Source organism: Coffea arabica, chromosome 8c (genome assembly GCF_036785885.1).
Source record: "Coffea arabica cultivar ET-39 chromosome 8c, Coffea Arabica ET-39 HiFi, whole genome shotgun sequence".
NCBI classification, from domain to species: domain Eukaryota; kingdom Viridiplantae; phylum Streptophyta; class Magnoliopsida; order Gentianales; family Rubiaceae; genus Coffea; species Coffea arabica.
In genome coordinates this window covers 5,081,432-5,362,760 of record NC_092325.1, presented here as the reverse complement: position 1 = coordinate 5,362,760, position 281,329 = coordinate 5,081,432, and the positions used below count along the sequence as shown (strand labels likewise).

Genomic DNA, 281,329 nt, shown 5'->3' with positions numbered 1-281,329 from the left:
TGTTATTCTTCTTTTGCTACTAATTATTGACTTTCAAGATAAGAAATAGGAACATAATTCAGTAGGATCACAGGTGTCTGCGATGTAGATTTTCTTATTTAAATATGAAGAAAAAGAAAAAGAAAAAAAATGAGATACTTAGGCTCCGGATCTTCTGGTATACATGTACATGCTATACCCTTGTTACACCGTTTGATTGGTATAAATCTTGCAGTATTTAGTGTATTTTTCGCTGGATTAGTGTAACCAATTTTTGGTGTTACTTATAATTATTTAGGTGTAAAGAGTATACAAGTTATATCAAAATATGGGGGGAATGATGAGTTGAGTGGTTCGAGAGAAGAAATGTAAGCGGGAGATTTTGAATTTAAATTTTTTTATTTATATTATAAAAAAAAAGGTTTAAAAATTATATAAAAAATATTGATTTACGCCAATCTAGTCGAAAGATAGATTAAATGGTGCAAGACTTGCGCCAACTTGAGAAGCGTAACAGGAAAGTGACCCTACCTGATAAGTCAACAATTGGACTGTTAGATTACAGAAAAACGTGTTGCTCTCATTACACGTGGTTCATTGCAGTCCTCTCATCCCCTTTCGTGAGAGCATGCTTAGGGCTGGTCCGCTTGGCCGTCTTTGTCTCATATCCCAGTAGCAGGGACGATCGGGAGGCTGCATTTAGTCAACAACTGGACTGTCAAGTTGAAGTCCCCTCAAAGTCTGGACTGTCAGGTAAGGCTGTTTGAATTTCTTTGCCATCAACTTAAACCAACCCAAGTTTGGCAATGGAGTAAGCATCATCTGAGCATCCCATCGTCACTATAATCCTCAATATACAAGTCTTGTCCTGGAACACCTAAATGAGAATCTTTATATAATTGGAAAGTTCTGATCAATAAATTAACCAGCCAAGTTAGTCAAGCTGCCCAAATCTCTCAGCCACTCCCTGGATTGTTGTATATATTAAAAAAAGGGGATAATTTCAAAAACCTCCTCTGGGGTTTCTGACAATTTCACTAAGCTCCTCTAAAATTTGAAAAATTACACATACCTCCCTTCATTTGATAGTTTTAGTAACAAAACCTTAAAATAATATTGACCTGATCAAACTTTTAAATGAATATCCAAAAATGCCTTTGTGTAATGAGCTTTAATTTACTTTTCTATAGAATTATAAGATTATTTAATGTAATTATAACGAAAAGGTGCCGAATTTTTCATGTCCATACCTATTATTTGATAAACAGCTATAATAATAATTTTATCACTATGATAGGATACTTTTGATGGTATTTTGTTATGGATTTAGATTTATAAGATAGAAAATAAAATGTCGAAATAATTGATTCAGAATTTATGAATTTTTTGAGTAGTGAGATTATCATAATTTAGTAGTGATTTTGGGCAATTTTTTTGATTTATTATTAATTGTAATACTAAAAAATAGAAAAAAAATTAGCAGAAAACATCGTAGTACGTATAAAGTTAACTCATCAAAAAAATCATTAATTTGACATTTGGTTGCAATAGAAATTAGCGATAATAGTGGTAATTTTATTGGCAAAAAAAATAATTTTAAAGTCATTCTAAGTATAAACATACCAAACAAGGAAATTTCATTCAAATATTTAAGAGTAGTATTGTCATTTTAAATGATAAGGGAAGTATGTGTAATTTTTTAAATTTCAAAGGAGCTCAGTGAAATTATCAGAAACCTCAAGGGAGGTTTATGTAATTATCCCTAAAAAAACTGCTGAGTAGCAGGTGTATGAGTAACTATATGTTAGTTTTTGTCCTGGATCAATTAAAAAAGTCAAGTAGGGCTAATTCTCTCTCACTCTCTCTCTCCATAAATATCTGAGCAAGTAATCTTGGTTCAATCACTTGAAAGGCGAAAAGAAAAGAGTATAAATGGCTAAGAGCAAAGTTCTTGTTGTGGGGGGCACTGGTTATATGGGTAAGAGGATAGTGAAAGCTTGCTTAGCTCAAGGGCATACAACGTATGTTCTCCAAAGGCCAGAGATCGGCCTAGACATTGATAAATTGCAGATGTTGTTATCGTTTAAGGAGCAAGGAGCTCACCTTGTTGAGGGTTCATTTTCTGATCATCAAAGCCTTGTGGATGCCGTAAAACTAGTTGATGTTGTCATCTGCACCATGTCTGGTGTGCATTTCAGAAGTCATAACATTCTAATGCAGCTCAGGCTTGTTGAGGCCATCAAAGAAGCTGGTACCGTCAAGGTAAGCTCAATGGCATATAGAAAAACAAAATACCAATTTTGCAAGTAAAGTATCTAAAAAAAATGCGTATGAAATATGTTGCAATAAATATATTAGATTTCTTTGGTTTACTTCTACACGCAAATTTTTGGAGTAAATTCGCAAATTGTTATGAAAAAAAAAATTGTTCTGCAAGAGGGGTTGTTTTTTGGGTTGATTCTAGGAGTAGAATCTTCGCATTTGATAAATACGAGGTTCATTTTTCTGAAAAAAAATGATAAAGATTTTTGGTTTAAAAAAAAAAATGAAGAAGTGCACAAAGCTCGCATTTGTTGGCTGACTTTCTTCCCAACTAAGCTGCCCATCTTCGAAACAGAGGAGCAGGTTCTAACTCCCCAAAAACTAAGGCAATTTCGATTTGGGAACACCAAAATTACTCCTGTTTTTTGAGGCCAATACCAAGATTCAAACGGCTACAAACATAGCATCCATCATCAGGTTTCAAACATCCGAGAAAGTTCCAGATTTGTTTCCAAAAGCTGCAAAAACTCACTCCGTCTCCAGAAAAGTACGTTGTCGCCGGAAAGCTTCAAAATGTGGCCGGAAAAGTTGCTGGAGGGTGAGTTTAGGGACTATCTTGGTATGTCCTTTTGTTTAGGGTGAGTTTAAATTTTAATAAACCAATAAAAAAAAAAAAGGTGAACCATCAATCTGCATTATCTGTATCAATCGTGAGGTGCCAGACCTCGTACTTGTCAAATGCAAGGTCTGGTTTTCTTTTTTTTTTTTTTTTTTGGATTTTGTGGGCTGGAAATTTAAAGTGACCTTGCATTCAGCAAATGCGAGCTCAAGAGTTCGCATTTGTTGAATCCGAAAACCTTGGACAGAATTCTACACTCAAAATGCCCCTTTGCAGAAATTTTTTAAAATTCATCATCATTTTGGAAATTTCTCCAAATTTTTGTATGTATACCATTAAATTGCTGCATTTAGAGTTTTACTCTTATGGTAATGAGTTTTTTAGAAGATTATATAATGAGTTAATAATGTCTTTTCATTTTTGTAGCGTTTCTTGCCATCAGAGTTCGGCATGGATCCTGCTAGAATGGGAGATGCCCTTGAACCAGGAAGGGTATCATTTGATGAGAAGATGATTGTGAGAAAAGCAATTGAAGGAGCTAAAATCCCTCACACTTATATCTGTGGTTGCTGCTTTGCTGGTTACTTCGTTGGTAACTTGTCTCAGTTGGGTACTCTAGTTCCACCAAAAGAAAAAGTGAATATATACGGCAATGGCAACATGAAAGGTGCTACCACATTTCGCTTACTGAACTTTCTGTTAACAACAACTTATTGACTTCTTTAAAAGTACACTCTAGTATGGATCCTTATAAATTGATTGTTGAACTATGTTTTACAGTGGCTTATATGGACGAAGATGATATAGCTACTTATACGATCAAGACCATAGATGACCCGCGAGCACTGGACAAGACAGTTTATCTTCGACCACCAGAAAATATCCTCACTCAAAGGCAATTGATTGAGAAGTGGGAAAATCTTACAGGAAGAAAACTAGAAAAATGCAGCATTCCTGCAAAAGACTTCCTAGATTCTATGAAAGGTATAAATCAATTTCTTTCGGAATTTTGCTCATCTGCACCCCACCTCCCTCTCGTCCTCCTCCTCCTCCTCCTCCCCTTTTTTGGTAAATTGTAGAAGCTTTGGACCCACCTGGGATTTTTCCATCTATGTTTTATTATGTTCCTGGTCTTTTTGATTAACATTCAAGTCTGGGATCGGGGTAATACTGATGCAGACATGGACCATGCTTCCCAAGTTGGAGTTGGCCATTTCTATCACGTATTCTATGAGGGCTGTTTGACAAACTTTGAAGCAGGAAAAGATGGTGAAGAAGCTTCAGAGCTATATCCAGAAGTTGAATACACCCGCATGGAATCATACTTGAAACGTTATGTTTAGATACATTGTTGAATTTTCTTGGGAGATGAAGTACATTACAGTAAATTTTGTGCTTCAATAAAGGATATGATGTGTTTCAGTTAAAACTTACTGTTTTTCCTACACTTGATTTTCATTTCTTATAACTTTCAAGAGAAGAGTAAAAATTTCCACTTCATTGCCTAAATACTAATCCAAAAGTAATGTTTATCTATTGCTTCTTTCATTCCTCCAGTAGAATCAAACAATAACCAGACTCAATAATCCGCTTATTTTTTATTTGAGTATTATTGCGTAAATACATATTTTCTGATTGGAAAACCCTTGCTTAAAAAATTATTATAGATGTTTATTTCTTTCTCCTTGGCTATGCAAATGTACTCTGTTCACGATGCAAGAGTTTTGATGCATCTAAAAGCAGGAAAAATCTAAGGCCTTGTTTGGACAGCAATTTTTCAAACATTTTTCGTGAACATATTTTTTAATCATCTTTTTATCTCATATATATCAAATCGCTACAGTAATTTTTCTACAAAAAATTTAGAAAAATGCAATCCAAACAAAACTCAAGTGGTTATGTTTTCTTTCAAGTTACAGTATAAGAGGATATTGTGGACTAACAAAAATTCAACAATTAAGGATAGGCCAATGGTAATTGAAGTCTTGTTGGTTTTATACTCAAGAATGAGAGGTGTTGATTCAATCTTTCTCTTGCCAAAAATACCACCTTCGATTACATTAAAGAGGAATGCACTTCCAATTGAAGAAGTGATCCAGCGAACCATGCAAAAGATCTACACTTGTTTGCGTTAGAAAAAATAACTATAACTACAGTAAATCAAAATTAAAGTTAAGTTAGCGGTCTAAATCGGTTGAACATTTTGTTTCAAATTTAGTGTTATACATAGTCTACAAACTTGTAATAAAGAATTCTGAAAATGTAATGTAAAGTGAAAATCTCTAACAACATAAAGCGCCCAAGGGTTTGCAATAGTGATTTCTGCTGGTTATTTTGTAATTTCGGTGTTCATTTTGTCCTCCTTTATCCGCCGGTGCAATTCTCCTTTGACGCCATCAAATGTTACGTAGTTAGAGATTAGAAGTTAGTGATAGACACGTAGTTAGAGATTTATGTGGTTAAAGATATGCTTCGTTGGGTTCTTTTGCACATTATTGTCATAGTGGACCTGCAATCATAAAAAATTTCTATATATTTTCCACGGCTGCTCTTTGTACAGTTAAAGACTATGTGTGCTGCCTACATTGACTTTCTTTAGCTGTATAGGTAAAATCCCGTTTACCTATATCTGTGGTAGCTATTTCGCTGGTTACTTTGTAGGCAACTTATCTCATATGGGTACACCAGTTCCTCCAAGAGAAAAAGTCAACGTGTATGTGAATGGCAACATCAAAGGTGCCTACCACATTTTACACTGTTGTGAAATTTCTGTTTCTCTATGATTAATCATGGAATTCTTTGAAATTATAATCCACATGAAATCCTTATAAATTTGGTTGTTGAATTATGTGAAATACCGGCGTTGCAGTGGCTTATATGGCTGAAGATGACATAGCTACTTACACGATAAAGGCGGTAGATGATCCAAGAACACTACTGATCTTTATCTCCGAGCACCCGATAATATTCTCATTCAATAGCAATTGATTGGAAAGTGGGAAAAGCTTATAGGAAGAGAACTAGAAAAATGTAGCATTTCTCCACAAGACTTGCGAGCTTCTGTGAAAGGTGAAAATGAGCTCCTCGTCTAAGTTTTTCTTTTGACTTCTTTGTTGGTTACATTTCAAGGTTTCTTTGATTAATTTTCAAGTCTTGGATTTGTGTTATACAGGCATGGATTATGCTGCCCAAGTTGTAGTTTGCCACGTCTATCACCCGTTCACTGAGGGCTGTTTGACCAAGTTTGAAGCTGGAAAAGATGGTCAAGAAGCTTCAGAGCTTTATCCAGAAGTTGCATGCACCAGAATCGATTCATACTTGAAACGTTATGTTTAGATATGTTATTCCAAAATTTGTCTCTTGGGGTATGAAGTAGAATTCAATAAAATTTTGTGCTTCAAATAGAGGAATCTGTTATAATCTTTGATGTATTTAGAAACCTGCAGAACGTCATTACTTTATGGGTCAGTCTAATAGGTGCCTACTAGGCACTTACTAGGACATAATTTAGGTGTTAAATTTTTGGAAAGATAAGATTAATTGGAAAAAGTATATAAATATAGGAAAATATAATAATTATTAGCATATGTATATACATGATAGATTAGATAGAATTTAGGTGCGTGAACAAGTTTGCATTAAGCATCCGTTAGACTGATGTAATTTGTTAACACGTCCTCTGGTGTGTTAACTAATGTAATTTGTTACATTACATCAGCTAACAAGCACATGAGACTATGTATATAAGACTCTAAGTTTGTATAGACTCCTCAAAGCCAAAACTAGCTAGAGCCTAGAAGTGGAGAACCAATGGCTAAGAGTAGGATTCTTGTGGTGGGGGGCAAAGGGTAGGCAGGCAAGAGGATAATCAAGGCCAGCTTAGCTCAGGGACATGCAACCTATGTCCTCCAACGACCAGAGGTTGCCTGGGACATTGACAAAATTCAGATGTTATTGTCATTTAAGGAGCAAGGAGCCCACCTCGTGGAGGCTTCTTTTTGTGACCATCAAAGCCTTGTGGATGCTGTAAAGCTTGAGAAATCGTCAGCGCCATGTCTGGGTCGTTCACAGAACTCATCATATTTTAATGCAGCTTAAGCTTGTCGAGGCCATCAAAGAAGATGGCCGCATTAAGGTAACATCAAAAGTCGACCATGTCATTGGTTAGGATTATGTGTATAAAGTCTACGAACTCATTGTTTCATTGTCGACCAAAAAAAAAAAGCACTCATTATTTGACTTTTTTTCCCTTCTTTTTCATTTGGCTTGTTAATCGGTTGGACACTTGCAAACTTTTATGCTATTGTTTAGATGAATATCGAGAATAAACCAAGTAAAGCATCTGAGAGTTTACAAATATCAGCATTATCATACAATCGATTTATGTAATTAGCAATCAATAATAATAAGTTATCTATTCTCTGTCAATAAGGTATTGGTTTAATGATTAAGGTTGAAAGCCCTTAAATTAAATGTCTTGGATTTAAATCTTCCTTCCTTCTACTTGCTTCCTAAATCTCACTCTTCCCCTACTAAAAATTGACAAAAAAAAAGTTGTCTACTGTTTAATTACTTATTACTTTCACAATAATACCCACTCATATTCTTTTTAGAAAAATGACTATGAATTCCAAATACACATTAATTTCTTAGAGCTTGCTCTCAGTATATTGAAAGCAAAAAACAGTTTTTATTATGCTACACGCTCTTTTGAGGTGTTTCTATTCGCTTTTGAATTTGTTTTCTAGTTCAATTTTTGTTTAAATTGAAAACTTAAATTGAGAAATAGTTCTTCCCGTATTCTTAAAAACAAAATTTTGGAAGCATTTAAAACCACAAGAAAAGGCCCTTAACTTAGTTTCTTAATTGGGCAATTAGGTGATGCATATGCACATATTCACTATTCAAAATACAAGCATATGTTTTATGTGCATGACCTGACCTATCAAAGTCATTTAAATTTTGCAAGAGTTTCTCGCCATCCGAGTACGGAGTGGATCCTAAGCATATGGGGGACGCCCTTGAACCTGGAAAGGTAATATTTGATGAGAAGGTGATGGTTAGGAGGGCAATTGAAGAAGCTAAAATCCCTCATACTTATGTATGTGGTTGGCTTTGCTGGTAACTTATCTCGGTTTAGTCCCTACTTCCTCCCAAGAAAAAGTGCAAATATTTGGGGATGGCAACCTAAAAGGTGAGTTTTTTCTTTTTCTTTTTTATTTTAATGTTTGTCAATAACTAGATGTGACCATGTTCTTTGACCATTTTTACCAAGGCTAAAGTTTCAAACTGCATATGTTTTTTGTGGGTTGTAAGTATATATCTTGATTCACACTTTTAGACTAACTAGCAATAGTTCACGTTAGGCCTATCAATCGGGCCTAATGAGTCGGGCCAGTATAAGTTCAAATTCAACTCATTTAATTTGTAACATTTTCGGGTTTCGGGCTACGAACTTCGGGTTAGTAAATGTGAAACTCATACTCAACTCACATAACATTCGGGTTGTGTATCTTATCCGGGCTTAATCCAAACTCACTTATTGTTCCTTAATTTTCTTAATATAATTACTATAGGGAAAATCGTTCGGGTTGTGTATCTTAAACTCACATACTTAATTCCTTAATGTTCCTAAACTCATACTCAACTCACATAACATTCGGGTTGTGTATCTTATCCGGGCTTAATCCAAACTCACTTATTGTTCCTTAATTTTCTTAATATAATTACTATAGGGAAAATTGTTCAAAACATCCCTCACATTTTATAAGATGACTTTTTTCGTTCCTCACTTCTAAAAGTATAATTTTACATCCCTTACAAATTCATATTAACCAAATTTGGTCCTTACCTAGGTTTCCGACTAGATTTTTGTCATAATCCGCCACGTGACTTGCATGTAATCATTTTTTAAGGGCAAAATTGTTAAATCAAATTTTTACATAATCTGATTCATAGTCCCCTCACATTTCACAAAATGAATTTTTGCATCCCTAACATTTTATAAAATGAATTGTTTCGTTCCTCACATTTCAAAAAATGAATTTTTTTCATCTCTCACATTTTTCAAAATGAATTTTTTCATTCTTTATTGATCATGTGTATGAATAGATTTTTTTCTATAAACCCACGTATATGTGTATTTGATTTTACCTGAACAGTGCGAATAACATGTAATTTATCTCTATTGGATTTCATCTAAACATGTTAATCGTAGTTATACACATGCTATTCAATATATATATATATATATATATATATATAGGGGTTTTAAGCTAATAATTTTGTTTGAAGCCCATGTATATATTTATATGATTTCACCATTTGAACCTATTCAATATTTGTGACCTTCTCTTTTGGTAATAATTTATTTATTGAGTTGTATGATAAGGTCATCTAATTAATGGGTCCTAACTTGAATTCTATAATTGTGCTAACAAATTTCAATTTAAATCTGAATTTCTACTCGACACTTTTAAAACCAACAGTTGAATTACTTGCCTTTGTGATTGTTTTAAAATTTGAAAGTGCCAATTACTTATTTCTTTTTGTCATACTTTTCTTTTGTTTTTTTTGTCCAAATTTAATTCAATATAAACACTCAATAATATTTAGGATTAAATGTCTTCTTTATTTTCAAATTTTGAGTAAAAGAAAATGAATATAAGTGAAAGACTAACAATTTTTTAAACTCATGTATATATCTATTTGATTTCACTTGAACAGTACAAATAGTATGTAATATATCTTTATTTGATTTTACATGATATCCGTACTATTTAGGTGAAATCAAATAAATATATACATGGATTTAAAAAAAAATTATTTACACACATGATCAATAAAAGATGAAAAAATTCATTTTAAAAAATGTGAAGAATGAAAAAAATTCATTTTGTGAAATGTAAAGGACGAAAAAATTTATTTTATGAAATGTGAGGGATTATGAATCGAATTATATCAAATTTGATTGGACAATTTTGCCCTTAAAATATAATCACATGCAAGGCACGTGGTGAATTCCGACCAAAAACTAATCGGAAACCTAAGTAGGGACCAAATTTAATTAATGCGAATTTGTAAGGGACGTAAAATTACATTTTTAAAAGTGAGAGACGAAAAAAATCATCTTGTAAAATATGATGGATGTTTTGAATGATTTTCCCATTACTATAACTATTAACTTGTAAAACTAATTTAACATTTACAAGACTATAATATTAAAACTAAACATGAATAAATAATAGTTCTTAAAAAATATATAAACCAAAAATTTTTCAACAATATTTATATTTAATTCATTCAAAATGCATGAAAAATAGTAATAAAACATGCGATCATAAGCCAATACATCTTAAAAGTTGAAACTTTTTTTTTATATGATTTGTGTTTCTAGACCAAAAAGAAATCAACCAATATTATGCCAATACAAAAATTTACTCAACCAATAAGAAAAGTTAGAGATTTAGTTATGCATTACTAATATTGGCTCTCAAGAAAGCTCATGGAAGAGTCTTCAAATGTATTTTTGTATTTGTAATATATATATATATATTTAGTATTTAGTAATAATATATTTGGATATATAATTATACATAATATCAAAATATAAATATTATATATATAGGTAATTAAAGAGTCGGGCCTATATCGGGTTTGAGTCTAATGAGGTCTAAGCTCGGCTCATATTTAATTCGGCCCTAATTTTTAGGTTCAATCTCAGACCAGTTCACTAAAAGATCGGGCTCATTGAACTTTTTGTCGGGCCGAACGAGTTGAGCTCGGGCTGGCCCAACCTCATTGACAATCCTAGTTCACGTAATTTGCACATGATTATATTAATCTAAATATAATATCTCTTAGATATAATTTTTCTTTGTGAAATTTGATTGTTTACTGATAATAGAATATTTTATATTTTCAATTTTTTTAATCAATTGTTGTTATAAATACTGTCTAAATACGAACCCTTTGATCTATTAATTTTTTAATTTATTTTGAGCTTTCTTTCTTTTGAATTTATTTTGAGCTTTTTTGGTAGATTATGGATTCAGCTTTGATAAACAATTCTTAATACGGTTATGTTTCACCAAAGTTATTGTATACTCACAATATTTTACCATTAAATCATAATATTGTTTTTTAATATTGTACAAAAGATGTTATTAAACAGGAAATACATGTACACATATCAAGTGTGAGCCTAGTAAATAGAATTCATAATTATTAGCAAATAAAGACTTAAACAATAAAATCAATTTCTGGAGAAGTATTAGAGTAAATAAATTGGCTTGTTAGATTTTGTTATTCTAATTATTTTCACCACAGTCAGACCTTCCTTTACCTCTTGGAAAGCTCGTTTACCAACTACAATCTAGATGTGCCTTTTTTTAACTTAAAAATAAAATGCATGGTTAAGTTTTTGATGAAATCAAAAAATTTTAACAAATGAAAAAAATTTGTATCAACATTTTGAATGTTATTTTTTCCCTACTAAGACAAACACAATGCAATTGCACAATTAGAATGAATTAATTATTTAAGAAAAAATTTATAAACCTTGCTATTATCCAACTTCGCATGACCATTTAATTATTCTAACTTATATTTTTGCAATTATAATTTTCAATTTTGTGTGAATTTGAATTGAGTAATGTGAGGTGCATTTTTGAATTTGGATTATTTACATTTTTTCCAACTGTTGTTGAGGTTAGGAAAAAATATAAATGATTCATATTGCTTAATTATCTTAGATTGGCTATTTGGTTGTCAATTGACATTCAATTGATAGAAATAGTTGGTTTCTTTTATTTTTGCTTTTTTGCTAGTATTTCTTCATGCTGATAGAAGCACATAATTATACATCTGTCTCGTGATATTCATATCAAGACTCTCCAAATGAATGTAGACTCTTTTCTTCTTATATAATTCTCTTTTATTCTAGGAGCATCTATTTTTTTTTAATAATATTTTTTACAATCTTAAAATTATGGATTATTCAATTGTTCACACTATTTCGAGTAAGAAATTGCTTCAGGTAAAAAGCTTTGATGCGTATAAGAATTGGAGATGGAGTGTAATGATCATTAAATAGTTTTAATAGAGAGTTTTTCATTTTAATTGCCATTATTATTGAGATTTAATCATTTGGAATATTTCATATTTTTAATTAATACCACAATTAAAATGCAATATCTCTAATTAAAAAATAGGAGATAATATGGACACAACATAAACTAAGATCAAAAGGTGATTACAATTTACAATGCCAAAACTCATCATACTTTTAATAGAATAATAGATTTGTTTGAAGTTCATGATTGCAATTCCTTTCATGAATGAAGATGATACAGCAACTTATACTATTAAGAAAGTGGATGATCCCCGAACATTGAACAAGACAGCGTATCTTCAAGCACCAGAAAATATGCTTTCTCATGTCAAGTTGATTGAAAAGTGGGAAAAAACTTTTAGGTAGGAAGCTGGAGAAATTCAGCATCGCAGCAGAAGACTTCCTAGCTCACCTGAAAGGTAAGTTAATGGAGTCACAATATGTGAGAGACCATGCACAATATGGAGTCACAATATATGTTGTTTTAGTTCTGGAAAGATTTTAGATCATATTACATGGTGAAAATGGCAGGGAGAGGATGACCCTGCACATTTTACCTTTAGCAAAACATGTGCGACTTTTCTAAGATTTTATCAAAAATCGCATTAGGACTGTTAATAGTGTCAGATTAGTTTGAACTCAGACCATTCTATCCTAAGAAAAGGGCCAAACCTCAGTAATTCCAGATCAAGATGAATTTCGGCCTAACTACATATCCCAATCTAAAAATGAGTCTAGCCTAAATTTCATATATATGTATGTATGTATATGTATATATGTGTTGGTTTTCATAAAGAAAAGAAAAGCAAAGAAAAGGACAAAAAGAAGTGAGTTGGGGCTGCAAAACCCAAAGTAACAGGTGTGAGCCCTGTTTCGTAAAAGCCAGATTGGTGCAATTTTATCCTTTTTTTTGGGTCAAAATGGTACAATTTTATTCATTTGGGCTGATATAACACCATTTTACAAGTAAAGATTGACCATGCTTGAACCTACATTTCAAACACATTATTATGTTTACCTGGCAAATAAATATATAAATTCCCAAAAAAGAAAAAGTTGGATGTTTATGCATGGTATACATTTATAGCTCTCGTAGGATCTTAGCTACAAGTCTACTTGGGATGGACCTTAGAAGTCTGTCTTTTAGTGTAATTAAGTGGAATAGAACTTGTGAGGCCTCGGATCCCTAGCCTACCCTTCTTTACCAAATAACAAGATGGAAATTGCACCTATGCATCCTGATTTCAAATTCTTATGACAGACTAGTAACATTTCAATATCTTTGGTCTGCAGGTGTGGACCATGCTCTCCAAAGTTGGATTAACACATTGCGGCCGGGTTTTGCACGAGGGATCTTTGACAAACTTTGAAATACAGGAAAATGGTGAAGAGATTTGGAAGCTGTAGCCACAAGTGCAATACACCCGCATGGAAGCTAACCTCAAACGTTATATCTAGACAAATTTCTCATCAAAGAAATTTCTGTCAGGAAAACCATTTGCTTTGCAAATTTGTGTGCAAAATGATCTTTCATGTTAGTACTCATCCATCGGTTTTTAATGTTGACAGGTTGTAATTTTTTAGGTATTGATTTTGTAATTTGATCCGTGGTTTTGTGGATAACTTTATAATATTATTGAGTTGCAATATAATCCCATGATTGTGGTTAGTTGTAATCTTATAAAAAAAAAATAATTGTATGTTCTTTGGAACTAATCTACGTGAAAAAACAAGTAAAATTCTTCAGTTGGTTTGTGCAGAAACTGTTTTTTTTTTTTTTCAGAATATTAGTTTACAAACTCCATGACCTGTATTACTAAAGCAATGCAGTAAAACTACACTTGCTTTAAAAAAGTATAATCTCAAGTTTAATAAATTTTTAAGTGTCTCCAAAGAAAGTTAAGGAATAAATTGATATTAAGGTAAGTTTAAGGGAGTTAAATATTGTGAACAAAAAAAAAAAGTAATGTTTCCTGTCAAAAGTCAAAATTGTTAATTAATCAGTCAAAATTATTGAGGTAAATAAAAGACTCTCTAAACGTTTGAATTGATTTTCCTGTACTACTAGACATACTAGTGATTGTTTTCTCCTTCTAGACATATGATTCACAAAGCATCATGCAAAACAATTAATGCACTAGAGAAGCCAAGCATTCTCTGTACAGAGGCAGCTAATAGATTTTGAATGATACTTGGACATCTTGAAGCAAGCTCATAGGCATTTTGAAACCGAAAGAAGGATTAACCAGAAAGTCCGGATGAAGTAATCAGAGCTGAAGATTCTTGAAAGCATGTACTGAATTTCCAGCCTTCCACCAAATTTTTCTTCACGAAGATTCACCTGAATTCAAACGATTATGTCTCTTCACTTCAACAAGTTTACTACTACTGATGCCTTGAGTGAAAAACAATGAGGCATTGAAGAATAAGTTAATCCAACTGTAGAGTGTTATATGCACAGAGTATGAAAACGAACTGAAAGGCTGTGCCCATTTTTACTTCTATTAAGTGGTTTGGCTCCAGAAGAGCTCAACTGGTGCCAATAAAGTCATAGCTACTTCTGGTATTCAAGTCAAAATTTATGGAAGCTCCTTCTAGCCTAAGTTTGACATCATGTGTTTCTTCATGATTCAACCCCAAGTAATTCTGCTCAGACATTTTTCTGTTCATGTCGCTTAGCATGCGTTTATCCATAATCTCGGCATTTCTTTCTTCTGCATTTACATTCTCAATGAAGCTTGACAGGGCCAGATTGAATTCAGAGAGTTGAGCTTTTGTTGCTTCTAGATTGCAGGGATTATTAACGTCGAGCGAAAGGCTCTTTTGAGCTTTGTCTAGAATTGCTTGTAGGTACTTCCCTTGGGCCTCTATTCTCATCTGTAATTTCTTTTGCACCTGTGGGACAAAGAATCAGTCAAACCAGCAAAATTTTTTAACAACAATGAAAAAAGTCAGTAAAGGTCAAGTAATTTAATACAAACCTCAAGCTGCTCCTGTAATCTTTTCTGCACTTCAATCTGACATTTTAGTGCCTCTGAGATTTGGATTTCCCTGTTTGGTGCATCATCATTGGTCAGTTTGTATAACAGCTGGATGATGATGCTAGGCTCATGTCATAACATTTAAATGTTGATGGACTGATTGATGCATAAACTACTCAAAACTTACAAAGGCTTGGTATCTGTTCTAAATAAGCAAACACTTTGTTGAAATTAAAAATCCAAGACAAAGTTGACAACATTATTGTTGTAGCACCTACCTTTTTTCTGTGTTCACTCTTGAGGAAATGGAGCCTGAAGCATGCGAGTTGTATTGTCCAAAAGTATCGCCTAAAAGACAGGAAACAGATTGAAATTCAGAAGCTAAGAATAAAACCCAAATAAAAATGGGTATATAAAAGTTTCAGGTATAAATTTGCCTACCTATTTACAGCTAAAACAATTTCATAAGATGAATTTGTAACTTGACAGACATAATACGGGTCAGCCTCTTCAATATCTTGTATACATCATAGAGATAACCCACCCGTGATATCTTGATATATTCACAGAATGCTAGCTTTTCTTATTATTATCTGCTACTTTTGATTTCTTAATGGATCACTGAACCGGCAGGAACTTACCACTGTTCTCTTTGCTTTGTTCAGCTGGAATCTGCTTCTTGGCCTGCTGTCCAAGTCTGTACTTCTACAAGTAAAAAGATCAAGAAGCATCACCTTTGGCTCCAGTATCAGACAGATCATACATGAGTGCAGAAATGAAGCAATACCTGTAAATGACTCTTTAGATGGTACAATGTCAATCCCTTTAAGCCCATTACCCTTAAAACTGACTTGGGAGTTGCTTCTGCAAATTGAGATCCACTTTGAGTTTACTTGAAGGCGTGCCAAGATTTTAAGTGTCTTACTGAACGTATTATGTTATTCATCATGTATGCACTCCTTATAACTCCCAACTTCCCCATCCAAAAGATCCAAGAAAACAGAGAAGCAGAATAGAAGAATTACTAGCAGAACCAAGAATTAGAGCTCCTACTTTCAATTCTAATATGACAAGATGACAGCACATTTAGGGGCAGAACAACATAACATGAACTTTGCTTCAGCTATCAACAGACAAATCAATCGTATAAAGGAGTTTTTTTTTTTAAAAAAAATGAAAGCCCAAACCTAGGATTGATTCTGGTCAAGGGTGTGTTAAGGGCTAGGCGCACAATTTTTGGAAATGTTGGGGAAAAAATTGAGTAAATTTCTGATCTCCAGCATATTAGCTAGGGCATTTTAGGTCAATGGTCAGACACGCAGAGAAGGAAATGCCAAGTCCATTGAAAAACAATAGAACCAGGGGAGCCAAGATTTCCTAAACTCAAGGGTCATTTTCCGAGATTTCCTAAACTCGAGGTTATATTTTATTCACTGTATCAGGAAATTGATGAACTTTCTCCCACCAGATGAGGAGAAGATGCTGCATGGTTGATTAGACTGTTATTCCAATATGCAGTGATGCACTTATTAAGCTGGGAAAACACCAATCTGCACAGAAACTGGCTAGACACCATTCTTCCAAGTTGACCGGGAAAACATTAATCCACAAACAATCCGGGGAGGGATCTGATCAATATGTTTTAAAAGTAGATATCATTCTTCCATCAGGGCTAAATAAATTCACAAGCTGGGAAAGGATCTGAGTGTTATACATGGATGTTTCTAATACTCAGTTTATTAACTTGAAATTTCTAGGTTTCATATGCAAAATTTATACCAAACGCTGACTGTGAAAAACTGTAAGGCCCCCAAAATAAACCAGAAACTGACTAGCAAAATTGCAAAATATAGCTGCCATCTTTAATTTTCTCAAGTACTGAGCTTAAATAACTAATGCTATCCCTGTGTAAAAAATTTCCCTCAAGAGAACCAACATCACTACTTAATCTATAGGAAATGATTTGACTATAAAAATTCAAACAGCACAAAACAATAAAAAGTTGGCATAATTGTTTTCAAAACGTATAAATGAATGACCTTAAAACAGTAATTTTTAAATAAAAGGTACAGCTGCCCCATGTTACTCAGCTCAGCCAATCAATTATGACAAAGAAAAGGGGCTCAAAGCAATAGAAATGGAAACAGTAATGATGACAAAAACTCACTATCAGGGCCACCAAGCTTTGTAACAGCATCAACAAAACGTTCATGAAGATCAGCAGTCCATCTCAGCCTTGGCTTTGGATCTCTAGTCATCACCACCCCACCAAGGCCGCCACCACCACCACCTCCATTCCTTTCAAAAGGATAGCAACTCCCTCCAACTCCACCACCACCTACTCCACCATACATTCTCTCCATCACCGCCACTTTTTCACTTGCAACCACCTTGCACCACTCCCACCACCTCCACCATCCAAAACTTGAAAAGACCTTGATTATATTCTTTCTCTACAAGCAACCCTTTTTATCTAGATCATTTTTTCCAAAGTCTCGTTCACTTTATTCTTTGTCAAAGCAAAAGAGAACAAAGTAACTGGAGAACGAATGGATGAATGGATGAACTTCAGAACCTAAAAAGCAAAATGCAAGGAAAAGAAAATGGACTTGTGTATAGAAGAAGTCACTGTAGCTTTATCTCTATAAAGCTATGAACTTGAAAATTTGATGGGCTCTATGGAGAATTTAGGAAAAGAAAGTTCCTAAGAGGAAAGATTCAAGTGATCAGAGGATAAGAGAGAATGCTTGCAGCTTTCCTAAGACTCAAACAATAACAGTTGTACTTTTGGCAATGATTTCAACTCTGCTTTCTGTTCATTAAAAGATAATATAAATTTAGTATCACTCGAACATATTTATGTGTCTACTAATGAATGTTGTATGTTTTAAATTATTACTTTGTCCCCTTTGAATTATACATTTTGTAATATTACCCCGCTTCAACTAAAAATTACATGAACTCCCTCTAGACTTATTTTTCATTTTCTTTTTTTTTTTTGCCTAGTGCAAGTTGAAATAATAAATTGTGAGCACAAGTTGGAATACTAGATCATAAATGGTATTAAAAGAAATTCAAATTATATTTTGAGAAAAAATTGATTCACCTCTTAATTAAACTCAAACTATTCGAATTTCAAACAATACTATTTTTTCAAAAGATATATCAAATTGATGTGTATTTAATTTATATAATGAAATTCAAAAAGTAAGATGGTCCTTAATGTTACTTTTCCATCCATTTTGCCCATGCCTAATTCCATGTATTGTTCCTAAAATTCTATATGGCTCATATCAGATTTAAATGAATACAGCTAAAGAGGGTTGCTTGAAATATTTAATTGCTTGGGGGGGGAAAATGAGATGATAAACTGATTTGAGGGTGTAAATTGTATTTTACCTTGATGTTTTAGGTGGATTTATAAAGTTAGGAGCAAAAGTGAGGAAAAATCGGCGACGAATCTGAAGAAGCATGATGCCCGAAAAGACAGGTCCTATAATTGTGTGAAGTAAGGAGTACATATGCTTGATGTAACAGCCGTTAGATTAACTTTGAAGGGTGCAAAAAGTCAAACAATCTTGAATCTTGGGGGTTTAGAATTTATGGTGTTTTGATTCGACTGTGCACCAAAATGTAGGAGACAAAAATGTGGTTACACGTAGATGCCACGTGGAATATTCGCCGGCAAATAAGCTGAAACGAATATTCGTGCATTCACGTGCCACGTCGTCCGAATGGACCCCAGCCTTTGGCATTTTACAGTCATTAGACATTTGTTGTGACATATCACATATGTAATATTTATTTTTAACTAGGGGTATAGATCTTACCAAATTAAAAAAAAAAAAAAACTAGGGGTATAGATGAGTCTAAAAATATTGAATATTACGTATTTTAAACTTATTTGATTGTTTTATCGAACTTAAAATTTTGTTCAGTTTTATTTGTTTGTCTATCGTGCTAAAATCAAAGGAGTTTTTATCAAACCAAATTCGAGTGTAACTCGAGTAGTTTGAGTTTTTACCTCTAAAATTGGTGTTTGGATTATAATTTTTTATCAAATAATTTTTACATTTTTTGTGAATGCATTTTCTAATTATTATTTATCTCTCATACATCAAATCGTTACGATATATTTTTCTATAAAAATTTTGAAAATTAGCATTCCAAATGGGTTAATTTTATACTAATCAAGCAAAGATTGAAGTGAGCTCTAACATTGATCAAATGCAAAATGCTGTTTAAATTTAGTTTGATTAGTCGACAAACTAAGCAAGAACAAGTGCTCACTGAGCTAAATTCAATTCAAGTATCAAATAGTTTGATTCGTCTTTCACTCTTATTTCAATTAACCTAAAATTTTTTTGGATACAAATTTTTTTAAATACTAGTTGACTTCTATCATGAACTCATTTTTTAACTAAAATTTTATATTTTCAATTATTTTTTTATGTCACGTTCATTATATCACAAAAAGTATATATTATTCCAATTAATCTCCTATCTAAACACACCTTATATTTTTCAACTTCATGGAGTTTGAAATAATTCAATCCTATCTACCAATTTTTATCTCATTTTCTTGATGATATAAGCTCTTTCAAGAAAAATTTACAAATGTATATATCTTCTAAATTCATAACACAAAACTCTCCATTTTTTTTACTCATCCAAAAGTGTATTAGGTAAATTGACTGCCACACAAAATGTTTACGCTAACATAAGGATATGTAGCTCTATAATCGAACATACCACCTGTTTAGTTGCTATCAAGGAATAGCAATGACAATAATTATGAAAGACCACCTCAATGATAATGGATTTGTGAAGATTCTTTTGATGAAATTTTATGTTTGGCAGTCACCATAATGGCAGTGACTTTTTTTAATAGGAAAAAAAGAAAATTATTTTTCTTTTCTTCCTTTCTCTTTATCTCCAGCCCATTTCACCGCTGGTTTCCAGCTCAGCTCCGACCACCGCCCTCTGTTTCGGTTTGCTTCCATCCCCTTGATTTTTTCCATGTTGCGGACCTATTTCCCCATCTCTTTTTATTTACTTTCCATTTCTTTCTTCCTATGTCTTTCTTTCTTTTTTTTTTGTGGCCCTTTTCATCCCTTTGCTATTGTTACCCCCATACCGCCACCTCTCATGCGTTCACCACGATCCCATCTTATAGACCAATCCTACAAATTTTAACTTCAAAATTGTCACTTAAAGTAAAAAAAAAAAAAATTAATCACACCAAAACTTTGAGAGAACAAGGGGAGAAATTACATGGGCTGGAAAGGGAGAAAAAAAGGGAGGAGAAACATTAGGAGGAGACAAAAGGGGCAGGTGAGAGAGGTAGAGTAAATATGGGAGAACTTGGAGATAAGAAGCACTGATGTTCTTTCTATCCTTTCACTTATCTTTTAGCTGGTTTTTGACTTATTTTTTTTTATCTTGATGGGTAATCAGAGTAAAAGTGCCCAATTTAGCGGGTAATGGATTTTGGGTAATACTTTCTTTAAATATAAACACCATGGCCTACTTAGTTTAATTCTAAGGCACCAATGGATTGAATGAAAGGGAAAGAAAGGAAAGGAGAGAGAGTAGAAAAAATATAAATCCATCCATCTTGTTTAGATTATGGAAGGAAAGGAAACAGACTATCATGTGTTAGTTATATCTAACAATATAAAAGAGAGAGTTGCTGCTTTTTTGTCAAGCGATTATCGTGCAATTGTAATTAGATATCCGGGCTATTTTCCTCAATTACCTGTTTTGTTTATTTGCAGCTGGTATAGTTTTAGTGCATTTATCGGACATGTTGATCGAATTGGTAATTAGTGGTGTAAAGAGTGAAACCTATGGAAGTTGATTTTTGTGGTTAATTATTTGCTTTTGAAGTGTTCAGTAAATGCAAAATTACCTAGGAAAGAATAAATTATTGTTGGCTTTAATGACTTTAAAAAAGGCCTTTATTACTATGACATGAAATAAAATTATTAAATGTTCTGTAAATGCATAATTATTGAGGAAACAATTAATAAATTATTGTTGGTTTGACATGAAATAAAATTGTTAAGTGTTCTATAAATGCACAATTATTGAGGAAATAATTAATAACCCATTGTTGGCTTTAGTAACTTTAAAAAATGGGTTTTATTACTGTGACATGTGGTGATTAATTTTTAGTAATGTCAAATTCTATGATTTAAGTGCTTAATTGACTTGCGGGATCCCTTCTTTTTTGTGTCAACACCGATTAATACTCTTTTGGGAATGATTCAATTTACAACTTTTTAATTATCCAGATCCAAATGCAAAATAACCTCATACAATTTTCTAATTTACCCTTATGCATTTTATATAAGTACCATCATGCATTCTATATAGTATTGTCCTTATGCATTCTATATATTTCATAATTGTTAACCATTAACAAAAATAATAATTCCCTAATGATCCGCATGAATTAGATAATAACAGAGATGTATACTAATAAACCCACACAACAAAAAATAGTTAACATAGGAAATATTAGCCTCCCTGTGCACGGCACAGGCCGTCTCACTAGTTTTATCTATAATTTAAACGTCTAATTTATAAATACATAATAGGGTTTTTTGAAAATTTTAAATTTTCATTAATTTGGTGTCATTTTCCCTCAGTTTTTGCCCATTTAAACGAAAAGCAGGCTAACAAAAAAATAAGTAAACCTTATTCCTAAATTTTCATTAATTTGGTGTCATTTTCCCTCAGTTTTTGCCCATTTAAACGAAAAGCAGGCTAACAAAAAAATAAGTAAACCTTATTCCTTTCTTTCCCTCCTCACAATCCAATCCAAACCTCAAAAATCTTATCCCGTTGTTTCCTTTCCTTTCCTCCCCTCCCATTCCCTCAAAACAAATTGTGTCTAAGGTCTTTTTTCTTTTTCCTTTCTTCTTTCCCTCATTTGCAGCTTGCAGTGTCCCTTGTATCAACCAAGTCAGATTTGCAGCTTACACTACATATATAGACCATAAAAATAAGTATTCCAAATCCTGAAACAGACTACATGTATAGGCCATATAAATAAGTATTCCAAGGAACAAATCATTACTTTGGGAAAATCTCAATGTCACTTTCCAATTTTACTTTTATCAAAATCCATTTTTCAGTCAAGCAACTCCAATTCTCACCCCTTTAATATCTGCCATCTCACATATTTATTTTTGAACTGCAAAACAACAAGAGACGAGAGTTACTTAACATAGTAATAACAATTTTTATCGTCTCACATATTCAATTCTAAGTGCAGAAGGAAATTAATTATCTTCACCCCACTTAGCAAAAGAATCTCAACAAAATTAAATAAGGTGAAGAGAATAACTTGATAACTGGCTCAAAACGTTTTCTTTTTTTTAAGAACCATTAGGTGAACTATACGTCTTGGCTACTAAGCCTATTATAAACTTTTCAGTTTTCACATCAGGTTAAGTAAGCACATCTTATCCTTGTTATATTATGCCACAAGCTTCATACAATGAATAATGCCTGGAGCAATTCAAAATTGCACTAGATTTCCAACCGAACATGCAAGGATGGAATCTTGGAATCAACTTCGTTTTTATCTCTTTCGATGAAATAGAAGCTAGCTTGATAAAGAAAGAAACAAATGGTCCATTCCAAATTTTTATAGTCCATTGACTCCAATTCTTTAACAGATAGAAACCAAAAGAAGCAAAAAATATACAAAGCAAGAAACAAAGAAACGAAGAATATGATATGTGACACGTTTCGAAGTGTCCTTAAACGATGGATGGTAAGGATGTGACTGCAGAATATTCTTTCCCGCGGACGCACACTCTCCTTCAAGGAAAATGTAGAAAAAGTTTTTGTTCTTCTGGCTTTCTCACCCTCTTTTCTTTTATTTATATTCTTCGATTCGAAGCTTTTCTTTTCTTTTCTTTTTCTTTTTTTTTTTTTTCAAAGTCTGTCTTAGATTTCATCACTTTTGTTGCAACAGCAGAATATGCGTTTGGGAGTTACCTGTCAGCAGGAGAAATTTTTATTTTGTCCCCATCAAATGATCCCCATATTCTTCTTGTTTTCGTGTCGATGTAAGCAAGTCCAAATTAATATATATATATATATATATATATATATATATATATATATATATATATATATATTTATTTATTTATTTATTCTAGTGTGGAAGGTATTTTTATTGGAAAAAGCAACCCCAAAGATTTGGGACCAAAAACGGTTAGTGGTGACCATTGAATAAGTTTCTTCGACTAGCATTGGGTTAAAAGCACGGAATGTATTTGCACCATCACCATTTTCAAATAAAGTATTTTCTACAATAGCACCATGAATAGAGCATAGCAAAGCAGTGCCCAATACACCGGCAACTCCCATCATATGAAATGGGTTCAATGTCCAATTATGAAACCCTTGAAAAAAGAGGATGAATCAAAATATAGCTGCAATACCAAAAAAGAACCAACCAAACTGACAGTTTCTCGATTGCGAAATGTATCAAAGCCTTGGGTAGTAAAAAAAAAGTGGGATACTGTATTTCCAAGATTGGATCTCATATTCGAATGAACCTCGTAATCGTAAGAAAGTGGATTTTTTAATTATGGGCCTAGCAAAAGAAAAATTGAGATAGGATCCTATAGGATCTCCCCCCCCCCCTCAAAATCGGACGTGAAAATTTCCCTTCATCCAGCTCAAGTAGGTACAAATAAAAGGGTTCGTTCTAGAAAACCCCCCAATAAAAAGATCTACTCCTCACTCAAGTTCCTTATATGGATACAAAGATGGTAAGAAAAAAAACATGGATATGTTATATGTTCAAAACATTGTCATGGTGCAGAAATATTTGTCATTCGATTGACAAAACATAGTGGAAAAAAAATGTAAGAATGAGTTGTACGTTAGAACCATGGCATGTAATATTCTTTTGAGTTGAAAACTGTTCTGATTAAGAATGAATTAGGTGAAGCAAACAGAACGGAAATGATTGGAAGGGGATGACATTAGAAGCTGTATAAACAGACAAAGGAGGAGCACAGTAATGCTCATTTTATGTCCTTACAACCATTGAATCCATCTAAAAGATAAGCATTAAGTGAAACAGAGAGCAGAAGAAAAATTGGTACAAAATATTCAAAAGGAAGCAAAAGTTGCAGAGTCAATAAGTGGTGGCAAACAAGTAAGCCCAATGTTGGTAGTTGAGAAGGTAGTTAGCATGTACCAAATCAGAATCTTTGGTAGGTAATCCTATACTTATCATCTAATCAGAATTCAAACTCATTCCCCCTTTAAACCTCGTACCTGCTAATTGAAGAGTTACACTATCAGCTACGACAATGTGCCTTCAATATATCGCTTACTTTACAAAGATACAAGGTCTTCACTGCAAATTAATAAAGAAGTGAAAAAAAAAGTAGGCAAAACAGAGAAAAATGCCTATAGTTAGATAAAACCCTTTTTCCTAGGGACAATAATCACACACTACATGTCAATAGAAGGTGAATTGCCTACCCAGTATATGCTTATGCATCCTATAAAATGACCTTACTATAGGCTGTAGCAAAGCTTATTCTGCTCAAGTCTTGTACGCGAACACGCAAGGTCCTGTGTGCAACGTCCCCCTGTCCAACCTTGGCTCATTTGTTTCTTCTTCCATGAATTGTCCAGAGATCCAATGCGTTGCTAGTCTATTCAGATTCTGACACTAAACAGCCCTTGAATCCTTTCCTTAGGGCAGTTTCATCCAAGTTTCTTCCGATAAATACAAGCTTGTTAACCCTTTTCTCACCTGATCCCCATGTCTTTCCGGGGCAGCCATCCAATGTAGAATGTACTCCCTGGGATAATTTGGTAAGACAAAGAAACGAATCAATAAAGCTTCATGTCAAAGGAATAAAACATTCTAATATCATTAAAATTTTAACCTGGAAAACATAACGCTCTTCCAAACCGGTCACAGAAAGAACTCCTTTCATCCTGTACAAGTCATCTCCTTTTTCTTCAAGTAATCTTTCAAGCCAGTCATCAACCTAGACAAAGAACAGACACATTAAGAAAAGTTCCAAGATTTAGCATTTAGGTGCAATAAAGATACACTCAGCTGCCTCAAAATGAATCATGTTTGAAATACTACACTGGACGGATATGGCATTCAATTCTGCACAAAAGTGGAACCGCATGATCCATGCCAAAGGAATAAGAAGAGACATTGCTAAAAAACAGGACGTACAAACCATACACTCCTGTGCAGGTTCAATTTTTTAAACACGAAATAAAATAACATGTTTAACATGATTACAAATGCTGATTAAAAAAAAAAATTTACCTCATCTAGGTCTAAGGTTCCCTCAGAAACGATACTAACACTGGAGACGGCAGAATCATGTACATGGTCATGATGATGTCCATGTCCCTTGTGATGCTCTGTTGGAACTGGAAATAAAAAATTAATCAGACGAACTAATCGTTTCTAGATATCAGATCAACTACCCAAAACATTTAACATTTCAATTTTCACTTCTATAAGCCACCATTGAAAGCAGCCACTGCTGAAATGTCAAGATGCGCATATTTCAATCCCAACTGAAATAACCCTCATGATCTACGCTATCTGACCCAGTGACATAAAGCAGAAGCAAATTCAAGTTTTACCAAAATGTGTTTGGCACCAAAATGTGTTTGGCACTAAAGGAATATAAATTACTGAAAGATCTCATCAGTAAAGGCCTTTTGTCGCATACAATCATTAACACATTGTTCTTTGTAGAATTCAATTTTAGGCAAATATATGAATTAAAAAAATAATTCGAAGCACTTAAAGAGACTGATAAAACTTCCATGCATACACATTACAGAGACATGTGTAGAGGGTGAAGGGAACAGGAGGCAGAGAGGAGTTTATAACAGAAAAGAATATACAGCTATTGTCACTAAGATTCACTGTGAATCCAACCTCATATAATCTAGTAACACAAAAGGAAATAAGAAACAAAACGGGAAAAAAAATAAAAATCTTTAAAGAAAGGCCACAAATCACTTATGGTAAGTGCAGATCAAGGCAAGTTTAAGGAATAAATTCCATCTAAAACAAAAAAATTGATAGCCTTGTCCATAAAGTATTGCAAAAGTGGATCATGCATCATAAATGCAAAACAACCAACTTTCCTTCATCTTACTGTCTTTTTAAATTTTGCATTGGTATCAGAGTCACCTAATGATCAAGATAACTTAACTAAGACATAAGTTCAATATCACCAATAAAAACTCGTTAAAATACAATGTTCAGTTCCATGTTCATGGGCACAATGAGAACCACCTGATTCAACTTCTGAGTCAATCCTGCAAAAGCAAAATATGTCCTCACATCAGAAAGCACAATGCACTTGTGCAAATGTATTTACTTCTTTTGCAATTACTCATAACAATATCTTGCAAGGTAAAATCACCTGTCAAGATCATAACCTCCTACTCCTAAAACAAAGTCCATATCCACCACTCCAAATTTAGCTTTCTTTATTTGAGCCATCCCGTTGATGTGCTGGACAAAGGAGTAAGCTGATAAAAGACAAGCTACTAAAAGAGTGGACAAGATCCGGTCAAAGCTATCAACCAATCAGAACAAAATGCTACTGTCTTGACTCTGGATACCAAAAACTTCATTGTAACTAATCAACAGGAGGATAAGAGTTGCTTTTACACTTAAACTAATTGACAAAATATTTGTCAGTAATAAATAAGTATAAAGCTTCTAAGGACACCATATTTACAAAACAAAAAGAAACATAGATTTTCTTCAAATAGAAAGAAAGAAAGAAAAAAAAAGTCTTGGGGGAAAGAAGAACATGATATCAATAAGGCTATTCTGATTTATCTTTAGCATCCAAGAAATCCTGTCCCATTACAACTAATATCAATTCTATACATGAAAATCAGAAACTGATCCACCCCAAAAAAAAAGTCAGAGAAAAGAATAATGCACATGGAATAGCTTATGCAAATCAACAATTGAGAGAAATTTTCTAGGAAATTTTCACCTGGAGAATAAAGATTGTATACAAGACTCTACCTTAATTCTTTTCATCAAGACCTCCAGGTCAGCCCCAGTTACCAAATCTATCTGTCAAAATTATTAGAAGAAGAAATTAACCAGTACATAATTGCACTTACTAAGACTCTGGAAGAACTTATTACAAGTAGGGAAAGATTCTAATCTTTGTTCTTTCTTTTTATTAATAAAAGAAAACGCTGCATATGATAAAGCGTCAATTACAGGAATGGAAGGTAAAAAAAAAGTTTTACCTTATTCAAGATAATACGATCCGCATAAGCAACTTGTTCCACAGCTTCATTAACCACGAATCTTGGTTTTACCTCATCCAGATGTTGAATGACATACTTGGAGTCAACTAAAGTAACTACTCCATCAAGTTTCACATAACGTGAAACCAACTCATCAGTACAAAATGTTTCAATGACAGGACCAGGTTTTGCAAGACCTGTAAAAAAAATTAAGACTAAGAAATTAAAACGATCAAAGGCGAGTTTCAGAGGCTGGCAAGCAACTCTAACATTAATAGGGATAAAAATGCTTAAAATATTCACTCAAATAGGATTCTTAACCCCCCTTTACACAAATTATCAATAAAAATAACAGAGACTAACACGTAATAGACATTCTGTGAAATGGTAACTGAAACCCAAGTTCAAATTACCACAAGAAACTACCAGTGAAAGACACAATGTTATAGGTAGAACAATCACATATCTTTTCTGCATCAAAAAAAAATGAGAAAAAGTAAAAAGAAAAACATTAAGCTGTTTATCTCCATCTTTTTATTCCAAACAATGCAGAGCAGCCCGAGAAACACTTTTTGCGGCATATGAGGAATTGCAATTATTCAACATCATATGTGGCATGTATTTAGCATCATGTTTGGAATGTATATCTCATCACAAATAGTTCCTCCATACATGTGTTATCTTATTACGAGCATTAAGGCAATCAATTTTCTTTGCAACATTTAAGACATTGACTTACCTGTTGTTTCTATAACAATATGATCAAATTTGTCTCGCTTCGTCTTAACCAACTCCAGAAGCATTTTAACAAGATCTCCTCTAACAGTACAACATAGACAACCATTATTAACCATGATAATGTCCTCATTTGAGGAGGAATGGCTAGCAACTAACGAACCATCAATGTCCACCTCACCAAACTGCAACAGCAACATTAAACATATAAGGGAAAAAATTAAGACTGGTAAAAGTTGTGTTTGCAAACTCTTCAAAGTAACATTAAAATATGATCAGACTACTTGTAACCTTTCACAAAAGAATATTCATATGCTGTCAAATACTCGTATTCATGACTAAATGATAATAACCTAGGCCATACTTAGATAACGAAGATTAACAACAGAGCCCTCTACTAGTAAACATGCAGTACTCAAACGAGATGCTAAGCTCTAAACTGGTCATAGTATTGGATACAGGTATTTAGAAAATATGAGTCATATTTTTAAGTTAATGCAGAACACACTAGAAATGAGCTCACGTTGCAGACATGAAAAGTAGAGAAAACATACAAATGTCTCTAAATAGTAGCTGACAAGCTATCTGTCGCAGCCTTGGCATATCCAAATCCCAATGTTAGATTTATCCCTCAAAAAACATAAATGAAAGTTGCAGAATTGCATCTCATGTTGAAGTAAGCTGCCTTTAGAATTGCCCCAAAAGATATGCAGCCCCACTTGAAATAAACAGAAACAATGACCCCACTGCCAGACAGATATATTTTGCCTCTCAATCCTAAGCTACATATATATTTTTACTAGGCACTTGCTCAAGGGTTGAGCTTCAGTTTATTCAGTTATTCAAGAGAGAATTAGGGGTAAATAGTTCAAGTACTCGTTTTCCGTATGCATTCTTGGTAACACTTCCTCTGAATCATTGCAACGTCTAGAAGAATGAGAACAGGAAAAAGAAAAAACAAGAAAAAAAGAAAAGGAAGGATATCATACCTCATTTTCTATCACAGCAATTCTCTTACCATGATTCGATGTCAATATATGATTTAACAGAGTAGTCTGCCACAACAACATAACCGGGAAAAATCCAAAAAAAAAAAAAAGAAAAGTTCAGCAGGATGCAGTGAAAAAGCTAAAGAATAAGATCATACTGAATACAGAATGCAAGTCAGAAACACATTGCATTTAAGTTTCTTAGGACATAGAAGTTGAAACTCGCACCAAATTTGGATAAAATCATTTCACCCTATGTCAGAATATTGAACAGGTCAATAAAACCATAGAACTAGACAAATACCAAGAACCACAAACTTTTCAAATGCTATGAAAGAAAAACTCAGGAAAACAAAGCAAAACGCAACTTATTATATAAACATCTTCCACCACTTTTGATAACATGAATTCCATGGTTACATTTGAATACTGACACAAAGATAACACTTTTACACGTTTAAACTCATGAAAAACAGTCGATTAGTCGATTCTCTCATTTTCCAGCCAACTACTGATGCCTAGAATATATAATAAACCAAGACACAGGAGCAAATACATTTATCTGTCCTAACTTCTCCACTCCCAGAATAATGCGTTACTACGTCTCTTAGGAAAATCAAAGACCAATTTTGTCCAAACTCATTCCTTTGCCTAGTGAAAACCCATAATTTCATGCTCATTTTCTCATTCCATCAACATCCAAGAAAATCCAGTAACGGCAAAGGAAAACTTAAGCCCAAAACTCCAAAGCATTCCTCAATATTGAAAACCAAAACAACCATTTATACATATCAAAGAATTAATCATTAATAGTGCAAAAAGTTTCACACTTTTTTTATTTAAAAAGGAAATTTTCAGTAATGACGGTCGGAAACAGAGGGGGCAGGGTACATTGAGAATCCTGCAAGCCAAGCAAAAAAAACCCTTTTTCGATACATAAAAGTTTCCTTGCACACCATTCCATATTTCGTGGCTTCGGAAAATCTTTTCTTCTTCCTTACCTTGCCGGAGCCAAGAAAGCCAGTGATGACGGTGGCCGGAACCCGGTTATCGAGGTTTAATGCAGTGGAAACGGAAGAATCAGTGTCCTGAATTACATAATCAGATGCAGACGAAAAGCTTCTAAAACCGGAATTGGAATAAGAATGGAATTCCCTGGAAAATAAGGACTGGAGACTTCTAAGCAGGGAATAATGTGGAGGACTAGTGCTATGGTGAACAGAGCAGTGAGAGAAATGACATGAGGAAAGAATTTGAGTGAGGGTTTTGGGTGTCGTTTTGGAGAGCAGGTATCTGAGAGTAGCCATTGACTGATTACAGTTGAAAGAAAGCACAGGGCAAGGCTTAAGCCCTAGGAGATGGAGTTGAGGTTTATGGAGGATTTTTTGGTTCTGAGTTTAGGATTTTTATTTATAGGGTTGCCAAAATCACTTAGGGTTAAATGCAAAAAATCCCCCCACAAACTATATATCGAGTTGCAGTTTACCCCCTATACTATAATAATAGGCATTTTACCTCCTTAAATGATATGTTTGGACAAATCTACCCCTTTTATTTTAAGCATTGTTATTTTTCTTTTTTCCCTATCATTTTCTTTTTAAATTCTTCCTTTTTTTTCTTTAAACATTGTTTAAATAAGTAGACTAAATTAGTCAAAATTTATTTATTTCTTAATTTCGTATATCAATATTTTATGAAAAAAAATCTATGGAATACAAGATTTTTTTTCCAAATGTTGAAGTCAATGTCATTTAAGAAATTGAACTTTTCAAATATATAATAACCAAATAGAGAAATTGATTAATCAATTATTAGTAGTATCAATAACAAAAAAAAAATGAACTACTATTGTTGTTTATTCTTATTTTTTATTTCATTACAAATAGCAATTGCTAACTTTTCTTTTTTATGTGATATATAATATGTTACTTTTATTATAAGTAGTTGAGTAACTGTGAACTCTTAATTAGTTTATAGGTACTTAAATTGTTGAATTACTAGATTAATACACTTTACAATATAAGCTACATATATTTTGTAATAACAAAGAGTTTATGACGAATTATTAAGAATGAATTTAACAAATAAACAAATTTAAAATGTAGTTTAAAAAATTTTAAAATTTTTGATGCAAGTCTTTTCACATCGGAGAGAGATGTTGGCTAGTTCCAAGAGAGAATGAGAACAAAAAGAAAGTAAAAGGAAAAAAATTAAAAAAGCTAATAGAGAAAAAAAAAAAAAAAGAAGAAAGGATTTAAGATAGTAGGGGTAGTATTGTCCAAACATATCATTCAAGGGGGCAAAATACCTATTATTATAGTTTAGGGGGTAAACTGCAACTGGGTATATAATTTGTGGGGATTTTTTGCATTTAACCCAAATCACTTATTTAGTACTTCAACTTGTAAATAGATTTAGTACATTAATTTTTATTGTAGATTATTTTGTCTTAATACTAATATTTTTAGTAAATTTTGGGCATTTTAATTTAGATAAATGGAACCTTTTTTGAATTTTGGGCACTAATAGAGGGGAGAAATTTGGTAATTAAGCATATCCCTTATCCTAAATTTAACATTCTTATTATTATTTATTGAATAACTGGATCATTTTTATAGCATAATTAATAGTACCACACCCAATTATTGATCAAAGGTATTAAGATTATGTCTAAATTGTTTCATATTTCAATAATGAAACAAAAATCTACATATAGAAACGTAAAATGAGCAATGCATAGCATATTTGAATTAATATAGGTGCACAATTTATACTAGCTGTAAAAGCAAGTTTAGATGCCTAGATTAATTGTCTAATATGTCGAAAGTTGAAGTTGGTTTTTCTCTTTTTTTTCCCCCCCTTAAATTGTGTAGTATGTTAGTAATGAAAGCAAAGCAACGCATATAGATCAAAATATTATATGGAAGGCATATTACTTTTTTGTTCATGAATAAAATACAGGTAATATGCCTATACTAAAATTAATTCTGTTGCCAATAGTTAAAATGACACCTTGTAAATTTATCTACTAAAAAGGTTTTCTATCCTTGACACAACATGAAATGATTGCATGTCTATAATTTTTTCTTGTGAACACTTGGTTGATTATGTCCACATAATCTTATGATTGATGAAAAATCATACTTAAATGCTTGAATCTATTGCCCAATATATCAATAGTGGATGAAATATTGTGCATCACTATTACAATTCACAATCAATCTTTTATCTTGCCAACAACTTTTTTGTCTTATATATATCATATCACAAAAATTGTTACAATAATTATTCCAAATAATATTTTAAACAATCTCCTATCCAAGCACATATGCATAGAAAATGGAATAAAAATATAGGGTAAAAAACAAAAAAACCCCTTGTGATAAACCTAATACACAGAAAAGTCCCCCATAGTTTCAAAATATACAACACGACCCTCATGCTTTAAACTAAATTATAAATGTGACGGAATCCGTTAAACTTAATGGAAATGACTTATTGGAACCTTAAAAAAAATTTTATACCTAAGACAGCTCAAGAAAATCATTTGTTTTATTTTCTAAATAGAGAAAATTGAGGGTTAAGGGGTAGAATAGGTATATTTGCTCAAGAAAATCATTTGTTTTATTTTCTAAATAGAGAAAATTGAGGGTTAAGGGGTAGAATAGGTATATTTGATAAAAATTAGGTATAAAATTTTTTTTAAGGTTCCAATAAGTCATTTCCGTTAAGTTTAACGGATTCCGTCACCTTTACAATTTAGTTCAAAGCATGAGGTATCAAGTTATATATTTTGAAACCATATGAGACTTTTCTGTGTATTAAGCTTACCACAGGAGACTTTTTTATTTTTTACCCAAAAATATATAATGTATTCATTTTCAGTTAGTCGTATGCAAAAATATCATTTGTAGATGAAAAATCATATATGCATAAAAACATGAATAAAAGTATGTTATGTACTATTTCCGTTAGCGTTATACAAATCTATAATGCATACATATGGACATTTCTACTATAAATATATGCTTCATGTAGATGTATATACATATTGGTCCAATAAATTAGTGATTAAATAGTTTAGTCCAACGAATTAGTTAATCAATAGGGATGATGGTTATTTAAAGTTGAGATTTGAGACATGAGAATGGTTTTCAAAGTTACCTCAACTGCTGCCATAGAAGATTTGATTTGGTTCGATCTTGGTTAAAGGACTAAACAAGTTAAAACTTTGGTAGTATAACACTAAATTCCAAAATAAAAGTTTAGGGACTAAATCTCTTGTAATAATAAAGTTAAATCACTAAATAAGTGATTTTTCAATATTGGATTAAAAGATTTCCCATATGTTGAGAGTGGGTTAGATAAACAATTTGCTAGATTTTGGTGTTCCTTGTGAAGCTAAGTGCAAAGTTTGCCTCTGAAGAAATATTAGAAATTCAACAACAAATGTAAATATAGCATAATTATTCGGCAACATAATTCAAGATTTCATTGAAGAATGAAACCTAAATATATATAAATGTTGCCTAAATTAAGTTAAAAATGGCAACATCCTTATACAATGTCGAGTCCAATTATCTAGTAGGAGAATTGTTCAAAATGCCCCTCACATTTCATTAAATGAATTTTTTCATCTTTCACTTTTAAAATGATAACTTTAAGTCCCTTACAAATCAAGTTACCAAATTTGGTCCCTACTTAGATTTTTAACCATTTTTTATCCTAAATCCATCACATAACTCATACATGATCATTTTCTAAGAGCAAAAAAGTTAGATCTTATTTGTAGTTGTACAAAGGACTTGATCCATATTCATTTTTACACCAAAAAAAATAGGATCCAGCCCAAATTATATTCATTTATTTCCCAAAAAAAGTGAAATCGAATTTAATCTATATTCATTTTTGTCACTAAATTAAAAATGGATTTGACTTTTTTGTAAATAAAAAATATACACGAAAGTCATGTGGTGATTTGAAATAAAAAAAATGGTCGAAAACTTATATTAGAGCTAAATTTTACTAACTTGTACATATAAGAGACGTAAACTTAATATTTTTAAGGGAAGAAAGATGGGTTGGATAGTTTGAGAAAGAGAGTGTAAGTGAGAGGTATAGAGGTCGAACACTTTTAGTTACACTATAAAAAATTAACATTTTAAAAGTAAATGATCAAAAAAATTATTTGACAAAATGTGAGGTAAAAGTAAAGGATCAAAAAATTCATTTGACAACATGTGATGAATGTTTATAACGGTTTTCCCTTATCTAGTTACAAACAAAGCATCATTCATGTATCTTCAATTACCGAACAAATAATGTATAAATAAAAATTGAATGTTTAGGGTGGAAAACTAATCATGCAAAAGGAATTGTAATCAGAATTGTCTTAAAAATCTTTCATGTATTCTCAATTACACGACAAATAATGATTAGTTAGTTAGGTTAACTAACTAATCATGCTAAATGGATTGTTCTCGAAATTGCCTTAAAAATGCTGCAATATACGATATATGAGACATAGAAGTAATATACATATCAAAATTGTCAATTTTTCAAAAATAACAATTTCATCATTCAAAGGTTGGACGAAGAAGAAATTGGAAGGTAGGTTGAAGAGTGTTTCATCCTAAGTGCATATCCTGATGTTTTTCCAACAGGAATAGCTACAGCATTTCCAACTTGACAATACCTGAAATAACACAAAAGTTGCATTAAATCCTAGTGAGATTTATAGTACAATGAGGTTGAAACAAATATAACAACTATTCATTACTTGAAACATGCTGATTTGTTGGCAATTCGAACGAGTCACTAAAATTCTATAATCAGCCAAATAATCTTTCACTTTAGGAATAACAAAAGAAAAAATAAAAATTGTTGACAACAACAAATTCTCCATTTCTCCATTTATTTTGTCTTTGTTACAGCCCTACAACCAAAATTAGTCACCGTATTTCTTTTTCATGGATGCATGAGAAATAAAAAATTTTTTATTGGGTGGGGGGATTTTTTAATTTGAACTTGTATATATAGGTTTGGCAAAATTGTTTATTTAGTCCTGCAACTTATAGACTAAAACAGATTTAGTATCTTCAATTTTGTTTTAACAAAATTTGTCTTAATATTGATATTTTTAGTGAATTTCAAACATTTTAATCTAGACAAATAGAACATTTTTTAAGTTTTGGGCACTAATAGCGGAGGGGGTTTATTGAAAACTAAATACATCTCTTATCTTAAATTTAACATACGTATTAATTATTGAATAATTGATTCATTTTTAAAGCATAATTAATAGTGTCATAGCCAATTATTGATCCAAGATATTAAAAGTATGTATAAATTATTTGATGTTTCAATGATGAAAAAAATTTATATGTAGAAACATAAAAAGAACAATGCATAGCTTATTTAAATTGATATAGGTGCATAATCTAAATTAGTGTTAAAACATGTTTGGATGCCTTATTCTATTGTGTAATATGTTGAATGTTTATGTTGCTTTTTTTCCTTAAATTTGTTCAATATGCCAATAGTGAAAAAAAAGGCAACATATGAAGATCAAAATACTATATGGAAGGCATATCATTTCTTTTTCTATGAATAAAATATAAGTAATATCGCGATATTGAAATTGATTATGTTGCCAATGGTTAAAATGGCACTTTGTAAATTTATCTACTAAAAAGGTCTTCTATCTACAACATGAATTGATGGCATGTCTATAATTTTTTCTTGTCTTGTAAACACTTGGTTGATTATGTCTACGTATTTTTATGACTGATGAACAAACATATTTTAAATTATTGAATCAATTGTTCAATATTTCAATACTGAATGAAAAATCATGTATCAGAATTACAAATTTCAATAAACTTTTTATCTTTCTAACAAATTTTTTTATCTCATATACATTATATCATATAAATTGTTATGGTAATTATTTCAAATAATATTTCAAACAATCTCTTATCCGGACACCTGCGTATAAAAAAAGGAATAAAAATTTGTAATGTGTCCATTTTCGGTTAGTCTTATGCAAACATATTAGTTGTAGATGAAAAATCATATATGTACAAAAACAAGAATAAGAATATATTATGTATTATTTTTTGTTAGTCTTGTACAAATCTATAATGCATAACAATGTACATCTTTACTACTGATATATGCCTTGCGTACACGTGAACATGTATTGGTCCAACAACATTGGAGAATAAGTAGTTTAAACCAACAAATTGGTGAGTCAATAGTGGTTATGGTTATTTAAAGTTGAGATTTGAGAAGTGGGGAGGGTTTTCAAAGTTACCTCTTTATTGGATAAATGGACTAAATAGGCTAATATTGTAGCAATGTAACAATAAAATTCTAACATAAAAGTTTAGGGACTGAATCTCTTATAGTAATAAAGTTGAACAACTAAACAAGTGATTTTCTATTATTGGATTAAAAGATTTTTCATATGTTGAGTTTGGGTTAGGCATGCAATTTGCTACTTTTTAGTGTTCTCTGTGAAACTAAGCGCAACGTTTGCCCCTCAAATAATATTAAAAATTCAACAACAAATCCAAATGTAGCTTCATTACTAGGGCACACAATTCAAAATTTCATTGAAGAATAAGACTTAAATAGGCATAAATATTGCCTAACTTGTGTTAAAAAAAGACAGTATTCTTAAACAATGTTGAGTCCAATTATCTAGTTACAAAGAAACATCTTTTATGTATCCACAATTATAGAACAAATAATGTCTAAATAACAAATTGAATGTTTAGGGTACAAACCTAATAATGCTAAATGAATTAGAATTGGAATTGCCTTAAAAATGCTGTAATCGACCACACATGAGATAAACAATTAATATAAAAATCAAAATTATTAATTTCTTAAAACAATAATTTCATCATTCAATGGTTTAAGGAAGGATAATTGGGAAGTAGTGTCAAGAGTGATTCATCACCACAAAAATTTTGAAAGGCCATCCCAAATGCATATCTTAGTGCTTTTCCAACATAAATAGCTACAGCATTTTCAACTTGATAATATTTGAAATAGAACAAAAGATGACCAGTCAACTAGCTGCAAGATTGTAGGGGAGTTGGTAGCAGGACTACAGGGAAGAGCAAAAATTAGTGAGAGATGACCAGTGGTGCGTGCTTTTGTAAGAAAAGAAGAAAAGCAAAACAAAAGAAAAGTAAAGTGTTTAAAAAGAAGATGATTTGTGTACAGTATATTAGATTCCCAATGGAAAAGAGTAGAAAAGGAAAGTTGTTGGATTGGTTATGTTGCTATAGGTGCTAGGACTGGTATTGGTCTAGTGGCGGCTGGCAACAAGACCGCAGGAGAGAGTGGAAATTAGTAGGAGATGACCGGTGATGCATATTTTTGTGGTGTATAAATGTGTGTCATATTTCTCGATATACATGTAAGTAATTATTTGCATCCGACTTGGGTTATAAAACTCCAGCACTTGTGCATATCTTAGTGCTTTTCCAACATAAATAGTTACAATATTTTCAACTTGACAATATCTAAAATAGTACAAAGATGCATTTAATCCTGGTGGACTTTGCAATATAACAAGTTTGAAACAAATATAACAATTATCTATTATTTGAAACAAACTAATTTGTTTACAATTCAAACTATATGATGAGTCACTAAAATTATATAATCAATCAAATAATCTCCTACTTTAGAAATAACAAAAGAACAAATGGATAGTTGTTGATAGCAACAAACTTTCCATTTTTTTTAATCGTAATTAAGTAAATATAGGTTTGAAGTCAAAGAATTCTGGCCTAACTTTTTTCAATAAAGAAATAAAAAATCATAGTTATAGATCAAAGGACATTGGAACTAAGTATATCACTTGTCATAAATTCAATATTCTTATTAATTATTGAATAATGTGTTCATTTTTAAAGCATAATTAATAGGGTCACACCCAATTATTGATGTATGGCATTAAGATTATGTATAAATTGCTTGACATTTCGATGATGAAAAAAATTCATATGTAGAAACACAAAAAAAAGTAACGCATAGTAAATATGAATTAGTATGGGTGCACAATCTATACTAGTGGTAAAAATATGTTTGGATGCTTGAATCAGTTGTGCAATATGTCTATATTTAAGTTGCCTTTTTTTAAGGTTGTGTTATGTCAATAGTGAAAGCAAATCAACATATGAAGATCAAAATACTATGTGAATGGCATATTATTTCTTTGTTCATGAATAGAATACAAGTAATATGTCTATACTAAAACTGATTCTATTGCCAATAGTTAAAATAGTAATTTATAATTTTGTTTATTAAGAAAGTATTCTATCCTTGTAAACACTAGGTTGATTATGTTTATATACTCTTATGACTAATGAATAAACATTCTTTAAATAGTTAAATCAATTAGTGTATATTGTATAATATATCAATAATGGATGAAATAGCATGTATCACAATTATAATTTTCAATCAACTTTTTATCTTTTTAATAATTTTTTTATCTCATATACATCACAATACAAAAATTGTTAAAGGAATTATTTCAAATAATCTCCTATCCAAACATGTATGTAAAAAAAAGAATAAAAATATGTTATGTATTCATTTTCAGTTTGCCTTATGCAAATATATAGTTGTGGATGAAAAATCATAATTGAAATATGTTATGCACTATTTTTGTTATTCTTATATAAATCTATAATGTATACCAATGTATAGCTCTACTATTAATACATGCCTTATGTACAAGTGTACATGTACTGATGAATTAATAGTTATGATGGTTATTTAAAGTTGAGACTTGAGATGTGTGGAGGATTTTCAAAATACCTCTTACTGGTGTCATAGAAGATTTGATTTGGCTAGACCTTTGACTAGAAGAACAAAATAAACTAAAACTATAACAAGATAACACTAAATTCTAAAATAAAAGTTTAGGTCTTGTAATAAAAAAGTTGAATGGCTAAATAAGCAATTTTGTATTATTAGATCAAAAATTTTCCCATGTGTTGAGGTTGGATTAGGGAAACAATTTACTAGCTTTTTGAATTCCTTGTGAAATTAATTGCAAAGCTTACCTTTCAGGCAATATTAGAAATTCAATAGCACATGTAAATGTAGTTTCAGTATTCGGTAACATTGATTCAAATTTTTTATTGGAAAATAAGACCTAAATAGGTATAAATATTGTCTAACTTGTGTTGAAAAAAACAACATTCTTAAACAATGTTAAATCCAATACATGAAATATCTTTCATTTATTCTCAATTATGGAATATAATGTCAAATAATAATTGAATGTCTAGGGTGAAAACTAATCATGCTAAATGAATTGGAATCGGAATTACCTTAAAAATACTAAAATATACCAAATATAAGATAGAAGTAATATAAATATCAAGTTTGCCAATTTTTCAAGACAACAATTTCATCATTCAATTTTTTCAAAACAACAATTTCATCATTCAATGATCGGAGGAAGGAGAAATTGGAAGATGAGGTCAAAAGCGGTTCATTGCCATAGAGATTTTGAAAGGTCATTTCAAATGCATATTCTAGTGTTTTTTCACCATAAATAGCTACAACATTCCCAACTTGATTGCACTTAAAATAATACAAAGGGTGCATTAATTTTAATGAGGTTTGCAGTTTAATGAACTTGAAGCAATTGTAACAACTATTCATTACTTGAGACAGGTTAATTTGTTTATAATTCTAAACATATAACGAATTACTAAATTTTTATAATCAACCAAATAATCTCCCATTTTAGGAATAACAAAAGAAAAAATGGACAGTTGCTGATAACAACAACTCTCCATCTTTCTAATTATAATTGAGTAACAGAGGGGTTTGAACTCAAAAAGTTCTAACAGAACTTCTTTCATATTTATTTTGTCTTGCTTATTGCCTTACAACTAAAATTAGTAATTGTTTCTTTTTATGAATGCATGAGATATAAAAGTTCTTTCTGCTAAGAAAGAGGGTTTGAAATTTAGGGGAATTTTTGAGTTTGAATTTATATATATATATATATTTGATAAAATTGCTTATTTAATTCTTTAACTTATAGACTAAAATAAAAATATATTTATTATCTTAATTTTTGTTTTAGTAAATTTTGTCATAATACTGATATTTCTAGTGGATTCCAGACATTTTAATCTAGACAAATAAGACCTTTTTTTTTTTAGTTTTAGTCATTAATTGCTGAAGGGATATTGAAAACTAAGTACATCCCTTATTTTAAGTTTAACATTCTTATTAACTATTGAATAATTGGTTCATTTTTAAAGAATAATTAATAGGGCCATACCAATTATTGATCCAAGGTATTAAGATTATGTATAAATTGTCTGATATATCAATGATAAAAATCCATATATAAAAATATAAAAAGAATAATGCATAGCATATTTGAATTAATATGTATTCACAAGCTATACTGGCGATAAAACTGTATTTTGATGCCTGGATCAATTATGCAATATATCGAATACTGAAGTCACTTTTTGTTTCCTTAAATTATTTAACATGCCAATAGTGAAAGCAAAACAATATATGAAGATTAGAGTACTATGTGGAAGGCATATCATTTCTTTGTCCATGAATAAAATATAGGTAATTTGCCTATACTGAAATTGATTCTGTTGCCAATAATTTGAATGGTACTTTGCAAATTTATGTCTTCTATACTTGACACAATATGAAATGATAAAACGTCTATAATTTTCTGCAGAAGTCTAACTATGCTACGTTTTCCCAGATTGCCGTTGTTATCTGCACTTGCACCTGATGCCGATGCTAAAGTGATCGGCTGTCATTCATGTATAGTCTCCGTCAGGAGAGGGCCTGCTATCCCCCCATTTTGCAATCTGCATATGGGGGGACGGAGAATCTGCATTTGAAGAAGAGCAGGTTAGTACGTTAATGTTATTTAAATTAAATTATATGGTACAATATAAAGATGGTACTTGCACAACTAAAGATAGCTAGACTTATCTGGTGCTCTTGGTTTTGAAAAAAAAAAAAAGGTCTATAATTTTTTCTTTTGCTATAAGTACTTGATTGATTATATCTGCATACTCTTATGACCGATGAACAAACACACTTTAAACGCTTGAATGAATTGCCCAATATATTAATAGTGGATGAAAAACCATGCATTAGAATTACAATTATCAATCTACTTTTATCTTTCTAATAACTTTTTTTTATCTCATATACATCATACCACAAAAATTACTAAAATAATTATTCCAAATAATATTTTAAATAATCTCCTTTCCAAATACGTTTGCATAAAAAAGGGAATAGAAATATGTTATGTATTAATTTTCGATTTGCCTTATGCAAATATATTAATTGTGGATGAAAAATCATATATGCAAAAAAAATAGGAATAAAAATATGCTATGTACTATTTTCGTTAATTTTATACAAATCTATAATGCATATCAATATATATCTCTATTATTTATATATGTCTCATGTGCATGTGTATACATATTGATCCAACAAATTGGTTAATAAATTGTTTGTTCCAATAAATTGATAAATCAATAGAGATAATAGTTATTTAAAGTTGAGATTTAAGAGGTGCGGAGGATTTTCAAAGTTACTTCTTTACTGGTGTCATAGAAGATTTAATTTGACTAAATAGGATAAACCTATAAGTAGTATAACACTAAATTACTAAATAAAAATTTAGATACTAAATCTCTTGTAGTAAGTAACATAGTTGAATAACAAAATAAGTGATTTTTCAATATTGGACCTAAAGATTTCCCATATATCAAGGTTGGATCAGGCAGATAATTTGGTAGTTTGTGGTGTTTCCTATGAAACTCAGTGCAAAGTTTGCCTAATATTAGAAAATTTAACAATAGATGTAAATGTAGTCTCATCACTTGGCAACACAATTCAAGATTACATAATATTGAGTTCAATTATCTAGTTACAAAGAAGCATCTTTCATGTATCCTCAATTACAAAACAATAATGTCCAAATAATGCTTGAATATCTAAGGTAAAAAAACTAATCATACTAAAGGAATTGGAATCGGAATTGCCTTAAAAATACTGTTATATATCCTTATACTATATAAGAATGAGTTTTAGTCAAAGAGGGCTTTGAATTTCAACTGTATGAGTAGGGGCATTTTGGAAATATGAAATAATATGTAGCTTTTTTAAAGCTTTTGGTACAACTCATAGCAGCATGTGTTTGGGTATGTTTACAGAGATATCCTCATATTTGTACATTTAAAGTTTATATGGTAGGTACAACATAAAATACAACTTATGGTGAATTCTTTTGTCATACATTTCAAAAAATGGGGTTGTGTCTTTTTATGGGTATTTTGGAAATGTATGATTATTTTGGTTGTCTTTTTAGTTGTGGGTATAAGTGATAATAGCTTTTGTGTGATTGTAATTACTTAAACGTTCTTAGTCTCTAATTAAATTGGGGAGAATGTGGTTTAATAGGTAATTAGTGAGAGAAATTAATGAGGGTGGGGTATTTTAGGAATGTGAGTTTGTTATACGGTCTTTTTAGTGAGTTGCAAATTAAAGGTTACAGAACATTGATTTGATGTAACTGATTAGACTTCTAGACTTCTCGGCTAGCTAAATTTCATTCACTGCAAAGGTTTACTACAAATGATTTATTAGACACAATTATTAGGGATAATTGCACGAAGTTGGTTAGATAGGTGTTATTATTCAAATTCTGCTGGTTCAACTTCATGTATTTTGGTTTAAGGTCTAAGTTAAAAGATTGTCTTATTAGCTATCTTTACCACTTCCAACCATTCTAGAACCAGGATGGTTAAGACAAAATTAATGCTAATTATTAAAAAATTTATAGCATCAAGTGTTGGCCATCAGTTCATCCCCTTTTCTTAGTTTTTGGGTTTACTCAACAAAGGTATCTGGAACCATCTTTCATCCATTTGAAGACAAATCATAACAATCAATTGACTTAGCTTTTTGATTTTTTTTTTTTGCTTTACTTGTATTTGTGATAGGAACAGGATTCATTGGAAGTGTGTTACATCTCCTAATCAAAATCTCCAAACCAAGGTATGTTGAAGCTGTATTTTTTACATTGAAATTTGTCATAATTTGCAAATAACCTGTGATACATGTATAACTGCTTTTTGTGCACATGTTAATATATTTAATTAGGTAATACTAATGCATTAACAATGTCAGCCTCATGTGTGTGAGGAAAGTTTTGCAGGGAACATTTGGAATAAGGTAACCAAAAGTTTATCCTTTCTGTTGAATCTTTTAAATTCTTTTGATATACATGTCATTAGTTCTGGAATTGATTTTGGTGTTAGTATGTATTTAGTGATATTGATTTGGTTTGGTGATAAAGTTCATTCATTTTTGTATTTGGTTATATATATGATTGTCCAATTTTTAGGAATATTTGATTACTTTTGTACTGCTGATTTGCTATGGTGATAAAGTTGATTCATTTATGCGATCATATGATAATTGATTTTGGTAGTTTGATCTCCTGCTATAAAACTTATAGTTTGTCTTAATCTTATGTTTGATAATATGTTTATTTTCTCTTATATTCTGCTAAACTTATAGTAATCGAGTTGTCTATAGTGGTTGAATAGAATTCGTTAAAGCTTTCATTCCTAACTTCCTTAACAAAACATTAGAATTCAACCTAAATTTAGATACATACTTTATCAGTATTGCACCACAAATTATGCCACATAAATAGTTCCAAAATTTGATTGAAGTTGGAGTTGTTTTATCACCAATTGACTGAAATTATAGCAAATTTAGTACTACCAAAAAATTATATGGACAAACATATTCTTATCATTTGAAGATCCTTGTAAATACTTTATTACAATTTTAACAAAAACAAAGCTCCCAAAGTAGTTTAAAAAGGATCTTAATTTATACAAGTTAATAACTTCAATTTCTAAGAATTTGTAAAATCTTTGCCTACTTAATTTATTAGCTATTGCACCAAATGAAATGATTGTTAGATGTTATCATATAGTAGCATTTGACAAAATTGACCAAAACTCATTCTTATATAATATAAGGACATCTTGGTATTTTTGGAATGAGGGATTATTTTGCAATCGTTAGTGCATTGGGTACAACTTATATGAGCATATGTGTTGGTGTAATTATTGAAATGGTGTCATAGTGCAATTAAAATAAAGAGATGTTGCAGCTATTCATTCAACTGTCTGAAACAACTCATAATAATACCAATGCATGAGTTCTCATGTCTGAATCCCCTAACTTTGAAATAGCTTCCACACTAGCAATATATCACTATTTACATCTCAATTAAACAGCCAAAAACATAGGTATGTTGATGATTTAATGTCTAAGTATCGGTTATGGTTGTTTCGATGCCTCCTCTTTCACATTCTTCCGTTTTTCCCTTTTCGGCTTTCAGGATTAGGTTTAACGCCCTCTAAACTACTCCATTATCCATGCATTTCCTTCAACTTATATTAAGTAGGATTCGGCTAATATGCATTATTATCTACAATGATTTTGTTAATATTACTTAATATGCGTTGTTATTATACTCTTATCTTCAATCACTTGCTCACCTAGCAAAAATATTGATGATATGTACCGATAGGTACTTGATAAAAAATAACTTGGTCAATATGGAAATAATATTCACTTCAACCACTAAAAAATTCTCTTTAGTTACAGGCATCAAACACCCGCGCGATGCGCGGGTACTTCCCCCTAGTCATATATGAGAAAAAGAAGTAATATACATATCAAAAGTGTCAATTTCTCAAAATAACAATTTCGTCCTTCAAAGGTTAGAGGAAGGAGAAATTGGGAGGTAGGGTCAAGAGTGGTTCGTCATCATAGAGATTTTGAAAGGCCATCCCAGGGGCATATCATAGTGCTTTTTTAACAGAAATAGTCACATCATTTTCAACTTGACAGTATCTAAAATAGCACAAAATATGCACTAAATTCTAGTGGACTTTGCAATATGATGAACCTGAAGCAAATATAGCAATCATCCATTACTTGAGACAGGCTAATTTGTTCACAACTCGAACTATGGAATGAGTCACTAGAATTCTAAGATCAACTAAATAATCCCTCACTTTAGAAACAACAAAAGAAAAAATAAATAGTTGTTGATAATAACAAACTCTCCATTTTTCTAATCGTAATTGAGCAACGATAAGTTTGAAATCAAAGAGTTTTGACAATAATTCTTTCCAATAAAGAAATAAAAATTTGTAAATATCATTTATTTTGTTTATTGTGTCTTGGTTGCTATCCTACAATTAAAAGTTGTCACTGTATTTTTTTTCATAAATGCATGAGATATAGTAGTTCTTTCTCTTGGAGAAAAGGGTGTTTGGAATTTGAGGAGATTTTTGAGTTTAAATTTATATATATATATATATATATATATATATATATATATATATATATATATATATATATATATATATATATATATATGATTGGTAAAATTACTTATTTAGTCCTTCAACTTGTAGACAAAAATAGATTTCGTACCATAATTTTTTTTTAGCCTATTTTGTCTAAATACTAATATTTTTAGTGGATTTCAGACATTTTAATCTACAAAATAATTTTTTTTAATTTTAGGCACTAATAGTCATCAAGGAGTGGAGGATTTCGGTAATTAAGCACATCCCTTATCTCAAATTCAACATTCTTATTAATTATTGAATAATTAGTTCATTTTTAAAGCATAACTAATAGAACCATGTGCAATTATTGATCTAAGGTATTATGATTATGTATAAATTATTTGATATTTCAATGATGAAAAAAATCCATATGTAGAAACATAAAAAGAATAATGCATATTTGAATTAATATGGGTGCACATAATCCATAGTAGTGGTAAATTCAAATTTGGATCCCTAAATCAATTATGTAATATGTCATTTCCTTGTTCATGAATAAAATATAGGTAATATATCTATACTAAAATTGATTATGTTGTCAATAGCTAAAATAGTACTTTGCAAATTTATTTGCTGAGAAAATCTTCTATCTTTGACACTACGTGAAATGATGACATGCCTATAGTTTTTTCTTATCTTTTTTATTTCATACATGTTATATAACAAAAATTATTATAGTAATTATTTCAAATATTCTCCTATCCAAACACCTATGCACGAAAAAGGGAATAAAATTATGTTATATATTCACTTTCGGTTATCATTATGCAAATATATCAATTGTGGATAAAAAATCATGGCCTTGTTTGGATTGTTGTTTTTTAAAAAAATTTATATTACAATTTTCAATCACCTTTTTATCTTATATACATCCAATCTCTACAATACATTTTTTTAAAGAACTCTAGAAAATAGTAGTCTAAATGGGCTTAATTGTCAATATGCCCCATACCTAATAGTTGTTTGGTATTGACATTGTTAGCAAGTTAATAGCTCACAACAATGCAATCAATTGAAAAGATCAGATTGCATATTATCAATAATCAATACTAACAAAATCTACGAGTTATATACTTACATTGACAGTTATGCTCATCATTGAAGCACTGTTTATCACAAATTTCAGGTGATTAGACTTACTTGATGCACATAATTTAGGGTTAGTACGCATAATTTAAACTTGATTACGATACAGAGTGAACATAATCTAGGGGCACCGTATCTTATAAATTTAATGTGAAAGATAACGATGAATGTCTTCATTTCTCACTCTGGCAAAATAGAAAGAAATATATGAAACCAATCTTTATTCTTGCCAAGAAAATATGACCTTCCATTACAATAAATAATGCAAACATGAAACTATGATATTGCATTTTCTATTACTATTGGTAGCTCTTAATCCCCTCGTAAGTTGAAATGAAGTAGGATCAAGTTTGTGAATTATAGGGAGGATTCACTATCCAATTAAGGAATCTAATGAGTCAAAGCTTAGTAGAATTTGACCTTTAAGCATGCAATTTTCTTCCTTTGTGTGTTTGGATAGTAGATTATTTGGGATAATTTTTTTAAAAAATATGTTGCAACACTTTAATGTGATTTATATGAGATTAAAAGGTAATTGAAAAATGTGTTAATAATGCAAGCAAATAACATTTGACAAATAAATCACTATCCAAACAAATATGCACAAAAACAAGAATGAAAATATGTTATTCACTATTTTCGTTAGCCATAAAAAATATGTTATGCACTATTTTCGTTAGCCATATACAAATCTAGAACATATACCTATACACACATCTACTATTGATATATGCCTCATATGCACATGCATGTGTATTGGTCCAACATATTAGTGAATAAATAACCTGGTCTAATTAATTGGTGAATTAATAGTGATAATGTTTATTTAAAATTGAAACTTGAGACTTTGGCTAGAAGGTTTAGATAGGCTAAAACTAAAGCAATATAACACTAAATTGTAAAATAAAAGTTTAGGGACTAATCATTTGGTTTATGGAATGACATAGGATTGAATTATCCTTGTCATCCCATATTTGGTTGTATTTTATATATGAGATTATACATCCCAACTAGCCAAATCAATTTCCTATCAGAGACAAATTAGAGCAAATGCTATGCAAATTCCTTTGGACAGGCTCTGATGTTGGCCCTGCTCGAGCAAAGTTAGTTGGAAAAAAGTCACAATTCCGAAACAGGAAGGAGGACTTGGGATACAAAAACTCGCTGAATGCAATACAACCAACCTCAAGAAGTATCTATGGCGTATTGCATCCTCTAAAAAGACACTATGGGTCCTCTGGTTTAAGGAAAGATACCTCAAAAAATACTCTATCTGGACTATGAAAACTCCTCACTCATGCTCGTGGGCTACCTGTAGCATACTTAAGATCAGGGGTGAAGCTTCAAAGTTGATTACTCATCTTATCGGCAATGGTAGTTCTACTCATCTCTGGCTTGAACCATGGCATCCTCGAGGTGTCATTTGGAATTCCTTCACTTGGGCTACTCCGTTGATTACTTTGGATTGCAAGTTCGACAAAGTTTCAAACATTATCCACGGAGAGCAATGGAGACCACCGGATATAACTCTTCCATGTTTAAGCATCTTTTGGCAGGAATTACACTCTATTACAAGATTGAAGAACCAGCAAGATAGAATCATTTGGAGACCCTCACCGTCTGGGAACCTCACTACCAAATCTGCTTGGAATGCTATCCGGACACGACAGGAAAGAGTTCATTGGTATAATCTGATCTGGTTTAAAGGTTTAGTACCAAGATATTCTGTCATTGCTTGGCTAGCATTAAGAGAAGCACTCCAAACAAAAGACAAGTTGTGTGAATATGGTGTTACAAATGATGGGACCTGTTGCTTATATGAGTTGCATATTGAAACTGTTTACCACCTATTCTTTCACTGCTCTTATAGTAAGGTTGTGTGGAAGATTCTCCTTAATCTTCTTGGGCTGACTTTCAATCAGACTCAAAATTGGTCACAAACTCTCAATTGGCTTTGTTCACATATCAGAGGGGCAGAGCTAAAGGGTCTCTTATGTAAGCTATCTTTTTGTGCTGCTGTCTATTTTATATGGCAAGAAAGGAACAACCACTTGTTTTGCCAGGAAAGCAGATCACCAACAGCATTAGCCCAGACTGTTATAGATCAAGTACAAAAGAAGATTGGGAGAAACTGTGAAATTAAGGACAACGTGAGCAACAGATCCTTAGCCACAAAATGGAGACTTCAAGCTGCTTTCTTTCATCCAACTAGGGTTTGTTTGGATTGTGTTTTATTTGGAATATTTTTACTGTAACACTTTTTGTGATGTGATGTGTGTGAGATAAAAAGGTAATTGGAAAGATAAAAAGGTGTATTGAAAATTGTAATGATGATGTAAGCAGATAAAATTGGGGAAATAAAACACAATCCAAACAAACCTATTCTGGTGCAAATGGGAAGCTCCCAAACCTGGAATTAAATGCTTGAATTGTGATGGATCAGTCCGGGGAGACATAGGGGGTTCATCCTTAGAGATGAGAATGGTGACATCTTAGCAGCTGGGGCTATTGGAGTAGGCGCAGACTTAATATTAATCCATGAGTTGGAAGCCATCAAGGAAGCATTGGTGTTTGCTAAACTCAAAGGATGGAAACGTATAAAGGTTCGCACTGATTCAAAGCTCGCTGCAGATATCTTAAATAGCAAAATTGACTGTCCTTGGAGGGATCTAGTTGCATATTCTGATATAAAAAGGATTTAATCTCTTGCTTCAAGGAGTTGACTATATATTTTGTATATCGCCAATGTAATCAAACTGCTGACTTTATGGCTAGTTATCTCAATAGGGTGGATAAAGTTATTTTTGAGTCAAATTTCCCCCCTGATCTTCTTAGAATTGTAGATGAAGATAAGAGGGGAAAATTAACGGTTAGAATGTAAATTCTTATTTTATTATATAAAGCTCGCCAATTCTCCAAAAAAAAAATTCCTATTTATGGGGTAAAATAATTCAATTGGGGAAGTGGTATTAGTTATTTTGAAATGACTAAGAGATAGGATGATAAAATTTTAGACTGATTTATTTTGACAAATAATACAAATTTATATTCTAATAATTATATAACCCTACTCTCACATGATAATAAAACATGATGGACTAATTTGCCACTATTGATTAATTTTGAAGTTTTTTTGACTAATTTACCCCTATTATCAACATAACAAAAGTTGAACTTATTACTCTTGTGAATGCTACAAATTCATACTCATTATTATATAACCATGCTCTCACATAACAATATGATAAGAAATGGACTAAGTTGCCCCTGCTAATTATACTAAAATTTTTTTGACTAATTTGCCCCTATTCGTTATTTTAATTTTTTTGACTAATCTGACTCTACTAACATTGTAATAAAAGGACCAAACTGCCCTTGGACTGAATTGTTCTTACTAACCATATTTTCTCAATCAAATTCTGCATAAATACATAACTCTATCAATTGAACTTTGTGAATGAGGATTTCAATAAGTTCAAACTTATTCAAAAAAAAAAAATCTTCTAAATTGGCTTGAGTTCAATTCATTTAAAACTCTTAAATGGGTTAGGTTTTATTTCATTTAATCCTAATTTAGCCAAAACTCGACCTATTATTTAATTGGATTTCAAATTTAGGTTCAAAAACTCAGTCAAAACTTATTTTTACGGGCTTGAATGGGTTGAGTTTGAGTGAATGTAAAATTTTATATACCAATAGTCTTGATTTACTTTATAATTCTAATGTTTCAAGCTACTCTATTCTAATAAAAGTTATAAGTTATTAAATTATTTTATTAAAGCGATGCTACAAATTAAGGGACACTTTGGTCATTGAAATAGTAATAATACCTCATTCTATCTCTAACCAAACATTGGATAGGACTAATTTTCAACATATCCTATCTAATTCAGATCCAACCAAATTCTAGATAATGTGAAACTAGATAACATGAATTATTAATTTAAGGATAACTCAACTTGAGATTAATAGTCCAAGGATGAGTCATCCCATATCATCCGGTTTATGAAGCAAACGAATAATAATCCAAAGATGAGTCATTCCATTTCATCCATTTTGTGAACGAGCCTAAATCTCTTGTAGTAATAAAGTTGAACGACTAAATAAGTGGTTTACCATTATTTGATCCAAAGATTTCCCATAACTTGAGATCGGGTTAGGCAAATATTTGCTAGTTTGTTGTGTTTCCTATAAAATTAAATGCAAAGTATGCCCCATAATTAGGGGTGTAAACGAGTCAAGTTTAATCAAATATTTTGCGAACTTACTTGATCAAAACTCGAGTTCGAACTCGCATTAACTGAATCGAGCTCGACAAGTTCGAGCAGCTCAAACTACTCGACGAGTCGAGCTCGAGCTTAATATAGGAAGCTCGAAAGCTCGTCTAGTTTAATCGGATATCAATCGAGCTTCATATATGTTTTTTTTTTATTTTTCATCTATTAGTATGAAATGTCTATTTTGTCCCTTGTTTAAAATTATATAAAATATAAATTTATATTTCTTAAGCTCGATTAGACTCAATTGGACTCGATAAGCATGAGCTCGAGTTCGACCTTAAGTAATGCAAAATAAAATCGAGCTCAAGTTTGATCTTAACTTTCAAGAGCTCGATGAGCTCGAGGTCAAGTTTGAATCCAAGTATTTTAACTCGAGTCGAGCTCAAGTAATACTAGAAATTCAACAACAAATGTAAATATAGCCTCATTACTCAGCAACACAATTCAAGATTTCATTAAAGAATGAGACCAAAATAGGTATAAATATTGCCTAATTTGTGCTAAAAAAAGCAACATCCTTACACAATATTGAGTCTAATTATTTAGTTACAAAGAAGCATCTTCATGTATCTTCAATTACAGAACAAATAATGTTTAAACAACAATTGAATGTCTAGGGTGAAAAACTAATCATGCTAAAGGAATTGGAATTGCCTTAAAAATGTTGTAATATGCCACATATGAGACATAGAAGTAATATACATATCAAGAGTGTCAATTTCTCAAAACAACAATTTCATCCTTTAAAGCTTGCAGGAAGGAGAAATTGGAAGGTAGGGTTAAGAGTGGTTCATCACCACAGAGATTTTGAAATGCCATCCCAAGTGTATATCCTAATGCTTTTCCAACAGGTATAGCTACAGCATTTCCAATTTGACAATATCTGAAATAGCACAAAAGATGCATTAATAGCTAGAGCATTTTCAACTTGACAGAATCTGAAATAGCACAAAAGATGCATTAAATCCTAGTGGGCTTCGCGGTATAATGAACCACAAACAAATATAACAACTATCCATTAGTTGAGACAGGTCAATTTGTTTACCACTCGAACCATGCGATGAGTCACTAGAATATTATAATCAACCAAATAATCCCCCACTTTAGGAACAACAAAAGAAAAATGAACAATTGCTGACAACAAGCAGCTCTCCATTTTTCTAATCCTAATTGAGCAACAACAGACTTGAAGTCAAAGAGTCTGACAGAACTTCTTTCCAATAAAGAAAATAAAAAATTCACAAATATCATCCATTCCCATTTATTTTGTCTTGCTTGCTGCCCTGCCAGCAAAAGTTGTCACTATATTTCTTTTCATAGACGCATGGGATGTAGAAGTTCTTTTTGTTGGCTTCATGACAAATGGACTCAAAGTTTTAGTTTGGACTGCACATACTATCTGATATGTTTTTCCTCCTATTCTTCCAACGTGTATTATCTACATCACTGTATTTTCTGCTTAAACAGTTCAACTTGTAGTTAACAAAGACCTGTTCTCATAAACTAGCAAATCAGCTGTTGAATAGAAAGAAATTCTAAACATCGTCATAAACTATAGGAACTAAGATACAGAGAGGCCCACTATTACAGGATGCCACTGTGTTATTCACAGGGACATTTCATTGCATGCATAAACCATAGAGGAAGGATTTGGCATTCGAGATAAATCTGTCAATAGAAAATTCTTGTTGAGCTATGAATACCTTTCTTTAATAGTCCCACAGAACCTGTAAAAGTCTGGGAACCCTTGTAGCCTTGCACACTCGCGTACAGTGAGTACTCGGTCTTGCTCAGGATGTAGAATAGCCTGCATTGTTGTAACAGACTTTAGACATTTGCAGATAGATGGTGTGCTCTTAGACCTTTCTCAGGCTTTCTTTCATTTTTCAAAAGAAAGATGATCAGCAAACAACGCTTTTAACATTACCTGGGACCGGTGGTGGGGGAAAGTTAATACAGTAGGCACAGTTTCATCCCACCATAATCTTGCAAAAGGCCTAACCACAATCAAAGATTCAGAAATACATCAGAAAGCAAGAAAAACTCAAGTATTAGAAGTTGGATGTTGATGTAGAGCATTGCAAACCTTTTAGACTTCCCTTTCTCAAAGGTAAAGACACAATCTGGAACCTGCAAGTCGATAAAAACAGTTGATGGTCACTGATTTTCAGAGCTATCAGGATTTGCTTTATAAAATTACAAAGAAAAGAGTTTATAGCTTTTCTCCAGACTGTTTTTGTGGTATTTCACTCGGGAAGATCTGAAAACCCAGTCCAGCATCTAGAAGGAGTGTGGACATATGGAACATCAAAGTCAAAATTTTCAATTTCAAGTTCTATAAAATGAGATCTGTCTTTTTGATAGATTGAGAACATATTTCACAATAAATCTGGAAGAAAGTGCAGTTTGTTAGCAATACGGTCATAAGAAATGATGAAGATGTTTAGAAGACAGCATGATATGGGTCTAATTTACTTCTTATTAGTTCAGGTAATACAAGGTGGCAGAGCTGTTATTGCGCGAAGGAGTAAGCGATCAGAAACAACTGACCAGAATGTTTTAGAGATTCTTGGGTTAATTATGCATTTATGCGACTAAGGTTGTGCAATATACATTTATATGGATAAACAGATGACTTTCCTTCAGTATAGACAACTTGAAGAGTTTCATGAACATTTTTTTTACACATCTTAAGCACCACCTTGAAGCCATCAGTAAGAAGTCACTAGTGGGAGTTCAGCAAATAGAGTTCATTTTCTGATTCAAGCAAAAGAAGATGTGTATCTTCAAGAGCCAAGAAATGAAAACAGTGCATAAATATGCTTCAGCATATACTGGACAAATGATGAGTAACTATGCACAATCGAAGAGAGAGAGAGAGAGAGAGAGAGAGAGTTAGACAGTTTATCATCCCAAAGATAACCAAATGCAACTGACACCATTGATTGACAGCTTTTGATATAGAAAATCAACTTTAATGTAAACAGCAAAATGTTTTACAAGTTAAAATAAAGGGATTTACAATTGGCCCCCCAGAAGGTAGAACAAAAGTATCTTTGGTTGTATCTCGATGAACAACATTGTCATCTCCCACAATCACCCCAGGGAGGTCTCTAAAATTAGCACCCTGCAAGAATAAGGAATTAGACACCACAAGAGGCTTAAAGTGAAGTGAAGAAAGAAACATTTCAATTTACCTTTCTGTGAGGGACTTGACAGACTCGTAGGTAGTTATCCTCGTTCAAACGATAGGGCCTGTGATCATATAGCATCTGCTCTTTTGCTTCTGTAACTTGAATAGGCGTGGAATCCATCATCTCTGCTCACAGATGTGATTAATAGAATTAAGATAGTCAATTTTTGGCCTCGCGCATCTGCCCACACATATCAAGTGCATAAACCAGAACAGAAGGATTCATCATGCCTTCTGTCAAACTTACAATTGGAAAATTTTGTGTTGCAAATAAATATGTGAACAAGTTGTGCACCAATAGGAATTTAATGCACACGATTTTACATGCATCAGGTAAATGAACAATAATACATGAAAGAAAGGAGATTTAAAGACAAGAAAATCTATAAATGCACTTAGTAACTAGCTGTAGGCATTTGTTTACAGCAAAGGTATATCGTCCATGCATGTGATCTTAAGTTAACCAGCTTGGTCCAAGGACATTTTAGTGTAGTTAATGCTAACACCTAAACTTATGATACTAGATAAATTTAGCCAACTTCCACTTTTCAAATATCTGCAAGCAACACAATCATCTAAGATATTTAGCATAGTGACACATATATCATATATCAACTGCTAAACCATTAATAAAGCAACAAGAGGATGGAATTAAGTGCAAAATTGTCAAGGTAAACAGAGTAACGTGCTCTATCAGGCTGCTGACCGCCTTATACACAAAATTGCACATCTACATGGAAATCCTCAAGCCTCAAACTAGTACAACAAATGTGTTATCAAAACTAGAAGAATGCAAAAGGTTTTTGTACAAACAGTGTGTATGTACTTAGAAATCTAGAGATACAAAGAAAGAAGAGTCGGAAATTATAAGTGCCAAAAAGATTTTTGATATGCTCACATTAGCATTCTTGAACGAATAACAAGAGCTCACGTCTCTTTATCAATGTAATTCCAAATCTGAAACAAGATCAATGCAAATATTTCTAAGTCACAGAGAAACCACTGGACATGTTCTCAACCAAGATGAGAGGGATAGTATTGGAATACATTTTATTTTTATATACATCTGATCATCAAGAAAGACAAAAAGAGCTGCTCTGGTTTCTAATTTCTTTCTTTCTTTTTTATATACATTTGCTCTGGTTTCTAATTTTTTTTTATATAATCTGATCATCAAGAAAGACAAAAAGACCTGATCTGGTTTCTAATTTCTTTCTTTCTTTTCTATTTTTTTTTAAATTGTCATGTCATCTTAGGGACATCCAAGTACATGTCATGTGACAATATTCACTAGCCACCTTCACCAAGAAAATTGCCTGGTTATCTCTCAAGTAGAATTCCAATGTACTTCTAAACTCTCGAAACAGTTAAAACTATTCTTCATCAGTATCAAAATTGGCAATTTGCACTTAGAATCTGTTACAGCATTATTAACCTAGGCAAATAAGAAATGAATTCTGTTCTGCAATACAGATATCCGGACAATACTCTACACCATTTCAACAATTTGCTATATGATTGCCTTATTGGCTAAAACAATTAAGTTAGTTGAGCATTTCTTCCTCAATCTTTTATTAGTTTATGTGGTTGATTTAAGTCATCCAGTGATTCATTTTCTTTTGGGGGTTGGAAGCAACAGTTCTGCAAGAGAAATAAGTTGCGTACAAACTTTCCTTTGATAAGATGTCAATGGTACCAAATGTGGTCCCCATTTATAGTAGACTACAATTGCAAAATCATCTGTAAGCTTTTTGGTCAAACTAGGAATGGAAGGACGAAGAAGGGAGTAAGGGGCTTTGAAACAATTTAATCTCATACATGCTTCTCCTCACATTTCAAATAAGTCAACTATCACTGCTCCTAAATCCTAATCTGCTGGCCTCACATTTAGCTATAAAGTAATTACCTTTTCTGTGGCTTGTGCCCTCTGCAAAGTGTTAAGCACAATGGCATTTTAAGTATTAAAAGAAGAAGATACTCAAAGTTGAAGTGCATTGACAACATTAGCATTAAACTGAAAGCTGGAGCTCTGACAGCTTATTCTAACAATAATTAATCACATGAGACCAAGTAAGCATATTGAGGGCTCCAACTACTTCTATAAGAAGGTGGCACGACGTAATATGGCACGATCATATCATGGTTGTAGTCACTCAGAAAGCATACAGGATATCTTTACCATGGCTTTTGGTATTTCATATCCAACTGTTAGCAACTGATAGAACCTAAGTTTCATGTAACACAATAGACAAAGTCAGGAAATGAAACAGATTCAGCAAACCAGAATGGACAAACTCAAAAGCACTGAGAAAATTACATAGTTCCACACTAAATACATGCAATGATTGAAAGTGCATAAAGAGAACAGCCAGTAATAATTTAAATAGCACATACTTTGGCCTAAGATGCAAAAGCATTACCTTCTTTACTCAATCTTATGTATCTTTGGAAATCAGTCCCTGGAGGCTTGTCATATGCCATCTTCTCACGAGATTCATGGTTTGTGACCTACAAATAAGATTGAATGAGAATAAATTTTGGAAATTAAAAAAATGAAATATGCCGCGTCCAAAGTCCATAAGCATACAGCTGGAAGGTCAGAGATTGCGTCCTGAAGAAAAACAGCTTCCTCAAGTTTGCGAGGTTGGCCTTCGTCATAAGCAACAGTGTTCCTCTGCGATGATGGGGGCAAATTAGAATGCAATATTAGGTGTAGGAAGTGGAAATAGAGATAACATCTGCATGGATAAATGCACAGCAGTAGAAACGCTAGATATATGAATACCTCAAATTCTGGTGGAGGCCAATATCTTACAACTACATCATGTGTAGGAAGTGGAAATGGAGGTAATCTCTGCACAGGCAAAAGACAACTAATGAGACTGCCCTTCTCTTATCTGGAGTGCAATTAAGCTTTTCATTTTTTTAAAATTTTTTTGACATTTCAATTCTAATTAACACCATAATTTAACTGAAAGAAGTCATGGAGGATAAAAAAAAGAATAGGAAGGGCTATTTTATCACTAGTAGCATATCTGCAAGAATCAAGTTTGGCTTCACGTATTGTAATATAAATGGGGTAATATATCCACCTCACTTGGAAGTGCACCCCATATAAAAACGCGTAAGCGGAATTGTGGAAGGCCGTAACAACCAGCAGCAATAGTTCCTAGCCTTGCTTGGTATTTCATATGCACTAAACGACTTAATGCATATCTTCCTAGAGAAGCTCCATCAAGCCTCAAAATGTCAACCACATTTTCCATAAGGACAAACTTGGGCTTCAAGAATTCCACTATGTCCATAAAAACCACAATCTGCTGATTCCTTTCATCGGTCAAAGGATCCTCGACATTGCGATAGCGATTATAGCCACTAATGCCTTGGCAAGGAGGTCCCCCACAAATGACATCAACATGACCCTAAAACATATAAAGGTAACGGTATATTGATATCACTAGTATGAATGGACCAACACAAATCAGACAATTGGCTTAAGTAACTTACTGGAAGAGGTAAGATTTTAGATCTTAATCCATTTCTGACAAAATCCTGTATCCGTTCTTGACAATTGCTGAAAAATTCGCATCAGTAAGCATTATCTCATATCTAGGGTAGTAACTGCTCTCATCACCCATATTGGCATAGACCAATAATGAAGTTTCAAAAGACGGAAAGAATTAAGAGAATACCAGAAATGGAAATCAGTGAGTCACAGGAGTAACAAGTTTAAACATATTTATAGTAAAAAATGTCAAAGTAATTATTTATTTTAATTGAAGTAAAACAAGGCCACTATATATAGGCAGGATACCTTAACCCTTCAAATGGCTCCCATGTATCTTCATCAGGACCATATCCTTTCCAGCGAACCTGTTAAATCAGCCATGTGCAGAAAATGTCATAACCAAGAAAACTTACTCCTCAAAATCAAATTAATTTCAGGAGAGTATAATAAGAATTGTAGAATACTAAACAAGTCAGCTTAACACTTAATGATAGATAGAACGGAAGGCTTCATATAATTCTTGATGAAGTATAGATGAACTGGCTGCTTCTCCTCAAGAATCACTGAGTCTGCTCCTTTAACACTATGCCGAACAGATCAATAGGTGCTTTATACAGTAGCATGCAACAGACAAAATTTTGCAGACTTGTATATTTACAATTAGTTGATCAATTTGTTAATTTGACCACATCATGGTTTAATCCTCATTGAGATTAACAAAAACAAATTTTTTTAAAACAATTTTCAGCTCTTCGACCTTGAAAGAAATTTGTAATAGCTGCATTTAGCATGTGAACATGAGATAACCAAATATATCATCTTAGATGTTGAATCTTATGTGCAGGTGTTTTAAGCTTGTAGAATCAGCACAATGCTAACGGTTTAGAATCATATGCCCTTATTTTACACTCTACAACAGTCTGACTTACAGGATCAGAAGCTTTCCATTGGCATTCACTCATATGAACATCGAAAATAACATATGAAGTTACTGACCAGGAAACAAAAGAGTTATAAAGGCATTTCTATCAGTAATTCCTTGACCAACAGTCATGCTGGATCACTCACAGACCGGCAAAAGTACTCAAGTCAGTGGCCACGCATTGTAGAACTCCATATCCAAGATAAATGTTACTTATAGTACCACAAAATCCTAAACATCGGATAAGTACCTTAAAGTGGAGCCCGTGCTTTCCTGTTTCGTTGGGATCACCATAACAAATGTCAACTAGACATGAAACTTCATATTCTCCATAAGGGTCCTCATTAGCCAACTTTGAGGTTTCATTGCTTTCCCCTTCTATCTGGTTATCTGGGCCAGCTTCAGGGGGGTTCTTTAAGTCATTGAAAATGTAAGATTCACATAATTGTTTCCATCTTTTCAGCAGCTCAAGAAAATCTTCGGCAGACTCATTTCTAACCTATACATGAAAAGATAGTTCTAGTTCATTCTCCTATGAAGGCTGCAGACTCAAACTAAGAGTATATTATCCAACAGCGGACAGAAATTACTAACTTGAGTTTCTGGATGATTTAGCTTCAAGCTGTCGCATGCAGATTTTTCAAGATCAACTGCCCATCTCTAAAACAAAGGAAGAACATACTAAAGAATTCGATTGTGGACCCATAAATGACATCAATATAGTACTTTAGACTTGGCAGTATATAGGGCCAAATATTACCGTCACAACATCTATACTAGAGACCTTGGCACCAATCCCCAATCCAGTGGACATCCCGCCACAACCAGAGTATAAGTCCAATAGGGCCAACTCTGATTTGAGAGGCCCAGAACCAGAGAAAACCTCCAAATGTGTTGCAGTAATTGGAGCATGGAAACCTTCAACAGGTTGAAGTGAATGTGAATCATCAATCTTGTAGGAGTTATCTGTGACAGTTAAAGAGAATAGAAGCATAAGAACCGTGTTACATTCTTAGCAGTCATAGGCTTCAGTCATCAATGGTATCTGTACTTCCTGTGCAGATTTGATAGAAGAGCAAATATTGCAGAAAGAAATAAAAGGAAAAGGATCATTTAATGAGCGTATTATGTATATAGCAAGTTACGTGTTTGTATGCATATTTGTGCGTCATCTCTTATTGCCAGTAGTGGGGGCAGGATGAGCAAGTGACACCATCAATTATCGAAAAAAGCTTTCTACACAATAAATACCAATGGGTTTGGCACAGATTTTTGTTCTTTTATTTTCAAAATCAAGCAAGGATGGAGTCACCATACAAATGTAACATCTTATCAGTACTACTTACCTGTCTGCAGGTTGTGGAATGTTGAATATTCCACACTGTACTCCATATCATAATAAAAGTCAGCCGGTGGAATAGTGTCTGGTTCAAGGCCTACCTGATATATGAACAAAATTACAACAAAAAGAAGGAAACTGTGCACAACAGGAACAAGATGAACAACTTAGAAGGGGAAGAGAAAACACAACAATAAAACTGATAATGCATGAATTAAGAAAATGTGTATGAGGTAATATAACTCAAGAAAACTTGCAAATGGAAACTTTCAAAATTGGAGCATACTGCGAGTGGTATTTCTGCTACGTGAACCTTGGAGAGAATGCAATCAAGCAAATTATCATTCATCATAGTCGAGTAGAATATCCGCTTCTCGTCATGAAAAGTAGCAGCTTCTTTGATAACCTGAAGCAATCCAAAACATCCATAAGCTGAAAAGAGTGAACGGTGAGTTTTGGTAAAAGCAGGAGATAGGTGAAGCACACTCACTGTATCTTCAACTCTGAAATACCATTGAACCCTGAAGTAATCCTCTCCTTGTGTAGTTCTAAAAAATTCCAGAATCCTACCAATATGCTTCTTCCTTCCTTCACCCTGAAGGAATTGCTCAATGCATAAATTATACCTTGTTTTCAAGACATAGCCAAATGAATGATTCATGAATATCACATTTGTAGCACAGGAATTTCAATATGATGCATCAGGTGAAGCCACATATATCCCCACAAGCAGAGGCATAATTTTAGAACTTTACCCATATTCACCTCTGTATATGGATCCCCTGTCAACCAGCATGATAATATTAAGAAGAAGTTCAACACATCAGGTTTTGCACAAAGCATAACAGGGATTATAGAGTCCATCACATGCATGGGGCATTCCCTAGAATCCAAGGCTTCCAACACATCCACAAGCTGAATCCACATGGGCAGTCAGATGCATAATATCATCATGCACAGCTAATCTGAAGGTTTGGGTGCTTACACTATATAATATACAATTCCAGCTCTTCATTTATGCAAAAAACCTTTTTCTGACATCTATAACAGCTAATTTTTTAACTCCTTACATCCAAGTTTGGGATCCCATTCCATTTTTGGAGCTTCTACATGAAGCCATTCCAGGCATATGATGTTAATTTATCACTTGACAAGGGTTTTTTTTTCTTTGGTCTTGTCATGCAATTTTAATAAGAAACCAAAGTAAACCTAAACAGTGGGACGATGAACTAACCAGAAAGTGAAAAGTCCAAACAAGATATACATGAAAGAGGAAGAGAGTTGAAAGAACAGTATTTCAAAGCTTGTCCAAAAGAAATAACCTGCTGGCAGGAACAACTAACATGAATGGATTAGAATATTATAGTCATGCATCAAGTAAATTATTGTTAACTTACATGAACGGATTAGAATGTTATAGTCATCAAATATTGTGCAGATAATCAGCAACAATTGATAAATTAAGGTTTACTAATAAAAAAAGTAATTATAGCTCCCATATTAATGCATTTTTTCTTAGTGCTTTATTTGCACAAAATAGTGTCTTCATTGTCTGTAAGAGGCATTATATACTTCGTTCGCAAGTCACTTTTCAGATCTTACCACTTAATGCAAAACAGGCAAGTCCATATGAAGAGGAACTCCCACAAAGCATCTAAAAGGCAGACTTCTTCAACTTTTGCCTCTTAAGATACTAATCTTGGGACTCTAGTTTCTGGTTCTTAAGAGCCATAAAAGCTAGAATTAGTCTGTCCAGAGTACTGAAATCGGAGAACAGGAAACAGAGTAACACCAAGTTGTGCCTTTTAGATTAGATAATGATCCAGCACCTGTTCTATGGTGCGAATTGACAAGCATTTCAGAAGCCTACATAGAGAACGGCTTATGAAAGAAATTTTGGTTCAAAGGAAAGGGTCAATGGTGTCTAATTCAACCATATATTCTCTACTTCCATTTATTAAGCTAAATCCTGGTGTTGGGAATTTTCTCAAGCCTCATACCTTTGAGGGTACCTTTGTAATTCCATTAAATGATGCAAAAAGGTCCCAATAGAGGCACACAGCCATTTAGACAAAGAAGAATTAATTTCTGAAACCGGGTTTCCACATTGCAGTCATTTTCTAGTGGGTCAAAATTGAGTTCCAAGTTTTCTTAGCCCTCAAGTTCCTAAAGTATTAGTGCTGCATGTCCTTACTCCTTAAGAGTCTTCCTTCTAAGCTTTGTTTCCTATATACTTTGGCAGAATATTCTTGTTACTGGGATTCATATAAGTTTCCATGCTTTAATTTCATGAATATATTTCTTCAAAATCTACTTTTTTTATTCCTTATTTTCTTCCTCTGCACTCCTTCTCTCTGACTGCCTAATTTGATTGTCTTACTTTGCAATAGAAACTACAGCAGAAATTACTCAAATTTCCTCCACCTATAGCCTCTTATTCCAGGTTAAACCAGACAATGAAATTTATGTTGAACCAGCCATGGTTAAAGGAGAAAGAGGGGCGCATTGAAGAACTCTTACCAGCTGCGCCAAACCAATGCACAAGAAACTGAGATTCGAGGGGCATGCTTCTCTACTACATGAAAGGTGTACTTTACACTTCACTCTCTCATGATTTTTGTTCATTTACACTTCACTCTCTCATGATTTTTGTGAATGTTCTGAATTACAAAAAAAATGGTCCATCAAAGAGGAAAAAACCATGATTTTAAGCTCGGAAAGCTTATAATTTGTCTTTTTTCTTTTGACTGTTTTGAAGCAGTCATCTTTCATTTCAAGGCTTTTCCTTCATTGTTTACGAAAAAGATGACTGCTAGTGAATGTTTCTTAAATTGATTGACTGACATGCACTGGTGGATTTGGTTGTCACCACGTCCTGAATGTATCACATTAAAATAAGAGACTACATGCTCTGTTATTAAGATAATTGACAAGTAATCTGAAAGACACAGCATGGAATCATGACAGAAAAATAAATAATGCAAAGTAATCAAGCCTAACTGAAGTTACTGTTTCAAACCATACGATCTGTTTTACCCAAAAACAGCAATATCATTGCACAAATATTGATACATTAGCAGAGATAGGTACTTGCCAGAGATTTTGAGAGTCAAAATTTAAAAAAAAAAACTATCATAACTACCTTTATGTATGCGCAATCTCCAATACTTAACACACAACCATCAACATTAGCCTGTGCATAATGAAAGTCTACATTCAATATTGTTTCGTCTTCTTCACCAGCACTGCAATATGCACATAAAGAAGTTCATAGCGGAAACAATATGCTGGATATGTAACAGAAAGGGAAAACAGGGAATATTTTGTTACGATGAAGGAAACAGATTCAGAGTTACCACTTACTTTAGGATCCAGCCCTCATTCTTAGATCTATGGCTCTGCAAACTCCAACCACAATCAAGAAGTTAGTTCATGTAATAACTGTTGCCTATGATGCATATGAGACCACATGACTAAATCATAACTATTGAAGAGTTTTAGAACAATGATAATATGCTCAAAACAAATACTGAATGAAAACTAACATCTATATCATTGCCTCTGGAATCAAATCCTACTCCAAAGTTTTTATTAATTGCAATTCCTTGTGCATTCTATGGCAAGCAATGCCTGCATTCGGTAACAGAATTCAGTACCCGAAGAACTTTTCTTTCATTTTCAGAGGAAAAGGAAACAACTCTTTATTTTCATACTTCACCTGAAGTCACACCTGCAACAAAGCTCCCCTTCCAAGGCCACATTATGGGTTGTTTTGCACAACTTCTAAGAATATCTTACTTTTCAGTATACTAATATCAACAAAGTTATGGTAATTATACTTATTGCCTCAAGATTCTAAAGTTTGACACTTAACCCAGAAATTACACATGGATGAAAGAATAGGGAATCAGAAACCATAAAGAAATCTTGACACAAGCATGCAAGCAAGTAGTGCAAAGACATGCTTGATTTCACCAGCTTTTATCCCTCTGTACCCGAACCAGACACCCTCTCATCAACATCACCAGTGCATGAGAGGATGTTGGTATTTTGCCAACCTTATAAATGAAATAGACAATTACTTGTCAGAGAACCCCTTTCCCATTGGGAGACCTTGACCTTACACTCAGTTATGTTTGAGATTAAGATGCTTTGATCTTCAAAATGTCAACGTATAAAAGAACTACGACAGCAAACAAGCACATATTTGGTCACTGATGTGTTGTACAGTCTTGACAAATTGCTTAAAGCTAAACACCCTGATATGTTTTAATTGCAAAACTGTGCCCATATAACATGTTCACAGTCTTGACTGTTGAAGAGTATATCTTTTATAGATGTTAATGGAGCAATTTGTACAATTTTTTTTCTTTTTGCTGTAAGTGAGCATTCTGTGCAGTTTGATACATAGCTGTACACAATCAAAAAAGATGCAAAATCACGAGTCAACTACCTTATTTGATTTATCTGCCGAGGGCCAAAATCAAAAGAGAGACTGATCAAAGGGTGTAATAGAGGCATTAACCAAAGGACATAAACCACCCAAAAAGAGGAATTCAATACTATAGACAACTGCGTGATAAAAATGCAATAAAAAACTTGAATCAAAATAAAATTTACGAGTAAAATAAATCAGACCTTCAAATCATAACGCCAACGCCATCGCTCTCGAGCTTCTTCTTCCGGAATTGGCTCCCCCACAAAGAAAGCAACACTCTTCCGCTCTCTCTCTCTTTTCTGAGGAATCTTATTTTCCACTGGTGGCTCTTTATTTCTTGTAATGCCCCTTTTCTTTAAAGAGGACTTTTCTTGAACTTTTTCATTTCCAACTATCTGATACGCAATTTTTCTAGACCTCAAGAACTTTTCACTCAAGACAGCTACCTCACAATTTTCTACAGCACTTACGTCCACCAATTCAGTCTCAATTTTCTCAGAATCATCACTCACATCTACATCGTCATCTATAGAATTGTTATTCTCTAAAGCTTCAGGCAATTCAAATTCTATCCCATTATTCCTCAACCGCTTTTTGCCCATGTCACCGAAATCACTTCCCCCAGAAGAGCTTTCTGCAAAATCACTATTTGGCGAAATTTGCGTTAATTTGAACTCTATTTTCCTAGACCTTAGCCGCTTTTGACTCACATTATTTTTATCACTGCCCCCAAAACTACCAGCTTTTAGCTCACTTTTAGGCGAAGCTTCAGGCAATTTGAACCTAATTTTTCTAGACCTTAACAACTTTTCACTCACATTACTCGATTCATTTCCCTCTGCAGAGTCCATTCTCTCAGAACCACTTTTCTGTGCTTTTTCTTTCTCCTTTCCAACATGCATTGTTATGATCCTATTCCTCAACCGCTTCTCATGCGAAACAAGCTTTTCAACTGACGAACCTGGCTCAGGCAATGCCAGCAATTCGCCACACATGTCCGGATTCAACCTTGGGGATTTCCTCAAGGACTTCCCACTCAACTTGCATTTCCTCAAATCACTTTTCCCTGATGAACCTGGCTTAGGAAGAGCAAGAAATCCCCTGTTCAAATTCCCATTTCCATCCTCATCCAAACTCTTATTCGACCTCGGAGACTTCCTCAAACGCTCAAAATCGACCTTAACCTTTTTTGACCCCGACCCATTTGCCGATCCATGCAATGCACTTCGATTTTCCTCAAAACGCAGCCTTTTCTTGGACCCGCCAAAAAACCCACCTCCCATTTCTGTCAAATTTGCACTCTTTCCCTCTGAAAGGAATCTTGGAGACCTCCTTCTCTGAATTTCAGGAGTTGTTGAAGCAGATGAAGGCAATGCAAGAAGTTTACTTTCAGAACTACTTCTGTACTTATTAGTAGTGTACCTTGGCGATCTTCTTAAGCACTTTACTTCCAAATTAGGGTCGTAGATTTGTAAAGGGATGGCCTCTGCTTCTTCATTCTCCAAATGCATGGAAAGAACTATTGACTTTTCTGAATTCACCGATGCTGCTCTGCTCTTTTTCTTCTTATTCAAAATTGGCTTGGCTTCAGGAGTTGATGAAGCTCGAGAAGAAGAGAGAAGCCTTGGGGATTTTCTTCTGATTATGGAAGTTAATTGATTACAATCCTTTGGCTGTTTTCCAGTCGCCATTATTGATTCTTGGATTCTTTGGTTTTGCCAGTAGTTTTTCTTTTTTTTTTTTTCCCTAACGATAGGTTTTGCTAGTAGTTGAAAGGGAAAAGGCTGGCTATAAATGACTAGTTTTTTGGATAGTTGGTGGAATGGCAAACAGGTAATAATGTGAAGTTTTCAGGGTTAGAATGCAGATAATACACAACCAAAGCGATTTGAACAGGAGATGAGTTTAAGGAAAGCAATCAAATATCTTACCTTTCCTATTAAAGCATTAATTAAGCCAAATTTGCTTGCAAATTAAAAACAATACTAGAAAATAAGGCTATATCCCAAGTCAATACACTTTTTCTTCTATATAGACTAAGTATTTAATTTTGGTATTCATTTTCTATATAAACTAAGCATTTAATTTAGTTTCTTCATTTGCTTTCTTGATAATATGCCGTTCAGATTTTGGCTTGGTAACCCCACCACAAGCCATTTGATAAAGACTGGTTTTACAGCAGATTCTACAAATATTCTCTTTGGTGAGGGGTGAACTTGGAAACAAGAAAAAAGAAGCTGATTTGGATTGCAATTTAAAAATGCATCAAAAGATTTTATTTTATTTTTTTACGAAAATTTGCAATCCAGAAATGAATATTCTGTGAATCTAAGGAAAATCAAATATAAATTTAAAAGGAAGTGGAATTACTAGTGGAGTGTGCCGTTTGAGGTGGTGGGGTTCAGTCAGTTTCAGACTTTTAGTCCAATGGGATGGATAATGGGAGTGGGTTTGTCTGGATTTGATTTTCAACTTTCAAGAACTGCAGGACTTATGCATGCCAAAGTTGTTTAGATTTTGGGGAAAACCAGAATTGCTTTTTCACTGCGTGTTTACTGTTTACCGTCCATAGAAAGAGAAGCACCCACCCCACAGTAGGTGTTCCAAATTTACTGTGGGCTTGTGGCTGGGGCTGACAAATGAGAATGGTGAATCATGGTCAATATGGAGAAAATTATTTATCCTAAGACTATAGCCAATATGGATCTCATCTGTGTGGACAAGAGATTATTTGATAAAAATTATTCGAAATAACACACTATGGTAATTTTTATTATATGATGTATATTAAATAAAAGTGTGATTAAAAATATATTAAAAAAATAAAAAATGCGTTTATGATATAAATAAAACTAATTTTGCAACCTTTTGGATTAGAGATTATGGGTTGGTTGATGGACAAGAAGGGAATTAAAGGCACAAGTAGTTGTCATATACTGCCATTTTGGACTATTCATGGCACATAGTATAAGTTCAAAATATAAAGTTTGAAAAACACTCAGTTTGTTTTTTTTTCTATCGAAAACGACAAGAACACATACACACACAGAGTTAGATTAACACTCAGGGAGATACCAAAGAACGGTTCTAAGGACAATCTAAGGGGGACCTACAAAGCAACCCTATTCAGCCAATTGGTAACTGAATGGAGCACTTGTGGACCTTAAACCCAGAGTAACTGCTCCACGATCTTTCGATGGGAGACGGGAAGCCTCTATCCCCCCCTCGAGCACACTCAGTTTGTTTGGATATGAGTTTATTTGGATGATTTATTTGAGATAATTACTGTAGCACTTTTTGTGATGTGATGTATGTGAGATAAAAAAAACTGATTGAGAAGATAAAAAAGATGATAGGGATTTGCGAAGCAAATTATTTTTTTCCAAATCATTTCAATCCAAATATGTATGTCGGATAAAAAACCCAATAAGGATAGTGTTATATGAACATTAATTAAATATAATATCTTTATTATTAAATATTCTACAAGTAATATACATCAGGTCGAAGGCGTGTGTTACATCATTCAGGAACGATTGTGCTGTCCTCCCCGAGAAAAGGAGCCAGGATGCATCGGTGATGTAGAAAGCAGAGGTACCTCTAATGGTAGAATTTGCACTTTGCAGGAACAGGAGGACTTCGGATCTAAGCAGCTTCTTTTGTTCCTAAATTTTGCCATTTTTGAATTCAAAACAACAGGTGGGTGAGACTGACACCACACAAGTCAATTTAGCCGTTACAAGTGTTATGTTTTTGTCGCTTTGTTGAAAGCAAAATTATTAGGGAAGATGGATTACTTTCGTTTCGCAAAAAAAAAAAAATTATGGCATAGTAAAGAAAACATTTCTTGTATACTAATAATTGTTATTATTTCTTGCATTTATATACTTTTCATCTTTAATCTTACCTACCATCTTTTATATTTATTTACTTTTGTTAATTAATTTTACATTTTTTAAAGAGATAATTTCAAAAACCTCCCTTAAAATTTTTTGTAATCACACCTAACACCCCTCAAGTTTCTAAAATCACACTTAATACCCTTAGAATGATAACCTTTGCAAGATGCAAGCCCTTTTATGTAAAAATAATATGAAAAAATATGTTTAGTAGAGGGACTATAGTGTTCTTTCAATTTTGCCCTTTTGTTAGTTGATTTTTGAATTTTAGAAGATAAAAATAAAAACAAATAGGACTGCAATATTTACATCAAAATTGAGGGGGTGTAAGTACAATAACTACTGAATTGTATAATTTTTGTTGATTCATATGACTGTTATAAGATCTGTGCCAAAGTTTTGGATAGAAAGGAAATAAAATTTTTTGAATACCGTTTTTGATAATCGAACACCATTATAGGTATGTTTAATATGCATTTTTTTCATGATTTCAATTGCATCCCAGCCTTTTTTTCAACCAAATGAATGATTTTAATATATTTTTCCCTCACCTCTTACTAATTAAACTACATAACAAGATAAAAGCGTAGTTAAAAAAGATAGATTTTCTATGTTTAGATTGTCTAAGTACCTCAAAACCTATCTTCGCTTGCATATGCCAAAAAAACAATGCCCAAAATATGCCCAAATTTTATGGCATTTTTGTTACTTTATTTTTACATAATCGAACATAAATGTTTTTTCTTTTTTTCTTACCTTTTCTTGCATAAGAAATATGAAAAAGGCAAAAAAATAATCAACTTGTTTTTATTTTCATCTTCTAGTTTTCAAAAATCAACTTGCAAAAGGGCAAACGTGGAAGAATATTATAGTCTCTCTCCTAAATACATTTTTTAATACTAGTTTTCCCTAAAGGGGTTGATATGTTACAAAAGTTGTCATTCTAAAGATGCTAAGTGTGATTTCAGAAACTTTAGGAGTGCTAGGTGTGATTAGGAAAAATCTCAAGGTAGGTTTTTGAAATTATCCCTTTTTCAAAATTTGAAACCTGGAACATCTGAAACATATTTAACGGATGCCCATACACAGACCCATAAATTATTAGATATCCAATTCGTTATACTATGCAATTCCTACCTATTTCTATGTTGTTTTATCTAAAAAATTAATTTTTGACCCGTTCTTGTACTTACCAAAGGAAACATTAGAGAAAGCTTGTTAAAAATCTGTACAGAGAACCTCTGTTATTTTATCCTCTGTTTTGAAAATCTCGTCAAGAAACTGCCAACCAAAATCTTGCAGCACAAATAATTCTCTACTACCAAAAGCCTACATTTGAGCTCACGTTTACAAATAGAATCTGGACGCTAGGATTCCATTACTGCTAATTCCTAACCTCTGTAAGATAAATATCTAGCTTTGACTAACCTCTGCCTTCCATTGATCTTCTCCTAGTAGTAGAAAGAAAGCGAAAACAATTGCACAGCTGAATCTAGCTAGATGCGATTAAAAGAGTCCATAAGAAAGTCTCTGAAAAGTTTTAAGAATTTTTTCCTGGCCTTACATGATCATACAGGATAGCTAAATTAACAATAACAATCGGATAAAAGAGATACCCACAATTTCAGAATGGATGTGAGAAGGAATATGCACCCTCTTCATTGATCACCAATCAACATTGCTCAGCAAATATCCAGTACAATCCTGTACCTCACATCCGAGGACCATATGTAAACTTCTAATAATGGTTGATGAATGATCCTACTAGGATCATAGTTTCCTCAATAAACACTACTTCTACATTCTAATGTCTATTGTCTAACGCCATAAACATCTTAGCTTTATGTTCATCCTCTAAACAATCACAAGGATTTGAGTTCTGAGGTTTCATGTCTTGGCGTTTCATCGGAAGACTTTTGTTAGCATCTTGACTTCCAGAAAAAAGGATGATGATTCTGTTACACGTATAGTGCGAGCGATCTTCCATTAAGGCACCTTCATTTTCCACCTGCACTAGGATTCCCATATATCAGACAAGAATCATTATAGTCGGACAATGGTTTGTTTCCGTACCTCTGTGCTTCAGGATGTGCGCATAAACAAGTCAAAGAAACAAAGCATCAGCCACTTGCAAACATGTTTTCAAACTTCCAATAAAATTAACATTTTTCTGCCTATTCGCTTAGGTTTGCAGGGGAAATTAAGGAATATAAAAATAGAAAGCAAGCATGTACAGGATATGAAGGGGTGGAAGTCTTCAACCCCATTGAACTTATCTGTTCTCGGACAAGGACTTCCATGAGCTTGAGTTATAATGAGTTATAAACCAAAAAGGGTGTCCTCAATCTGAATACACTTTGATTTGCTTTGCTTCATTAAGCTCTCCGAACTTGAATTAATTTCAGTGTGAACCTTTTCCATGTTTTCCTATAAAAGAAAGTCCCACTTCATTCAGCCCAGTTTAAGATGCTTTGAGTACTAACCCTTTTGAGTATTAACCCTCACATTTCCTCTACAACCACAAGTGAGTGTGTGTTTAGGTACCATATATGTTCTATCTCCTAGGAACATAGCAGATGGGAGAAATGAAACTCTGTAAAACTTGAAGGACCTCTATTTAATCTGAACCTTAAGGCATTAGCTGAGATACAATAAAGCTTTGCTGATTACCCAAGATCAGAAACACAATAAAGAGTCTAAAGTCCAATTTGAGAATTTGAAATGGAGCAAGTAGGAAAGAAACAAGGTAGGATAGTGTTAGATTCACGAGTAAAGGATTATGTCCCACATTGGTCCGAAAAATAAAGAAAGAGCGGTTAATACGTAAGTAAAGGTCCGAGACCTAATGGCTTAAGCTTTTTTGTCAGAGTTTGGTTCCTGAATTATATATTGGGCTCTTTGGTGGGTTCTCTCGAGGTGTTTCTCCCCATCAAATTGGTATCAGAGTTTCAAGTTACGAGACTGGACTACTCATGGGCAAGTGGATTCTTCTAGGAGTTAGACGATGAAAATTCTCTTCTTGATAATGAACCGAAGTGCCAAAAGTGCTAAAGAGTTTGGCTAGTATTGGACCAAACGCGCCATGACTTTGGCAGGGGGTCCAGTTGGTGTTAGATTAAAGATCCAATGGTGGGTTGGCAGGGGTCCAAAATGCAGTTTAAATGTTGAAGAAGAGTTCCCCATCAAATTGGTATCAGAGTTTCAAGTTACGAGACTGGACTACTCATGGGCAAGTGGATTCTTCTAGGAGTTGGACGATGAAAATTCTCTTCTTGATAATGAACCGAAGTGCCAAAAGTGCTAAAGAGTTTGGCTAGTATTGGACCAAACGCGCCATGACTTTGGCAGGGGGTCCAGTTGGTGTTAGATTAAAGATCCAATGGTGGGTTGGCAGGGGTCCAAAATGCAGTTTGAATGTTGAAGAAGAGTGGGTCCATATTTGACAGAAGAGGTGACCTTAGATGATAAGGTGAACTTGCGTTGAATATTAAAGTGGATTCGAAAAAGGGCATGTAAATTTGGGTTTAATGGGAGGAGTTACTCATAAAGGAGGAGATTTGTTAGATTCATGAGTAAAGAATTATGTCCCACATTGATCCGAAAGATAGAGAAAGAGCGGTTAATATGTAAGTAAGGGTCCGAAACCTAATGACTTAAACTTTTGGATTAGAGTTGGATTCCTAAATTACATATTGAACTCTTTGGTAGATTCTTTCGAAGTGTTTCTCCCTATCAGATAGACATATACTTAAAAACAGGCCAAGAGAATAAATATGTCTTTGAAGCTGAGACAAGAAAATGGAGATTGGACTGATGCAACTTTTAGTGCATACATATTGGGCTCAGTCATTCCGGTTAAAATTAGCATCCAAATGAAGGTAATCAATACTAATAAATTTGGACAATATTGAATTAAAGATCTGCAGTTGAATTATGTTGTATCTCTAAACATTTTTTTTATTTCTCTAACAAAACATATTAATGCTTATAGACCACAGAGGACTCTAAAGAGTTTGTTGGAATCTGAGTTTGAAACAAGATAAATTTTATTACAAATCAAGGAGTCACGTGCTAGTGTGAAAAGACATCCCCTGAACAAGCGGAAGTCTTAATTGAACAATTTGAACTGCTACCTTGGTTGGGTTCTACAGTTTTGAACTTTTCCTCAACGAGGTTAAATGAATCTTATGACAATCAGAACAACTCTTTAAATATAGTAACCAACAATGAATTGCAACAAGACATTTGTCCATGATTCATCTCTTGACTTCAGGTCAACTGTCTATTTTGTTATAACAGGATGAAGGATATGGAAAACTTTTGCTGGGTCTTTCCCCTACAGCCTTCGATGCAACCAAATGTCAAGATTGCATTTTTTTTTATTACTACTTCTCCTGCATGCTCGTTTACCTGTTCTGTTCGCTATTGATAGTGTTTGAAAATATCTTACCAAACAATTTCTTGATTCAACTCTTTTGCTATAAGTCCAATTTTTCTAATAGAATGCGTCACAGTATTTGATGCTTCCGTAATCTCGCATTACAAGCTCAAGCTCTAGATCGTCATTGTTAGTTGAATATCCCACATTAATATTTCAAGAATTTCCAGCCATGTATGTAAAGTGTTGGGCCACTCACTCATTGCCAATTAGTTTTGAGATGGAGATCCAAATTATTTAATATGGTATCAGAGTTGGGACTTAAGTTGGTTTGTTATTTCGTGGTTTTATTCGGTACCCCATTTATTTCACCCGTGACTTAGTTCTTTTACTACTGGTTTAAGCTCATTTCCCGAGGGAGTGTGGCGAGGGAGTGTTAGTTTGTCACGTCTTTCTCTACTAATTTAAGCCCATTTGCCAAGTTACCTTTGCGAGGGAATGTTAGTTTGTCACGTGTTTCTCTGTTGGTTTAAGCCCATTTGCCAAGTCACCTTTGCGAGGGAGTGTTAGTTGAATATTCCACATTGATATTCTAAGGATTTCCAACCATGTATATAAGGTGTCGAACAACTCCACTCATTATCAATTGGTTTTGAGATAGAAGTCCAACTTATTTAACAATTGCATTAAAATGCCCCCTCTTGGTTAAATATTCTCAACAAAAAGAACAAGTAATCAAATGCGTTTTTAACCCTTTTCTCTGGTTCTCTTTTTCATGATTAAATCAAGATTAATAACACGTTATCCCCCTCAACTTATGGGGTAGTCATGCTTTATCCCCTTCAACCTTAAATATATACGCTTTAACCCCATGAAAACTAGTCAAAGTTAGATTAAAAAAAAGGTGAGTGCAATGACATTATTGCCCTTTTATTTGTGCACTTAGAATAACTTAAGTATTATTTCCTTTTATTGCTAAAAGATATACATCTTCTTTATCATATCAACTGTACAAAAATATCAAATTAAAAAAGCTAAAAAAAGTTACATTTAGTCTATACCTTTGAAATTTTTCTTGTTAGATTAATATTTACTTTTATATATGTTGTGTTCAATTTATTAAATTTTTAGTCAAACAAAAAGGATAAATAACAAATAACAAAAAAAAAAAACAGAATCATCAAATTTTTTTTTATAAAAAGGTAATACTAAATTTGATTTTGTAAAAAAGGTTTTTATTATTTTAATTCACGTAGGTTGGATCCTAGAAGCTTTCAAAATATTTTGGACTTTGTTTGACATCAATTCAGGTGTCAAAGTGTAACTTTGATCTGAATTGGTGTCTTAAGATTTGAGAATGAGTGTGAATGTGTATGCTTCTTGTAGAAACATAGGTTTCCTATAAATTAACATGTCTCTTCATAAATTAACTAACTAATATACTAGAGATAATTTTGGCACAACCTTGTATCAAATATTTTGTGTAGCGTGGCCAAATAACACCTTAAGCATAGTGCAAACACGTCTCAAGATCATTATCTCCAACCATACTTCTTGGTGAATTTTAGTATTATAAATTTCTCCAACCACACTTTGTTTCGCTTTACTGATGGAGTATCAAAGCATTCACAAAATAATTCAACTTGTAAAACCACGTCAAACCAATACCACGTCTCAGGTCTATATGGAAACTACTATGGTAAAAACACACCAAAACCATGTCTCAAGTCTACACAGAAACTACTGTAAAAACACATCAAATCGTCTATGGTCCATTATCATCATGTGAACGACCTTGAGCATGCTAATTATTTTCGAATAAAATTGCAAACTTTCCATTGAAATACTTAAAAAAAGTTGTCTCTTTTTTCTTTACTTAGCAAAGTTGTTATCTTTTTTCACTATAACTTCTGAGCATTTTAATATCATTTTCGAATAAATTTGCAAATTTTCCATTGAAATACTTAAAAAAGTTGTCATCTTTTTTTCTTTACTTAAGCAAAGTTGTAATCTTTTTTCACTATAACTTACTTCTAGCGGAGCATTCTATTAAAAAATTGAATCACGACATTTTCAAATAAACTTGCAAAATTCCCTTTGAAATACTAAAAAATTACAGGGAAGGTTACCTACGAAGTGGGAATGTCTTGTTGTTAATCCAACAGCTGAACTTCCTGGAGTGCAGATTCCTAACTATGTAGCCGAGAGCGGAGAGTTGCAGTCTCAATTATGCTTCTTTCGGCCGGACATGCATTGGCTCGTATCTGTGGGTTTTATTTTGCATCCGTAGTAATATGACTAATTTCACTTTGTGTCTATAACTTGTAATTTATTCACAATTTTCTCCCTAATTTTTAATTTACACCTATTACATCCTAAATTTCTCGATTTCACCTTGTGCCTGCAACTTGTAATTTATTAACATTTTGCTCCCTAAATTTTTATTTTAGACCCATTACATCCTGAATTTCACTTGTGTCTGCAACTTGTAATTTATTCACATTTTCCTCCCTAAATTTTTATTTTAGACGAATTACATCCTAAATTTTTGGATTTCACCTTGTGCCTGCAACTTGTAATTTATTAACATTTTGCTCCCTAAATTTATATTTTAGGCCCATTACATCTTGAATTTATGGATCCATCCTGTTTGAATACAATTGTTAACGCAGTAAGTAAATTTGATGTAAGGAATCTCCATATTCCATTTCTATGACATATCCATATTATCATCCATTGCCATTGTTAGGGAAAAAAATGAATACTCATGGATCATTAATAGGAAGAACACATTATAATTCTTTAACTGTAGATTCTTGTTCTTCAATTGTATTTTAGCTATTTTGATATTCTTCTTGACCATGTAGTTCACCAACCCATTAGCTAGATCCTTGTACCTAGTGCATAGTTGAGGTTAACCCACCAAAAATCTGAAATATCTAGGTTGCTATGAGAAAAAGATAGCACTCTTTCCAAAAAAAAAACATATGTGAGGCCAATCTATTGGGAAGAAAAGGAAAAAATTTCCTTCTTTTTTTCTTTTACTATTGTACAATTGCTATACTTACGCGTTAACGCATGTATGTTCCTTGCATTTGTTATTTTTGCTTAGCGGCATTAAAGATTGAATAGCAATTAAATGGACATGAGAGTTCATAGTGTTATAGATATTCAAAATTGAAATTTAGGGTATAATGTGAAAATCATATACGAGTTGCGGGATGTAAAGTGGAATTAATCTTTATACTGATGGTACTACTACGCTCTTGGATAGGATTGTGTATGGGCACCTCACTCCCATTAATTTTGTATATAGTGTTATCCATTGGACCCAAATTCAAGATTTTAGGGTATAGTGTGTCCAAAATTAAAATTTAGACTGCAAAATTAAAATTGAGTATAAATTAGGGGGACAAAGTAGAATTAGGCAGTAGAATGTATACTTGAAAAAATTTGGCAAGTCCTATATAATACCTTTATAGTACAATCTAACACGAAAAAATTTGGCAAGTCCTGTGTATTGCTAATAGTGTAGGCTTGCAAGTGTTTTGCATGCTTTTTAATTTTTTTAATTTTCTTTATTCTTCTGACCTTTTTTTATTTATTTTTTAACCTTCTTATCTTTACTCTTCTACCATTTTCACTTTTTATTTTTTGAGTACATTTTCATTTGGTTAAGATGTCATTAATTGGTTATAATAAGATTATGAAGTGACCACAAAATAAATTCTAGAGTAATACAACCTAGTGCAGAGAATTTAAAGATTAGGACCTGGAAGTAGTTGAACAGGATCAAGGGTTACTTACACTTTGCTACCAGCTGATTACAATAAATTAGCATTTTTCGCCGTGAAAAGATATATTATATTTTGACCATTAAAAGTTATGGGCATTCAGTCCTTTACATAATTAATTGTCCATATTTTTCTCTATTCACAAGGCATTGATGCCATTTGATCCTTTAGACATCCTTCCAACTTTTACAACAATTCACTCGTATATTTATAGAAAAATATTTTAGTCTTTAGGATGCCATTTCCTCAACTTGTGTTTCTCACTGAAAATAATAGTTTAAATATAAATATTTGAATTGTTATAATCTAAGGGTCAATGATACTTATTTCATCATTTGACTGTGAATTTCACTTGTTGGCATGATATCCAAAAATAATGGTAGAATATAACACATCCATATAGCTTGGAATTTGGACTACATTGACCAAATTGAAATTATGCCAAAGCGTGCTTGTCTGAACCATTTGTTAGATTATTAAAAAAAAATGAGCATGGGTAAAAGAAAAGGCTTACTTGAGTCTTGGAATTGCATTAATTTTAGTAGGAAGCTAAGGTGTTAAATGTTCAGGTCACAAGGCAATTACTTAGCATGAAACATTGCTATATTTCTCTAAGTCAAAGAGTGTGTTTTTTTGGAGCAATTTGTAAATTTAAATAATGAGAATTTATTCTTACTTCGTTAAAAGAAATTAGGCTTATTTTTTCCTCTTTTCACTGCCTTTAACAAAATAATTGTGTCAAGTTTCTACATAATTTGTTTTGAAGTATAAATGCTAATCGTACATCATTAATCAACAAGTGTATTATTCCTTGACCAACGTAGCCAGGAAATTTCATTAGGGATCTTGAAACTTTGTTGAATTCATACAAAAGCTGATATTGCTTTTGCTGGACTTCTAATAGTTGGGATTTAAAAAATGGGGAGAGAGCTGGAGATTAGAATCCAGAATCTCTAATTCTTGAGATCTTAATTTTAACCATGAGACTAAAACCTCCTGAGAAAAAATATAATGAAAAAAAGATTTACGCTAACTAATGTTTACCTTACTATGCATCTTATATTTTTCTGTGAATTCGCTAGAAGGTTAAGGTAACTAATGTTGACTCTTAGATTAATAATTTGCCAAAAGATTAACAACAAGCTAACTGTTATTCTATTGCTTTGGCAATTAATTATTACTTATAAGTTATCTTGATAAAGTGTAGTAATGTTTATAATACACCCAAAAGCAAAATTTTGCGTTCGTTTTTTCAATCTTTCTAGTTGTTAATTGCAACAACGACGAGTAGATAGCATGTACTGAGGTTTTGTGTTGATAATTAGAACTCTCAAATAAATATATGCAAAGCAAGAGAAATATTCATCATATGCATATCATGTCAAATTCTGAAGTATTTATTTATTTTTAAAATCAGAAGTTCTGCATAAACTGTTTAAGGTTACAAATTATTTATCAATCTTTCTTTTTCTTGTAAATGGCTTTTGTTATGTTATTTAAGTGGAGCTTAAAAAACATTATCCGATTTACCCGATAAACATTATCAAGCAAATGAATCTTCAAATATTCAAACAAACATGATTATTATGCATGATCAGCATTATTGTGGGGGGTACCTTTTGGGAGAGGGAAGAGTACTGAGATAGGCGCATAGCTGGATGTTTTACATAATCGGGATTGTCAAAGAAACAAATTAAGAAAAAAAAGGAAAAAAAGAAGTACAATATTGAGTCAAATTGAAAATGGCCTCGTTCGATATCCACGTACTACATTGTAATTTCATTTGTCTCATGAAAATAATGAAAAATGATTAGCAATGGCAAAACAGAGATATTGTGATTTGTATTTGTTCTATTGTGATCTACCAGGTTGCTGTGTTGAGACTTGAAAATTTTAATATTATGTAGTCTTTGTAGTGCTTAATGGGCCATTAATTTACTTTCCTTTGTTTTACTTTAATCAAAGTATAAAATGATGCTGTTTGGCTGCTAATAAGCAATATTCGTGGTCGTATTAGTTCGATTAATTGTGCTGCATCTGTCTAATTGGCTGTGAAGTTGAGGCATTTAACTTCCAAAGAACTTGTTACTTTACCCAAGGTGCAAACTACACATTTTCTGTAGTGTAACAAGTGTTTATGGTTCAATTTAGATAGTGTTTGTTTGCCAAAGAAGCACGGGAATGAGAAAGAAAATTAGTTTTTTTTTCTTTTGTCTATGTTTGTTTACCAAGAAAGCATAAAATTTTGGGCAAATGTTCCGTTTGGCCCTTGAAATTTTAGTTTAAGTAAAATTTAACCTTCCAACTATTAGTAGTCAACTTTTAACCCTCCAACTTGTAAAATAGGGAACCGTGGCTCTTGTGGCTAGTTTATCCGGTTTTACAACTAAAAAGACAAATCACACGAATGGCAGGATGTATTTTATAAAAGGACCTTTTTGTCCGCATAGAAATAAGCAAATAGTGAACGAAGTACATCATGTTCCTAATCAAGCCAAATCCCTAATAGATCTCAAAACACGAATTGAAGAGGAAAGGGAGAGAATATTTGTCAAGAGCAAGCAAAAATGCCAAATATAGCCCTTCGCTTCCTATTTCTCCCTGAAATAAAGTCACAAAGATGATTACTTCCTGGACTAATAGAAACCTACGGAAAAGGTATGTCATTTGCTCACAAGAAGTTGGTGGTTGTCGGTATTGAGATTGGATCGATGAGAAGATGTGCCACTATTCGGTTGAGTTGATATCCTGCCTTCTAAAGAGGATCAATGCAACAGAAAAGAAAAGAGGGGAATTTGAAGCTGTAGCATCAAAATTCGGGGCAAAAGTACTAAATTGAAGGCAGAATGAAGAGAAATAGAGGAGCACCTATGATGGCAGAAATGGTTGAATAAATTTCTTGTAAGAGTACTTGTAGTGAATTGGTTGCTTGCTATAATAATGATGCTTATAGAGAAAAAAAGAGGTGGAGTCTCTGTCGGAATGCTGCAAACTGGGGCTAAATATAATGGTATGATGCAAATTGGAGGTGATACATGAAGGGTAGTGTGTAACTGTGATTTGCAGGCATTGGTACTACTAGTTTTGAGGAAAATGGATGGAGCAAATGGATATATGGTATATGATGTAGAGGGTTAGGGATATATGGTGTATGATATATTGGAGGTGATACATGAAGGGTAGTGTGTAACTGTGATTTGCAGGCATTGTATTCTTTTGTTGTAGTCTTTGTAGCATGTTGATAAGACTAAAAGTGTGGTGGAACCCAGTCAATGATAACTGTATTTTTCTCCAAGTAATGTAATAAAAATTATTTATCCCAATTCCCATCACATAGGCTTTGTTGGATGTATTTGATTTGAGTAGTCAACAAAACCTGTTATACCAAACCATACAAATATAAGATAACAATTACATAACATTAGAATATAATTAGCAAAAGGAAATGACAGTGCACCTTATTTCTTAATACATGAATAATCAGTTATAGGAAATAGACAAATGCCCAAAAAGTAGTGATCTTTGTCCGCATTCTTAGATACCAAGCATATTAACATGCTTTGATAACCCCACAAAAGATCAACCAAAAAATCTTAGAATCTAGCAAAGTTTCTAGTTACATCTATTTATCGTCAACAAAATCATCACCAAAATAGCAGGTCTTCCTCTTCCCCAGACCTGATGACTAAGATGATGGAATTTGTTCAGAACTTATTCCAAATCTAGCAGATTTTTCCCTTCCCTTGCCTCTTTCTCCTCCTCTTCCCTGTCAGTTTCCAACATTGAAGGGTGGATCTTTACCCAAGAAAGCATAGTTGAGATTAATAAAACTTTTATCTACATCAGTCAATGGCCTTTTTGATGTACTTCTTTTCTGCCTATGAACTGGTGGCCTTATGATGGATTGTTAGGACTGAAGCTAATGTGTTGGTTGCTGCAAGATAGGCTGCTATTGAGTTTTTTGCTGCTTTCATTGTCCCTGGTTGTTGCTTGCCTACATATTAAAGAAAGGATTTCAGATCATAGAAAATTTTCAGAAAAAATGTAAATTAGCATGAAATGCAAACTTACATGTCTTTTTGTTGGAGCTTGTTGCTGCTGATTACATGGTTGTTTAGTAGCTGCTAGTTATTAAGAAATTTGTTGTATACCAGCTGACTTAGGAGGATTCTTGTAAGTCACAACATTATGTCCAACCCCTCCACACTTTTTACAATGGATAACAATCTTTCTTCACAACCTTTTTCCATGATTTTTTCCTTCCGTAACATCTCTCCTCCTAACTTTCTTTGGCCTGCCAGGTTGAGTGACACTTGCTGATGGGTCCAACTCTAGCATATCTAATTGTGGCCATTAAATATCTCCATTAATAAGCTATAATACATTATCATAAATGGTAAAGAAATGCTCCCTGTGAAAGTAGTCAGCCAACATCTTGTGCGGGTCCTTATTAGCTCTATGTAGACCAACAGTTGCATGGCAACATGGAATACCACTCAAGACTCACAAATTGCATGTGCACTCATTCTTCTCAAGATCAATAGCAAATTGGGCTCCCTATGGCCCTCTTGCTTGATAACTTGATTTTGCAATCCATGTTATCTTCCATTATGTTGCATATTTGACCATTTCTTGCACAATATCTCTGATGAGTGGTCCACCATCTAACTTGCATTTTTTCATTGTTGGCATTCTCTTTTGGATCCTTTCCATCAAGTATTCTCTAGCGGCGTCCATCATAGAAACAATAGGTTAGTCCCTAGACTCTCAAATATGATCATTAAATGATTCACACAAGTTATTAACTAGCATATCACATTGTGTATGTCTGAAAAAAAGGCCTTACACTAATGACTAGGATGTGGTGCCTTCTTCAGCCATGTATCTATTTTTTTGTCATATTCTTCAAGCTCATCCATAGCTTTATTGAAATGTTCAATTGTTGTGCAGCTTGCTATATTTCACAATCTGTCCTTCAAGTCTAATCCTAGATATTTCTTTTTGAAATTTCTATACATGTGTTGGACACAGTATTGTGCTCAAAATTTGGGAGAACTTTAGCAAGTGCCCTATCCAGTCCCTACACAAAATATCAAATGCAGGTATACATTAGATAAACAAGAAATTTTATAACATTTTAGTTGTTTTGTACGTTTACTTTTTGTTGGTCAGACATAAAGGTATAATGTCCCTAATTTTCTATTTTCAAGTCGCCACTCAAGAGGGTTAAGAGCCATCTCCATTGCTCCATAGCCTCCCTTTCAACAGCCGCCCAAGTAACTGGCCAATAGTCATAAAATAGGTCTGAATCCATCTTTAAATCCTTTCTTCAGTGGGCCAAGATAGCAATATATCCTCATGAGCCTTGGATTACATCCATGTTCTTTAAATGGAGTGAACATAACCTCCATTGTACTGTCAGGATGAATCATTTTAATCTCTTCACAATATTGCCATATTTTCTTGTACTATGATTCAGCTGACCCTTAATCTTTTTAGTGGCTAGTGTATTTGCTTTAGCTACAACATGCTTAGAGATTTCTGCCTTGTAGTCTTTGTGGACTGTTTGCCTTAGCTTTTGGTTGGCAGATTGTTGTTTGATCTTATTCTCTCTACATTCATGTTAGACAGCCACTTTACAGTAATATTTTTATTTTTTCAGGCATGGTTGCATGTTTCATAGACATCATGCATGGTTTTTACTACTAAGTCCTTTGTGCTGAGAGTCTTCTCTATTGAAGCAAATACAAACCATTTACATGGCTCCCTACACTTGGTCCTCACCCTAGTGGGTTCATTTTTGCAGGTCCAAATAGATTTACCTATTCTAATCCCATACTTAGTAACAGCAGATTTGAATTGTGCTCTTAAATCAAACTTCATACCAGTATCAAACTTGGGATCTTTGAGGAATTTCTCAAGGACAAAGTCCTTGTATTTCCCTTTGAATTCATCAATTTCTTCATCTGATGAGCAATTGCCACTAATTAGGTGATCAGGGATATAATCCTATTGGAGTGAGTCTGTATGCTCTAATCCCTAGCTAGATTGGTTTGTTGGTCTAGTTTTTCTTCTCCTCATTTGTTTCTTTCTCGCACCTTGCTATTGTGATTTTAGGTTAGTTTCTATTTGCGTGTTTAAAACCTTTGCATATTATGAAGACCATGTTTGTTTAGCTATGGTGTCATCTTCCTGGTGCTGCTACGAGGTTTCACCACTTCCACCAACATTGGAAAACAACATGTCCAACATTTCCTCATCACCACTATAGTCATTAATACCACTAAATCTATCATTTTCTTCATCTGATTCTAATTCTTATTCATTTTCAGTGTTTTCTATACCTATTGATTCAACAACCCTACAATTAGTTGCTGCATGACTATAGTCTGCTCCATTTTGACCCGTTGCTGCCCCAACATTAGTAGCTACATGACTGTATTTTGCTCCCTTTTGACCACCTACTGGCCCAACTATAGAATTCGTTCTAGTGCTTCTCAAATTAGGATAAGACTCTTTAGTTATGCATTCCTGCACATCTATTTTCTCTATGACAACTCTAGATTCATTTTTTCCCTCATTCGGTGACTCCATTATTAGATTATTATTTAGTTCTTCAATTTTCATTGCTGTTAGATGATGACAATACACTTCCAACACCTTGAAATTATATGCCCCTCCCCCCACAGAAGGCCCTAACATGAGTATCAGTGGACAATTCTCTCAATCAAGTCCCCATGTTTGCAACTGGTTCGAGGTAATAGCACAAAATGGTTGTATTAGGTTGACCAACATTCTCAACCATCTTATTCAACTCATGGATTGATATACGCTCAGCACCATACATATCTATGTAGGTCACTTCTTTATTCTTGTAGCGTACATAATTTCCCCAGTTTATTCTTTCCCTATGGTGTAACCTTGTGCTACATATTTTAAATTTTGGAGTTGCAAATTAACCAATATGTGGGTTTTTCATTTCAAAACAAGTTCGGCTTACAAGAATTGCAAATAAATATGCTATTCAAGGTTAAACTATCATTAATTATTTTTCAATTTCTATTCACATGTTTTTAAAAAGTAACCCTAATCTAATACCAAAATCCAAGTTAAACACTAAATAAGTTCTAGCTTTTAGTCAAATACTAAAAAAATATTCATAAAACCCTAAACTTTTTGAACAACCAAATAAGAACGTTTGACCCTTGCCACCATACCCCACATCTAGGATCACTACCATCTCATTTTCAAACCCCACAACAACCTATTCATATTCATTACAGATTTTTCTACCCATCCAACCACTAAGTAAGATAGCTATTTCATATTTAAAGTTTTAAAAGATACATACCATGAACGAGGACCGGATCGAAGTATTCATTTTGTGGCCTGATTTGCCACTCCATTGTTGTTTCAATGTTGATGATACCTAGCTATTCTAAAGCCCAAGAGTACAGATCGTCTTTTGCTCTTCTCTATCCACAAAGATCCTCAAGAGAAGATGAGAAGGGGTAAGAAGAATGGGTTAGTTCAAGAGCTTGGTTTAGATGGGTTACGAAAAGGGAAGATGATGTACTTTTTTTGGTTTTGCTTGTTTTTGTGCTAACAAAAAGGCCTTTTTGCAAAGCATATTGCCATTCACATTATTTGTCTTTTCGATTGCAAAACCTAATAAACTAGGCAAAAGGGCCACGGGTTTCCTATTTTACAAGTTGGAAGGCTAAAAGTTGCTTATTAATAGTTGGAGGGTTAAGTTTTACCCAAACTAAAAGTTCAAGAGCCAAACGGATAATTTGCCCTAAAATTTTTTAGGGCTGTAAATCAAACCAAACAGTTTGGTATTTCACTTGAACTTGACTTGAATTAGACTCATTCAAGCTTGTTTGTTTGGATATCAATTCACGCCAGAACATAATTTCAATCTTGAAAAATATTAACAAACCAATCACGATCTTCATATTATTCGACTCGATATGTTTAGGAATATATAAGGCAAGTAAATTTTATAAAAATATATCTAAAGTTTCCTTCCTTAACTCCATTTATTTCCTTCCTATATATTGTTTATCTTATAAAATAGTAAGCATATAATAGTCTTATCTTGATAGGCATAATTGATTTTAATCACATTCCTAATTCACCGTAATAGATTTTTTCAATAGGCATAATTGACTTTAATCATATCCTTAATTTATTGTAATAGATTTCTTAAATGTCAGAGAGCAAAAATTAAGAGAAAAAAAAGGGACAAATTAGGGTGAAAATCTCTATATAGTACAACATGAAATTTCAAGCCAAGTCAAATTTTGATTATATGTGATTGAGTTCGATACCATGACAAGTCAAGTCAACCTTCTCATGAACACACATAAGAAATTTCAAGCCAAACTTGATCAATTTCTTTCAACAAATTATCAAACACAAGCTAAGTTCAATTTTTTTTTTTAATTTTCAAACCAATCCTTAACATACCTCTGATTGGTTCATTAAGGCTTGTTCTAGAAAAATGTTTGGCAATGGCAAACAGAGATATTGTGATTAGTATTGGCTCTATTGTGATCTACCAGGCTGATGTGTTGAGACTTGGCAATTTTAATATTATGTAATCTTTATAGAGCTTAATGCGCCATTAATTTAATTTGTTATGTTTTGCTTCAATCAAAGTATAAAATGATGTTGTTTGGCTGCTGATAAGCAATATTCATGATCATATTATTTGATTAAAAATGTTCTTGTGTTGTATCTTCTAATTGGACATGAAGTCGAGGCATTTAACTTCCAAAGAACATATTACTTTAACTTAAGATGCAAACTACACATTTTTTGTAATGTAACAATGTTTATGTTTCAATTTAGATAGTGTTTGTTTGCCAAAAAAATCGTGGGAAAGTGAAAGAAAATTAGTTATTTTTTTCTTTTGTCTATCTTTGTTTACAAGGAAAGCATGAAATATTTCTTGCACTTTCTTGTATTTTGTGCCCTGTAAAATCTGCAGGATTTTGGAAGAAAATTGTTGGCCAGTCACAATATTTTCAAAAACTACTGCTAACTACCTGTTTGCTTTTGAAATTATTCTTGTCAAACAAACATGCACAGTTAAGTGATTTTCTATTGATTATGGTTCAGGTACCAAAATTATTTCTGATGTTTTGCATGTACTTGAAATTAATCAAAATCTATTAAGGGTTGGACAGTTATTGGAGAAGAATTATTCTGTCATCTTCAAAAACAGGACCTATGTTATACATGATCTAGTTGGGAATGAGCTTTTCTCAGTGAAAATGAGAGGCAAAAATATTTCTTTGAATTTATTAGAAATTGACAATTCTAAGGTGTAGTATTATGAACTAAAAAATTCAGATGTTGCTAAAATTTAGGAGGCGATCACTGATGAGGCAATTGAAGGAGTTTATGTTGTGAAAATTCATGAAAAGCTACCCAAAGATGATAGTGGTGACAAAACTTATTTTTCAGCCTCAATACAAGTCTTTTATAAGTATTTTTTGTAACACTAACGTGTTGTTTCTTAGTTTGTGCTCCAAAAAACCAACAAAGTGGTATCAAGAGTCTAATCTTAAGGGGTGTCTTTGAGAATGAGTGAACCGGATGAGAATCCTTTTTTCACACTTAAGCCTTCAATATCAAAATATTAGGAAACAACTTATTATCTAACCCTCCAAGTTTCACTGGTGACAACTATCAAAATGAAGTCCTATTTGGTGGTCAATGATCTTTGGAATATGGTAGAAACAGATCCTATTTTTGAATTGTTGGAAGATCCAACTATTGCAGAGATGAGAGCCCATAGGGATGCAGTCAAGGAAATCAAAAGCCATGACATGCATTCATTCAGTAGTTTCCAATGTAGTATTCATAAAAATTATGGCTTGTGAAACTGCAAAGGAATCTTGGAATGCTCTCAAAGTAGCTTTTCAAGGCAATGACAAGACAAGATAGATGCAAGTTTTGAACCTTAGGAGAGAATTTGAACTCTTTAGGATGAAAGACACATAAAACATTAAAGAGTACTCTGATAGGCTCTTAAATGTTGTGAACAAAATCAAGTTGATTAGAGAACAACTTCCAGATAGCAAAGTTGTGAAAAAGTCTTGGTGAGTTTACCAGAAAGGTTTGAAGCCAAGATTTCCTCTCTTGAAGATTCAAGGGATCTCTCTCAGATGACCTTGCCAGAATTGATCAATACTTTAGAGGTACAAGAAAAAAGGCGAGCCATAAGAACTGAAGAAGTCATTGAAGGTGCCTTTCAAGCAATAAATAAGGATCAAATTCAACAAGATGGTAGAAATGACCACGCGAAAAATTGCAAAAATCAGAAGAAAAATGGCAAAAATCCTTTGTATTCACACTACAAGAAAATCTCACATATTTCAATATATTGTTGGTTTAGACTTGACATTCAATGTAGGTTTTGTAAGCAAATGGAACATATGGAGAGAGTTTGTAAAAATAAAGGAAAAAGAGGATATCAAGCTTAGATGGTTGATGAAAAAAACGAGAAGCAACTTTTCGTGGCCAATTATTTTGCAAGCAATAATACTAGTACTGAAACTTGGCTAATAGATAGTGGGTGTACTCATCACATGGCATATGATGAATCTATATTTAGGAAACTTGATAAATTGCAAATCTCCAAAGTTAGAATTGGAAATGGAGGTTATATTGAGGTGAAAGGTAAAGGTAGTGTTGCTGTTGATTATGGTTCAGGTGCCAAAATTAATTTCTGATATTTTGTATATACTTGAAATTAATCAAAATCTATTAAGTATTAGACAGTTATTGGAGAAGAAATATTCTGTCATATTAAAAAATAGGACCTGTGTTATACATGATCTAATTGGGAATGAACTTTTCTCAGTGAAAATGAGAGGCAACAATTTTTCTTTGAATTTGTCAGAAATTGACAATTCTAAGGTGCAGTATTGTGAACCAAAACATTCAAATATTGCTAAATTCAAGAGGAGATCACTGATGAGGCAATTGAAGAAGGTTATGTGGTGAAAATTCATGAAAAGCTACCCAAAGATGATGGTGAAAGCTTATGTTTCAGCTTCAATACAAGTCTCTTATAAGTTTTTTTTTTTTGCAATACTAATGTACTGTTTCTTAGTTTATACTCCCAAAAACCAACATTTTCTCTTTCTTTTATTTCACTTTCCCACATAACTTTACCTTTATTCAAACAAAGTTTTTATACTAAGAATAATCTTTCTGTTGTATTTTACAGTTAAATATATTGAAGTTTAATTGTTCAATAGTCCTGCAAGGAATTGTGCATCCCCAAAATTTGGAACAGGCTCGCTATTACTTGAGTGGAAAGCTACAATTGCCGATCTCTCCCTCCCTTGAGATCGTGGTTTTGACTCCGTGCATTGTTTTGATGGAATTGGACAACATTGAAACTCATATATTGCACTACAAAAGTAAAAGCGAAAATGGGGATTGGACTGGAATATAAAGGGCAATGTTGCATCACATATAATGGATAATGGATTGCATTTTGTCCTTTACTGATAAGATAGTTTATTTATTTGTTGAATTATATTTCTTGTCCTCCAAAGAGAGTTAATCAAGGAAACATGTACCTTACAAAAGAATTCAAGAAGCAGTTCAAAATCTTGTAGATTCCTATAAACAAAGAAATAAACAGCCAACCAACATTGTGGATTTACATATAAGTAAAGAATAAATTTCACTTGGACTCTTGACTTATCTTTAAAGAAATCCTCTTCAGCTTTTAGTAATTCAATTTAGTCAATCTTCGCTCTTATAATTTCCTGGTTAACTTTATTGTCTCCAATAGACTACAAAAGTGCCTGTAGGTCATACAAATGCTCCTTCTTCTGTGCTATTCTCAAGGATATGTTACTGTTGTTTTTCTTATTTAGGTCTTTTAGCAGTAACTTTAACTCTTTTAACTTCTGACATATAATTTGGAAAAGATTACCCTCAAAGTTCTTTTCCCAAACTCTAGTCAAAAGTTCAAGAAATCTCCCATCTCTCATCCAGTACTCGTGGAACTTGAAAGGTTTTGGCCAAAAACTCACAGAATCCTTGATAATTACACTAATAGGTGAGTGGTCAGAAATCCCAGGTGGCAAAAATTCCACCTCAACTATGGGAAATGCGGTATACCAAATTTTATTTGCAAAAATCCTATCAATTCGACTAAAAATTTTGTTCCCATCGGACTAGTTACTACTCCAAGTATAAAAACATCCTCTTCCAGGGTATCCTTCCACATCTAATTGCTCTATACATTGATTAAATTTCCCCATAGCTGCAAAATCATGCTCCAAACTTCCCAACCTTTCAGTGGAATTCCTGATTTCATTAAAGTCCCCCATGATGAGCCATGGTAAATCACCCACCATGGTTCTTAGTGAAAGGAGATAATCCCAGAAAGATTTTCTTTCTTTAGCTTTATTCATCCCGTACACAATACTAGACAAGTAATGTCTTGTTTATGAGCTTTAAAAACTGAGCATCGAATATCATCAAGTTTCCAACAGAAAAAAATTCTACAAACATTAGTTGTGCTACCATTATGTACAAAGTTCCACCGAGGCAAACATGAATTCATCACTTTTTCAATGTTTCCCCATTTTATTTCATTCTCAACAACCCCCAACACATCAATAGCCATATCATATACTACCTTTAATTCTAGTTGTTTATTGGGGTCATTTAACCCCCTTATATTCCAGCAGAAGTTCATACTAAACCAAGAGAAAAAATTTTCTTACCTGATTTTTTGCTTGCTCCATGACCAAGCATTTCATTCCTGTTCCCCTCAGCCTGGTTCTCCAACAATCGCTTAAGCTCAGCACATTCAAGGGGGCTATAGCTATTTGATATGACAATAATATTTTGTTGTGGAGCAGTTTTTTGGGTTGCAGTCATCTTCCTTGTTTCAGAGCTAGATTGCCAAGGTCTTTGCAGCCTACCAAGGGACTTGACTTCTTCACTTATTTCTCTTGCCACTTCCTCTACTCCTCATAATGCATCATCAACTACAGATAAGACTACCTCAGGTTTAGGTTCATGACACACTTGTTTCTCTTTTTCATTCTCCTTTTGTCCCTTCTCAACAACCTCAACAGCTTCAACAACTAGATCTTTAACTCCTTGTCCCTCCTTAATATCCTTAATACTTTTAGCAACTAAATCTTTTACATCGTCAACAGGCTTCGTCATATTAGCAACCTATCAAGAACTATCTTTGGCTGAAGAGGACACTATTTTTCAGTATGCCGGAACTTTTTACCATAAGTACAACAAGGAGAAATCCACTCATATATAACCTCTTGATTCTCCATCTGCTCGAACTCATTTACATATGGTATAATAGATGGTCTAATAGAATTAGCAGCTAGTTCTAGTAGCATACGATACTCGTGCCTGATTTGCTGTTTATTTATCAGTATACAGGGGTTTACCTAAGTAACTTGCAAACTTACTTAGTCCTGCTTTAGTATAGTAATGCAACTTGAGGTGAGGGAAACATACCCAAATAGGAACAGCTGCCAAGACCTCTTTACGCAAATCCATCACCAGACTCCAAGGCTTGAGAAAGAGCATTTTGCTAGTGCCCTAACCTTGTTAATCTCATCCCTAAATTTGAACACGTACACTCCACTTTCAGCAGATTTATATTGACCACTCTAAACGCACTCCACCTCGAATCCACAAACTTGCGTATTACTGCAAAAGGTGGAGAATACACAAGTGTAAACCCTATGATAGCATTTTTTTCATTGTTCAATCCTAGGTACCACATCTTCTGCGCAGACTGTCACAGGTTGATTAATCTCATGAGGAAGGAATTTCAAACCCATGCCATCATGCATAGCCCCTACAACTTGCACGTAAGATCTCTCTCCTGATTCTATCCAATTGGAACCCTTAGCATTCATAGAAGAGATTTCTCCTTCAGGGAATAGGAACACGAAATTCTTCCATTGAAAGGTGGCAACAAATACGGCCAAAAATAGAATACTAAAGTTGTAAAGTGATAAAGGCAATGATGTGACAGAATATGAGAAGGTGAAACAAGTAGCTGTTGATTTTTATGAAGAATTGTTTAATAAGCAGAATGACCCCCCTGCTGACTTTAGACACTTCAATGTGTAGTTACAGAGCTCTTATCTCCTGAAAGCAGCAAAGAGCATTATTGCCCAAAGTAGCAAATAAGGAAATAAAACAAATAGTGTTTGGTATGAATGGGATGAAAAGCCTCAAGTCGAGATGGGTACACAGTGGAGTTTTTTTAAAAAAAGAACTAGACTTTGGTTGGGAAAGATGTTACCAATGCTTTGAAGTTTTGTTTTCAGCACTCATACATGTACTATCCATTAAACTCTACAGCTATTTCACTTATTCTGAAAATAGGAAATGCTATTTGAATGAAGGATTTCAGGCCCATTTCTTGCTGTAGTGTGCTGTATAAGGTCATCCCAACTATGTTGACTAGTAGATTGACGAAAGTCATTGCTAGCTAGTATTATTGGCAATCAACAAAGTGCATTTGTACAAGGTAGGAAACTTGCTGATAATGTTTTACTGATGCATGAAATTGTGAGAGGCTACCATAGAGAGGGAGCTAAAGATAGAGCTGTTCTCAAGTTGGATATCATGAAAGCCTATGACTATTTAAATTGGGACTTTCTATTTGGCACTTTGGAGGTTATGGGGTTTCCAAGATAATTTATATAGTGGGTCAAAGTGTTTGTGACTATAGCTCATTTTTCAATGAATTTGAATGGCTCTTTAGTTGGGTATTTTAAGAGTGGAAGAGTGCTAAGACAAGGAGATTCAATATGTAATACCCAAGTGCCTTGTGGAGATCCAATAGAGAATTTTGTGTGAAGAAACACTATTTAGTGGTGAAAAGTGAAAGATATTAAATTGAGTGACCAATGTGTTAATAAGTGAAATTTTGAAAGAATAAAAGTGATAGTGAAATTTCACTATTCATCTTTACCAAAAATTTCTTCATCTTCTTCATTTCTTTTCTTCCTTCCTTCTCCAACAAAAACCCTTTCTTATTTCTCTCCTTTTTCCTTACATTCAAGGAGGATTCTTGACAAATCAAGCATAAGCAATGAGAAAGGAGTTAGGAGATTCTACTTTGACAACTAACCAAGGTATTTTCTTGAAACCTTGAACATAATCTTGGTTTTTCTTTGATTGAGTTACTGTGTGGTATTTGGTTCAAATCCTAAATTAGCTTTCATGACTATGGTGTATACAGTTTGTTTTGGTCTCTATTTTTATATGGGTATAGGGTATCATCAATATAAAAAGGAGAAATGTTGAGGGAAAGAATGACTTAAGCTAGCAATTCATTTTTCAAATTATTTATGTATTTACATGACTTTGGGAGCCGAAATATGTTGATTTTGACAACTATGGTGGTTGGAAGATGACTTGAGATGGAAATGAAACTTGATTATCTAATTTGAAACTTGTTTTTGCCTTGAAAACATGTTGAAAATCCATGGCTATAATTCTCGGATGGATTGGCTGTAATCCTTTGATGGATTGTATTTTCTGTATAGACATAATTTAGTGTTTTGGCCATAACTTGATGTAGCAAACTTGGATTTCGGTTCCTTTTTATAATAATTTGGAATAGTTCGGTATCTTTAAGATTGTAATTGAGTATTTTATTATTATATCTAGGTGAGAAAGGAAGTCATTTTTCCGATTACTTGAATTAGCGTGGGTATTCATTGGATCGAGATAAGTGATGCATGAATCTTTTATCTTTTGAAAGATAAATTTTGAAAGCTACTTGTTTAATTTCTAAAGGGACAGGAGCAGGTGTAATTTTTAATATTTGTTAGTGCTCTTGCCATGTCATTTGCGAAATGAAATGTTATGTTTGTTGGGCTCTTGTATAAGCGACTTTTGACGAGAATAATTCCCACAGGCAGTTGGTATATGAAATGAGCTAATCGTATTATAGTTATCAATATGAAACGGGCTAATCATGTGGTAGTTAGCACTATGAATCGTGTTAACCTATTAACTTAATAACTGGATATCCAGGGTCAATTGTTGTCTTATAGTTTGAGCTCCTTTATGTTTGTGATGTATGATATGCAATTGAAATGTTTATAATGATCATGTTCTTATAACGTTATATATATGAGTTAATGATGTTTGAAATATATTATGTATGTAACATGCTCAGGCCAATAATGAGATACATCCACTACTTATTGAGTGAGATTTTGCTCACCTCATTATTATTATTATGTAGTTAATGATGAGTTCATTGAAGTAGATCTTGATAGCTCTTAGGGTGGTAATGGAGATGGAGATGGCTTCTGGTTAAAGGCTAACTTTTGTATTTCTATATAAGATACCTTATGATAGGATTTGAATATTGTATATATTGTAGAGGATTTGATCTTGCTTTTATTTTGGAAGACGCAAAGTTTGCTATTATGGATGATCTTGTATTTGTGGATTTAGAACGCTTATATAAAAGTGAATGTAATTGCTTTGGAAATTTGTTGCCTTATGCCTTTAGTGTTGTCTAGGGTGTGGCGGTGTTACATTCCAGGCACAGGGTGTGACATTTATTTGATATTAAGAGTCTAGGTGTGAATTCTACATATAGTACTTTAAGAATGAATATTTATTGAAACCTTGATGGAATGTAGTGTTTATGCTGGACAAAATATTGGAGCCAGTTGATTTACACTTTAGGTGGCCAATCTTAGTGTGGCTTGACTTGGTTTTGACTTTTGTGTTGTGGATTAACTTAGTTTTGACTTTTGTGTTCAAATACCTACTGCTATCACTTGAGGATTTGATAGCTTAGTGTAGGTAGATTTTGGTCTAATCTAATTTATGTTTGCAAGATGGCACCAAAAAGAAAACAACGGGATATTGTTAGTATTCAAGAGAATGATGTACGATCTATGGCGGAAGAAAATGTGGTACTTGAAGATCTTGGACCGGATGGAAATGAAGATGAATTGGATGCCCCTATTGGGGAATTATGTTAGATCCTTGCCGAGCCACTCAAAGACTTAACGGTGAAGATATGTCTAGGGTAACATCCCCTCTGAATTCAAATAATGCGAATCAAAGTACTCCATAATTAGATCCAGCTACCTTATCTGTGGCATACCAGTTCATGCATGGATGGCAGCTACATCAACAACAAAACAAAAAGGAAGAGGCATGGATAGTGTTAAGTACCATTTTAAGGAGTTTAGCAAGGTCAATTTGCCTACTTTTGATGGAGGGCCAAACTCGGATGTGGCAGAGAGATGGTTATCCCAAATTGAGAAGAAATTTCAAACTATGTTGGTGCCAGAAGATATTTGGCCTCAAGTAGTGATATCTTTCTTAGTTGGTGAAGCAGAGAAATGGTGGGATGGGGTAGCACTGACCATGGTTTCTTTAGGTCGTACTTTGACATGGGATGGGTTCAAAAAAAATGTTTCAACAGCATTACTTTTCACCAGCTGTTCGAGTTCAAAAGACTTGAATATTCAATAACCTTAAGGAAAGTTCCATGTCTGTGGGCGAGTACTACACTACTTTTCTCTCCTTGGGATGCTTTGTCCCTTTTGCAATGGCCGATGAGACTATGAAGATGGTCTCATTTAAGTGAGGATTGAATAGTTGAATGCAATCAAAAATATCCGAAAATTTCTATGCCAATTATGACCAAATGTATGAAGCTAGTTTGGATGCTGAACAAGACATTCTCCTGGAGGATAAAGAGACGAGGCAAAGAAGAAATAGACAAATTGTAATGCAAGGCTAACTTTGTCAAGATAGTCAACCTTCTTGCGAAATGCAACTTCTTCGACCAATGCAACATTCCCGACAAGCACTGTTACCAAGAGCTATGGTTTCGCAATAGGTTGCTTCTTCTCAACAACCTTTTCCAAGACGTCTATCTCCTAACCCATCTAAGTTATGTGATCATTGTCATCAAGTTCATCTGGGAGAATGCAGGTGGAAAATGGGAGCTTGTTTTGGTTGTGGACAAATGGGACAAACTGGGGGAAAAAATAGGCTAGGAAGCAGCTCGAATTCTAGTGCGAATCAACCTAACTAAAACTCTAAGGGATATGCCTTGACTGAACAAGAATCAGCGGGAGTGGAGGATGTTGTGATAGGAATGGTGATGATTAATTCTTTTCCAGCGTATATGTTAATCATTGTCATCAAGTTCATCCGGAAGAATGCAGGTGGAAAACGGGAGCTTGTTTTGGTTGTGGACAAGTGGGATAAACTGGGGGAACAATAGGCTAGGAAGTAGCTCGAATTCTAGTGTGAATCGACCTAACTCAAACTCTAAGGGATATGCCTTAACTGATCAAGAAGCAGCGGCAGTGGCGGATGTTGTGATAGGTATGGTGATGATTAATTCTCTTCCAGCATATGTGTATTTGATTGTGGGGTTTGTCATTCTTTCATTTCAAAGAAGTTTTGCCATTCTTTCATTTCAAAGAAGTTTGCACGAGAGTTAGATATTAAACCCTGTGTTTTGGATGACCCGTATCATGCAACCATTCTCAAGTGAAAAGTTTTATTTTTTCACCTTATATATGAAGGTAGTATTTTAGATCTAGGTGGGAGAGATTTTAAGACAAATCTAGTGCAATTGAATATGGGGGAATTTGATGATATCTTAGGTATGGATTGACTATCACAAAATTATACCCATATAGATTGTATGGGTAAAAGTGTTGATTTTCAAACCCCAAACATAGCACCTTTTTCTTTTCAAGGGTGTCGAGGAAAACCAAAGAAGAATTCTAACCATTTTATCTGCTATATAAACTTGAAGAGCAATTAGGAAGAGATGTGAATGTTTTCTGGCTTATAGAGTAGATTCTAGTGAAAAAGGAGGAGATAAAACTTGAAGATATCCCAATTGCAAGAGAGTTTCCGAATGTGTTTTCAAATGAATTATTAGGTCTACCTTCCAAGCGAGAGATTGATTTTGAGATTAATGTAATACCTAACTCAGAACCTATGTCCGAGACATCTTATCGGATGGCCCCTACAGAGGTGAAGGAGCTTAAAGTTCAGCTTCAGGAATTGCTTAACAAAAAGTTGATTCGACCAAATGTATCCCCTTGGGGTGCTCTAGTTTTATTTGTTAAAAAAGAAGGATAGAAGTATGCGGTTGTGCGTAGATTACTGGGAGCTCAATAAGATTACAATTAAGAATAAGTACCTATTATCTGGTATTGACAACCTGTTTGATCAATTAAAAGGGGCTAATGTATTCTCAAAAATAGATCTTCGTTCCGGATACCATTAGTTAAGGATTAAATTGGAGGATATTCCAAAGAGTGCATTCAGAACAAGTATGGTTATTATGAATTTTTTGTCATGCTAATTGGGTTGACTAATACTTCTGCAACCTTTATGGATTTGATGAATAGGGTATTCAAAGAGCAATTAGACCGATTTGTGATGGTGTTTCTTGATGATATATTGGTGTACTTCTCAAGTAAACCGGAGCACGAAAATCACTTGCGAGATATTTTACAAATCTTGAGGTGTGAGAAACTTTATACTAAACTCCACAAATTTGAATTTTGGCATCAAAGTGTGTCCTTTCTTAGGCATGTTATATCTCAAGATGGTGTCTCTATGAATTTCAAGAAAATAGAAACTATTGTGGATTGGCCTTGACCTACTAATATGGCAGAATTAAGGAGTTTTTTGGGCTTGGATGGCTACTATAGGAAATTTATTGAAGGATTTTGTACTATTGCTTTGCCTTGACTCGTCTAACTTGAAAGCATGTTAAGTTTGAGTGAGCACTTAAATGTGAGGATAGTTTTCAAGAATTGAAGAATAAGCTTGTTTTGGCACCAATTCTCACCTTACCTTCTAGATTTGAAGGTTTCACTATTTATAGTGATGCATCCAAAAATGGGTTTGGATGTGTGCTAATGCAAAATGAAAGGATCATACCTTATGCATCTCATCAATTGAATTCATATAAACAAAACTATCCTACTCATGACTTGAATTGGCAGCCGTTGTCTTTGATTTGAAGATTTGAAGGCACTACTTATATAGGGAGCCATGTGAAGTCTTTACAGATCATAAAAGTCTAAAGTACTTATTCACGCAGGAGGAGTTAAACATAAGAGAGTGAAGATGGCTTGAGTCAATGAAAGATTTCTTACCATTAGTTATCATCCAGGAAAAGCAAATAAGGTTGCCGAAGCTTTGAGTAGGAAAAATTCAGGAATGCTAACAGCTATGCTAGTAAAACAAATGGAGAAATTGAATTTAGAGGTGGTAGAATCCTTTATGCATGTGCTTGCGGCTCTAATTACCCAACCATCCTTAATTTCAAGAATCAAGGAAACCCAAGAAGATGATGCCGCGTTGGTGAAAATCAAAGAAAAAGTTCAAAGTGAGGAGTTACCTGACTTTCAACTACACGAAGATGGTAATTTATGGATCCGAAATTGGCTTGTGGTGCCAAAAGATCTAGAGTTACAAAAAGAAATAATGGCAGAGGCTCACTCTTCCAAACTCTCTATTTATCCTGGTAGCACCAAGATGTACCGAGACTTAGAGTAGTTGTATGGGTGGAGTGGTATGAAGAGGGAGATCGCGAATTATGTGTCTAAATACTTAGTTTGTCAATAAATAAAGGCCAAACATCAAAGACCTGCTAAAGCCTTTGACAATACCGGAATGGAAAAAAGAGATGATAACGGTGGATTTTATTGTTGGATTACCAAGGTGTAGGAGAGGTAATGATACCATTTGGATAATAGTTGATCGACTGACAAAATCAGCTCATTTTGTACCTATGTTGCTACTACTTCTATGGATACTTTGGCTAATCTCTATATAGATTGTATTATTCATGCCATGGTGTCCTAATGAGTATTGTACCTGATCGTGATCCTAGATTCAACTCTCAATTTTGGTAAAGTCTTTAACAAGCCATGGGAACCTAGTTGAATCTCAAGTCAGCTTATCATCTTCAAATCGACGAACAACTAGAGCATTCAATTCAAACTTTCGTGGATAGAGCATGTGTTATGAATTTGGGAGCAGTTGGGAGGATTTGTTGGTGCTATCAAATTCTCTTACAATAATAGTTGTCATAGTAGCATCGGCATGCCACCTTTTGAAGCTTTATATGGAAGGAAATGTAGATCACCTTTATATTGGGATGAGGTAGGTGAGAGAAATTGAGAAAGGAAATGTAGATCGCCTTTATATTGGATCCAAAATTAAAAGGGTAACAATTGAGAAGGTGGCACTAATGAGAGAAAGGCAGCACAAGATAGACAAAAAAGTTGGGCCGATTTGAAAAGAAGACTTTTAGAGTTTCAAGAAGAGGATAAATTATATCTTAGAATTTCACCAGTGAATGGTGTGATGCGATTTGGGAAAAGTGGAAAATTGAGTTCAAGATATGCTGCACCTTTTGAAATTTTAGATAGAGTTGAAGAAATGGCATACAACTTAGCCTTGCTATCATTTTTATCAAGAGTTCACAATGTATTTCATGTTTCGCAGTTGAGAAAATATGTATTCGTCATATCCTGGGGTATGAGCCATTAATGGTACTAGAGGATCTAACTTATAGTGAGGAGATAATTTGAATTGTGGATTGCAAGGATCAAGTGCTCAGGAGAAGGACAATCTCCTATGTTAAAGTTCAATGGTCCAATCATAGTACTTGTGAAGTCACTTGGGAACTCGAAGAAGAAATGCGAACTAAATATCCACATTTGTTTAACCAATGAGCTACATTAAGTTTCAAGGCCGAAACTTTTATTACACGGGAAGAATGTGATACCCAAATGTCTTATAGAGAATTTTGTGTGCAGAAATACTATTTTGTGGTGAAAAGTGAAGGATGTTAAGCTTAGTGACCAATGTGTTAATAAGTGAAATTTTGAAAGAATAAAAGTGATAGTGGAATTTCACTATTCATCTTTATCAAAAATTTCTTCATCTTCTTTATTTTCTTTCTTCCTTCCTTCTCTAACAAAAATCCTTTCTTATTTCTCTCTTTTTTCATTATAATCAAGTAGGATTTTTCACAAATCAAGCACAAGTAAGGAGTAAGGAGTTAGGAGATTCTACTTTGACAACTAACCAAGGTATATTCTTGAAACCTTGAACGTGATCTTGGTTTTTCTTTGATTGAGTAATTGGGTGGTATTGGTCAAATCCTAAGTTAGCTTTCATGACTATTGTGTATGCAATTTGTTTTGGTCTCTAATTTTATATGGGTATAGGGCTATCATCAATATAAAAAGGAGAAATGTCGAGGGAAAAAATAACTTAAGCTAGCAATTCATTTTTCATATTGTTTATGTATTTAAATGACTTTGGGAGCTGAAATATGTTGATTTTGACAACTATGAAGGTTAGAAGATTATTTGAGATGGAAATGAAACTTGACTGTCTAATTTGAAACTTGTTTTTGCCTTGAAAACATGTTGAAAATCCATGGTTATAATCCTCGGACAGATTGGTTGTAATCTTGGATGGATTGAATTTTCTGTATAGATATATTTTAGTGTTTTGGCCATAATTTGACATAGGAAACTCATATTTAGGTGCCATTTGTTGTTTTGGAAACTAGATTCAAATGGCTTTAACTTTGTATAAATCTCTCACCCTGTTTCTAAATTTCTGAAAGTCAATGACCCTTTGAATTTAACCCTTATGTCCTACTTTGACGAGGAAATAATCTTTTGTTATGATTTAGTGGTTAAGGATAGTATTAGGTTACTTTTTATGATAATTTGGAGTAGTTTGGTATCTTTAAAATTGTAATTGAATATTTTATTATTACGTTTAGGTGAGAAAGGTAGCCATTTTTTCGATTACTTGAATTAACATGGGTATTTGTTGGATCGAGGTAAGTGGTGCATGTATTCTTTATCTTATGAGAGATAAATTTTGAAAGCTACTTGTCTAATTGCTAAAGTGGCATGAGCAGGTATAATTTGTAATATTTGTTAGTACTCTTGTCATGGTCATTTGTGAAATGAATGTTATGTTTGTTGAGTTCTTGTATAAGTGACTTTTGACGGGACTAGTTCCTCACAAGTAGTTGGTATATGAAACAAGCTAACCGTTTGTTGTTAGCAATATGAAACGGGTTAACCGTGTGATAGTTACCACTATGAACTGTGTTAACTAGTTAAGTTAACAACTGGATTTCCAAGGTCAATTGTTGTCTTATGGTTTGAGCTCATTTACATTTTGATGTATGATATATCATTGAAATATTTATAATGACCATGGTCTTATAATGACGTTTAAAATATATTATTTATGTAACATGTTCAAACCAATAATGAGATACATGCGCAACTTATTGAGTAAGATTTTGCACACCCCTTTATTATTATTATGCAATTAATGATAAGTTCATTGAAGTGGACCTTGTGATAGGGAGTTAATTGTTAGCAATTTAATTGTTAATTTTTTCTTTTGTCCCTACCAAATATTGTTTTAATTGTTAACATATACTTATACTTGGCATCTGGACTCAATTTTAGGAAGTGGAGCAGAAAAGGGAGATCTTTCTACAACAAATACTCCACACGTGAAAGTTTCTAAAAGAAAATACAAGCCAGAGTCCATGGGTGTATTTGTGCTAGAATTGATGATTGTAGTGGACTCCTCCATTTTGATGATTGCAGTGGAATTGATGATTGCGTTGGAATTTATTGGGATGGTGTTTTCTTTCGTTATCCAGCGGGAGCCACGTAGGATAGGTAATGAATTGCTTTAGACATTTGGTTCTTCTTTTGGGAATGTTAATCATGAGCCGTGGGTTGGCTTTAATGATTATAGGACTTTTCCACTTTCTTGCACGAGACTATTTTCTCCTATGAGACTAGTGCTCCAATAAGATGAGATTTTCCTATTAGACTAGTTTTGCTCCCGAGAGAGCACGGAGTGGAATATAGGTAGTCTTTTGTATAGAATAAGAACTTGTTCATTCTTTTATGTTGTGGTGTGCAGTATTCTTCATTTGGCTTGCTTTATGTTTTTTTCGTCTTTTCCTTGAGACTAGTTTTTATTGCAGGGAGACTACGGAGACTCAAAATCTCATTCTAGATTACTAGCAAGAGACTTATGCCTTTGAATTCAATTAAGTTGTGTGGAAATTTTCTTATGAGACGTGACTAATCTTCTCATCCAGTCAAGGATCAACGCGACGATGCTGTCCCAAAATATCTGTGAGATCGAATTAGTTTTCATGTGTTCTTTAATTTGTTAATATTTGCATGTTTTCTTTTGAATTTTCATGGGATTATTTTGTTAATTAGACGTCAAGGGTCCGATGTTCAATTTGACTTATTAATTTCTTGCCAAATTAATCAATTAAATTCATAATTGTTTAATCGATTAATATCAGTGGCAACTAGCATTTTCACACACTAAGGGAACGTGCAATCTAATTTAAATAACCCTCATAGCGTATTATTGATTTGGGTTAGGCTTTTCTAGTTTTTAATGCAATAAGGGAATTAATTCTTACGGTCATACCTAAAAGTGTTTTCTGGTTAGGAATAATCAACGATCGTACCTTGGTTATTAATAAGTTAAGGAAAAACTGGTCGTCAGAGCTTGTTGGCGACTATAACTAACCTGTTAATAAAATTAAGTGAACCTCCTTTACATCATGATCGGATGAATGAACCGTGTCTAAGAAGTTGTATCTTTGGTTAGAGTTTGTCTATTATTCATTTAATTCCTATTTACATTCGTGTTAGTTAATCATTTACTTTTTGTTGAAATGCTTAACTGTTTTTAGTGTCATCCAGATAAAATTCCCATTTTTAATTGGAACTTTAAAAAAACAAATTACCTCCAGTCCTAGTGGACCCTACTTACCGCTGTATATAAATTTGAATTTTTTTCTAATAGGTATTTATTATTGAACAGATTCGACATCGGTCAATTTTTGGTGTCGTTGTCGGGGACTGGCGTTAATTATTTGTTTCTTTTTAAGTTCATTTTTGTTTCAATTTTCTGATATTTTTCTAATTTATGCTTCGCTCTTCTCGTACAGACGAATTAATTTTCGACCCTGAAGCAGAGAAGGCCGCACGTAGAACGAGAAAAGAAACCAGGAGGCTCAGAGAGGACCAATACAGTATTGCGCCTAAGGGACTTGATCCAGAGATCGAGCCGACAAATTTGCCTGGTGACAATTCGAGTGGTTCAGACCAAGAGGAAGTCATTCTGGCGAATGCACGAACACTAAGGGAGTTCGCTGCTCCTGATTTAAATCAGCAACTCTTGTGCATTACTTTTCTGCATTTAAATGATAACATATCATTCGAGTTAAAATCTGGTCTAATTCATCTTTTACCATCTTTTCATGGATTATTAGGTGAAGAGCCTCACAAACACTTGCAAGAGTCCGATATCATTTGCAATAGTATGAAATTCCCGGGAATTACAGAGGAACAAATAAAAATGAGGGCATTCTCCTTTTCTTTGAAGGACTCCACAAAAGATTGGCTATACTACCTATCACCAGGTAGCATCACAATGTGGAACCAGTTGAAGAAAAAATTTCTAAAAAAATGTTTTCCTGCATCTCGGGCCGTTATCTTAAGAAAAGAATTATGCGGCATCAAGTAATACCTGGGCGAGTCTCTTTATGAGTATTGGGAAAAGTTCAAAAAGCTGCATATCAAATGCCCTGATTATCAGATAAGTGAGAATTATTCATTCAATATTTATATGAGAGATTGCTTTTCAGGGACACAAGCATAATCGATGCTGCAAGTGGATGAGCGTTGGTAAACAAGACATCTCGAGAAGCTTGGGAGTTGATTGAAGGGATGGCTGAGAACTCACAACAATTCAGTTTAAATGTCCCGACGCGTAGGGTGAATGAGGTAAAAACTTCCTCTATCCAATAGCAACTCTCTGAATTGATATCTTTCGTGCGACAATTGGCTGCGGGAAGTGCCTCACAAGTAAAGGTATGTGGGGTGTGCACTGTCTTGGATCATTCTACGGAGATGTGTCCGCTGGTTCAAGAAAAAAATGCAAAACAAGTACACATGCCTGGCCACGCGCCCACGTCAAGAAAGCAATATAACCCATATTCAAGTACTTACAATTCTGATTGGAGGAATTATCCCAATCTAAGTTATGGAGGGAATAGGCAGTCGAATTTCATGCCAAATAGACAACAAGGATATCAGCAGCAGTACCAATCTCGACCACTACCTCCTTTACCGAGTTCTAGTCTATCTTTGGAGGAAATGATGAAACAACTGATGGCTACTACCGAGCAATATCAACAAAAGACAGACTCCGTACTGCAGAACATAAGAAATCAGATAAGTCAGATGTAATCCATGCAGAATCAGATGAATCAAATAGCCATAACTATTAACCATTTGGAGTCCCAAGTTCAAGGAAAGTTGCCATCTCAATCTAAGATGAATCCAAAGAATGTAAGCGCAATGACCTTGCGGAGTGGAAAGGAAGTCCAAGGACCCGAACCTGTGATTCCTAAAAACAAGGATGAAAAACGAATTGAGAAAGAGTTGGAAGAGAAGAGCAGACAAAACAGAGATACAAAGATACTAACGGATCCAATTATTACAGTTAAAACTAATCCATCGCCCTTTTCTAGGAGGTTAGAGAAATCAAAGATGCAGGATAAGAAGAAAGAGATCCTGGAGATCTTCTGCAAGGTGGAGATCAACATACCCCTGTTGGATGCGATTAAACAAGTTCCCAAATATGCAAAGTTTTTGAGGGATTTGTGTGCCAACCGCAAGCGGTTGAAGGAGGATGAACGAGTTATAGTTAGGGAGAATGTGTCAACAATTCTACAAAGGAAACTTCCACCGAAATGTGGAGACTCGGGTATGTTTACTATTCCTTGTAGGATAGGTAATATTTTGATTGGAAAGACCATGTTAGACCTAGAAGTCTCGATTAATGTCATGCCAAAATTCATTTATGTATTTTTGAAGTTAGACCCTTTGAAAGAGATTGAGATAATAATTCAATTGGCCGATAGAACCAATGCATACCCTAATGGGTTGATTGGAGATAGTTTGGTAAAAATTAATGAATTAATTTTTTCAACTAATTTTTATGTGCTTGACATGTAGGGTGAACACTCCCATGATCCGTCACCTTTATTGCTAGATAGACCCTTTTTTAATACAATTCGAACCAAAATTGATGTTAATAATGGTACTTTGTCTATGAAATTTGATGGTGAGATTGTTCATTTTAACATTTTTGAGTCCATCCGATTCAAATATTGGCTCTGTTTTCTCTGTAAATATTATTGACCCTGCTACACAGGAGGTTTTTTAAATTGAAGGTAGGGATGAGTTAGAGGTCACCTTGACCAGGCAATTCGAGTCGGAGATGAGCTCAGAGATAGACTTGAACGAGGAGTTTAAACATGTGATTAGAGCCTTACAATCGTTGCCAACCATGAAATCAAGGTATGACCTTGCACCCATTTTCATACCTGAATCTTACCAAAGGTTACTTCCATCTGTGGTGCAGGCACCTATCTTAGAACTGAAATCGCTACCGAAACACCTGAAGTATGCATACTTGGGTGAATGGGAGATATTTCCAGTGATCATCTTCATGGGTTTATCAAAGGTTCAAGAAGACAAACTACTTCGAGTTCTTAGAAAATATAAGCAGGCGATAGGATGGACCATCGCCGATATCAAAAGAATTAATCTCGCAGTGTGTATGTACCGAATTCGACTCGAGGAGGGTGCTAAATCCGTGCGGCAGGCTCAGCAGAAATAAAATCCTCTTATGATGAAGGTTGTAAAGAAGGAGATTGTAAAACTGCTGGACGTTGAAATTATATTTGCATTATCAGATAGCCCGTGGATGAGTCTAGTACAAGTGGTTTCAACAAAGGCAGGGGTGACGGTGGAATCAAACTAAGAAGATTAGCTAGTACCAGTTCGAAAGCCCACCAAATGGCGGTAGTGTATCGACTATAGAAAATTAAACACCGTCACGAAAAAGGACCATTTCCCTCTACCTTTCATTGACCAGATGGTAGAGCGATTAGCATGTCGAGTTTACAATTATTTTTTGGATGAATTTTCAGGTTATTTTCAAATTGTCATCGCACCCGAGGACCAAAAGAAGATTACTTTCACGTGCCCATTTGAAACATTTGCATACTAAAGGATGCCATTTGGATTGTTTAATGCACTTGCTACCTTTCAAAGATGTATGGTAAGTATCTTTTCAGAGCATGTTGAGAAGATTATTGAGATTTTCATGGACGATTTCAGTGTGTATGGTGAAAGTTTTGAAAACTGTCTAGATAACCTGAAATTGATCTTAGTAAGGTGTATAGAAACTAATCTCATGCTTAATTGGAAAAAATGTCATTTTATGGTCGACCACGGGATAGTTTTAGATCATGTAGTATCGTCTATAAGTATCAAAGTTGATAAAGTAAAAATAGACGTTATATCTACTTTACCTTATCCTGCGAGTGTGTGGGAAGTTCGTTCCTTCTTAGATCACACAGGTTTCTATAGAAGGTTCATCAAAAATTTTTCAAAAATTAAAACACTTTTGTTCCAGATTTTGCAAAAAAATGTATCCTTCGAGTTCGATGAAACATGTAAGAGGCATTCGATGAGTTAAAGAAGTTATGGCTAACCTTCTGACTGGAATCTCCCATTCGAAATCATGTGCACATCAGCGACTATGCAGTGGGTGCGGTGTTGGATCAAAGAGTGAGAAAAATAATCCATGCTATCTACTACGCATCTCGAGCCTTGAACGGAGGTCAATTAAACTATTCAACCACCAAAAAGGAGCTTTTGACGGTTATTTTTGCCTTAAAAAATTTTTGGTCTTATTTACTTGGTGCTAAAGTTATTATTTTTTTTGATCATGCAGTATTGCGGTATCTGTAGATCAAGAAAGAGGCAAAACTGCGACTGATACGGTGGATATTATTGCTACAAGAGTTCGACCTAAAAATTAGAGATAAGAAATGGGCGGAGAACTAGGTAGCAGATCACTTGAGTCGAGCACATGTCGTCAAAGATGACCTCCCACTGAGAGAAGCATTCCCCGATGAACATTTATTTTCTATTAATTTATCTTTGCCTTGATATGCAGATATTGTTAACTTTCTAGTCACTGACAAGTTTCTTGCAGGATGGCCTAAGGCGAAGAGGAACAAGTTGAGAAGTAATGCAAAGTTCTACAATTGGGATGATCCCTACCTCTGAAAGCGGGGTGCCGTCCAAATCATTCGAAAATGTGTAAGTGACGCTGAATTCCAATCTATTCTAGCCTATTGTCACTTTTTCGCATGTGGAGGTCATTTTGGATCAAAGAGAACGGCTCGTAAGGTACTAGAGAGTATATTCTATTGGCCGACCCTCTTCAAGGACGCCTACTCATTTTGTAAGTCCTGTGATAAGTATCAACGAATGGGTAGTCTCTCTCGTAGGGATCAAATGACTCAGATCCCAATGATTTTTGTTGAAATTTTTGACGTTTGGGGTATTGATTTAATGGGTCATTTTCCTTCATCTTTTGATTTTTTGTATATATTATTTGCTGTAAGTTATGTTTCGAAGTGAGTGGAAGCAAAGGCCACCCGCATTAATGATTCCAAAGTGGTTGCAGAATTCGTTAAGTCTAATATTTTTGTCTGCTTTGGGATGCCGCGAGCAATTGTAAGTAATCGGAGTACTCATTTCTACAACAAGACAATCGCTGCAGTTTTAGGAGATACGGTGTCTTGCACAAAGTCTCTACATTCAATCATTTTCAGACAAATGGTTAGGCGGAAGCATCGAACCGAAAGATCAAGTCGATTCTAGAGAAGATGGTCCGACCCGATAGGAATTATTAGAGTCTGAGACTAGAAAATGAATTATGGGCATATAGGACGGCGTACAAGACGCCCATTAGCATGTTCCCTTATCGATTGGTATTTGAAAAATCATGTCATTTCCCGGTCGAGTTTGAGCATAGAACGTTTTGGGTGATCAAGCAATGTAATGTGGATATCGAGGAAGACGAAACTCAAAGAAAGTTGCAATTACAAGAATTGGAGGAGATTCAAAATGAAATATACGAGAATGCGGTGATTTATAAGGAGAAGAATAAGATCTTTCATGACCAACAGATCTCTAGGAAGACATTTGTCTGCGGACAGAAAGTTCTACTGTACCACTCGAAATTCAAGCTATTTTCAGATAAATTACGTTCTCGTTAGATCGGCCCCTTTGTTGTAACTAATGTCTTTCATTATGGTGTAGTGGAGATCCAAAATTTGAAAACGGAAAAGAAATTTATGGTGAATGATCATCGTCTCAAGCCGTATTATGAAAGGTTTCCGATTTAACGGGTGGAGATGATGCAACTAGAAGACCCGACTTGATTAGTCTAAACTACTCCTGGTCTACGTCTGGCCAAAAACGTTAAAAAGAGGCACTTTTTGGGAGGCAACCCAAATATTGATTTTGTTTATTTCGTTATTCATTTCTTTCAATTTGTCATTCCTCATCTGGGTATCAGTCGCTCTTGATATTTTTTTCCACTGTGATCAGGACAGGTAATCTTAGCGTGCTCACGCGAGGAGGGCACGCGTTAATCTTACAAGTCCCAACTTCAAGGTCAGTGGATGTTTGTAAAACATGGCGTGCCCACGCCATGTTGATAAAATCTCAACATTCCGCAACGTCGGCAGGAAGTGAAATCTTGGCGTGCCCACGCGAAGAGGGCACTCGTTAATGTGCAAAAACTGATTTCCAAGATCAGTAGATATTTTTCAATCTTGGCGTGTCCACGTTGTGTTTGACGACAAAAAAAAATTTTAAAAATTAGAAAAATAAAAATTGAATTATTTTCCTTTAAGCATTCAGTTTTGTTTTTCTTTTCAAAAATTCAAATTTTTGGCAATATAAAGTCTTAAAAAAAATTTGGCAGTCTTTTTCCACCTCAATTTTTCGCTTCAACCACCGCTGTGACCTCGCCACAGTGCCTGTGATTTCAGGGGAGTTTCGTTACCATTCTTCTTACTTTTTCTATTTATTTGTTACATTGAGGGTAATGTGTTATTCGGGGGACGCCCAAACTCGTTGGCTAACTTTGCGAATCGAGTCAGCATGAGTTTGGTCGATAAGTTTAGCAAACCATGAGATATTCGTAAAGCATGATCTATTGGAGAGATCTTACTCGGCATACTCGCGTAGTATTGCCATGATATACTCGAGTATTATCAAAACTTTGATGAGCGAGCCCGGTGCATCCTGGGTATGGAGAAAAATTTTGAAAATTAGAGAGTTGGCCCAACCTTACATTAGACACATTATAGGGAATGAAACTCGAACAAATTTTTGTTTTGACACATGGCACCCTATTAGGCCATTGTACAAAAATTTTACAGGTAAGCTCCTCTATAATTTTTGTTATAAACTATCTGCTCTGGTATCAAAAATCATTGGATGGAAGGTGGCGATGGCCAGTAAAAAGCAAAGAAACAACAGAAGTGAGGAGATTAAAGGAAGTTACACCTGATTGTTTTATCCCCTCGATGAAATTTGAGGATCAATTTGTATGAAAAAGAAGGACATCTGGTGAGTCCAATACAAAATCTATCATGAAGGTGTTATGTGGATGCTCGAGAGAGAAGCTGGTGTGGGCAAAATTGGTTTGGGGAAAAGGATATGTTCCTATGTTTGTGGATGCTGTGTAAAAGGAAACTATCTACAAGAGATAGATTGCAAAAGTGGGGGAGTGTTAGAAATAATTACTATTGTTAATCATGTTTGTTTGTTTTGTTTTACTTAATTAGTGGAGTTAGGGAATTAGTGGAGTTAATGGAGTAACTAGCGAAATTAATGGAATAATTATTGGAGTTAGTGGAGTTATTGAAATAGTTAATGGAGTTGTTTTGAACACTATAAATAGAATTATTTTATGTTATGAATTAAGTCAGTTTTTACAAAGAAATAAACTCTTGTTCTTTGTTTCTCTTATTATTTTTCTCAATAATTGTAACAGTGGCTTCAGAGTTAGGTTCATGAGTGAAAACAAAAATGAGTTGTGAGAATTGTATTGATAAATTATAATGGTCACCGACAACTTTGTGCAGCCAGTAATTTCTTGTTTTGATGGTTACTATGATCATTGAAGCATGCTAATGGAGAACTTCTTGATATCCAAGGAGCATTGGCAGGTTGTCGAATTTGCAGTATCAGAACCAACGACCGAAGTAGTATTTTCAGAGGTGCAGAAAACGAAGTTAGAAGCATTGAAACTAAAAGATCTTAAAGTTAAAAATTTTCTTTTTCAAGCTATTGATCGAGCCATTTTGGAGACAATTATTAGCAAAAATACCTCCAAATAAAATTGGGGCTCCATGAAAAAGAAATATCAAGGAAATGCGAAGGCAAAGCAGGTGCAGTTTCAAACTCTTCAAACTGAATTTGAGACTTTACGCATGAAGTCAAGTGAGTCAGTCACAGATCATTTGGAAAGAACGATAGCAATAGTTAACAAGATGAGGATCCATGGAGAGAATTTGGAGGACGTCACCATTGTCGAGAAGATTCTTCGATCGATGACAACAAATTTAATTTTGTTGTATGCTCTATAAAGGAATCGAAAGTTATTGATGCATTTTCAATTGATAAGTTGCAGAACTTTTTATTGGTTCATGAGCAAAAAATTAATCAGCAAGAGAAAGAGGAGCAAGCATTAAAGGTTTCAACAAAAAGTCATCCAACATGGAGATGAGGCAGAGGCAGAGGTAGAGGAAGCAATGATTGTGACAACCAATAATAACAATATCAACACTAAGAAAATTAAGGCCCCGTTTGGATTGCATTTTTCATCATTTTTCATGAAAAAATTACTATAGCGATTTGATGTATGTGAGGGAAAAAGGTAATAGGAAAATGTGTTTACGGAAAATAACGTAATTTTTCAACGAAAAACAGCAATCCAAACAAGACCTAAGTTCAAAGAAGAAGAAGATAACGAGGAGGCCATCCATCAACAACTCAATGGCTAAAGTCAACTGACAAGTCTAATGTTAAATGCTACAAATGACATAGATATAGTCATTATCAATCAAAATGTCGAAATAATTTGAATAGATAAAATGGAGAAAGGACTAATTTTGCAGAAAAAGAAGAAGAAGTATCTCTTTTGATGGTGTGTCACATAATTGAAAAAACTTAACATGACATGTGGTATTTAGACACCGGTTGCAGCAACCATATGCGTGGAGATAAGAAGGTATTCTTTGAGTTGGACAAGTTATTTGGTAATACTATCAAATTTGGTGATAACTCTATAATTTTTGTTATGGAAAAAGGAAGGTAGCTATCCAAACTAAAGAAAATTCTTTTACTCACACTATCACTGATATTCTTTTTATTCCAAATTTAAAGACAAACTTATTTAATGTGGGTCAATTAATAAAAACGGGTACGAAATTTTTATGAAAGATGGAGTAAGTTGGGTTTGAGATGCAAAGTTGGGTTTAATTGCTCAACTTAAGATGACGACAAATCGTATGTTTTCACTCTATTTGCAGAACTCGACTCATTCATATTTCTCAACAAAATCGAAAGATGTGGCATGATTATGATATTTTCGTTATGGACACCTAAACTCTGATGGATTAAAGACTTTATAGTAGAAAAATATGGTGGTTGACTACCTCAAATGACAATTCTTTCAAAAGTTTGCAAAGAGTGTGTCGTTGGCAAACAACATTGGGATAGCTTTCCAAAAGAAAAATCGTGGAGAGCAAAGAACGTATTGGAGTTAGTTCACTCTGATTTATGCGGACCCATAAACCTGCCATCTAATAGTGACAAACGTTATTTTATGATATTTATTGATGATTATAGTTAAAAAATTTGGGTCTATTTTTAGCAAGAAAAATCTGAAGCATTTTCAACCTTCAAAAATTTCATGACTCTTGTCGCAAAGAAAGCAGGCAAATTTGTAAAAAAAAAATTTCACAGTGATCATGGTGGAGAATATAACTTACAAGAATTTATAAAATTTTGTGAGGAATATGGAATTCAGAAGCAGTTTACAGCAACCTATATACCACAACAGAATGGTGTTTCAAAGAGGAAGAATCATATAATCTTGAACATGGTGAGAACCATTTTAATAAAAAGTGGTATTTCAAAAATTTTTTGGTCTGAAACTATCAATTGGAGCATTCATAGACTGAGTAGAAGTCCCATACTTACTGTTAAAAATATGAAGCCTAAGAAAGTATGGAGCAGACAAAAATCAATAGTGAATCACTTCAGAATTTTTGGATGCACTGCCTATATTCATATTCCAGACTAAAAAAGGACAAAACTATATAATAAGGGAGAGAAATGTATTTTTCTTCGTGTTAGTGATCAATCAAAGGCCTATAAACTTTATAATCCTATCATTAAGAAAATTGTCATCAATCGGGATGTAATTTTTGATGAAGAAAATTTTTGACCATGAACCAGCAATAGTATTAAACAACAAATACCTATTGATTTTGATAGAATTGATAAAGAGAACAAACAACAACCAACAGAACAAATTCCATCCGATTGCATTGGCAGCACAAAATTCGTAGCCTATCTTCTAATTGGATATGAAATCATCATTTTTACATAGGGATCTATAGGAATAGATATTTATTGATCAACCTCCTAGTTATATGAAGGTTGGAAGTGAACATAAGGTATACAAACTTAAGAAGGCATTATATGGGTTAAAACAAGTCCCACGTATTTGGTATAGTTGTATAGATGCTTATTTTTTTAAGAAGGGATTTAAAAAATATCCTTATGAGGATTTAAAAAATATCCATATGAGCATACACTTTTTATAAAGATTAGAAATTGAGGTAAATTGATCATTGTTTGCTTATATGTTGACGATCTAATTTTTACTAAAAATGATAGCGCCATGTTTGAGAAATTCAAGAGATCTTTGATGATTGAATTTGATATGTCTGATCTTGAAAAGATGCATTATATTTTGGGTTCAAAGAAAATATGTGCAAGAAATTTTAAATAGGTTTCAAATGAAGAATTGTAATTTTGTTAGTATGCCAGTTGAAGTGAGTTTAAAACTCATCAAACAACCTAAAGGAAAGAGGGTTGATAGCATCCTTTATAAGCAAATTGTGAGAAGTCTAGTGTATTTGACTGCCACAAGGTCTGATATTATGCATGCAATAAATCTTATTAGTAAATACATGAAAAGTCTAAGGGAGACACATCTTTTAGCTGGCAAGAGGATTTTTTGATACTTGTAAGGAACCATTGAATATGGATTGTTCTACAAGAACGGCGAAAAATTAGATTTATTTGGTTTTACTGATAGTGACTATGAAGGCGATTCCAATAATAGAAATAGTATGTCTGGTTATGTATTCATGATGGGTTCAGTAACTATTTCATGGTGTTCAAAGAAGCAACCAATTGTTATTGTATCAACAATTGAAGTAGAGTACGTAGCTGCAATGACCTGTGTCTATCAAGCAATTTGGCTAAGAAATATTCTTGAAGAGTTGCGTTGTCATCAAGGAGTTACTACAATTTACTATGACAATAGTACTACTATCAACTTCTCTAAAAATTTAGTTCTACATGGAAGAACTAAGTACATAGACATGGGATTTTACTTTTTAAGGGAGCTCATAAGGGATGGAATAATTGATTTTTTCTACTGCAAAAATGAAGATTAGATTGCTGACATAATGATCAAGCCATTGAAGTTATCCACGTTTCAAAAATTAAGGAATCTGCTTGGAGTATGTGCAATTGATAAGTCCTATTAAACTGAATGTTTGAAAAACTTTTAGTTTAACGGAGAGATTATTAGAAATATTTACTGTTGTTAGTTAATCATATTTGTTTGTTTTATTCTACCTAATTATTGAAATTAGTGGAGTTAGTAGAGTAGCTAGTGGAATTAGTGGAGTAACTAATGGAGTTATTGAAATAATTAGTGGAGTTATTTTGAACTCTATAAATAGAGTAATTTTATGTTATGAGTTAAGTCAGTTTTTACGAAAAAATAAACTCTTGTCCTTTACTCTTCTTATTATTTTTCTCAATAATTGTACATGGGAGTGCCTATTCTATCTAGTTTGTGGGGGTTTCGCAACTAGGAGGAAGAGAGCGTTAATCATTTGTTTTTCAATTGTTGTGTAACCAAACCAGTAGGGATAGAGTACAGCACATGTATCTGGTATTTCAAGGGTCCTATATGTGGGAAGAGGAGCTTAATTGGCTTGCAAATCAATGGAGATCTAATTCCTTTGCTGATCAATTGAGGAGGCTGGCTCTACTTTGTACCAAATCTGGAGGCTGAGAAATGTGGCAATTTTTCAATCAAAGCTTGTCGACGTTCTGGACTTCTAAAAACTATCATCGAAGCAATATGTTATTGTGTAACTAGTAGTTGGTCAGGTTTTCTTCGTACGCAGCAAATTTGGGAGTTTGTGATGGAATGGGGGTTGGATTGGGAAGTGTCTGTCAAAATAGAGTAGAGATAGCAGTGTATATGATACGTAAATGGTAGTATGATTGAAGGGTGATTACCCATGTGTACAAACTTTACAGTTGAGATCAATAAAATTGTTTCCAATTTGCCCCAAAAAAATTTCACTTGGACTCTAGTTCTCAAATTTCACTTTTGACACTTTATCCAAAAAAAAAAAAAAAAAAAATCCGACCAACATCGTGGGATTGCATATAAATATTTGTGGCAAGATGGATTTCTAATTTGTGTGCACAGGGAAAAAGTTGAAAGAATGGAAGATGAGAAAAGTAATATAGGACCAAAAAATGATTTTCAATTTGAATTAAAGTCTTTGCATTTAACATTTAAATTCATTCTTGATAAACTTAATGCAGTAGTTTCAACATACAAAAAAAAAAAAAGTTCAACAAGTTCAAAAGAATTTTTAAAATACTTCGACAGCTATAATTTTTCCCTAAAATGTAGAAAATGCACCTAGGGCGATGGTGTACATTTCACGTGAAACGACTTCTTTTTTAGAGATACAGAAGAAAAAGTATTAGAATAACAAAAGTAATGCATATTTAGAAGTTCAATAGATAAATAAAATAAAAATATGAGTAAATTTTATATACATTAACAATGTAATATATTATTACTGTTAGATCTATAATATATATATAAAAATTGAATTTTAAATGATATTTTCTTCAAAAATTCAATTTTACTAATACAATTGAGTATTACAAAATGCTTGTCAAACATACTATCGTTGTTAGGTTAAATCCATTAGCTTATTTTGATTTATAAAAATTTTTGAAATCTTTGAAACTGCTTTCAAGTCTTTTGTTTCCTCTCCATTTTTGATAATATCATTCAAGTCTCCCATAATAATCCAATTATTTCCCCACAAATTGAATTTTACAATAATCATGTGCAGAAATTGAATTTTAAACATTACAAACCCAAAGAATTAGAAAGGCCTTTTAGTCTATTCGTTTAATAGCAAAAACAAAAAAAAAATTCAAAATGAGGTGCTGGAAGTTAAAATAAGATAAAATGGAAATGCCATCAAATCAACCGGCAGGATCCCTAGGGGTGAAAAGTGAAAAGCAAATGTATTTTTACTCTCAAATATTAAAATAAAAAAGAAAAAGACAACGGTCCGTACATTCAAATTACGGGTAGCCAACCGCCGTTGGACACAGTACAACACTCTGTACCACTAACATCTTCAGAGTTCAGTACAGGCTACAGGTGTTCGGTTGGGAGCAAAGACGACCCCTTCCAATTCATCTTAAACCCCAAGAAAGCTAAAACCCATTTAAGAATGAGGAAAAACCCACCTCACTTATGCTCTTGTTTTTCCTTTTCATGTTTTCTTGAGCAAGAAAGAGCGAGAGAAAGGGAGAGAAACCATGGGATTAGCTGTGGGAAGCTTAGTTTGGGTGCAGAGGAAAAATGGGTCATGGTGGCCTGGAAAAGTTGTGGGGCTTGATGAAGCCGCTTGCCCTCTTAAGCATTTATCTCCTTCGGCTGTTAAAACACCAATCAAACTTCTCGGCAAAGAAAATGGTTCTGTGTAAGCTCTGTTTTGCATTTCCCCGATATATTTCTTCCTCTTCGTTTGATGAGGCTTTTCCCCCCCTTCTTTTTATTTTGTGAACCGTTTTCTGTGGTTTCATTTTTTTTTTGTTGGGTTTGTGGGGGGGGGGGGGGTGTGGTTTGAATTCTTATCAAAGTAGGCTTATTCAAGAAACAAGAATAAAGAAAAAAAAAGAGCAGATAACAATTAGTAGAATAAAACTTTTTGTTGGATATTTTGCAGTCTTTTGTTTTACTTTATTGTTTGGGTATTTATTTCCGATGTTTTCCATAACATCATGAAATCCTTGACAATGCGAAGTTTGTGTCAAGTTGCTTTTGTTTCTTGAATCAAACTACATAGATAGCTCTTCTGGACAGTAGCATTGTATTTTTCATTCTTGTGTTACTTGAATTAGGAATGAACCTGTACCGTCTTTGTCCAGTAGTTTATGAAGATGTTGCATATGACACTAATTAAACACAAGGTGAAGATGACATTTTCCCCAAGGGCAGAACACCTTTGGCTTTGCCTTTGATTTTGAACTGTTGCAAGTGTTTATGGCTCAATTACGCTAGGAACAATATTTCTTGTGATTAATTACTATTTGGAATTGTTGAATATTAAGTGGTTTCAGCAGTTGAATAGAAGGGGAAAGCTGTGATAGCTGGTCCTCACCACCTTGAGATCGATATATTTGGTTCCTTGCCTCATTTTGTTGATGTTGCATGAGAAATTATGGATCCCTTTTAGTCCTTTTTGTTAATGAGATTGTTAATATCTATGTTGGGAATATATCTTGTGCCAATCCTAATAAGATTTAATAATCCAATTATCATTCCAACAAATTCCAATTTAGGCGGGGCTTGGTTGTACTCATTTCTGGTAATGATGAATTTATAGGGAGTGGCACAATTTGGAAACATCCAAGCGCATAAAAGCATTCCGGTCTGCTGAGTTTGATGGTTTTATCAAGGATGCTGAATCAGTCCAGTCTTCTCTTGCTATAAAGAATGGAAAATATGCTCATCGAGAAGATGCTGTTCTTCATGCCCTTCAACTTGAAAAACAAGAGCAGGAAAAAAGTCATAAAACTCCAGGTACTTAAACTGCTTAGTTGATGAAATCCTTCATATCAGAGCCAGATATGAACGACTGCTTTCTTAGAAGTGGCTGATGAATTATACTTGGAATGTTGCATGCATGAACTTTTGGAATTCGTATTCACAAATTAAGGATGTAAGAATGATCATGTTTCAGACAAGTAGAAAGATCAATGGAAGCAACATAGAGAGGTGATGTCCTAGTGCACAGCCTCAAATGACAGTCTTACCAAATCTAAGGCTCGTAGAGCTTCTTTTAGAACGGGATTCTCTTCCAATCTTTCAAGAGTCTGTAATAGATGCCCAACTTATTCAAGTCTGACGTGCAGAAAATCATTTTAGACTTTGTTTGCATCAGATAATCTTCTAATTATGCTAATGCATTAATGAAGTCCACAAATTGTCTATTTGGTCTAAACCAAAACCATCGTTTTTGCTTTTGCAACAGATAATGTGAAGCAAGGACCTCTTTGCCGGGCTAAGAGAAGCAAATGTGTTTACTTACCAGTTGAAAAAGCTTCTTCTGAGAACTCAGTTCTTCATTCTCAGTCATCCAAGGTTATTCCCTCTGCATGTGTAACAGAAGACCATTACCAAGTGTCCAGTTTAGCAGAGGAAAAAGATTCTGCTGAGTCACGGGTATCTGGTTTCTCTGAGAGCTTTTTCAAGGATAATGGACGCAGAGTCAAACAACATGCAGGTTGACAAAATACCTTTAATGTGCTCTTGTTACTTTATGGCAGAGTTCATATTCATCACAGATATTTCTCTAACTAATTTTTTTGTACAAAATGAGGATATAACTATGAACAAAGAAAGGCACTTTAACATAGTAAGAAATGCCATTGCTTGCACGGGCACCAGTGACACATGCACATGGTGGTTTTAATTCACCAAGATCACCTAATGCATTCACGAATCATTTTCTACTTCCCCTAGATTCTTGTGCGGTGCTTTCCTTTAGCCATTATACATAATGTTTTTTAAAGAAACGATCTTACAATAACAGCGAGCAAAGCACCTAAAAAAAATGATGATGTACAAAGTATTTTTGTTTCATTTAGTTCCAGTAGTTGAATATTTTGAGACATCTTAGACATAACAACTCTTGTATATCAAATTGATACGTCTTTACTAAGGAATTCAGGCAGCTTTCGGAATAGAAGGCAAAAGCGAAGCATTAATTTGCTGGAGGAGCATCTGAGTTACACATCCGAATCTTCTCCTGACAGCAAGATTGCCAGTGGTGCAGGTTCTCAGAACTTGAACTCAAATGAACAGCCTTGCACGCACAATTCAGGTGGAACTCCAAGCACTGTAACTAATGGAACAAGTTTTGCAGTGTCCAGAAAACGATCACGCAACATACAGGATATAGTGCTGCTGGATACTCCTTGTAAGGAAGAAAGAAATTATAGAGTTGACAGCAAATCCGCTGAACAATTGGCTTTGGAGGACAAAAGTCTCTTTCGTTCTCTTACTGGAGGCAACTACTTGGAAGACTCTGATAGCCTGTGCTTTAAGCCAGTCCATACTAACCAACATAATATGATGGAAACAATGTTGATCGATGTCGATATAACTGTTCAAGCTAGCTACCGGAAAGAACATGTCCCTCTTGTTTCTCTAATGAGCAAGTCAAACAAGAAGGCCATCATAGGGTACCCTATTGAAGTAGAAGTATTGGAGGACATTCCTGCAATTTTTCTTGTTAGGAAGAATAGTTCCAGTCAGATGGATGGTAATGCTGATAGTACTGCCCATCAACTAGTTTGGAGAACTTCTAAAAGGACTCCTGTGTGCTACATCACCAACCCCCACCCTCCTGCTAGAGATGAGAAAGGTGAACAAGCCAGCAAAACTTTTGGCGACTCAGGTCTTGAAGCAAAGATAACCAATTTTCCTCAGGCAGAGGAGTCCTTTTTGTATCCACCAAAAAGGAGTAACTTGTCAGAGCAGAATGGGGACAATCTCCAAAGTACTCGTCAAAATTCTGAAAAAGTAAGGCTATGCAAGCAAGGAGGCAGTCTGCTGCAAGAAGCAACATGCATTCCTGTCGAATTCATATTTACCAAGTTGCTTTCTGCAGTTGGTACATAAGATCACAGTCTTTTCTAGTAGACTTTTCCAGTTGGTAATAGAAAATCTTTATGACTAACTCGAAAGCCTTTTTAACTACAGATGGGAGGCTAATGGATTTGGACTCTTCAGCGATAGGCTATTTACTCATGTTTCAGATGTAATTATCTTTGCTTACAAGAAGTGTTTTGTCTAATTTGGAAGTGGAAAGGAGCTTAAGACTGATCCTTTGTAATGTCCATCCCTAGGGATCCAAATCCTGTTAGGCATTTTGAACACAGTAACTTCTTGTAACTACTATAGAGTTATCTTCTTAAATTTGACTTGTAGGAAGGTAACATGAATTGTCCCACTTGGGTCCTGAATCTTCTTTTACCATTCGCTATACACATTGAAAAAGTAAGTCATTGGCATGTTGTTCCATTGCTGGTTAAGTTGCCGTTGGTGATTGATCTCGACAAGGAGACCGTTGAGTTTCACTTTAGTGATGGGATGTTTAAATCCTAAGGCTTTCTAGGCCTCTTAGCTCCTGTTTGTCTTCTTGTTGCATCAGGATACTCTTCACTCTTGCCTGAGATCCCAGATTATTCCTGACAAAACGTCTTCAAATCACCAAGCACGGAAAACAGATAAATGTCCAGAAGCCTTGAAGGGGGTCCTTTATTTGGGAGCAACAGTTGATGAAGTACTTAACAATCAGCTTCCTGCATGTGAGTTCTTGTAACATATAATCTCATGAACCAATTAAGTGATAAAGCTTCTTCACAGAGTACAACACCAAAGACATCTACTCTTCAATAACAAATTTCAACAAAAAAAGGAGGATAAAAGCCTTCATTACAGCTCAGTTTGAGCCAGATTGCTTGGGATTCTAGGAGTTCAAAAATTAAATTTTGCACCAAGAAGTCTAAAAGAAAAAATTCCGTTTGCGACCTCAGTGAGCTGCTTGTTTTGGTTCCATTGCTCGACCAGGTGGCAAAATGTTTGCAGTTGTAGCCGTCTTAGAAAAGTCGCACTCAACTGCAGCTACCTGAATGTTTGTGTTGAAAATCTAGAATATCTTTTTCTATGTATATCCCATGATTTCTGCTATATCTCATGATTTCTGCTCTATTTTAGGATAGAATAATTTACTTTTAATGTATTTTAGGATAGAATAAATTAGCTCCTAATTTTTAGGAAATTACAGATTTCATAGAATTGACAAAAGTCAAATTTCATTTGTATAAATGTTGTATAGAGCCTAGAACAAAATAGATATGACAGAACAATTCAGTTTTTCTTTTTGTTCATGGTATCAGAGCTTTTGCTCTTGGGACGTCTTCTTGTCAACCTTCATTGCTGAGTGCTTTCCTCTTTTCAAATCTTTATTGCCAAGTGCAATTTCCAGCCTTCATTACTGATTTTTTCATTAGGCTTTCATTGCCAATTTTTCTTTGAAACCTCTAACATGTCTGAAACTGAAATATCAGAAATCCACTCCAATACCAAATCAGAAGAGACCTCAAATATTCCACAAACAGGGGATTTGCAGAGTATCTAGGCAGCCTATAGGCTTAACGGAAAAAACTATTTGAAGTGGTCACAATTTGTTCAAACATTTCTCAAAGGAAAGGGAAAAATCAGCCACTTGCTTGGAACTGGACCGAAAAAGGGAGATCCTAAATTCGCTGCTTGGGATGAAGAGGATTCTATGGTCATGTCATGGCTGTGGAACTCCATGTTATCTGAAATAAGCGATACTTGCATGTTCCTACCAACAGCTCAAGATATATGGACTGCTATTCGACAGACCTATTCAAAGGAAGGAGATGCTGCCCTAATCTATGAGATCAAAACAAAGATCTCAGCCACTAAACAAGGCAATCTTTCTGTTACTCAATATGCCAATCTTCTGCAAAATCTATGGCAAGAATTGGACCAATATTGGTGTGTTTAGATGTTGTGTAGTGAAGATGCGGCTACCTTGAAAAACTTTATCGAAAAGGATAGAGTTTATGACTTCCTTACAGGTCTAAATGTGGAATTTGATCAGGTCAGAGTCCAGATATTGGGGAAGGAAAGATTATCATCTCTGAATGAGACAATATCATTGATCCGAACTGAAGAGAATAGGCGAGAAGTCATGTAGGAGCCTAAAACAATAGAAGGCTCAGCAATGGTTTCTACAAAGTCAAACAATAGAGAAGCAAAGATAGATAATGGGCGTACAGAGTCAAATAAAGATATAATTTGGTGCACATACTGCAAAAAATCACGCCATACGCGAGATGATTGCTTCAAACTCCATGGGAAGGAACAAGTCCTTAGTCGTAAAGGAGGATTCAAAGGGGAAAAAGCCCACTTAACTGCTGGAGAAGACCAAGAAAAATCCAACCAGGCTGGTATGGGAGAATTCAAGAAAGAAAAAATCGAAAAGTTAAGAAACCTCCTAAATTCCCTTGAAAAGTCCTTTAGTACGTGTTCATTGGCTCAATCAGGTAAGTACCTTAACTCTTATGCTTTAAGTGCCTCAAACATGTCTTCTCTAGGCTCTTGGATCATCGATTCAAGAGCTACTGACCATATGACTCACAGTCCAATTAGATTTAGAACATACAACCCATGTCCTGGAAATAGAAAAATTACTGTTGCGGATGGATCTTCTATAACTGTTGCAGGCCAAGGGACAATAAATCTATCAAATTCTTTGTCCCTAAATAATGTGTTGCATGTCCCAAAATTGTCCTCCAATCTCATATCCATCCATCAACTTACCAAAGATCTGAACTGTAAAATAACTTTCTATTCTACTCATTGTGTTTTTCAGGATTTGGTTACGGGGAGGACGATTGGACTTGCTAAGGTGAATGATGGCTTTATTACCTTGAGGAGATGAGTGGGAACAAGAAGAACAATAATCAGTTATCCTTCACCTGCTCCTCAAATAATAAATCTGAAATTTGGTTTCATCATTTTCGTCTTGGTCATCCATATTTTATTTTACTTAAAAGCATGTTTCCTTGACTTTTTAAGAATGAAGATGTTAGTAGTTTTCATTGTGATACATGTGAAATTGCTAAATATCATAGACTATCATTTCCATTGAGTAATACAAGATCTCTTAGACCTTTCTCTTTGATACATACTAATATTTGGGGGCCATGTAGAATTTCTAGTATTTCTGGAGCAAAATGGTTTGTCACATTCATTGATGATTGTACTATAACTACTTGGTTATTTCTTATGAAAGAAAAATCAGAAGTAAGCAGTATTTTTCCAATGTTTCATAAAATGATTTGTACACAATTTGGAAGTTTGATTAAAAGAGTAAGATCTGATAATGCAAGAAACTATTTTAACCAAATTCTCTCATCTTTTTTTCCAAAAAGAGGGTATAATACATGAGGCATCTTGTGTAGACACACCCCAACAAAATGGGACTGCTGAATGAAAAAATAGACATTTACTCAATGTGACTCGAGCAATTTTGGTTCAACATAAAGTTTCAAAAACTTTTTGGGGGGAGGCTGTTTTAATTGCTGCACATTTGATAAATAGAGTACCTTCCAAAGTACTAAATACTCAGAGTCCCATTGTTGCTCTTTCTGTTTTTTACTTTGATTTTAATGTCTCTTGCACATTGTCACCAAAAGTGTTTGGTTGTGTTGCTATTGTACATGTTCATGCACACCAAAGAGGGAAACTTGATCCAAGAGCTTTAAAATGTATTTTTGTGGGATACTCAAAGACAAAGAAAGGATACAAGTGTTATCATTCACCTTCAAAAAAAATTTTTACCTCTATGGATGTCACATTTGTTGAAAATGAACCTTACTCTCAAAGTAACAATCCTCATCCCCAGAGGGAGAGTTCTTGGGAAGATAAGGAATTTCTTCTTGATTTTCAAAGTCCTACACTAAACTTAAAGTCTTTCAAACATGGCCATACACCAAATTCCAAAGGAGAACATGCTAGCAGTGAACCTGAACCTGAAGTTGAAGTTGAACATGCCAGTAAAGAAATTGAAACCTGATCTTGGAGCTGAGGGAAAAATCGATTTAAATCCAACTACACCACTCAAGGTCTACTCAAGGAAGAAAGTTTATATTTCTGAACCTGTGCAAATCCAAGAATCTGAACCACAATCAGGTACTGAAAATTCTATTCCTTTGTATGTTCAATCTGACCCTGCTCCTTGTGAATTTAATGATTTAGACCTGCCTATTGCTGTTTGAAAAGGAACACGAGAATGCACTAAGCATCCAATCTCAAATTTCGTGTCTTTCCATAGACTCTCTCCACAACATAAAACTTTCCTTACCACCATCAACTCCGTTTCAATCCCACAAACACTACAAGAGGCACTTAGAAATAAGAACTGATTACATGCTATGAAAGAGGAGATGAATGTCCTAGAGAGAAAGAAGACTTGGAAAATTGTAAACCTGCCTAAAGGAAAGAAAACAGTGGGGTGTAAATGGGTGTTTACTTTAAAATATAGAGCTAATGGTTTATTAGAAAGGCATAAAACTCGGTTGGTCGCAAAAGGATATACACAGACATATGGAATAGATTACCAAGAGACCTTTGCACCCGTTGCAAAAATGAATACTGTAATGTTCTTTTGTCTTTAGCCGCTAACTTTGGTTGGTGTTTACAGCAATTTGATGTTAAGAATGCGTTCTTACATGGGGATTTAGAAGAAGAGGTGTACATGAAACCTCCACCGGGTTTCAATGAAATGTTTTTTGAAAAGAAAGTGTGCAGGTTAAAGAAAGCTTTATATGGATTAAAACAATCGCCAAGTGCTTGGTTCGGAAGATTTACTAAAGTGATGCTAGCAATGCAATACAAACAAGGTCAAGTAGATCATACCTTGTTCATAAAACATTCAAAAGGAGGTGTTACAGCTTTACTTGTATATGTAGATGACATCATCACCGAGAATGATCCAATTGAAAGAGAAACACTTAAAAAGTGCTTAGCAAAGGAGTTTGAAATTAAAAAACTAGGGAGGTTGAAGTATTTTTTAGGCATTGAGGTGGCATACTCAAGTAAAGGCATTTTTGTTTCCCAACAAAAGTATGTTTTAGACTTGCTTAAAGAAACAGGCAATCTTGGATGCAAGGCAGCAAGCACACCCATTGAGCCTAACTTGAGATTGAATGAAGAGAAGAATGATAGCACTGTAGATAAGAGAAGATATCAGTGGTTGGTTGGGAAACTGATATACTTGTCCCATACAAGGCTGGACATAGCATTTGCTGTAAGTGTAGTAAGCCAATTTATGCATGATCCAAGAGAGAAACACTTGCAGGCTGTCAACAGAATTCTATCCTACCTCAAAGGGACACCAGGTAGAGGAATGTTGTTCAAGAAAAATAAAGGATTGTTCATAGAGACATATACTGATGCTGATTATGTAGGTTCTGTTGTAGATCGTAGATCAACTTCAGAATATTGTACATTTCTTGGTGAGAACTTAGTGACATGGAGGAGTAAGAAGCAATCGGTTGTTGCAAGATCAAGTGCTGAAGCAAAGTTTTGAGCTATGGCTCATGGAGTTTGTGAATTGCTATGGCTCAAAATAATACTAGATGATCTTAAAATCAAGTGGGAAAGACTTATGAAACTCTCTTGAGATAACAAGTCTGCTATCAACATTGCACACAATCCAGTGCAACATGATCGCACAAAGCACATTGAAGTTGATAGACATTTTATTAAAGAAAAGCTGGACAGCGACATGATATGCACTCCATATGTAGCATCAAATAATCAATTGGCAGATGTCTTAACTAAGGGAATGCCAACTTTCAACTTTGAAGACATTACATGCAAGATGGGAATGGAAAATATCTATTCACCATCTTGAGGGGGAGTGTTGAAAATCTAGAATATCTTTTTCTATGTATATCCCATGATTTCTGCTCTATTTTAGGATAGAATAATTTACTCCTAATGTATTTTAGGATAGAATAAATTAGCTCCTAATTTTTAGAAAATTACAGATTTCATGGAATTGACAAAAGTCAAATTCCATTTGTATAAATGTTGTACAGAGCCTAGAACAAAATAGATATGACAGAACAATTCAGTTGTTCTTTTTGTTCAGTTTGTATATAATGTCTATTCTGAAAATAATAAACCATTGTTCCTTGACGAAGATTCAATCTCCAGAAACCTTATTGCATACTAGCAAAATTCTCATAAAAAAAATGCGTCTCACAAAATTGCATCAAATTGGATATTCTAATACAAAAATGTGTATGAGAGTGTCTTTGTCATTTCCACAGGTATTCCCCTAAATGTAGTTACAGTTTATTTGTCAGAAGGACATGGGAACAGTTTAAACCAGGTGAGTAAAATTTCTCCCACATTCCCTTGTGGCTTTTGGCGTGGTGGTTGGGGGGGGGGGTGTTGTAAAGCTATGTAGTACAAGACGGTAACCAGAGCATCGGAAGAAGAGTCGAAGGCAAACATGCTCTTAGCAGCGAAACTGTTACTACTTGAAATCACAGAATGCTGCTATGTGCATAATCTTTTCACTGGAGCTGATTCAAGCTCTAAAACACAAGCATGCTTAAGGCAGCTGTATTCTAGTATACCTTTTAAGTGCCACTGCTACACACTAGGCCACATATTTTAAAGAAGCTGCAGCAACCGCAACATAGCTGTGTTCCAATATACATCTGAAGAGCCACTGCTACACATTAGAACACAGATTTACAGGAAGATGCAGCAACCACAACATCAGTTACTTCCCCTCAAGTAATCTTTACTTACCAATCAAACTAAAAGTAGGAACCAGTTGCCAGCAGCCTGTGTAGTGAAGACTCAAGAGTGTCAAACTCCAGATGAAATCCCTCAGTGAGCTCTGGACAAAAAGGTTTAGCATCAGCAGTGACTTTTCTAAGAACCAGTGAATTGTAGTTTCCACCATAAACTATTAAAGAAACTGGCAGACAAAATAGCAGACGCTTGAAATAAGGATATTTTGTTTGTGAACTACATTTGCTAGTTGGAATTGCATTGACGTAGCAGAGTGCAGCTTCATATACTCCACATTGATTTCTGCTATACATGGGGGATTAGTCAAATAACTTAAGCTACCATGGTTTGGCTTCTGTTTTCTCCCATTCTGAGGCATTTTGCAAATAATCCTTGATACAGAACCTGGTGAAACCTTGAGCACTTGCTATCACACCCTGTTTAGAATTCATGCACTTTCACAAACTTTACCAAGACACATGCTCTGATATAGTCAGCTCTTCTGTTAACACAACGGTGACATCTTCCTTGGTAGGATGCAGTACCAATTCTATTCATGGAATTTTCTGCACAAATGTTTTAAGTGAATATTATGGTACACAAGCTTGTAAAAACTTATATAGATTTTGTTGGACTCCTTACATGGGAGAGAAATCACAAGTGTACTCGTGACCTGAACTATACAATTCCAGTTCTGATAGCAGGAAAATCTCATCTAACAGTTGGTATATTGCTTTTGACTCGGGATGTGTTTCATCAGCAACCAAAAATTCGTGAAACTTGCCATCCACTTCTATAAAGCTACATCCTGGATTCTTTTTGGTGCCTTTCGCTTTCATCATGCTTCTAACCATCTTTACATCACTCCACTTCCTTTCCTTAGCACATAAACTAGCAAGAAGTGTGTAAATGCCACTATCTTTAGGATCCAAAAAGATGAGTTTGTCAGCTGCAAGGTTACCCAGATTGAGATTTCCATGCATTTTGCAACCATTTAGCAAGGCACCCCAGACAGCAGCATCTGGTTGCATTGGCATTTGTTTTATCAACCCATAGGCTTCTTCAAGGTGCCCAACTCTACTAAGCAAATCAACCAAGCACGCATAGTGTTCCACTGTCGGTATTAACCCATGGACTTTCATGTTTCTAAAATAATTCCAACCTTGATTGACTAATCCACCATGAGCACAAGCTGAAAGGATGCCAACAAACGTGATACTATCAGGCTTGAAGCCGATACTTATCATCTGTTCAAAGAGGACAAGAGCCTCTTCAGCATGCCCATGAGAAGCATTTCCTGCAATGAGTGAATTCCAAGAAACCAAATCTTTCTCAGGCATTTTATTAAAGATGTCTGCAGCAGCATCAATGCAACCACATTTAGCGTACATGTCTATTAATGCATTAGCTAGGATCAGACTAAGAGTTACATGCTCTTGCTTGACATAATAATCATGAATCCGTTTTCCTGTGTGCAGACAACTCAATTGAGAACAAGCAGAGAGCACGCAGACCAAACTACTCTCTGTAGCAATAAATCCTTCCATTTCCATTTTAGAGAAAATCTCCAGGGCCTCTCTTGGCCTGTTGTTTTGGGAATAACATGCAACCATTGCAGTCCAAGAAACTGCATTCCTCTGGGGCATCTCATTGAAGCACTTCCTTGCCAACTCAATGTCTCCATTTTTGGCATAGCCATTGATCATGCTTGTCCATGAAAACACATCCTTTACGTCCATTTCCTGAAAAATCTTCTCAGCTTTATCCAAGTCACCACATTTAACATACATATCTAGAATAGAGTTCATCAGATTAAGACTACATTTCACACCTTTCCTTGCCACAAGCTCATGAACTGATCTTGCCAAAGTCAAATCCCCCTTAAGGGAACATGCAGAACACACTGCTATCATTGTAACCTCATTAGGCTCAAAACCACTTGAGCACATTTTCTGAAAGAAATTCAAGGCCTCATCAGCCATACTTTTTCTGACAAAGCCATCAATCATCGAGGTCCAAGAGACCACATCCCTCACAGTACTCTCAAGGAAAACTGTTTTTGCATTGCACAATTGCCGTTTCTCACTATAAAAGTGTACCAGAGCATTCCTCACAATCAAATCGTCCACAAAACCCACTTTCCAAATCCTACAATGCACCAATAGTCCCCTTTCAATCCCACTCAAAAACCCACATCCTTTCAGTGAAAAAACATAACTTTTATTATCCATTTCGACATTTTCGCTAATCATTCTGTCAAAAAAGAACAAAGCCATTTCAGGAAATGGGGAATTCGCATAACCCCTTATCATAGTGTTCCAAATATATGTATTAGGATGCAAAATTTGGGAAAATAACAGATTGGCATAATGGATGTTTCCATTGGGATCTAAGGCACAAAAGGATAGAAGTCTGCTGATGGGGAAGAGGTGGAATATGAGACCAGTACGGGTCATGTGGGCTTGAAGTTGCTTCAGTTCAGGCATTGAGTTGCATGACTCAATGAGGACCAGAGTTGGGTGGCTGATGATGAGGTTGGGGTTCGGGTTTGAATTCCACTGGGGTCTCGAAGAGACATATCGAATGGATTTTAAAAGTACTTGGGGAGATAAAATATATTTCAAGGGAAAGGGATGCAATTTCATGTGAGGCGAAATTAACTCAGTTTGGACAAGTGTAAATATTTTGGTAGTGATACCCTTTTCAGATTCAGGAACACGGAGACGAGGTAAAACCTGCCAAAATCAGGGTTTTAAGCAGATATGGCCATGCTCTACAGATTTCTATCCACCTGTGTTGCTCCAGCTTATTTTTCTATATCTGGCACTTATTGTGTTTTGCCGACCAAGGGGATAGCTGACCGAAGGCAAATCACGGAAGTACAGTGCTAAGACATCCTCCGATCAAATATGAATCAACATTTGATCATCTTCTTTGCACACCCAAATTGCTGTCGGACAAAATACGTCTTTGACTTCCGAAAGCATCAGCTCGACACCAAACAGTAGAAGCTTGTTTGTGCTTTTCTAAAAGCAACATCTTTTTGTCCTCATTCTTGAAACTGTAATATCCAAATCTTTGATCAGCATCTGAATTAAAAGCAGACAATGGGGTTTCCTAAGTGAAGTGAGACTGAGAATTTCCAGACTTTTAAAAGGCAAGAAACAACCTTAAAAAAAAAATCATATTTTGTCTTCAGTCCGCATAAATACTTGGTGAACAGACGATAATATGACATAACAAAGAGTTGCCAAGCCACTGCTCCATCAGGCAACGGTCTGAGACAAAAATAGCTAAATACCTCAAACACAAAATGCATGTTCAAACAAAAACATCCAGAGAGAAACATAAAGACATAGTCAACCATGTTGCAGCATTTCAGTTCTCCATTCAACTCAAGATCAGTTTATTAAACTGGTTTCAAGAAAAGAAGGCAGAGCGTTGGCCAAAAACTAGAGGGCGTTCTGCTTGGAAGAATGGAGTAAACTAGAGAGCAAACTCATTTGGCAAGCCATGAAAAACTCGTTGAGTCAATTCATCAAACATGTGGTGGGTCACGAATACTACCGACTGACTGACGTTAGAGAGGGCGTAGCATTTATTAACCGGATACCTGCTTTCTGCTGAAGTAGTTTATTCCGCTGGTGTTTGGAGATTAGGCCAATATGCATAATGAAATCAAACAGGGCCCAAGTGAAAATGTTAATTTCAATGGATAATTTCTGTAACTTTCCTCGAGGTTTCTAACAATGTACTTCGTACCCTTAAACTTCTCAATATAACATTTATCTCCCTTAGTCTTATAAAATGACTCTAATAACCTTAACATATCAATATTTTTCATGCAATCAAACAATCCACCCCTAATTTTGCGCTTACAAATGCGTTTCACCTAATTAGACATTAAACCTAAACAAAAACAAGGTTCACTTATGAAATAACTAATTATGTCCTAAATGATGTTTTAACATGTTGCAAATTAATTTTAGTTTTACATGAAGGATTTAGAGATAAATAGAAGAAGATACGAAGTTAAAGGTTTAAGTAAAACGAGGCTAGTGTTAGTAGTCCAATATTTGAGAGATAAGGTGTTATATTAATGCAATTGGTAAAAAATTTTCAAATAGTATTGATTTTTTTTTTAAGATTGAGTTTCTAAAATTTAAGGACATGGTAGTGGTAGTCATGAAGATAGTGGTACTGGTTTGGGATGTGGGAATATAGAAGGTTTAAAATAGTAGAGATGAGGGTTAAAAGTAGATTTGTGATGTTATATATGTTCCAACATTTTTAAAGAATTTTATGGAGAAATAAAATGAACTTCAAAATTTTTTGAGGGCATTTTGGGTTATTTATTCAAAATTTTGACCATTGAATAGTTTTTGTTACCAAAATGGTAACTTGATCTTGAAGGGAGGTATGTATAACTTTTGAAATCTTAAGGAAACTAGATGAAATAGTTAAAAACCTCAAGGAAGTTTCCAAAATTATCCCTTGTTTGAAAGCATGGATTAGGGAAATTAGTTCTCTAAATAGTATTGTCTTCTTCGGTGAAACTTTTTTGTACCTGGATTTGTAATTCATTAGAAAATGAAAAGGCAAGAATCAGATGAATATTTAAAATACTAAATTAAATTGCTCACTCCCTAAATTTGATGGTTGAGAATCATGCTTAACTTTAATGTCCTTTGTTGCATGATTTTGTTTCATTTTTCATAGCTTGGCTCAACCAAGAACAAAAGGACAATTAACATATTAAAATTCATACTTGAAACATGATTACGTGGTTTACCTTTAAAAATTGAAGCTTTTTTGGTTTCTTCAAGTAAAATGTGGCTATTAATGCTGCCAATCTATTGGTAAAGCAATTGATTCGATTAAAGTTCCCAAATGAGTAAGTGTCCATCCAAATCATATACTTACGAATGATAACCTCAACAAACTTTAAAAGGAAAATAAAAGTTCGCAAAGCAGAGTATACAATTGCGTTTAAAATTATGGTCTAGTTAGGCATATACCATTCAGCAATCAATGATAGTATTTGATTATATATATATATATTAACAAAAAGAAGGAGAGTTTGATTATATCGTATTTCTAAAACCTAGGAAAGCAAAAAAAATATACAAATAATTTTTCAGATCCTAGTGCCTCAACAGATATTCCAATGGGAAATTGAAGTCATAAGGTATTTGATGGAATAAGGATTGGGGCACAAAAAGCAAAGGGAAGAAAAATATGGATGTATAATCACAATCAGAATGCGATGACCACAAGGAATTTCTCATTTTCTGGACTCAATTCCGTAGAGTTTTAGATGTCTAAAATAGGAAGAAGAAGTGTCCCAAATTGCATCTTACACCAGCCACTTGTCATTTTCTATCCCACTTGAGTCTCAAGCCAAGCCAACCAGCTGTGCCTATTTGGTTCTTGCTCTCGCTTCTGATTTAGGCTCATCTCAATTGGTATTACACTAAATCAACTCGTCTTGCATAATTTGGCCACCAGATAAAATCATATGTTACTTACAGTTGTGAAGGCTAATTGTGGATTTATCCATCTCGACACTGTCTTGGGATTAAGGGTGACCCTTTGAAACCCTGGTAGTGCTTTCGGAGGGACCTTCCCAGGATTCGATCTCGGATCCCTTGTATAAGGGGTTTTGGGGATGTTTCCTGGTACCACTTGAGCTAGCTCCTTCGCCTCAAGTGGTACCAGGAAACATCCCCAAGACTCCTCATACAAGAGGGACTAGGGATCGAATCCTGGGGAGACCCCTCCGAAATCACTATCAGGGTTTCAAGGGCTCACCCTTAATCCCAAGACGGTGTCGAGGTGGACAAATCGATAATTGACCTTCACAACGGTTATAACAATAATATGTCACTTGCTCTAAGATCTAGTAGAGGGTGTCTATAATTTTTTTGCCACTCTAATCTAAAAGTGGGTTTTAGACGGAAAAGTGCAAATATTGCCGTGAAAGATTTTGAAGCCTCCGAAAACCTTTTTTAAAGTCATTTTTAAATGTCTACCCAATGGACTGTCAAGTAAACAATGCATTCAAATTACCATAAAATGGTCCATCAATGAAACCTTTAAAAAAAAAAAGTAAAATGATGCAGTAGAAGAATGATCATGAAGTGATAATATTTAAAAAAAAAAAAGAAATGAAAATTGTGAAATAGTTTCAAGACGTCCAAAAGTAGAAAACTTGAAAGGTCCTTTTCTATTTGATTTTAAGTAAGAATTTTGACTCTGGGAGAATGAGAATCATACACCAATTAATTCCGGTTTTGCTTTTTCTCTATCCAACATTTTTATTTGGTGATACTTTCACAAACCTCTCTAGAGGTTTATGACAATTTGACTTAGCTCCCTTAAATTTTACAAATTATATTGACCTCCTTTGTCATAGTAAAATAACTCTAATAATCTTCACTTAATAGATAATTCATAGTATAATGAAATGAGATTAAAAAAATAGAAAAGAAACCCTACCTCTTCGGCTCTCTTACTCACAAATCACAACCAATAATGACAATTCTCTTTCACTTATTGTTATTGTGTTCTCATCTATTAACCTCTTCCTCTCATAATACACACTCAAATTCCCCACCAACCATTACTTAGAACTATTACCAAATACACCACAAGTGATCCTTCCAAACTTTGCTGTATATTCCCATCTTTTTTGTCTTCTCTTTGAAATTGGCAAATCACAAGTTCAATTGATGGATTAGATTTCATTGTTAAAGTAAAATCTGATTTCATTGTCAAATTAAAAGGAGATGAAAAGACTCACAATAATATTGGAACATATAATGCAATCATTGGCCAAAAAAGGAAGAGGGACTAAAGTTGGTGAATTTGCTAATTTGTCTACAGTTATTCATAAAACTTTTGTAAGATATTAATAATTGCATAACTGCATTTAGGTTTCTTTTTATGCTTAGCAATTGTTGGTTGATGGAGGTAGAGCTTCTTCTTTGTATTTAAGATATTAACATGTTTGGGGATTTAATGGTATGTTAGATTATTTTGATTTGAGATGGTGATGGCATTGGGTTTGAAGTTTGAGGCATGCTAAGTTGTGAATAGAATTTTGATTTTTGACCAAATGAATTTTTTGATAATCTCTATAGTCATAATGATACTTTTCCTTCTCTTAAACTTGATTAATCCCGTCCATGTCTAAATCTTCCCTAAGGTTTCTCTTAAACTTGATTAATAGAATTTTGGGTTCATATTGTTCATGAACACTAAAAGTAAGGGCGGTAAGTGTTAATTTAATAACCTTGAAGGGAGCTTTCTACAATTATTAGAAATTCTAGGGGAAGTTTCTAAAATTATCCCTTTTTTGGGGGCAACTTCATATACACCAATTGAACTTGCGACTGATTGTTTGATTCCAAGAAATTGCCAAGAAGTTTTGCTGCTTGAGCCTATCCTTGCACCAGCAGTGATTCAGAGAACTGCTGAACGAGTAGAAGACAATGGAATGCTTTTCTTCCTTCTCTGGGCTTCCACTTTTCCGGAAATGAAAATTTGATAGGCAAAGCAAGACTTTTGCAAATTTTACTGCCATTCCGACTCTTCATTTTGTCTTACCGTACTCCCGCCACTCTTCATTTCACCCATATCCACAGGACTCTGGTACTCGAGTCTAAGTAACATGGTACAACTCAATATTTTTATCCCCCCTTCCCCCCCCCCTCCCCCCCAAAAAAAACCAAAAAAAAACTTGAAACTTCGTGATATTTGTGGATGGTGATTTCTATTTTCTATTTAATTTAATTCAATTTAATTTTTGGCCCAGCCAAGGGAAGCATGACTGATGAAATTGAAAGTAGCTACTCTGTGAAGGATTGGACGGATTAGAGTAGCTTATTTTGCTTCCAAAGGCATGAATTGATGGTCCGTCATTAAGTTTCACAAAATGGTGCAATTGGAGCTGTAGGCTGAAGTAAAACCTGATTCATGCATTGAGTGGTACGTTACAACTTACAAGTTAAAAATTTATGCATTCCTCTAAAAGAAAAAGATAATTCCAAAATTGCTAGAAATTTTCTCTCTCTCTCTCTTCATCATCCTTGTTTTTCTGTGGCATGCGGCCGAGGGGAGTTTAGGGAAACATTTGTCTTGACCAGTGACATCAATAATTTGGGAACAGAAGAAGGAAAAAGCATATTATGGTATATTTCCCTACTGTCACAACAGTCCTGACACTAAGTAAAAATACAACAACAAAACAGCACAAATCTTGTCAGACATAAAAGATGTAAGAGTTCAACACAAAAACAAAACGACACAAGTACTGTCACACATCAAACCACACGAAAGGACAGAACAAAAAAAAAAAAAACACTCAATTGAAACGTAGCAACTCTGCAAATTACAATAATAGGAACACCAGTTTTGAGTAGGCAAGGCAACAAGAGCATTCACTTGCAATCCGGCAAGCCATCTGTCTTTTATTGCGGATGGACCTTCTTTCATGAGAGCACTGAACTTTGCACAAAACGATTATGAACACTAATTTGATTAGAGGTGACTATTAAAACCAGTCTAAGTAGAAAAAAATAATGATTAAATAGAGAAACTAATACTCTAAAAGGGCTAAGGAAGTACTTCAGCGAAAAAAAAAAAAAATTACTTCAGCGAGACTAGAGCAAGAATATCCTGTGTCTCTTCTGCCCAAATTATTTAAATATTAATCCTATAAAATTCAGGAATAGGTTTTACAAGAATAGATAACCATTCATTCAATTTTAACACAACAGCTTTGTTGTTTAAGGGCTAGGAACTAGGAATAGTGTGCTGAAACATAGTGCTTGATTATTACTATTACCAATTTACCATTAACCAACATGCCAGGCAGGAGGGACGTTTTTTCTGCCCTTTTTTCCCCTCTTGTGAGAAAGTGCCAGGCAATTGTTGTAACAAGCTTACCTAAACAAAATTTTTATCCGGGTACAAATGGAAATTGCATTGATAAATAATATTTAGCTAGTCGAGGAAAGAAATGCCCTTTTGAGTCGTGTTCACGAATTAAATGCAATACATCAGATGGCATCATAAACAAGGTTACACACCTAAATATGTAACTAAGATTTAAAAGTGCACTTTTAGTTGAATTTATATATATGACCTGTTTATGTTTCGGAAAGAGAAAATTTTCAAATAGCAAACCAACATATTGATCAATTTGAGATTATGGTGGAAAAAACAAGGACATGTGAGAAGGGTCAGCTGAATAATTACAAGAGAACAAAAATTAGAGGAAGAAGCAAAAGTTAAGCAATGAGTACCTGAATTCTGGAATTAGAATCAGATTATATTAACGGTGGAAGGTTGGATGACTCAGCGGATTTCAACTGAATGCACATGACTTATTTTATCATAATCTGGTCCTTGTTCACCATTAACCACTTCAACTCTGTTTATGAATTCTCTGGGCATGGTGAGAAGTTTTAATTCTTTTAGGGTAGTCAAAGATTCCAATTTCTCACAACGCCTAATCTGTAAACTTGAGAGCTTGGGCATGGCCCCTTCATCCACCTTCCACTTCTCTAAGTTCCTCAAAGAATTAAGTTCAAGAACTTTGAGTCGCGGAAATCCCATTGCGTGGCACGTCATTTCTTACCCCTCAAAAGAGGCTTCATGCAAACCTAGTGTTTGCAAGTTGGAGGGTAAGCGTTCTCATCGGATCCTCCTCAATTCCAGACCCATGCAGCTCTAACTTAGTGAGGCAAGGGGGAGGGAGCAAGTGGGATGGTTGGTAAAATCAGTACAACCTTTCCAATCAGTACTTTAGATTGCCCAAGGAATATGGCAAGGTCAAATCAGTACAACCTTTCAAACTCAAGCATCTCGAGTGGATAAGATTGCCTATAAATTGCATGAGTGATCTTGAATAAAAGCTTTGGGAAGCCATATTGGAGTTTTCAACTGCCAAAATTCTAAGCATCTTCAAATTGTTAACTTGGGACATTATTCCCCTCCCTGGAAATTTGTTTTTGTTGTCTCCATTCATTGGTTCACACACAAATGAATGAAGATGCTTTGTTTGATCTTTGTGCAGGGGAATATATACTTTCGGGTATAAGGATTCCACTGCATGGAAACGAAGGCAAAATCTGTAATGTCCTCCTATTTGAGGTGGAGATTGTGCTAACTTGACAACAGCATTTTGATCAAACTCAATAACCTTGTACAATTTCTCCTCTTTTGCCTTGAGCAAGCATAGATCTCTCATGAGATCATGCACACGACATGACTTGAACTTTGTGACTACGGGCAGCACCTCATGTATTTCTACCCGAACCATGCACCATTTTGCTAATTCTTCTAAGTAACGCTCAGCAACATCCATCATTGATTCTTGCCCTACCCTATCATTTGCAAGTACCATGCCTTCAGCGAGCCACAGCTCATATAGCGTCTCTGCATCTATAGCAGTATCTTCTTTGAATTTTCCCAAGTAATGGAAGCATGGCTTTAGTTGATAAGGAAAGTCGTAGTAACTAAAAGCTAAAATATTTGACAGTTCTCCTTCATCCTGTCCAATGCCTTCACCCTTTTCAAGATAGGACTTAACGTTTTCATGCACAACCATCCACTTACTTGGGCTCTTCCTTGTCTTAAGGATTCCTCCAAGAACAACCACAGAGAAACGAAGACCCCCACAATATTTTACCATTGCTCTACCTAGCTTTTCCAACTTATGGTAATCTTCAACAGCTACAAACTTTTACTGTTGGTTATTCACATGACTTTAAAAGCTTTTTATCACACAAGGAAATGATTAGTCTTTGAAAAGTAAAATAACGGGAAACTTGTAACTCTAATAGAATTAACATGAACAACAAAAAAGTTTGACTATATTTTGGAGGAGCGGAGCCACATGGGCGGCCGGTGGGAGCAGCACCCCAACCCAAAAAAAGTAAAAGTTTTCACAAAACCTTTTTGGGTCTGACCCTTGAAAAATGTTAAGAATTATCTAATTTTCATTGAGAACCACTGTTTGACCCCTTAGAATTCTAGGAAAATTCCATTGACCCTTCCACCTGACTTTTGTCACGTGAAAAAAATTAACTTTTAGCTTTTCAAAATTTTTAGACTGCCTTAGTTAGTTGATATGCAAAATTGGATTTTTATTAAAAGCTTTAGTATTGTTTTCTCAAAATCTTATGTACGGTCTCTTAAAAGATCTCTTTATGAACATGTAGGTCAAAATTCATAGCTAATTGGATATTTCATTTGTATACTTTGAACTTAAACTTTCCCCTTTTAACCAAAAAAATTTAAAATTTGGAATTTTTTTATTCTCTGAAATTTGGTACTAAAGTGTGTGGAAGTTTATATATATACATGAATGTATGCATGTATGTATATAAGTACATATATTTTTGCATGTAAGATGGTAAAAAAAAAAAATGAAAAGATAGAGATACAAGTAGTTATGTTAATTTAATATATTAAAGCATATTTTGAATCTTTGTTCAGTTGGGATATAGCTTCCTTATTATGTTATAAAGACTAATTTTTACTATTGCTATCTTTCACGTCATCATGAGATCCCAAAAAACTTGTTCATATAGATATTTGGTTTAAAATATTTTGCTTTGAATTGAATTTCAATATCAAGATTAAATCATTATGAAAAAGAAACAAAAAAGAAAAAGAGAAAAATGATATATAGTTCATAGTTTTTAAACTTACAGTAGTAAAATAACTTTTACTATTAACCACAAGGAAAAACTTCTAACCAAATAGCAAGAGAGGAAGAAAAATAATGGATCTTTATATCTATGAATGTCTTTTTCTAGGATCTATAGATCTAAATAAAAAGTAGGGAAAAGAAAAACAGCAAAAAAGAATGAAATAAAAGAAAGGTTGAAGGGTGCCAATTTGAAGGAAGGAAACAACAAGAAAGGGAAAATAATCAAAAAACAAAAAAAAAATGGAAAAGATGCAGAGCAATAGGGATGAGCAAATGGTACAAATTCGGTAATTTAGTTAGTTGAATCGGTGAATTCGGTTATTTGACTTATAGAAATCTAAACCGCTTTCAATTTCGAATTGACAATAACCGAATTCATTTCGCAACCGATTTCGAATTCGGAAATGGTAATGAATTTGGTTAACCAAATTCATTTATAAAAACAAAACTGATTTTTTTAAAAATTATTACTGATTTGATCCCCAAATTTATTCATAATTTAACACATTACTTATGTTCTAATCATTTTGTAGTTTAATTTAATTGGCATTTATTTGATCAATTTTACCTAGAATCCTTAGTCTATGATTTAAGGAACACATAAAAAGTGATTAATTTAAACTAGAATAAATCTTAGACTGTACAATGATTAGTGATAATTTACAATGATTAATAATAAGTAATATTAGTTACAAACTTACAAATTACAATGATTAGTGATAAGTTATATTAGTTACAAACTTATAATTTATTTCAAATCAAAATAATACTTATTTACTTACATATGTTATTGTAAAAGTCAATACACTAATACATTAATTTGCAACTCATATGCATTCACTTACACTGATGAGTAGTTTTGTCTATACTTAAAACCTTAAGATTAGTTAATAGAGAATATGAATTTTTATGTTAAATATGTAATGTAAATTTAGAGCATACTAATACTTGCAAGTTACAGGTTACGCATTTAAATATACAATAATTCAAACATGAATGATGTATCAAATTAGCAATATCTAAATTCTAATTACTAATTATGTTTATTGTTTAATATTTAGTATTATACATATATGTATTAATTATTAAGTATTATAGTTATGTTATATTGTTATGTATTACTATATATTTGTAATTATAGTCATATAACAATTAACAAATACTAAAATAATATATTGTACATTATTATATATTATTATTAGTATAAGTACATGATAATACCATATACTAACAATTATTAATAGCATTACCTATATAATATAATAATATATTAGTAGTATATATTAATACTAAATACCATTTATCTATATATTATGTAATTTTATAAACTAATTTGGTATTCGAATGCGGTAATGCGGTACCCTATTTCATTTTACCGAATTTGAATGCGACATCGGTTATTGTCAAATTCATAATCTCATTACCTATTTCATACCATATTAGAATTCGGTGAATTCGGTACGTACCGAATTTGTACCAAATTACCAAATACCCGATTTTAAATTACCAAATTGAATTTGAATTCGATTATGAATTCGATATGTACCGAATTTGCTCACCCCTACGGAGCAAGCCTGGAACTTCGCGTCATGTTGTTGATGATGAATGTTGAAGAAGACGAAATTGAGCAAGATATTGCCTCTTAAGTGTAAAAATATATTAGTACTTTGTTCTGACCCTGATGTTTTGAATAATTATAAGTACGTTCCCAAACTTTTCTTATAATTTCATTGTGCAATTTTAGCTTTTGTATTCTTTACAAATATGCCTTGATTTGTTGAAGACTTATTATCCACTTTAAACAATTTAGGCTCATCAATGTGTATTTGAACTTTGGAAACATTAACAAATTACTTGATTTTTTTTTGTTGTTGAAAATTCGTATTAAGTAATTGTTGTTGATTGGACATTTGTTGAATTAGCAATTTAGTGATGTTTTACAAATTTGATGGATAAGGAGTATAACTAATTTAAATGAATTTGATAGAGAAGGAGTATAAGGTTGAAAATGAATATGACTAATGTATTTATAGTCAATTTTCTATATTATTTATATATAAAAAATTGATGCATATTTATTTCATTGGAATGATGTTATCTAGGTATTGGATATTGGTCTAATCAGTCAAACTCATTCACTCTTGACCTCTAATTTCAACTAAGTTGCTAGCCAATCTGAGTTTCAAAACATAGGTTATAACTTTGCCTCTACCCAAAAATTGGTATGGCAACTACTTTTAGCTAATTATGTATGTTACCTAAACTAATAGAACCAACTGCAGAAGATAACATTTGAGTATAGTTCTAAATAGTTTCAATTCCACTCCACCTTTATTAACACGTTAAGAGCTCACTAGAAATATCTAAAAGTGCATATTAGTTAGAATAAATAACAGTGGCCCTCAAGATTTAACTCAATTGAGTTTGTGTATAGAGAGTTACTTAAAACTAATAAGGACATTAGTCAGGTAACAAAGAGGTCCCCGATTCTGAATATAAAACCCTCCCCTTACTCTGTTCTTCCTTGCAAGACTTTACAGTCCCATTTGAAAACAAATAAGATAAAAATAAATAAATGAATAAATACTAGACGTGTACATCTCTTAGCAGACAAAAAGATGAACCAGAAAAATGGTAACCAAGTCTATTTTACATTTCCATTTAAACATAAAGGGTATAAGATGGAAATTCTGTAGTAAGGAGAATCGGGAATCGACGATGGAATGGGGGTTAGATCAGGCATGCCTCATGGATTAACTTGTTATCTTGATTAGTTATCCTGACATGTATAGAATTTGTATAGTATAGATTATACAGCGGTGATTGATGTGGTAGGAAGTTCCTTCCTTTGTAAAGCTTCTCTTCTGTTGGTCAATAAAAGAAAGAGTTTTTTGCTTAAAAAAAAAAGATGGAAATTATGTAAGCTAATTCATGTTCGTGACGCTGTAGGCTTAATGCAAAGATATGTACATTTAAGGCCTGTCCATAAAACTTATAATGTAAATTGTGAACAAAAAAAGAAAAGCCTGTCCATCTGGTTCAATGTGTAGTGCCACATCCCTTTTACGAGTTGTTAGCAGTATTTTGCTTCCTTCCTATGTCATCGGGAAAGCGTGTTTTATGGATTTCCAAGCCTCTATTGACCAAATGTCATCAAGAACAATCAAGCATCTTCTCTGCTGCAAGACCCGGCGAAGCTTTGTTCCCAACTCCTGCTCTGTGCTATTCATTGTTAGTGTCTTTGCTCGGAGTCAGGGATAAGTTTAACAAGCACTTCTTGCAAAAGATCTCTTGCTTGCCATTGTTGTGACACACAAATCCATGCAAAACGACTGAAGTACTTCCTCAACCTTGGATCATGATATACTCTTCTAGCCAGAGTCGTCTTACCCAAGCCTCCCATCCCATAAATTGAAATGACTTTCTGGGAGCCAACTTGACCTTCATCGAGCAAACACTTGACTAAAATCCCACATCAGTCTCCAATCCAATGAAATCATCGTCAGCCACAAAGGAGTATGTCCGCCTTAACTTTTGTTGCGTGGAACGTGGTGCTTGTTTTTCCATAATAGTAGTTATGCCATACTCAGCAAAACGGTGGGTAAGGCTAGAGATCCTATTTCTGAGACTTTGAATCTCTGAGCCCAGATTATGATTTATGACGCGTATAGAATTCGTTGAAGATGCAAGCATACCTTTCAAGGAAACTTGTAGAATCTTGGGACGAGACTCTGAATGCATAATCTTCAATCAAATCATTGGCTTCATAAGCAATAGCTTTAAATTCAGCAACCCATGGTTGGAACTTGGAATCTCTCCCTTACACTCTGCTTTGTATCTGCATACTTTAAGAACCATTCCATCTGTTTCAGATCTTCATGGAGTAACCTAACTTGCTCACTAACACCTTGAAGAAAATTTGCTTCTTCAATCAATAGTTTGCCAATGCTTTCTACCGCAAAAGATAGAATTGCATCTGCCAATCAAATCAGATATGTGTAATGTAGTATTAAGAACTAATCTGGTATGTGAGAGTAATATGATATAGCAAGAATTTGCTCTGCCCATCTGTGTTTTGGCTGGTTATATATGCTTGGTCATATGATCATCACAAAACATGACTTTATCGCTTGCTTATGAAATTACCAACAGCCTTTTTTTCTTGGATGTCTGTTCTTCTCCTAGACTAGGTTTCGAATATTTTTCTCATGGATTTTATTCCTTTCTCTGCTTTAATAATGGAGTTACTTCTCCAGTTTTGCATCCAGTATTATATTTGTCCGTACAACTGTGTCAAATGTTAAACAAATAACATATTCGTATGAAATTACTGAAAGAAAGCTATCAATTTAATGATGGCTAATGAACGTTGATGCAGGTAGATGCTATCTTCTTTATGAGTTTGCATGTGTTTTGTCTGATCTATTCCCTTAAACTTTAGTTGCTGTCCCGCACTGCCACTGCTTGCTTTATGCCTTCATATGTTTGCTTTTAGCTTAGTTTAATGCGTTAAACACTATTCAGGTGTTCCTTGCTTCAGAGTTACAGCTTTCAAAAGTCGCACAGTCGAACAATTAACTTTTCTGAGGAAGGATTCTGAGAAACAATCTATGCGGGGACTGGAGTTGGGCATGTAGTCAGTCACTAGGCTGTGAAAACTCCCCTTGAATGGTGGAGCTTTCGCTGGTCTAGTGTCTTTTATATGGGTAATGTTATTTGCACTCCCCATATGTTATTTACACTCCCATTATTCCATTTTTATTTTGATAAGATCATATTACCCTCTCCTTAATTTCATCTCCTTGCCTATGAGTTAACTTTACTAGATTTTCTGTTACATTCTAAAACCAATTAATTATTCCATTACACATTAAAATGGCAAATTTAAAATAATCACTAATATGTATTATGTATTTTTCTACAAAATTTCATGAAATTATGATGCCAAAGATCAATCTAAGTGCTGTGCGGGATTAATTATCACATCCAGCAGGAGTCACCTTTAAAGCCTGTCGCTTTGCAAGGCAGAAGGAAGTAGCATCTAGGGATGGCAACCGGGGGGGAGGGGTCCCCCGCCCCGTTGCCTATTAATTCCCCCCAACCCCCGCCCCGTCCCCCGCCTCCCGCTCCCCCCGCCCCGCCCCTCTTCCCCCGCGGGGGCACCCGCGGGGTTAATAAAATTTTATTATAGTTAAATTTTAATAAATAATCAAGTACTAAAATATCAACACATCACCAAATTATTATTCATTGTAATTTTACAATTGAAGCTCATAAAAACAATCAAACAAAAGTTATTTGAATACAATTCAACATGATGAAATAAATACAACTAAAATAGTCAAATTTTCACTTTTGGTACAAATACAATCACTAATTCATTATTGTGTTTGTGCTTTTTTTTTGAGAAAAAAGTGTTATTCTATTAAGTGTAATTAGAAATTTAGTATAAATGTATTAGTAAATTTAGTATAACTAATTGATAAATTCTATTAGTAGACATGTCTAATTATTCATATAATTGATAATATCAATTATATTACATACACTAATATACATTATATAATACATCTAACTAATAATATCATTATCATAAGTTTATAACTAATTAAATTACATATTATATATAATTATATATATTTATATATATATATATACTTTTTTTGCGGGTGGCGTACACACCCCCCCCAGCCCCGTTTCTAAGCGGGGGGAAAAAATTCCCCCCGCCCCCGGCCCACCCCCACCCCGAGAGCCCCCCGCGGGCACCCGCCCTCATTGCCATCCCTAGTAGCATCCCACATTCCCACATCGGTGGAAGGAAGGGAAAATGAATGGTGGATCCAACGGTTACTTTGTAATTTGAGTTAACCATTTTTTGACATTAGCGGCATAGTTTCCTTAAACAAAGACTGAAGATTGAGAAATTTATAAACTAAATATAAGGGCTAATAGATTTATTCAATGAATAGAGGAAAGAAAAATAATGAAAGAATAATGATGAGCTAGTGTCGCAGAATTAATTACTTTTTCTAAATCTAAATCCACTTCGCCAAAAAAAATTTTGCTGCAGCACCTGGATGAAGATATACAAAGACCAATATTAATCCTACACCTTGAAATCCCAACTCACAATTCTAATGCATATGTGTCAGTTGTGCATGAGCATCATTAGCCGGTTAAAGGCTTTGCGGGTGATTGCTTGTGGTGAGGGATTATTCATTTCTTTTATAAATATTTATGAATGTACACATTTATTATATCCTTTTACTTACATAAAGGACCTAACCGCCAAATATCACCGAAGGACTAGAAACATGAAATCAAGGCATGATGATTAAATAAATTTAGGAGGACAAAATCCAACTAATTAATGTCTGAGAACTCCCTCATGAATCCAACTTCTCTGGAAAGGGAAAAAATTCTCTGAAGAAGAATTTATTTTGTTTTGTAGGAAAGAATAGTAGAATCTCTTAAGCAAAACATGTTTCCTATAATGGTGGAAAGCTATGGAGAAGGAGAAGTTATATCATTCTGAAATTAGGACGATTAGATATTTCACAAGATTGAAAAGAATTACTTACCACAGAATAATTGTTGGAGGGAGTTTCGAATATTTTGTTTTATATGAAACGTCTTAACGTTATCAGTTGAATCAATTTTTACTCACTCTTGGACAGAAAAGAAAGGAAAGAATCCAGTGTCATGTGGGCCAAAATTTGGAGCTAATGATTCCAAGTTAAGATTGTAGGAGAATGTCACAAATCCTTTGCTTGTAACTTGTGAGATTTCTTTCTTCAAACAAACAAAAAAAAAAAAAAAACTTGTGAGACTTCTAAGAGTTAGCTTGATTCTACGTAATGTTCAATGCTTGTGCAATACGCAACCTGGAAAGTAAATGCAAGAACTTAATTTTGCGTTCTTATCAATATAAGTATTGATTCCTTACCTATTACTAATACTTTCTCCTGTATACTGGACCACCAGCATTGCAAAAGGTTTCGCCAATATAAATTAGCTTCTTTCTTTGGTTCAATTCACCTAAATATTTTCTTCTGCTTAAATTCAAAGTTTTCAGAACGTAGCTTTACAATATACAAGGAATTTCTACATATTTTTCGCATCTGTTGTCGCCTCTCGGGAGTATTCATTCCCTCTCAAGTAAGTGCTCAAGTGCTTTTAACAAGTTGATCAAATAATTGTTTGGTTGCAGTATAGCTTCTACTGTTTTTTTTTTTTTTGGGAACATTTCTTCAGCTAATTCCAGCTTTTCTTGTTTTATTATGCATATATTTTGCACTTTGTGCTTTGATCTTGATGGGTGTCAAATTCATCTCTGGCTTTGTCTGATGGTTCAGTAGCCTGCAGTGTGGCATAAGATGTACTTTGAGTAATACTTCCATTAACAATCTTTTTTTTAAAAGAAAAAAGTTGTTGAGTGCAAAAAGAAAGTTCCATATTCTTAATTTAGGTCTGCACTGATTTTGAAATTTCGTAGAAGAGAAAATCCATTTAAGTTGTTTGCTACATGATGTCGCCTTTGTCACCAAAAAGATGGTTTGTACACTAATTTTTGGAGATGTCTCTTAAAAACTAGGGAATGGCTTCAATTTGTTCCTCAACTTTTACCAGTGATTTTTCTATTTGATCTCTTGGCTTTTAAAATTGTCTATCAGGTCCCCTAACTTATAAATTTGTTTCCAAATTGTTCATATGATTCCCTCCAAGCCAAATCCAAGCGTGGTAACGTTCATTTGATTTCAGGTATATTTTCCTTCTCAAAGTTTGAAAAACCATATTGAATAGTTTTTTGGTTTGGTATTTTATGGTTGACCAGGTTGAGTAACAAAAAAATAACACTATTCTTGTAAAAATTTATATAAGGTAAAAAAATTACTCTTTAGTACATCACAAGCTTAGCATTACCTTATGCTTATAAATTTTGCTACCTTTGTTTTTTGTTATTAGTATGCCATCATCATTATTATTCTATTAAAGCCTGATAAACCTAAACTAGTAAATCTAAAAGTAACATTAATCTAACAAGAATAATGAAAACTAGTACAGAAATAAACTAAAAGAATTTTCTTTTAGCAATTTAACATTTTTTTAAGTCAATACTATAGAAAAGATGATAAAATGTGAAAACAAAATATTGTAAAAAGATTAAAGTAAACAAAAATTCCTATATCTTTCTTCATCTTCTTCTTAATTTGTTCGCTTCTGTTTAAGGTACCCTTTTTTGCTACACCTGTCATTTGAATCCAAATAAATCGATTAGCCCCACAATAGAATAATAATATTTATAACAATATACTACACAAATCAATAAAGGTAGTGAATAAAAATCAATAAAATTAGTGATTCCTTACCTACTATTGTTACTTTCTCCTGTATATTCCACCATAACTGCAAAAGTTTTTGCTATTATTAATTTGCTTCTTTCCTTGGTTGAAATTATTATCTTTGTCGAAATCTTCATCTCTTCTAATTGTTAATTTGCTTCTTTCTTTTGCGGAAATTATCATCTTCGTCCTAATATTCTCTTTTGCTTAAATTCAAAATTTTGAGTACATAGCTTTCCAACATACGGGGAGTTTCAACACATTTATCAGAGCTGTTGCCAGAATATTTAAACTTTTTGGAGTAAGTTCTCATGCTCTTTTAACTTTTATATCAAATAAAATTTTGGTTGAAATATAGCTTCCACTATTTTGTTCTCCAAATATCTTCTGCTAATAATTCCTTTGTCGTCAAATAAATTTTTGGGCTGGAATTTTGCTTCCACTTTTTCTTGTATAGTTATGCATATAGTTTCCGCTTTGCTCTTTGATCTTGACAGATATTGAATTCGTCTCTGGCTTAGTTCTATGAGTTTATAGCTTCTAGTTACGCATAAAGTAATATTTTGGGTGGCATGTCCAATGAAAATATTTTTTAAGTTATTAAGTGTAAAAAGAAAGTTCTATATCCCTAATTTAGGTGTGTATTGATTTTTAAATTTCTCAAAAAAAAAAGAAAACATTTAATTTGTTTGCTGCATGATGTTCCCTTTGTTGCCAAAAAATTACAACTTCTCTAAAAGACTAGGTATCAGGCTTCAATAATCTCTCAACTTTCAGCCACAATTTTGTTGCATCTATCAAGTCCTTCAACTTATAAATTTGGTTTTAATTGGTCGCTCCAAATCAAATCCAATTTTGGTAATATTCATGTTGCTCTTAAGGTTTGATTTTTATTTTGCTTATCATTGTCTAAAATCAACTATTTCAGTATTGAATAAATAACAACTATGCAAAATTTGAATTTAAAATCCAACTTTTGCATATGTGTCATTAATCTAACGATGATAGTTTATGCATTGTCAGTGTATATAAAATTAATCCTTTAATTTATTGTATGATACTTAATAGTTTAAGTATTTAATAACCAAATAATTTGACTAACAAAAAAATAATTTGAGTGTGTTTAAATAGGAGATTATTTGAAATAATATATGGAAAAAAATTGCTATAGCACTTTTTGAGAAGTGGTGCATGTGAAATATAAAAGTAGTTTAAAAAGTAAAAAATTAATTGAAAATTGTGTTTGTGATACAAGAAAAATATTATTTGAAATAATTTTGTTTTCCAAACACACTCACAATATTTCTAACGATTTACATATACTAAAAAAATTGAAAAATTACTCTTCAACACATGAGAAGTTAGCATCGCCTTATGTTACAAATTTTGCTAACTTATTTAGTCCTGTTACAATGTCATCATCATTATTTTTCTGATTAAATTCTAATAAACCTAAAATAATCTAAAAAGAAACATTAATCCAACAAGAATAAGAAAAGATTATATGCAAAATAAATAATAGAGATTTATTTAACTATTTAATGTTTTTGTATAGTTGTTATTGTAGAAAAGAACATAACGTTTAACAATGAAAAGATTACAAAAAAGATACACATAAATAAAAATCCCAATATCTTGTTTTGATTTTTTTTTCTTCTTCTTTGTGTGCTTCTTTTTTAAGTACCCTATCTTGGCTAATCATGTCATTAGAATCTAAATATATCATTTAGTCCCAAATTAGAATGATAATGTGCATAACAGTAGATTGGAATTAATATGCTCAGACAAAATTTGTTAAAGGAGATTGTTATCAGTTTTTTTAGTTAAACTAGTTTTTCTTTTCTTTTGGTTAACTCTTCCATCCCTCTCCACACCCTTTCCACCCCCAGCTGCTAGGTACAAAATTTGAATTCTAAATCTGGTAGTGGTTAAGATTCTAAGAACCCTCCCCTCGCCGCTAGTAACCAAACTAGTCAACAACTCAATATTTATGGAAACCATTAAAATGGCAAATTTGACTACTTTATAAGTTAACTTGGGAGGAGCCAAACTTACAATAAAATGAATCTTAGTCTAATAGAATGAAAATTTTCTTGATTAGATTCAGTTTTTGGGACGAATTAAAACCAAATTCAGAATTTTCAACACATATTAAATTATTCAAATAAGTCAACTATTAGATACTTAACTGAAACTATTAAAAAGGACAGATATGTTTTATATTTAAAATTAGAGTAGGAAAATAGACATTAAATTGAACCTCAGTGGGAAAGTAAATATTACCATAATGAGATTTAGCTTGGATGGACTATTCATAACTTAATTTATAAGTTGAGGAACTCAATAAACACTTATACAAGTTGAAAGACTAGATAAAATCATTGGTAAAAGTTGAGGGACAATTGGAAGTCATTTACCCAAAAAATTTTACTCGAGATAAAAATGGTGTTTGAAAGCATTTCCTACAAATAGTAATGTCCATTTTTCCTTGTGAAAACCTCGGGCTTATAAAACCCTGTAAATGAATAAAGGTCATCGCCTTTGTGTGTGCTCCTATCTCACTTTAGGCTTTAGGGTTGAAACATCCAAAGATTCCATTTTCCAGGGACTCTATATCGTATGCTTTGAACTCTTCCTAAAATTCATTCACCAGGATTGTCCCAATTTTTTTTTCATAACATTCTTGATAATTTGGTTTTGGAATAGGGACAATACTTCATTTAAATCGGTTTTTTTAAATTATCTTCCATGGCTCATGATTCAAAGACTAAGCTCCATGCATGATCTTCCACCTTATGTATGTATTTTGTTAACATGTTCCTCGAGTTTGTAACCATGCATGTCCACCAATTATTCTGAAAATATTTCTTTGATTAATCGATAAGTATTCTTGGTGGTCATTGACTGGCTGCCTAAAATGAATCCGAACAATGTTTTCATGTTAATGTAGAAGATATGTTTTCTTCGTTTCCTAGTAACAGAAACTTTTGCTTATAATTATGATCCAATTTTTCATTTTCTATTGGGTCTATCAAGTTATAAATCTCTAATAACTTTATTAACATTGATTTAACTTTCTTGAACTGTGAGTTTCAGGTCACACGTGATGGAAGCATTTGTGGGAATTCTCGTCGATACTTTGAATTCCATGATCCAGAAGGAGAGTGGATTGCTTTGTGGTGTTGCAACTGACATGGAAAAGCTTGCACGCTTGCTCTCCACCATCAAGGCAGTCCTTGAAGATGCTGAGCAGAAGCAATTCACAGACAAGGCAATACAACTCTGGTTTCAGGAGCTCAATGGTGTTGCCTATGAAATCGATGATGTATTGGATGATTACGCAGCTGAAGCCTCAAGAGTCAAGTACAAAAATTCTGGTTGTTTTAGTTTGATGTGTTACCCTATAGCAGGAAACTTAGTGTTTCGTCACAGGATTGGGACAAGGATGAAGGAGATCCTTGAAAAATTTAATGCAATAGCTGATGAGCGGATAAAGCTTGGTTTGATTGATCAGAAGCGTGGGAGCAACCACTTTCAGGTTGATTCTACTGGAACACGTGAGACTGGTTCCTTGCTAAAGGAACCTGATCTAGTCCTTGGAAGGGACGAGGCGAAAGACGAGATTGTGAAAATATTGGTGAATCAAGTCAGAGATAATCAAAATGTATCAGTGCTCCCTATAGTGGGTGTTGGAGGCCTTGGAAAGACAACACTTGCCCAATTGGTGCTTAATGATGAGCGCATAGCCAAGCATTTTGAGCCAAAACTCTGGGTTTGGGTCTCAGAGGATTTCAATGTGAAGAGGATTATAAAAGCCTTAATTAATTCAATACGCGAGACTCCTGTTGAAGAATTAGAATTGGATCCTCTGCAAAGAAAACTTCAAGAGTTGTTGAGAGGGAAAAGATACTTGGTTGTACTGGATGATGTTTGGAATGAGAATCTAGAGGAATGGGAGAAACTGAAATCTGTTCTGGAATGTGGATCAAGAGGTAGTTCAATCATCATGACAACTCGCATGGAGAAGGTTGCCACAATAATGGGCACATTAAAAACATATTATCTGTCGAGTTTGTCAGAGAATCAGTGTTGGTCACTGTTTAGGCAACGGGCATTTGGCCGTCAAGAGGCTGAAGAATATCCTAACCTTGTAGTTATCGGAAAAGAGATTGTGAAAAAATGTGGTGGTGTTCCGCTGGCTGCAAAGGCTCTTGGAGGCTTTCTACGATTTAAAAGGGGAGAAAATGAATGGAACTCTGTGAAATGCAGTGAAATCTGGAACTTACCTCAAGATACAACACATATCTTGCCCGCGTTGAGATTGAGCTACCTTAATCTTCCGATAGAGTTTAGAGGTTGCTTTGCATATTGTGCAGCATTTCCTAAGGGCTATGAAATTGAAATAGAAGAGGTAATACATTTGTGGATGGCAAATGGATTGATTTCATCTAATGAAACGATGGAAGTGGAAGATGTTGGTGTTGCTGTGCTGACTGAACTATATTATAGATCACTATTCCAAGCAGTAAAGGAAGATGAATTTGGCAATGCCCTCACTTTTAAGATGCATGACCTTGTCCATGATCTGGCTCGATCAGTAACGGAGGCTAAACACGGTGGAACAGAGTCAAACAGAACCATGATATTAGGTATGCCAAATCATCAGCTAACAGTGGCTTTTCCTATTACAATCACAGGCATTGACCAATGCTCTTCTTTCTTGTCAAACTGTGGCTCCCTGAGGGCTCTCATGGTAAAGTCTATGAAGGAGGATGAAGTGCCTAGGAATTTTTTAAATGCAATAAGCAAACTGAAACATTTAAGGCATCTGGATCTTTCAAGATCTTTAACTGTTGAACTACCCAATTCAATTTGTGACTTGTGGAATTTGCAAATTTTGAACCTAAATTATTCTCTCATTCTTTGGAGTCTACCCAAGGGCATGAGATTCCTCAGAAATCTTCGACATCTTTGTCTACATGGGTGTTGGAGTTTGACTTACATGCCAAGTGGAATTGGGAAGCTGACTTGCCTACGGACATTGGGTATGGTCGTCCCGAGTGGCAAAAAAGGCTTCCGACTAAGTGAGTTGCGAGACTTAAATATGCTTAGAGGAGGGCTAACAATTATGCACCTTGAGAGGATTGAAGACAAAAAGGATGCAGAAGAAGCTTGCTTAATTAAAAAACAGAGTCTCCGCGGGTTGAATTTGCATTGGGATTCCGAAAGAAATATTCAACGGTACAATGATGAGGAAGTGCTCGAAGCCCTCAAACCCTGCCCCAACCTTCAACTGCTGCGTGTCCTAGGCTTCAACGGTTCATCATTTCCATCTTGGATTTCAACTGTAACAGAAGTTGCTGTGAAAGAAAGTGCAGCGGAGTACATAGTTGGGGCCTGGGAGAGCACTGCTGCTGCTGCTGCAATGTCCCCTTCTTCGTTGAAACAGCTGGAGTTAAAGAACATGCCCAACCTAAAAGGAATGTTAGGAAGAGAAGTCCAAGGTACTCCAGGGGTGTTCTCTCAACTTCAATCCTTGTCCTTTGGGGATTGCCCAACGTTGACATTGCCATTGCCACGTATGCCATCCCTAAAGAAGTTAAGCATCTCGAGCTGCCCGAATATGGCATGGGCTTCAATCTCCAATCTCGCTAGTCTTAACTCCCTTAAAATTAAGAACATTAAAGGATTGAGTTGTTTTCCAGAAGAGATGCTACAAAATCTTAGTCTTCTTGAATCGCTGACAATTAGGGAGATATGGGATCTGCTAGCCCTACCCAGAAGCTTGGCTAGCCTCAAGGCTTTGAAGGAATTGACCATCAAGCACTCTCCCGAGCTGGAGTCTCTGCCAGAAGAAGGATTGCGAGGCCTTGCTTCTTTGCAGGAACTACATTTGGTCGACTGCTATAATTTGGTGAGCCTCTCAATGGGGACTAAAGCCCTCAAATCCCTGACTCATCTAAGCATCCAAGGGTCATACGCGACAGCTCTGCCAGAAGAAGTCAAATATTTCCCCGCACTACAAAAACTGGAGTTGGATGATTTTCCCAATCTAACTTCATTGCCAGACTGGTTTGGAGACCACCTCACTTCTCTTCAACACCTGGAACTAGTCAAATGTCCGGAGCTTGAAACACTTCCATCCAGCATTCAAATGATGACGACACTCCAAAGTTTGACAATAACTTGGTGCAATCTACTGGGACCACGGTGTGAAAGGGGAGGAGAGGAATGGCACAAAATTAAGCATATTCCGGATGTGACAATTACGGGGCCTGAATTTGAATTGTGTACTATTTTGTAAGTGTAGAGAGAGAGAGAGAGAGAGAGAGAGAGAGAGAGAGAGAGAGAGTTATTTGATCTTCTTTTTTTTTTGGCTAGTGCATATGTCAGTTTTTTTAAAGAACCAAAAAAAATCCCCTTTAACTGGTTCGGACAGTGATATGAAAAAAAAGTAGCATCTTTGTTCTAAATAGTTGAAGTTGGATATGGATCAAACAATAAAATATTTTTTTTAAAAAAAAGTGAATCTGTATAATAAGATAGTAAAAAAAAACATGTGGTCAATCAGTTGAAAAACAAGGATTAGGATCTCCTCCTATTAAAAAGAGGAATTATTTTTACCAGTGATACAAATCAGCCTACAAGTCGAAATGACTCATCACTTCAGGTTCCATTTCATAGTGTATTTGTTAATTTAAACCCAAAAAAAAAAAAGGATTTATCCTTTCCCTTTATTTGGCTCACATGAGATAATAATTGGTACCTTCTTTATATTGATAAGTTACATATCAAACAGCTATCAAGAAAAAAAAAAAAGCGAATCTATAAAATAACTACGAAATTTTCCCCAAAAACAAAAAAATGGATTTATGATTGAAAATCCGAAGTGTCATAACATCCAGCTAACTTTTGATTGAGAACATATTAGGAATGAGCTAGAACCTGGAACACTAATAACAGGAATAATAACTCCAGCAATACCTAAACACCTCCTACTAATTTATACCATGCGCAGTGATATGAATTTAGTCATGTGCAAGAGCTTGTTGCATTAAAGGAGGAAGATATTGGTATTTGATTAAAACCCTGTTTGGATGAAGTTCATAATTATATCAAGAATGTTAATTTATGTGTTGTAATTTCATGTGCACATGACTATTTAGCATTTTAGTAGTTTACTGTTGTATTTTTTTTCTTGTATAGTTTTATTCACAAATAATTATTTAAGAAAACATAATTTCAGATTTTGTAAACTATCCATTGATAGTTGTTAACAAATTTGTGGTAGGGCGAAATGAAATTCGCGCCTCTGTTCCAGGAGGTTCGTGCATAGAGCGATGTATGTAAAAATTATAGTTCACATCCTTTAAAAAAACTCAAATATTGACCATGGAGTATTGGTACAGGTGTTCAACGACATATTAAACAGCCCATTTATAATTTCGCTGACTCTAAGTGCAAGTAATGGTTCAACAAATTTGCATTTTGTACCCTAACTCTATTCAATTGGTTAATCGCTAACTGGTTAGCTTGTAAGATAGAGTCAAACATATAGGGTAACCTCTTGTACTTGAAAGAAAAAAAAAAGAAGAAAAACATAATTAGATTAACAAAGAAAACAATACAATAGATGTCCAAATTAATAAAAGTGTTTAATCCTACAATCCTTTAAATGTCACAATATAAAGCATTTTCCAAGGCTTCAGATAAGTTGGCCATCAATGGATATGCTATTTAGGTAGATTGATCTTTCTGTTCTTTGCTACAATTTTATATATATGAAAGATGCTATTGATATATTTTTTTTTGAAGAATAAATATGCTATTATTTTTCTCCTATTATGAAAGGGAAAAAAGTTCTTTTTTTTTTCTCCATTGTAAACGCTCGAAGTCGATCCAACAATGAAAAACATGCGAATGTGTATATGAATAACTACAAATTAACGGGCATAAACTGCTTGGATTAGCTGTTTTTGGGGATGTTTTTAAAAACTTTGCTGTAGCAGAGTTTTTAGAGTATAATTTAGAATATTTTTAGAAAATATTTTGAAATATTTTCTATTGGCACTTTATTTTGAGATATTTGGTAAAATTTTAAAAAAAATTAAACTAATTTTTAGATTACCTTTTAGTGTCATGTTACCTCACTAGCCTTTGACTTTTCTGGAAAGCATATTATTAAATACAAGAATAATAAATATTTCCAAAAACACCTAATTTCACCTATTGAATTTACACCAATAACTTTTTTGACATGAATTCAGTCATCTGCAGGAGAGTGGATTAGATAAATAAAATTTGTGTTGTTTGATTAAAGTTTTTTTTTTTTTTGTTTTCTCACCATATCATTGCGTCAGACCATCCAAAATTGTAGATGCAACTCATAGACCATTGATTACATTTTCAAATTTCATGTTCCCATGACTATATACAACTAGCGTTTTGTTAATTGTATAGTTTTACTCGGGGACAAAAACAATCACCAATTTAGTTTTACTCTGATAACTCGCATAGAGTGGTCCATAACAAATAATAGTTAATCCTTAAATTTCTTTAGAGAACCGACATATGATTCTAGAATTTAAATATGTTATTTGCTTGGGGCAGGTCTACAAAGGAACTTTCCAGTTTATCATGATAATTAATTAGCTACGGTTAAATAACAAGTTTATTTCAAGGTATATGGTGAGTCCAATAAATTTCTTATCTTTCATGGGGAGGTGATTAAATAACTAAAATATGAGATGAGATCAAGATATTGGGGAGGTAGCAGGCTCATTAAGTCTCAAATTTGTAGTAACTTATTGTGATAATAGCATTTTCCGCCCAGTCACTTTTTTGGGTAAGTGATAATTATTTGATGTCCAAAAATCATTATCAAACATGCATTTCGAAAATCATTTTTATTTCTATACATAAAAAATCATAATTAGTTGATAAGTCTCGAGTTGATGATACAAACGACACCAACCTTGTGATGCAACCCGTACAGAAAGGATAGGATCTAGAAGGCGAGGACTCACGTTGATGACACACAAACGCAGCGGAATCACCTAAACCCGTTGATCACATGGTCAACGAACCTCGGTATTGGTAGAGGACGCCACAATCTAGCGCGGTCCTAAATTGATAAGTCGTATTGAATACCTAAGAACGATTCTAAGATATTCAATGGAGCTTCAATAAAGCGTTGAGAGAACTCTCAAATTGTATTTTTATTAATCATTAAAAACTGGATGTAAACAATGACTTAAGGTTATTTGTAGTCGTGACTAAGGCCTAAGCCCAACAACGTATATACCGTAAGCTCCGGGGGCGTCGCCCCCGAGCCCCCACCGGGGTGCGTCGCCCCCTAGACCCCCGACTCGCTGACCGGGCAGCGAAATCCCCGTACCAGCTCAGCGTAGGGACTAACTGCGTAGCTCACTAAAGTGCTATTGGCCCACATGGCCTAACCCATTGATCCGAGGACTAACAACGACTAAGGTCCAAACCACAAGTTAGTTGGACCTCTTTATTATATTCTACTAAACTAATAATGGGCCAGGAAACCCTTAGCCGACTCTTGGATTTCTAATCTTTAGTGATGGCCGAAACTAGGACAACAGGCCTAGCTTCGTTGAGGCCCTCGATGGCGTTTGGCTCTCCATTCGACTCTCGGGCCGCACGAACCAATGTTTGTAGTGTCTCATTCAATCTCTTCGCGCGAGCTCGTGTCATAGGCCTCAATGGCACCTTCACTTACTCCACTTGGATAGGTCTCCCGACCTCCTCATCAATTGATCACTTTGATTTTTGGAGGCAGTACGGGAAGCACTTTTATCCTAAGTGAAGGTTAATCTTTTGTTTTTTTTTTTTGGGTTTCTGGATTCTTAAACAAAATCAGAAGAATTATAAGCAAACATTAAGGAGGGATACCTGAACTTGTGCATCAATCACCGTTTCAATTTTTTTTCAGTTTTCAGCTGCTTAATTCGAGATTCTCCAATGTTCAATCTCCAGTCCTATAATTCATGAAAATGTCCAGGCAATTTTATCTTTTTCACGCTCTCTTGTTTTCCATTTTTACCAATTTGGGTATCCAAAGGGCTGCACAAGTTTATCGATGCTGGAGATGATCCCCATATATTATGACCCAGTAAAATGGAAAATGCGAAGCTACGACCAGTGATTCATGGACAGATGATGTGATAGGAATAGTGTATAGCATTCAACCAAAAAATAAATAAATAAATCCACTAGTACATTAATTATGAGCGCTCTCGACTATAACAAAAATTAAAAAAAGCAAAACACTTTATAAATGAAAAAGCAAAACACTTTATTGGCTTGGACGTTAGGCACTTTATAAAAAAAATTGTTTTTAAAAAGTCGTAAAATGCCTGCGGCAAAAATGGCAAGATGTCAAGTTAACAGTCTCTTCTGATCTTTCTCATAAGTTTCTTCAACGAAAGATCCAACTATAAGAGATCAGAGTTGAATTAGGGGAAAAGAGAGAGATTGGACTTTGCAAAATAGCAGGATTAACCATTCAAATTTTATAAATGAATCATTGGTCGAAAATCAAAGAAACTTACGGGTCTCAAATGACCAGGAAATGCCAGGTTGTACACTTGCTGCAATAGGATGTCTTCAAAGCACACAACTGCAGAGTTCATGAATGACTTATTTCAGTCTTCTAGTCCATAAGATCACTAGCAACAACAAACTAAGGGAGATTTTTAGACCATAGTGCATCTTGAACCTGTTTGACTGACTCAAACCATGGCAGAAACTTAAACAACTCCGAAGCATGACCAGCATCTTTAATGGAAAGTAGGAGGAGTATCATCATTTAATACCTAACAATTGATGAAGCATTATAAGCCCGTGTGGACAAACGAGCCATCACAAGGGTACATTGCATTTGAAATGGAGGTAGAAGATGAGTCTCGTGGATACGACTGCAGTAGGATAACAGTTAAGATCATGACAAAAAGGAGGTGCTAACAGCAAAATGTAGGATGAACTTAACCATATTAAAAGTTTACAAGTCAATTTGAACAACTTATTACTAAAAAAAAAAATCTTCATTCAATACACCATGTAACATCTTTTTTAATCACGTTTGTAGTATTTTAATTAACATTTTTCTCACAAAAAGTGTTACAACTTTTTTACGCGAGATATAGGAATTGAAGTTTTCTCAAACAAAAATAATGTGCTCTACACAAAATGCAAAAGTGTGACTATAGAACTAAAAACACCTGTAAGCCATACATTAGCCTATGTAAAAGCAAAAATTTGTTGAGTAAAGTCCCATGACATGCATCCCAATTCCTTCGTTCCTTTCTTTCTCCATGCAGCCATCACCTGCCCAACAGTATTGATGATTTGTTTCATCAATGAATCTGCTGCTGCAGCAACGCCTTTGGTTTGCCTCGTATTCCTCTCTTGCCAGATTCTAGCTCCAAGTGCAATCTTGTTGACCGAGCCGACAAAAGTATCATGTTTAAGGTATTTAACTCACCACTCCATCTCATCCTTCCCTCCATACACTCCCCTGTAAACCATACATGTATTTTGATTCGACTCCACACATACGCAGAAAAATCAGGGCTAAAAAACAAATGCTCCAAACTTTCCATTTCTCTAGCGCATAATGGACACCAACCATCAGTTGCAAACTTCTATATACATACCAACCATAGTACAAATGCATGCATGTCGAGGAAGATGCTTGCTGAACCACACCACTTTATATCATAGCACTACTTGTGTAGGCAGAATCTTAATAGCAGGTTCAGCATTGCAAACTTGATAGAACCGTTATTTGGCACATTTTGCAGTGTTATTTTGTCCTAATTTTGGCTATTCATAGTGCTAAGAATTGGAATTTCACTCATATTCGATATTTGTGTGAATTGTAGGTGGTAGGCATGAAAAATGATCTCGCGGGGTAAATTTCCAGAAGACTTTTCGTCTCAGGGCGTGGCCACGCCTTAGAAGGTGGACAAAACCGAAAACCGGACCCTGGTCCACGTGAACCGCGAGGAGCACAGGATTAAAACTCCAAAGGCTTCAACTAAAAAGAAAAGAAAGGGCCAGACGTTTTTGGGGCTTCTGCTTGACTTTCTTGGGCGGCGGCTATAAAGAAGAAAAGGCATGATTCAAAAAGGAGGAGGAGACCCTAGCTTTAGCTTCAGAAGTCAGACGCTTTTTATATTATTCTTTTGCTCTCCGTCGGCGGCAATAGGATTTTAGATAGCTTTAGTTTTCTTTTTCCGAAGCCGTCAGACGTCGGCAGACCTTTTCGCTTTCGCTCTTGGCTTGGGCGCTTTTGACTCTTTTGCTTTTACTTTCGCTCTGTACAATTTCCGTTGGCTTGTGCGTTATACTTTTGGGCTTCAGTACAAACATCAACGCGGAGACAAGGAAGACTTTTTCCTTTTTCTTTCTTTGGTACTTCAGCGTTCCAAATTTTGTGATGTTTGCGCGGGTGTTTTCAATTAAATCACGCGGGATTGACACGATGAGGAGCGGCTAATTCCCTCCTCTACCCAAAGGTTGACGCGAAGGCGCGGTCCATAATATCTGTGAGATCTAACCGAATCTTCATTATTTCCTCCAATTAATTGCTATTCGTGATTAATTGAATATCAACGGCCGGGTATTTGATTTAATTTAATAGTCCACTGCCACGTTAATTAAATAGAATCCGTAATTGTTCATTTAATTGACACCTCGTGGCAACCACCATAATTGGTTTTATGATGAGGAAACGCAGGATCTAATTTAAATAAACCCTCTTAGCGTGTTTATTGGTTAGGGTTGGGTTCTTCTAGCTTTAATGCAATTGGGTAATTAAATTCCTACGGTCGTACCTAGGGTTGCTATCTGGTTAGAGAAGCAGTCAATGGTCGTACCTTAACTGTCGAAAAAGTAAGGAAGAGCTGGTTGTCAGAGCTTATTGATGGCTATAACCACCCTAGTGATAAATGGATGAAATATCTTTGCATCGATGAGCATTTAATTGGACCGTGCCTGAGCAGTTGATCTTTTGGGTAGAACTTTTATTAATTGCTATTTTTAGTGAATTGTGCTTTGTGAGTTAGTTTTGAATTTTGTTTGTTTTATTTTATTTTATTTTTATTTGCCTCCCATTGAAAATCCCCCAATTTCATTCTACTAATTTGGAAAGAAACAATTTCCTACATGCTCCCTGTGGAATCGACCCTACTTGCCATTGTACGCAAAATTAGTATTTTTATAGACAAATCCGGTATATCGGATCAAGCAAACTCTTCGGGAACAGGGTGAATCAAGTAACCCATTGCACACCTAGGGTCCCTGCTCCAGTACTTGGATTTGTTCTATAATTATTAAATTGAGGTGGTAATTAGGACTTTTTAGTAATTATTATTGCATAGGTTCGGCACCTGTCAATTTTTGGCGCCGTTGCCGGGGAGCTGGCATTTGGATTATTGTTTCTTTTCAAATTCAGTTTTTATTTTATTTTTATTTTATTCTATTCTTCTTGGTATTTTTGCTAGTTTATACCCCGTTCTTCTCGCACAGGTGAATTGGTATACGATCTTGAGGTTGAGAAGGCAGCGCGTAGGCGGAGGCAAGAGACCAAGTGGCAAAAAGAAGGGCACTTCTTTCATGCAAACGAGTCAGTAGAAGACGAAATAAGCATGGCCAACGTCCAAACATTAAGGGAGCTGGCTGCCCCGGAGTTGACTCACCAGCCCTTATGCATCACATTCCCCACTCTGGCTGAGAATACTGCTTTCGAATTGAAGTCAGGGTTGATTCACCTCCTACCTTCTTTCCATAGTCTCTCTGGCGAAGAACCTCACAAGCACGTCAAGGAGTTCGAGGTGGTTTGCTCTAGTATGAAACCTCCTGGGGTCACTGAGGAGCAGATAAGACTTAGAGCTTTCCCCTTCTCTCTCAAGGATGCAGCAAAAGATTGGCTATACTACCTACCAGCGGGTAATATTACCACATGAGCACAGTTAAAAAAGAAGTTTTTGAAAAAATTCTTCCCTGCATCCCGGGCTGCAAGTTTGAGGAAGGAGATCTGCGGCATTAAACAATATCCTGGTGAGTCCTTGTATGAATACTGGGAAAGGTTTAACAAGTTGTGCACTAGATGCCCGCAGCATCAAATTAGTGAACAACTGTTAATCCAATACTTCTATGAAGGGCTCCAATCAACCGATAGGAGTATCATTGATGCTGTGAGTGGGGGAGCACTTACAAACAAGACACCGAGGGAAGCGTGGGAGCTCATCGAAGCCATGGCAGAAAACTCCCAGCAATTTGGCTTACGTGAGAGCAACCCTCCCCGTAGAGTCAACGAGATAGAGACTTCATCTATACAGCAGCAACTGTCAGAATTAACGTCTGTTGTTAGACAATTGGCCATGAGAGACACGCCGCGAGCGAAGGTGTGTGGAATCTGTACTAGCATGGACCACTGCACGGACACGTGCCCCATTTTGCAAGAGGACGGGGCGGAACAGGTAAACATGGCCGGAGGCGTGCCCGCGCCCCGCAGGCAGTACGACCCGTACTCCAATACGTACAATCCGGGCTGGAGGGACCATCCCAATCTCAGTTATGGGAACAGGCAACAAAATTCATTTCCGAATCATCCACCAGGATTCCACCAGCCATGGCAACCAAAATCTCAACCCTCGTCCTCAAATTCAGGAAGCTCCCTGGAGGACCTAGTCAAAAGCCTGGCCACGACTACTACCCAACTTCAACAGGAGATCAGATCCTTGGCCGCGAATACCGCGCAGCTCCAACAGGACACCAAAGCTGACAAGAAGGACCAAGATGTTCGAATAAGCCAACTGGCAGCTGCCATCAATCGCTTGGAGTCCCACGTTTATGGGAAACTGCCATCGCAACCCGAGGTAAATCCCAGAAATATAAGTGCCATGACGCTGAGGAGTGGCAAGGAACTGGAAAGGCCCAAAGTGGAATGTTCAAAAAGCAAAAGTGAAGAGGAGATAGAGAAGGAAATTGAAGAGGAAGGGCGTATTCGCAAGAATCCTAAGGTAACCTTCACTTCTCCGCCCACTATTAAATCTAACTTACCTCCTTTTCCTTGCAGGTTGGAAAAGACAAAGAGGACAGAAAAGGAAAAAGAAATCTTGGATGTGTTCCGCAAAGTTCAAGTAAACATCCCCCTATTGGACGCGATCAAGCAGGTACCCAAGTACGCAAAGTTCTTGAAAGACTTGTGCGTTAACAAAAGAAAGCTAAGGGGTGATGAAAGAGTGATGGTAGGAGAGAATGTATCAGCTGTACTTCAAAGGAAACTCCCACCCAAATGCGGAGATCCAGGTATGTTTGCTATCCCCTGTAAGATTGGTCATTCTAGTATCAAAAATGCCATGATAGATTTAGGAGCTTCTATTAATGTGATGCCTAAGTCAATCTATGATTCCCTAAATTTAGGACATTTAAAAGAAACGGAGATAATAATTCAATTGGCTGATCGTACATGTGCTTATCCGGATGGGATAGTTGAGGATGTTTTAGTGCAAGTAGATGGATTAATTTTTCCTGCTGATTTTTATGTGCTTTACATGGATGATAGAAGTGTCCCAAATCCATCACCCATTATATTAGGAAGACCATTTTTGAGTACTGCCCAGACTAAAATTGATGTTAGTAAGGGTACTCTCACGATGGAATTTGATGGAGAAATAGTCCACTTTAATATTTTTGATACAATGAAACATCCTGTTAACTCTCATTCTGTGTTTGCTATGTATACCACTAATCCCTCTGTGCAAGAAATTTCTAAGTTTGCTTATAGGGGTAAATCCAAAGTTGCTGCGAACAAGTCCTATAGGATGAAAGCAATTCATGAGGTAAAAATGGAGAGAAAATTTAGGAAAAAAGTTGCACTCAATGGCCATGTGGATCCTGGAGGAGGGCCACCAATTACAAGGAAAATTCAATTACATCCAAACTAAAGAGTGGTGCTATGTCTAGCCAAAGACATTAAAGAAAGGCGCTGCTTGGGAGGCAACCCAAGGCTTCTTTTGTTTTAGTTTTCCTATATTTTTGAAGTTTTTGTTAAGTGTTAGTGTCATTTAGTGGGTTGTTATTTTGTGACAGGAAATTGGCAGCTAGACATGTCCACGCTAGGTCATCACACCTAAGGAATGGAGTTTTGGAATTGACGGTCAGACGACTATAACTTCTAAGGCGTGCCCACGCCTTCCAACCCTTCCGAAAAAGAAACTTCAGTCTTCTCCTTCCTGTTGGTGTTGCGTCCGCCGCCACCACACCACCTTGTGCATGCAGCCGTCTCACCTCCTCCGCCTTAGTGTCTCACTTTCTCTCCCCGGTGGTCAGGGAAGTTTCTTTTCTTTTCCCCTAATACTTCATTTGTCTTTTCTACATTGAGGACAATGCATTGTCTAGGTGTGGGGGGATTGATTAGTGGCTTCCATTATTTCTTTTTTCTTTGTTACTCAAAAAAAAAAAACAAAAACAAAAACAAAAAAACAAAAACAAAAAAAATGAAAACATTGTAGTTAGGCGGCTTTTTGGCTATTTCTATACTTGTTAGTATTATGACATGTTGCTGTGATGAATGACACAATCAAAGTGAGTGGGTATATGGTCGAATATACTAGCTGTGCATTTTGTTTCCCTTGGCAGTGTCGTTGAATGTTGAATATGCTGGAATTGACCCATTCTTGTAACTTTTGGGGGAGTTTTTGAGCCTTATATGAGCACATTATTCTTGTTTGCTCTATTTTTGTTTGATTGAGTGGGTATCACACATGGTATTGGCATTCTAGAACTTGCTAGTTTATACATGTCAATGCCACATTTTTGTTGAATTGGATGCATTTGAAATGATAAGGGCATTTAGAATTTAACCCTCTTTAGCTATCTAAAAAAATCAAACTCTCATCTTATCTCCCAATAGTGAACTAATTTGAGCTTTTGTCCTTCGTTTCTAGTTGTTATCCGTGTTTGTTAACCCAAGACCTTTTTAAACTTTCTTGTTTATCCCTGTGTTGTCAAGGGATGCCTGAATTCCATCATTTGTGCAAAACAAACAAAATTGGGGTTGCAAGTGCTATTAGATTAGGAGCTATATGATGCTATCCTTGTATAAAGGAGGAAAATTGGAAAAAGGCCACTGACCAGAGGACTTTGGATTACAGGGCGTGCCCACGCCTTACAGGACTTTCTCCTTAAAAAAAAAAAAAAAAAACCTCGTGACCAGAGGACTATGGCTACAAGGCGTGCCCACGCCTTGCGAGCAGTTCTAAAAAAAAAAAAAAAAAAAATTTTGGGGCACTTGTACAGGGTGTACAGCAAATGGAAACTGCCTTGTTAGTGAAACTCCTCCGATAAAGCACTGTGGTTATTGGTGAGTTTCGGACATTCTCTTGACACTTTACCCCCTATCTATACCTTCTTAACCCGCCTTTCACCTGAGCCCCATTACAACCCTATTAAAGTCCCTTTGATTTGTGTATTTAGTTCACTTTCGAGTGGTGGAGATGTGATAAATGTGCAAGCTTATGGTAATGCCATTCCGTGATGTTGATTTGAGCGTTCCTAGTATTCATATATTTTCTTTGAATTACAACCTGTCCGGTGTGTTCTAATTTTGGCGATATTGTCAGGGACCTGAGATGCTTGTGTTAGTATAGACTATTCCATGACCTCTGCTCTCTTGGTTGTACTTCTGAGCTCCGAAATGCTTGAGGGCAAGCATTGTCTAGGTGTGGGGGGATTTGATAGAACCGTTATTTGGCACATTTTACAGTGTTATTTTGTCCTAATTTTGGCTATTCACGGTGCTAAGAATTGGAATTTCACTCATATTCGATATTTGTGTGAATTGTAGGTGGTAGGCATGAAAAATGATCTCGCGGGGTAAATTTCCAGAAGACTTTTCGTCTCAGGGCGTGGCCACGCCTTAGAAGGTGGACGAAACCGAAAACCGGACCCTGGTCCACGTGAACCGCGAGGAGCACAGGATTAAAACTCCAAAGGCTTCAATTAAAAAGCAAAGAAAGGGCCAGACGTTTTTGGGGCTTCTGCTTGTCTTTCTTGGGCGGCGGTTATAAAGAAGAAAAGGCATGATTCAAAAAGGAGGAGGAGACCCTAGCTTTAGCTTCAGAAGTCAGATGCTTTTTATATTATTCTTTTGCTCTCCGTCGGCGGCAATAGGATTTTAGATAGCTTTAGTTTTCTTTTTCCCTAGCCGTCAGACGTCGGCAAACCTTTTCGCTTTCGCTCTTGGCTTGGGCGCTTTTGACTCTTTTGCTTTTACTTTGGCTCTGTACAATTTCCGTTGGCTTGTGCGTTATACTTTTGGGCTTCATTACAAACATCAACGCGGAGACAAGGAAGACTTTTTCCTTTTTCTTTCTTCGGTACTTCAGCGTTCCAAATTCTGTGATGTTTGCGCGGGTGTTTTCAATTAAATCATGCGGGATTGACACGATGAGGAGCGGCTAATTCGCTCATCTACCCAAAGGTTGACGCGAAGGCGCGGTCCATAATATCTGTGAGATCTAACCGAATCTTCATTATTTCCTCCAATTAATTGCTATTCGTGCGTTTCCTGAATTAATTGTTCATGGGTATTTGATTAATTGAATATCAACGGCCGGGTATTTGATTTAATTTAATAGCCTACTGCCACGTTAATTAAATAGAATCCGTAATTGTTCATTTAATTGACACCTCGTGGCAACCACCATAATTGGTTTTATGATGAGGAAACGCAGGATCTAATTTAAATAAACCCTCTTAGCGTGTTTATTGGTTAGGGTTGGGTTCTTCTAAGTTTAATGCAATTGGGTAATTAAATTCCTACGGTCGTACCTAGGGTTGCTATCTGGTTAGAGAAGCAGTCAATGGTCGTACCTTGACTGTCGAAAAAGTAAGGAAGAGCTGGTTGTCAGAGCTTATTGATGGCTATAACCACCCTAGTGATAAATGGTTGAAATATCTTTGCATCGATGAGCATTTAATTGGACCGTGCCTGAGCAGTTGATCATTTGGGTAGAACTTTTATTAATTGCTATTTTTAGTGAATTGTGCTTTGTGAGTTAGTTTTGAATTTTGTTTGTTTTATTTTATTTTATTTTTATTTGCCTCCCATTGAAAATCCCCCAATTTCATTCTACTAATTTGGAAAGAAACAATTTCCTACCTGCTCCCTGTGGAATCGACCCTACTTGTCATTGTACGCAAAATTAGTATTTTTATAGACAAATCCGGTATATCGGATCAAGCAAACTCTTCGGGAACAGGGTGAATCAAGTAACCCATTGCACACCTAGGGTCCCTGCTCCAGTACTTGGATTTGTTCTATAATTATTAAATTAAAGTGGTAATTAGGACTTTTTTGTAATTATTATTGCACAGGTTCGGCACCTGTCAAAACTCATCTAAATGAATCAGCTACCGATTGCCCAAATTCTACTAGTCATATCCTCCACTATTACGCCTTCCCTCTTTTAAGTAGGAACAGATATATTAAAAACTTATCTACACTGTAAAGGTATTCTTTACTTGTAAAGACACTTCCACAAAGTAGTATTAATCACTTGTGAAGATATTTGTCTAACTTTTCGCCACCAAACGGAAGATATGGAACACCACCCCGCGTGGTCCAGATTTGGACTAGAAAACTTAGATGTAAGACAAAAATCTCCTGTGGGAATAAGATGAAGCAAAATTAGATTTTGTCACATTGGCGCCGTAGTTTCCTTAAACCAAGACTGATGATTGTGAAATTTATAAACTAAATATAAGGGCTAATAGATTTATTCAATATATAGAGGAAAGAAAAATAATGAAAGAATAATGATGAGCCAGTGTCGTAGAATTAATTACTTTTCTAAATGTAAATCCACTTCGCCAACAAAATTTTGCTGCAGCACCTGGATGAAGATATACAAAACCCAGTATTAATCCTACACCAAGAAATCTTTCTTGACAGTGATGCCTTCTTATTTTTCTTTACTCTCTGACGGCTCTTGTTCTAAGGGAAGACAGACAATGAAAGGGAGGGGTGATATTATTATTATTATTTTGGTTGTTTGGTAAGTGTGCTAAATCCGAATAACCACCTACCATTTGGTGGTTTAGGTAAGAGTTCTAACTGTTGTGAACTTTTATCCTATCTTATCTCATTCCTATCCCCCAATTAACCTTTTGACCTATCTTACAATTATTTTTACTTTTACTCGTGGTAAATTACCATTTCATTAATCGGGCAAGGATAACAAATTGAGCCAAAACCGTGGGTTTTACAAAATATTCCTACGCTAGTAGTCATGGACATGGACTTTTGAAGGTCGCATCAGGAGTTAGGACCCCAAGGTTCGAGGGCAACTGTTTTAGCGTGCTAGAAAACTATATATAACTGGCACATTAGACGATCATGCAAATATTTTCAAAACCATAAAGAGTTTGACATACAATAATAATGTCAAAGCAATGATATGATTAGCGTTTTTTGGACTTGATAATCATAGTTCAAGAAATATGAATTCAAGTGCAGACAACTGAAGTTCATTTTTGTGTATCAGAAATTTAAAAATTTTTCTTTTGTATTCAAATAATATTTGATTTTCATTTTGAATTTTTAATGTTTAAAGCAGGCCATAAATGTAACTACATTATAAATTTTCGTTTTCCACCCGGGGGGTCTGAGGGGGAGGGTGTTTGTTTAGGAAGAAAAGAATTTTACAAAAGCTTTAGAGATACAATGCTAGAATGAGTCTAGGCATGATGGTATTAGAGCAAAATCTCACGTGCTCTTTGCATGGGATGAGTTTTGCCCAACTAGTTATGGTTCCAACCATGCAAGGAAGTGTTGTCAACAAATCTCTGTGTGGGATGAGTCCGAGCTAGCGAGTTATAAGAATCTAAGTTCTGTGCGTGATTAATTACTACCTCGAACAGGAGCCACCTTTAAAGCCCGTCGCTTTGCAAGTTGGAAGGAAGTAGCATCCCACATTCCCACGTCAGTGGACGGAAGGGAAAATGAATGGTGGATCCAATGGATACTTCGTAATTTGGGTTAACAATTTTGTGACATTAGCAGCATAGTTTCCTTAAACAAAGACTGAAGATTGAGAAATTCATAAACTAAATATAAGGGCCAATAGATTTATTCAATGAATAGAGGAAAGAAAAATAATGAAAGAATAATGATGAGCTAGTATCGCAGAATTAATTACTTTTTCTAAATCTAAATCCACTTCGCCAAAAAATTTTTTTGCTGCAGCACCTGGATGAAGATATACAAAGTCCAATATTAATCCTACACCTTGAAATCTCGACTCACAATTCTAATGCATACGTGTCAGTTGTGCATGAGCATCGTTAGCCGGTTACAGGCTTTGCGGGTGATTGCTTGTGGTGAGGGATTTTTCATTTCTTTTATAAATATTTATGAATGTACACATTTATTATATCCTTTTACTTACATAAAGGAGCTAACCGCCAAATATGAACGAAGTACTAGAAACATGAAATCAAGGCATGATGATTAAATAAATTTAGGAGGACAAAATCCAACTAATTAATGTCTTAGAACTCCCTCGTGAATCCTATAAATTTAGGAGGACAAAAATTCTCTGAAAAAGAATTTATTTTGTTTTGTAGGAAAGAATAGTAGAATCTCTTAAACAAAACATGTTTCCTATAATGGTGGAAAGCTATGGAGAAGGAAAAATTATATCATTCTGAAATTAGGATGATTAGACATTTCACGAGATTGAAAAGAATTACCTACCATGAAATAATTGTTGGAGGGGGTTTCGAATATTTTCTTTTATACGAAACATCTTAACGTCATCAATTTTTACTCACACTTGGTCTGAAAAAGAAAGGAAAGAATCCAGTGTCATGTGGGCCAAAATTTGGACCTAATGATTCCAAGTTAAAATTGTAGGAGAATGTCACAAATCCTTTGCTTGTAACTTTTGAGATTTCTTCTTCTTCAAAAAAAAAAAAAAAAAACTTGTGAGACTTCTAAGAGTTAGCTTGATTTTACGTAATGTTCGATACTTGTGCACTACACAACCTGGAAAGTAAATGCAAGAACTTAGCTTTGCTTTCTTATCAATGTAAGTATTGATTCCTTATCTATTACTAATACTTTCTCCTGTATACTGGACCACCAGCATTGCAAAAGGTTTCGCCAATATAAATTAGCTTCTTTCTTTGGTTCAATTCATCCAAATATTTTCCTCTGCTTAAATTCAAAGTTTTCAGAACGTAGCTTTACAATATACAAGGAATTTCTTCATATTTGTCGCATCTGTTGTCGCCTCTCGGGAGTATTCATTCCCTCTCAAGTAAGTGCTCAAATGCTTTTAACTAGTTGATCAAATAATTACTCGGTTGCAGTATAGCTTCCACTGTTTTTTTTTTATTATTGGAACATTTTTCCAGCTAATTCCCGCTTTTCTTGTTTTATTATGTATATATTTTGCACTTTGCTTATTGATCTTGACGAGTTTCAAATTCGTCTCTGGCTTTTCTGATGGTTCAGTAGCCTGTAGTTAGACTTAAGACATGTATTTCGATGATAGATTGCAATTTTATCATTTATTTTATTATTAAAGAAGAGAGCAGGGCAGGGGCTTCTATTTTACTGGAGGGCTAGAGTGCCGCAGGGGCTCTGCTTCTTCTTCCTCCAGAGGAGGGAGCCGCCGCAAGCATTAGAATAGACAGTAGATAGGAATTAGAAAAAGTGTGCAGAGGAGAGGACGGCTGGAGCTGAGCTTGCGATTTTCCTTTTGAAGCTTTTGATTAGGACTTCTCCTGTGAGATGAGCAAATAGGAATAGCTTTACTGGTGACTTTTCCTTTGGGTATTGGTACGCATGGCGGGAACAAAGAGGAAAGCTTTGACTTTTCTTCCCCTTTAGTTCTTGCGAATTGAATTCTCCAAATATCCGAGACAATGCCCGCAGCTTTTCCTTCAATTTTGCGTGGAATTTGTTCATCAAATATGAACTAATTTCTTCACTCTAGTTAAGGAGTAACGGATGTTTTGATTCGCCTAGAAAATTATGAGATCGATTTTGATTCGCCTAGAAAATTGTGAGATCGATTTAATTTAATCTTTTTCTCTTATTTATTGGTATTTGTATATTTCCTGATTGCAGTGTTTATGGTTATTTAATTAATTGATTGTCGTGGATCCGGATAATTAGTTGATTTAATAATCTATTGTCAATTAGGGCATTAAATCCGTAATTGTTTAATTGCTCTAAAATAGTGACAACTGGCATGATTGGCTTCGTGTCAGAGGGATACGCGGGCTAACCTAAAATAACCCTGGTAGTGTGTTATTTGGTTAGAATAGAACTCCTCTAATATGTAAGGCAATTGGGGAATTAAATCTTATGGGCGTACCTAGGATTATTTCTCAATTAGAGCAGTGATTAACGGGCGTACCTTAATCACCGACACAGTAAGGAGGGGTTGACTGTCATCGCTTGTTTGGCAGTTATAACCTATTTATTGGTAAATAATTGTAATTGGCTTTGTATCGATGATCAATTAGGTGAACCATTGCTGAAGTTATTCCTTGGCTAGATCATTTGATTTTATTAATTTGTTATTTAATTTCTAGTTGGCTATTTTTTTTTATTTTACTTTTAGTTGAATCGTTTAAATGGTTACCCCTGATATAAAAACACCCCCCTTGTCACTGTGAATTTGAAAAGGAACAATTACTCCCAGTCCCTGTGAATTCGACCCTGCTTACCGCTATCTACAGAAATTACATTTAGTTTGAGCAGGTTTTATTATTGCACAGGCTTCGACAACCTGTCATTCGAGTAACCCGTCCATTAAGAAATTTTTTTTTTAAAGTTGTTGCAAAGTTCCATATTCTTAATTTAGGTTTGCACTGATTTTGAAATTTCCGAGAAGAGAAAATCCATTTAAGTTGTTTGGTACATGATTGTTGCCTTTGTCACTAAAACAAATGGTTTGTACGGTAATTTTTGAAGATGCCTCTAAAAAACTAGGGAATGGTTTCAATAGTTCCTCAACTTTTACCAGTAATTTTTCTATTTGATCTCTAGCTTTTGAAAGTGTCTATTAGGTCCCTTAACTTATAAATTTGGTTCCAAATTGTTCATATCCCTCCAAGCCAAATCCTAGTGTGGTAACGTTCATTTGATTTCAGGTATATTTTCCTTCTCAAAGTTTTGAAAATAAAGGATAACCATTTTGAATAGTTTTTTAGTTAAGTATTTTATGGTTGACCAAGTTGAGTAATAAAAAATAACACTATTCTTGTATAAATTTACATAAGGTAAAAAAATTACTATTTAGTGCATCACAAGCTTAGCATTACCTTATGCTTATAATTTTGCTACCTTTGTTTTTTGTTATTAGTATGCAATCATCATTACTATTCTATTAAAGCCTAATAAACCTAAACTAGTAAATCTAAAAGTAACATTAATCTAACAAGAATAATGAAAACTTGTACAGAAATAAATTTAAAAAAAAATTCTTTTAGCAATTTAACATTTTTTAAGACAATACTATACAAAAGATGATAAAATGTGAAAACGAAATATTGTAAAAAGATTAAAGTAAACAAGAATCCAAATGTCTTTTGTTAAGGTACCCTTTTGTTAAGCTACCCTTTTATTATCTTCTTCTTCTTCTTCTTAAGGTACCCTTTTGTGCTACACCTGTCATTGGAATCCAAATAAATCGATTAGCCCCACAATAGAATGATAATAATTATACCAATTTACTACATAAATCAATAAATGTAGTGAATAAAAATCAATAAAATTAGTGATTCCTTACCTACTACTATTACTTTCTCTTGTATACTAGACCATAACTGCGAAAGTGTTTGCTATTATTAAGTTGCTTTTTTCTTTGGTTGAAATTATTATCTTTGTCCAAATGTTTTTCTCTTCTACTTATTAATTTGCTTCATTCTTTGGTTGAAATTATCATTTTCATCCTAATATTCTCTTCTGCATAAATTTTTGAGTACATAGCTTTCCAATATACGAGGAGTTTCTGCACATTTATCAGAACAGTGCCAAAATATTTAAACTTTCTCAAGTAAGTTCTCAAGTTCTTTTAACTTGTATATCAAATAAAATTTGGCTGAAATATAGCTTCCACTATTTTGTTCTCTAAATATCTTCTGCTAATAATTTGTTTGTCGTCAAATAAATTTTTGGGCTGGAATTTTGCTTCCACTTTTTCTTGTATATTTATGCATATGGTTTCCACTTTGCTCTTTGATCTTGACAGATATCGAAGTCGTCTTGGCTTAGTTCTATGAGTTTATAGCTTATAGTTATGCATAAAGTAATATTTTAGATAACAATTCCAACAAAAATATTTTTTGAGTTATTGAGTGTAAAAAGAAAGTTCCATATCCCTAATTTAGGTCTATACTGATTTTTAAATTTCTCAAAAAAAAAGAAAAACCATTTAATTTGTTTGCTACATGATGTTCCCTTTGTTTCCAAAAAATTGCATGGATTGCTTTTGGAAATGCCTCTAAAAAACTAGGTATCAGGCTTCAATAATCTCTCAACTTTGAGCAATAATTTTATTGCATCTACAAAGTCCTTCAACTTATAAATTTGGTTGGTTGCTCCAAATCAAATCCAAGTTTGGTAATATTCATTTTGCCCTTAAGGTTTGATTTTTCATTTTGCTTATCAAAGTGTAAAATAAACTATTTCAGCCATTAGAGGGATTTACTTTATTGTATGATATTTAATAGTTTAAGTATTTAATAATCGAATAATTTGACTAACGAAAAAAATAATTAGAGTGTGTTTAAATAGAAGATTATTTGAAATACTATTTGAAAAAATTTGTTACAGTATTTTTTGAGATGTGATGTATGTGAAATATAAAAGTAGTTTAAAAAGTAAAAAAATTAATTGAAAATAGTTTTCATAATGCAAGCAAAATATTATTTCAGATAACTTTGTTTTCCAAACACACTCACAATATTTCTAACGATTTACATATACTAAAAAAAAAATGAAAAATTACTCTTTAACACATGACAAGTTAGCATCGCCCTATGTCACGAATTTTGCTAACTCATTTAGTCTTGTTACAATGTTATCATCATTATTATTCTGCTTATAATATTATAAACCTAAAAAAATATATCTAAAAAGAAACATTAATCCAACAAGAATAAGAAAAGATTATATACAAAATAAGCAATAAATCTTTAATGTTTTTGTATAGCTGTTATTATAGAAAAGATCATAAAGTTTGACAATGAAACAATTATAGAAAAGTTACACGCAAATAAAAATCCCAATACCTTGTTTTGTTTTATTTTCCTTCTTCTTCTTTGTGTGCTTCTTTTTATAAGTACCCTATTTTGGCTAAACTTCTCATTAGAATCTAAATATATCATTTGGCGCCAAATTAGAATGATAATGTGCATAACAGTAAATTGGAATTAATATGCACAGACAAAAATTTTTTTTTTTTTACTCTTCCATCCCTCCCCACACCTTTTCCACCCCCAACTACCAGGCACAAAATTTGAATTCTGAACCTGATAGTGGTGAAGATTCTAAGATCCCTTCTCTCACCATTAGTAATCAAACTAGTCAACAACTAAATATTTATCGAAACCATTAAAGTGGCAAATTTGACTACTTTTTAAGTTAACTTGGGAGGAGCTAAACTTACATTAAAATGAATCTTAGTATTATAGAATGAAATTGTCTTGATTAGATTCAGTCTTTAGGACGAATTAAAACCAAATTCAGAATTTTCCACACATATTAAATTATTCAAATATGTCAACTATTAGATAATAACTGAAACTAATAAAAAGGACAAATATGTTTTTTATTTAAACTTAGAGTAGGAAAATAGACACTAAATTGAACCTCGGTGGGAAAGTAAATATTACCATAATGAGATTTAGCTTGGATGCACTATTCATAACTTAATTTATAAGTTGAGGAACTCAATTATACAAGTCGAAAGACCAAAAAAAACCATTGGTAAAGGTTGAAGGACAATTGGGAGTCATTTACCCAAAATTTTACTCGAGATAAAATTGGTGTTTGAAAGCATATCCTACAACTAGTAATATGTTTCTCGATTTTGTAACCAGGCATGTCCACCAATTATTCTGAAACCATTTCTTTGATTAATCGATAAATATTCTTGGTGGTCATTAACTGGCTGTCTAGAACGAATCGGATCAATGTTTTCATGTTAAATCAGAAGATATTTTTTTGTTCGTTTACTAGTAACAGAAAAACAGCTTTTGCTTCTAACTATGTTCCAATTTTTCATTTTCTATTGGGTCTATCAAGTTATAAATCTCTAATAACTTGATTAACATTGATTTAACTTTCTTGAACTGTAATTTTCAGGTCACACGTGATGGAAGCATTTGTGGGAATTCTCGTAGATACTTTGAATTCCATGATCAAGAAGGAGCTTGGATTGCTTTGTGGCGTTCGAACCGACATGCAAAAGCTTTCACGCTTGCTCTCCACCACCAAGGCAGTGCTTGAAGATGCAGAGCAGAAGCAATTCACAGAAAAGGCGATACAACTCTGGTTTAAGGAGCTCAATGTTGTTGCATGTGAAATCGATGACATATTGGATGACTACGCAGCTGAAGCCTCAAGAGTCAAGTACAAAAATTCTGGTTGTTTTAGTTTGATGTGTTACCTTGTAGCAGGAAACTTAGTGTTTCGTCACAGGATTGGGACAAGGATGAAGGAGATCCTTGAAAAATTTAATGCAATAGCTGATGAGCGAATAAAGCTTGGTTTGAGTGATCAGAAGCGTGGGAGCTATTTCAATGCAAGCCGTGAGACTGGATCCACGGTAAATGAACCTGAAGTTCTTGGAAGGGACGAGGAAAAAGGGCAGATTGTAGACATCTTGATGAAAGAAAAGGATAGAGATGATCAGAATGTATCAGTGCTCCCTATAGTGGGTGTTGGAGGCCTTGGAAAGACAACACTTGCCCAATTGGTGTTCAATGATGAACGCATAGCCAAGCATTTTGAGCCAAAACTCTGGGTTTGGGTTTCAGAGGATTTCGATGGGAAGAGGATTATAAAAGCCTTAATTAATTCTATACAAAGGACTCCTACTGGAGAATTAGAATTGGCTCCTCTCCAAAGCAATCTTCAAGAGTTGTTGAGAGGGAAAAGATACTTGATTGTACTGGATGATGTCTGGAATGAGAATCCACGGGAATGGGAGAAGATGAGATCTGTTCTGCAATGCGGATCAAGAGGTAGTTCAATTGTAGTGACAACTCGTAAGCAAAAGGTTGCTGAAATAATGCGCACATTAGAGACACATTATCTATCGAGTTTGTCAGAAGATCGGTGTTGGTCACTGTTCAAGCAACAGGCATTTAGCCGTCAAGAGGCTGAAGAATATCCTAACCTTGAAGTTATCGGGAAAGAGATTGTGAAAAAATGTGGTGGTGTTCCGCTGGCTACAAAGACTCTCGGAGGCTTTCTACGATTTAAGAGAAACGAAACCGAATGGAACTCTGTGAAATGCAGTGAGCTTTGGAACTTACCTGAAGATGAAACAGGTATCTTGCCCGCGTTGAGATTGAGCTACCTTAATCTTCCGGTACAGTTGAGAGGTTGCTTTGCATATTGTGCTGTATTTCCCAAAGGCTCTAGAATTGAAAAAGAGGAGGTAATACAGTTGTGGATGGCAAATGGATTGATTTCATCTAATGAAACGATGGAAGTGGAAGATGTTGGTGATGCTGTGGTGACTGAACTACATCATAGATCACTGTTCCAAGCTGTGGAGATATATTTTCGTGGCTATGGCAGTGTCCCTGCTTTTAAGATGCATGACCTTGTCCATGATCTGGCTCGATCCGTAATGAAGGCTAAACACGGTGGAACAGAGTCAAACAGAACCATGATGTTGGGTGTGCCATATGATCAGCTAACAGTGGCTTTTCCTATTACAATCACAGGCACTGACCAGTTTTCTTCTTTCTTGTCGAAATGTGGTTCCCTGAGGGCGCTCACTGTAAGGCCAACATGGAGGGGAGAAATGTGTACAGAGCTGCCACCTGCAGTAAGCAAACTGAAACATTTAAGGCATCTAAATCTTTCAGGATCAGACATTGTTGAACTACCCAATTCAATTTGTGACTTGTGGAATTTGCAAATTTTAAACCTGAATCGTTGTGGCAAACTTCGGAGCCTGCCCAAAGGCATGAGATTCCTCAGAAATCTTCTACATCTTTGTCTAAAGGGGTGTGAGAGTTTGACTCATATGCCAAGTGGAATTGGGAAGTTGACTTGCCTGCGGACGTTGAGTATGGTCGTCCTGGGTGGCAATAGAGGCTTCCAACTAAGTGAGTTGCGAGACTTAAATATGCTTAGAGGAGAGCTAACAATTGAGCACCTTGAGAGGATTGAAGACAAAAAGGATGCAGAAGAAGCTTGCTTAATTAAAAAACAGAGTCTCCGTGAGTTGTATTTGGTTTGGCATTCCGAAAGAACGCTTCAACGGTACAATGATGAGGAAGTGCTCAAAGCCCTCAAACCCCGGCCCAGCCTTCAATATCTGAGTATACGAGGCTTCAAAGGTTCATCATTATTTCCAGCTTGGATTTCAACTGTAAAAAAAGTTGTTGTGAACGAAAGTGCAGCGGAGTACATAGTTGGGGCCCAGGAGAGTACTGCCGCTGCTGCTGCAATGTCCCCATCGTTGAAACAGCTGGAGTTAGAGGACATGCCCAACCTAAAAGGAATGTTAGGAAGAGAAGTCCAAGGTACTCCAGGAGTATTCTCTCGACTTGAATCCTTGTCTTTTCGCCGTTGCCCAATGTTGACATTGCCATTGCCACGTATGCCGTCCCTAAAGAAGTTATGCGTCAGGTACTGCGGCCCGAACATGGCATGGGCTTCAATCTCCAATCTCACTAGTCTTAACTCCCTTGACATTCGGGACATTAGAGGATTGAGTTGTTTTCCAGAAGAGATGCTACAAAATCTTAGTCTTCTTGAATCGCTGGATCTTTGGTATATAGATGATCTGCGAGCCTTACCCAGAAGCTTGGCTAGCCTCACGGCTTTGAAGACGTTGACCATCGTGGAATGTCCCGAGCTGGAGTCTCTGCCAGAAGAAGGATTGCGAGGCCTTGCCTCTTTGCAGGAACTCCATTTGGTCTTCTGCTATAATTTGGTGAGTCTCTCAATGGGGACTAAAGCCCTCAAATCCCTGACTCATCTACGCATCCACTGGTCAGACGCGACAGCTCTGCCAGAGGAAGTCAAACATTTCCCCGCACTACAAAAACTGGAGCTGTGGCGTTTTTTCAATCTAACTTCATTGCCAGACTGGTTTGGAGACCACCTCACTTCTCTTCAACACCTGACACTACTAGTTTGTCCGAAGCTTGAAACACTTCCATCTAGCATTCAAAAGATGACGACACTCCAAAGCATAGTTATTAAACCCGGCCCGGGGAGGAACCCGGTGAAGGAGGTGGGTCAACGGGTTACTGGTTCAACCGATGGGTGAGTGGTCCAACCGGTGGGTCACTACATATATTTAAATATTATGTTTTATAATTTTTATGCCATAATAAATATTCAGTTAGTTTAATTTATTATAGATTCATTAATTTTTATAAGAATTAACAACCTAAATTTAATTAGTAATCCACCAAATTTCAAATATAAAATTTTATCTAAGTATAATTATCTAGTTTATTTATGAATTTTAAGTGCAAAAGTTTATTAAGAATAATATTTACCATTAAAATGATTTGTGTAATATGTTATTTTTAAGTCAATTTCATAATTTATAGAGTTCAGGGAATAATAAAAATGTTATTAAAAGATTTCAAATAAATTTTGTTTTGGAGAAATAAAATAAGAATAAGATTGTAATATATAATATAAGAACAAAGTAATTAATAAATTGTTGGTTGGTCCAACGGTAATGGTTGTCTTCTTCCTTGCATGAGGTCGCGCGTTCAATTCTCAATTCCAGCAATGTTTACAAATTTTTTTCGAAGACCGGGTTTTTCATAAAATCGGCCGGTTCAACCGAGTTAACCGGTTCAACCGCCGGTCCGTTGAAAAGTCAACGGATTCAATGCAGAAACGATCTTGTTAAGAACCCGGCCCGGTTTCATGGCCGGTTCATCGGGTTGACCGGTTGAACCGCCGGGCCGGGCCGGGTTTAATAACTATGCTCCAAAGTTTGACTATAGATGGATGCGCCCTACTGGGACCACGGTGTGAAAGGGGAGGAGAGGAGTGGCACAAAATTAAGCAGATCCCGGACCTGAAGATTCTGCAATACAATTAACATATTCATATATTACGTAATAAACTATTTGTGTAATATCCTGTAAGTGTGGAGAAGACCAACACTAGTACCCAACACTAGTACCCAATTTACTTTGGATTAAATGAAGAAGATATTTGGGTTTTTTTCTCATAATGCTATTACTTTAGACCATCCACATTTGAAAATGTAAGATTAATTATGGAAAGTAAATAAATACAAGAAAGTGCAGGTGAGATTACATAGGGAATGTATATAAATGCAAAAGAGTAAAAATTATTAATATGTGTATATACATGATAGGTTAGATGAATTTTAGATGTATTAATAGGTGCCTTTGACTTAAAGAAACAATTATGAAAATTTTTTTCCTAAAAAAATAACCAAAAAAAAATGAAATGGATCTATGATTCAAAATCCAAAGTATCACGTCGCCTCACCTGGCTAACTTTTGATTGAGAACAGAAATATTATGACTAATCTGGAACCAGAAACATAGAAGTAGGCTTAAATGAAGAAGATATTAGTATTTCATTAAAAAAATTTTAGTTTTCTTATAATGCTATCACTTTATACCATCCACATCTTACTTGCAACTCAAATAACGAAACTCTGGTTGGATGAAGTTCATAATTATATCAAGAATGCTAATTTATATCTTGTAATTTCAAGTGCACATGACTATTTAACATTTTAGCAGTTCACTATTGGATTTTTTCTTGTATAGTTTTATTCACAAATAATTATCTAAGAAAACATAACATAATTTCAGATTTTGTAACCTATCTATTGAGAGTTATTAACAAATTTGTGGTATGGCGAAATGAAATTCGCGCCTCTGTCCCAGGAAGTTCGTGCATTGAGTGGTCTACGTAAAAATTATACTAAAAAATAACAAGGGACTCTAACCCCACATCATTTAAGTCTTAGTGACTTCAAAAAAAAAAAAAAAAGGTCCGGATTTTATTGCCATGAGCCACTCTGATTGCCAATAGATAGGATCCACATTCTTAATTTAAATACAATAAATGTTTCACAATTTAAAATTTTCCATTTTATAATTATGTTTGTCAAAGTATACATTGATGCGTTTATTCATGTGCATAAATTTAAAGACTTTTTTCCCCTATTATATTATTTTTCAAACACTTATTTTTAAAGTGTATGTCTTCAATATATCTAATAGTTGATAACAATAATCACAAATTGAAGTTTTAGCACCCCAAACTTCTACGTTTTACAATGCAACCAAAATATTCCGAGTGCACTTAGTTAATTTTGCATCAAATCATTGCAATTTTCAGCACTGGCACCTTCCTCTTCTTAATGAAACTATAAACCGCAATCAAAATATTGCATTCTTATGGATGCAAACAATTGGGACCATGGCATAAAATAGGCCAAGGCAGAAATGGCAACTGTGCCAACAGTCTCTTTTGATCTTTCTGGTAGTGACCTGTTTGATTGTCTCAGACCATGGAAGAAACTTAAAAAACCATGGAGCATGACCAGCTTCTTCAATGAACCATTGAGCATCATCATTTGAATACCTGACAATTGACGAAGACTTGTCAGGTAAATCGACAGTGCTATCCAACGGTGGAGCCTCAAGCTATCAGCATCAAAGATTCCAATAGCACCATCCAAAAATCCCGTGTAGACCGACAGGCCATTACAAGAGTATGTTGCACTTGAAATGGAGGAAGAAAGTGCATTTCGTGGATACCACTACAATAGAATAAACAGTTAAAAGTGACAAGAAGGAGGTACTCAAAGCAAACACTTCGAAAGACCTCTGAAGAGCCTCCATTGAGCCTTATAACATACCAGGGAACAAAATTATCCAAATTTTTGCTGCATGGAAGAGTTTTCATATTTACATGTAACGATCTACAGCACCATTCTCAGTAATTTGGGAGAAAGAAGATGAGAAGATGCTATACAAGTAGACATGGGAATGGAAATTTGAAGGCCACTAAATGGCATTCACTGAATTAATCTTGAAAAACAAAATGGAAGATAAAGTTATTGTCTCTCTTCCCGCTTTCAACCTTCTTCTGGTCCTTGGTAGAAACATAACCGACGAGGAAAAGAAGGAGAAAATCACATCCATGGTTAACCCAAACACATGATGTATTATGCTTGAATCCTTGCAAACTTGTTTTTCATAATGCTCTTTATCCTTCCAATATTTGATTGGCTATGCACCACAGAATGTAGGGAATTAAGATTGCATCAGTGGGAAGAAAGTCATATCAGAGGACAATCTAGAGTTTGAAGCCAGACTGAAACCAAAGAACTAAATCTCTCTCATTCTTAACACATATAGCAAGTATACTCTTTGAATTTTGATTAAAAAATGTACTAATTAAACCAACTAATAAATTCCCTTAGAATAAAGCAGATACTCAAGTTGAATGTCATAAACAGCAATCTGACTCTCATGACTGACCAGCAGATGACATTGATCATTGTGGAACTGAACTTTAGTTTCTCCAATTACGGGTGATGTATGACCTGGTGGTGCTTGCATAGCTTTCATTTTCTTCTTCTGCAAACCATCAATGTTCCAGATACATAGCTGCAAACAATATGGTGCACCAATCATGAGCAGTTAGCTCCTTGACACTTTTACAGATTGTAAAGGAGATAATTTCAATCTAGACTTGGGAAAAAAAAAGCACTTGCATGTGCATCTGCTCCAGATGATACCAATACATTCAAGTTCTGGGAGAAAGCAAGCCCAGTGATTTGTTTATGGTGCCCCTTAAGCTTGGTTTTAACCTATAATTCAAAACAAGTGTGAAAAAGAAAAACAGCTGATAGTTCCATCTCAAGCAGGGGGAAAAGAAGACATACAAGCCGATAGTGAAGCTGCCACCATATACGAAAAAGATCGTAATCAACAGATCTGTTGGCTTCTTTATTCCAAAAGCTAAGTATAAGACTTCAAAGGGGCTGTCTCAACAACAAAAGATCTACTCTGAGATAGACAAAGAGAATTAGTCAAGTGATTGCATAAAAACTTTCATTTTCAAAACATCCTACGGCAGCATCATTATCTTTATGTAAAAGCCATTGAAGTGCTAAACAAACAATTTCCTTAAATAAGCAACATGTTCAGCACTTTCGAATAGGATAATTGATAGGGTGTTAATTGTTAGTAATTTTATTGTTAATTTCCCCTTTATCCTTGCCAAATATTGTTTGAATTATTAATATTTACTTATATTTGGTATTGGGACTTAATTTCAGGAACAAAGCAGAAAATTACCAAAAAGGAGGGACTCTTATGGAAAAATGGAGACTTCTAAGGACCTTGGACTCTTGAATTGGTGGGGATCACAAGCTAGTGCAAGGCATTTAGTCATTTGGGCTTTTCAAAGAAAGCAACGTAGAGAAACTTGGAACAACAAGTACTTTGGAGGCTTTGTCCACATGTGCGGGGACCACGGATAAGAAGCATGAGTCATTTGGACTCTAGGAAAAGAAACGTACAAGACTTTGAATTTGGTTGAATTTGGTGTGGGGACCACTAGAGATAGCATTAGACTTCCTTTTGGCTTTAAAAAGGGAGAAACGTACGGGAGGTGGAGGAATCAATAGTTTTAGTTTAGGCTTTTAGCATTGTTTTAATTTTCTTTTCTTAGCTCTTTCGCATGGTTGTTCTCCATTAATGGAGAGCTAATCTCTTAATTCAAGTCAAGGGGACAACTGAAGATTTGGTTCAGCAATTACTGTGAGATCTAATTTATTTTAATTGCTTCCTTAATTTATTGGTATTTATATGTTTCCTGCTTTTAATTGCTATAGCTCGTGTGAGTGATCGAATAGATGCGCAATATTTAATTATTCACATAGGCTATTTTGCTAAATAGGGATAATTGAATCCGTAATTGTTCGTTATCTTTATCTCAGTAGCAACTGGCGTAATTGGGTTTATGTCAGGGGAGCATACGATCTAACTTAAACAAACCCTCGTAGCGTGTTTGTTAGTTAGGATTGGGCCTTTCTAATTATTAATGCAATCTAGAAATTAAATCCTATGGTCGTACCTAGGGTTGTTTTTGGGTTAGAGAAATAGTTAACGGTCGTACCTTAACTATCGAGAAAGTAAGAAAAGATTGGTTGTTTATCGCGTGCATGACAACTATAACTGGTCTATTAATAAATGTGGAATTATGTGTGAATCAATGATCAGTGCCTGAACCATTTCTGAAGTGTACCCTTGCTTAGAGTTTTCCCTTAATTATTTCTCTTAATCAATTATTTTCTGCAGTTAATTTATTTAGTTAGCATTTAATCCAAAACCTCCCCATACCTTGGACTCTAAGATAAACGAATTATCCCCAATCCCTGTGGATTCGACCCTACTCACCGCTATATACAAAATCTGTATTTTTCTCGAGTAGGTATTTATTATTGCACAAGTTCGGCACCTGTCAATTTTTGGCGCCGTTGCCGGGGACTGGTGCCAGATTAATTTGTTTCTTTTTGAGTTCATCTTTTTCTTATTTTTTCATTTATTTTTCTCTTATTTTTTTTATATAGTTTATGGCTTCTAACACCCCGTATTTTGGTGATAGACTGGATTTTGTTTCCAGGGAAGGCAATGAGACTAGTTTTTTTGCTAAGTTTGCATATTCAGAGGCACTAAACTCTATTAGAGAAAGAATGGCTGCTGCAACCTGTAAAATTTGTTATGCCAGGGATCATTCAACCGGTATGTGCCCCGAATATCAGGATAATCTGAGTGTCCCACTCGATAATTATGGAGATTTTTCACCCTGGTCTCAAATGTGGTATAACCCTAATCCAAACGGGTATGATCAAGAATGGTGGGATAACTCCAGTTATAATTATACAACAGGGCCAATGAATTTTCAGCAGTATGAGTCTCAAGAATCATCATCTATGTCAGGTTTGTCTCTTGAAGAAATAGTTGAATCGTTAGCTACTAATACATATCAATTCCAACAGGAGACACGAATGAGAAATGAGATGATGAAGGATGCAATGAGTAATCTGGAAGATCAACTATGTCTATTGACATCCAGAATAAATCGATTGGCTTCTCAAATGGAAGAATTGCCCTCGAAAACCATTGTCGATCTAGAAGAAAATGAGAGTGCAATTTGCTTGACTAGTGATGAGGAGATGCAAGAGTGTCAGAATGAGAAGTCTACAGATGTAGTTGAAAAAGAAGCCGAAAAGGAAGAAATGGAATCCCAACCGCAACCTATTCAAGTGAAAGAATCCAGTGAAAAATCATCAAATGTGGTGACACCACCTCCATTCCCTAACCCGCATTTTCTTAACTCTTACTCCATGATTTCTGTTAATGAGATTGATTTTGTTATACCGGAAGTTTTTGAGTCTCATGGCAGAAATAAGTTAAGAGCAGTTATGGTCAAATATCTTGAACCGTTGAGTGCTCTTGATGGAGGAGTGGATGAAGAATTGCGATCAATGCTTGATTATTTGGCGCCATCAACTAGTCCATGGAAGACCGTAGCTCGTGTGCTCAAAGATTACTCCATCTATGAGGGTTACCAGAATTACATTGAAGATGTAGCATTGAAGCGAGCCACAAGATTTTATCCTCCATGAACAAGACATAACAATGTCTAGCCAAAGACATTAAAGAAAGGCGCTTTTTGGGAGGCAACCCAAATATTGATTTTATTATTTTTCGTTGTTCATTTCTTTCGTTTTTCGTTTCTCGATTGAGTAGTAATCGGTCTTCATGTTTTTCTCCACAGTGGCAGGAAGTGCAATCTTGGCGTGCCCACGCGGTGTTTGTGTCTCTTGAGATCAATGGACGTTTACCAATCTTGGCGTGCCCACGCGGTGTTTGACGACTCAAAAACAAAGGAAATAATTTTTCACTTTAAAAAAAAATTTAATAAAAGTAATTTCCTTTTTCATTTTCAGTTTTGGTATTCAAAAATCGAATTTTCCAATCTCAATTCAATTTAAATAAAAAAAATTCCAAAAAAAAAAAATTTTTTTTCTTTTCTTTCTTTCTTCTTCCCTATTTTCCTTTCCATTCTCTTTGTCCGCCGCTACACACGCCATCAGATCGCCGCCTCACCTCACGGTCGCCACCAGCTCTGCCAAGCCGCGCCTCTCCTCCACTCTCACCTTCCAGGAGTGCCGCCTCCTCAGCTTCGCTCGCCGCACCCCACCCACAGGCCTGCTCCAGTACCAGCTCTCCACCAGCTCGCGCGCCTCTCTCCGCCTCACGGTCCACCACCACGCGAGCACCGCCGGCTCTCAAGCTCGCCGTGGCCTCCTCTCTCCACCACCAGCTTGCAACCCCTGCTTCACCCCACGCCACTTCCAGCTCACCTCGCGGCTCCATTGAGCTCAGCCCACGCAGCCCTTCAGTCCACCTCCTCCACGAGCCGACGCCCGCCGCTGACCAGTCCAAGCCGCCACCAGTTCGCAGCTGCAGTCAGCCTCTTCCTCCACTCTCACCGTCCTCGCGCGCCTCTCGCCGCTGACCAGCCCGCTCCACCATCACTACAGCAGCTGCAACCTCGCGTCTGAAGCCTCAGCCACTAGATCTCTCTCTCTCCAGCCGCGGCCCACAAGCCCACAACAAGCGTGACCGTCCCCAGCTCATTGCTCCCTCACACGCGCGCCGCCTTTCGTCTAGCCCAATTCCCCCCTCACGCACCACTCAACCTGCACCACTCGGGACGCACAGCTTAGCACCGCCGTCGGTAGCTCAACCGCCCTGGTGCCAGGCTTTTCTTATTAATTTTATGGTCCCCGATTCTGATTTCTTGATGTTGAGGGGGTTTTGGTGCTTGCGATTTCACTGAGTTCATTTGATTGAATTGCATCTGGGTTACTGGAGCCAGTGCATTGGGTTATGACCTGCAACTGATTTGCCTAGTCTAATATAATTGTCATTTGTTTAGGCTCTTGAAGTACTATCTAGTGTTGTTTGTATTTCTTAGTGAATTGAGTTTGCTGTTTGATTCAATTCTTCTCTGTGCATACACCAGTGGTACTGGTTATGGTAGTTTACCTAACATTTATTCATTCTCTTTGGTGGGCTACTTGATCGAAAACTGCCAAACATTTTGATTTAGTTGTAGTCCAAATTTTGAACTACTATTGCTTATTTTGTCAGTTTCTTGGGGACATTTGCTAATTTCAGTTGGTTAAGTTGTGTAAGACTGTCCATTGGAGATATTTGTTGAGATTTTGAGTGGAATTGGGTTTAATTGCTGCCATACGTGGGGATATTTTCTGATATTTATTGAGTTACTGCTGTTTGATTTAAATCCTCCCTGTGTATACACCAGTGGTACTGGTTGCATCGTTGCTTACAGTTTCTTGATCCTTAGTGCTTAAATTGTTTTTCAAATCCTGAACTGTGGTTGCTGGAATTGCCAATTTCTGTGGTCAATTGCTAATTTTAGCAGGTTGAATTGGGTATTTAACTGTCCAATTGGAGACAGTTGTTACCATTTTGGGACCAATTGTGTCTATTTTGCTGTGATTTGTGTCTAATTGTGGGTAATTTGCTTGTTAAATTGGGAGGTGCCTATAACGCTTAAATTTGCTTATTGAAGTTAGTTGCCGCTGATTGCCTTGTTTAGGAGCATTTTATCCTTTTGGTTTCCTTTACTAAGCTATTTGGAGCACTTGCTGCTTGATTGGACTGCCTTGATTCTAAATTTGACTATATTTGGACCACAGGGGCTCATTGATTGCATTTGTTATTAGTGTTCAGGTATTCGTATAACCTGTGGGTGATTGAATTGTGCCTATTGTTCATTGGGTTGGTTTTTAAACAAAAAAATTGTTATTACTTTGAAATTCCTGTTTCCATTATCTGTTGGCAATTGTAGTCCCTTGTGATTAGAGTGACATCTAGAGCTCATGGTAAGGCCAAGATCCGCTTCTAGGTTTAGGACATCTAGACACTCGCTGCCTCCTCCTACCCCAGGGGCTGACGAATGGCACCAGCTCCAGATGCGAGTTGAACGACTAGCAACTCGGATGACCCACATTGACGTCAACCTGCATCACATGCGCAGAATTTGGCAGCATTTATGCCCCATGCAGGCCTTAATCCTCAATTTCCACCTGAACCGCCCCTGTTTTGATGACTTCAGGGAAGTCCCGTTGCCCTTCGCCTTGCTATTACTATTTATTTATCACATTGAGGGCAATGTGTGATTTAGGTGTGGGGGGAGAGCTGTGGTACAGCTGGTATTTCTGGTGTTCAGTTTTTAGTTTTTTTTTCCTTTATTTTCGTTGTTATTTGTTCTATTTTTTCGTTTATTTTCTTTTTTACTTTTACTAGTGATCAGTTTTATATGAATACCAAGTTTTGATACTGGGTTGCTGTTTCTAATTCTGCTATTGCCAAGTTTTAGTAATAAAAGGATATCAAGTTGATGTAGTTGAGTTCAGGAACATCTCTTTGGTGAATATCAATACTTGCTTGACTTTTCCAATTTTTGGTTAACTCTTCTAGGCATAGGGAATGATTGTTGGCATTCTTCATGTGAATTGGTCCAATTATTAATTTTAGTTCTCCATGTTTGGAATTTGAGGCTGGCTGCTGTTATTTTTAGTTGTTGTGTTATATGATTGCAAATAAGAGTTGACTGTACTCCGCTAGTAGCTACTACTGAGTAACCGGGGATCTTCACCTAAAGTGTTGATTTTCGCGTCAAAAGGTAGTAGTTGCTATGAGTACATGGTCTCGTAGCGATTGGAGCTGAGTAACCGGGCTCCTCCATCTATCAAATGTTGGAGTTCGCGTCAAAAGGCTCTAATGGCTAGAAACTAAGTCTTTTGTTATTATTGAAAAAAAAAGAGAAAAATAGAAAAACGTGATAAAAAAAGGTGAAGGTTGTGTAAGTGTGTGTCTAAAGTCAGCTTACCGATCTATGGGTTAATGTTGAGATTTGGATTAATAGTTGGACCATTTGCTGATAAATGTGAGCAACCATTCCTTTTTCTTAGATTAGTTTGCTTTAAATTGGAGGAGTTGGTAGTTTAGATGCTAACCGGAGTGATTTTTCTTGGATCTTGACCTGTGTCGCTTGATATATGATTTTCTTGGTGTCTTGGCAATACGGTAGTTGGAGTAACAGCCATGGTCGAATTTTGGTGTTCAATTGTTGTTCTCATGCTTGAGGGCAAGCATGATTTAGGTGTGGGGGGAATTGATAGGGTGTTAATTGTTAGTAATTTTATTGTTAATTTCCCCTTTATCCTTGCCAAATATTGTTTGAATTATTAATATTTACTTATATTTGGTATTGGGACTTAATTTTAGGAACAAAGCAGAAAATTACCAAAAAGGAGGGACTCTTATGGAAAAATGGAGACTTCTAAGGACCTTGGACTCTTGAATTGGTGGGGATCACAAGCTAGTGCAAGGCATTTAGTCATTTGGTCTTTTCAAAGAAAGCAACGTAGAGAAACTTGGAACAACAAGTACTTTGGAGGCTTTGTCCACATGTGCGGGGACCACGGATAAGAAGCATGAGTCATTTGGACTCTAGGAAAAGAAACGTACAAGACTTTGAATTTGGTTGAATTTGGTGTGGGGACCACTAGAAATAGCATTAGACTTCCTTTTGGCTTTAAAAAGGGAGAAACGTACGGGAGGTGGAGGAATCAATAGTTTTAGTTTAGGCTTTTAGCATTGTTTTAGTTTTCTTTTCTTAGCTCTTTCGCATGGTTGTTCTCCATTAATGGAGAGCTAACCTCTTAATTCAAGTCAAGGGGACAACTGAAGATTTGGTTCAGCAATTACTGTGAAATCTAATTTATTTTAATTGCTTCCTTAATTTATTGGTATTTATATGTTTCCTGCTTTTAATTGCTATAGCTCGTGTGAGTGATCGAATAGATGCGCAATATTTAATTATTCACATAGGCTATTTTGCTAAATAGGGATAATTGAATCCGTAATTGTTCGTTATCTTTATCTCAGTAGCAACTGGCGTAATTGGGTTTATGTCAGGGGAACATACGATCTAACTTAAACAAACCCTCGTAGCGTGTTTGTTAGTTAGGATTGGGTCTTTCTAATTATTAATGCAATCTAGAAATTAAACCCTACGGTCGTACCTGGGGTTGTTTTTGGGTTAGAGAAATAGTTAACGGTCGTACCTTAACTATCGAGAAAGTAAGGAAAGGTTGGTTGTTTATCGCGTGCATGGCAACTATAACTAATCTATTAATAAATGTGGAATTATGTGTGAATCAATGATCAGTGCCTGAACCATTTCTGAAGTGTACCCTTGGCTAGAGTTTTCCCTTAATTATTTCCCTTAATCAATTATTTTCTGCAGTTAATTTATTTAGTTAGCATTTAATCCAAAACCCCCCATACCTTGGACTCTAGAAGAAACGAATTATCCCCAGTCCCTGTGGATTCGACCCTACTCACCGCTATATACAAAATCTGTATTTTTCTCGAGTAGGTATTTATTATTGCACAGGTTCGACACCTGTCAATAATATTCACAGATCCAAAGGGATAAGAAGAAAATCTACCTCATCAACTCCGACATTGTATATTTGTATAGTGGAATCTTCCATTCCTATGGCAATAATATTGTTGTCCTGAGGATGGACTGCCAAGTAGTCATGACCTGACCAAAATTCAAGGATTGGATTTGTCATCTTAAACCATTAGCAGAGGTCGTGTAAAAGTCAAACAACGCAAACAATGGACACAATCAAAACACAATCCGAGCATAAAAACGATAGATAAGCAAAAGAGGACTTTGACCGATAAACATAAAAGGATTCCGTTTACTGCGCTGCCATTTCCAGAGCCTATGAAGAGCATTAGAGCCCAACGCCAACAGAGCAAGACCAGAATTTGTGTAAAGCAAACGCAAAATCTGTAATTCCCATATTTCTTGCTAAATAAAAGGCCGCTAAATGCCATTCACTGAATTAATCCAGAAAAATAAAATGGGAGATAAAGTTATTGTCTCTTTTCCCTCTTTCAACCTTCTCCTGGTCCTTGACTCCTTGGTAGAAACATAACCTTTTAGGGAAAGAAGGAGAATATCGCATCCATAGTTAACCCAAACACATGATGTATCATCCTTGAATCCTTGCAAAATTGATTTTCATAATGCGCTTTATCATTTATATGCAGCACTGAATGTTAGGAATTAAGATTGCATCAGTGTGAAGAAAGTCATATCAGAGGACGATCGAGAGACCCTCTCTGATTCTTAACACACAAATTAGAGGACGCTCTAAATAATGTTGGTACCTTCATTATTTAGTAGAAAATTTGTAAATACATTTTAATAACTACAAAATGGATATAAGATCCAAGATTCCCAGTGTTAATCATCTCACTAATCTTTTATTACAAGCATAAAATAAAACCAGGAAAAACACGTACGGAATGGTCTGTTAACAAGTCATAGCTTAAGAACCTTGAATTTCTTTTGGAAAACATACTTTTTGATACCATGATACGAGCACTTAAGGATGTCATTTATTTTGGAGGACATCTGGACAGAGATTTCACTAGTTAACAGGATAATTTTGCATCTGATTTGGTGAATCCATAGAAATTCTGCATTGTGTGACGCGGGTGCTATCCAACATCGAGCCTCAAGCCATGGGCATTATATATTCCAATTGCACCATCAGAAAAGCCCATGTAGACCAGAGGCGATCACAGTAGTGTGTTGCACTTGCAATGGAAAGGAAGAAAGCGAGTCTCGTGGATTCCACTGCAATACTAGAAAGAAGGTTGAATAGACTTGAAAATTTGCTCGACTTTAAATATTTATCTTAATTCACGATGGCTGTAATTTGTAAAGCAATCATCTATAATTTTACGCGAACTCACGATTTGCAGGTGAAATCACATAAGATTTTGTTCCACATGCAGACTGGATTGCAGCAAGAAAACTCAGCCGTGGTCTCACTGCATGTATAAGAGGACAAGCTAATAGTACATTGATGTTGATATTTTCAGTGTTATTAAGGCTACAAAGGATTTGGGAGAGACGCGATAAAACTGTGATGTCTTCTTCCGCTCCTCCTGCTGCAATCTCGAAATTTAAGAGCCAGAAAAGGTGCTGGTAAACTTGGACTTTTGAGCACTCAGCATCTTTGGCATTTATACCAGATGAGAGTTTTAACCTTGTTTTTCAAACTTGGTTGAAATTTTCTGGATTAAGGAGAGTACTCTAGCAAGGCCAAAAAAGTATTCACTGCCTTGCAGACTACTAGTTAGGCTGTTATTCTCTTCTCTTGCTTGCTTGCTTCCTGCATTTGAACACGCATTGTATTCCAATTAGATGCCTAGAAATTTGTGTAGATTCTAGTAGTACTATTGGATTTCAATTGGGCAGACTGAACATGACCTCACACATTAGCATTGAAATACAGGGGAAGGGAAAAAAAAAAAGAGATAAAATCTCCAGAGAGTTTGAAAGTGGAGTCATGCTCAGCTGATTCCTCTTGCATATTATGGTAACTATTAGACAAAAAAATTAATTACAAGAGATAAGGGATATTTTGGAGGCAGAAGGTGGAGTGGTAAGTGGTAACAGAGTGTGTATATCTTGGATTTTGTTGAACAAGTTGATAGTAAGTCACATGAGGGATAGTTTGCCTTTGTCTCTATTTATATTGCTTGAGCAAAATAAATTGAGCAAAATAGGGATGCAAGCATCCTAAGGTAGGTTGCCTATTTTGTTGAGCAAAATGTTAAATAAGTTTGAAAACCATTTTTAGCAACTTATTGCAATCATGTTAATCCAATGTAAAGTTTTCTATAAATGGTTGTAGATTAACTGTGAAGTTAATTAATCATGCTTCAACACACCTCAAGAATAAAGAAACTATACATCTTCAAAGAAACAAGAATTAGTTCCATTAAATATTTTCCCCATGTCAATTCTTGCTAGAAAAGTTGTGTGAATTAGTTGCATACTACTTTTTATACAGACAATTGGTAAGCAAATTAATAGGAAAAGATTTCAAATGCCCAAGAATAGTTGTTTACTACTAGTTTCTCGTCTTACACCAAAAAAAAAAAAAAAAAGAAAGTATCTACTACTAGTATCTTTTTTTTTTTTAATCATATTGTGCGTCATCAAATGTCAACTCAAACAGCAGCAGTGAAAGTATCGGTGTGATACTGAAACAAAGCTGTCTGTGTCCATGCACTATGGAACCTACAAAAGCTGCATTTGCTTGTAGTAACGCCAACATCACTAATGCTAAATCCTAATCCTGCTCCTCCTTCATTACTATTTGTTTGGATAATCAATTGTTTACGAAAATTCATTTGCTTGTATATTCGACACATATAATCTATATCCTCTTGGCAAATATTAATGAATTTCTTAGACCTCCTCTCTTTTTATTTTCTTTTCTCTTCATCTGATGACATTTCTCATGAATCCACTTTCTCTGAAAAATAATTGAGAGAATATACTCTAAACAAAAGTGTTACACTAGTTTTTTTTTTTTTTTTTTGTAATGATTATTCTCGACAAAAACACCAAAAAAGAATACCATAAGTGCACAATAGCATGTGCTAACTGCAATCAGAACACCATATAACTTGAATTCACCAAAAAAAGAAAAAATTAAAAATGTAAATGATGGGCCTCATATAGCTGGACTTCCCAGGCAGCCCAGGATTGTAGAAGACTTGCAGATCCATGATGTGATCTGGATACATGGGCGTCTGTAGAGAACTTTGAGTGACATTTCTCGCCCTCAAGTCAATGCAGAAACAGCTTTCTAAACAAAAGCAACTGACCAAACAGTCCAATGCAAACTAGTGTTGATCTAGAACAAATTACCTAGCAGCGATTGAACTTTTAGAATAATCATAGTTTGGCCACTCAACTATTAATCGTATATTTTTATCAATTGAACTAAAAAAAGATATAAATTTTAACCATTCCATCTAATTCGCTGTTAACTCTACTAGATCCAGCTATTAAGAGTGTGTCTCATGAACCATGCAGACCCTTTAGTCTAGTAGAGTTAACAGTTATATTACATGGAATGATCCAAAACTTACACTTTCAATAATTTACTGAATAAAAATATACTATTAATAGTTGAGTGATCAAATTTTAACCATTCAAAAAGTTTAGTGACTATCCAGGTAATTTGCTTATTTATTAATTGTAGTATCTTCGTTTGGACTGAGGAATTTAACAAAGGATTTCAAATTCACCAGAATTGTTCTAGTAGTTTGAATTGTTTAAGAAGAATTTGAATTTGTATTTTACAAATTATCAAAAGCACATTTCAATGCTAAAATAATTGATGATTTACAAATTCAAATATCTTTTAAATAATCTCAACAACTAAAGGGATTTGAGAAAATTTCAAATCCTTGTCAAATCATTCAATCTAAATGCAAACTGAAATAGTTTGATGTAATGAACTCTGTACTAATACAAAGGGAGAAACCTTTCCTCATTGTAGTTGTTTCCATCCACTTGCCGTCAATTTTAAGTAGCAAATATCTACAATCAATGCTAAAGATGAGATTGTACATACATTTTCTTCCTAAATTGAGTTAAGGGACCCGAGAATACTCTCACAGTTGGACATTTGAATAAAAAAAAAATTGTACGTTTTCGTTCGACATGGATAGGGTACTAATTGATAACCATTTGCCATATGACCCACTTGGAGCTCCTGATTCCGTGGCGCAGTTCAACAAAGCAGCCACGTCTTACCTATTTAAAGTTTGAGAAGAGTTCGATCTCCTAATGTTTTATCTATATGTTTTATTATTGTCTCCATTCTTTTGATCATGGTATTGATTATTAACAAAATTATGAAATAGAAATATTATTTGCACTCATTTTCTGGTGGATTGCACTCTCACCATTTATTTTATCATAGAATCTAATAAATGAGAGCCATATGATAAAAATGATAGTGGAATTGTGATTAACAAAAATTGGAGTACAAATAACATTTCTTTTATAAAATAAGTTCCAAAAAATATTTTCACATTTCACAGAAGTATATCTTATTTCTTTTTCAAAATTGTATGCATAACAAATTTGTCATGATCATTACAAGTCATGGGAAACTCGTTTCAAGTCTTCGTGACATTTTTTTCTCTCCATCTGACAATTTTTAAAAATGTTCTCTTCCTTCAATTTTCCCCTCTAAAAAATCTGAAATAAGTTCCAATGTCTTTTATCTTTTACTTTAGAATTCAAAATCATGTTTCAATATTACGAGTAAAATCTATCAAAATTTTAACCTTGTTTCATTTCAAATTTTTATTGTAAAGTATGTAATCGAAAATAATATGTTTATATAGAAGTGATTTTAGTGCATGATCTACATAATTTTGTCCTTTGCTATTCTATCTTTTGCCCCCACTGACGACCTCTGGTCCTGACTCAAACACTATTTAATGCAATTGGTAATTATTTGAGAACTATAATGTTTCAAACATTTTTGGAGGGGGTGTGATGGAATCCCTCGTGAACCCAATTTCTCTGGAAAAAAGAAGACAATAAAAAAATCCCAATGATCAATTTCAAACTCTCCACAAAACAAATAAAATGAAAAGGATTCATTAACTTTTGGTAAGTAAAATATAAAAAAAAAACCCTGTATCATATTCGAGAAATTTCAACTTACTGATTAAATAGTTGTAAATGCTGCTCTTAAGAGAGAATCATAGAATGATTGAACAAAAACACATTTCCTATGAATCGGAAACACATTACGCGCTTTTCTCTTCAACTTGTGAATCGGAGTACCGGACTTCAATATATTACGCGCTTTTACCTCTGCTTCCCATGTCCCCAGCTCCCATTCCACAAGCACAGTATCCCACCTACCCAATTCACATCCTACACTATATGAATAATATAAGCATATCCACAAATTACACAACTAAATATGCGAGTAAAATTACTATAATTTCCACATGCTATAAATCAGTAAGATATTCTTACAATTTTACTATACCTTTTCTTTCTGAAAATATTTTTACAATTTTATCTCTTCTTCTCATAGTAAGATATTGTTGTAGTATTTTAATAAAATAATGAATTCTCAATTAAATGTGCATGTTACAAGGGAAATAAATTTTCTAAAATTTATAGGTGTTTGAATGGTTTTTACTAAATGTTTATTGTATGAATTTATGGCCTTTCAATTACATTGAAATTTTGTAACTTACAATTCAAATTTGGATTTGAATGGGTATTGTCCAAAGAATCATTATGTGAAATTATGATTTTTTAATTACAATAAGTTTTTTTGTAACCTATAACTTTGAATGTGTTTTGAATGGCCAATAATTTCAGAATTTATTTGGTGTCTTATTAGCAACATAAGTTATATTTGTCTAACTTTTCTTCACCTATCTATATGCATAGTTGAGATAGAAAAGTTCTACCACAACAACTTATGTCTTTTTAGTACAAATTCACTATTTTCTATCTCATAGTAAGGCAAGAAACAAAAGGTGTTTATAGAGCTTTACTCTCCTAGTTGTGCAATCTAGAGAGAGTGTTAGCAAGTGTGGCTAGGCTGTTGTATCCGGGGGGTGACAAGCTAGAGAACCTGTTGCACCGAAGTTAATTCTTCCGCAGAGGCTTGAATCACCTTAAAGAGAGCGAGATACCCGTGTCTCAACCCTCCACACTTGAGTACTAATATATTGTTATTATCTAATCTTTCTTTTTTTTGCATATTTATTTTTATTATTTTTGTTCCAGGTGAACAACAGATATTAACTCAGTAACTTTTGACATCGTTGAGGCTTTATATGTATAAATGTAATAAACAAATTAGGATAAAAATAGTTTGTTATTTTCGGCATGACTCATGCGATATGTCATAATCGTATCATAAATTTTAGAGTTTATTACAAATGGTAACTGTTTGAAAGCTATAATATTTTAAACTTTTTTACGTGCCTTATGCTATTAGGTATAAAGTATAAGTAATTTAGAATATTTTCAAAATGTACAAAATATTGTAGTTATTTAGGACTAAGTGTAAGAACGTATACTGCAGCAGGTATAATATGAATTTACATTGGGTTTTGACCATTTGTCACGAAACAATTCAGTGTAAGGCCAACACATGATGTGAAGTAAAGAAAAAATGGTCATTTACTTTTGGCAAAGTAAAATATTAAAAAAAATTTCCTATACCATATTTGAGAAATTTCAACTTACTTGGTCAATAGGTGCAAATGGTGCTCTTAGGAGAGAATCATGGACTGATTGAAGAAAAACATGTATCCTGCGGCGGTTAAATGTTTTGGAAGAGAAGTTATCTTACTCTAGAATAAGAAAAAATCATATGTTCAATAATTTTCAGAGCGATCATATGGTTGTAACTACAAATAGTTTACCATGAAAAAGATATTAAGTATAGGGTTTGAAAACAATATTGAGGATAGGACATGAAAAAAGACTAAACTTTCCTACAAAAATGCTTAGATCTTATTATTTGAGCCAATTCTTGTTGACAATTATAAGGACAAAAATGACAATAATTTACTGTCCCACTGGCCAATATTTCAACCTTCTCAATCAATTCAAGATCGCAAGATAATGCCACGAATTTTATATCACCGGTAAGACTTCCAAAAACTCACTACTTTCTCCTCAATAAAAGACCATCTCCATTGCCAAAAAGCTTTGCATACACTAATTGTTTCTACATTGGTTCAAATTATCATCTTCCTCCGAATATTATTGTTTCGTAAACTTTACTTTGAGTAATCGAGTAGCTTCGGGATACACTAGGAATTTTCCCATATTCATCAGATCAGCTATTCCCAGAGGTTTCTTTTTTCTCTCTCTCAAGTAAGTGGCGAATTTTTTTTTTACTTAAACTTAATGTTGTTTTTTTTTTCAACGTAGCCTTACCATTATAAAGGGAATTTCTGCAAATCCAACAGATCAGCTTTTTCCAGAGTGTTCATTCTCTCCAAAGTAAGTGCTGATTTCTTTTTTTTTTTTTATTATACACATTTTTTGTTGAAATATATATGGCTTCCATGTGGTTCATCATTTCCATCTTGGATTTCAACTGTAACAGAAGTTTCTGCGTACGAAAGTGCAGCGGAGCACATAGCTAGGGCCCAGGACAGTACTGCCACTACTGCTGCAAGGTCCAACCTAAAAGGAATGTTAGGAAGAGAAGTGCGAGGTTCTACTAGTACTCCAGTGGTATTCTCTCAACTTTAATCCTTATCTTTTGTTTATTGCCCAACGTTGACATTGCCATTGCCACATATGCCGTCTTTAAAGAAGTTACACGTTTGGAGCTGCCCAAACATGGCATGGGCTTCAATCTCCAATCTCACTAGTCTTAACCCCCTTACAATTACGAGGATTGAAGGATTGAGTTGTTTTCCAGAAGAGATGCTACAAAATCTTAGTCTTCTTGAATCCCTAAATATTAGGGGTACAAGTGATCTACGAGCCTTACCCAGAAGCTTGGCCAGCCTCACGGCATTGAAGGAGTTGTCCATCTGGGAATGTCTTGAGCTCAAGTCTTTGCCAGAAGAAGGATTGCGAGGCCTTGTTTCTTTGCAGGAACTCCTTTTGCACCATTGCTATAATTTGGTGAGTCTCTCAATGGGGACTAAAGCCCTCAAATCCCTGACTCATCTACGCGTCATGGGGTAACACGCGATAGCTTTGCCAGAGGAAGTCAAACATTTGCCTGCACTACAAAAACTGTTGCTGTGGTATTTTCCCAATCTAACTTCATTGCCAGACTGGTTTGGAGACCACCTCACTTCTCTTCAACACCTGACACTACTCAAATGTCCGAAGCTTGAAACACTTCCATCCAGCATTCAAATGATGACAACATCCAAAATTTGACTATAGATACGTGCCATCTACTACTCCCACGGTGTGAAATGGGAGGAGAGGAATGGCACAAAATTAAGCACATCCCGAACCTGAGAATTTGGTAATACAATTACATACGGGTGGGTCTGCATATGCATGCATTACGTAATAAACTATTTGTGTACTGTCCTATAAGTGTGGAAAAGATCATACCCAGTCGATATGAATTTAGTCGATATTGGGATTTGACTACAGTTCTAGTTTTTTCTCATAATGCTATTAGTTTAGGGCATCGACATTTGAAAATGTAAAATTAATTAGAAAAAGTAAATAAATACAAGAAATTGTAATTCGCATCCTTGAATTTCTTTTGGAGCTCAAAAATTGCTCATGGAGGATAGGTGCCCTTTCACCTAAAGTGATTGGAACTCCCATCCTGAATATGTCAAGATACCAGCAATTTACAAGGAAAAATCAATTTGGAGCTGATCTGCATAGGTTAGCATGATGATTTCCTGAACACAGCAAATAACAATTTCGTTTAAAATACAAGTCACGTGATTTGGCGAGTCAAAATTTTCATATTGTTTATGCATGGGAGAGTAATAGTAGAAGAAAAAGCCGGAGGAGATTCTCCTCTTATGGCTGGGGATTCAATAAAATAATATGCTTTAAAATGCCCAGAGGCAGACACCCACAAGAAAGACAGAGGTTAAAAAAAATTCTTGCAATATTTAGTCAATAATGTATCCTTCGCGTTTAATGTTTAGCCGAGAGTCTGAGACTAACAAGGAAGATAGCTTTACAGTTAAGTGTTTAACTCTTGGAAGAAAATAAAAAGGAAAAAAAATGTAAAAGAAACATTACTACCAAATTTGAACTCTACATACCAAAACGCCTTTCGTTTCGATTTGGATATGATTTTTGTCTGATAGCTGAAAGAAATTGAGTGGCGCTACCATAATTAAATACCAAAAAGAAATTACTACCAACATCGAGCCTCAAGCTTATGGGCATCATATATTCCAATTGCACCATCTCTAAATCCACGTGGCAAACATTAGTTAATTCCTTAGACCTACTTTAGTTTTTCTTTTCCTTACTTTTCTTTTCTTTTCGTCTTATTCTCTTTTCTTTTCTTTTTTTTTTAATTCCTCTAGGAGCTCTGATGGCATCCCTCATGAATCCACCTTCTATAAAAAAAAAATTGATGGAATATACTTTAAACAAACAAAAGTATTACAATAATATTTTCTATAAAAATTATTCTACAAAGACACGATTATGTTGACCTATTTGTTTGGATTTGGATATAAAATTTTACCTAAAAGCTGAAAGAAATTCAGCAGCGGTACCCCAAGTGCACAGGAGCATGTACGAACCGCAACCAGAATACCGTATAACTTAAATCAAGAATTGAGAGCAATCACCAAAAAAATAAAATAAAAATGTAAATGATGGGCCTCATATACACTTCCCAAGGCTGCCGAAAATTGTAGAAGTCTCGCAGACCCATGACATGAGTTGGATACGTGGGCCTGTGGAGTGCACTTTGACCGACATTTGTGGCCCATATGTCAAGGCAGAAACAGCTTTGCAAACCTCTTATGTATCTAACAATACTAGTTTTATAGGCCTTGCGCGATGCCCCCATTTTTGGTTAAACTTGTCATACAATTATGCAAATTTACAAGAGATGCATTTGCATTGTTTAGTGCAACAACCAACAAATCAATACAAGATAAACACTTGCAATTAATTTCCTAGCCTGTATAATAACCTTATTTGACATATTTTTCTGCAATGAATACCAACATAATTTAATCAACATAAGGTGATGCAAGACTTGATTGATCCCTATGAAATTCATAATTCACTATTTCACCTTCATAGACTTTGAAATAGTAGATAAATTAAGCCTAGTCATGGCCATTGAGATGGACATGTAAATTTACCACTAGATGACAAACTTACTTAAATGGAATGAGAAATGAACAATAACCTGCACATAGAAAGTAACTTTACGATGTACTTCACCACAAGGCAAGCAAGTAGAACTTCCACCAATGTAATGATCAAGCAATAAGAAGCAAGACATGCAAGTAGAACTTCTACCAATATATATCAGAGTATCATCAACCTTTACTTTTACCTGTAAATCAAAATTTGACCATCCAAAATTGTTCAGGAATTTGGAACACCCAACAAAAGTGTTAATCTGCAATTTTGAATTCACATAACCTAATAACTTAGAGAAACTGTTGATACTTGATTGGAGTAAAAATTTTGTAACTTGATTCAAGGAAAAATTTCTAGATACTGCTGGAAGGTCAAACCACCAACTCAGGTAATAAATGTAAAACTTGTGAATCTTTTCAATTGTTGGCATATATTCTAAAGGGGAGAGTCTTCCCGTAAAAAAAAAATTGTTTTTAAAAAGAGAAAAAAAATAAAATGAAAAAAAAACTATTTCCTTTTTCTTTTTCTTTTTCTTTCTTCCCTCTTCCTTCTTTTCTTTCTTTTTCTTTCTTTCTTTCTTCTTCTTTCTTCTTTCTTTCCTCTCCCCTGTTCTCCTCTGTGTCGACCGAGGCTCCCTCACGCACCTCCCTCTCTCCACCGTAGCTCCATTGCCACCACCTCGCGCGACCAGCTTCGCGCCGCAAGCCACTCCACCTCACTCCAGCTCTCTCCACCTCCACCGCGCACCAACGGCACCAGCAACGGCAGCGCTCCACTGCTGTCCGCCGATCTCTTTCTCTCAGCCCACGCCACTCGGGAAGCCGCGGCTCTCCAAACGCCGCCGCTTTCCACCTGAGCGTCGCAAGCTACTGAGTCCCTTGCCGCACCTTCGCTCCATGTAGCCATCGAGGTGGAGGTATTCGTCTAACTCCTGTTCTTTAACATGTCCAGCAGCCCGTGTTGGTAATTTTTCAATTTCAAGTGCATAGGGCAATTTTAGAGTCATTTGGGATTTATTTTGCCGCTTCAGTTATTGCGTAAATTGAAGTGAATTGTTGGACTACTATGGGCATCCACTGAGCGCTGCTTCACTTGGGTTTTTGTTGAAATTTTTGCTGATTCGGTTGGCTAGTTGAGATTTTCATTTACTAGAGTTTACCCCTAGTGGTACTGGTGGGAATATTTTAAATTGAATCTGTTACCTCTAATTGGTTGGTTGAGTTCTTATTGACAAATTTCTAAGCTGTCGTAGTTGCATTTGCTGGTTTTGACTTATGACATTGCCTGGCCAACTGGAGCCATCTGTTGAGATTTTGGGTGGACCTACATATTGCAATTGTCTATTGATATTTGGGGTGATTTGGTTCTGCTACTGCCTGTTGATTTGGAAAACCTGGTTGCTTGATTTACTTGTTGAGATTGGTAGTTTTCAGTTGAGTTGTTGGGGCACTCTAGCTGTTGGTTTCTATTATTGATTTGGAGGGGCATTGTCAGTGATTTGGGTTGCCTGTTTGCATTGTTTCTTACCTGTGTGTGCATCAGTGGCATTGGTTGGGATATTTTGACTAGCATTTGTTATTTCTATTTGGTTGGCTGCCTGATTGGGAACTAAGTGCTTGTCATTGTGTGGTTATTATCAAATTTCTAAACTGCTTTTGCTGGAATTGCTGATTTTGAGCTGAGAAATTAACTGTCCAATTGGAGACATTTATTGAGATTTTGGGATGGGCAAGTTTTGTCAGCTTTTATGCAGAAATTTGGTGGCATTTATGCAGCACACCGAAATTCCTCCTTAATTTCCGCCTAACCCTCCACTGTTTTGACGACTCCAGGGAAGTACCGTTGCCCTTCTCCTTCCTTTTGCTGTTAGTTTATTACATTGAAGGCAATGTGTGATTTAGGTGTGGGGGGGAGCAAATGGGGGGGGTGCTAGCGTTTGTAGTTTTTAGGTGTTTTTCTTTTATTTATTTTTTTTCTCTCATATTTTTTTCCTTTCTTTCTTTTTAGTTTGTTATTTGGCCATCTTTCGTGCATTTCCTTTCTTTCTTTTTAGTGATTAGTTCACATGTGCATGCCAAGGTTTGATGTTAGGTTATTGCCCCTATTTTTACTTTTGCCTAGTTTTAATAATAAAAATGTATCGAGTTAATGTGGTTGAATCCAAGAGCATTCCTTTGGTGAATATCAGTGATTATGTAGCTCTTCTAATTTTTGGTTAACTTCTCTAGGCATAGGGAATGATTGTTGGCATTTTCATGTGAATTGGTCCAATGATTAACTTTAGTTCTCCATGTTTGAAAAATGAGACTAGCTAACGCAAATTTTCTTTTGGTTCTTGTGTTATATTGAGTTTTTGTGATTTTTAGCTATGAATAAATTTGACTGTACTCCGCTATTAGTTACTACTGAGTAACCGGGGATCTGCCCCTAAAAGTGTCGATTCTCGCGTCAAAAGGTAGTAATTCCTATGAGTACGTGGTCGTATAGCGATAGGAGCTGAGTAACCGGACTCTTTCATCTGATAAATGTCGGAGTTCGCGTCAAAAAGCTTTAATGGCCAGAGACTAAGTCTTGTGTTACTATTAAAAAAAAAGAGAAAAAAAAAGAAAAATAGAAAAACATGAAAAAAAAGTGAATGTTATGTTAGTGTATAATAAAAGTCAGCTTGTCAATTTATGGATTTAATGTTGAGATTTTGGTTAATAGTTGGACCATTTGTTGATAAATGTTGTGTGTCATTCCTTTTTCTTAGGATAGTTAACCTGAAATTAGAGGAGTTTGTGGTTTAGAAGCTAACCGGAGTGATGTTTCTTGGATCTTGATCACTGATGCTTGATATATATTTTTCCTGGCATCTTAGCAATTTGGTAAATAGAACAATAGCTATTGTCAAATATTGGCTTTTGTTTAATGTTTTTATGTTTGAGAACAAGCATGGTTTAGGTGTGGGGAGAATTGATAGGGTGCGATTTTGTCATTTATTTTATTATTAATTTTCCCTATTACCTGACCCGATGTGGGTTAATTATTAGATTCTATTCACTTTTCGTAGTTTACATTTATTTCAGGGAGTAGAACGAAAATACGATAATAAGTGCCAATTTGTCAGGAAAGGAGCCCAAGTCACAGAGCTTAGCCCAAGGGCATTGTTGGCAAAGAAAAAAAGATCTTTTGCCCTTTCTTTTGGCAACGGCTAAACCGAAGGGGGGTTGTTCCTTTCCCTTGGGGGAGCTGCCGCACAAGGCAGGAGCAATAGAGAGGAACAGAGAAATTGAGCAGAGGATGAGCACTACCTTGGGAGCTTGGTTGACTTTTCCTTGTTAGCCTTAAAGTAGTTTTTCCTTTGGCATGTCAGGCGCAATTAAGAGAGTGAATCACTTTCCGTAGTTTCTCGTTTTGCTTTATTCCTTCGGCCGAATTGAACTCGCGCGAGCAAGAACAATGGCCACGGCTGTTGTTACAATTTTGCATGGGATTTATTCACCAAAAATGAACTAATTCCCTTTGTCTAGTCAAGGAACAACGGAGGCTTTGGGTCGCCTAAAATTGTGAGATCGATTTAATTTTATCTTTTTCTTTTATTTATTGGTATTTGCATATTCTTGATTTCAGTACTTATGGTTATTTAATTAATTGATTGTCTTGGATCCGGATAATTAGTTAATTGGGTAATCTATTGTCAATTAGGGCATTAAATCCGTAATTGTTTAATTGCCTTGATATAGTGACAACTGGCATGATTGAATTTGTGTCAGGGGGATACGCGGGCTAATCTGAAATAACCCTGGTAGTGCGTTATTTGGTTAGAATAGGGCTCCTCTAATACGTAAGGCAATTGGGGAATTAAATCTTACGGGCGTACCTAGAATTATTTTCTAATTAGAGCAGTGATTAACGGGCGCACCTTGATCACCGACACAGTAAGGAGGGGTTGACTGCCATCGCTTGTTTGATAGTTATAACCTATTTATTGATAAATAATTGGAATTGCCTTTGTTTCGATGATCAATTAGGTGCACCATTGCTGAAATTATTTCTTGGCTAGATCCTTAATTATCACCCATTTGATTTTAGTAATTTGTCATTTAATCTTTAGTAACTTCTTAGATTTTAGTTGAATTTCTTTGATTGTCACCTTCTGCACAAAAACACCCCCTTGTCACTGTGAACTTGAAAAGAAATAATTACTCCCAGTCCCTGTGGATTCAACCCTGCTCACCGCTATCTACTGAAATTACTTTTAGTTTGAGTAGGTTTTTATTATTGCACAGGCTGACAACCTGTCAGTAAAAATTTTGTAACTTGATTCAAAGAAAAATTTCTAGATACTGCTGGAAGGTCGAACCACCAACTCAGGTAATTAATGTAAAACTTGTGAATCTTTTCAATTGTTGGCATATATTCTAAGCCTTCTTGACATAAGAAGCAGAGGTGAAGGGCTTGTAATGATTAACAATAACCAATAACCAATATTGGTGGACCTAAAAATATATTTTGGAGCGCCTTAGATACTAAGAGTGAAAGGAAACTTGTATTATTATTCGACTCATTAATTTCTTACCAAGTCCATAGGCTGTACTTAGGCATTGCTTCATCCAGGTTTATTTTCAAACAACTTTAACAGAGATACCCCCAACTAATCATCCCAGTCCACATATTCAGATTTGGAGTTTACCAAGCTACCTCAAGAGTTCCAGTAACCTTAGGATCTGGATCATCTCCTAGGATGGAGTGTGAGCATACAGTTTTACGGATCCGGGGCCTCACAATTTGTGTTTCCTACCATTTTGTACAAGTTGACTCATGTCTAGTTTTAGGATTTCGGTGTGAATCATGTCTAGTTTAATGTAAATCAGGTGCAATTCAATGTATGTTAATTTGTTATTATTTTGTGTAAATTAGGTACACTTTGATGTAAGTTGATTATTATCATTTAGTGTAAGTTAAGGGCAATTTGATATAAATTGAAAGTAAACTGTTAATTTACACCAACTTATGAAAAATGGAACTTGTGAGGCCCCATTTCCCAGTTTTGCTAACTACTTTGGCATGGTTATTGACTTACTGAAAATCAAAAGACTGAGTGTGTATAAATAAGAAAGAATATACACTTAATCTATCAATTTAAGAGGATGCCATTGGAGAACATAGTGATTGGGTTGCTTACAGTTTTACTTAACAACTGATTTGTTTTCTTGTGAACTTCTGCTATGCGCAACTACAGTAGAATCCATCGGGCAGGGAGGCCTCAAAATTTTTTTTAAAAAGCAATGAAATCTGCCGAACAGCACCTTAATTGGTAACATAACCAACTTAGCAGCATCGGTAATTTCTGAAATTCTGCAAATGGTTCCTATTCTTTATTTCCAGAAATTATGCAAATGCTTGCTAAAATTCTCACGAGTATTTGAGAAAGTACATGCGTAATACTTTGGTTTTAATGGTTCCTACTTGGTTTTCTATGGACTTGTTTAGACTATGTCAGCTTCACAAAACATGAAACCAAAATTTTAAAGTCACAAAAAAAATCATAACACTAATCAAGTAGCGAAATAAGGAATTGTGATCCGTCCAGTTGTCGTGCTTTGCCAATCAAATTGAGAGCTTCAGAGGCAGTCAGCTGTAAAGATGATAGAGGAAAGGCCGACCAAAATTTGCAGTGTTCTGGCGATAAACTTAAGGTAGGCCGGCAAATCCAGCCTACAGATAAGGAAAAGGAAAAGCCGAGATCCAAACTGAGGGAGCTAGGAGGATAAACAAGAGGATGTAATATTGGAGATCAATAAGGGATTTTTTATGATGAGTTTGCGGAGAAGAAAAAGAAGCAGAAGCTGGTGGGCTTCATATATGTCTGCAACACCACTACTAACAGCTGCAAAATGATGGAAATAGCCCAAACGTTCGACGCAATGACGGTATAGCGAGCCCATAAATGCTGCTCATTACTATTCATAAAGGCTTTGAGGCTTTTTTATAGAGTAAATTAAAGCCATAAACATTTACTAAATGAGGCATGGTAAACAATTAGTTCTCCATTTGGATTGGCTGTTTTTTAGGGTATTTTTGAAATATTTTACTATAACAATGTATGTGAAAAATTGTTACTGTAAATGAGGTTTTTTTTAGGTTAATTTTTGTGTTTTTGGTGTTTTTTGAGGTTATTTTTTAGGGAGAATTGGAGTTTTGGTCACCAATTGATTACCAACGCGCGAAACTAGTCCCCAATCGATTGCACATAACAAATGTAGTCCCCAATCTATTCAATTTTGCTCAAAAGTGGACAATTGACGGGTTTTCATCATTTTTTGACGGAAATAAGTCACGTGAGAGCATGTGCCCGTACTTAAAATCCTTTTTCCATTTTTTTAAGCAGGAAAACTCATAAAAAACTATTTCTTGCTTTCTGGTGCCCCCATTCCTAATTAACAAAGGCAAAACTCAATTAGCAAATGGAGTTAATTATATTAATTAGTATTAGTCTACTATATAATTGAGCAATTAGTAAAATTTTTTATTAACAAAACAAAACCCAATCTATCCCTGTCTTTCTTTTTGTCGTGCTCTGTATTCTTCCCCAACTGAAGATGACACCCTTGTAGCCAATTCAATTACCGAGAAGTGACAAAGACTTGCACAAATTGGGATTGAAGTGCTTGAGCTTCGGATTTCATCATTTGTTCGCAGATTTGCCTTGTCTTCACATTTGGTCGTATCTTGTAATGATACCAGAAAAGCATTGTCACTGTAAGTTACAAGCAATGATGATGACCTTTTGGACACATAACAACCCTGGAAGAAGGTATTTCAGCTGCGGCATGAAGAAGGAATGGGCTATCTCAAATTCTTGCTTTAGATTCTGAATTTTAGTTTTTTTCTGAAGCAATATTTTTTTGACCGTGAAGGGCAAAAGAGATGAAAATTGTTGCAACTATTTCGAGTGGTATGATCCGATAATGTGCCAAAGATCCACTGCTTTGATACCTGGTTTGCTGCGGAGCATGAATGCCAAGGATGACACAATTAAAAAACTAAGAGCAAGGGAAAGGAAATTAGTCTCTTCAATTGTGTTGTTGGCACTGTTGTTGTTGTTTGTTTTGCTAGTGTAAAAGGCTAGAAACTAAGATCTATTGCTGTTGTTGTTTGTTTTAGCAGATTATGACAGGCTACTAGTAATCAGCAATGGGTGAATGTGTAGGTTGGGATGTATTGTATTGCTAGGAAGATATCAGTAATGTATTCAATGCTACCGTAAGGCATTTAGAGGCCAAATGAATGCATTATTTGGAAATTATCCCTGTAAAAATTTAGATAGTTGAACTTCAAAAACAGATTTGTAATCTAAAAACATATGATGGCCGTCCGAAATTCACCCAAAAAAAGGAAACTACAACAAGCTTTTCTGTACACTGTACCAAAGAAATTCACCCCAAAAAAGGAAAAAGAAACAAAAACAAACATCAGCCACAGCCATTGCTGATGTTCCTGTAATCCCAAGAGAAAATGAAATCTCAACTACACCTTTGCATCATCCAGCAACACAGGTGAAAGTTTGACAGCAGCATTTTGCAATATAAGCAAATTTACAAATTATCCCTGTAAAACACAATGATGCCAAGATATTCACAACTGAAGTAATGAAGGAAACTGCAACAATTCTCCCATAAAACCAGCAATAGTAATCAGATTTCTCCCATAAAAGGGACCTCCAATTCTCCCTTACAAAATATACATTCTTGACATCATCACACAAGATGACAAAAGAAGTACAAAACAAGCAGAATTACAACATCTGCATTACTTCCAACATAGCAAAAGAAGTACTAAGTCTGATCATCAACAAATGAAATACATAATTACTTCACTTTTGCTTTTCCTTGAACATTAGACTAGTCACCACATTCATTGGTCTTGGGGAGTTGGACATGAATGTGAACAACTCTAATTCTAAATGGTGCAGAAGCAATGGGAGCAACTGGTTGGCTGATATGTGCCATATGTGGATCCTCAATTCCAAAAATCTCATGTAAGTTAGGTTCAGCAACAGGGGCAGAAGAAATTAAGCAACTCTCAGTAGCTTGTTGACTATTTTGTGATGAAGTCCCTTTCTTTCCTACACGTCTAGTGCCTTTTCCCTGCACAACAGTAGTACAAGTAATGAGTATGTGCAGTTGTTATGTTGGTAAGAATATAAAATCAAATTGAAGTTATAAGAAAACTGTACAGCTTTTTTCACTGCTCGATCTTCTTGTTGTCTTCTTAGCAGTGGGGCCAACACCTTCAACCTAGAACATGAGATTAAAACCATTATCATTTAACAAATACAAAATCACAGAACTTGAATTCATATATATCAAGACTTATCACTCACAGGTAATTTGCACTCAATCTGCTTCAAGACACTTCAATAATACACCCCCTGCCATATAAAAGCAGGGAGACTTACGGACACAAAAGCACCACAAAAGCATGTTACGAAATCTCATTCAAACCAACATTATCTACCATGACAACCCACACCAGAGAGACATACGGAACCACATTAAATGGTAGACAAGTTTTTTTATTGAAAAGGAAATAATACTTCTCTATTTTTTTTATGGCTTTGCCAGATTACTTAAAAATCCAAAATTGAAGACATTCTTTGTCTCCCAAGTGAAAATATTGTCTCCTAAGTGAAAATATCACCTTTGATCATCACATTCTTACAATATAAGCATAAATTAGTTGCATGCATAATGCTACCTGAGATAAAAATCACATACAGTAATCTGGTGGTGGCGCTCCATTCATTTCTTTTGGTCTTAGAGCCATTTCCTTCCAGATTCACGAACAACTCCACTATCACCGAGTTCTTCGAGATTTTTCTTCCGATCTGCTGGTTTTATGCACAAAAGTATATATTCCCCTGCACAAAGATCAAACAAAGCATATTCGTTCATTTGTGTGTGAACCAATGAATGGAGACAACAAAAACAATTTCCAGGGAGGAGAATAATGTCCCAAGTTAATAATTTGAAGATGCTTAGAATTTTGGTTGTTGAAAACTCCAATATGGCCTCCCAAAGCTTTTATTCAAGATCACTCATGCAATTCATAGGCAATCTTATCCACTTGAGATGCTTGAGTTTGAGAGGTTGTACTGATTTGACCTTGCCATATTCCTTGGGCAATCTAAAGTACGTAGAAACCCTTGATTAAGTGATAGTGAATGTTCAACAATCCCCGATGTGCTATGGAAGTTGGGACGTTTAATGCATCTCTACCTTCCCTACTGTCACTCCAACCATAAGCTGCGGTTAGATGGGTTTGGCATGTCCCTGGAGATACTTGGATCATTTCACAGCAGATTCTGCCTCCCTAGAGATTTATCCAAACTGACCAATATTCTTAGAGCCTTGAAAGCTATTGTCCATGAGAATCTTGAAGACCTGGAGCAATTCATCAACCATTTATCAAACTTGAACCACCCCCGCGTCAGCTCACTTACCATCAAGGTTCATGATTTTGGGATCAACTCCAACAGGCAGAAAGGTATGGCTTTTCTTGAACGAGTGTTGTTCAGCAAGAACATTCATGAAATAGAGATTTGGGGTACTTTATGCAAGCAGTTACCAGTTTACCAACCATCCCACTTGCTTCCTCCCCCTTGCCTCAGTAAGTTAGAGTTGCATGGGTCTGGAGTTGAGGAGGATCCGATGAGAATGCTTGAGACACTTTCCAATTGCAAAAACTAAGTTTGCATGAAGCCTGTTTTGAGGGGAAAGAAATGACATGCCACGCAATGGGATTTCCGCTAATCAAAGTTCTTGAACTTGATTCTTTGAGGAGCTTAGACAAACGGAAGGTGGATGAAGGGGCCATGCCGAAGCTCTCAAGTTTACAGATTAGGCATTGTTAGAAGTTGGAAATGATTCCAAATGGATTAAAATCTTTGACTATCCTAAAAGAATTAAAACTTCTCACCATGCCCAGAGAATTCATAAACAGAGTTGAAGTGGTGAATGGTGAACAAGGACTAGATTATGATAAAATAAGTCATGTGGCTTCAGATGAAATCCGCTGAGTCATCCAACCTTCCAGCATGAATATATTCTGATTCTAATGCCAGAATTCAGGTACTCATCGCTCAACTTTTACTTCTTCCTCTAATTTTTTTTCTCTTATAATTATTCTGCTTACCCTTCTCACATGTCCTTGTTTCTTTCCACCATAATCTAAAATTGATCAATATGTTGGTTTCTTATTTGAAAAATTTCTCTTGCCCAACCATAAACAGGTCATATATATAAATTCAACTTAAAGTGCACTTTTAAATCTTAGTTACGTATTTAGGTGTGTAAGTTTGTTTATGATGCCATCTGATGTATTGCCTTTAATTCGTGAACATGACTCAAAGTGCTTTGCTTTTCTCGACTGACTAAATATTATTTCCATCAATGCAATAATATTATTATACAAAAAATTATTTAGGTAAGCTTGTTACAATAATTGCCTGTTACTTTTCCACAAGAGGGAAAAAAAGGAGGCAGAAAAAAGGTCTCTCCTGCCTGGCATGTTGGCTAGCGGTAAATTGGTAACAGTAACAATCAAGCAAACGTTTATCTATTCTTGTAAAACCTATTCCTGAATTTTATAAGATTAATATTTAATTAATTTGGGCAGAAGAGACATAGGATATTCTTGCTCTAGTCTCGCTGAAGTACTTCCTTAGCAAATGCTAAAATAATGATTTACCCTTGATTACATCAATAATCAATCACTATGGTTTTAATGTAAAATTCAATATCAATGGATTTTTTTGGCAATCACTTAATAACTTACAAATTCGCCCTCCATAATTTTACAAAACAAAAAACAAAATTCACACTAAAAAAAAGGCCTATTTAGTTTTGCAAAAAAAAAGAAAAGAAAAGAAATGCATGAGCCTTGAATTGAAAAATAAAAGGCTCCCTATGCTAGGTCCATTACCTTGCACTTGACAAATGTATGAAGTAATTTTTTTTTTTTCATTTGCGAATTGGAAATTCATTAGAACACCACATTCAACAAATGCGAAACTCATTCAGTTCGCATTTGTGACCCTTTGATGGAATTCTACTCTTAAAACACCCCTTTTGTAGAAACTTTTAAAATTCATCATCAACTTGAAAATTTCTCCTGATCCTGGATTTGATGGTAGAGTGGCTCTACAATTGATGCATGCGTGGGTAGCGCCAACGGTGACGGAAGCCATGGGATCACATCGCTGATGCTCTGCACTATATTGGAGTTTTATACTACCTGATTACGATGTTGTGTATAATGGTCGTTGCCTCTGTCATCTTTTATTTTTGTTGTATAGTCATTTTTGCATTAATACGCAGGTCCTTTGAGTGATGGATGATGGAGCCTAGACAATTTGATGTGTCTTTACAGTAGTTTCTATGTAGACTTGAGACATGGTTTTGATGTGTTTTTACGGTAGTTTCTATGTAGACCCGAGACATGGTTTTGGTTTAATGTAGTTTTACAAGTTGGATTATTTTGTGAATGTTTTTGATACTCAATCGGTAAAGCGAAGCAAAGTGTTATGCCAATTCCCTATGTCCTGAAATGGCTTTGTTCTTTCTCAATAAAATGATTATCCAAGATGTTGAAATGGATAAGAAAAGATTTTTTTTTGTTGAAAGGTTGTAGGATTGTGAGTGGAACTGAAATGGGATTATTAATGCATTGTAAGATTTGGAAAGTGAGTTTTGTGGATGATATGATAGTTACGAATGCATTGATACATTAGAGAGAGAAAGGGCAGTTGCAAATGCAAAAACAGTTTCCCTTGAGAGTAATGTGAGGGATGTGGTGTCTTGAATCTAGATGAATGGTGGCTCTGTCAGGAAAAGTATGGCTAATGAGGCCTTGGATTCGTTTTAGAAAATGTGTTCAATTGGTTTTCAACCTTATGGGGTTACTATTGTCACGGGTCGCTTGTTTTCCTACAAGCCAACACCCCATGCGACACTAGCACCGTTCAAGGCTTAAGCTATGAACGGTTGGCTAGTTTAGCCTAAACCCAAGTATGCGAAAGCGTAAGAGTAGGAGGCCAAGATAGAAGTTTTAAGTGGCAGAGGAAAGTTTATATTACACAAAGCTTCTTGTACAAAGGTTGTTACAAATGGCAAGGGGCTTGGCCTATTTATAGGCAAGTCAAAACACTACACATCTCTAGAAATCTCTACACACTTATGGACACTTGGACTCTAGAGACTTCTACACAAGTCTCATGCTTATCCACAAGATTCAACCTTATCTACAAGGTTTACTCTTATCCAAAAGTGTTCTAGACTATTCCACATGGCTCTTGAATAGCCTAGAACATCCCACAAGATTCTAGTATGTTCTACACGATTCTGGCGATTTGTGGTATAACCTCCATCCCTTACTTAAGCCCACAAGGTTTGGCACTTAGTTGGGGGAATGGGGTGTGGAACTATTAACGGTCCCAACTCTTGTGCCAAGTGTGACGACTAGAAAATTCGCTCATATTTTCTTAAAATTCCCTCTTATTTTGATTAAATTATTTTATAATATCTTTACTACTCATTTACTCCCTCAATAGTTGTAATAAATAATAGAATTAAGAGTTTTACCTTTCCTTTTATAGTTATGGTAAACTAGGGTTTTCGCGTATTTTGGTAAGGTGATCACTTGGTGAGGTGTGTGTATTAAATTTGGTGGATAAGAGCAAGTATTAAGTAAGAGGAAGTGTGTGCTTATAAGTGCTAATAATAAGTTAGTGAATCACAAGTTAAAACATAAGTACGCGAGAGTTAAGGAAAATCGGCATGAACCGACGTGCACCGTTTGCTACCGATTGAGCACTCCACTTGACCACTACTTTCTTGCCCTAATCCTCTTGGTTTTATTGCATCTGATCAGCCCCTAATTAACCCTTCAAGCAGCCGAAATATTTGACCTAAAAACAAGAGGAAAAGAAACCAAAAACAAGAGAAAATTTGGTGGTGCCAAGTGTTGAACATCTATGCAACTTTTGACCAATACTTCTTTGGTCTTTATCTTGGAACTTTGGACTAAAAATCCCTTCATTCTTTGTTCCTCTTGGCCGAACCTCCCTTCAAGAGAAGGAAGAGAGAAAACTCCATTTCAACCATAACAACTTTGCTTGATCCTTGAGTTTTTACCTCAACCTTGCAAATCAATCCATAAAAATTGATTTTGAAGTAGGATGAGGAACTTTGGTGGAGAGTTTTTGGAGAAAGAAACTTGTGGTAGTTTGGTTCTTCACTTAGCAACAAGTATTGGAAGGTATAAGATGATCCACTCCCTTTCTCTTTCTTAATCTTACTAAATATGGTATAGAAGCTTTGAGTCTTGGCATACTAGGGATGATTTTCTAGTTTTTGATGGTATAGTGAAATTTTCAGCTAGGGTTTGCATTTTTTAGTTTTGATTATTGTTGTTTATCTAGTAAATGATGTTATTGAGCTTAGATATGAAATTGGTGAAGTGACTAATGACTTGATTGTTACTTTTTAGAGTTGAAAGTTGAATTTCCAACATTTGGTGGTGAATGTCAGTTCTGCCCTATTTTTGGAATCAATTTGGGCTGCAAATTTCTCCATGTTTTAGACTGAATCAGCTTTTGGAAAAAACATAAAAGTTATAGGGATTTGAGTTAACTTTCTACCTACAAAATTTCAGATCAATTGGATCAATTTAGCTTATGATTTGGCCAGAGTACTCCTGACTGCACAAAAACTATAATTTTCCTGACCTATTTTTTTCATGTGCTTCTGACCGTTCACTTTTTACCCTGAAAATGAGAGAACTGGGTGTCGATGTCTCAAAGGAAAGCTAGGTCTCTGTCTTAGCTTCGAAACGCCATAAAATTTATCTCGATCTAATATACCTAGCTACAGTTATGACCAAAACATCGAAGGATGACAAATCTGCCACTTATAGTTTCTTCTTTAAACTAGTTTCCAGCTTTGATATCCATGGTGATAAGTTTATTAGTTGGTTTGTTTGGTTGGTTTTGAGGCCTTGAATAGATGTATGTTGTTGGTTATCACTTGTGGTTGGATTGGAGGTTTGTTGGCTTATGAATCCAAGTTATACTTGGATGGGAAAATGGATAAATACAAAGGGCATGCCGCCCAAATGTTCGCTCGAGGATTAGGCAAGTGAACTCGAGACTTGAGCGATGACTCGAGGTTGAAGCGAACTTCGATTGTTTATGGTATTCGAGTTTTCTTTAGTAAGAGGTATATAAGCTGAAATTTGCCCAAAACTCGTCCCCTTTAAAAAGTGAAAGTAGCGACCACTAGAAATATGTTTTCCGCGTCTTTTAGACCACTTTGCAAACTTAAAAAGTTTTAATCGCTTCCTTACCAAAATTAAAAGAGCGAGCATGAGTTTTCTAGGGTGTGATAAGCAAAATGAATACTTCTTAAATGAGTTTCATTTACATGACTTTCTTGAAGGGAAACTTCTATATTTTGAACCCAAATTGGTTTTAAACTGTTAAATGGTATTTTATCGCAGATTGGACTCCATCCAAGGAATTGTACCTGAGCGTGATTTTGACAAGTACTAAGTCTTTGGTGAGTGCTTCCAAGTATATGATTGAACATGATAATTGATTTAAATGCTTTATCAACGAGATACTTGATTTAAATACTTAATATTTGATTGGTTTGGTCGGGTAAGGGTGTACTTTATCGCACTTGCCCTAATATGATATATTTTGATTCCTTGATTGCAATTGACTTGATATACATGCATATGACTTGCATCCTATTTGGAATTCCAGAAACCCTGTGGCTAGTTAATCGAGTCGAGCCGGCAAGAGGCTGGTCGATTAAATAACGAACCCTGAGTCTCTAGTTTTGTCAAGTGGAGTGTTATCTTCTCGACTAATCGGTATACTCGAATATTACCACCAGTGTTTATTTTGGATTTCGAGCCCGGTAGGGGGTTTGAATGGTGGACGGAGATTGTAGTTAAGTGGTGCTCTACTAGACTTGTTATAATTCCATGGTTGACAGAGTGTCAACAGATTTTGAACAAGTGACCACGGAACCTGCTCTCGAGAGCAAACTGTATCCTTTTACTTGACAGGTTAAATATCCAGTGGTTGGCTATACGAAGTGTTATTACTCATTTTCTTGACTTGTTATACTCGCTACTTTGCTACTTTGATACTTATACTTTTAAATAATGGTCAACTTGCTATTTGAAACCTCACTGAACTTTAGCTCACTCTATTTCGTTAAATTTGTTTTCCTTACAGGAGGTACGACCGAGGGCCCGCGTGAGGCTGGGACAGGCTAGCGTAGTCTAGTTTTTGAATTTTTTGCGATTGTACTCTCGCTAGTGCTCGATTAGGGTTGAATGTATCTGGAATTCACATCTTTTGTTATATTTGGGATTGTATAACTGTTTGGACTAGAAATGAATGTACATGTATGTTCCAAATTTGGGAACTGTTATTCCATTTACGCTTGAGATTCTGAACTATTTTATTCGAAATAAGTGAGCGAATCTTGGCGAGAGCTGGGCAGGCGGTCCGCTAAACCCTGGAGTACGCCCTAGGGAAAAATGGGGTCGTCACACCAAGACCACCTAGTGTAGGTTTGTGGAACTTGACCGATGGGGCACAGTCGCGCGCGACTAGGCACAATCAATTCATGAGTCCCACATCAGACTTTCTGGATGTCATTAGCATAATTACAAGATTATTTGAAGCAAACAATGCCTATAACGATTTTTTGCACATCAGACTTGAATAAATTGGGCATCTATTGCAATGAAAACATTCAGATAGACTCTTAGAAGGTTTGGAAAACGAATCCTGTATTAAAGAATCTCTCTGAGCCTTACTTTCAGAATGATTGTCATTTGAGGCAGCATTCTAGGATATTACCTCTCTATAGTACTTGTTGTTGATTGGACATTTGTTGAATTAGCAATTTAGTGATCTTTTACAAATTTGATGGATAAGGAATATAACTAATTTAAATGAATTTGACAGAGAAGGAGCATAAGGTTGAAAATGAATGTAACTAATGTATTTATACTCAATTTTCTATATTATTTATATATAAAAAATTGATGCATATTTATGTCATCAAAATGATGTTATCCAAGTATTGAATATTGGTCTAATCGATCAAACCAATTAACTATTGACCTCTAACTTTTGCTAGCCAATCTGAGTTTCAAAACATAGGTTATAACTTTGCCTCTACCCAAAAATCATGGTATGACAACTACTTTTAGCAAATTAGATATGTTACCTCAACTAATAGAACCAACTGCAGAAGATAACATTTGAGTATAGTTCAAAATAGCTTCAATTCCACTCCACCTTTATTAACACGTTAAGAGCTCACTAAAAATATCTGAAAGTGAATATTAGTCAGAATAACTAACAGTGGCCCTCAAGATTTAACTCAATTGAGTTTGTGTATAGAGAGTTACTTAAAACTGATAAGGAATTAGTCAGGTAACGAAGAGGTCCCTGATTCTGACTATAAAACCCTCCCCTTACTCTGTTCTTCCTCGCAAGACTTTACAGTCCCATTTGAAAACAAATAACATAAAAATAAATAAATGACTAAATACTAGACGTGTACATCTCTTAGCAGACAAAAAGATGAACCAGGAAAATGGTAACCAAGTCTATTTTACATTTCCATTTAAACATAAAGAGTATAAGATGGAAATTCTGTATTAAGGAGAATCTGGAATTGATGATGGAATGGGGGTTAGATCAGGCATGCCTCATGGATTAACTTGTTATCTTGATTAGTTATCCTGACATGTATAGAATTTGTATAGTATAGATTATACAGCGGTGATTGATGTAGTAGGCAGTTCCTTCCTTTGTAAAGCTTCTCTTCCGTTGATCAACAAAAGAAAAAGTTTTTTGCTTAAAAGAAAAAGATGGAAACTATGCAAGCTAATTCATATTCGTGAAGATGTAGGCTTAATGAGAAGATATGCAATTGAGCTTATCCAGTGCATGGCGAATTCTTTGTCATGTACAGTTAAGGCCTGTCCATAAAACTTAGGGCAAATTACATTTTACCCCCTTGTGGTTTAGTGCTTTTTTTACATAATCCCCCTATGGTTTTAAAAGCTATACATAACCCTCTCATAGTTTAAACTGAAGTGTCAAAGTAACGGAAATAGTCATTCGTAGCAGAACTTTTGAAAATGTCGAAATTACCCTTATAAATACATGACACACTAACCCTGTATAGTTTTTATGTTTTACCATATAACCTCTTTATAGTTTAATATTTTAACACATAACTCCCTTATGATTTTCAAAATATACACATAACCCCCCTTAGTTAATAAGTAATTTTTAACTTTACATAAGAGTATTTTTGACATTTTAGATAACTCCGTTATGAATGATCATTTCGGTCACTTTAACACTTTAATCCAAATCATAAGGGGGTTATGTATAGCTTTTGAAATCATGGGAGGTTATGTAAAAAACACTAAATCATAGGGGGTAAATTGGAGTTACTGAAAGCAAGCTATCAATTTAATGATGGCTAATGAACGTTGATGCAGGTAGATGCTATCTTCTTTATGAGTTTGCATGTGTTTTGTCTGATCTATTCCCTTAAACTTTAGTTGCTGTCCCGCACTGCCACTGCTTGCTTTATGCCTTCATATGTTTGCTTTTAGCTTAGTTTAATGCGTTAAACACTATTCAGGTGTTCCTTGCTTCAGAGTTACAGCTTTCAAAAGTCGCACAGTCGAAGAATTAACTTGTCTGAGGAAGGATTCTGAGAAACAATCTATGTGGGGACTGGAGTTGGGCACGTAATCAGTCACTAGGCTGTGAAAACTCCCCTCCTTGAATGGTGGAGCTTCATGCTAATAAATGTGAACTGCAAATCAATTTCAAATTGCAGAGGAAGATTCTAAGATTCTAAGCTCACTACTAACAATGGAAAATTCATAAAACATCCGCGGAGGATGAGATAATATTACTAGAAGAACACTGCAATATTGGGATATATGCCATAATATGGAACAGAATTATGCAAATATTTGTAGCATGGAAGAGTTTTCTCATTGCTTTGAATTGTTGAGAGGGGTCGTATATATATTCTAATAGTACTCTAGGGAATCCATCCAGCAGGGCACCATCGATTTTTAAGTATCAATTCATGTAGAAAAACAATGGGTAGGGAAAGAGTACTACTTGTGGGACTTTTTGGATATGCCCTGATGTACATCTTCAAAGTTCAAAGCAAAATACGTTTTGACACAAGATGGACTATCATCAAGTCCGTGTAAGATAGGTGGAACGGAAGATACAGGGAATCAAGATAGTAGCAGTGGGATCAGAGCTAATGTCAACTATGGAACATTTAAGAGTTTAGGACCAGACTAAAACTATAGCACAGTGAATCAGAGGAAAATCTGATGTTTACCACATATTTAGCTAGATTAAGATTTAAATTTTGGTTAACGAGTCCGAAAATGTAATCATTGAACCAAGTATTTATAAACTAGTTGCTCCATTGTTGTTAGAGAATAAGCCCACCGAAAGCGAACGCTAATGATTTTCATGTCTTGGCGACATTTTTTTTGTTTCTCTATCTGGAAGGACTCCGTGTCATGATTTGTGGACTGCAGAATTACGCGTTTACGTGTATACAACGCAAAACAACAAAAAAAATCTCAATACAACGTTGCCCCCTTGAGCTTAGTAAGTAGTCATACTATAGCCCCTTCAATCTTAAATATATACACTTACCCCTAATAAGGATTAGTCAAAGTTAGAATTACCAAGAAAAAAGAAAAGAAGTTGAGTGCAATGACTTTATTGCCGTTTATTCATGAAATTATCGGTAACTTAATGAGAAAAGCTAAAATAAGTTTATATTTATTTTATATCCTTAAAATTTTATTCACTTTTATATATGGATTGTTCCATTTATTATACTTTAAGTCAAATAGAATGGATAAATAACACAATATTAAAACAAACATAATTACCAAATTTTTTTAAAAAAGAGGTAATACTAAACTTGGTTTTTGTTTGAAATCAGTTTTTTATTCTTTAGTTTATATGAACTTTTGGGCTAATACTATTTTCATTTTTTGTTGATATATTTATAATTTACTATTATTGCCTTTTCTTTTTTAAAAAATAAATTTTGATTTAATCTTTATTTTCCTTCTTTAAGTTTAGCAAATTTGATTAGGAATTTAATATTGGACTAATTTGACTAATTTGATAAATGAAAATAGTATTAGTGTAAAATTTTAAATAAATTAAAATAATAAAAAACTACTTTAAAATAATGAGTTTAGTATTACCCCTATTTTTTGAAATTTTGGCAATTGTATTTATTTTGGGTAGTGTTATTTGCACTCCCCATATGTTATTTACACTCCCATTATTCCATTTTTATTTTGATAAGACTATATTACACTCTCCTTAATTTCATCTCCTTGCCTATGAGTTAACTTTACTAGATTTTCTCTTACATTCTAAAACTAATTAATTATTCCATTACACATTAAAATGGCTAATTTAAAACAATCACTAATATGTATTATGTATTTTTCTACAAAATTTCACGAAATTATATGATGCCAAAGATCAATCTAACAATATAATATGAACAAATTCCAAATTCCGAGCCTTAAAAAATAAAGGAATAATAAAATTCCCCACCGTTAAAGATGGCAAAAAATTTAGTATAACTACAATGTCTCGTAAATAGGACACTAATACTTCAAAAAGTCTATTAAGAATAATTCATATAACCACCATAGAGGGAGTGAAACTTTATAGTATATTTCAACAAAAGCATAACAGTATCTAATATCTAGATGATGCAATGGAAACTCAAATTTACAAAATTGAAATTGAAATAATAATATGAAAGATAAATTAAAAAAACAATTATGTAGATTTAGAAAAAGAGAAGCAAAAGTTAAAATTTTATACCTTCTGGACATGTATGACAATTGTGCCTAACTTCCTTGCATGTGAACACAAGATAGGGTAGGAAAAGAAATTAGAACAGAGGTAATAAGGTCTCATCAATATGAAAATGGGGTTGTGGGAATGCAAATAACAGTACCTTTTATTTTTAGTATTGTGTTATTTATCCATTTTATTTGACTTAAAATCTAATAAAATGAATAAAACATATATAAAACTGAACATTAATCTAATGAAAAAATTTTCAAGGATATAAACTAAATACTCACTATTTTTAACTCTTTTTAGTTGATATTTTTGTACAATTGATACCATTGAGAAGATGTAAATCCATTAGCAATGAAAGGAAATGATTGTTAGTTATAGATAAGTTCATGAATAAAGGGTAATAATGTCATTACACTCACTTTTTTTTTGTCTAATTTTGACTAGTCTTCATGGGGGTAAAATATATATTTTTGAGATTGAAGGGTAGAGTGTGACTACCTAGTTCTGTGGGCCAAAGTGTTTTTAAACCCACTATAAACAAATATGGAACTAGAAAGTCTTGGTCTATCTTCTTTTTTTTTTTTTTGTCAAAAAGAAATTCTTGGTCTATCATCCAACAACTGTAGCACTTACTATATTCAAGTGGCGAATAGGAAATTTCACATATTCATTACTATTTACCCTTGAATTTTTAACTCGCTAAATTTCATTTTGGACCCTTAAGTTATAGACTCACTCTCACTTTAGTCATTAAAAATTAGTTTTGAATACTTTACCCCCAAAATATAAAATCCACCCTACTCTTAGTTCTTAAATTTTAAATGTTGACACTTTGTCCCTAAAGTAAGAAATTATCTAGTAGTTTTAGTTCCTAAACTTTGAGTATCACTTGCTTACTATTTCATTAGTTTTGATACTTTTGCGGGATAGATTTCATATCTTAGAAAGTAAAGTGTCCAAATTTGAAGTGCAATGTATTTTAAACTTTAGGAGGTAAAGCATCTAAAAATAAATTTAAAAATTGAGTGGAATGTATCTACTATTTAAGGGTTCAAAGTAAAATTTACTTTAAGTCTCTTGTAGTCATGTAGTAATTTCGATCTCCTTTCTTATTCCATTGCTTGGAAAATTTCAGAAACCTCCATTGAGATTTTTAACAATTACATATAGCTCCTCCAAGGTTTTAAAAATTACACATACATTCCTTATCATTTCAAATGACAATACTACCCTTAAATATTTTAATGAAATTCCCTTGTTTGGTATGCTTATATTTAAATGACTTTAAAATTATTTTTCATTATTTTTCCTTCTTATTCCTTTTTAAATTTTTTGCTAATAAAACTCTAGTACTAGCACTATTACTTCTAATTTCTATTGTAATCAAATGTCGAACTAGTAATTTTTTTTATGAGTTAACTTATATGCAATCCAATATTTTTGATGATCTTTGTTTTCTATTTTTCATTTTTTGGAATTAAAATTAATAATAAATCAATAAAAATGATCCAAAATTACTACTAAATTATGATAATCCTACTATTCAAAAAATTCATAAACTCTAATTGAATTATTTTAACATTTTCTTTTTTATCTTATAAATCTAAATCCATAATAGAATACCATTAAAAGTATCCTATCATAGTGATAAAATTATTATTATAGTTGTTTATCAAATAATAGGTATGGACATAAAAATTTGACATCTTTTCCTTATAATTAACTAGATAATCTTATAATTGTATAGGAAAATAAATTAAAACTCATTACACAAGGGCATTTTTTGGGTAGTCATTTAAAAATTTGACAAAGTTAATATTATTTTAAGGTTTTGTTACTAAAACTATCAAATTAAGGGATATAGGTATAATTTTTCAAACTTGAGAGGAGCTCAATGAAATTGCTAAAAACCTCAGGGGAGGTTTCTAAAATTATCCCAAAATTCTAATCTATAAGTCAACAAGTTCGATTATTGAACTACAACACGGCCAGGAGAGTCATCAGCAATTTCACTCTATTTTTTTTATTCAATAACAAATAGTGACCCCATATATATAGAAGTTGACCTTTGACAAAAAAAAAAAATAGTGACCCCTTACCTGCTTCTACTACTTTGTCCGCACCGTCTTGCACTTATGGTTTGTATTGTGGTTGAAATCATCATCTTTCTCAGAATATTCTCTTCTTCGTACACAAAATTTTGAGTGATTCACCATACGAAGGGATTTGTTTTGCAATTTCTATAGATCAGCTCTTGCCAGAGTACTCGTTCATTCAAAAGTAAGCGTTGAATTTCTTTTCTCTTCATGAGACCTATCTTTTGGTTGAAATATAGCTTCTGCTGTTGTGTTTTTAACATTTCTTCTACGGGTATATTCTTATTTTCTGCCAAATAACCTTTAGGGCTGCAATTTGGCTTCCTGTTATTCATGTTTTAGTACACTAGTTTGGAAGCATGTGCTTTGTACATGAATAAATAAGAAGGGTAAAATATTTAAACTTGATGAAGCTATTATTAATTGGTTATCTTTTTGGTAGATATTAAGGGTCCGCCTCGTCATACCCTCAAATTAAATTTACCATTAAATGATCAATGAATTAAAAAACATGTGTCGTATCCTATTAAAAAGAGGAATTATTAAGAAAACAAGGATTAGGATCTGCTCCTATTAAAAAGAGGAATTATTTTTTCCAGTGATACCTAGCCACAAGAACGAAATCGGACAGAAATCAGCATACAAGTCGAAATGAGTCATCACTTCAGGTTCCATTTCGTAGTGTATACGTTAAATTTAAGCCCCAAAAAAAAGGATTTATCCTTTCCCTTTATTTGGCTCACACAAGATAATAATTGGTACCTTCTTTATATAGATAAGTTACTTATCAAACAGTTAAAAAAAAAAGTGAATCTGTAAAGAAATGGATCTATGATTGAAATCCGAAGTGTCATAGCATCCAGCTAACTTTTGATTGAGAACATACCATGAATGAGATAGAGCCTGGAACACAGCATTAGAACGTTCTCCCATTAATAACAGGAATAATAACTCCAGCCGTAGTAGGTTCGATTAAATGAAGAAGATATTGGCATTTCATTAAAATTCTTAGTTCTTTCTCATAATGCTATTATTTTAGACCAAAACTCTTTTTCGATGAAGTCCATAATTATATCAAGAATGTTAATTTGTGTCTTGTAATTTCATGTCCACATGACTATTTAACAGTTTTATTGATTTCAGATTTTGTAAACTATCCATTGATAGTTGTTAACAAATTTGTGGTAGGGCAAAATGAAATTCGCGCCTCTGAAGTTTGTGCATAGAGCGGTGTATGTAAAAATTATTGTTCACATCCTGGAGTATAGGTCCGGATTTATGGACCGGTTAAAAGGTCCATTTATCATTTCGCTGACTTTAACTGCACGTAATGGTTCAACAAAATTGCATTTTGTACCCTAACTCTATTCAATTGATTAATCACTAATCGGTTAGTTTGTAGGATAGAGTTAGGGATATAGGGTAACCTCACCCTTTTGCACTTGTAAGAAAAAAAAGAAAAAGATAATTCGATTAACAAAGAAAACAATACAATAGATGTCCAAATTAATGAAAGTGTTTAATCCTGCAACCCTAAAAAATCACCAATAAAATAGAAAATTAAAATATAATAGATAATTAAAACATAAAATATTCCAAATATTTGTTTTCGTTTTCTCTACTTCTTGAAAACTGTTAATTCATGTTTTTATTAAGGGTGGCATGTTGCTTCACAACCAAACATGTAGACTTCTAAAAATTAAAAACAAAATAAATAGAGTGATGAAGTGGATAGAATTTATAAGAAAGGAAAAGAAATTTTAAAGAAAGAGAAAAAAATAAACTAGTAGAGTAAATGAAATTAGTGCCAACAAATGTAGGAAATTGATAAAGTAAATGAAACACTTCAAATTTTTTTCACTGCGAGTAGGATTCAAACCCTCTATGTTTAGCCCAAAGAGGGGTTTAATCCCTTTTTGATGGCCATTGAATCAAAACTCTGCGGTTGACTATATTTGACTACAACCTGCTGTGACCACGACGGGAAGGTATGGATTGGAATGGTATAAAATAAAGCATATTCCACACTCCAATATTTGGAAATAATGGGTCCACGGCATAAAACTGTAAATGGCAAAATATAAGGCATATTCCAAGGCTTCAGACAAGTTGGCCATTAATGGATACGCTATTTAGGTCGATTGATCTTTCTTCTTTACTACAATTTTATGTATATGAAAAATGTTATTGATTTTTATGAAGAATAAATATGCTATTATTTCACTCCTATTATAAAACAAAGAAAAAGTATTTTTTTTCCTTTATTATAAACACTCGAGAGCTAGAAGTTGATCTATCATCGAAAAATACGTGAATATGAATGTGAATGTGACTGTGTATATGAATAACTGCAAATTAAGGGGCATAAAATTAAATTTTCCAAGTGTCATATCACCTCATTAGCCTGACTATTCTAGAAAGCATATTATTATAGCTAGAACTAGGGGAAAAATAAGATTAGAATCCGATTAAATACAGGAATAATAAATATTTCCAAAAACACCTAATTTCACCTGCTAAATTCACACCAATAACTTTTTTTTATATGAATTTAGTCATCCGCAAGAGCGTGGATTAGATAAATAAAATTTTTGGTGTTTGATTAAAGTTATATGTTTTCTCACCATATTATTGCGTTAGACCATCCAAATATCTCCATGCAACTCAAGCAACAAAATCTTAGATGAAACTCATAGACCGTCCAAAAATTGTTTACATTTTCAAATTTCATGTTTGCACGGCTATATATAAACTAGCGTTTCATTAATTGTATAGCTTTACTCAAAGAAAAATCATCAATTTAGTTTTACTCTGATATCTAGCATAGAGTGGTCCATAACAAACAATAGTTAATCCTTGAATTTCTTTAGAGAACCGACATATGATTCAAGAATTTAAATATGTTATTTATTTGGAGCAGATCTACAGAGGAACTTTGCGGTTTATCATGATAATTAATTAGCTACGGCTAAATAACAAGTTTATTTCAAGGTATCTGATATCATGGAAGGAAGAGATGTATCAAAAACAAAACACTTCAGTAGTTTCTCCTCCAGTGGCTTAGACACGAGGAACTTTAAAAAAAAGGTCTTTAAATACCTGGGGCAGAAATGGCACCATTGTCAACATTTTTTTTAAATCTTTCTGGTAGTGACCTAAGTTTCCTCAACGAAAGATCCAATTATAAGAGATAAGAGTTGAATTAGGGAAAGAGAGAGAGATTGGACTTGGCAAAATAGCAGGATTAACTATTGAAGTTTTACAAATGAATCATTGGCCAAAAATGAACATTTTCAATTAACTTTCTACTTTTGGAATTCAGAACAGTTCTAAAGACCAGGAAATGACAGGTTGTATACTTGATGCAATAGGATGTCTTCAAAGTACACAACTGCAGACTTCATGAATGACTTATTCCAGTCTTCTAGTCAGAGACATATGGGTGGATCACTAGAAACAACAAACTAAGGATCCAGACTGAGATACGGGCGCCAGCAAAGGGAGATTTTTAGACCATAGTGCATCTTGAACCTGTTTGACTGACTCAAACCATGGCAGAAACTTAAAAGAACTACGAAGCATGACCAGCTTCTTTAATGGAAAGCAGGAGGAGTATCATCATTTGATACCTGAAAATTGATGAAGCAATATCAGCCGATGGTGCTATCTGAGATTGGAGCCTCAAGCTATCACCATCCAAAAATCCCGTGTAGACAAACTGGCCATCACAAGAGTACATTGCAATTGACATGGAGGTAGACGATGAGTCTAGTGGATACGACTGCAGTAGGATAACAGTTAAGATCATGACAAAGAGAAGGTACCAACAACAAAATCTCCCAATAAACCTCCTACAGGGGAACAAAATTGCGTAAATTTTTGCTGTATAGATGAGTTTTCCCGGTTATCATGTAAAGCTTACAGCACCATCAATCCTGATATTTTAGGAGAAAGAGGATAGAAAATATTCCTATGCTATTAGACGTGGACATGGACTTTTGAAGGTCGCATCAGGAGTTAGGACCCCAAGGTTCGAGGGCAACTGTTTTAGCGTACTAGAAAACTATATATAACTGGCACATTAGACGATCTTGCCAATATTTTCAAAACCATAAAGAGTTTTACATACAATAATAATGTCAAAGCAATGATATGATTAGCCTTTTTTGGACTTGATAATCATAGTTCAAGAAATATGAATTCAAGTGCAGACTACTGAAGTTCATTTTTGTGTATCAAAAATTAAAAAAATTTTCTTTTGTTTTCAAATAATATTTGATTTTTATTTTGAATTTTTAGTGTTTAAAGTAGGCAATAAATGTAACTACATTATAAACTTTCGTTTTCCCACCGGGGGGCATTTGTTTCGGAAGAAAAGAATTTTTCAAAAGCTTTAGAGGTGCAATGGTAGGATGAGTCCAGGCATGATGATATTAGAGCAAATCTCGCATGCTCTTTGCATGGGTTGAGTTTTGGCTAACAAGTTATGATTCCGACCATGCAAGGAAGTGTTGTCAACAAATCTCTGTGTGAGATGAGTCTGAGCTTGCGAGTTATAAGAATGCAGGTGTTGTGCGAGATTAATCACCACATCAAACGGGAGCCACCTTTTAAGCCCGTCGCTTTGCAAGGTGAAAGGAAGTAGCATCCCACATTCCCACATTGGTGGAAGGAAGGGAAAATGAATGGTGGATCCAATGGTTACTTTGTAATTTGAGTTAACCATTTTGTGACATTAGCGGCATAGTTTCCTTAAACAAAGACTGAAGATTGAGAAATTTATAAACTAAATATAAGGGCTAATAGATTTATTCAATGAATAGAGGAAAGAAAAATAATGAAAGAATAATGATGAGCTAGTGTCGCAGAATTAATTACTTTTTCTAAATCTAAATCCACTTCGCCAAAAAAAAAAATTGCTGCAGCACCTGGATGAAGATATACAAAGTCCCATATTAATCCTACACCTTGAAATCTCAACTCACAATTCTAATGCATATGTGTCAGTTGTGCGTGAGCATCATTAGCCGGTTAAAGGCTTTGCGGGTGATTGCTTGTGGTGAGGGATTTTTCATTTCTTTTATAAATATTTATGAATGTACACATTTATTATATCCTTTTACTTCCATAAAGGACCTAACCGCCAAATATGACCGAAGGACTAGAAACATGAAATCAAGGCATGATGATTAAATAAATTTAGGAGGACAAAATCCAACTAATTAATGTCTTAGAACTCCCTCGTGAATCCAACTTCTCTGGAAAGGGAAAAAAATTCTCTGAAGAAGAATTTATTTTGTTTTGTAGGAAAGAATAGGAGAATCTCTTAAGCAAAACATGTTTCCTATAATGGTCGAAAGCTATGGAGAAGGAGAAGTTATATCGTTCTGAAACTAAGATGGTTAGATATTTCACAAGATTGAAAAGAGTTACCTACCATGGAATAATTGTTAGAGGGGGTTTCGAATATTTTTTTTATACGAAACGTCTTAACGTTATCAACTGAATCAATTTTTACTCACACTTAGGCTGAAAAAGAAAGAAAAGAATCCAGGGTTGTGTGGGCCAAAATTTGGACCTAATGATTCCAAGTTAAGATTGTAGGAGAATGTCACAAATCCTTTGCTTGTAACTTTTGAGATTTCTTCCTTCAAAAAAAAAAAAAAAAAAACTTGTGAGACTTCTAAGAGTTAGCGTGATTTTACGTAATGTCCAATACTTGTGCACTACACAACCTGGAAAGTAAATGCAAGAACTTAGCTTTGCTTTCTTATCAATATAAGTAGTGATTCCTTACCTATTACTAGTACTTTCTCCTGTATACTGGACCACCAGCATTGCAAAAGGTTTCGCCAATATAAATTAGCTTCTTTCTTTGGTTCAATTCATCTAAATATTTTCTTCTGCTTAAATTCAAAGTTTTCAGAACGTAGCTTTACAATATACAAGGAATTTCTACATATTTGTCGCATCTGTTGTCGCCTCGCAGGAGTATTCATTCCCTCTCAATTAAGTGCTCAAGTGCTTTTAACTAGTTGATCAAATAATTGTTTGGTTGCAGTATAGCTTCAAATGTTTTTTTTTTTTTTTGGAACATTTCTTCAGCTAATTCCGGCTTTTCCTGTTTTATTATGCATATATTTTGCACTTTGCGCTTTGATCTTGACGGTGTCAAATTCATCTCTGGCTTTGTCTGATCATTCAGTAGCCTGCAGTTAGGCATAAGACGTACTTCGAGTAACACTTCCATTAACAATTTTTTTTAAAAAAAAGTTGTTGAGTGCAAAAAGAAAGTTCCATATTCTTAATTTAGGTCTGCACTGATTTTGAAATTTCCGAGAAGAGAAAATCCATTTAAGTTGTTTGCTACATGATGTCGCCTTTGTCACCAAAAAGATGGTTTGTACAGTAGTTTTTGGAGATGTCTCTTAAAAACTAGGGAATGGCTTCAATAGTTCCTCAACTTTTACCAGTGATTTTTCTATTTGATCTCTTTGCTTTTAAAATTGTCTATCAGGTCCCTTAACTTATAAATTTGTTTCCAAATTGTTCATATGATTCCCTCCAAGCCAAATCCAAGCGTGGTAACGTTCATTTGATTTCAGGTATATTTTCCTTCTCAAAGTTTGAAAATAAAGTATAACCTTATTGAATAGTTTTTCGGTTAAGTATTTTATGGTTGACCAGGTTGAGTAACAAAAAAATAACACTATTCTTGTAAAAATTTACATAAGGTAAAAAAATTACTCTTTAGTACATCACAAGCTTAGCATTGCCTTATGCTTATAAATTTTGCTACCTTTGTTTCTTGCTATTAGTATGCCATCATCTTTATTATTCTATTAAAGCCTAATAAACTTAAACTAGTAAATCTAAAAGTAACATTAATCTAACAAGAATAATGAAAACTTGTACAGAAATAAATAAAAAAATTTCTTTTAGCAATTTAACATTTTTTTAAGTCAATACTATAGAAAAGATGATAAAATATGAAAACAAAATATTGTAAAAAGATTAAAGTAAACAAAATTCCTATATCTTTCTTCGTCTTCTTCTTAATTTGGTCGCTTCTTTTTAAGTACCTTTTTTTTGCTACACCTATCGTTGGAATCCAAATAAATCGATTAGCCCCACAATAGAATGATAATATTTATACCAATATAGTACACAAATCAATTAAGGTAGTGAATAAAAATCAATAAAATTAGTGATTCCTTACCTACTACTATTACTTTCTCCTGTATATTCGACCATAACTGCAAAAGTTTTAGCTATTATTAATTTGCTTCTTTCTTTGATTGAAATTATTATCTTTATCGAAATGTTCATCTCTTCTACTTGTTAATTTGCTTCTTTCTTTTGCGGGAATTATCATCTTCATCATCCTAATATTCTCTTCTGCTTAAATTCAAAATTTTGAGTACATAGCTTTCCAACATACGGGGAGTTTTTGTACATTTATCAGAGCTGTTGCCAGAGTATTTAAACTTTCTCAAGTAAGTTCTCATGCTCTTTTAACTTGTATATCAAATAAAATTTTGTTTGAAATATAGCTTCCACTATTTTGTTCTCCAAATATCTTCTGCTAATAATTTGTTTGTTGTCAAATAAATTTTTGGGCTGGAATTTTGCTTCCACCTTTTCTTGTATACTTATGCATATAGTTTCCGCTTTGTCTTTGATCTTGACAGATATTGAATTCGTCTCTAGCTTAATTCTATGAGTTTTATAGCTTCTAGTTACACATAAAGTAATATTTTGAGTGGCATGTCCAACAAAAATATTTTTAAGTTATTGAGTGTAAAAAGAAAGTTCCATATCCCTAATTTAGGTCTGTATTGATTTTTAAATTTCTCAAAAAAAATAAAAAAACATTTAATTTGTTTGTTGCATGATGTTCCCTTTGTTGCCAAAAAACTACATGGGTTGCTTTTGGAAATGTCTCTTAGAAACTAGGTATCAGGCTTCAATAATCTCTCAACTTTCAGTAATAATTTTGTTGCATCTATCAAGTCCTTCAACTTATAAATTTGGTTTTAAAATGGTCGCTCCAGATCAAATCCAAGTTTAGTAATATTCATTTTGCTCTTAAGGTTTGATTTTTTATTTTGCTTATCATTGTCTAAAGTCAACTATTTCAGTCTTGGATAAATAACAACTATACAAATTTTGAAATTGACAGGTCGTCGAACCTGTGCAATAATAATAATAATAATAATAATAATAATAATAATCTAAATACCACTAAAAGCTGTCAATAATTAATCCTAGGTACTGGAGCAGGGACACTAGGTGTGCAATGGGTTACTTGATTCACCCTGTTCCCGAAGAGTTTGCTTAATTCGATATACTAGAATTAATTAGTTGACAAAAATTACTGAAAAGTAACCAGTGGCAAATAGGGTCGTCTCCTCAGGGATTGTGGATATTTGCCTCCTTTAAATTCCAATTGGTAAGGGGGGATTTCACCAGAATGAAATTAACAACACTTAAACAATTTAACTAAAAATGAATAATTAACTAGCACAAATATAGCAGGAATTAAATCAAGGATAAATAAATTCTAGCCAAGGATGTAACTACTCAGACATAGTCCATTTATCCGATCATTGATGCAAGGGAGGTTCTCTTAATTTCTTAATAGGCTAGTTAAAGTCGCCGATGAACTCTAACAACCAATTTTTCCTTAAATTATTGATAACCAAGGTACGACCATTGATCACTCCTAACCAGAAAATACTCCTAGGTACGACCGTAGGAATTAATTTTCCAATTGCATTAATAACTAGAAAAACCTAGCCCTAATCAATAACACGCTACGAGGGTTATTTAAATTAAATTGCACGTTCCCCTAATGTGTAAACACACCAGTTGCCACTAATATTAATTAATCAAACAATTACGGATTTAATTGACTAAATTGGCACGAGATTAATAAATCACATTGAACATTTGGCCCTTGACATCCAATTAATAAAATAATCCCATGAAAATTCAAGCAGACAACGTGCAAATATTAATAAATTAAGGAACGCGTGAAAACTAATTAGATCTCACAGATTTTCGAGACTGCGCCGTCGAGTTGACCCTTAACTAGATGGAAGACTTAGCCACGCCGCATAATTAAATCACCACATGAATTAATGGGTTGCAAAGGCATTGCGGTTTTTTACTAGAAAGCAAGGAATAAAAGATGTTTTTCCCGTTGGGGAATATTGTCGAACACTTGGCGTGTGTCAGAGGCCAGTCAAAAGAAAGGAAACTAAAACTAAACTAAAAGCTAAAACTAAAAGGTGATGTCTTTTCCTTCTCCACACTGTCCCTTTTAAAGAGCCAAAAGAAAGATGACTAAAAGCTATCTAGGTGGTCCCCACACATGTGGACGAAGCCTCCAAATTACTTCTTGTTCTAAGTCTCTCTCCGTTGCTTTCTTTGAAGAGCCCAAAGGACTAAATTATCTTTCATTAGCTTTGTGGTCCCCCACCAATTCAAGGGCCCAAGGATTGAAGCCCTTAGAAGTCTCTATATTCTCCATAAAGTCCCTCCTTTTTGGTAGTTTTCTGTTTCATTCCTGAAATTAAATCCAGATACCAAATATAAGTAGATGTCAACAATTAACACAATATTTGGCAAGGATAAAAGGAAAAATTAATAATAAAATTACTAACAATTAACACCCTATCAGAAATTAAAATCCAACTTTTGCACATGTGTTATTAATCTAATGATGATAGTATATACAATATCAATGTATATAAAATTAACCCTTTACTTTATTGTATGATACTTAATAGTTTAAGTATTTACTAACCGAATAATTTGACTAACAAAAAAATAATTTGCTTGTGTTTAAATAGGAGATTATTTGAAAAAATTTTGCTAGAGTACTTTTTGAGAAGTGATGCATGTGAAATATAAAAGTAGTTTAAAAAGTAAAAAATTAATTGAAACTTGTGTTTGTGATGCAAGCAAAATATTATTTGAGATAATTTTGTTTTGCAAACACACTCACAATATTTCTAACGATTTACATATACTAAAAAAAAATGAAAAATTACTCTTCAACACATGAGAAGTTAGCATCGCCTTTTGTTACAAATTTTGCTAACTCATATAGTCTTGTTACAATGTCATCATCATTATAATTCTGCTTAAATTCTAATAAACCTAAGAAAAATCTAAAAAGAAACATTAATCCAACAAGAATAAGAAAAGATTATATACAAAATAAATAATAGAGATTTATTTATCTATTTAATGTTTTTGTATAGTTGTTATTGTAGAAAAGAACATAACGTTTAACAATGAAAAGATTACAAAAAAGATACACGTAAATAAAAATCGCAATATCTTGTTTTGATTTCTTTTTCTTCTTCTTTGTGTTCTTCTTTTTTAAGTACCCTATTTTGGCTAAACATGTCTATTGAATCTAAATATATCATTTAGCCCCCAAATTAGAATGATAATGTGCACAATAGTAGATTGGAATTAATATGCTCAGACAAAATTTGTTAAAGGAGATTGTTATCAATTTTTTTAGATAAGCTAGTTTTTTTTTTTTTTGGTTAACTCTCCTATCCTTCTCCACACCCTTTCCACCCCCAACTGCTAGGTACAAAATTTGAATTCTGAATCTGGTAGTGATGAAGATTCTAAGAGCCCTCCCCTCATCGCTAGTAACCAAATTAGTCAACAACTCAATATTTATGGAAACCATTAAAATGGCAAATTTGACTACTTTATAAGTTAACTTGGGAGGAGCCAAACTTACATTAAAATGAATCTTATTCCAATAGAATGAAAATTGTCTTGATTAGATTCAGTTTTTGGGACGAATTAAAACCAAATTCACAATTTTCAACACATATTAAGTTATTCAAATAAGTCAACTATTAGATACTTAACTGAAACTATTAAAAAGGACAGATATGTTTTATATTTAAAATTAGAGTAGACATTAAATTGAACTGGGAAAGTAAACATTACCATAATGAGATTTAGCTTGGATGGACTATTCATAACTTAATTAATAAGTTGAAGAACTCAATAAACACTTATACAAGTTGAAAGACCAAATAAAATCATTGGTAAAAGTTGAGGGACAATTGGGAGTCATTTACCCAAAAAGTTTACTCGAGATAAAAATGGTGTTTGAAAGCATTTCCTACATATAGTAATGTCCATTTTTCCTTGTGAAAATCTCGAGCTTATAAAACCCTGTAAATGAATAAAGGTCATCGCCTTTGTATGTGCTCCTATCTCACTTTAGGCTTTAATGTTGAAACATCCAAAGATTCGATTTTCCTTGGGACTCTATATCGTATACTTTGAACTCTTCCTAAAATTCATTTACCAGGATTGTTCCATTTTTTTTCATAACATTCTTGATAAGTTGGTTTTGGAATAGGACAATACTTCATTTGAATCGGTTTTTTAAAATTATCTTCCATTGGAATAGGACAATTCAAAGACTAAGCTCCATGCATGATCTTCCACCTTATGTATGTATAACATGTTTCTCGAGTTTGTAACCATGCATGTCCACCCATTATTCTGAAAACATTTCTTTGATTAATCGATAAGTATTCCTGGTGGTCATTGACTGGCTGCCTAAAATGAATCCGAACAATGTTTTCATGTTAATGTAGAAGATATATTTTCTTCATTTCCTAGTAACAGAAAAACAGCTTTTGCTTATAACTATGTTGCAATTTTTTATTTTCTATTGGGTCCATCAAGTTATAAATCTCTAATAACTTGATTAACATTGATTTAACTTTTTTGAACTGTGATTTTTCAGGTCACACGTGATGGAAGCATTTGTGGGAATTCTCGTAGATACTTTGAATTCCATGATCGAGGACGAGCTTGGATTGCTTTGTGGCATTGCAACCAACATGCAAAAGCTTTCGCGCTTGCTCTCTACCATCAAGGCAGTACTTGAAGATGCTGAACAGAAGCAATTCACAAACAAGCCAATACAACAGTGGCTTCAGGAGCTCAATGTTGTTTCCCATGAAATCGATGATGTATTGGATGACTACGCAGCTGAAGCCTCAAGAGTCAAGTACAAAAATTCTGGTCGTTTTAGTTTGATGTGTTACCTTGTAGCAGGAAACTTAGTGTTTCGTCACAGGATTGGGAAAAGGATGAAGGAGATCCTTGAAAAATTTAATGCAATAGCTGATGAGCGAATAAAGCTTGATTTGAGTGATCAGAAGCGTGGGAGCTATTTCAATGCAAGCCTTGAGACTGGATCCATGGTAAATGAACCTGAAGTTCTTGGAAGGGACGAGGAAAAAGAGCAGATTGTACACATCTTGATGAAAGAAAAGGATAGAGAGGATCAAAATGTATCAGTGCTCCCTATAGTGGGTCTTGGAGGCCTTGGAAAGACAACACTTGCCCAATTGGTGTTCAATGATGAGCGCATAGCCAAGCATTTTGAGCTAAAACTCTGGGGGTTTCAGAGGATTTTGATGTGAAGAGGATTATATATGCCTTAATTGAGTCTGCGGAAGGGACTTCTGCTGAAGCTTCAGAATTGGATCCCCTCCAAAGAAAGCTTCAAGAGCTGTTGAGAGGGAAAAGATACTTGATTGTACTGGATGATGTCTGGAATGAGAATCCAGAGGAATGGGAGAAACTGAAATCTGTTCTGGAATGCGGATCAAGAGGTAGTTCAATTGTCACGACAACTCGTATGGAGAAGGTTGGCACAATAATGGGAACATTACAAACACGTCATCTGTCGAGTTTGTCAGAGATACAGTGTTGGTCACTATTTAGGCAACGAGCATTCGGTCGTCAAGAGGCTGAAGAATATCCAAACCTTGTAGTTATCGGAAAAGAGATTGTGAAAAAATGTGGTGGTGTTCCACTGGCTGCAAAGGCTCTCGGAGGCTTTCTACGATTTAAAAGGGAAGAAAATGAATGGAACTACGTGAAATGCAGTGCAATTTGGGACTTATCTGAAGATGAAACACATATCTTGCCCGCATTGAGATTGAGCTACCTTAATCTTCCAGTACAGTTGAGAGGTTGCTTTGCATATTGTGCAGTATTTCCCAAGGACTCTGAAATTGAAGAAGAAGAGGTAATACATTTGTGGATGGCAAATGGATTGATTTCATCTAATGGAACGATGGAAGTGGAAGATGTTGGTGCTGCTGCGGTGACTGATCACTGTTCCAAGCCGTGGAGAAAGATGTGTTTGGCCGTGCCCATGATCACACTTTTAAGATGCATGACCTTGTCCATGATCTGGCTCGATCCGTAATGGAGGCTAAACACGGTGGAAGAGAGTCAAACAGAACCATGATATTGGGTATGCCAGATGATCAGCTAACAGTGGCTTTTCCTATTACAAGCACAGGCACTGACCAGTTTTCTTCTTTCATGCCAAAATGTGGTTCCCTGAGGGGGCTCATTGTAAGGTCAACAAGGTGGGGAGAAGGGTTTACAGAGCTGCCACCTGCAATAAGCAAACTGAAACATTTAAGGCATGTAAATCTTTCAAGATCTGACATTGTTGAACTACCCAATTCAATTTGTGACTTGTGGAATTTGCAAATTTTAAACCTGAATGGTTGTGATAGACTTCGGAGCCTGCCCAAAGGCATGAGATTCCTCAGAAATCTTCGACATCTTTGTCTACAGGGGTGTGGGAGTTTGGCTCACATGCCGAGTGGAATTGGAAAGTTGACTTGCCTGCGGACGTTGAGTATGATCGTCCTGAGTAGCAAAAAAGGCTTCCGACTAAATGAGTTGCGAGACTTAAATATGCTTAGAGGAGAGCTAACAATTGGGTACCTTGAGAAGATTGAAGACAAAAAGGATGCAGAAGAAGCTTGCTTAATTAAAAAACAGAGTCTCCGCAAGTTGCGTTTGAATTGGGATTCTGAAAGAATGTTTGAACGGCACAATCATGAGGAAGTGCTCGAAGCCCTCAAACCCAGCCCCAACCTTCAATTGCTGCGTATAGAAGGCTTCAAAGGTTCATCATCATTTCCATCTTGGATTTCAACTGTAACAGAAGTTTTTGCTGTGGAGAAAAGTGCAGCAGAGTACATAGTTGGGGCCCAAGAGAGTACCGCCGCCGCCACTGCTGCAATGTCCCCATCGTTGAAATAACTGACGTTAAAGAACATGCCCAACCTAAAAGGAATGTTAGGAAGAGAAGTCCAAGGTACTCTCAGGGTATTCTCTCTACTTCAATCCTTGTCCTTTAGCGATTGTCCAACGTTGACATTGCCATTGCCACTTATGCCATCCCTAAAGAAGTTAAGCATCTCGAACTGCCCGAACATGGCATGGGCTTCAATCTCCAATCTCACTAGTCTTAATTCCCTTGAAATTGTGAGCATTGAAAGATTGAGTTGTTTTCCAGAAGAGATGCTACAAAATCTTAGTCTTCTTGAATCCCTGTATATTTGGGAGATAAAGGATCTGCAAGCCTTACCCAAAAGCTTGGCTAGCCTCACGGCTTTGAAGAGGTTGACCATTAGTGGATGTACCAAGCTGGAGTCTCTGCCAGAAGAAGGATTGCGAGGCCTTGCTTCTTTGCAGGAACTATATTTGGTCGACTGCTATAATTTGGTGAGTCTCTCAATGGAGACTAAAGCCCTCAAATCCCTGGCTCGTCTATACATCCACGAGTCAAATGCGACAGCTCTGCCAGAGGAAGTCAAACATTTCCCCGCACTACAAAATCTGGTGCGGGATTATTTTTCCAATCTAACTTCATTGCCAGACTGGTTTGGAGACCACCTCACTTCTCTTCAACACTTGACACTACACTTTTGTCCGAAGCTTGAAACACTTCCATCCAACATTCAAATGATAACGACACTCCAAAGTTTGACAATAACTTGGTGCGACCTACTGGGACCACGGTGTGAAAGGGAAGGAGAGGAATGGCACAAAATTAAGCACATCCCGGACCTGAAAATTGAGTAATACAACTATATATATGGGTGGGTCATAAACTATTTGTGTATTGTCCCGTAAGTGTGGAGAAGACCAACACTGGTACCTATTTTATACCATACCCTGTTGGGAATTTAGTCATTTTTTTTTCCAAACGATAAAAGATTCATTAATCATGAAACAAAGATTACAAAGTTGGAGCACTTGCTCCTACATCATTTCTAGCTAAACTAGTCAGCCATTCAGGAAAAGAATCCTACCACTCAAAGTCGTTCATCAGGTTAATGGCAAATTTTGCCAAGTGGTGAGCTACAAAGTTACCTTCTCTTTTAATAAAGGAGAAGGAACATTCTGTGAAAACTTGTCTGAGCTTCCAGATATCAAAAAGAATGACTCCAATATTTGGATCCTCTGCCTTTCTCGCATTAATTTTGTCAATTATACCTTTGCAGTCAGATTGTATCAAGACCTTTCTCCAACCCTTTTGCTTAGCAATGATCAAAGCCTGCCTGATAGCCAGAGCTTCCTCCACAGCCGGTTCCCCCAGTTTGACATCACTATCTGCCCATGCCCCAATCAAACCTCCATCATCCTTTCTGGCCACAATCCCCCTCCCCACTCTCTGTTTTTGTATATTCAGACTGGCATCAGTATTCATGATTATATAGCCTTTAGGTGGTAAAGACCACCTACCACCTTTCATAGCTTTGTCCCCCCTACTTTCTTGTTATAAACATCCTCACTCCCTACGTTCTTATACTCTAACCATTCCAGCAATGCCTTATTCACAGTCTCTCCAGGACACCTTCCCTCTCTGTTAAACTGGATACTATTCCTGGACTTCCACACTGCCAAAGAATATTTATAGTAAGAACTATGTGATCCCTCCCCTCAACTCTCTCCTTGGCATCCATAAGACTATTCCACCAAAGCCAAAAGTTGTGTCTGAAGTCCAACAGTCCATCCCATCTGACAGGTGCAGCTTTCCAGATCAATTCTGCATGTCTGCAAAAGAACAACATATGTTCCAGAGTTTCTGTATTTTCTCCATAGCAAACACATCTGGCATCTCCTTTTCCAGTTCTCCTCTTCAGCACCTCATTTACTGGCAGTATTCCCCGTAAACATTTCCATATAAAATATTTGAGTTTATGTTTGGTGTTTAGACTCCATAAGAATTTCCAGGCTCCAGAGTTTCCTTCATTTCTGCTGTGATTCCCTTCCCTATACATAGTCTGCTCCTTCCTGTTATTCATCTCCTTAGCCATTACATAACCAGTTTTAATTGTGTATCGTCCAGAGAGAGACCTTGGCCAAACCAGTCTATCCTTGCTTCCACACGTACTCAGTGGGATACTCCCTATCCTAGCACAATCATCCTCACTAAACAATGTCTGCATCAAATCCTTTCTCCATCTGCCATTGCTGATCAATTCCTGCACCTTTGAAGTCTGGCATCCTTCTGGTTTCCTGGATTGTACCATTCCATTACCACTATTCATAATCCATTTGTCCTTCCAGATATTAATAGTGCTTCCATCACCAACTCTCTTCCTTACTCCTTCTTCTAATAGGTCCCTCGAACTAAGGATACTTTTCCACATCCAGGAATCTCCACATCTTTCCTTTGTCTTCCAGATAGAGGTTCCTTTAAAATATCTACCCTTGATAACCCTGCTAACTAGAAGACTTGGATTTGTCAACACCCTCCAAAGCTGCTTAGCTAACATAGCCTTATTAAAGCACTGAAGATCCCTGAACCCCAAACCCCCTTTCCCTTTCACTTCAGACAACTTATCCCAGCCAATCCAGTGAATTCTCTTAGCCTCCTCACTATCCCCCCACCAGAACTTTGTCATTTGTCTACATATATCCTTACATAAAGTTTTGGGCAATTTGCAGCAACTCATTGCATAGGTAGGAAGTGCCAAAATAACTGACTTCACCATGATTCCCCGCCTGACTTAGAACCTTTTCCTTCCATCCTCCCAATCTGCTCACAACTTTTTCCTTGATATAACTAAACACCTGTCTCTTAGATCTTCCTATGACCATTGGGAGACCCAAATATCTGCTTTGTTTTACTAATTTCATCCCTCCTAACCTACCCAGTATCTCTTGTTTCCTACCCTCATCTGTATTCTTACCAAAAAAGACTGAAGATTTCTCCATATTCACAATCTGTCCAAAAGCTTCCCCATATTGTTTGAGTATCTGCATTACTTCTCCAGCCTTTTCCTTATTAGCTCTACAAAAAATAAGCGTGTCATCTGCAAAAAATATGTGAGATAGAGCAGGACACAAATGTGCTACTTTGAGCCCAGTTAACCTGCACCCCTGCATTGCTTTTCTCAACAAGTTAGTGAATCCTTCAGTCACCAGAAGAAAAAGGTAAGGAGATAAGGGATCTCCTTGCCTAAGTCCCCTGGAAGGTTTAACAAAGCCTCTCCTCTCACCATTAATATTAAACGAATAAGCCACAGAAGACATGCATGTTAATATCCACTTTATCCAAGTTTGGCAGAACCCCATCTTATTCATCATTTTCACCACAAATTGCCATTCCACTCCATCGTAAGCCTTGGAAATATCCAGCTTTAGAGCCATGAAAGCATTGGGACCTCTCCTCATATTATTCAAACAATGAATAGACTCATGTGCAACTATAATGTTATCAATGATCTGTCTTCCCGGAATAAAGGCAGATTGGTTCATACTAATGCAAGACTTTAATAGAGGTTTTAGCCTATTAACTAGAATTTTCGAGATGATCCTATAAACTACATTACATAGGCTGATAGGTCTGAATTGGGATACATAGACAGGATGGTCAATTTTAGGGATGAGAGTTATCATGGTGTCATTAATAACACTTAATAGATTCCCTGAGTGAAAGAAACTAGAAATGGCATTTAGAAGATCATCTTTGATGATTTGCCAAAATTGTTGAAAAAATATAGGAGTCATACCATCTGGTCCAGGTGCTTTATGAGGTTGTAAGGAAAACACAGCTTTTCTGATTTCCACTTCAGACATAGGCCTCACGAGCTTTGCATTCATCTGCCCTGTAATCACTTGAGGGATTCCATCCAAAACGGAGTCAAAGTTCTGAGGATTAGAAGAAATGAAAAGTTCCTTAAAAAACCCCTCAATCTCACCCTCCACCTCCTCCATAGATTTGCACCAGCTTCCATCACACTTTTGCAAGTCTGAGATAGTATTCCTTCTCCTTCTTCCCTCAACAATGGCATGAAAATACTTAGTATTTTTATCGCCTTCTTTTAACCAACTGCTTCTAGCTTTTTGAGCCCAGTACACTTCCTCTCTTCTATATGCATCAGCCAAATCCTTTCTCAATGCAGCTCTTCTTTCACTCTTATTTGCTAAATTACTCCTTTGCAGCTCCACCAGCTCCTGCTTCACCCTGTGGATTTGCCTCTTAGCATTTTTATTTTCCTGTCTATTCCATTCCAATAAAGCTATTCTGCACTCTTTGATCTTATGCTGAAGTTTATAAAATCTTGAACCACTCTGCTCTTTTCTCCAAGCCTTACTGATAACGTCCCCCACATCTGGACTTTTGAGCCAGTTTCTGTCAAAGTAAAATCTCTTCTTCCATTTTTTACATCTCTGTTCAGTATCAAGCAACAACATGCAATGGTCAGATGCTTCATTCTGTATGTGCAAACATTTTGCCTTTTTGTTTTCTTTCCTCCATCCTCTACTTCCCAGGATTCTATCCAGTCTCTCTTTAATCTCCCATTCCTTCTCCTAGTTATTACACCAGGTCCAAGGAGCCCCCTCAAAGCCTAAGTCTATCAGCTCATTAATTCTAATAAAGTCCCTAAATTTCCTGAAACTACTCTCAAGTCTCCTAACACCCTCCCCCCCACTTCTCATCATTATTTACCAAATCATTCATATCCCCAGCCAATACCCAGTTCCTACCCCATAACACCTTTCTTTGTGAGATGATTTTCCATTGTTTTTCTCGTACTGCCTCATTACTACTGGCATAAACACATATGAGCCACCACTGAGCCTTCCCACCTGTCCCATTGATCTGCAATTCTATAGTAAAATCAGTAAATAAAACTTTCCATATTGTAAGCTCTTTCTTCCACATAACTGTCAAACCTCCTGATTTACCAATTGGATCCACAACAAAAAGCTTATCATACCTCAGTTTCATCATTACTTTGTTCATAAAACATTTCCTATTTTTAGTTTCTGATAGAAACACCACTTCCGGGGAGTGGAGATTTATAATCTCCTTGAGTTGGGGAACTGTCAAGGGGCTCCCAGCACCTCGACAGTTCCACACCAGAGCCTTCATAAAGACTTTGGAGCCCCATTAAGGTTGGGCTCCACCACCTTCAGCATTGTAATATCCTCAGATTCCATAGCCATTATTTTACCCCTTTTCTGACCACCCTCCAACACCTCCTCATTTTCCTTCCCCGCAATACATCCTTGCTTCCTCTTAGTAATCCTTTTGTGGAGCTCTCCTCCAGTATTTTGCTCACTAAGAGGCTTCCTTTTGCCTATCTCTTGAACCAACCTTTTCCAACCTCTAGTCCCCTTGTATTTACCTGTGAGTTGTTGTCGCTCACTCTTACTGTTCTTGAGACCTTGAGATTCAACCTTAACCTCTGTTAGTTCACTTCCCTTACTATTTCCTCCCATACTGCCATCAATCCACATCAAATCCCAATCCTCTAAGCCCCCCTCCCCCTTAACAGCAATATCCTGCACTACTCCCTCTAGGCTATCCACATTCAAACCTTCCCTTGGTAACACATTTTTACCCCCAGAAGCCTTGTCCTGTAGTTCATCACACTTTCGCCCCACTCCCTCACCCTCAGACACTGTTTGTTTAACAATTTCTCCCCCCAAGTTCCTATCCAGCACCTCAGGCCCCTTGACAGTCTCATCCCTCCCACTAGATATATCATTCTTTAAACCCTTATTCCCTTCATCAGTTTGCCAAGTCAGCAGTAACTACTTACTACCTTCCCTCATTTCCTTTCCTTTACCCTGTTCCTCTCTCTTATTTGATTCAGAGAACCTAGAGCTATTAAATCTCTTCCCAGGACTTCTGGAGGAGCTAGCTCGCAGCCACGCCCCATATTGTGATTCCTTGTTAACGTTCACTCCTTTGTCCTTACAGCTTTTCTCACTATGGCCCATAATCCCACAACAATAACAGAAATCCGGACATTTTTCATACCTGAACTCAACCCACACAGCCCCCCCCATTTTTACTGTAGTACCTCTGAGGATAGGATGATTGAGATCCATTTCCACCAGAACTTTAAGATGCTTTCCTTCTTTCCCCCCTCCAGACGGAACTATAACCTCACTCACATTATTGAAAACTCCACCTATCTTCTTCCCAATCTCCTTAGTTACCCAATGAATCGGTAAATTCCACATCTGCACCCAGATCCATGTCTTCGAGAAAGCCTCAGTATCCAGCTCAATCCCTTCCCTCCAAGGGAGGAGAACCAGAGGTAGATTATCGAAGATCCAGGGTCTCGCATTAAGAATCCTAGTCATATCGTGCTTGGAACTAAAAATGAATTGGAACAAGTTGACCCCGATCTCAATGACCTTCAAGTTTCTGGCAAACGGCCACATGGTACTGGTGAAGCTTTTTGACGGGTATTTTTACATACATGCAAGTTAAAAAACCGAATTACACCCGTTCACTGCAAGTATACAGATCAACTAGTAGTTTAGGGTATATATCGGGTCGATCCCACAGGGAAGAGTGAACAATTACCGGTATTATTAAAGCTTCTCTATTATTTAGACTATCAATGAATTATAACAAATTTAACCTACTGAAATTATACAAAATAACAAATAAAAGCTCCTTAGGTTGTGGTATCCCTAACTACTCATGCAAGTGCTATATTTGGATCATTGAATACTACATCTAGGCTAGTTATGGTGTAATTTCCTTAAACATGTGAAACCTACTTTCGTAGTGAATCAACTATACTTATAACTAATCCATACCTATTTTCATGGTTATGAAATTAGCTACAAGTTCATTTCTTCAATGAAATTACATGAAATGAATCACTAAAAACCACATAGGTGCACCTCTACTTTCGTGAGTGTACTCCCTATGTTTAGCACTTCTTGAACTAGTGTTAAATCTCAATTTCCATTGCAGAAACAACACCTTAGATAATCATAATTAATGGTACCAGATTAATCATGATTTAAAGAGTCAAAGTGCTAAATAACTTGCTCAAATCATAGCAATCAAATAACCAAATAATAAACACTAACAATCATAGAAAGTTCAACCAAACCCAAGGTTTAAACTTTAGAAACACATATTGAACACAAAATCCAGAACTTGTATATTAACTAAACTTGGAATCAAATACAAAAGATAAAGAGTTTGGAAGGAATACAACCCTTGTCACATGAGCTTTCTTCCTTGCCTTCTTCATCCTCCATCTTCATCCTAATCTAGATAATAAACAAGAATGGAAAAGCTACACTACTCTATACTAAGCTAAACTAATACTAGGGAGATGAAAGAGCTACATTTCTGCAGCTTCAAGCTTTCTTCCGTATGTCTCTCTATATTTTTCTGCTATGAACTCCAATCTCCTCCCTTGCAATGAATTTTGGCTATTTAATGATGAAAGTTGGTCAAGAAATGAGGATTACATCTCCCTTTTACAGTTGGGAATGTTTCTCACATGTATAGCATCGCATGTGAGTTGGTAGGAGTGAAATTGAGTTTTACGCGTACAGAGCAGCCTTTTCTGACCGCAATCCGGCCAGAAATCCGGCTCTAAATCCGGCCAAGTTCCGGCCGGATTGCTATAGTAAATCTGGGCTGCTACAGTGATCCGAGCTGCTACAGTACCTCGGATCCATGCGGATCCGAGCTCGGTTCCATTTACCCAGAAACAACCGAGGGTTCGGATGAATAGTGGATCCGAGTGTGGCTCACTTGCTCTGTTTTTTGCCCAATTTCAACCGATCTTTTCTTGATGTTAGAGGCTGAACCAGCTCATGTCTAAAACACAAAAGTTGTAGCCTTTTGAGTTATCTTTCCAATGCATCAAGAATCACCTCATTTGGATCTGTGTAGGCTGAGATATGACTGAAATACCCTTGCCTGCTCCATGCCTTGTTCCAGTTTCGACCAATAGCAATTGACTCTATACTTCGGCTTTTTGACCTGGAAAACCTTCAAACTGGATTCAGATGTCTTCACCAAAGTTGTAGATCTATCTCTTATCTTCAAATGGGTTCAAGAATCATCCCAATCCGATCATTGTAACTCAAGTTATAGCCGAAATACAAAAATGTGTCAAAACTGTCAAAATACACAAAATCCAAGTAAAAAGTGATAAAAACCTCATTTAATTGAACAAAAGCATTTTGTACCAATTATAGCCAAAATGAATCGTTTTCTTCAAATAATATACCCAAAGTGACTAAAAATAATATAAAATATCATACAATTATTACGTAAATTAGTCACTTATCACTTTTAATTCCAGCTATATTAACATTTTTCTCCCCCACCACCTTACTAATAATGCTCATCTTACATTCCTCTATTCCTTGAAACACCTCCCCCCCCCCATCCAATTGAACCCCATCAGCTTCCTTATCAGTTAAATCAAACTTCCTCAGCACTTTTTCTAATTCCTCAATCATTTGACCACTCTTTCAGGAATCCACCGCAAACTTAGGCAGAAAAGCAGCTCAAAGCTTGGATCCGAAGCTAAATCAGAAGAAACCTGTTCAAAAAAGACTAGACCAGCGAAGCTACCAAAACAGGGATAAGCAAAATGAAAAAGTAACTACACCACAAGCTACTGGATCTATACTGGAACAACTAAACAGAAACTAAAAGAGTAGCATACAGTTACTGAGGGAAATATACCTGAATCGAATGAGCTAGAAAAAGCTATATGCGAGAACTTAGCTAACTGGACCGGAACAAAGTGACTGATGCCGATCTAGAAGAAAACAAATCCTGAAACATCATAGCTGGCTAAGAATCATCATTATTTGTTGAATGCGAGGTAGATCTCTGTTTTTATGAAAAAAGGAAAGTTATTGGGAAATGGTGAAGAAACGGTAGATTTGAATTTTTAGAAAGTTGTTAGAAAGTGTAAAGCTCCCACTAGGGGGATTTCGCTCTCTACATAGAGAGAGAGAGAGAGAGAGGGAAAACTCTCATAGAGAGAGACTCCATTTAGTCATTTGCTAGAGCTAGAATTTAGATATTTGGGCTTTTTCTCATAATGCTATTATTTTAGACCATCCACATTTGAAAATGTAAGATTAATTATGGAAAGTAAATAAATACAAGAAAGTGCAAGTGAGATTTTATTTTTCAAAGACTTATTTTTAAAGTGTATGTCTTCAATATATCTAATAGTTGATAACAATAATCACAAATTGAAGTTTCACATAATGTATCATCCTTGAATCCTTGCAAAATTGATTTTCATAATGTCTTTTATCATTTATATGCAGCACTGAATGTTGGGAATTAAGATTGCATCTGTGTGAAGAAAGTCATATCAGAGGATGATCGAGAGACCCTCTCTGATTCTTAACACATAAATTAGAGGACGCTCTAAATAATGTTGGTACCTTCATTATTTAGTAGAAAATCTGTAAATACATTTTAATAACTACAAAATGGATATAAGATCGAAGATTCCCAGTGTTAATCATCTCACTAATCTTTTATTACAAGCATAAAATAAAACTAGGAAAAACACGTACAGAATGGTCTGTTAACAAGTCATAGCTTAAGAACTTTGAATTTCTTTTGGAAAACATACTTTTTGATACCATGATACAAGAACTTAAGGATGTCATTTATTTTGGAGGACATCTGGACAGAGATTTCACTAGTTAACAGGATAATTTTGCATCTGATTTGGCGAATCCAAAGAAATTCTGCATTGTATGACGAGGGTGCTATCCAACATCGAGCCTCAAGCCATGGGCATCATATATTCCGATTGCACCATCAGAAAGGAAGAAAGCGATCACAGTAGTATGTTGCACTTGCAATGGAAAGGAAGAAAGCGAGTCTCGTGGATTCCACTGCAATACTAGAAAGAAGGTAGAATAGATTTGAAAATTTGCTCGACTTTAAATATTTATCTTAATTCACGATGGCTGTAATTCATAAAGCAATCATCTATAATTTTACGCGAAATCACGATTTGCAGGTGAAATCACATAAGATTTTGTTCCACATGCAGACTGGATTGCAGCAAGAAAACTCAGCGGTGGTCTCACTGCATGTATAAGAGGACAAGCTAATAGTACATTGATGTTGATATTTTCAGTGTTATTAAGGCTACAAAGGATTTGGGAGAGACGCGATAAAACTGTGATTTCTTCTTCCGCTCCTCCTGCTGCAATCTCGAAATTTAAGAGGCAGAAAAGGTGCTGGTAAACTTGGACTTTTGAGCACCAGCATCTTTGGCATTTATACCAGATGAGGGTTTTAACCTCGTTTTTCAAACTTGGTTGAAATTTTCTGGATTAAGGAGAGTACTCTAGCAAGGCCAAAAAAGTATTCACTGCCTTGCGGACTACTAGTTAGGCTGTTATTCTCTTCTCTTGCTTGCTTGCTTCCTGCATGTGAGCACGCATTGTATTTAGGGATGTACGCGAGTCGAGTCATAGTCGAGTAGCTCGGTCAACGGTTTGGCTTGAACTCGGGTTGACCGAGTTCGAGCTAAGTCTCAAGCTATTCGATTGTCATTCGAGTCTAGTTTCGAGCCAATATCTTGAGGCTCGAAACTTGTCGAGCCGGGGGTATTTAAATAATATATTTATAATTTAAATAATATATATGTATTGTAATTATAAAATGACCATTATGGGTATAAGTTTTACGGAATTTACAATAAACTCTTCTTTATAATAAAATTTCATAATGGCAAAAAATGTCTAAAAAAGGGAAGAAAAGACGTGTCAAAAAGCTTGATTAAACTCGACTTGATAAGGTTTGACTAAAGATCGAGCCTTATCGAATCGAGTCTTGAGCTTAAAGCAAGTTTCTCGAGTCAAGCTTCGAGTATCGATTTTTGTACTCGATCGAACTCGAGCCTAGGTATATATGAGTCGAGTCGAGCTCGAATATAGCAATACTCGAGCTTGACTTGGCTCGATTACAACCCTAATTGTATTCCAATAGATGCCTAGAAATTTGTGTAGATTCTAGTAGTACTATTGGATTTCAATTGGGCAGACAGAACATGACCTCACTCACACATTAGCATTGAAATACTGGGGAAGGAAAAAAAAAAGAGATAAAATCTCCAGAGAGTTTGAAAGTGGAGTCATGCTCAGCTGATTCCTCTTGCATATTATGGTAACTACTAGACAAAAAAATTAATTACAAGAGATAAGGGATATTTTGGAGGCAGAAGGTGGACTAGTAAGTGGTAACAGAGTGTGTATATCTTGGATTTTGTTGAACAAGTTGATAGTAAGTCACATGAGGGATAGTTTGCCTTTGTCTCTATTTATATTGCTTGAGCAAAATAAATTGAGCAAAATAGGGATGCAAGCATCCTAAGGTAGGTTGCCTATTTTGTTGAGCAAAATGTTAAATAAGTTTGAAAACCATTTTTAGCAACTTATTGCAATCATGTTAATCCAATGTAAAGTTTTCTACAAATGGTTGTAGATTAACTGTGAAGTTAATTAATCATGCTTCAACACACCTCAAAAATAAAGAAACTATACATCGACAAAGAAACAAGAATTAGTTCCATTAAATATTTCTCCCATGTCAGTTCTTGCTAGAAAAGTTGTGTGAATCAGTTGCATACTACTTTTTATACAGACAATTGGTAAGCAAATTAATAGGAAAAGATTTTAAATGCACAGGAATAGTTGTTTTCTACTAGTTTCTTGTCTTACACCAAAAAAAAAGAAAGAAAGTATCTACTACTAGTATCTTTTTTTTTTAATCATACTGTGCGTCATCAAATGTCAACTCAAACAGCAGCAATGAAAGTATCGGTGTGATACTGAAACAGAGCTGTTCGTGTCCATGCACTATGGAACCTACAAAAGCTGCATTTGCTTGTAGTAACGCCAACATCACTAATGCTAAATCTTAATCCTGCTCAGGGGATTTGTCGGGTTCAAAGCCCGGACACCCCTGTATTGACAAAAAAATAATAATAATAATCTTAATCCTGCTTCTCTTTCAGTACTATTTGTTTGGATAATGAATTATTTACGAAAATTCATTTGCTTGTATATTCAAAACATATAATCTATATCCACTTGGCAAATATTAATGAATTTCTTAGACCTACTCTCTTTTTATTTTCTTTTCTCGTCATCTGATGACATTTTTCATGAATCCACTTTCTCTGAAAAATAATTGAGAGAATATACTCTAAACAAAAAATGTTACACTAGTATTTTTTTTTTTTTTGGTAATGATTATTCTTGACAAAAACATGATAGTGGTACCATAAACGCACAATAGCATGTGCTAACTGCAATCAGAATACCATATAACTTAAATACAACAAAAAAGAAAAAATTAAAAATGTAAATGATGGGCCTCATATACCTGGACTTCCCAAGGCAGCCCAGGATTGCAGAAGACTTGCAGACCCATGATGTGATCTAAATACATGGGCCTCTGTAGAGAACTTTGAGTGACATTTCTGGCCCTCAAGTCAATGCAGAAACAGCTTACTCAACCAAAGCAACTGACCAAACAGTCCAATGCAAACTAGTGTTGATATAGAGCAAATTACCTGGTAGCCATTGAACTTCTAGAATAATTGAGGTTTGACCACTCAACTATTAATAGTATATTTTTATCAGTTGAACTAAAAAAAAGATATAAATTTTAACCATTCCATCCGATTTGCTGTTAACTCTACTAGATCTAACTATTAATAGTGTGTCTCATGAACCATAAAGACCTTTTAGTCTAGTAGAGTTAACAGTGAGATTAGATAGAATGATCCAAAACTTACACTTTTAATAGTTTACTGAATAAAAATGTACTATTAATAGTTAAGTGACCAAATTTTAACCATTCAAAAAGTTTAGTGGCTATCCGAGTAATTTGTTTATTTATTAATTGTAGTATCTTCATTCGCATTGAGAAATTTAACAAAGGATTTCAAATTCACCAGAATTGTTCTAGTAGTTTGAATTGTTTAAGAAGTATTTGAATTTGTATTTCACCAATTATCAAAAGCACATTTCAATGCTAAAATAATTGATGATTTACAAATTCAAATACCTTTTAAATAATCTCAACAACTAAAGGGATTTGAGAAAATTTCAAATCCTTGTCAAATCATTCAATCTAAATGCAAACTGAAATATTTTGGTGTAATGAACTCTGTACTAATATGAAGGGAGAAACCTTTCCTCGTTGTAGTTGTTTCCATCCACTTGCGGTCAATTTTAAGTAGCAAATATCTACAATCAAGGCTAAAGATGAGATTGTATATAAATTTTCTTACTAAATTGAGTTAAGGGACCCGAGAATACTCCCAAAGTTGGACATTTGAATTAAAAAAAAAATTGTACGTTTTCGTTCGACATGAATAGGGTACTAATTGGTAACCATTTGCCATATGCCCCACTTGGAGCTCTTGATTTCATGGTGCGGCTCGACAAAGTAGCCACGCCGTCCTGTCTATTTAAAGTTTGAGAATAGGTCGATCTCCTAATGATTTACTTATATGTTTTATTAGTGCCTCCATTCTTTTGATCATGGATATTGATTATTAACAAAATTATGAAACAAAAATGTTATTTGCATTCATTTTTTAGTTGATTGCATTCTCACCATTTATTGTATAATAGAGTCTAACAAATGAGAGCCATATGATAAAAATGATAGTGGAAGTATGATACAAAAATTGGAGTAAGAATAACATTTCTTTTATAAAATAAGCTCCAAAAACTATTTTCTGCTTTCACAAAAGTAGATCTCATTTCTTTTTCAAAATTGTATGTAGAACAAATTTGTCATGATCATTACAAGTCAGGGGAAGCTCGTTTCAAGTCATGCTCTCTTCCTTCAATTTTCCCCTCTAAAAAACCTGAAATAAGTTCAAATGTCTTTTATCTTTTACTTTACAATTCAAAATCATGTTTCAATATTACGAGTAAAATCTATCAAAATTTTAACCTTGTTTCATTTCAAAATTTTCATTGTAAAGTATTTAATCGAAAATAATATCTTTATATAGCAGTGATTTTAGTGCATGATTTACATAATTTTGTCCTTTACTATTCCATCTTTTGCCCCTACTGACCTCAGGTCCTGACTCAACCACCATTTAATGCAAATTTGAGAACTATAATGTTTCAAATATTTTTGGAGTAGGTGTGATGGAATCCCTCGTGAACCCAATTTCTCTGGAAAAAGAAGACAATCAAGATCCCCAACGATCAATTTCCAACTCTCCACAAAACAAATAAAAAGAAAAAGATTCATTAACTTTTGGTAAGTAAAGTATAAAAAAAAAAATTCCTGTATCATATTCGAGAAATTTCAACTTACTGATTAAATAGTAGTAAATGCCTAAAAAGAGAGAATCATAGAATGATTTAACAAAAACACATTTCCTACGCGCTTTTCTCTTCAACTTGTGAATCGGAGTTCCGGACTTCAATATATTACGCGCTTTTACCTCTGCTTCCCACGTACCCATCTCCCATTCCACAATCATGGCCTCCCATATACCCAATTCACATCCTACACTATATAAATAATATAAACATATCCACAAATTATACCACTAATCGTACAAGTAAAATTACTATAATTTCCACATACCATACTACATGAATAGAGGTGGCAAAATGCGCGGGATAGGCGGGATTTGCTTGGGTTTGAGATGGAATCGAGTCATATGAGTTTGGACCCAACCTTACCCATATGTGTTTTGGGATTAACTTGGGCGGGATCACTTTGGGATGAGTTTAGATTGATTCTGCCCAATACCCAAATCCATTTTCTATATATTTTTTTGCTTTAATTCATTTTTTATTTTTTAAATAACTTTAATATTTTTTATTTATTAAATTTCTTTTAGTCTTATTGTGAATTTATATATTCAAGAATTCATTTTACACTCTAGAACGATTTCCCGCCCAATGCCCAAATCTATTTTCTACATATTTTTTTTCCTTTAATTCATTTTTTATTTTTTAAATAACTTTAATATTTTTTATTTATTAAATTTCTTTTAGTCTGATTGTGAATTTATATTTTCATGAATTCATTTTACACTCTAGAATGATTTACACTCTAGAACGCTCAACAATTACTTCAAAAAGAAGTAACATTTTGATAAGAATGAATATATTTTCTCCCTAGACAAAACCAAAAGAAAAGTTGAGAGGGTTTAGAATGAATATTTTAATCTTTTCTACTTTTTGTAGCCCCCGATGACAAAAGAAAAAGGAAAAGTTGAGAGGGCTTAGAGACCACTCCATCAAAGGCCGAGCTCATTGGGTGCTGACTATTGAAGTTTGCTTAAAATTTTTGGATTTTAAAATTTTTTGGGAAGATATTTGGGCCCAATGGGTACCCAAGTATTTCCTATCAATTAATGGGTACAATTGGAATATGTTCCATTTTAAACCCAATATTAAATTACAATACCCATTCCGCCCAAAGTCCCTTTGGGTATAGGTAGCTCATTGGAATTTGGGACAAATTGCCACTTCTATACATGAATATCAATTTTATCTCTTCTTCTCATAGTAAGACATTAAATCAGTAACTTTTGACATAAGGATGGCAATGGGGTGCCCTGCAAGGGGGGAGGGGGGTTGGGGCGGGGGGAAATCTTTTCCCCGTTCCGCCACCCGCTTAAAAAATAAATATATAAATATATATGTAATATTTAATTTAATTAGCTACAAATTTATGATAATGATATCATTAGTTATATGTATTATATAATGTATATTAGTATATGTAATATAATTGATATTATTAATTATACTAATAACTATATATCTCTATTAATAAAAATTATTAATTAGTTATACTAAATTTACTAATATATTTATACTAAATCCCTAATTACACTTAATACAATAACATTTTTTTTCTCAAAAAAAGCACAAGCGCAATAATGAATTAGTGATTATATTTGTATCAAAAGTGAAAATTTGACTACTTTAGTTGTATTCTTTCATCATATTGGATTATATTTAAATAAGTTTTGTTTGATTGTTATTAATAAGTTTCAATTGTGAAATTACAATGAATAATAATTTAGTGATGTATTGATATTTTAGTACTTAATTATTTATTAAAATTTAACTATAATAAAATTATAAAACAAATTTTTATTTGTCCCCAGGGAGAAGTGGGGCGGGGCGGATACCATCTTTAGCTTCATTTTATCTTGTGGATTTCTCATAATTTCATTTTAGTATTTTTATTTTCAACTTAAAACAATCTTGTGAAAAAAGCTTATAACTGTATAAGCAAAAACAAAAGAAGCATGGTTATCATCAACCTTCACTTTTTCCACCGGTAAAGTCCACAGTTAGCTTCCATGTTCCCACTTGTGAACCAAATTTCTAGGATGGAATCTAATTTGGGTCCCCCATTGCTTGGAAAAATTCTAAAGTTTATCACTAGACAACCTGGAAAGGGCACGCAGCAATATTTTCGCTTTACTTTATCATGCAATTGCTTGGAAAAATTGTAATCTATAGGTCCACCACATTCAATAATTGTACTTCTACAGCGCTAGGAAACTCACTACTATTTTCTCCTCAATAAAAGACCATCTCCATTGCCAAAAAGCCTTGCAAACACTAATTGTTTCTACATTGGTTCAAATTATCATCTTCCTCCGAATATTATATTGTTTCTTAAACTTTACTTTGAGCAATTAAGCAGCTTCACGATATACTAGGAATTTTCCCATATTCATCGGATCAGCTATTCCCAGAGGTTTCTTGTTTTTTTCTCTCTCAAGTAAGTGCTGAATTTTATTTTATTTTCCCTTAAACTTAACGTTGTTTTTTTTTTTTTTTCCAACGTTGCCTCACCATTATAAAGGGAATTTCTGCAAATCCAACAGATCAGCTTTTGCCAGAGTGTTCATTCTCTCCAAAGTAAGTGCTGATTTTCTTTTATTTTTTTATTATACACATTTTTGGTTGAAATATATATATCTGGCTTCCATGTGTTTTTGACATTTGTTCTTCTGCTAGTATATACTTTTATATGTTGCCGAGTAGCTTCCAGGGCTGAGATTTTGCTTCCTGTTATTCTTGGTATAATACACATCGTGTTGGGTAATTTTCTTTGTACATAATTATTTGGAGTATTATTTTCTTGAACCCCAATGATCAATTTCAAACTCTCCACCAAACAAATAAAAAGAAAAAGATTCGTTAACTTTTGGTAAGTAAAGTATAAAAAGAGAGAATCATAGAATGATTGAACAAAAACACATTTTGTTCAATCATAGGTTGACATGCTTTCTAATTTCATCATATTGTTGCCGAAAGCAACAGTCCTGATTTTCCTTTTCCAAATATAAGTCCTAATTTTCTTTCGAAAATTTTTTTTAGTTATCCTGAAAAGGTACAATCCTACTATAAGTTCAAATTAAGTTGGAAGCAACTCTAGAAGAATGCCATGGTGATAACTTCCTGATTGGACGCAGAGTTCAAAAGAGTATATATATTTGAAGCAATGACGTATACCACTAAATGGATACAAGAGCAGGAAATTCTTGAAAGAAGTTCTAAATGGCTAATTAATGTAGGAAAGGAAATTGTAGATTGTTAATATTCTTCTCTGGTTTCTAAGAGTAATTGTTAAACAAATCTAAGGCCAAAGGATTTCCATCAATCCAAGACTTTATTTTTCAAGAAAATAGTGGAAATTGGTTTTCAAGCAAAAGTATATTTGTAAACTAAAATTTCAATCCTGTTATTACAAAAATAGCCTCAATAATTATAAAAAAGGCACTACGTTTGGAAGCATAAAAAAGTCATCAATATCTATGGTGATTGTACAATCGAAATATACAAATTACACAACTAAATATACAAGTAAAATTACTATAATTTCCACATACTATACTATATGAATATCAATTTTATCTCTTCTTCTCATCAGTAAGATACTCCTATTAAATCAGTGACTTTTGATATCATGAAGGCTTTGTATGTATAAATGTAAAAAAAAAAATGGACCAAAATAGTTTGTTGTTTTCTACATAACACGTGAGATATGTCATAATCATAGCATAAATTTTAAAGTTTAATATAAATGGTAATTGTTTGAGAGCTTTGAACTTTTTAACGCGCCTTATGCCATTAGGTATAAAATATGAGTATTTGTACAATATTTTCAAAACGTACATAATGTTATAGTTGTTTACGACTAAATGTAAGAACGTATACTGCGATTATGATACGAGTTTACATTAGGTTTTGGCCGTTTGACACGAAACAATTGAATGTAAGGTCAACGCATGATGTGAAGTAACCTCAAGCAGACAGATACGAAAAGAAAAAATGGTCATTTACTTTTGGCAAAGTAAAAAAATAAAAAAAAATGTTTCCTTAGGAGAGAAATAAAAACAAGTTTCCTGTGGCGGCGAAAAGTTTTGGAAGAGAAGTTTCTTACTCCAGAAAAAGAAAAAATCATATGTTCAATCATTTTCAATGTGATCATATGGTTGTAACTACAAATAGCCTACCATGGAAAAGATATTGAGGATAGGGCTTGAAAACTCCTACAAAATGTTTAAACCTTACTATTAGTTAACTATGGCTGACAATTATTAGTAGGGTTGAGCAAATTCGGTACATACCGAATTCATAATCGAATTCGGTACATACCGAATTCAAATTCAATTTGATAATTTGAAATCGGGTATTTGGTAATTTGGTACAAATTCGGTACATACCGAATTTATCGAATTCTAATATGGTATGAAATAGGTAATGAGATTATGAATTTGGTAATAATCGATTTCGCATTCAAATTCGATAAAATGAAATAGGGTACTGCATTATTGCATTCAAATACCAAATTAGTTTATAAAATTATATAATATATGGATAAATGCTATTTAGTATTAGTATATACTACTAATATATTATTATATTATATAGGTAAATGCTATTAATAATTGTTAGTATATGGTATTATCATGGACTTATAATATATAATAATAATATTTAATAATGTACAATATATTACTTTAGTATTTGTTAATTGTTATATGACTATAATAATACAAATATATAGTAATACATAACAATATAACATAACTATAATACTCATTATTTTATACATGAGTAACATGACTAGAATTAGATAATAATTAATACATATATGTATAATACTAAATATTAAACAATAAACATAATTAGTAATTAGAATTCAGATATTGGTAATATGATACATCATTCATGTTTGAATTATTGAATATTTGAAAGCGTAACCTGTAACTTGCAAGTATTAGTATGCTCTAAATTTACATTACATATTTAACATAAAAATTTATAATCTCTATTCACTAATTTTAAGGTTTTAAATATAGACAAGACAACTAAGCAGTGGAAGTGAATGCATATGAGTTGCAAATTAATGTATTAGTGTATTGACTTTCATAATAACATATGTAAGTAAATAAGTTTTATTTTGATTTGAAATAAATTATAAGTTTGTAACTAATATAACTTATCACTAATCATTGTAATTTGTAAGTTTGTAACTAATATTATTTATTATTAATCATTGTAAATTATACATTCATAAATTATCACTAATCATTGTATAGTCTAAGGTTTATTCTAGTTTAAATTAATCACTTTTTATGTGTTCCTTAAATCATAGACTAAGGATTCTAGGTATAAGTGATCAAATAAATGCCAATTAAATTATACCACAAAATGATTAGAACATAAGTAATGTGTTAAATTATGAATAAATTTGGGGATCAAGTCAGTAATAATTTTTAAAAAATCAAAAAAAATTTTAATCGAATTCATTACCATTTCCGAATTCGAAATCGGTTGTGAAATGAATTCGATTATAGCCAATTCGAAATTGAAAGCAGTTTAGATTTCTATAAGTCAAATAATCAAATTCACCGAATTCAACTAATCGAATTATCAAATTTGTATCGTTTGCTCACCCCTAATTATTAGGACAAAATTGACAGTAATCTAGTGCCCCATGGGCCAATATTTCAACCTTCTCAATCAGTTCAAAATTGTAACATAATGCCACGAATTCTATCGTAAGACTTCCAAGCATTAGCTTGATATAACATGTCCTGGAAGTTATTTTAACATCTCCGTCTTTACCTTCATTTCATCTTGTGGATTTCTCATAATTTCATTTTAGTATCTTTGCCTTCATTTTTGGATGGTATTTTTTTGGATTTTTTTAAGAAAAATTACTGAAACGAATTGATATATATGAAATAAAAAGGTAATTGAAAAATATATTCACGTAAAACGTAGCAATTTTGTTTTTAATCTTTCCAAACAAGGTCAGTTTTAAACTTAAAATAATGTCGTGAAAACAGCTTACTGCATAAACAAAAACAAAAGAACCATGGTTGTCATCAAGTTAGCTTCCAAGTTCCCACTCGTGAACCAAAATTTCTAGGATGGAATCTAATTTGGGTCCCCCATGTTCAAAAGTTTATTACTAGACAACCTGAAAAGGCGTGCAATATTTTTTTTTCACTCTACTTTATCATGCAATTGCTTGGAAAAATTCTAAGCTATAGCTCCACCACATTCAATAATTGAACTGCAACACTGCTGGGAAACTCACAAGCAATTTCGCAGGTCTACTTTCGCATCAATAACAGTACTACTGTTTTCTCCTCAATAATAGAATAGTACTCAATATACTAGGAATTTTCCCATATTCGTCGGATCAGCTATTCTCAGTGGTTTCTTTTTTTCCTCTCAAGTAAGTGCAAAATTTTGTAATTCTTTTCCTCAAACTTAAAGTAGTTTTTTTTTTTCAACGTAGCCTCACACCATATAAAGGGAATTTCTGCAAATCCCACAGATCAGCCTTTGCCACAGTGTTCATTCTCTCCAAAGTAAGTGCTATTTTACTTTTTTTTTTTAACACACATTTTTGGTTGAAACTAGTGAGACAGCCTGTGCGTTGAGCAGGAGAACTAATATTTTCCGTGTTAATTATTTTCTGTTGTATGAGTTTATTAGTATATATCTCTGTTATTATTTAATTAATGCGGATCATTAGGGAATTATAATTTTTGTTAAAAGTTAACTATTATGAAATATATAGAATGAATGAGAACAATAATATATAGAATGCATAAGGATAAATTAAAAAATTGTATAAGGTTATTTTGCATTTGAATCAGGATAATTAGAAAATTGTAAAGTGAATCATTCCCAAAGAGTATTAATCATTATTGACACAAAAAATAGGGGATCCTGAAAATCAATTAAACACTTGAACCATAGAACTTGGCATTGCTAAAAATTAATCACCACATGTCACAGTAATAAAACCCATTTTTTAAAGTTACTAAAGCCAACAATAGTTTATTAATTGTTTCCTCAATAATTGTGCATTTATAGAACACTTAACAATTTTATTCTATGTCAACGCAACAATAATTTATTAATTGTTTCCTCAATAATTGTGCATTTATAGAACATTTATCAATTTTATTTCATGTCACAGTAATAAAAGCTATTTTTAAAGTCACTAAAGCCAACAACAATTTATCAATTATTTCCTTGGTAATTTTGCATTTCCAGAACACTTCAAAAGCAAATAATTAACCACAAAAAATCAACTTTCATAGGTTTCACTTTTTATACCACCAATTATGAATTCAGTCAACATGTCCGATAAATACACCAAAACTATAGCAGCTGTTAAAAAACAAACAAATAATTGATGAAAATAGCCCTAACATCCAATAACAATTGCAGGATAACCGCACAAAAAAAACCACTATGCATAGTGCAACTTTTCCTTTATATTGTTAGATATGTATATCTCTATTACTCACTAAGTTCAATAAATATAGGCCTATTTCTTTTTCCATTAATATTATATCATTAATCCACAGTAAAAGACATGTATTATTACATTATTTTTCAAATTTAGAGTACTTTAATTTTCAAATGTAAGAAATAGTCTAATTAATGTTACATGTTTAAATAAATAATATAAAAAGATTAGCACACAATATCGCTTTTCAATTTACAGCAATTTAGAGCCATTAGAGAAAACAAATATGTTAAAAAGTTTTATAATAATTATATATACACTAAACATGGATATATTAGTAAAATAACAAACTAGTTATTCTTTTAAAAAGGAAATAGACTCATAATGTAGCACACATAGAAGACAAAAGTAAGCTCATGTTTATAGAATATATATATATATATATATATAGAATGAAAAGTATAATAATAAAAATAAGGGAATTAAAATTTTTCCAATAATTATATAGACTAAATTTGTATATATAGACTAATTGTATCCTTCTAATTGTACGTTTGAAAATGCTATAGAATTAGAAACCATTTTTAGTTGAAACCTATGGCATCTTAACCGATTTTGCTTAATTATATAATGACAATGTTGGAATTGTTTTTTTTTTCCTTTGGCTCAAGAATTATAGCATAATCGCTTGACCAAAATGGAGCTATTCATTATCCAATTCTCCCTTTTATATTATCAAAATGGAGAGCCTGAGGGAGATTTTCTTCTTCTTTTTTCTTTTTTTCTAGTTTTCTTGGTGAGGCGGCCCGGGGTGGGTTGATATTGGAGAAGATAAAAGGGCACATGGCAGAGCTCTAAAACAAGGCTTGCAGCAGTACTTACAATAGAGAGCGTACAAGTACAGCTCCCTTTTGTGAGTCCTAGCCCCTGTAGCCCACATAGCATAATAATACAGCTAACAAGCCGCAGCCAGAGCCAGACCTTTTTATTGAAATATAATGCCAAGAGTAGAGCTGTTAAGTTAATCAAGTAGCTCGAAAGCTCGTTAGAGCTCGGCTCGTTAATTTTGGTTAACGAGTCGAGCTCGAACTCGAAACATGCTCGTTTAGTTAACGAGCCGAGTAAGCTCGGCTCGTTTGATACTCGAGTAGCTCGTTAGAGCTCGTTAATGAAGGGCATATTTGTCATTTTAGAAATCAAAATTATAAAAATTAAAAATTATTGATTTTTATTAAGGTTAATTTGCACGAGCTCGAGCTCGAACTCGTGAAGCTCGACTCGTTTGTGATAAACGAGTCGAGCTCGAGCTCGAACTCGAGCCACATGTACATTTAACGAGTCGAGTTCGAACACATTTTAAACCTCGTTTTCCTAACGAGCTCGAGTCGAGTTCGGCTCGAATTAAACTCGAGTCGAGCTCGGCAGCCAAATACTCGGTTCGACTCGGCTCGATTAACAGCTCTAGCCAAGAGCCATCTTAATAATTGTTGTCTTTTTCCAGCAAAAGAGAATCAATGAAATAGCATCGGCAATTCTGACGCTTAACCGAATCTTCCTAAAGCCAGAGCCAGCCACATGACAAAAGACCAAAATGTCGCTTGACAAAAAGACGTGATAACCGCCTGACCAAAATTTCACTGTTCATAACCCAACTCCCGCTTTTATATAGTTAAATATATATATGGCTTCCATGTGTTTTAACACACATTCACTGCTAGTGTATACTTTTATATGTTGCCGAGTAGCTTCCAGGGCTGGGTTTTACTTCCTGTTATCATACTAAGTTTGGGATTTTACTTCCGGTGTTGGGGAATTTTCTTTGTATATAATTATTTGGAGTATTATTTTCTTGAAACCAATTAGAAAGTAGTACACCCCAATATGAATCCTTTACATTATAGAAAAAGACAATATATATACGTTCTATATATCAACTAATTAATGCATCATGAATTAAGCTTCTAAACTCTAGATCTATTATGAATTTTATTCATAAATTTTGATGATCAGGCTAATAAATTTTCGCTTAAATTCATAAATGTATCGATACATAATATCTTACATCATTCGTTAATTTTAGGGTACCAATAAATTATTTTGCTGTGGGATTTAGAATACGTGTACGTCTGAACATTTTGGGCATTTTCTTTTCTTTCTTTATCCAAATATCAGTCCTATTTTTCTTTCGAAAAATTTCTTTAGTTATTCTGAAAAGATACAATCCGACTATAAATGTGTTGCATTGCTCAGTCGAGTATCAGAAAAAGAAATAAGAGAAAGACACGAGGACCAAAAGTAAAAGGATTTGGGAAATGATATATCCCAACAGACCATAATATGAGAAGATTATGCTGCATTAGACTCCACACCCTGTACACTTTGCTGAAGATTACTTCAAAACTGAAGCAGGAGATATTAGACCAGACAGCATTTTTCACCATGTTAGCGTAGGTAGCATTCCGTTAATTCATTTGACGGTATCTAGCTTTCTCTAGGTTTGCTTGTAAGAGAAAAACAGCCACCGCTGATAAGTTATAACAATAATGTTGCTCTTATTCTTTTCCTATTGCTCCCCCGCCCCTACGAATGTAGTTAACGTTGATTTAACTTTCTTGAACTGTGATTTTTAGGTCACACGTGATGGAAGCGTTTGTGGGAATTCTCGTAGATACTTTGAATTCCATGATCCAGAAGGAGCTTGGATTGCTTTGTGGTGTTGCAACTGACATGCAAAAGCTTTTAAGCTTGCTCTCCACCATCAAGGCAGTCCTTGAAGATGCAGAGCAGAAGCAATTCACAAACAAGGAAATACAACTCTGGTTTCAGAAGCTCAATGGTGTTGCCTATGAAATCGATGATGTATTGGATGATTGCGCAGCTGAAGCCTCAAGAGTCAATTACAAAAATTCTGGTTGTTTAAGTTTTATGTGTTACCCTGTAGCAGGAAACTTAGTGTTTCGTCACAGGATTGGGACAAGGATGAAGGAGATTCTTGAAAAATTTAATGCAATAGCTGATGAGCGAATAAAGCTTGGTTTGAGTGATCAGATGCGTGGGAGCTATTTCAATGCAAGCCGCGAGACTGGATCCATGGTAAATGAACCTGAAGTTCTTGGAAGGGATGAGGAAAAAGAGCAGATTGTACACATCTTGATGAAAGAAATGGATAGAGATGATGAGAATGTATCAATTCTCCCTATAGTGGGTGTTGGAGGCCTTGGAAAGACAACACTTGCCCAATTGGTGTTTAATGATGAGTGCATAGCCAAGCATTTTGAGCCAAAACTCTGGGTTTGGGTTTCAGAGGATTTCGATGGGAAAAGGATTATAAAAGCCTTAATTAATTCTATACAAAGGACTCCTACTGGAGAATTAGAATTGGCTCCTCTCCAAAGAAATCTTCAAGAGTTGTTGAGAGGGAAAAGATACTTGATTGTACTGGATGATGTTTGGAATGAGAATCCACAGGAATGGGAGAAACTGAAATCTGTTCTGGAATGCGGATCAAGGGGTAGTTCAATTGTCACGACAACTCGCATGGAGAAGGTTGCCACAATAATGGGCACATTACAAACACATCATCTGTCGAGTTTGTCAGACAATCAGTGTTGGTCGCTATTTAGGCAACGGGCATTTGGCCGTCAAGAGGCTGAAGAATATCCTAACCTTGTAGTTATCGGAAAAGAGATTGTGAAAAAATGTGGCGGTGTTCCGCTGGCTGCAAAGGCTCTCGGAGGCTTTCTGCAATTTAAGAGAGAAGAAACCGAATGGAACTTTGTGAAATGCAGTGAAATTTGGAACTTACCTCAAGATATCTTGCCTGCATTGAGATTGAGCTACCTTAATCTTCCGGTAGAGTTGAGAGGTTGCTTTGCATATTGTGCTGTATTTCCCAGGGGCTATGAAATTGAAAAAGAAGAGGTAATACATTTGTGGATGGCAAATGGATTGATTTCATCTAATGAAACGATGGAAGTGGAAGATGTTGGTGTTTCTATGGTGACTGAACTACATCATAGATCATTGTTCCAAGCCGTGGAGAAAGATGAATTTGGCAGTGTTCACACTTTTAAGATGCATGACCTTGTCCATGATCTGGCTCAATCAGTAATGAAGGCTAAACACGGTGGAATAGAGTCAAACAGAACCATGATATTGGATTCGCTAACAGTGGCTTTTCCTATTACAATCACAGGCATTGACCAGTTTTCTTCTTTCTTGTCAAAATGTGGTTCCCTGAGGGCGCTCATTGTAAGGTCAAAGTGGAGGAGAGAAATGTTTACGAAGGTGCCACCTGCAATAAGCAAACTGAAACATTTAAGGCATCTGGATCTTTCAGAATCCGACATTGTTGAACTACCCAATTCAATTTGTGACTTGTGGAATTTGCAAATTTTAGGCCTAATTGATTGTCACAAACTTCAGAGTCTACCCAAGGGCATGAGATTCCTCAGAAATCTTCGGCATCTTTGTCTACATGGGTGTCGGAGTTTGACTCACATGCCAAGTGGAATTGGGAAGCTGACTTGTCTGCGGACGTTGGGCATGGTCGTCTTGGGTGGCGAAAAAGGCTTCCAACTAAGTGAGTTGCGAGACTTAAATATGGTTGGAGGAAAGCTAACAATTGAGCACCTTGAAAGGATTGAAGACAAAAAGGATGCAGAAGAAGCTTGCTTAATTAAAAAACAAAGTCTCCGCAAGTTGAATTTGTATTGGGTTTCTAAAAGAACGCTTCGACGGTACAATGATGATGAAGTGCTTGAAGCCCTCAAACCCTGCCCCAACCTTCAATTGCTGCGTATAGGAGGCTTCAAAGGTTCATCATTTCCATCTTGGATTTCAACTGTAACAGAAGTTGATGTGCTGGAAAGTGCAGCGGAGTACATAATTGGGGCCCAGGAGATTACCACCGCTGCTGCTACAAGGTCCCCGTCGTTGAAACAACTATACCTAGAGGACATGCCCAACCTAAAAGGAATGTTAGGAAGAGAAGTCCAAGGTACTCTCGGGGTATTCTCTCAACTTCAATCCTTGTCTTTCTTCAATTGCCCAACGTTGACATTGCCTTTGCCACATATGCCGTCCTTAAACAAGTTACACGTCAATATGTGCACCAACATGGCATGGGCTTCAATCTGCAATCTCACTTGTCTTAAATTCCTTAAGATTGAGAGGATTGAAGGATTGAGTTGTTTTCCAGAAGAGATGCTACAAAATCTTAGTCTTCTTGAATCCCTGGGTATTAGTGACATGAAGGATCTGCGAGCCTTACCCAAAAGCTTGGCTAGCCTCACGGCTTTGAAGAAATTGACCATCAGGGAATGTCCCGAGCTGGAGTCTCTACAAGAAGAAGGATTGCGAGGCCTTGCTTCTTTGCAGGAACTCTATATCGAAGAATGCAATAATTTGGTGAGTCTCTCAATGGGGACTAAAGCCCTCAAATCCCTGACTCATCTACGCATCTCCGGGTCAAACGCGACAGCTCTACCAGAGGAAGTCAAACATTTCCCCGCACTACAAAAACTGGAGCTGATTCATTTTCCCAATCTAACTTCATTGCCAGACTGGTTTGGAGACCACCTCACTTCTCTTCAAGACCTGACACTAGGAGTTTGTCCGAAGCTTGAAACACTTCCATCCAGCATTCAAATGATGACGACGCTCCAAAGTTTGACTATAACTTGGTGCCGCCTACTGGGACCACGGTGTGAAAGGGGAGGAGAGGAATGGTACAAAATTAAGCACATCCCGGACTGGACAATTCTGTAATACAATTAATATATTCATGTATTACGTAATAAAGTATTTGTGTGTTGTCCTGTAAGTGTAGTCATTTGCTAGAGCTTGAATTAAATGAAAAAGATATTTGGGTTTTTTCTCATAATGCTATTACTTTAGACCATCCACATTTGAATATGTAAGATTAATTATGGAAAGTAAATAAATACAAGAAAGTGCAGGTGAGCTTAAATAGGGAATGTATATGAATGCAAAAGAGTAAAAATTATTAATATGTATATATACATGATAGGTTAGATGAATTTTAAATATATTAACGGGTGCCTTTGACTTAAAGAAACAACTATGAAAATTGTTTCCCTAAAAAAATTCAAAATCCAAAATATCACGTTGCCTGGCTAATTTTTGATTGAGAACAGACATATTATGACTAATCTGGAACCAGAAACATAGAAGTAGGCTTAAATGAAGAAGATATTAGTACTTCATTAAAAAAATTTAGTTTTCTTATAATGCTATCACTTTATACCATCCGCATCTTACTTGCAACTCTAATAACGAAACTCTGGTTGGATGAAGTTCATAATTATATCAAGAATGCTAATTTATATCTTGTAATTTCAAGTGCACATGACAATTTAACATTTTAGCAGTCCACTATTGGATTTTTTCTTGTATAGTTTTATTCACAAATAATTGTCTAAGAAAACATAATTTCAGATTTTGTAACCTATCTATTGATAGTTATTAACAAATTTGTGGTATGGTGAAATGAAATTCGCGCTTCTGTCCCAGGAAGTTCGTGCATTGAGTGGTCTACGTAAAAATTATACTAAAAAATAACAAGGGACTCTAACCCCACGTCATTTAAGTCTCAATGACTTAAAAAAAAAAAGGTCTCGATTTTATTGCCATGAGCCACTCTGATGGCCAATGGATAGGATCCACATTCTTAATTTAAATACAATAAATGTTTCACAATTTAAAATTTTCCATTTTATAATTATGTTTGTCAAAGTATACATTGATGCATTTATTCATGTGCATAAATTTAAAGACTTTTTTTCCCTACTATATTATTTTTCAAAGGCTTATTTTAAAGTGTATGTCTTCAATAGATCTAATAGTTGTTAACAATAATCACAAATTGCAGTTTTAGCACCCCAAACTTCTACGTTTTACAATGCAACCAAAATATTCCGAGTGCACTTAGTTAATTTTGCATCAAATCATTGCAATTTTCAGCACTGGCACCTTCCTCTTCTTAATGAAACTATAAACCGCAATCAAAATATTGCATTCTTATGGATGCAAACAATTGGGACCATGGCGTAAAATAGCCCAAGACAGAAATGACAACTATGCCAACAGTCTCTTTTGATCTTTCTGGTAGTGACCCAAGTTTCTTCAAGGAAAGATCCAAATATAGGAGACCAGAGTTGCATTAGGGAGAGAGAGAGATTGGACTTTGCAACATAGCTGGATTAACTGTTGAAATTTTACAAATGAATCATTGGTCAAAAATCAAGAAACCTTGCAGGTCTCAAAAGCAAACAACTAAATAATAAAAAAAAAAATGTATCTTTGCCTTTCAACATTTGGCTCACTAGGAGGGACAAGGAACCTAACTTTACAGTTTAACTATCAGGGCGAAAGGCAAGCAAACAAGTATCTTCAGATGGCTGAACTTTAGTTTCTCCAATTACAGGTGATGTATGACCTCGTGGTGCTTGCATAGCTTTCATTTTCTTCTTCTGCAAACCATCAATGTTCCAGATACATAGCTGCAAACAATATGGTCCACCAATCATGAGCAGTTAGCTCCTTAATATTTTTACAGATGATTAAGGAGATAATTTCAATCCAGACTTAGGAAAAAGAAAAAGCACCTGCCTGTGCATCAGCTCCAGATGATACCAATACATTCAAGTTCTAGGAGAAAGCAAGCCCAGTGATTTGTTTATGGTGCCCCTTAAGCTTGGTTTTAACCTATAATTCAAAACAAGGGTCAAAAAGAAAAACAGCTGATAGTTCCATCTCAAGCAGGGGGAAAAGAAGACATACAAGCCGATAGTGAAGCAGCCATCATATACAAAAAAGATCGTAATCAACAGATCTGTAGGCTTCTTAATTCCAAAAGCAAAGTACACACTAACAAAATAGAAAGCAACCTTCTTCTTAGTCCTTTTTACCAGTCAATCTAGGGAAAAGTAGATTTAAAGAAAGATCGTATGCACCAATGTCACAACATCTTCCCTTTAAATGAAAACAGAGGCATGTAATGCACAAGAAGAAATTAGGGTATATCACGCAATACAGATGCAAGAAAACAGGAAAACAACAATGGAAATGTGCAGGAAGGACCCAAATAAACATTGGTTGGAGTTTTCACAAAAAAAAAAAAGAAAAAAAAGAAAACTAAGTTTTCCATAATCATTTAGTAAGTCAGGCTCTTGCTCCTACTCCAGAATCTGACTATCACCAAACAGAATATAAGTTTTTAAGTTTTCCTTCCTAATTTCCTATTTAGTCTTAAATTTGAGGACCTTTAGAAATTATAGGTGATTTGGGCCTCCAAATGATGCCACATTCAAGATAACAAAGCACGAAATCCTACTATAAGGCTCAAACTGGTATAATATAATCCACAATTGACCTATTGTGGAAGGTTTAGGGACTTCAAAGGGGCTGTCTCAACAACAAAAGATGTACTCTGAGGTAGACAAAGAGAATTAGTCAAGTGATTGCAACAAAAATCATGCATAAAAGCTTTCATTTTCAAAACATCCTGCGGTAGCATCATTATCTTTATCTAAAAGCCATTGAAGTGGTAAACAAACAATTTCTTTAAATAAGCAACATGATCAGCACTCTGGAATAGGATAATATGCACAGATCCAAAGGGATGACAAGAAAATATACCTCATCAACTCTGACATTGTATATTTGTATAGTGGAATCTTCCATTCCTATGGCAATAATATTGTTGTCCTGAGGATGGAATGCCAAGTAGGTAGCTGCTAGAGGTGGAGGCATGAAAGTAGTTGTTGAGCCGCAATTCTTCAGCCGCAATCCTTGACTGTGGCAGAATTTCCTCATCCCACATCGCCTAAAGCAGAAGGAAAGCCTCCCAAATACAACTATAAATAGGGGGCTCATATGAAGGTTTCAATCGCACCACTCAAGAGAGTTATATGGGCTATTAGTTTCTTGAGTCATCTAGCCCATTCAGTTAAATATTTTAGGCTCTCTTGTTTTGAGTTTAGAAATATTTTCTAAACTCTTTTATAAGTGCCCTATTGGCCTAGGAACCACTTTCCTACGGCTTTTGTATTTCTTCTTCATAGTAGAAATATTGCTCCTCCCTCGCCCGTGGACGTAGGTCAATTTGACCGAACCACGTAAATCTTTTGTGTCTCTTATTTGCTTTGTTATCCGTCTTTATATGGTCGGTTTTACCGCCTAATTATTATATGGCTTGTATCTACCGCCTATCTATTAAATGGTCGGTTATACCGCCTAATTTGTGCTAACTTGAGTTTGTTTATTACCTGGTCCGGTCCTAACAAATTGGTATCAGAGTTGGTTGTTATATTTTGCAAGACAGGTTCATCTGGTGGGGTCCGTCCATCCTGTGGGGCCCACTCACCTTGTGGGGTCCGTTCATCCCCGTGGGGCCCGCTATCTCGTGGGGTCCGCTCACCCTGTGGGGCCCGCTCACGAGACTTGCATATTTGTTTGGCCAGTTTTTTGAGACAAATTTCAAGTTACAGATTTTGTGGCAACAATGACGATAACAAAGACGGTTGTCGAGAAATTCGACAGGAATGTCAACTTCGGCATGTGGCAGCTCAAGATGGAGGCCATTCTTGTTCAAGACGGAGTTGATTTGGCAATTCAAGGAATTGAGAAAAAGCCAGAAGATGTGACAGATGCAAATTTTGCTGAGATGGATAAGAAGGCAAGATCCAGTATTATCCTAAATCTCTCCGACGAGGTATTGCGTGAGGTAGCAACGGAGACTTCGGCCAAGGCTATGTGGGATAAATTGAAAGCCTTGTATATGAAGAAAACAGTCGAGAATCGGCTATATTTGAAGCAGAGTTTGTATATGCTTCGGATGTCTGAAGGTACATCTATACTCTCCCATCTTGATAAATTTGATTCCATTATTATGGATTTGGAGAATATAGATTCGAAAATTGATGATGAAGATCAAGCCCTATTACTTTTGTGTTCCCTTCCCCAATCTTTTAAGCATTTCCGTGATACTATGATATATGGAAAGGAAACAATTTCGTATCGGGAAATTAAATCTGCATTAAAATCTAAAGAGCAGATAGATAGGAATATTACTGGGGAAACTAGTGGGAGTCAAGCCGATGACTTGTTTGTTAGGGGTAGATCTGAAAGGAGAAACACAGAAAATAGAAGTAGATCTAAGTCCAGACATAAAAATGTGGTGTGCAACTATTGTAAAAAGAAGGGCCATATTATCTCTGATTGCTTTAAATTGAAAAATAAAGAAAAGCAAAAGGAGAAAAGGAGTGAAACCACCGAGGCTAGTATTGCCGTTGATGAGAATGATGGAACTATTTTCTGTGCAACGGAAAATAATTTTAGGTCTAACAATGAGTGGATTTTAGATTCGGGTTGTTCATATCATATGTGTCCCAATAGGGACTGGTTTTCAACATATGAATCAACTGAAGGTGGAGTTGTCTTAATGGGCAACAACGCTGTTTGTAAAGTTGTTGGCAAAGGCACAATCCGGATTAAAATGTACGATGGTATTGTGAGGACGCTCACAAATGTTAGACATGTTCCAGATTTGAAGAAAAATCTCATCTCTTTGGGCACTCTTGAGTCTATCGGGTGCAGGTATTCAGGTGGAGATGGAGTTCTCAAAATCACTCGAGGAGCTCTTGTTGTTATGAAGGCACACAGATCTGGTACGTTGTATATTTTGCAGGGATCTACTGTTACAGGTGCTGCTGCTGTTTCAACATCATCTTTGTCAGATACAGACATCACCAAATTATGGCATATGCGTTTGGGGCACATGAGTGAAAAAGGCTTGGGCATACTAAGCAAAAGAGGACTTCTGTGTGGACAAAGTACCGGTCCATTGGAATTCTGTGAACATTGTATTTTTGGGAAGCAGAAAAGAGTCAGCTTCAGTTCACCAGCAATTCACAAGACAAAAGGTACTCTTGATTACATTCATTCAAATCTATGGGGTCCTTCTCGTGCTCCTTCTAAAGGTGGTGCCAGGTACATGTTGACTTTCATTGATGATTACTCAAGGAAAGTTTGGGTCTATTTTCTTAAGCATAAAAATGATGTTTTCCTAACTTTCAAGCAATGGAAAGTTTTGATTGAGAAACAAGCAGGAAAACATGTTAAGCGGTTGAGAACAGATAATGGCATGGAATTTTGTGGAGGTGAATTTAATGAATTTTGCAAAAATGAAGGAATTGTTCGACATCACACCGTCAGAATGACGCCTCAACAAAATGGTATGGCTGAACGTATGAACAGAACGCTTTTGGAGAGAGTAAGATGTATGATCTCCAATGCAGGGTTGACAAACGACTTTTGGGCAGAGGCAATCAATATGGCCTGTTATGTTGTCAACCGTTCTCCTTCTGCATCTCTTGATTTCAAAACTCCTGAGGAAGTTTGGTCAGGTACTCCTGCTGATTACTCAAATTTAAAAGTTTTTGGGTGTCCAGCATACATGCACGTGAATGATGGAAAATTGGAGCCTATGGCTAAAAAGTGCATTTTTCTTGGGTATGCTTCTGGGGTGAAAGGATACAGATTATGGTGTCCTGATCCCAAATCTCCAAAATTTGTAATCAGTAGAGATGTTACTTTTGATGAATTGTCTATGTTATCTTCCAAGAAGGAGTCTTCTAGTCCTTGTACTATTGATAGTACGCAGAAGCAGGTGGAGCTTGATATTGGCAGTTCTGGTCCTTCTCAGTCCAAATCTTCTATTCAACAAATGCCAGTAGATACACCTGAATCTACTGTTGAAGATAGTTTAGAAGAAGAGGAGTATTCCATAGCCAGAGATAGAGCAAGGAGAGATATTCGACCACCACAAAGATATGCAAATTTAGTTGCTATGCTTTGTCTGTTGCAGAAGAAACTGATGCAGTTGGTGAACCTTCCACCTATTCAGAAGCAGTTTCTTGTGATAATTCTGCAAAGTGGTTGATTGCGATGAATGAAGAAATTGAATCTCTTCATCAGAATGAAACTTGGGTTCTTGTAAAGCCGCCGTCAGCTAAGAAAATTGTTGGTTGCAAGTGGGTCTTCAAGAAAAAGGAAGGTATTCCAGGGGTTGAAGATGCAAGGTATAAAGCACGATTAGTTGCAAAGGGCTATAGTCAGGTACAAGGTGTTGATTTTAATGATATATTCTCACCTGTTGTTAAACATAGCTCTATTCGTGTTTTGCTTGCTTTAGTTGCCATGTATAATTTGGAGTTAGAACAGCTCGACGTTAAGACAGCTTTCTTACATGGCGAACTTGAAGAACAAATTTATATGAGACAACCCCAGGGTTTTGAAATTGAAGGTAAGGAAGATCATGTTTGCTTGTTGAAGAAATCCTTATATGGATTGAAGCAGTCTCCAAGACAATGGTATAAAAGGTTTGATTCCTTTATGTTGGGTCATGGTTATTTGAGGAGCATGTATGATAGTTGTGTTTACTTCCGGAAGTTAAATTATGGTTCTTTCATTTACTTATTGTTATATGTTGATGACATGCTCATTGCTGCCAAGAATTTGTCAGAAATTCACACCTTGAAACTGCAGTTAAATAGTGAATTTGAAATGAAAGATTTGGGAGCAGCTAAGAAAATTTTTGGCATGGATATCAATCGAGATCGAGGAGTAGGAAAGTTATTTTTGACCCAGAAAAATTATCTTGAGAAAGTCTTGGAGCGTTTTGGCATGAAAGATACTAAACCAGTATCTACTCCTCTTGCTAGCCATTTTCGGCTATCTGCTGCTCAATTACCAAAATCAGATGAAGAGGAAGATTATATGGCACGGGTTCCTTATTCCAGTGCAGTCGGCAGTATTATGTATGCAATGGTTTGTACTCGTCCAGATATTGCACAAGCAGTCAGTGTTGTTAGCAGATATATGTCTTGCCCTGGTAAAACACATTGGCAGGCTGTGAAGTGGATTCTCAGATACTTGCGAGGTACTTCAAATGTATGTTTGGAGTTTGGAAGAAATAATAACACTTTGGTTGGTTTTGTAGACTCAGACTACGCTGGGAATCTTGACAGGAGAAGATCACTTTCAGGCTATGTATTTTGCATTGGCAGTTGTGCTGTTAGTTGGAAAGCTACTCTACAACCTATCGTAGCTTTGTCTACTACAGAAGCAGAATATATGGCTGTGACCGAGGCAATCAAAGAAGCCTTGTGGTTGAAGAGTTTATTTAGCGAGTTAAGTCTATATCAAGGTGTTACTGATATTCACTGTGATAGTCAAAGTGCCATACACTTGACTAAAGATCAGATGTATCATGAGAGGACGAAGCATATTGATGTGAAGTATCACTTCATTCGGGATATCATTGCTGAGGGAAAAGTCCTTATTCAAAAAATCAATACTAAGGACAATCCAGCCGATATGTTTACGAAACCTCTTCCAAATTACAAGTTCAAGCAGTGCTTGGACTTGGTTGGTGTTCGTTATTTGTGATTTAGACCCATTGGGTCTTATGTGGAGAAGGTGGAGCGATTTTACTATTGACGATGGTGGGACTCAAAATTATGCCAAGGTGGAGATTTGTTGAGCCGCAATTCTTCAGCCGCAATCCTTGACTGTGGCAGAATTTCCTCATCCCACATCGCCTGAAGCAGAAGGAAAGCCTCCCAAATACAACTATAAATAGGGGGCTCATATGAAGGTTTCAATCGCACCACTCAAGAGAGTTATATGGGCTATTAGTTTCTTGAGTCATCTAGCCCATTCAGTTAAATATTTTAGGCTCTCTTGTTTTGAGTTTAGGAATATTTTCTAAACTCTTTTATAAGTGCCCTATTGGCCTAGGAACCACTTTCCTACGGCTTTTGTATTTCTTCTTCATAGTAGAAATATTGCTCCTCCCTCGCCCGTGGACGTAGGTCAATTTGACCGAACCACGTAATCTTTTGTGTCTCTTATTTGCTTTGTTATCCGTCTTTATATGGTCGGTTTTACCGCCTAATTATTATATGGCTGGTATCTACCGCCTATCTATTAAATGGTCGGTTATACCGCCTAATTTGTGCTAAATTGAGTTTGTCTATTACCTGGTCCGGTCCTAACAGTAGTCATGACCTGACCAAAATTCAAGGAATTGGATTTGTCATCTTAAACCATCAGCAGAGGTCAGACAACGCAAACAATGGGCGCAATGGCGTTAGGTGCAGAGGGTAACAACATACCTTAAACGTCATCATATTGAACAAAGAGACCTTGCCACCAGGTGCAGACATGACGTAAGAGTCATTCCTTGATAAAGCAATGCATGTGGGTGACTCTTCGGCTGGTTTGGCTTCACTTAGATCATTAGACAGATCCAATAAAAGAATTAACTCTCAGTCAAATATTTAAATAACTAAAGGTTGATACTTCAAGAATTAGGGAATCTGAGTTTAAATCAATTGTCCCCCCTCCCCGCTTCTCCCGTACCAATCCTCCCATGTTGATAAAAAAAACAAAAAAAAAAAGATTGAGATGCGTGATTAGAGATTTTAATTCAAGAATTACATGGACAGAATCTCAATTGGCAAATATGCCATTTTTAGTGTTTCATCAATATCAGACGTAATTTGTCTGTAGTTTTATTTTAAGCTTATCCTAACAGGAACAAATTAATGAATTTTCAAATTCAATCAAGACAACATGGGAATGGTTTAAATAAAAGAACTCTGCATTAGTTCGTTGCAACCATACAACAAAGGGATTGCAGTTGGGATAACACAAGTGCAAAAATTCATGGAATTAGTGGTCCCAAATAAGAAGTATGGTCTGGAATCTTTGTACAAAAAACAAAGTCAATTATTCAATCTAAGCCACATCTGAGGAATGATGGATGCAATAGACTGATATGCGCAGAACATACAACACGGAAGAAAGAAGATACAAAAAATGGGATATATGAGATAAGGTTAAACCGAAGGAAAAGAGAACAGAAGTGGAAACAACATGCTGAAAATCCAACCTTTCCAGAAGGATTCCATTCACTGCGCTGCCATTTCCAGAGCCTATGAAGAGCATTAGAGCCCAACGCCAACAGAGCAAGACCAGAATTTGTGTAAAGCAAACGCAAAATCTGTAATTCCCATATTTTTTGCTAAACAAAAGTACCAAGGGTATCCGTTGATAAAGAACTTTCAAAGCATTACACACAGCAAGAAATTCTATCAAATATAGGATAATCGCATTTGACACTGAGACTTACGCACTAGATACAGATACCCCCTCAACTTCCGATTGCAGTACTTTAATACCTCATTCAACTTTTTAGCACATCATGATATCACGCCAACACCAGGCACAATAAATACATTTTCATCAGGAGACCTGAATGCATATACATCAATAACCTTAACTCACCCTCTCTCTCTCTCTCCACTTTTCTCATCCTTATGCCTTTGGAAGAGGTTTAAGGTTTTAGAAAGGAGATAATCTGTGATTGAGAGGTTTGGTCATTATGGTGGCTTGAATGCAGCTAGCGAAATTGGCAACTGGCTATAGGGTAACTGGTTGGGAGGCGCTAAATTGTTGCTGGGACATGTTACATAAAACAGGAAGTGGGATATGCTATGCTGTTCACTGGCTGGGTTAAGTTGACTTATGCAATCAAATTCTGTCCTACAATGAATGCCTTCCCAAGAAAACGAAAATTATTTCAATAAAAGTGAGGATCCCACCCATGTACCATGCATATACCTTGCTAGCAGCCAGAGGGTCAGGCAACCTTAGTGTCTTGAGTTGATTTGCCTCAGCTATATCAGAAAACTTCCAGCATTTAATTCAATCAGCATTATCTGAAATCCTTGGTTTGACATCAGCTATTGTGCTTGCCTCCATGGCAGCCTGTAAATGAGTCAGATCAATGAGTGAGCCAAACAGAGCACAGCAACAACATTGAAGATGGATGTACAGACAGAAATCATCAATTAAAAGACAAAAATATTTAAAGATAATGGAATGGGAAAAACAGAATACAAGATTTCCAATGGATAATGATTGTTGAATTCTGTCGGTTCGTTCAAGAATTGAAGCAACAGGGGCAGCAACATGACCAATAGGGCCCAAAGAACCATCAATTGCAGGCTGCAGAAAACAATGCAAATAAATCATGTGATGCCTTTCTGCAAAAAATGAAAACAAATAAAAAGAGAAGTGCAGGTACTTTAACATTGACTTGTTCAGAGAAAGCCCTGGATCCCTCGAATGATCTGCTCTCCAGCATCCTCAACAAGTATTGTCCATCTGTATTCACCAATATTTTGATTCCATTTTCTCTTGTTGTAACAGCAAGCAGTGATCCTTCTTTGTTGAATCTCGGGCTAGGACTTCCCTGAAACGACAAAAAAATTCATTAATTTTGAATTTGCGAAGTTGCAGTAAAAGGCTTATCAACAAAATATGGTTGTTTTCAAAAGTGATACTTACAGGCAATCCCCCATCAGCATCGGTGAAAGTTATCGCGTGGTTATTATCCATGTCCCAAAACTTAATCTGGAACTCATCATCAGCAGCTAAGAAATGATTCCTTCTATCAAATTGCACCACACCCAGTGACCGTTTCCTAAAACCAGAGTATGTCTTCTTGACGGCTCCTTCTCTCTCATTCCATTCAACAAGGTGGGATTCACCTTCTTTGCTCGTTCCACAAGAGAACAATCTGAAGCAATAACAGATTGATGAAGCAACTTTGGAGAAATCAAAAAAGAAAAATTTAAAAAGTCAGAGAGCAGAACCACCAATGCTTTCCAAGGAAAAAGTATGCAAAAGAAAAGATCACAGAGTGCTAATTTTCACCATGATAGATTTTGGCTTCAGAAGAACATCTCAAGGGTTACACGAAATGTTTAAACACTATTCAGTTGTTCCTTACTTCAGATTTACAGCTTTCACAAGTCGCATAGTCGAAGACTTGGGGACTGAGAAACAATCTATGTGGGGACTGGAGTTGGGCATGTGGTGACCAATCAGTCACTCGGCTGTGAAAACTCCCCTTGAATGGTGGAGCTTTCGCTAGTCTAGTGTCTTTTAGCTGATTTAAGCTATACATTACTAAAAGAAAAGAGGATATATACACCTAAAAATTAAAGGCTCAAGATCTCGTGCATCCTGATGCAATGCAGCATGTCATGCATCCACACTTTCTATTGGCTGGCAGAACTAATTACAAAAGTTTTGAGCTTGGATCCGTTAAAACGGAGGGGATGAAGGAAAATGGGAGTTTGGATTTAACATTTAACTGAGGAAATTACTCTGGAAAATGTGTAATTTGGCGAGAAAGAGAGCACAAGAACTAACAAATAGTGCAGGGACCATTTCTTCATGCTAATAAATGTCGACTGCCAATCAATTTCAAATTGCAGAGGAAGATTCTAAGCTAAACCTGCGGAACCAACAAATCCATGGTCTTTTTCCTCCTCCTGCGATCAAGACTAAGTAAAATTGAGAAAATATGAGATTGAACAATCCCAGCTTTGTACTTTCTTGTGGGAACACACCCATAAGTGTTCCTTTCACAAGTATAATAAAATGTTTTGGGCAAATTCCACTTTATCCCTTGTGGTTTAACATTTTTTTACATAATCCTCTTGTGATTTTAAAAGTTATACAAAACCCCCTTCTGATTTGAATTAAAGTGTCAAAGTGACGGGAATGACCATTCGTAACGGAGTCACCAAAAATGTCAAAAATACTCTTATGTAAAGTTGAAAATTTTTTATTAACCAAGAGGGGTTATGTGTATATTTTGAAAACCATAAGAGGGTTATATGATAAAGGATTAAACCATAAGGGGGTTATATAGTAAAATATAAAAATCATGCGAGATTAATGTGTCATGTATTTATGAGGGTAATTTCTATATTTTTAGAAGTTTCGTTACAAGTGACTATTTCCGTCACTTTGACACTTTAATTTAAACCATGAAGGGTTATGTATAGCTTTTGAAACCATATGGGGGTTATGTAAAAAATGCTAAATCACAGGGGGTAAAATGTAATTTACCCAAATGTTTTTTAAAAAACTGCCCTAGGTACATCTTACTCATTTTCCAAAAACTGCATAATGACAAGTCTTTCCTGTTACTGAATCAATAAAGAATTACACTCATTTGATTTAACTTGATAAGATTAATTTGGTTATTTAAAAATTTAAATAGTAAAATTTGTGAATAGTAGATTATATTAGGTGACTTGAAGAAGAGCTTATTAGATTCAGGCACAAGGTTGTTTATCCCACGTTGATTTGAGAGTAAGAAAAAGAACGCTTAATACATAAATAGTGGCCCGAAACTTTCTACTTTAAAATTTTTTGGGCCAAGTTTGGATTTCTGATATGATGTATTAATTCTATTTGGCCTTTCGGGTTCCAAACAGAGACGGGGTCCTATGGTAGAGCCACTTTTGACCATGGTACATCCTGAACCTGAAACTTCCACTTCAACACGTTAACCAGTTAAAAAACATGGGATAATTTCAGACTGATAATATCACTAGCCTCCCTTGAAATTTGTAAAATTACACAAATCTCTCTTAAGGTTAAGGTTTTGATAACAAATTAGTCCAATTAGAAAAAGTAACATTAAAAAAGTACTTTAAGAAAAGAGATGAAACTTTGATTCCATAAATACCCCTTATACATGTATATAAATTATATTAGTAAAAAAAATAATTAAAATTTAGAAATAATTAATACACATATTTTATCAATCACAAAGTTCACATTTAATAAATTAGACAACACAAATAAATAACAAAACTACACTAATGATCACAAGATTCAACAAAATAGACTAGTCATCTTTTTTAACATGATGTTTGTTATGATTTTAAACGCAAAATTTTTTAATTTTGCTTTTCTTTTCCCTTCATTCCCCAAAATAGACTAATCATACCCAAAATATAAAATCCACCCCACTCTTAGTTCTTAAATTTTAACCGTTGGCACTCTATAGCTAAAGTATGAAATTTATCTAGTAGTTTTAATTCCTAAACTTTGAGTATCACTTGCTTATTATTTCATTAGTTTTGATATTTTTGTAGGATGGATTTTATATTTTAGAAAGTAAGGTGTGCAAAACTAAAGTGCAATGTATTTTAAACTTTAGGAGGTAAAGCGTCTAAAAATAAAGTTTAAAAGTTGAGTCGAATGTATCTACTATTTAAGGGATCAAAGTAAAGTTTACTTTAAGTATCTTGTAGTCATGTAGTAATTTCGATCTACTTTCTTATTCCATTGCTTGGAAAAATTCTAGTCTATAAGTCAACAGGTTCACTTATTGTAATACAACACGGCCAGGAAACTCATAAGCAATTTCACTCTACTTTTTTTTATTCAATAACAAATAGTGACCCCTTATATATAGAAGTTGACCTTTGACAAAAAAAAAAAAAAAAAAAATTGTGACCCCTTACCTGCTACTACTACTTTGTACGTTATGATGGACCGTCTCCATTGCAAAAAGTCTTGCACTTATGGTTTGTACTTTGGTTGAAATCATCATCTTTCTCTGAATGTTATCTTCTCCTCATACTTAATTTTGAGTGAGCAGGTGCACGACATACTGGGAATTTTTTGCACGTTCATCAGATCATCAGCTATTACAAGAGACTTCATTTTCTCCCAAGTAAGTAAGTGCTGAATTTTGTTTCATTTTCTTAAACTTAAAGTTTTTTTTTTTTAAATCGTAGCCTCACCATATGGAGCGATTTCCTTTGCAAATTCTACAGATCAGCTATTGCCAGAGTACTCATTCATTCAAAAGTAAGCGCTGAGTTTCTTTTCGCTTCATCAAACACGTCTTTTGATTCAAAATACAGCCTCTGTGTTGTGTTTTTAACATTACTTCTACGAGTATATTCTTGTTTGCTGCCAAATAACCTTTAGGGCTGGGATTTGGCTTCCTGTTATTCATGTTTTGATACAACAGTTTGGAGCATGTGCTTTGTACATTACCCGTGTTTCTTTGTATATAATTATTTTGAGTACTATATTTTCATGAAAGAAGTAAGAAGGGTAAAATATATAAATATTTAAACTTGATGAAGGTATTATAATTTTGTTTGGATAGGGTATTATTTGAAATATTATTTGGAATAACTACTGTAGTACTTTTTGTGATGTGATGTATGCGAGATAAAAAGGTGATTGGAAATATAAAAAGGTGGGGTGGAAAATATGTTTATGATGCAAGTGAAATATTATTTGGGATAATTTTACTATCCAAACAAATTGCATAGATTTTAAGAGTCCTTTTGGTCATATTCTCAAATTAAATTCACATTGGATGGTGAAATAATAATTGTTTTAGTCTTTTAGACTCTTAGATTGTAATATTTTCGATCATTTTAAAATTTGAACCACTGTCGTTTCTTAAGAGCTAAAATTGTAGGAATAATTGTCTGAAGGGACCATATATAGAATTTTCCTATCTGTTCAGATTTTGATTATTTTTAGTCTATCTTTTACCGGATTTTTTCCGGGTTTCGCAACCTTTTTTTTTTGGGATTATGAGAACTGATGGCTGTCAACTATGAGAACTTTTTTTATTTTATTTTATTTTGTTATCATAAGGTTTAAAACATTTCATTTCTGTATTTGATGATATCGAGCTTTTTGTACATATACCTTATACCCAAAAAAAAAAAAAAATTTGCCCTTTTCCTTTTGACATCCCTCTCCTTGCCCCTAAGAACTTAATTAACATTCACTTTCCATTTCCTCATTTGTAATTTTCAGGTCACACTTGATGGAAGCGTTATTGGAAAGTCTGGTAAAATTTCTGAATTCTCCAATCCAGGAGGAGCTTGGATTGCTCTGTGGTATTGAAACAGAGATACAAAAGCTTTCAAGCTTGCTATCAACAACCAAAGCAGTGATTGAAGATGCCGAGCTGAGGCAATTTACTGACAAGGCAATTCAACTTTGGCTGCAGAAGCTCAATCTTATTGCTTATGAAGTCGATGACATATTAGATGATTATGCAACCGAAGTCTCGAGAGAACCGAAATGCAAAAACAGATGTTGTAATGTATTGGATTGTCTTCCAGCAACATCAAACATATGGTTTCGGCACAGGCTTGGAGCAAGGATGAAGGAAATCAATGGAAAATTTGACGCAGTTGCTGATGAGAGAATAAAGCTTGGATTAAGTGATCAGAAGCGTGGGAGCAACCACTTTCAGGTTGATTCCACTGCAACACGTGAGACTGGATCCGTGGTAAAGGAACCGGATCTAGTCCTTGGAAGGGACGAGGAGAAAGACGAGATTGTGAAAATATTGGTGAATCAAGTCAGCGATAATCAAAATGTATCAGTGCTCCCTATAGTGGGTGTTGGAGGCCCAATTGGTCTTCAATGATAAGCGCGTAATTGAGCATTTTGAGCTAAAACTCTGGGTTTGGGTTTCAGAGGATTTTGATGTGAAAAGGATAATAAAAGCCGTAATTGAAAAAGACAATCTAACTTCATTGCCAGACGGGTTTGGAGACTACTTCACTGCTCTTCAGCACCTGACACTACTCAAATGTCCGAAACTTGAAACACTTCCATCCAGCATTCAAATGATGTGAACGCTCCATAATTTGACTATAGATACGTGCCATCTACTACTACCACGGTCTGAAATGGGAGGAGAGGAATGGCACAAAATTATGCACATCCCGAACCTGAGAATTTGGTAATACAATTACATACGGGTGGGTCTGCATTTGCATGTATTACGTAATAAACTATTTGTGTACTGTGCTATAAGTGTGGAAAAGACCAACACTATTACCTAATTTATACTAGAGGTGGGCGCGGGTCGGGTATCCGTCCCATCCACCATTTGGTTAACCCGACCCGTACCTTGTGAGTCAGTCATTTTCTGACTTTTACTCGCCCCGCATATCAGTGGGTACCCGGTTATAAGGTACTAACTGAAACAGGATCGGGGTCAGCGGGTACCCGCCCCGACCCATTTATCATTTAAATTTTTTAAAAAATGATGCATATCAATTTAATATTATATTTTACACATTCATCTAAAATTTAATGAAAATTTTTTTCTAAAAAAAAGTTTCCCACCAAGAAACAGGCATGTGAAGAGAATATAAGATAAGGAAAAAATTTAAAAGAATTCAAAATCAATAAAAGTTTGAAATAAGTAGCACAATTTTTAAAATATATGTTCAACATTAATTAAACTTTTTTCTATAAAATATAAGATCATGTCCTCTACAAATGAATCTTGCAAATAAACTATAGTTTCTCATATTTGTAATGCAATTTATTCAATAAAATTATTTATTTAGTTCTAAATTATTATTTTATAGTGTGTGTATAAAAATAAAATATATATATATATATGCGGGATGGGTCTGGTACCCGCGGGTTTTTAATTATGTGATCCTAACCCGTCCTGCATCTTAACAAGTACCCGATCCTCTTTTGACCCGAACAAATAATAAAAATTGGATATCCTAATTTTCGAATCGAATATAACGGGTTTTCGGGTTAGCAGATAATTTTGCCCACTCCTAATTTATACCATACTCAGTCGATATGAACTTAGTCATTTGCTCGAGATTGGATTAAATAAAGAAGGTATTGGGATTTGACTACAGTTCTAGTTTTTTTTTCTCATAATGCTATTACTTTAGGCCATCCACAATTGAAAATTTAAGATTAATTAGAGAAAGTAAAAAAATACAAGAAAGTGTAATTCGCATCCTTGAATTTCTTTTGGAACTCAAAAATTGCCCATGGAGTATATGTGACCTTTCACCCTAAGTGATTGGAACTCCCATCCTGAATATGTCAAGATACCAGCAATTTACAAGGAAAAATCAATTTGGAGCTGATCTGCATAGGGGTTATATAGGTTAACATGATGATTTCCTGAGCACAGCAAATAACAATTTCATTTAAAATACAAGTCAGGTGATTTGACGAGTCAAAATTTTCATATTGTTTATGCATGGGAGAGTAATAGTAGAAGAAAAAGCTCGAGGAGTTTCTCCTCTTATGGCTAGGGATTCAACAAAATAATATGCTTTAAAATGCCCAAAGGCGGACACCCACAAGGAAGACGGAGGGTGTAAATTTGCAAACATAAGTGTTTAACTCTTGGAAGAAAATAAAAAGGAAAAAAAATGTAAAAGAAACATTACTACCAAATTTGAACTCTGCATACCAAAACGCAAATTTTGTAGAACCTTTCGTTTCGATTTGGATATGATTTTGTCTGATAGCTGAAAGAAACTGAGCGGTGCTACCATTAAATACACGATCAATCACCAAAAAGAAAAAAATTTTAAAAAAAATGTAAAAGATGGTCAGGCATTACAAAAAAAAAAGGGGAAGAAATATGATTATATTTTATAGTAATATATTTTTGTAAAGATAAGGAAAATGCCAAGGAAATTCCGTATTGTATGCCGAGGGTGCTGTCCAACATCGAGCCTCGTCTAAAGATATTCGAATTGTACCATTAGTTAATTCCTTTGCAAAAACTAGCTAGACAGTCTAAATCCACTTGCAAACATTAGTTAATTCCTTAGACCTACTCTAGTTTTTCTTTTCTTTTCGTCTTATTCTCTTTTCTTTTTTTTTTTTTTTTGAATTCCTCTAGGAGCTCTGATGGCATCCCTCATGAGTTCACCTTCTCTACAAAAACAATTGATAGAATATATTCTAAACAAAAGTGTTACAATAATATTTTCTGTAAAAATTATTCTACATGGACACAATTATGTTGACCTATTTGTTTGGGTTTGGATATAAAAGCTTACCTAAAAGCTGAAAGAAATTCAGCAGCTGTACCCCAAGTGCACAGGAGCAATCACCAAAAAAATAAAATAAAAATGTAAATGATGGGCCTCGTATACCTGGACTTTCCAAGGGGACCGAAAATGGTAGATCAGTGGTAGGGTTAAAAAACAGAGTGAGTGGGTTAGCCCCCTTGTTCCCTTCCCCATATCCCACATTGTTTGAGTTGGGTGTGTTGATAGGTTGCAATTTTATCATTTATTTTATTATTAATTCTCCCTATTACTTGACCTGATGTGAATTAATTATTAGATTCTACTCACTTTTCGTAATTTATATTTATTTCAGGGAGTAGAACAAAAATATCACAATAAAGGCCAATTTGACAGTTATCGGGAAAGAGTTCACATAGCAAGCAATCGAGGGCATTTTTGAAATAAGGAGATACAAGTCTTTGTTGGTAATTCGCACAGGGCAACATTAAAAGGAGGAACGCAGGGCTGAAGCAAGGGGGTCTTCTTCTTCCCCCTGAGGGGGCCGCCGCACAAGACCAGACAGTAGCAATAGGCCATTAGGATAGGAACTATTAGATTGCAGAGAACAAGCACTTTCTTTTTCTAGCTTCACTTTGACTTTTCCTCCTAGCTTTCCATTGCTTTTCTCCACGCATGTCAGGAGGAAGCAATTTTTAGTTTTAGCGTTTGACTTTTCCATTTCGTCTTCTTGTGGTTCTCTAGTCCGTATGTGAAGACCAAGTGAAAACATTGAATTCCTTCCTGTAGCTTGTCTTCGTGTTATTTCCTTTTTACCGATTTTTGGAGAAAAAAACAATGAAAAAAGCTTGGAACAATTATTTGCATGGTTGTTCTCCATTAATGGAGGACTAACCTCCTACTTCTAGTCAAGGGGACAACTGACGAATTGGTTCGGCAATTACTGTGAGATCTAAACCGCTTTTAATTGTTTCCTTCATTTATTGGTATTTATATGTTTCCTGCTTTTAATTGCTATAGCTCGTGTGAGTGATTGAATAGATGCGCAATATTTAATTATTCACGTAGGCTATTTTGCTAAATAGAGGTAATTGAATCCGTAATTGTTCGTTATCTCTATCTTAGTAGCAACTGGCGTAATTGGGTTTATGTCAGGGGAGCATACGATCTAATTTAAACAAACCCTCGTAGCGTGTTTGTTAGTTAGGATTGGGCCTTTCTAATTATTAATGCAATCTAGAAATTAAATCCTACGGTCATACCTAGAGTTGTTTTTGGGTTAGAGAAATAGCTAACGGTCGTACCTTAGCTATCGATAAATTAAGGAAGGGCTGGTTGTTTAGCACGTGCGAGACAACTATAACCAATCTATTAATATTTGTTGGAATTATCTGTGAATCGATGATCAGTTGCATGAACCATTTCTGAAGTGTACCCTTGGCTAGAATTTCTTTTAGTTATTCCTTTTAATTAATTATTTTCTGCATTTAGTTTGTTTAGTTGGCATTTGACACCAAAACCCCCCATTAATCTTGATTTGAAAAGAAACAAATTATCTTGCTAGTCCCTGAGGAGACGACCCTGCTTACCATTGTCTACTAGTTAGGGAATTCAGTTCAATAATTTATTCAGGTATATCGGATTAAGCAAACTCTTCGAGAACAGGGTGAATCAAGTAACCCATTGCACACCTAGAGTCCCTGCTCCAGTACTCGAATTGATTATTGACTGTTTTAAGTGGTAGTTAGGTTTTATTTATTATTATTGCACAGGTTCGGCACCTGTCATGTGTGAGTGTAGTTTATAGTCTCCTCAGTAGTACCAAAAGTTGCCGGCTTTTGGTATTACTGTGGGTTTAAAGTTAGAAATTATTCTTGTCACTTCCGACAAAAAAAAAAAAAAAAAAAGGCTAAAGATGAGATTGTATATACATTTTCTTACTAAACTGAGTTAAGGGACCTAAGAATATTCTCTCAGTCAAACATTTGAATAAAAAAAAATAGATTAATCCTTTTTATACTAATAGTAGTATATACATTATCAATTTTGGATGAATGACAATTATGTAAAATTTGAATTTAAAATCTAATTTTTACACGTGTTATAGATCCAATGGTAATAGTGTATACACTGTCAGTGTATATAAGATTTATTCATTATATGTTTTCCTACTACATAGGCAGCGTACTAATTATCAAAAGAAAAGAAATAATCATTCAAATTAACCCCTCCTCTCCTCCTACTCTCCTCCTTCTCTTTAGAAAAAAAAAACTCTCTAAATAAAACTCCCTTCAACTCTCCTATGGGAGAGAAATCAAATTTTTTTGATCTTTTTTCATAAGAGGAGCCCTCTCTATAGCTTTTTTTTTTTTTTTTTTTAATTGTGTGAATAAGATCTCTCCTAAGATTTTCTAGTGAGAGTTTTCTCTCTCTTAGGGTTATCTAGTGAGAGTTTTCTTCTCTCCTAAATTTTTTTAGTTAGAGTTTTATTCTCTCTTGAAAAATATATATTTTCCTACTACATATATAGGTATAGTACTAATTGATAACTATTTAATATAGATCTCCCAATGATTTACCTATGTGTTTTATTTAGTGCCTCCAATCTTTTGATCATGGATATTAATTATTAACAAAATTATAAAATACATTCCAAAAAATAGTTTCTCTTTTCATAGAAGTATATCTAATTTTCTTTTTCAAAACTTACTCATAACAAAGGTCTTGTTTGATAAGCAAGTTTTTAGCTAAGTTTGTCTGCTACAAGTTTTTTAATAACTTTAACTACAATTAGGAAGCATGAACACGCTTCATGCTATGGAAATGTAAAATGCCCTGCCCAATTTTATATAGAGAAAAAAGCAAAATATATGAAGTATTAAAAATAATAATTTATCCAGAAAAGATATGCTGATTATTAGTAAAATTCAAAAGGAATAGATCCTTGAACATGTAGTGT

The 281,329-nt window shown here is 34.8% G+C and overlaps 14 protein-coding genes, 1 long non-coding RNA gene, 1 other non-coding gene and 4 pseudogenes across 30 annotated transcripts; 12 read left to right on the top strand and 8 right to left on the bottom strand.

Annotated features, from left to right (window-relative positions):
* The first annotated feature begins 1,827 nt into the window (after positions 1–1,827).
* Positions 1,828–4,289, top strand: LOC113706298 (isoflavone reductase homolog). 2 transcript variants are annotated; one of them, XM_027228172.2, is made up of 4 exons: positions 1,828–2,241; positions 3,287–3,527; positions 3,641–3,844; positions 4,040–4,289. In XM_027228172.2, exons 1-4 carry the CDS (start codon positions 1,912–1,914, stop codon positions 4,201–4,203), a joined length of 939 nt encoding a protein of 312 aa, XP_027083973.2. In that variant the 5' UTR covers positions 1,828–1,911; the 3' UTR covers positions 4,204–4,289. The 2 variants fall into 2 exon arrangements, with proteins under 2 accessions (XP_027083973.2, XP_027083971.2); XM_027228170.2 differs by having other exon boundaries at positions 4,013–4,289.
* A 541-nt stretch (positions 4,290–4,830) lies between these two features.
* LOC113705694 (isoflavone reductase homolog) lies at positions 4,831–6,196 on the top strand (annotated as a pseudogene).
* Positions 6,197–6,670: 474 nt separating this feature from the next.
* Positions 6,671–13,430, top strand: LOC113706477 (isoflavone reductase homolog; annotated as a pseudogene).
* A 561-nt stretch (positions 13,431–13,991) lies between these two features.
* Positions 13,992–17,755, bottom strand: LOC113706501 (myb family transcription factor PHL11). Its single transcript, XM_027228413.2, has 6 exons — positions 17,121–17,755; positions 15,741–15,817; positions 15,595–15,658; positions 15,232–15,301; positions 14,954–15,023; positions 13,992–14,867 (listed from the first exon to the last, which is right to left on the bottom strand). Exons 1-6 carry the CDS (start codon positions 17,314–17,316, stop codon positions 14,502–14,504), a joined length of 843 nt encoding a protein of 280 aa, XP_027084214.1. The 5' UTR covers positions 17,317–17,755; the 3' UTR covers positions 13,992–14,501.
* Positions 17,756–24,071: 6,316 nt separating this feature from the next.
* On the bottom strand, positions 24,072–30,389 carry LOC113705522 (uncharacterized). Of its 4 annotated transcripts, none has more exons than XM_027227399.2 (10): positions 29,985–30,388; positions 28,984–29,049; positions 27,999–28,179; positions 27,260–27,456; positions 27,027–27,077; positions 26,407–26,498; positions 26,274–26,299; positions 25,287–25,393; positions 24,886–24,990; positions 24,072–24,798 (listed from the first exon to the last, which is right to left on the bottom strand). In XM_027227399.2, the coding sequence occupies exons 1-10, from the start codon at positions 30,288–30,290 to the stop codon at positions 24,649–24,651; spliced, it is 1,281 nt and encodes a 426-aa protein (XP_027083200.1). In that variant the 5' UTR covers positions 30,291–30,388; the 3' UTR covers positions 24,072–24,648. The 4 variants fall into 4 exon arrangements, with proteins under 4 accessions (XP_027083200.1, XP_027083201.1, XP_071919801.1 ...); XM_027227400.2 differs by having other exon boundaries at positions 26,277–26,299; XM_072063700.1 differs by lacking the exon at positions 27,027–27,077 and having other exon boundaries at positions 29,985–30,389.
* Positions 30,390–51,354: 20,965 nt separating this feature from the next.
* Positions 51,355–65,981, bottom strand: LOC113706827 (putative DNA (cytosine-5)-methyltransferase CMT1). Of its 3 annotated transcripts, none has more exons than XM_027228853.2 (21): positions 64,437–65,981; positions 63,162–63,196; positions 62,941–63,043; positions 60,289–60,393; positions 60,085–60,204; positions 59,806–59,899; positions 59,220–59,425; positions 59,054–59,119; positions 58,710–58,958; positions 57,844–57,902; positions 57,537–57,603; positions 57,122–57,451; positions 56,815–56,883; positions 56,617–56,703; positions 56,450–56,537; positions 54,034–54,155; positions 53,859–53,963; positions 52,923–52,966; positions 52,764–52,833; positions 52,540–52,643; positions 51,355–51,719 (listed from the first exon to the last, which is right to left on the bottom strand). In XM_027228853.2, exons 1-21 carry the CDS (start codon positions 65,925–65,927, stop codon positions 51,551–51,553), a joined length of 3,783 nt encoding a protein of 1,260 aa, XP_027084654.2. In that variant the 5' UTR covers positions 65,928–65,981; the 3' UTR covers positions 51,355–51,550. The 3 variants fall into 3 exon arrangements, with proteins under 3 accessions (XP_027084654.2, XP_071919909.1, XP_027084655.2); XM_072063808.1 differs by having other exon boundaries at positions 60,112–60,204; XM_027228854.2 differs by lacking the exons at positions 51,355–51,719; positions 52,540–52,643; positions 52,764–52,833; positions 52,923–52,966; positions 53,859–53,963 and adding an exon at positions 54,928–54,986 and having other exon boundaries at positions 54,115–54,155.
* Positions 65,982–114,131: 48,150 nt separating this feature from the next.
* Positions 114,132–118,045, top strand: LOC113706610 (uncharacterized). Its single transcript, XM_027228539.2, has 4 exons — positions 114,132–114,444; positions 115,351–115,547; positions 115,999–116,250; positions 116,698–118,045. The coding sequence occupies exons 1-4, from the start codon at positions 114,281–114,283 to the stop codon at positions 117,648–117,650; spliced, it is 1,566 nt and encodes a 521-aa protein (XP_027084340.1). The 5' UTR covers positions 114,132–114,280; the 3' UTR covers positions 117,651–118,045.
* Positions 118,046–119,079: 1,034 nt separating this feature from the next.
* Positions 119,080–119,760, top strand: LOC140013344 (uncharacterized). Its single transcript, XM_072062595.1, has 3 exons — positions 119,080–119,164; positions 119,240–119,537; positions 119,580–119,760. The coding sequence occupies exons 1-3, from the start codon at positions 119,080–119,082 to the stop codon at positions 119,758–119,760; spliced, it is 564 nt and encodes a 187-aa protein (XP_071918696.1).
* Positions 119,761–121,549: 1,789 nt separating this feature from the next.
* On the top strand, positions 121,550–123,159 carry LOC140013343 (uncharacterized mitochondrial protein AtMg00810-like). The gene is made up of 2 exons (XM_072062594.1): positions 121,550–121,840; positions 122,272–123,159. Exons 1-2 carry the CDS (start codon positions 121,550–121,552, stop codon positions 123,157–123,159), a joined length of 1,179 nt encoding a protein of 392 aa, XP_071918695.1.
* Positions 123,160–123,834: 675 nt separating this feature from the next.
* On the bottom strand, positions 123,835–128,128 carry LOC113706466 (pentatricopeptide repeat-containing protein At2g29760, chloroplastic). Of its 6 annotated transcripts, XR_011820599.1 has the most exons (4): positions 125,025–128,044; positions 124,624–124,948; positions 124,398–124,488; positions 123,835–124,303 (listed from the first exon to the last, which is right to left on the bottom strand). XR_011820599.1 is itself a non-coding variant. In XM_027228370.2 (3 exons), the coding sequence occupies exons 2-3, from the start codon at positions 127,025–127,027 to the stop codon at positions 124,933–124,935; spliced, it is 2,019 nt and encodes a 672-aa protein (XP_027084171.1). In that variant the 5' UTR covers positions 127,028–127,443; positions 127,996–128,128; the 3' UTR covers positions 123,835–124,932. The 6 variants fall into 6 exon arrangements, 3 of the variants coding, with proteins under 3 accessions (XP_027084171.1, XP_071919925.1, XP_071919926.1); XR_003452020.2 differs by having other exon boundaries at positions 124,398–124,948; XR_011820598.1 differs by having other exon boundaries at positions 123,835–124,488.
* Positions 128,129–134,184: 6,056 nt separating this feature from the next.
* LOC140013342 (probable disease resistance RPP8-like protein 2) lies at positions 134,185–135,081 on the bottom strand. The gene has a single exon (XM_072062593.1). The coding sequence runs from the start codon at positions 135,079–135,081 to the stop codon at positions 134,185–134,187; it is 897 nt and encodes a 298-aa protein (XP_071918694.1).
* An 8,096-nt stretch (positions 135,082–143,177) lies between these two features.
* Positions 143,178–150,919, top strand: LOC113705380 (disease resistance protein RGA2). Of its 2 annotated transcripts, XM_072062287.1 has the most exons (3): positions 143,178–143,865; positions 144,680–144,747; positions 147,543–150,919. In XM_072062287.1, exon 3 carries the CDS (start codon positions 147,553–147,555, stop codon positions 150,748–150,750), a length of 3,198 nt encoding a protein of 1,065 aa, XP_071918388.1. In that variant the 5' UTR covers positions 143,178–143,865; positions 144,680–144,747; positions 147,543–147,552; the 3' UTR covers positions 150,751–150,919. The 2 variants fall into 2 exon arrangements, with proteins under 2 accessions (XP_071918388.1, XP_027083026.1); XM_027227225.2 differs by lacking the exon at positions 143,178–143,865 and having other exon boundaries at positions 144,234–144,747.
* A 7,206-nt stretch (positions 150,920–158,125) lies between these two features.
* Positions 158,126–171,881, top strand: LOC140013341 (uncharacterized). Its single transcript, XM_072062592.1, has 4 exons — positions 158,126–158,426; positions 158,640–159,358; positions 159,656–159,791; positions 171,871–171,881. The coding sequence occupies exons 1-4, from the start codon at positions 158,126–158,128 to the stop codon at positions 171,879–171,881; spliced, it is 1,167 nt and encodes a 388-aa protein (XP_071918693.1).
* Positions 158,498–158,604, bottom strand: LOC113707503 (small nucleolar RNA R71). The gene has a single exon (XR_003452232.2). It is a non-coding gene; the product is annotated as a small nucleolar RNA R71 (small nucleolar RNA).
* On the top strand, positions 171,881–175,021 carry LOC113705381 (disease resistance protein RGA2-like). Its single transcript, XM_027227226.2, has one exon. It carries the CDS (start codon positions 171,881–171,883, stop codon positions 175,019–175,021), a length of 3,141 nt encoding a protein of 1,046 aa, XP_027083027.1.
* Positions 175,022–177,127: 2,106 nt separating this feature from the next.
* On the bottom strand, positions 177,128–271,531 carry LOC140013340 (protein TOPLESS-RELATED PROTEIN 2-like; annotated as a pseudogene).
* Positions 222,417–233,745, top strand: LOC140013643 (putative disease resistance protein RGA1; annotated as a pseudogene).
* LOC113703725 (disease resistance protein RGA2-like) lies at positions 249,381–260,516 on the top strand. Of its 3 annotated transcripts, none has more exons than XM_072063946.1 (4): positions 249,381–249,586; positions 249,695–249,750; positions 253,652–253,724; positions 257,248–260,516. In XM_072063946.1, the coding sequence occupies exon 4, from the start codon at positions 257,258–257,260 to the stop codon at positions 260,384–260,386; it is 3,129 nt and encodes a 1,042-aa protein (XP_071920047.1). In that variant the 5' UTR covers positions 249,381–249,586; positions 249,695–249,750; positions 253,652–253,724; positions 257,248–257,257; the 3' UTR covers positions 260,387–260,516. The 3 variants fall into 3 exon arrangements, with proteins under 3 accessions (XP_071920047.1, XP_071920048.1, XP_071920049.1); XM_072063947.1 differs by having other exon boundaries at positions 249,381–249,610; positions 249,717–249,750; XM_072063948.1 differs by lacking the exon at positions 253,652–253,724.
* On the bottom strand, positions 261,870–262,628 carry LOC140013809 (uncharacterized). The gene is made up of 2 exons (XR_011820624.1): positions 262,250–262,628; positions 261,870–262,140 (listed from the first exon to the last, which is right to left on the bottom strand). It is a non-coding gene; the product is annotated as an uncharacterized lncRNA (long non-coding RNA).
* Positions 271,532–275,375: 3,844 nt separating the features above from the next.
* Positions 275,376–275,987, top strand: LOC140013338 (putative disease resistance protein RGA1). The gene has a single exon (XM_072062591.1). It carries the CDS (start codon positions 275,376–275,378, stop codon positions 275,985–275,987), a length of 612 nt encoding a protein of 203 aa, XP_071918692.1.
* Positions 275,988–281,329: the final 5,342 nt, after the last annotated feature.

Coding starts and splice junctions, on each gene's coding strand:
- LOC113706298 (XM_027228170.2), top strand. CDS start 1,912: ATGGCTAAGAGCAAAGTTCTTGTTGTGGGGGGCACTGGTTATATGGGT. Junction 2,242..3,286: donor AAGAAGCTGGTACCGTCAAG/GTAAGCTCAATG, acceptor TCATTTTTGTAG/CGTTTCTTGCCATCAGAGTT. Junction 3,528..3,640: donor CGGCAATGGCAACATGAAAG/GTGCTACCACAT, acceptor TATGTTTTACAG/TGGCTTATATGGACGAAGAT.
- LOC113706501 (XM_027228413.2), bottom strand. CDS start 17,316: ATGGAGAGAATGTATGGTGGAGTAGGTGGTGGTGGAGTTGGAGGGAGT. Junction 15,818..17,120: donor AAAGCTTGGTGGCCCTGATA/GTGAGTTTTTGT, acceptor CTCAATTTGCAG/AAGCAACTCCCAAGTCAGTT. Junction 15,659..15,740: donor ATCTAAAGAGTCATTTACAG/GTATTGCTTCAT, acceptor TTTTACTTGTAG/AAGTACAGACTTGGACAGCA.
- LOC113705522 (XM_027227399.2), bottom strand. CDS start 30,290: ATGGCTACTCTCAGATACCTGCTCTCCAAAACGACACCCAAAACCCTC. Junction 29,050..29,984: donor GCTTTCTTGGCTCCGGCAAG/GTAAGGAAGAAG, acceptor TTGTTGTGGCAG/ACTACTCTGTTAAATCATAT. Junction 26,300..26,406: donor GGAGGTTATGATCTTGACAG/GTGATTTTACCT, acceptor TTGCTTTTGCAG/GATTGACTCAGAAGTTGAAT.
- LOC113706827 (XM_027228853.2), bottom strand. CDS start 65,927: ATGGCGACTGGAAAACAGCCAAAGGATTGTAATCAATTAACTTCCATA. Junction 59,426..59,805: donor ATTCCACAACCTGCAGACAG/GTAAGTAGTACT, acceptor TAACTGTCACAG/ATAACTCCTACAAGATTGAT. Junction 59,120..59,219: donor CTAGTATAGATGTTGTGACG/GTAATATTTGGC, acceptor CCTTTGTTTTAG/AGATGGGCAGTTGATCTTGA.
- LOC113706610 (XM_027228539.2), top strand. CDS start 114,281: ATGGGATTAGCTGTGGGAAGCTTAGTTTGGGTGCAGAGGAAAAATGGG. Junction 115,548..115,998: donor AAAAAGTCATAAAACTCCAG/GTACTTAAACTG, acceptor CTTTTGCAACAG/ATAATGTGAAGCAAGGACCT. Junction 116,251..116,697: donor CAGAGTCAAACAACATGCAG/GTTGACAAAATA, acceptor TAAGGAATTCAG/GCAGCTTTCGGAATAGAAGG.
- LOC140013344 (XM_072062595.1), top strand. CDS start 119,080: ATGTCTGAAACTGAAATATCAGAAATCCACTCCAATACCAAATCAGAA. Junction 119,165..119,239: donor ACAAACAGGGGATTTGCAGA/GTATCTAGGCAG, acceptor CATTTCTCAAAG/GAAAGGGAAAAATCAGCCAC. Junction 119,538..119,579: donor AATCTTCTGCAAAATCTATG/GCAAGAATTGGA, acceptor GATGTTGTGTAG/TGAAGATGCGGCTACCTTGA.
- LOC140013343 (XM_072062594.1), top strand. CDS start 121,550: ATGGCCATACACCAAATTCCAAAGGAGAACATGCTAGCAGTGAACCTG. Junction 121,841..122,271: donor ATTTAGACCTGCCTATTGCT/GTTTGAAAAGGA, acceptor TGGTGTTTACAG/CAATTTGATGTTAAGAATGC.
- LOC113706466 (XM_027228370.2), bottom strand. CDS start 127,027: ATGAAATTGCATCCCTTTCCCTTGAAATATATTTTATCTCCCCAAGTA.
- LOC140013342 (XM_072062593.1), bottom strand. CDS start 135,081: ATGGTAAAATATTGTGGGGGTCTTCGTTTCTCTGTGGTTGTTCTTGGA.
- LOC113705380 (XM_072062287.1), top strand. CDS start 147,553: ATGGAAGCATTTGTGGGAATTCTCGTCGATACTTTGAATTCCATGATC.
- LOC140013341 (XM_072062592.1), top strand. CDS start 158,126: ATGGCCAACGTCCAAACATTAAGGGAGCTGGCTGCCCCGGAGTTGACT. Junction 158,427..158,639: donor GCTATACTACCTACCAGCGG/GTAATATTACCA, acceptor ACTTCTATGAAG/GGCTCCAATCAACCGATAGG. Junction 159,359..159,655: donor AACTGCCATCGCAACCCGAG/GTAAATCCCAGA, acceptor GCGATCAAGCAG/GTACCCAAGTACGCAAAGTT.
- LOC113705381 (XM_027227226.2), top strand. CDS start 171,881: ATGGAAGCATTTGTGGGAATTCTCGTAGATACTTTGAATTCCATGATC.
- LOC113703725 (XM_072063948.1), top strand. CDS start 257,258: ATGGAAGCGTTTGTGGGAATTCTCGTAGATACTTTGAATTCCATGATC.
- LOC140013338 (XM_072062591.1), top strand. CDS start 275,376: ATGGAAGCGTTATTGGAAAGTCTGGTAAAATTTCTGAATTCTCCAATC.